Source organism: Mus caroli, unplaced genomic scaffold, assembly GCF_978045245.1.
Source record: "Mus caroli unplaced genomic scaffold, Mus_caroli_1 scaffold_2, whole genome shotgun sequence".
Classification (NCBI taxonomy): Eukaryota; Metazoa; Chordata; class Mammalia; order Rodentia; family Muridae; genus Mus; species Mus caroli.
Window position 1 is genome coordinate 161,747,658 of NW_028227257.1, and position 245,661 is coordinate 161,993,318.

General features: G+C 43.0%; 1 protein-coding gene across 3 annotated transcripts; it reads left to right on the forward strand.

Annotated features, from left to right (window-relative positions):
* The first annotated feature begins 86,307 nt into the window (after window positions 1-86,307).
* On the forward strand, window positions 86,308-243,111 carry Pip4k2a (phosphatidylinositol-5-phosphate 4-kinase type 2 alpha). Of its 3 annotated transcripts, none has more exons than XM_021151106.3 (10): window positions 86,313-86,710; window positions 178,074-178,171; window positions 179,903-179,999; window positions 198,867-199,019; window positions 215,741-215,887; window positions 220,173-220,211; window positions 231,666-231,779; window positions 237,674-237,917; window positions 239,359-239,462; window positions 240,881-243,109. In XM_021151106.3, the coding sequence occupies exons 1-10, from the start codon at window positions 86,567-86,569 to the stop codon at window positions 240,956-240,958; spliced, it is 1,218 nt and encodes a 405-aa protein (XP_021006765.1). In that variant the 5' UTR covers window positions 86,313-86,566; the 3' UTR covers window positions 240,959-243,109. The 3 variants fall into 3 exon arrangements, with proteins under 3 accessions (XP_021006774.1, XP_021006765.1, XP_085691276.1); XM_085835150.1 differs by lacking the exon at window positions 86,313-86,710 and adding an exon at window positions 87,577-87,597 and having other exon boundaries at window positions 240,881-243,110; XM_021151115.3 differs by lacking the exon at window positions 198,867-199,019 and having other exon boundaries at window positions 86,308-86,710; window positions 240,881-243,111.
* The last annotated feature ends 2,550 nt before the right edge of the window (window positions 243,112-245,661 follow it).

A 245,661-nucleotide genomic window follows, 5' to 3' on the forward strand; every position in this document is an offset into this window, starting at 1 on the left:
ATTTTCAAGAGAAGAAGTTATCAAATCCACGGGGAACCCAGGCTCAGAGGACCCACAGGTATTTAAGAGTCTCACCACCTAGTGCTTTACCAGTTCTCACACTGAGTATCGGGGACACAAATCTCTTTGTGTATTCAGTAGGATGAGGGAAAAAACATGAAACCTGCCAGAAAATTCTAATTTTAATGTAGTTTGTCCTCTGAAAAGTACATTGTATCAGAGCCTGCCTGACTAGAGGGATAACCAGATGTAACGTCTCTAAACATCTCAAACACCTTGTCTTTTATATGGGTATACTTAAGGAGTTGGGAGTCCCACAATCCAGGGACTCTGGCAGGGACTCAGGCTGGCCAGTACCACCTTCCCACAACAGGGATGGCACCTCCCACAACAGGCTGAGCCTTTCTAGATCGATCATGAATGCAAGAAAATATCCTTCAGAATTGCCTGCAGGCAATCTGACGAAGTCATTGTCTTCATTGAGGTTCCTCTGCCCAGATAACTCTAACTTAAAAACAAACAAACAATTAAGAGACAAGTGTATGCATAAAAAATGTGTATATATTTGTCTGCATAACAATCTTTAACATCTTTGCACCTTACAATAGTGCCAATATTTGTGATATAAAATCTGGTAAGACTAGAAGGGAAAAATAGATACATCCTCTTCTCTAGTTTGAGGCTCAGCATGTCCTTACCTGAGGTGGACAAGCCCAGTGAGCAAGATCAGAAAAGACATGCGCAGAATGACTCAATGCCATCGATCAACCGAAGGCGACTGTCTTCTAGAAACCTCTCCATTCAAGAGCAGAAACATGCACCTTTTTCTCTTCTCGTGTGAAACATTTACCAAGTTCAGCCAACATGGCACCATAACATACACTCTAGCATAGCCAAAGCCAGGACACCATGCAATGTCTGCTCTCAGATCACAGTAAACCTCTAGCAAAAATGCAGCCAGAAGGCTCAAATACTTGGAAAGGAAATAAGAAAATCTTATATAGCACCTGGGCCAAAGAAGAAATCTCAAAAGATCTCCAACTAGGTCCAAGCAAGCAGAAGCTGTGTGTGCACACCTGTCATCCTGGCTCACGGGAGGGAGAAACAGGAGGACTGGGCTTAGGAACCCAGCCTGGGCTGCCTAGTAAGTTGAAGGCCAGCCTGATCTATACAGGGGAATCTGTCTCAAAATATCGAGGGTTGCAGATGTAGCTCGGTGATAGTCTTGCCTGGGGCGCAAAGCCCTGGGTCTGGCTGGCAATACATACAGAGGGAGGAGCAGAGCAAGGAGGACAACAGGAGAGAGCTCAAGGGAGCAAAGGAAAAGAAACACTGAAAACCAGGGCCAGAGGCAAGAAAGCTGAAAAGAAGCAGCTAGCAGAGAAAACCAACACAACTGAAAGCTGGACTTCTTAATGAACTATATTTGTTCTACTTAAATCTATTCTTTTAAAGTTGACATAAAATTGTATATACTTATGTATAAGGCATGTTACTTTGAAATGTGTATCTACTTTATAATGATTAAATTAAATCCATTAGCATGTGCTTTGCCTCCCATACTTTTTGTGGTGAAAGCACATAAAACCCATCCTCTTAGCCATCTTCAAGTACAAAATTCCCTGTTATTAACTACAGTTACCATGCTGTATAATAGAGAAATTGAACCTAGGATTTCTGTCTAAATGGAATTTTATAGGTTCTCACTGAAAGCTCCCTGGTTCTTCCTCACCATATAAAATCTAGTTCTTTGAAAAATTTTAGTAAAATCACTAAGCCCTTACCGAAGCTAACTTAGACATATCAAAGGGAATGTGGCCAGATGTGGTGCCTCACACCTTTAATCCAAGCACTTGGGAGGCAGAAGCAAGTGCATCTCTGTGAGTTCAAGGTCAGTCTGGTCTACACCGTGAGTTCTAGGCCAGGCTATATAGTGAAACCCCTTTTAAAAGGAGGAGGGTAAAGATTACTTATGAATAAAAGAGAGAATGTCACATCAACACTAATGGACTTTAAAGGAGAAAGAAACATTATAAATACATCTCTGCCAAAAGCTTTTCTAACCCAAGTAAAACTGACCATCTCTTTGGAAGACACAATCCATCAAATCTCACATACAAGGAAACTGACAACTGACAATGTGAGCAGACTCGTATCTATTCAAGAAAATGAATTGATGCTAAATAACTTTCTCACCCTGAGGAAGAAATGTTGCCATTTCTCTTGTCCTTTTCAGAAGGTGTACAGAGTGATATGAACCCAGTGTACGGGACCAGCATGGCGTTGGTACCACAGAAAAATAAAACAACCACAGACATGCATCTTCTGAGTGAATGGAGAAGCTGGGTAGATGGCTCAGTGTATAGGCTGGCTTGTGTGGTCAGCATAAATGTAAGTAAATCCCTAGCACGTAGGTCTGTATGTGTCCACAACATCGGCATCACTGGGAGGATGGAGAGTGGCCTTGAGAACTCTCTGATGGCCTAGCCCTGTGAGCGTGACAAGTTTCTTATTCAGCAAGAGACCTTGTCTTGAGCCATGAAGACAAAGAACAGTAGAGGGAAACTCCCAACACCCTCTTCTCACCCCTGCAAGCACACAGACAGGCACATACATCAGCACCTCCTTGTACATGCATCAAACACACATACACTATATACATGCACCATACACACACACAAAGAATACTGATGCCAAAACGCTAAAAAAAAATGTATCCACAAACCAAATTCAATCATGTGAAAGAACTATAAACTACAATTGGGTGAGATTTAGCTGATGAGCAGTCTGACTGATCAAAGTGTCTGAAACGTGATGGAGGGACCACACCAAAAAGTAAGGAAGAGAAAAATCACATGACCTGTTCTAAAACTGAGGTGTGTTTTTAAAGAACACTAGATTAACTACCACGCTTTCTTTTTTTATTTTAAATATTTTTATTACTTATTTTCCTCAATTACATTTCCAATGCTATCCCAAAAGTCCCCCATACCCTCACCCCCCCACTTCCCTACCCACCCATTCCCATTTTTTTGGCCCTGGCGTTCCCCTGTACTGGGGCATATAAAATTTGCATGTCCAATGGGCCTCTCTTTCCAATGATGGCCGACTAGGCCATCTTTTGATACATATGCAGCTAGAGTCAAGAGCTCTGGGGTACTGGTTAGTTCATAATGTTGTTCCACCTATAGGGTTGCAGATCCCTTTAGCTCCTTGGGTACTTTCTCTCTAGCTCCTCCATTGGGAGCCCTGTAATCCATCCAATAGCTGACTGTGAGCATCCACTTCTGTGTTTGCTAGGCCCCAGCATAGTCTCACAAGAGACAGCTATATCTGGGTCCTTTCAGCAAAATCTTGCTAGTGTATGCAATGGTGTCAGCGTTTGGAAGCTGATTATGGGATGGATCCCTGGATATGGCAGTCTCTAGATGGTCCATCTTTTGTCACAGCTCCAAACTTTGTCTCTGTAACTCTTTCCCTGGGTGTTTTGTTCCCAATTCTAAGAAGGAGCACAGTGTCCCCACTTTGGTCTTCATTCTGTTCCTACCATGCTTTCTATCAAGATGTCAGTTATCAGTCTCTTCCTCTGTCCTGTGGATCCCCTGAAATCTTCAGTGGCTGTGGTTCTCAGACTACAGTATGCTGTAAAGTGTTTGTGCTCTGTATTTTCTTCCTGCACCTTACATCGAAATTCTGGGAACCACAGCTTTCTGTCTTTTCAAACATTTAGAACATGTATGTACATTTCCCCCTTGTGGTATCAATTCTTTAAGATCTGCATTCATTGCAGTTTAATTAATGATTTCACATTCATTTTCAATTCACAGCAAAGGCTGAATGATGCAGGGTTCCTATGTCCATGGCTGAGTCCTGGTATCATTGAGTTCTGTGTCTACTACTGAGTCCCCAGATCACCGAGTTACACGTCCACTGCTGAGTCGGCATTGCTCAATTATGTCTGAACTTCTCTGTCACTTCTGTTCTGATACTCTCTTGATCTCTCTTTCAGGGTGTTCATTCTGCTTCCCAGGATTTTCACTATTTTTCTCTATTTCTGAATTTCTCCTATTCTTTTCAGTTCTAAATCTAAAACAAGAGTATCTTTTATAATAAAAAGATGGAAGAAAAGAATTATACTATATAAGTTAAAATAATTTTTAGTACAACCAAACTTAACAAAAGAAAAATGTGTTGCATCATGATGACATGTATGAAGAGCTATTAAAAATACATACATACATACATACATACATACAAGAGAAAAGATTGACTGAATGGAGAGGTGCACACATTGAATCACAGAACTGGGGAGCAGGGGTGAACAGTCATATAATAAGGAATGTAAGTTCCAGGCCAGCCTATACTTCATAGCAAGTTCAAATCCAGTCTCAGGAAGAAAAAGGGATTAAGAAGTTCACATACTAAATTGTTTGCATTATAGGTGTCCAATGAAAATATCAGAATACAACCTACAAATTAAAATAAAACCTATTTTTAAAATATTTATTTATTTTTAAAAACTTAAATGGGCTTTATATAAAACAGCATCTAATGTCAGCAACTATATGAAAAGATATTTCATAACCTTACATTAAGAAAAGGCTGGTTAGTTCTAAGAAGCCTTCAGACAGTTCATATCCACATGGTAGAGTTTGAATTGGCATAACCACATTGGAAAACTGTTTGGCAGAATCTACTAAAGCCTTAGTACAGGTAGTGTACAGCTACCCTGCCTCCTCCACATAAGCATCTACAGCAAATATGTTGCCAAATATGCTTAGACCAGAAACCATAATAGTCCTGGGCAGGAACCCCCTAATGCCCATAAAGAGCAAAATGGATACATACTGTGGTGTCAACACACGGTGAGCACTGAGGGGAATAAGGAGGGCACACAACCACAAAAGCTCACAACAAAACCGCCCCCAGGGTGTCCAGGATGTATGGCTCCATTTATGGAGAATAGAAAAGTGTCCAATCGAATCTTGGCTGGTACTGAGCAGCTGGGGGAGGGCATGTTCATAGTGTGTGAAAGTCACGTTTAAAAGAGAAAGGGAAAACTTGATGGATTGAAGTTGTGTAGTTCTACCAAAAAAAATTAGAGGACAGAAAACACCCAAACTGGTTTTCTATACTGGCATTACACCAAAGTCAGACAAGAAAATTAAATTATAATTGCGCGGGACCTGAGACTGCATTAGTTAGGGAAGCAGAAACCGGCCCGAGTAGGGCCACAGGCCTCATCCGGCCGGATCAGCGCCAGGGTAGCGGGAGCACAGGGTTGCCTGACACCCGCCAGCTACCCACGACCCCCGCCGCAGGATTTTGGAACTGCTGGTGAGTGGAACACAGCTTCTGCTCCAATCCAATTGCGCGGGACCTGAGACTGCATTAGTTAGGGAAGCAGAAACCGGCCCGAGTAGGGCCACAGGCCTCATCCAGCCGGATCAGCGCTGGGGTAGCGGGAGCTCAGGGTTGCCTGACACACGCCAGCTACCCACGACCCCCCACCGCAGGATTTTGGGACTGCTGGTGAGTGGAACACAGCTTCTGCTCCAGTCCAATCACGCAGGACCTGAGACTGCTCTGGTTGGGGAGAGAGAAATCCGGCCTACATAGGGCCACAACCCTCTTCCGGTCAGAAAAGCACCGGGGCAGTTGGGGCGCAGGGTCGGCGGCTGACACTCACCAGCTACCCACAACACCCGCCACAGGATCTTAAGACTTCTGGAGAGTGGAACACAGCTTCTGCTCCAATCCAATTGCACGCGGGACCAGAGACTGCATTAGTTAGGGAAGCAGAAAACCGGCCTGAGTAGGACCACAGGCCTCTTCCGGCTGGACCAGCACCGGGGTACCGTCAGCTACCCACGACCCCCGCCGCAGGATTTAGACTGCTGGTGAGTGGAACACAGCTTCTGCTCCAAACTTTAAACAGTGACAACGATAACAACTAACCCCAGAGATTACCAGATGGCGAAAGGTAAACGTAATAATCTTACTAACAGAAACCAAGACCACTCACCATCATCAGAACCCAGCACCCCCACTTCGCCCAGTCCAGGGCACCCCAACACACCGGAAAAGCTAGACACGGATTTAAAAGCATATCTCCTGATGATGATAGAGGACTTCAAGAAGGACTTTAATAACACACTTAAAGAAATACAGGAGAACACTGCTAAACAGGCAGAAGACAATAAAGAGGAAGCACAAAAATCCCTTAAAGAATGGCAGGAGAACAATGCTAAAGAGTTACAAATCCTTAAAGAAAAACAGGATAACATAATCAAACAGGTAGAAGTCCTTACAGAAAAACAGGAAAACACATCCAAACAGATGATGGAAATGAACAAAACCATACTAGACCTAAAAAGGGAAGTAGACACAATAAAGAAAACCCAAAATGAGGCAACACTGGAGATAGAAACCCTAGGAAAGAAATCTGGAACCATAGATACGAGCATCAGCAACAGAATACAAGAGATGGAAGAGAGAATCTCAGGTGCAGAAGATTCCATAGAGAACATCGGCACAACAATCAAGGAAAATGTAAAATGCAAAAAGATCCTAACTCAAAACATCCAAGAAATACAGGACACAATGAGAAGACCAAACCTACGGATAATAGGAGTGGATGAGAATGAAGATTTTCAACTCAAAGGACCAGCAAACATCTTCAACAAAATTATAGAAGAAAACTTCCCAAATCTAAAGAAAGAAATGCCCATGAACATACAAGAAGCCTACAGAACTCCAAATAGACTGGACCAGAAAAGAAATACCTCCCGACACATTATAATCAGAACAACAAATGCTCTAAATAAAGATAGAATACTAAAAGCAGTAAGAGAAAAAGGCCAAGTAACATATAAAGGCAAGCCTATCAGAATTACACCAGATTTTTCACCAGAGACTATGAAAGCCAGAAGATCCTGGACAGATGTTATACAGACACTAAAAGAACACAAATTCCAGCCCAGGCTACTATACCCAGCCAAACTCTCAATTAACATAGATGGAGAAATCAAAGTATTCCACGACAAAACCAAATTCACACATTATCTCTCCACGAATCCAGCCCTTCAAAGGATAATAACAGAAAAAAACCAATACAAGGACAGGAACCACGCCCTAGAAACAACAAGAAGGTAATCCCTCAACAAACCTAAAAGAAGACAGCCACAAGAACAAAATGCCAACTTTAACAACAAAAATAACAGGAAACAACAATTACTTTTCCTTAATATCTCTTAATATCAATGGACTCAACTCCCCGATAAAAAGACATAGACTAACAAACTGGCTACACAAACAAGACCCAACATTTTGCTGCTTACAGGAAACTCATCTCAGAGAAAAAGATAGACACTACCTCAGAATGAAAGGCTGGAAAACAATTTTCCAAGCAAATGGCATGAAGAAACAAGCTGGAGTAGCCATTCTAATATCTGATAAGATTGACTTCCAACCCAAAGTCATTAAAAAAGACAGGGAGGGACACTTCATACTCATCAAAGGTAAAATCCTCCAAGAGGAACTATCAATCCTGAATATCTATGCTCCAAATACAAAGGCAGCCACATTCATTAAAGAAACTTTAGTAAATCTCAAAGCACACATTGCACCTCATACAATAATAGTGGGAGACTTCAACACACCACTTTCACCAATGGACAGATCATGGAAACAGAAACTAAACAGGAACACAGTGAAACTAAGAGAAATTATGAATCAAATGGATCTGGCAGATATCTACAGAACATTCTATCCTAAAACAAAAGGATATACCTTCTTCTCAGCACCTCATGGTACCTTCTCCAAAATTGACCACATAATTGGTCACAAAGCAGGCCTCAACAGATATAAAAATATTGAAATTGTCCCATGCATCCTATCAGATCACCATGGACTAAGGCTGATCTTCAATAACAAAATAAATAATAGAAAGCCAACCTTCACGTGGAAACTGAACAACACTCTTCTCAATGATACCTTGGTCAAGGAAGGAATAAAGAAAGAAATTAAGGACTTTTTAGAGTTCAATGAAAATGAAGCCACAACATACCCAAACTTATGGGACGCAATGAAAGCATTTCTAAGAGGAAAACTCATAGCTCTGAGTGCCTCCAAAAGGAAACTAGAGAGAGCACACATTAGCAGCTTGACAACACACCTAAAAGCACTAGAAAAAAAGGAAGCAAATTCACCCAAGAGGAGTAGACGGCAGGAAATAATCAAACTCAGGGGTGAAATCAACCAAGTGGAAACAAGAAAAACTATTCAAAGAATCAACCAATCAAGGAGCTGGTTCTTTGAGAAAATCAACAAGATAGATAAACCCTTAGCCAGACTCACTAGAGGGCACAGGGAAAGCATCCTAATTAACAAAATCAGAAATGAAAAAGGAGACATAACAACAGATCCTGAAGAAATCCAAAACACCATCAGATCCTTCTACCAAAGGCTATACTCAACAAAACTGGAGAACCTGGATGAAATGGAGAAGTTCCTAGACAGATACCAGGTACCAAAGTTGAATCAAGATCAGGTTAATGATCTAAACAGCCCTATATCCCCCAAAGAAATAGAAGCAGTCATTAATAGTCTCCCAACTAAAAAAAGCCCAGGACCAGATGGGTTTAGTGCAGAGTTCTATCAGACCTTCAAAGAAGATCTAATCCCAGTTCTTCACAAACTATTCCACAAAATAGAAACAGAAGGTACTCTACCCAACTCATTCTATGAAGCCACAATTACTCTGATACCTAAACCACAAAAAGACCCAACAAAGATAGAAAACTTCAGACCAATATCCCTTATGAATATTGATGCAAAAATCCTCAATAAAGTTCTTGCTAACCGAATCCAAGAACACATCAAAACAATCATCCATCCTGACCAAGTAGGTTTCATCCCAGGGATGCAGGGATGGTTCAATATACAGAAATCCATCAACGTAATCCAGTATATAAACAAACTCAAAGACAAAAACCACATGGTCATCTCGTTAGATGCGGAAAAAGCATTTGACAAGATCCAACACCCATTCATGATAAAGGTCTTGGAAAGATCAGGAATTCAAGGCCCATACCTAAACATGATAAAAGCAATCTACAGCAAACCAGTAGCCAACATCAAAGTAAATGGTGAGAAGCTTGAAGCAATCCCTCTAAAATCAGGGACTAGACAAGGCTGTCCACTTTCTCCATACCTATTCAACATTGTACTTGAAGTCCTAGCCAGAGCAATTCGACAACAAAAGGAGATCAAAGGGATACAAATTGGAAAAGATGAAGTCAAAATATCACTTTTTGCAGATGATATGATAGTATATATAAGTGACCCTAAAAATTCCACCAGAGAACTCCTAAGCCTGATAAACAGCTTCGGTGAAGTAGCTGGATATAAAATTAACTCAAACAAATCAATGGCCTTTCTCTACACAAAGAATAAACAGGCTGAGAAAGAAATTAGGGAAACAACACCCTTCTCAATAGTCACAAATAATATAAAATATCTTGGCGTGACTCTAACTAAGGAAGTGAAAGATCTGTATAATAAAAACTTCAAGTCTCTGAAGAAAGAAATTCTAGAAGATCTCAGAAGATGGAAAGATCTCCCATGCTCATGGATTGGCAGGATCAACATTGTAAAAATGGCTATCTTGCCAAAAGCAATCTACAGATTCAATGCAATCCCCATCAAAATTCCAAATCAATTCTTCAACGAATTAGAAAGTGCAATCTGCAAATTCATCTGGAATAACAAAAAACCTAGGATAGCAAAAACTCTTCTCAAGGATAAAAGAACCTCTGGTGGAATCACCATGCCGGACCTAAAGCTCTACTACAGAGCAATTGTGATAAAAACTGAAAAGTACTGGTATAGTGACAGACAAATAGACCAATGGAATAGAATTGAAGACCCAGAAATGAACCCACACACCTATGGTCACTTGATCTTCGACAAGGGAGCTAAAACCATCCAGTGGAAGAAAGACAGCATTTTCAACAAATGGTGCTGGCACAACTGGTTGTTAACATGTAGAAGAATGCGAATCGATCCATTCCTATCTCCTTGTACTAAGGTCAAGTCTAAGTGGATCAAGGAACTTCACATAAAACCAGAGACACTGAAACTTATAGAGGAGAAAGTGGGGAAAAGCCTTGAAGATATGGGCACAGGGGAAAAATTCCTGAATAGAACAGTAATGGCTTGTGCTGTAAGATCGAGAATTGACAAGTGGAACCTCATGAAACTACAAAGCTTCTGCAAGGCTAAAGACACCATCAATAAGACAAAAAAACCACCAACAGATTGGGAAATGATCTTCACCTATCCTAAATCAGATAAGGGACTAATATCCAATATATATAAAGAACTCAAGAAGGTGGACTCCAGAAAGTCAAATAACCCCATTAAAAAATGGGGCTCAGAACTGAACAAAGAATTCTCACCTGAGGAATACCGAATGGCAGAGAAACACCTGAAAAAATGTTCAACATCCTTAATCATCAGGGAAATGCAAATCAAAACAACCCTGAGATTCCACCTCACACCAGTCAGAATGGCTAAGATCAAAAATTCAGGTGACAGCAGATGCTGGTGAGGATGTGGAGAAAGAGGAACACTCCTCCATTGTTGGTGGGATTGCAAGCTTGTACAACCACTCTGGAAATCAGTCTGGCGGTTCCTCAGAAAATTGGACATAGTACTACCGGAGGATCCAGCAATACCTCTCCTGGGCATATATCCAGAAGATGTCCCAACCGGTAAAAAGGACACATGCTCCACTATGTTCATAGCAGCCCTATTTATAATAGCCAGAAGCTGGAAAGAACCCAGATGTCCCTCAACAGAGGAATGGATACAGAAATTATGGTACATTTACACAATGGAGTACTACTCAGCTATTAAAAAGAATGAATTTATGAAATTCCTAGCCAAATGGATGGACCTGGAGGGCATCATCTTGAGTGAAGTAACACAATCACAAAAGAACTCATACAATATGTATTCATTGATAAGTGGATATTAGCCCAAAACTTAGGATACCCAAGATATAAGATACAATTTGCTAAACGCATGAAACTCAAGAAGAATGAAGACCAAAGTGTGGACACTGTGCACCTTCATAGAATTGGGAACAAAACACCCAGGGAAGGAGTTACAGAGACAAAGTTCGGAGCTGTGATGAAAGGATGGACCATTTAGAGACTGCTGTATCCAGGGATCCGTCCCATAATCAGCTTCTAAACGCTGACACCATTGCATACACTAGCAAGATTTTGCTGAAAGGACCCAAATATAGCTGTCTCTTGTGAGACGATGCCGGGGCCTAGCAAACACAGGAGTGGATGTTCACAGTCAGCTATTGGATGTATCACAGGGCTCCCAATGGAGAAGCTAGAGAAAGTACCCAAGGAGCTAAAGGGATCTGCAACCCTATTGTTGGAACAACATGATGTACTAACCAGAACCCCGGAGCTCTTGTCTCTAGCTGCATATGTATCGAAAGATGGCCTAGTCGGCCATCATTGGAAAGAGAAGCCCATTGGACTTGCAAACTTTATATGCCCCAATATAGGGGAATGCCAGGGCCAAAAGAATGGGAATGGGTGGGTAGGGAAGTGGGGGGCGCTATGGGGGACTTGTGGGATAGCATTGGAAATGTAATTGAGGAAAATATGTAATAAAAATATTAAAAATCAAAAAAAAAGAAAATTAAATTATAAGCTAATATCTCTGACCAACATAAATTTTAAACCCCTCAAGCTAGGCAGTGGTAGTGCACACCATTAATCCCAGCATGCAGGAGGCAGAGGCAGGCAGATCTTCAGGAATTGGGGCCTACCTGGTCTACAACGCTAGTTTAAAGATAGCCAAGGCTACACAAAGAGACCCTGTCTCAGAGCGGAAGGGGGAGTGCGGGGTGGGGGAAGAAAAATCCTTAACAAAATACTGTCAAACCAAATTTAATGTGCATTAAGATGATCCTTCACTATGATCAAAAGGGATTTATCCTTGGGCTCGGGAATGTTTAAACATATACAAACCAATAAATGTGATATACTATACCAACAAAAACCATATGATCACCTAAATAAGTGTAGAATCAGGCACTGGACAAAAATTAAACCCTTTCATGATAAAAAAAAAAAAACTTTAAAAATTACATATAGAAAGAATGCACCTGAGCTATTAAAGAAAAGCCACCTATGATAAGCTCACTCCTAATATAATACTTGAGGTGAAGAGCTGTGACACCCGTAACATTAAAAGGCAAGACAAAAATGTTAGTCTTACCATATCCACTCAGCACTGTGCTGGGTGTCTTGTCCAGAATGACCAGACAAGGGAAAGAAATTTTAAAAAATCCAATTTGCAAAGAAGAGGTCTAATTGTCTGTTTGTAGATGACATGATCTTATATATTAAAAATCAAAAAACCAAAAACTTCACGATTCCATAAAAAACCAAAACAATGCAATATTTACATGCTATAAAAATCAATTTAAGAAATCAATAGTTTGTATACACTGAGTAAACTATTCAAAAGAGAAATCAAGAAAGTAACCCAATGTACAATAGGAACAAAATTAGCCAAGGAGCTAAAAGATCTATAGATTAAAACCTATAACACATTGATAAAAAAGAAATCAAAGAAGACATACATAAAAGAAAAATATTTTGTGTTCATAAACTGTCTGAAGAAACAGAGTCAACCTGTCCACACTATCTGTGCTGGATAGTTTTATATCAACTTGACACGAGTCATCTGAGAGGAAGAAACCTCACTTAAGAAAGGGCCTCCAGCCCAGCAGAGGTAGCACATGCCTTTAATCCCAGTATTCAGGAGGTGGAGGCATGCTTACTGACAAGTCTATAAATAAAGAAGTGACATAGGAGATAGAAGAGCAGAGCTGTGAACATGGATGAAACCGGAGAACATTACAATAGTGAAATAAGCCAGTGACCAGTCAAAAACTCCAGACAAAATAAGCAAACAGACACAAGATCCCCAAACAAAATTTTAGTGAGCTTAATGAAAGTACATCTTTTTAAAAAATCATCATTACTAAGTTGCATTTATCCTACAAGTATAAAGTTGATTCAGTATGCAAATAAATAAATAAATAAACAAAATCCACCATGTTAACAGACTGAAAAGTGGTGTGGAATCAATGACTGTTTACACAGGTGCAGGAAAACTTGGCATATTTCATATTTATCCATGATTTTGAAGAACTCCCCTCAAACTAGGGAGAACAGTAACTCTTTTCAATCTGATAAAAATTCATCAAAAAAAAAAAAAAAAAAAAAACAACTGGCTAACATTGTAACCTGTTTTCCCCTAAGACTGTGGAAAATAAAAATAATTTCTTTTTTTTTTTTTTAAGGGATGTCTTCTCTTGCCATTTTCCATAGGAGCTCCTGGTTAATGTGATAAGAAAGCAAAATAGAAGTCATGACATTTGGAAAAGGCCATCTAAACTCTGCACACTGGTGGTACAGCCATCCATGTGGGAAACCTGGTGGAGTCTTTAAAAATGCCACAACTGCACATAAACTGAACAAGGCCATAGAGTGAAGTGTCAACCACACAAAAAATATTGTGTCTCTGTATACTAACAGCAAACAGCTAAGTATGAAAAAGTTTTAAATATGTCACACACTTTTGTTATAAAATAACTATCTGGGAATTCATTTAACAAAATAATGATAATGTGTTCATGGAAAGTTTACAAACGCTCTAGGCACTGTGGGTGTAACTTGGTAGCTGAGCACCTGCCTAACATGAGTTCCAGATACAGTGCTGTGAAAGGAGAGGAAGCTGCACGCCGCAGTCCAGCCCACATTGTTCAAACCTGGGTTCACTCAGCAGAATTCGGATGGCGATTGCCAGCCTGATGTAGTTCCAATTTATGCCAGCCATATTCATCTCCCTATGTTCTGTCTCATGGACTTTGTATCTCGATGGGGAGAGCACTCTTCGCTCTGGCTTCTGGAGACCAGGTAGAGTTACGAGAGAGTTAAGAAAGCTCCTGGAAGTGGCTGTATGCCTTTATTCATTCCTCTTGACCTCTGAGAGGTTTGAGATTGAGGCTCCCCCAGCCTTCCTGTAGGTTCAGGCACCGTGCCAGCACAAGCCCCAGGATCCAGTTCATTTGCTAGCTGGGCCAAGCTGTAGGTGCCAATATGCAATTTGGCTTTTGCAGTAGACCTGGCTCTTCATGCAGTTTGGGCTCATTAATATTCAAAGGCCTGTGAGAAGAGGATGCTGTCACTCTTGGGCAGCAGGACGTTCCCCCTGGTCCCATGACCATGTCAGCACTAATAGACACCATCATCAATAACACCGGCCCTGATGCTTGCTATGTAGTCTGGGTTGGTCTCAAACTCACAAACCTCTTGCATCAGCCTCCTGAGAGCTGGGATTAAGGTGTCCTCCACTCTGCTCCACTCTGATGTTTTTGAGGTGTTCCTAGCTTCCTTCTGCATGAACATACTTTTCATCCTTGGGTATGGGCATTCGGCTTCCAGAGATGGATACCTAGAATCCCATGCTACCCTGGAAGGCACGACATTTTTAGTAGGTACTGATTTCATTTGGTTAAAAGTTTGTTCCCAGATCTAACAGCCCACAACGGTTACAAAGGAGAGCAAGTCAGAAGTAATGCCCTTGTTAGCAGATGGTGTTGTGGTTCAGTGACCCAGGAGCCAAGCACATTGCTGCTTCTTGGGGAAGATTACTATTTCTGCTTGTGTGCTTTTTATTTTGTTTTTCTTTGTTTGTTTTTTTTTCCATTTAGGTCTAGGTAGACTCATAATATAAACAAGCTGTTGATTTTCCTAACTCAGTCAATCCAGGCTTCTAGATAAGTGCTCTAGTTTCTTGCTGATCTTTGAGATGACATTAACTGGTACGTGTCTGTGTGTGCATGTCTATGATATGTCAGTCTGCATGTGTATCTTGGTGTGCATCTGTGTGTGTCTGTGTGTTTCTATGCATCTACATGTGTGTTTGTGCTTGTGTGTCTAGGTGTGACTAACTGTGTTTGTGCCTTTGTGTGTGTATGTCTCTGTGTCTCTGTGTGTATTTGCACCTGTGTGCCTATGCATGTGTATGTGTGTATCTGTGTTTATGTCTGAGTGTGTGTATTTGTATCTATGTATGTGTATGTGTGTCTCTTATGTGTCTGGATGTCTGTATTCATGTCTGTGTGCCTATGTATGTGTGTATGTGTCTCTCTGTGTGTCTGAATATGTGTATTTGTGTCTGTGCACCTGTGTATATGTCTGTGTGTGTTTGAGTGTGTGTGTTTGTGTCTATGTGTATGTATGCCTGTGTATATCTGTGTGTCTTTGTATCTGTGTGTGTGTGTGTGTGTGTGTGTGTATGCACGTGTGTGCACAAAAGCAAAGGATTGTGGGTAATCTCTATGAGACACACATTAGGGGGTTCTAATATATGAAATTCTTGGGCTAGCTATGTAAAATCTTAATACCAGAATGTTCTAGAATAATCCAAACTAGCTCACATTTTCAGTACACATTACATTACAGACAATGTATTAATTACTTTCCAAGGCTTATCTCCCTTACTGTTACATACCCACGTGAGGTCAGCTAACATGATCCCCAGGACACACAAGGATGAGCTGAGAATTTACCAAGGTGGAGCAACCATCCCCAAGCCACACCTCTGGAGTAACAAGACTCTCCTCTGACCTCAGTCATCTGACAGCAGAAGCAGGCTTTTTAATCCTCGCATGTGAGAGTAGGCATTAGTCCTAGGGCTGACACTATTAGATGAAGAGTGATAAATAATGACAACTCACTTCAGATTGCTGACTATGAACGAGCCTCTGCTCTCTGAAACGGCCAGAATCTACACTCTGACTTGAGACACCGGCTCATTGTTTCTCGAAGCAACCGTTTTGTCGTTTTCAAACATTCTCTAATCTTGACCCATATGAATTAAAGGAGGTTCCAATAAGGGTGAGAAAGACATTGGTGATTTTCTAGGAGCCTGTGAAGAATGCAGCTCTGATAGGAACAGAACCTGAACCATATCTGAGAATATCTAAGAACCCATTGCTTCAGTACACTGAAGCAGCTTGCTTGCTTGCTTTTTTGGTTGTTTTGTTTTGTTTTGTTTTGTTTTGTTTTGTTTTGTTTTGTTTTGTTTTGTTTGTTTGTTTGTTTGCTTGCTTGCTTTTGAGTTAGAAAGGTAGGGCCATACTCTATATTCATGTAGCTCATTGTGGAAGGAGAGGGAAGGGACTAAGTCAGCAACTACAACATGGTGATGTGAGAAGGAAACAAGGGAAGGTGGGGAGGAGGGGGCACTGGGTGCCACAGGAACACTGAACCTTAAGAGGACACTATGGGCCAGATAATGTGACCTCAGGGTAGGAAGTCATAGAGAGAAGCACAGAATCAAACCCCAGGCTCAGTCCCAACCTCAAAACGTGAGTAAAACTCAGGATGCAAAAAGCATACCTACCCCCCCAGCACACACACACACACACACACACATACATACATACATACACACACACACACATACACACACACACATATACACACATACACACACACACACACACACACACACACGTAGAGGATATGCAGCTTAGTGGGGGCTGTCCCTAAAGCTCTTTCCGTCTGTGGATCTTGTCTAGCCTCAGTGGGAGAGGATGTGCCTGGCCCTGCAGTGATTGGTGTGCCAGGGTAGGGCATACCCAGAGGTGGCCTATACCCTCTTAGAGGAGAAGGGAAGGGAGAGAGGGATGGTGGAAGGGGAGGATGGGAATGGGTGACTGGGTTGTAAAGTAAATAACAGATTAATGAAACAACCAGAAAGAGAGAAAGAAAGAAGGGAGGGAAGGAGAGAGAGAGAGAGAGAGAGAAAGGGAGAGAGAAAGGGGAAGAGGAAGAGGAAAAACAAAAAAGAAAAAGAAAAAGAAAAAGAAAAAGAAAAAGAAAAAGAAAAAGAAAAAGAAAAAGAAGAAACCTTCAGGGTGCTGAAGAGGACAGCACTGTACCAAGGCCATGGAAGCTCTCTGGACACTGCCAGAGGAAAACACAGTGTGGCAGCCAGGATTCTGTGGTTTCTCTGACAGACAGCAGAGCCAAAACATTTGCTATTCTCATTGCAAATGTCAACCATCCGGCTAGCTGGCTTATAGAAATGTGAGTGCATGCAGCCATCCAGCTATTTATAAAAAGGAGCCTCTTCACTTTTTTTCTTACATGGACTCTGCAATATTGCTGGGGAGGGAAGTTCATTTCCAAAGTCGATTTTGCTACAAAGTAAACACTTGCTTTGAAAAGCTGCCACGGAGTGACTTGACAAATCCAGGAAATGCTGTAATAATTAAAACACTCGGCTCAGCTCAGCACTATCCATGTTGCTCCAGCACCAGAACAGAAGGGGCAAAGCCAAGTCCTAAGAGAGTCTGGAAGGTCAGTATGTGTACTCAAAAATCGCTTGGTAATGTCTCCTTGCAAAGCACTACATGAATTAGACATTAAGTGTATAATCTATCTGGAACTATTTTGATGCAAAAAGAGAACCCTGCATCTGACTCCAGTAGCGATTACTGTGCCAGGAAAATGAGCAAGCTGTGCACACCAGAGCGAAAGAACTTCCCTCTGCACGATTACACATTGCCTTAAAAAAAAAACTCGATTTACCCAAAATTCACAGTGAAACTTGACAACATTCCACACAACACTTAACAATTCCTCCCTCCCTTTTGGCATAATGATCTCAAATCTAAACCAAAAAACTTGGTACTTGTCCTAGATCCCTTTGGATCATTCTCTTTGTTTTTTTTTTTTCTCTCATAATTTATAAATTAGAAGCAGCAATGTTTGCCACACAAGCATGCTGAGAGCTACACTGAGTGACTGTGCTTTCCATGGGTGCATTGCAGGGCAATTTAGAGGTCAGTTTAGAAGACCAAGATCTCTGCAAGTAACAACACTTAAAGTATAAGGGCTGAGAGTGTAGCTGAGGAGGACATAGCTCAGTGGTAGAACACTGGCCTCACATGCAGAAAGTCGTGGGTTCAAACCCAGAACTTCAAAAGCAAGATCAAACCACTCAGTTTAGAGTGACTGTTTAAAGGTCTAGGGCTTCATCTTATGTTTGCAACCCCATGCTGATGTTACAAAAGTCATGAACGGAGTGTAGGGGGCTGTGTGAGTGTGAAGATGCGCATGTCATGGTGTGAGAGTGCAGGTGCATGTCATGGTGTGAGAGTACAGGTGTGCATGTCATGGTGTGAGAGTGCAGGTGCGCATGTCATGGAGTGTTCGTGAAAGTCAGAGGATATCCCACTTTCACCCTCCCCTTCCATCTTGTTTGAGACCCTGTCTTTGTTGCACACCACTGCATACTTCAATCTTGCTGTCCTGCAAACTTTCAGACATTCTCCTGTCTGCCTCCCACCTCACCTGAGAGGCGTTACACACATGGATTGCTGCACCCAGCTTTGTGAGTTTCTGGTGATTTGAACTCAAGTTCACATTTTTGCACAGCAGACGCCTTTACACACTGAGCCATCTCCTCACCTCCTTGAAGATAATGAATTATTGGTAGGCTGTGGTCTTTCAGCCCAAAGGTCATAATAATAGTGCTGACTGTATGGAAAGTAAGACTGCTTAAAAAAATAAAAAACAGAACAAGAAACAACAACAATATATGGTGCTGTGTAATCCTTGGCCACGATTTTCTAAGTCCATTTGAGAAATTTGATTAGTGTTATTCGGATAGAATAGAGTTCCTCATCTCTTGGAATGTATAAGAAACAAGAGACAAGGTGACATAGTAGCCACTGAGCTGCACACAGGAGAAGAGCAATGCCCATAAAACCACTCAGCACATGTCTATACCACTAGCTAGGCCAAGTGTTACCAAGCTAGGCCAGGGTTAGATATCTGATAAAAGACTCTTGAGTTCCCTTTTTAAATTTACAGAGCAGAAAGACTATAAAGGAAAGAAATAAGAATATGGTATTGGACTTCAAACCCATAGCTTTTTTTTTTTCCAAATATAATGTGGACCCATATATCCACAAATGAAATACAAATGGATACTCACTTCCTAGGTATATCAAAGGACATAAATATATATTCCATTTTTAAAGCACAATAATAGCTTTAAAAGCTATTTGATACAAAAATTAAATACATTATGAGTATAAATAAATTAAATTAAAATTAAAATTTTGTATTACAAAATCTAGCAATGCTATCAAAGAATTGAAACAACCCTTCAGGTTTTATAGTAAATTATAATCTTTATCAAGGCTAAAATAGGGAACCATTTTATGTCAGTAACAGAGTTTTATTTTCTTTAATACTGTCTAATAAGCCCTTTGAAATGTTCCTTTATTTAAAAATGATTCAAGATAGCATATAATGGGTACACTACTCTTAATAGCTATTTAATTCTCCTTTAATAAATAGTAGGCTGGATACACATGTTGACTGTTCCTGGTGTTCACTGGATTCTCGTCAGCTATGTGCTAGCTGGCTTTGTACCACAGATTACCTGTATGTTTCCTCATCCTGTTTGTTCATTTGCTGCTTTTATAATAGCCCAGTGCCCTACCAGTGGATTCTCACAAACTGAATCTTTTAATATTAGATTAGAATCTTTTAATAGTACTTTCATATTTACTGGACTACATGGGGGAAAAAAACAGAGGAAAATTGTGGTATCAGATTGTCACATGAAATTAAATCCATGTCCTTAAAAATGAAATGCTGTGCTTGACCTCCTCTTTTGTTCATTGTAGAATTCCATCTAACACGGCCTCTGTTGGTTTTGTTGTTGTTGTCGCTGTTGTTTTGTTTTGTTTTTCATGTTGCTAAGAACTACTTTTTGTTGCCTGGAAAATTCCTTTCTGAAATTTTCTATGCACTGTTTCATTTAAATTTCAGACTCCCGCATCTCACTAATGTGTCTAGAACTGCTATGTACATAGGCAGACTTAGGACAGAACCCGAGTTTCTATGTGCAGTGGCAGAGAATGCCACGACAATGCTCAGCCATCTCTTCCTGATGTGCATTTCAAGATCAGCACTCGGCTGATGAGAGCCGCTAACATCTGAAAATATATTTCCTGAAATTGGCTCCTGGTCATGAATATTAAGACATTGGGATCTCAAATAAGCCTGCAAGGACTAGCTGTTGGGTTTTATTGCCCTGGTTTTTTATTTGCTTTGTCTTAATTTGATTTACTTTGTTTTCCCTTTTTTGTTGTGGTTTGTTTTTTTGAGACAAAGTCTACCACACACCCTTGATGACCTTGAATTATCTGTGTAGCTCAGTCTGGCCTGAAGCTTCCTGCCTATGCCTTTTGTGCATTGAAAAGATAGGTGTGTATCACCACATCTTGCTACTATTTTAATTTTATAAGAATTAAAATTAGGTTGTCTCCATATGTGTTTGATATTGCAGTTGGGTTCAACAGTCCTGTGCTCTCTATGTGCCAGGCCCCAACTCAGACTCGTGACTTTAATCCTTATAACACTCTATGGGCTAACATTTATTATACCCATTTTGTATATGAGAAAACTGAGGCTCGGCACTATAAAGATGTCAGTTAGCTTTCAAATGCTGTAACAAATACTTAGACAACTTAAGTTATAAGAAAGAAAGACAAGTTTCAACTCATGGTTTCAGAGGCTCCACCATTGGTTTCCTGGCTCTGTTGCCTTTAGCTCCGTGGCAAGGCAACATATCATAGCATGGCAGAGGAAATCATCCTTAATATCCAGGAAATAAAGGAAAAGGAAAAAATTGGAATTCCAAATCCCCTTCAAGGCCATTCCCTTGATGACTCAATTTCCTCCCTCTAGATCCTACCTTCTAAGGATCCTGCCATCTACAAACATTGCAAGGGCCTGGAAATCATGACTTAAACATGCGGGACTTAAGGAGACTCTCCAATTCCAAACCGTTACCCTACTCAGGGTTGTGTGGTCAGTGGAAACCGATCTGAAAGGGAAGCCCTTCAGTTCTAGGCCTCATGTATGCTACCATTCTACACCGAAATGTATTAAGGGGCCAGGGAGATGTCTCCACAGGGAAAGCCCCTGCCATACAGATGTGACAAGCTGAGTTTGAATCCACATAAAAACTGGCATAGTAGCACACAGCAGTAACCCCAGTGTTTTAAGGTGAGTGGGAAGTAGACAGGAGACTCCAGTAGTTCCAAGGCTAGTGAGTCTGAAGTATTCAATAGCTAACAACAAAAGAGAACCGTCCCCAAACAAGATTGTAGGGGGGACAGGCAGGTACACCATGGCGCGCACACACACACACACACACACACACGACTCTCTCTCTCTCTCTCTCTCTCTCTCTCTCTCTCTCTCTCTCTCTCTCACACACACACACACACACACACACACACACACACACACACGCACATGCATATGCACATACACATATACACACATGCACACAATGTACACATACACACACATGCATACACACATATACATATATGCACACACAATGCACACATACACACACATGAACACATACAATGCACACATACACACATGCACATACATAATGCACATATACTCACACACATGCACATACACATTCACATTTAAAAAAAAAAATTGAGTGTGGCTTGGAAAGACCATGAGTAACAGATGCATAAGGAAAGTAATGGGGGATGGGAGTTTAAGTAGGGCCTAGAATTACCCTACTACCTGAAATGCACTGTGCCTGCTTAGACTGAGCTCTGAATCTATTCTAAGCTTTCCAGCAATCACTTCAAGGGCCCAGCAAGAATGCAGTGCCTACATTATAAAATAGAGCCATTTGCCAGGTGAAGTGCAATATTCTTCGTATAAATTAAGACTATGAAGACAGCCTCATAAGGATCTTCATAAAAAGAACACACTGCCACATAATGAAGGCCATTTCCAACAGTGTCCTTACAGTAAATGGATGATGAATTACACTGGGCTGCTTCTTACTGATTCGCTGACACGGGCAAATGGCCCAATTTAGTTAAGTCACAATGCAGTTAAAGCAATTGTCCAGGAGGCCGCGATGACATGCCAGATATACAAGGGCCATACGGAAGAATGAAGGTATTAGCAAAGCCCAGCAAATTGCTCGGGGAATAGGAAGCTAAGCCAAAAACACATCATAAATCCATCATAGCGTCTCCTCCCACTGAAGTTAATAACTGACTTTTGTCTGTAGTCATGACCTAGATCACAATATTTTTCAAGAAGTAAAAGTAATGAAAGGCAGACTTGCACCTCAGAAGTCTGTGTCTTTGTGCCAGGGCTTTTCAAGTGTCCGGCAGCTGTAGACCAAACTCGTTCTTCAATTTCATTCACATTTACTTCCCTTGTTATGATTTGTGCTCACTTTTCAACAAGATTTTCTTTCCTTTTTTTTCCTCTGCCTGTTTTGATCTGGTTACATGATTCCTGTACAATGTGCTAAACCCTGCTCACTACGTGGAATAGATGGCATCTTGTTCTGTGCTTCCATAGCACTGGGAAACATGACACAGCTTAGTGCACACTGAACGTATAGTGCTATACATGTGCAGTTTTGTCTTAGTCTTTGTGATTCCTGGGTAAAAAAAGATGCTTGTAGTGTTTCCACTTTTTGAAGATTAAGATTTACTCAAGGTAAACTTACATGTCCAACACCACACAGAGCAAGTGGCAGGGTCAGCGTTCATAGACAGAGAGCTTGCCTCCAGAGCTCCAAATGTCAGCTGGAACTCTCAACAATACACACCAGTGGTTATCAGATGGCATTTAGTTGTTTATATTCTTATATCTCGCCTGTCAACAGCAGGCAGAGCTGCCCTCTGGCATTACTGTCAGCATCCACTTATTTATTGTGGTGATTTAAACACGAAAGCCTCCCCAGACGCTCCTGTATTTGAACACTCGGCCCCCAGCAGGTGCTGCCGTTTGAGGGAGTTATGGAATCTTGAGGACATGGAGCCTTGCTAGAGGGAGTCCATCACTTGGGGTGAGCTGTGAGGGTTTGTTGCCTTGCCCTACTTCCTGTTCTGCCCTCTGCTTCCTGCATCCTGTGTGTGATGCACACCATGCTTTGTCTGCCATGGAGTACTCAAACTCTCTGGAACCATGGAACCATAGGCCAAAAGAAACTCTTCCTTAAACATGACCCATGTTTTGGGTCATGATCTTTTATCACACTAACAGAAAAGTAACAAAGACAGTTGTCTTCCCACCAGAGAAGATGCTTGCTCCTTGTGACATTGGACACATTATCTGGCCTTGCACTACAGCAATCACAGAAGCACAACCATAATAACAGCCATAACCTCAAAGTAGCCTGATTCCTCTCTCCCTGTGCAGATAAACGTCTCTGCCCTGCCCTGGGTCTTGCCCACCTCTACTTTGTTTCTCTTTCTCTGCCATGGTCTGTTATTTCTCAGTCTCCTTGGTTCTGCTTTTCCTGCCTATCTTAGATTGTCACCTGCCCCTCTTCCTTCCCCAATCCACACTTCCCCTTCATTCTCCTGCATTCCAGGTTGCTCCTTTCCAGCCCTGACCTTCTGTTGCTGCCTGCTTCTTCTTATAGATTCTGGGTGGGAAGGAAAGACGTGGTACAGAGAGTGAAGAGTGACTGGAGACAGTGTTAGTCTAAATGTAGTGAACCAAGGGACATCCTGGGCTATTTTTCTGTTAAATGAGTTCCTTTCTGAGACAGAAACAGAGAAAGAGAGAGAGAGAAAGAGACACAGAGACAGGCAGAGACAGACAGACAGACAGACAGACACAAACATAGAGACAGAGTCACAGAGAAACAGACAGAGACATAGAGAGGGAAAATGTTTAATATTTCTGTTAGTTTCTTGAAACAAGCAATTTGTTCCTTTTTCTAAGCACAAAGCCAAAAATAGGAATGGTTTGGCTTTCTCTTCCACAGCAGTTCAGGCTAAGTCTTACCTGAGAAAATCCTCCTTGCTTATTCACTAACGGAGCTGTCAAAGAGGAATTCTGGGATCATGATATACGTGTATACAGAGTGTCAAAATGGGAAACAAAGCTTGACCATTTATTATTATTATTACTCAGTCACACATATTCCCACCCCTTAATAAATCATCTCCCATCTCCCGAGCCTGTAATACCAGACTCTGAGGAGACTGAGACAGGAGGATCAGGAGTTTGAGGCCAGACTGGGCTGCATAGGGAGGTGTCACAAAGCAAATCGATAAGTGAACGAAGCCAGCTTGTAAGGTTCACATTGCTCCCAGCTCCTAAATGCTCTGGCAACTTGAGTCTCTGAAAAGAACAAGGCCTGGTTTATGGCTGAAAGTGATGGCAGGTGTTCTGTCTTTGGTGAAAGTAAAAACCAGCTTCCTTATCAAAATGGCAAGCTGAGAAACCCGCTGGTTTTGGCTGTAGCTCAGTGGCAGAGCTAAGCATGTACAAGGCCTTGAAAATGCAAATAATTAGAATGATGGAGGAGGAGGGGAAGGAGGAGGAAGAGGAGGAGAGGGAGGATGAAGGGAAAAGAAGAGGGAGATGAGGAAGGGGAGGAGGAGGGAGGAGAAAGAGAGGGTAGGAAGAGGAGAAAGGGGGAAGAAGGAAGGGCAGGGAGGGAAAGGGAAGGAGAGGAAAGGGGAGGAAGACGGGGAGGAAGGAGAGGAGGAGGGAGAGGAGATCATGATGATGTGATGCTAAACTTTACTGTGTGCTTTCCCGGGCTTGTCACATTTCTAACTACTCTGCATGCCCTCGTTCAATCTTCACAGCAATGCTGTAAGGAAGTATTATGATCACACACACACACACACACACACACACAGAGAGAGAGAGAGAGAGAGAGAGAGAGAGAGAGAGAGGGAGAGGGAGAGGGAGAGGGAGAGGGAGAGGGAGAGGGAGAGGGAGAGGGAGAGGGAGAGGGAGAGGGAGAGGGAGAGGGAGAGAGAGAGCGCTAGGCAGAATCGTGGCGACATTAAGTACTGTGGCTTTGTAGTTAGCAGAAGAAAAACCTGCAGTGTTAACCTAGGCAATGGGCCTATAATCAGGGCTCTTGACCATGCAACTCAGTCTACAGAGGTAAGACACACATGAAATGAGTGAAATGAACCAGTAATGGTAACACAGGGAGAAAGATGCCGTCAACGGAGCAGAGACAAGACAGGAGGAGCCAGCCTCCAGAGAGGACTAGTGAGCAGTGAAGAAATTATGCCTCATGAGCACTTTGAGCTGTTGCCTACTTTGAAGCCAGCTGTCTGAGCATAGAAGAGATCCCTGAAGACTTCTACAGAGGAGCCCAAGTCTGTTAGGTATAGTCACCAACCCTGCTTGGAATCAGATGGAGCCAGCTTTCACCAAGGCCACCACTGTCTGGAATGTCCATTTCTAACGAGGACACCCCAGAATAAACATTACTGTTCACATATCCTAACCTTGCACATGAAGAAAGAAAAGGAAGTCTCCCCACCCCCACCCCCACCCCCACCCCCCACCCCAGCACACCTTCACTCAAAACGGTCATGTCTCCATCCCAGATTTTGGCAGATCTTTCAGGAAATACTAAGTTAGACTAAAAATGTAGACGTCTGAGTAACGTTCTGGACTAATTTCAAACAGCCAGCCTACTACAAATATAACCAACACATAATTTAAACACTGATGTTTCTTAATTTTTAGAAAGACAACAGCTGCTTCAAATATGAATTGAGAACAATAAATAAGAAAACAGATGGATTTTCACAGGAGCTAAAAGGAAAATGTCTGTGACAGACACATATATATCCACAAATCACCTTTCGACCCTCTAACACTGACTGCATAGGAGAGTGAGAACACTGTGCTGTATTATCGCCTCCTCCCTGACTTTCCACTTTGAATGCAAGACTCAAACCCGGCACCACTGGACAGGGTAAAGGAAATGCCTAGCATTGAGGGCCTGGGCTGCAAAAGCAAGCTTCCTCTTCTCGTGGTGCTCTATCTTTAGAGACTAGATTAGGAACAAAAGAAAAGGAAGTAGATGGGGACAACTTTACCTCTAGATGTTGCCACAAATTGCACATCACCAAAATGGGAACCCCAGAAGCCTTAGTACTACACAGAGAGTAGCACCCTTTGATTGGTGTTGGGTTTTGGTTTGTTTGTTATTTTGTTTTTTGTTTTTTTGAGGAGTTGTTTTAATCCTTCCTTCCATTTATGCAAATATATTGTGATATCAGAATGGCCAGAATGTCAGACATTTTAAAGTCAAGGATTCTCTCTCTACACGAATTCAGGCCCATTTTAACTATACGCTTCTCTTTGATCTCTCTGTTGTGTGAATGTGGTGGTTTAAATGAAAATGGCCCCTACTGGCTCATAGAGAGTGGCATCATTTGAAAGGATTAGAAGGTGTGACTTTGCTGGAGTAAGTGTGACATTGCTGAAGGAAGTGTATCACTGGAGGTAGGCTTTGAAGAATTCACAAGTTCAAGCCAGGCTCAGTGGTTCATTCTGGGATTGATGCCTGCCAACCTGGATATGTAACTCTTGGCTCCCACTCTAGCACCACGTCTGCCTGAGTGCTGCCAGGCTTTCTGCCATGAAGATGATAGACTAAATTTCTGAAGCTGCAAGCCAGCCCCAATTAAATGTTTGCCTTTATAAGAGTTGCCCTGCATTTTGCAAGTCACTAAGGTGACAAAAAATGTTCACTAAAGCTACATAGAAACAGTTCCTAAAGGAATCCCAAATATTCATACACTATTTTCAGACACAATATTTATAGAACTATTGAAAACACACTACTCTCGTCATCTCTCTTATAAGATGGAAATCAAGCACTGTTATTTACACCATTGCGTAGAGGCAAGCACTTTGGGTCTGGAAGTTATTTGTATTTAAGACATACCATACAGCATCAGTTATGACCTTTTTAAGCACCATACATGTTTGGTCATCTTTTGGTAGCAATTCTAATCCTGTTTCACTATATAACCCAGGCTGGCCTTCAACTCCTAATCCTCCTGCCCCAACATCCCAAGTGCTGGGACTATAGATGTGTGCCATCAAGCCTGCCTTTTTAGCTATTTCTTCCACAGAGTGGTGTAGAGGAAATAGACTGTGTCTTTATTGATTGGTATTATCAAAGTATTTGGTACTTTGAAGAGAGAGAGAAGAAGAGAAAGCTGGATACACACATCTTCACAAATGTATACACATATACACACATGCACAGTGAAAGAGTGTCTCCATTTGAAATTAACTACCAGAGACCAAAATGTATACATTAGTTGGTGCTGTCATCCGTGCCCTAAAAGGAATTGGCTGCAGCCCTCCCTTCTCTGTCCTCACCCTTCTCTCTCCATTTACACTGAAACAATGAGGAGCTGTTCAATCTTTTTTTTTCTTCGTAGAAAAATGAAGAGAAAGCAAAGAGGCACAGTCAAAATCAACTGAGTGTACAGCCAACTCAGGGTGGGTAGAAGAATAGAGAAAACTTCAGGCTTACATGTCCAGGTCAGGGATGAAGGAGCACAGAGAGACTTGTGACTGCTCCCAGATATTGAAGGAGGGCTTACCTCTTCCTGGCATTCCCCCATTCCACCCCAGAGCCATTCTTTAAATAGGAGGGTTCCCCTTTTAGTACTGTTTACCAATATGTCATTGTCAGTGACACTTACACAAGAAGAGAATGGTGGGTGTATGAGAAATGTGAAAGAGATCTCAGACCTTGCTTTCCTTTTTAAAATCTCGGGATGAATCCAACATAGTGGCCCATGCCTGTTACTCCAGGCCACCAGGGAACTTAAGGCAGGAAGGACTCTTGAGGCGTTTAGGACAACCCTGAGGCACACTCTCAACTCAAATTAAAACAGCAAAAGAACAAAGTACAACCTCCTCATCTAAGGCTCAGAGAACATCTCAGAAGTAGGGGTGGAAAGGTTTTAAGAGCCAAAGGACCAAAAAAAAAAAAAAAATCCGCTGTGATACAGTATTTAGATATGACACAAAAGCCACACCCATGAAATCTCAACAACAAGGCTACTGAGACAAGACCTGAATAATGCTAACACCAGTTGACATGCCAACGTGGATTGGAAAAGTCTCACATGGCCCAATCTCTCACATGACTCCACCCCTTCACATGGACCCTCCCCTTCACTTGGCCCCTCCCCCTCCACATGACCCCTCCCTTAGATGAAAAGTGCAGACAAGGGAATGCTGAGAGAGGAAAAACAGTCTTCTCCAGAGATGAGCCCTCTAATGGTTATTCAATAACAAGTGATCAGCCCTAAAACTACAGACATACCAGCAATGCTAAACGCAGTGCAGCTCATTAGGTTACATTTATGTATTTGTTCATAAATATTTATAACAATTCTTAAAGAAAAAGAGGCCATGATTTTGAAAAGGAAGAGAGAATGGTAGCTACTGTAGGGAGAAGGGAAAGTGATGTAATAATATTTTAATTAAGTTTAATACACACACACATATATATATATACTAAACAAATGAGGTGTTAGAAATAAGTGCACATGGATAAACAGTCTTGAAATCACAGAAAGGTACTACATACAGCACACATATGCACATACACACATTCATGCCCCACTGCCAAAGAATACTGGAGCCAGGCTGCCCATTATTTGTCTAAGTACCTCCTTCCCTCTGCCACTTTTGGGGGTTCTAGGAGTTTCTGTGCCTCAGTTTCTTCATCTTTAAAAGGGAAGTTAAAAGCAGCCAATCTTCCAGAACTACTTCAAGGGTCATGTGATTTATGACCAAGCACTCAGGAGATTAAGTTTCAATAAATGTTAGCTATTACTATATTATACAAATTGCTTATTTTACATCTTTGTTTATTAATCGATAAAAATAAAAACAACTGATTGGCTCTATAGCTTTAAGAAAAAGATATGATGGGAAAGTTTAGAAAATAAATTTGACATGGCCAGCAAGTCAATTTGGGAGAACTATTAGAAAACGATATCATTAAGTCACCAAGCAAACAGGAAATCATCTTGTCCTCTAGCCTTTCGGACGTACCTCTCTTAAAGCATCATTAGCTAGCGCTAACTGCTCTTTGCATGGGCAGGTTGAGAAAGGAGAGAAATATTGTTTCCCTTGTCTTTCCAAATTCCAGTGAAAGCCAAGTCTAAGAAAGAAACTGAGGTTGTTAATGTTATTTTAGTTAACTGTCTGAAAAATTTAAAGTTAGCAATTAATTTGAAATGTTTAAGTGCATACTCTATACCGTTGCATTAGATGTTTTCTTGCCTCTTGACAGGACCCTTGAGAAAAAGAGCTATTAGCACCCCATTACGCAAGGAAAGCAAAGACTGTAAAGAGTTGGGGAAGGAGCCTGGTCTGTCTGACCCTAGAAGTTGTTAGTTCAATAACTGCATTGTGTTCCCATTTCCATCCTATGAAAACTGATATTATCTATCATTAGCCATAACATTTTTAATTATTACATCTATATTGTAAAGATAAGTAGTTAATAAGTATAGATAATAATATATAGATAATTAATAATAATAAGTATAGTCATACTAACTATACTTTCCTGAGAGAACCTGTCATTGTAAAATGCCATTTTTCCAACTTTGGGTAGAAAAGTGACCTTATGAAAAAAATAAAATCATAGTATTTGGTAGATAGTTCAACAAAAATAAACAAACAAACAACAACAAAAACCAAATCTCTAATGGGTCTTGCCAGTTTTTCTTTGAACTGATGAATTCTAGAATTCAAGCATGTACAACGTGTTTTGTACAATGTCTGCTATATGTGATGACTAAAGTTTTGCCAATGCCGGTGCTTCATCTCCTGGAGCAGCAGGGATATGCTCTACCATCTTCCTCAGTCATAAGTTGGTTTTAACAAACAAAATGAGAAGAAAAAAAGTTTTTTGTTTTTTTTTATTACATATTTTCCTCAATTACATTTCCAATGCTATCCCAAAAGTCACCCATACCTCCCCCACCCCCCGCTTCCCTACCCTCCCATTCCCATTTTTTGGCCCTGGCATTTCCCTGTATTGGGGCATATAAAGTTTGCAAGTCCAATGGGCCTCTCTTTCCAGTGATGGCCAACTAGGCCATCTATTAATACATATGCAGCTAGAGTCAAGAGCTCTGGGGTACTGGTTAGTTCATAATATGTTGCACCTACAGAATTGCAGATCTCTTTAGCTCCTGGGATACTTTCTCTAGCTCCTCCATTGGGGGCCCTGTGATCCACCCAATAGCTGACTGTGAACATCCACTTCTGTGTTTGCTAGGCCCCAACCTAGTCTCACAAGAGACAGCTATATCAGGGTCCTTTCAGCAAACGCATGCTAGTGTATGCAATGGTGTCATCGTTTTGAGGCTAATTATGGGATGGATCCCTGGATATGGCAGTCTCTAGATGGTCCATTCTTTTGTCTCAGCTCCAAACTTTGTCTCAGTAACTCCTTCCATGGGTGATTGTTTCCAATTCTAAGAAGGGGCAAAGTGTCCACACTTTGATCTTCATTCTTGTTCAGTTTCATGTGTTTTGCAAATTGTATCTTATATCTCAGGTATACTAAGTTTCTGGGATAATATCCAGTTTTCAGTGAGTACATATCATTTGAGTTCTTTTGTGATTGTGTTACCTCACTCAGGATGATGCCCTCCAGGTCCAACCATTTGCCTAGGAATTTCATAAATTCATTCTTTTTAATAGCTGAGTAGTACTCCATTGTGTAAAAGTACCACATTTTCTGTATCCATTCCTCTGTTGAAGGACATCTGGGCTCTTTCCAGCTTCTGGCTATTAAAAATAAGGCTGCTATGAACATAGTGGAGCATGTGTCCTTCTTACCGGTTGGAACATCTTCTGGATATATGCCCAGAAGAGGTATTGAGGGATCCTCCGGTAGTACTATGTCCAATTTTCTGAGGAACTGCCAGACTGATTTCCAGAGTGGTTGTACCAGCTTGCAATCCCACCAACAATGGAGGAGTGTTCCTCTTTCTCCACATCCTCGCCAGCATCTGAATTTTTGATCTTAGCCATTCTGACTGGTGTGAGATGGAATCTCAGGGTTGTTTTGATTTGCATTTCTCTGATGATTAAGGATGTTGAACATTTTTTCAGGTGCTTCTCTGCCATTCCAGATTCCTCAGGTGAGAATTCTTTGTTTAGCTCTCAGCCACATTTTTTAATGGGGTTACTTGATTTTCTGCAGTCCACCCTCGAGTTCTTTATATATATTGGATATTAGTCCCCTATCTGATTTAGGATAGGTAAAGATACTTTCCCAATCTGTTGGTGGTCTTTTTGTCGTATTGACGGTGTCTTTTGCCTTGCAGAGGCTTTGCAGTTTCATGAGGTCCCATTTGTCAATTCTCAATCTTACTGCACAAGCCATTGCTGTTCTATTCAGGAATTTTTCCCCTGTGCCCATATCTTCGAGGCTTTTCCCCACTTTCTCCTCTATAAGTTTCAGTGTCTCTGGTTTTATGTGAAGTTCCTTGATCCACTTAGATTTGACCTAAGTACAAGGAGATAGGAATGGATCGATTCGCATTCTTCTACATGTTAACAACCAGTTGTGCCAGCACCATTTGTTGAAAATGCTGTCTTTCTTCCACTGGATGGTTTTCGTCCCTTGTCGAAGATCAAGTGACTATAGGTGTGTGGGTTTATCTCTGGGTCTTCAATTCTGTTCCATTGGTCTACTTGTCTGTCATTATACCAGTACCATGAAGTTTTTATCACAATTGCTCTGTAGTAAAGCTTTAGGTCAGGCATGGTGATTCCACCAGAGGTTCTTTTATCCTTGAGAAGAGTTTTTGCTATCCTAGGTTTTTGGTTATTCCAGATGAATATGCAGATTGCTCTTTCTAATTCATTGAAGAATTGAGTTGGAATTTTGATGGGGATTGCATTGAATCTGTAGATTACTTTTGGCAAGATAGCCATTTTTACAATGTTGATCCTGCCAACCCATGAGCATGGGAGATCTTTCCATCTTCTGAGATCTTCTTTAATTTCTTTCTTCAGAGACTTTAAGTTCTTATAATACAGATCTTTCACTTCCTTAGTTAGAGTCCCGCCAAGATATTTTCTGTTATTTGTGACTATTGAGAAGGGTGTTGTTTCCTAATTTCTTTCTCAGCCTGTTTATTCTTTGTGTAGAGAAAGGCCATTGACTTGTTTGAGTTAATTTTATATCCAGCTACTTCACCAAAACTGTTTATCAGGTTTAGGAGTTTTCTGGTGGAATTTTTAGGGTCACTTATATATACTATCATATCATCTGCAAAAAGTGATATTTTGACTTCATGTTTTCCAATTTGTATCCCCCTTGATCTTCTTTTGTTATCGAATTGCTCTGGCTAGGACTTCAAGTACTATGTTGAATAGGTATGGAGAAAGTGGACAGCCTTGTCTAGTCCCTGATTTTAGTGGGATTGCTTCCATCTTCTCACCATTTACTTTGATGTTGGCTACAGGTTTGCTATAGATTGCTTTTATCATGGTTAGTTATGGGCCTTGAATTCCTGATCTTTCCAAGACTTTTATCATGAATGGGCATTGGATCTTCTTGGATGCTTTTTCCCCATCTAACGAGATGATCATGGGGTTTTTGTCTTTGAGTTTGTTTATATAATGGATTACGTTGATGGATTTCCATATATTAAACCATCCCTGCATCCCTGGGATGAAACCTACTTGGTCAGGATGGATGATTGTTTTGATGTGTTCTTCGATTCGATTAGCAAGAACTTTATTGAGGATTTTTGCATCTATATTCATGAGGGAAATTGGTCTGAAGTTCTCTATCTTTGTTGGATCTTTCTGTGGTTTAGGTATCAGAGTAATTGTGGCTTCATAGAATGAGTTGGGTAGAGTTCCTTCTACTTCTATTCTGTGGAATAGTTTGTGCAGAACTGGAATTAGATCTTCTTTCAAGGTCTGATAGAACTCTGCACTAAACCCATCTGGTCCTGGGCTTTTTTTGGCTGGGAGACTATTAATGACTGCTTCTATTTCTTTAGGGGATATGGGACTGTTTAGCTCGTTAACTTGATCCTGATTTAACTTTGGTACCTGGTATCTGTCTAGAAATTTGTCCATTTCATCCAGGTTTTCCAGTTTTGTTGAGTATAGCCTTTTGTAGAAGGATCTGATGGTGTTTTGGATTTCTTCAGGATCTGTTGTTATGTCTCCCTTTTCATTTCAGATTTTGTTAATTAGGATGTTGTCCCTGTGCCCTCTAGTGAGTCTAGCTAAGGGTTTATCTATCTTGTTGATTTTCTCAAAGAACCAACTCGTCGTTTGGTTAATTCTTTGAATAGTTCTTCTTGTTTCCACTTGGTTGATTTGACCCCTGAGTTTGATTATTTCCTGCCGTCTACTCCTCTTGGGTAAATTTTCTTCCTTTTTTTCTAGAGCTTTTAGAGGTGTTGTCAAGCTGCTAGTGTATGCTCTCTCCAGTTTCTTTTTGGAGGCACTCAGAGCTATGAGTTTCCCTCTTAGAAATGCTTTCATTGTGTCCCATAGGTTTAGGTATGTCGTGGCTTCATTTTCATTAAACTCTAAAAAGTCTTTCATTTCTTTCTTTATTCCTTCCTTGACCAAGGTATCATTGAGAAGAGTGTTGTTCAGTTTCCACATGAATGTTGGCTTTCCATTATTTATGTTGTTATTGAAGATCAGCCTTAGTCCATGGTGGTCTGATAGGATGCATGGGACAATTTCAATATTTTTGTATCTGTTGAGGCCTGTTTTGTGACCAATTATATAGTCAATTTTGGAGAAGGTCCCGTGAGGTGCTGAGAAGAAGGTATATCCTTTTGTTTTAGGATAAAATGTTCTGTAGATATCTGTTAAGTCCATTTGTTTCATAACTTCTGTTAGTTTCACTGTGTCCCTGTTTACTTTCTGTTTCCATAATCTGTCCGTTGATGAAAGTGGTGTGTTGAAGTCTCCCACTATTCTTGTGTGAGGTGCAATGTGTGCTTTGAGCTTTACTAAAGTGTCTTTAATGAATGTGGCTGCCCTTGCATTTGGAGCATAGATATTCAGAATTGAGAGTTCCTCTTGGAGGATTTTACCTTTGATGAGTATGAAGTGTCCCTCCTTTTCTTTTTTGATAACTTTGGGTTGGAAGTCGATTTTATTCGATATCAGAATGACTACTCCAGCTTGTGTCTTCAGACCATTTGCTTGGAGAATTGTTTTCCAGCCTTTCACTCTGAGATAGTGTCTGCCTTTTTCCCTGAGATGGGTTTCCTATAAGCAGCAGAATGTTGGGTCCTGTTTGTGTAGCCAGTCTGTTAGTCTATGTCTTTTTATTGGGGAATTGAGTCCATTGATATTAAGAGATATTAAGGAAAAGTAATTGTTGCTTCCTTTATTTTTGTTGTTAAGAGTTGGCATTCTGTTCTTGTGGCTGTCTTCTTTTTGGTTTGTTGAGGGATTACTTTCTTGATTTTTCTAGGGGGTGATTTCCATCCTTGTATTGGTTTTTTTCTGTTATTATCCTTTGAAGGGCTGGATTCGTGGAAAGATAACGTGTGAATTTGGTTTTGTCGTGGAATACTTTGGTTTCTCCATCTATGGTAATTGAGAGTTTGGCTGGGGATAGTAGCCTGGGCTGGCATTTGTGTTCTCTTAGTGTCTGTAGAACATCTGTCCAGGCTCTTCTGGCTTTCATAGTCTCTGGTGAAAAGTCTGGTGTAATTCTGATAGGCCTGCCTTTATATGTTACTTGACCTTTCTCCCTTACTACTTTTAATATTCTCTCTTCATTTACTGCATTTTTTTGTTCTGATTATTATGTGTCAGGAGGAATTTCTTTTCTGGTCCAGTCTATTTGGAGTTCTGTAGGCTTCTTGTATGTTCATGGGCATGTCAGTCTTTAGGTTTGGGAAGTTTTCTTCTATAATTTTGTTGAAGACATTTGCTGGCCCTTTAAGTTGAAATCTTCATTCTCATCAACTCCTATTATCCGTAGGTTTGGTCTTCTCCTTGTGTCCTGTATTTCTTGGATGTTTTGAGTTAGGATCTTTTTGCGTTTTGTATTTTCTTTGATTGTTGTGCTGATGTTCTCTATGGAATCTTCTGCACCTGAGATTCTCTCCTCCATCTCTTGTATTCTGTTGCTGATGCTCGCATCTATGGTTCCAGATTTCTTTCCTAGGGTTTCTATCTCCAGCGTTGCCTCACTTTGGGTTTTCTTTATTGTGTCTACTTCCCTTTTTAGGTCTTGGATGGTTTTATTCAATTCCATCACTTGTTTGGTCATGTTTTCCTGCAATTCTTTAAGGGATTTTTGTGTTTCCTCTTTAAGGTCTTCTACCTGTTTAGCTGTGTTCTCCTGTATTTCTTTAAGTGAGTTATTAAAGTCCTTCTTGATGTCCTCTACCATCATCATGAGATATGCTTTTAAATCTGGGTCTAGCTTTTTGGTTTTGTTGGGGTGCCCAGGAATAGGTGGGGTCGGAGTGCTGCGTTCGGATGATGGTGAGTGGTCTTGATTTCTGTTAGTAGGATTCTTACGTTTACCTTTTGCCATCTGGTAATATCTGGAGCTAGTTGTTATAGTTGTCTCTGGTTAGAGCTTGTTCTTCAGGTGATTATGTTAGCCTCTATCAGCAGTTCTGGGAGACTAGATCTCTCCTTAGTTTCAGTGGTCAGAGTACTCTCTGCAGGCAAGCTCTCCTCTTGCAGGGAAGGTGCCCAGATATCTGGTGTTCGAACCTGCCTCCTGGCAGAAGTTGTGTTCCACTCACCAGAGGTCTTAAAATCTCCTGGAGGGTCTTGTGAGGACCTTCAGGGTGTCCAGAAACTCTACAAGCAAGGAACCCCAGTGCTGGAGTGGACTGGAAGGGACTTGTGCCCCTGATCAGGCCGGGTTATCTGCTTCCCTAGTTAATGCAGTCTCAGGTCCTGCACGATTGGATTGGAGCAGATGCTGTGTTCCACTCACCAAAGGTCTTAGGATCCCATGGGGGATCCTGTGTGGGTCCTTGCGGGTGTCCAGAGACTCGAAAAAAAAGTTTTAAAGCAATTGGAATTAGAATTGAATCATATAATGTCAAGTAATTATCATTAACTTATTAGGTGCAAGAATGGCATTATTATTTTAATGTAAAGTCCATAGGTTTTATGGAGAGTACCAGGAGAAGGAGCTAAAAGGCACATCTTGCATTTCCTCTAAAGTCCAGGAAATTTCAAAAGCTGGAAAATAAAAAAGAAGAGACCATTTGGATTTTAAAATCTAGGTGATGAAATGAATGTGTTTGGACTTTCTCAAATGAAGACATGCAAACGTTCAGTGTTCTGCCACCATAAGCTGGTACACTCTCTCTGTGTGAACTTGAATGACTTGTTCTTCTGTAAAACGAGATACCATCATCTAATCTGTGTAATTTTTGTGTGGATAAGATGAGCTGCTTGGCCCCAGAGAGGCGCCTGGTCCATGTCAGTGTGCTTGTTTCCAACTCTTCTCCCGTTAAGTGTCGTATGCAAATGTAAGCGGTAAGGTGGCCCATGGTAACGAGTCAGTCTACCAAATGTGCTTTGAGGGGTCTTAAACAAAACTCTGGAGTGCAATTGTATGACTCCATTTATAGAAATAACACATACAGAAACATGCTCACAGACCTCACTTTCATAGAGCTAAGCTAGGAAGTGATAATCATTTGAAAATGGTTCTTAAAATGCTGCTTTGTAATTTTTTAAAATTTTGCATCGTTTCAAAGTTCTATTAGTTGGTTTGACTATAAACATATTTTATAAATTAATATGCATGTGCAAATACAACTTGCCTGACACTATCAAAATACCTCAGCCTGTGTCATAGAAACATTGCTTAAATTTCCAATTAACACAATTTTACAGAAATCCCTTAAAGTCAAAACTGCTGCTGACAAAACTTCAGCCACTTTGTAGCCAAAACACTGTATTTCTATATTAACATAAATAACTCATAGGCAGATGCACTCTTTTTATTTGTATAACTCTGAGGGTTATTAACGAAATAACAAAGAATTATGTCTAAACTAGGCGGTCTTTGAAGCTTGATGAATCCCAGCTGTGAGGGATACTTGAAGAAGAATGAGTCAGAGACACCCCTTCACCAGCTTGCTCTCAGGTCACCCCGTTTTTGCTTACAGAAACTAAAGGTGATGCCTTAAAAGGCATTTATTCTGAGACTTTTACACAAGAGCAAATTCTGTGCCACGTGGATAGTTTAAATTTTCAATTAAGAGCAGACATTCATCATTTTCACTAGCACACAACTGTATTCAGACTAGTCTAAAGGGCAGTGGAACAATTTAATACGTTAAATCCTGTCAAAAATAACGTATCAAGGGGATGACAAAGGAACTCCAGCTTTGAAGCTTGAAAAAGAAACTTACTTCTCTGTGAGACGTCATCTGTCTTTAGGGTCTGTTTCATGTTTCTTCAAACGTTCCATGTCAGCCCTTCCCCATAGCAAGATTTGAGAAAGAATTATGCAATTTATTGCCATGCATTAAGCGTGTTATCATACTGTTGTGCCTGTTCAGGATCAAGAACCCCAAAAGACCACCAAGGCGCTGATTCCAATGTGATCGCACTAGGCTCGTTTTTATTCAAGCTCAAACTTGGGCTCTCGGCCGACCCCTATGCAGCAGGGCAGGAGAGTGAAGCCCCAAGCCCAGTTACAAGCAAGCTGTAGAGGCAACCACACAAGCAAGGGAGTTTTCAGCTTGGCACACATTTGATTGGAAGGCTATTATTGCCCTTTAAAATGAGTGGTTGGTGCTAGGGGCCAAACCATAAACCTAACTTCTGCTTTTCTCTTGATCGGTGGTTGTTAGGGAGTGACCTGGAGACTAGTGCTAGGTACAGGCTTGTTAGTTTGACCTTAGATCAGGTTCTCTAAGATGGAGCCTGAACCCAAGATGGAGTTCATCTGGCCTCTCAATACTCTTCTCTTTGATAGTTTTGGACTGGTTTTGTTTTGTTTTGTTTTTCTGGAAACAGTAAGAAGATGACTCTGAGGTGGCAGGATTTACAGAAATAAAGACTAATAGGAGTACTGATGGAGGGGGGGCGGGGGGTGGACCAGAAGGGGATGTAAAAAGAACATTTTGCTACTTCGAAAGTTACAACCTAAAAGATTTGTGTTCTGAACACAGAAACAGGATGTTCATTCATGACAAATATCAGTAGGGTTGTGAACTCTGCATCTAATACAGTTTGACTAAGTCAGATAGCTACATACAAGAAGAGAAGTCATATGTATTGTGTGTCTCTTTGGTGGCATGAAGTACAGCAGGGAGATGCTTTGCACACTTCTGCTTACATTATCTGCCCCATGAGGTAGTGCCTCTTTCTCAGGGCATAGATCAGGACATGGAGACTCAAAGGAATTGTGGAGTCAGTGTTCCTACAGCAGAACTTGGTTTGCTGTAGCAGCAAGGATCTGAGCTCTCTGTGGCTTCCCAGTTGATCAAAGGCAGAGAAAGGACTGTGGAATGATCCTGTCGATTGAAGACTTTTAAGTCATCAATTAATGAGGGCCAGTGAAGAAATGTCTCCAAATGACATAGACACAGCAGTGAGGAACTTGGGTGAGATAGCTCCAACCACACATCAATCCACTGCTCTTCATCTCTGTGTGGCTCTTAGTGTTGAGATGCTGACAACAGCTAAGAAGTTGAATATTCACATAAACCTACAGAGAGCTAAACACACACACACACACTGATGGTTGGGGGGTCTTTAAACCCTCCCCCATCTTAGGCAAGAACATATTCTTGCATGCCAGTAAAGGACTCTTCAGATGCCCCTTGGGTCCTTGGTGAACACAAATTGTCTCAGGGTTAGCCACTGTGATGGCACAATCTTGGACTGCATCCATCAATGGTGAGTATTCCCTAGGATCCTGCACGGTGAGTTCACTCCTGTCAAGCAAATCCATCAGAAAGAACAACAACAAAAACAACAACAAATTGTGTTGGCATGGAAAATCTATGGCATTAGCCCATCCCTTGGAGATCTGTGCAATGCACAAGGAATTAGTATTTATTTTATCTTTATCCATCAGATGAAATATATCTTAGTTATTGTGTGTAATTTGGGGTCAGATGAGGCTGGACAGTTATGAGACTCAAAGCCTGAGAGAACCACACCCTTCAATCATCAAGTCAACCTCTATTAAAGGGGAAGGAGGTTGTAAGCAGAACAGGAACCTCACTACCCGCCAGCAACTGCCTTCCCCTACAAAATGAGAAGCTCTGAGAAAAGCCCAGTAGAAAAGTGAAGCCGTAGCTACTCAAGATAGCTACTGTGAGAAGGTAAAGGGTTTCTTCTGTATGGAAGGGGCTGCCTGTGGATAAGGTGAGGTTCTTCAGCCAGCTAAGCAGGGATCAAGCACAGTCTGAGGTTAGACAGGGGGTGGGGCATAGACAGGGCATTTTAGGACACTGGCACTCATGATAAATTAGCTTTCTCTGGCCCTTGTTACTTCCTTTCTATATTTTCATATGCAGTGTTTATTAGTTAATATTACAGACTCAGCAAGGTAATTTCTATTTGGGAACTGCTACCAATTTGCTCTGAAAATTGAAGAACGCCTCTCTGAGACTTAATGAAACTTCCTCAGTCTCTTTTTTTTTTTAATTTGGATATGTTCTTTATTTAAATTTCAAATGCTATCCTCTTTCCCAGTTCTCCCCCCCCCCCCAGCCCCCTATCACATCCTCCCTCCCCATGCTTCTATGAGGGTAATTCCTCCACCCACCCACCCTCTCCCACCTCCCCGCTCTTGATTCCCCTACACTGGGGCATCTATCGACCCTTCATAGGACCAAGGGCCTCTCCTCCCATTGATACCTGACAAGGCCATCCTCTGCAACGTATGCAACTGGAGCCATGTGTACTCCTCTCTTGTTGGCTTAGTCCCTCAAAGCTCTTTGGGGTCTGGTTGGTTGATATTGTTGTTCTTTCTGTGGGATTGCAAACCCCTTCAACTCCTTCAGTCCTTTCTCTAACTCCTCTATTGGGTACCCTATTCTCAGTCCAATGGTTGGCTGTGAGCATCTGTCTCTGTATTTGTAAGGCTCTGGCAGGGCCTCTCAGGAGACAGCCATATCAGGATCCTTTCACCATGCACTTCTTGGCATCCACAATAGTGTCTGGGTTTGGTAACTGTAAATGGGATGAATCCCCAGGTGGGACAGTCTCTGGGTGCCCTTTCCTTCAGTCTCTGCTCTACACTTTATCTACACTTTTGCTCATCTGAGTATTTTGTTCTCCTTCTAAGAAGGACCAAAGCATCCACACTTTGGTCTTCCTTCTTATTGAGCTTCATGTGGTCTGTGAATTGTATCCTGGTTATTTGGAGCTTTGGGGCTAATATCCACTGATTGGTGAGTGTGTACTATGTGTGTTCTTTTTGTGAATGGGTTACCTCGCTCAGGATAATTTCTAGTTCTACTGGCTGGTTTTGTGTGTCAACTTGACACAGGCTGGAGTTATCACAGAGAAAGGAGCTTCAATTGAGGAAATGCCTCCATGAGATCCAACTGTAAGGCATTTTCTCAATTAGTGATGGGCGGGGCGGGGGGCGGTTTGTGGGTGGTACCATCTATGGGCTGGTAGTCTTGGGTTCTGTAAGAAAGCAAGCTGAGCAAGCCAGGGGAAGCAAGCCAGTAAGTAACATCCCTCCATGGCCTCTGCATCAGCACCTGCTTCCTGACCTGCTTGAGATCCAGTCCTGACATCCTTTGGTGATAGACAGCAATTTGGAAGAGTAAGCTGAATAAACCCTTTCCTCCCCAATTTGCTTCTTGGTCATGATGTTTGCACGGGAATTGAAACTAAGATGCTAATTCTATCTATTTGCCTAAGAATTTCATGAATTCATCATTTTTAATAGCTGAGTAGTACTACATTGTGTGAATGTACCACATTTTCTGTATCCATTCCTTCCTGTTGAAGGACATCTGGGCTCTTTCCAGCTCCTGGCTATTATAAATAAGGGTGCTATGAACATAGTGGAGCATATGTCCTTATTACATGTTGGAGCATCTTCTGGGTATATACCCAGGAGTGGTATAGCTGGGTCCACAGGGAGTACTATGTCCAATTTTCTGAGGAACTGCCAAACTGATTTCCAGAGTGGTTGTACCAGCTGGCAATCCCACTAGCAATGGAGGAGTGTTCCTCTGTCTTCACATCCTCACCATCATCTGCTATCACCTGAGTTTTTGATGTTAGCCATTCTGACTGGTGTGAGGTAAAATCTCAGGGTTGTTTAGATCTACATTTCCCTGATGACTAAGGATGTTGAACATTTTTAGGTGCTTCTCAGACATTAGGTATTCCTCAAGTTGAAAATTCTTTGTTTAGCTCTGTACTCCAATTTTTAATAGGGTTATTTAATTTTTTGGAGTCTAACTTCTTGAGTTCTTTGTCATCCCATATACAGTTACCAAACCCAGAACGTTATATTGGATATTACCCCTCTATCAGATGAGGGTTAGTAAAGATCTTTTCCCAATCTGTTGGTTGCCTTTCTGTTCTATTGACAGTGTCCTTTGCCTTTCAGAAGCTTTGCAATTTTTTCAGGTCCCATTTGTCAATTCTTGATCTTAGTGCGTAAACCATTGGTGTCCTGTTCAGTAATTTTTCCCCTGTGCCCATGTGTTCTATCCTCTTCCCCACTTTCTCCTCTATAAGTTTCAGTATATCTTGTTTTATGTGGAGGTCCTTGATCCACTTGGACTTGGTACAAGAACATAAAAATGGATCTATTTGCATTTTTCTACATGCTGCCTGCCAGTTGAACCAGCATCATTTGTTAAAAATGCTGTCTTTCAAGAGTGAAGTTGTGGATTTGTATTTTTTGAAGCTCCCAAGTGAGTTGTAATGTGAAAATAAAGTTCACCCTAATGTGCAAAAAAAAAAAAAAAAAAAAAAAAATGCTGTCTTTTTTCCACTGGATGGTTTTAGCTCCTTTGTCAAAGATCAAGTGGCCATAGGTGTGTGGGTTCATTTCTGGGTCTTCAATTCTATTCCTTTGATCTTCCTGCCTGTGTCTGTACCAATACCATCCAGTTTTTTATCACTATTGCTCTGTAATACAGCTTGAGGATGGTGATTCCTCTAGAAGTTCTTTTATTGTTGAGAATAGTTTTCCATATCCTGGGTTTCTTGTTATTCCGAATGAATTTGCTAATTGCTCTTTCTAACTCTATGAAGGATTGATTTGGAATATTGATGGGGATTGCATTGAATCTGTAGATTGCTTTTGGCAAGATAGCCATTTTTACTGTATTAATCCTGCTGATCCATGAGCATGGGAGATCTTTCCATCTTCTGAGATCTACGATTTCTTTCTTCAGAGACTTGAAGTTCTTGTCATATAGATCTTTTACTTGCTTGGTTAAAGTCACATATTTTGACTTCTTCCTTTCAAATTTGCATCCCTTTCACCTCCTTTTGTTGTCTAATTGCTTTAACTACAACTTTAAGTACTGTATTGAATAGATAGGGAAAGAGTGGGCAGTCTTGTTTAGTCCCTGATATTAGTGGGATTGCTTCAGATTTCTCTCCATTTAGTTTAGTGTTAGCTACTGGTTTGTTGTATATTGCTGTTACTATGTTTAGGTATGTGCCTTGAATTCCTGACCTTTCCAAGACTTTTAACATGAAAGGATGCTGAATTTTGTCAAATGTTTCATGAACATCTAATGAAAGGATCATGTGGATTTCTTTCTTTGAGTTTATGTAGTTGATTACCTTGATGGATTTCCATATATTGAACCACCCCTGCATCCCTGGAATGAAGCCTATTTGATTGTGGTGAATAATCATTTTGATGTGTTCTTGGATTCAGATGGCAAGAATTTTACTGAGTATTTTTGCATCAATATTCATAAGGGAGATTGGTCTGAATTTATCTTTCTTTGTTGGGTCTTTCTGTGGTTTAGGTAAAAGCATAATTGTGGCTTCATAGAACAAAATTGCAGTGTTCCTTCTGTTTCTATTTTGTGGAATAGTTTGAAGACTATTGGTATTAGGTCTTCTTTAAAGGTATGCTATACTTCTCCACTAACCCCATGTGGTCCTGGGGTTTTTTGGTTGGGAGACTATTAACAACTGCTTCTATTTCTTTAGGGGTTATGGGGCTGTATAGATGGTTTATCTGATCCTGTTTTAACTTTGGCACCTGGTATGTGTCTAGAAATTTGTCTGTTTCATCTAGATTTTCCAATTTAGTTGAGTATAACTTTTGCAGTAGGGTCTGATTATGTTTTTGGATTCCCACGGTTTCTGTTGTTGTATCTCCCTTTTCATTTCTGATTTCATTAATTTGGATACTGTCTCTGTACCCTCTGGTTAGTCTGGCTAAGGGTTTATCTATCTTGTTGACTTTCTCAAAGAACCAGCTCCTGGTTTTGTTGATTCTTGGTATAGTTCTTTGTGTTTCTATTTGGTTGATTTCAGCCCTGAGTTTGATTATTTCCTGCTGTCTATTCCTCTTGGGTGTATTTGCTTCTTTTTGTTCTAGAGCTTTTGGGTATTCTGTCAAGCTGGAGTGTAAGCTCTCTCCAGTTTCTTTTTGGAGGCACTTAAAGCTATGAGTTTTCCTCTTAACACTGCTTTCATTGTGTCCCATAAGTTTTGGTATGATGTGTCTTCATTTTCATTAAACTCGAAAAAGTCTTTAATTTCTTTCTTTATTTCTTCCTTGAACAAGTTATCATTGAGTAGAGTGTTGTTCAGATTCTGTGTGTGTGTGTGTGTGTGTGTGTGTGTGTGTGTGTGTATTCTGTTGTTTTTGTTGAAATTTAAGACCAGCCCTCGACCATGAAGATCTGATAGGGTGCATGGAATTATTTCAATCTTCTTATATCTGTTGAGGCCAGTTTTATGACCAACTATATGGTAAGTTTTAGAGAAAGTACCATGAAATGCTGAGAAGAAGGTATATTCTTTTCCTTTAGGATGAAATGTTCTATAAATTTCTGCTAGATACATTTGGTTCATAACTTCTGTTAGTTTCAATGTGTCTCTGTTTAGTTTGTGTCCATGATCTGTCCATTGCTGAGAGTAGGGTGTTGAAGTCTCCCATTATTATTGGGTGGGGTGCAATGTGTGCTTTGAGTTTTAGTAAAGTTTCTTTTATGAATGTGGGTGAACTCGAATTTGGAGCATAGATGTTCAGAATTGAGAGTTCATCTTGGTAGATTTTTCTTTGATGAGTATGAAGTGTCCTTCCTTATCTTTTTTTGATAACTTCTGTTTGAAAGTTGATTTTATTCAATATTAAAATGGCTACTCCAGCTTGTTTCTTGGGACCATTTACTTGGGAAATTGTTTTCCAGCCTTTAACTCTGAGGTACTGTCTGCCTTTGTCACTAAGGTGTGTTTCCTGTGTGCAGCAAAATATTGGGTCCTGTTTGATCCAGTTTGTTAGTCTATGTCTTTTTATTGAGGAATTAAGTTAATTGATGTTAAGACATATAAAGGAAAAATGATTGTTATTTCCTGTTATTTTTGTTGTTAGAGGTGGAATTATGTTTATGTGGCTATCTTCTTTTAGGTTTGTCGAAAGATGACTTTCTTGGTTTTTCTAGAGCATAGTTTCCTTCCTTGTGTTGGTGTTTTCCCTTTTTTATCCTTTGTAGTGCTGGATTTGTGGAAAGATATTGTGTAAATTCAATTTTTTCATGGAATATCTTAGTTTTTTCCATCTATGGTAATTGAGAGTTTTTCTAGTTATAGTAGTCTGGGCTGGCATTTATGTTCTCTTAGGGTCTGTATGACATCTGCCCAGGATCTTCTAGCTTTCATAGTCTCTGGTGAGTAGTCTCATGTAATTCTGATAGGTCTGCCTTTATATGTTACTTGACCTTTTCCCCTTACTGCTTTTAATATTCTTTCTTTGTTGTTTAATATTGTTTCTTTGTTCATTTGGTGTTTTCATTATTATGTGACAGGAGGAATTTCTTTTCTGGTCCACTTTATTTGGAGTTCTATATTCTTCTTGTATGTTCATGGGCATCTCTTTCTTAAGGTTAGGGACGTTTTCTTCTATAACTTTGTTGAAGATATTTACTGACCCTTTAAGTTGGGAATCTTCACTCTCTTCTATACTTATTATCCTTAGGTTTAGTCTTCTCATTGTGTCATGGATTTCCTGGATGTTTTGGGTTAGGAGCTTTTTGGGTTTTGCATTTTCTCTGACTGTTGTGTCAATGTTTTCTTTGTTATTTTCTGCCCCCGAGATTCTCTCTTCTATCTCTTGTATTCTGTTAGGGATGCTTGCATCTATGGCATCCTGATCTCCTTCCTAGATTTTCTAACTCCAGGGTTGTCTTCCTTTGTTATTTCTTTATTGTTTCTTTTTTCCATATTTAGATCTTGGATGGTTTTGTTCATTTCCTTCGCCTATTTGATTGTGTTTTCCTGTAATTCTTTAAGAGATTTTTTTGTTTCTTCTTTAAGGGCTTCTAGCTGTTTACCTGTGTTCTCCTCTATTTCTTTAAGGGAGTTATTTATGTCCTTCTTAAAGTCCTCTATCATTATCATGAGAAGTGATTTTAGATCCAAGTCTTGCTTTTCTGGTGTGATGGTATATCCAGGACTTGTTATGGTGGGAGAATTGGGTTCTGATGATGCCAAGTAACCTTGGTTTCTGTTGCTTATGTTCTTATGCTTGCCTCCCATCATCTGAATATCTCTAGTGCTACCTGCTGTCAATATCTGACTGGAGCCTGTCCTTCCTGTAATCCTGATTGTGTCTGAACTCCTCATAGTCCAGCTGTCTCTATGATCCTGTGATTCCAGGATCCTGTGATCCTGAGATTCTGGGTGTGTCAGAGTTCCTGGAAGTCAAGCTGCCTCTGGGACCTCGACATCCTGATGTGACTAAGCTACTGGGATCCTGGGATCCTGGCTGTGTTAGAACACCTGGGATTTGTGCCTCCTCTGAGTGCTTTGGGATTACTGGCTGCAGAGTTTGCTCCCACTGCGCAGAGTAGAAGAAACCCGATCCACTGGTCAGCTGGGGTTCCTGTGTCCCTGGATCCCTCTGGTCCAAGTTACTCCTGGTGGTGTTGAAGCAGATGTTGTGTCCTACTCACCCCTGATCATAAGATCCTGAGTGTGCTAGAGCACCTGGGAGTGGAGCCTCCTCTTCCTCTGTCTTTCTAATAGTTTGGAAGACCGTAAGGGATGGCAGATAAATATGAAAAATTATCCAGGGGTACAACAGAATCAGGAAAGAGGAAACTTCAGGGCCGAATCCAGTGAGGTTGCTCTCTGCATCTTCCAGCATGAGGGGAGGAAGTTGAAACCTTGAATGTAGCGGATTCTTTCTCTCCTTCTAAACTAACACTGAAAGCTTGAAGACATGACCATCAGGAACCAGTCACCAAGGAAGCAGCTTGTCCCCAGCATCCCCCAGTCTCTGTTTCAGCTTTGGCACTATCCTTGGCACTGTGGGAGCTGTCTCCTTTTTCTCCCACAGTCTCTGCCACCTGCAAATTCTGGCTTCTGTTCTGCAGGCCAGTCTCTGGCCTCAGAGTGAATGCACTGGGGGTTAGAGACAGCTCTGTGGCAGAACTCTCAGCAGGCAAGAGGGATGGATGCACCAATACATAGTGTTCTATAACCACATGAACTTGGGCCTCTTCCTTTAGGGACCCTTAAGGACACTGACATTTATGGAGCCAGTGTACACTAAGATATGAGTGCCTAGCAATTCTTGCATATCCTGAAGTCATTTGCATCTTAAATGACATCCCTCAAAGGGATGAGGGGGAGGGAGAGAGAGACTGACTTTTGATGAAGTGGAAAAATGGAAAAACCAAGTTTTTTGTTGTAATTATTGTGTTTATTCATTATTCTTCATTCATATCAAAGTCACGAGTTTAAGCAAGCTTTAAATTTGAAGGATGTCTGAGTGCACAGCGAGGTCCCTATGAAACGAGATTCTGCATCTATTTTACAGAGTTCCTTTCATTCCTTCTTTTTTGAAGCCAGAGAGAAACTTGGAATGTTCTTCTTGGCTCTTCCCTGCGGCCAGACAGATTCCCAGGGACCCACTGAGACTCTGGCAGCTGAGATAAGGGATAAATATTTGTAACTGTCTGTTATTTTTAAGTCAGAAGCTGTTTATGTTGGTAAGCTTTCTCAAATTCCACCACTACATTTGTGACAAATGACACAAATACCGAGTTAATGCTTAAAATCAAATCAAGAAATGGAACACATTCTTTTCTGAGCCACTTTACGCTTTGCTTGTTTTCACTGTTCAGAGAACATCAGAGAAGGAATGGCATGGGAAACTAAGTATTTTTGGTGGTCCTGATGGTGGGTAGCCAGGGTTTGGGGCAGGTTGGGCAAGTATTCTGCCACTGAGCTACATCACCACTCCTGAAGGGGGTTATTTCCTTTATTTTTATTTTATTTATTTATTTATTTATTTATTTATTTATTTATTTATTTATTTATTTTTAGACAAGACTCGCTAAAATTTACTGTTGTAGACAAACTGTCTGCTTCTGCCTCTTTAGTGCTGGGATTAAAGGCTGTGCCACCATGCTCAGCCTGAAAGAGATGGCTTGAAAGTTCACAAGCACATGATTTGAGAGGTCACAAACACTGTGATATTTCTATGTCCTTTGAGCTTTACAAGAATGATTTTAAAATGATGAAAATAAGGTCTGAACCAATTTGGTATCTATGGAAGTTTGTGCATTCACATATATGCACAAGTAGATATATGAACATGAGACTATGAACACAAACACATATGTATCTATATATAGACAGATATACATACACATTTATGTAGTTGGATGTTTTTCTAAATCTATATATTTCACCATTCATGACATGCTTATCTTCAGATTTTAAAATTTGTATTACATTTTATTTAGTACATATGTCCATGCAAATGCCAGAGTGTTTATGTAGAGATTTAAAGGACAACCTGTGGGAGTCATTTCTGTCTTTCTACCACGTAAGTCCCAGGGATCAAACACTGGTGGTCAGTGGTGGAATTTTAGAAATCTTACCAACTTAAACAGTATTGACAGTGTCTTTACTCACTGAGCCATTTTACTGGTCCAAGAAGACAATTTTTGACTTTGTCACATTAGAATATTAACATTCTGCTATTGGTACAGGTGATCAAAAATAGCAACTATGTTTAGCACCACAGAAATGCAAAGCTAGAGTACTCATTCAGGGCATGCAGCTCTATGAACCTATCCCCCTCACTTATTTTAACTTTCCAAAGAAGGAATAAATTAAGTTACTACTTCTCATGGCCTAATTTCAGAGCTAAGTCAACCAGGGACTCGACACTTGTTTTCAATACAGGCTTAGCAACAATAACCACATACATAGCCTGCATTATTCCTACAATCATCCTAATCTAACTGTGAAAGATCCTAGTAGATGGGAAGGTGAATGTCTAGCCCAGAGGTGGTTAGGATGAGAGAGATGCCATAACAGAAAACCACGAAGCAGTTCTCCTGCTAGTATTTCTTGGAGACAGGTAATTTCGTCCTTAGTGATGGATGCTACATTAAGGAGTTGGGGAAATGACTGGCAGGAAAAAATGTATTCAAGAGAGAAGAAAGAATGGACCAATGGAAGGAGTTGATCCTACTGAATCCCAGGCCTCCATCTGCTGCTCGGGAGCTGTAGGACCAAGAACATGGTTCTGACCTTGCAGAGAGAATCTCTTGTACAGAATGGAAGCGTCACCTGTCAATAAAAATTCCCTGCCACAGGGCACTAGGCTTCCTCTAGGTTCCATCACTTTGATATTGGACTCCCATCCTCTAAAACTGTAAGAAATAAATTTCTTCTCTCTCTAAATTATCTAGCCTATGACATTCTGTTACAGAAATATAAAATGGATTAGGTTTAAAAACAAATCCACTTACATTTGAAACCTCCATTTTCCTTATAAACTAATGCCATGCTCACACGAGAGCTCTCATGAACATTAACATTAGATAACGTGTATAAAAGAGCTTTGTAAACTGAACATGCTAGATAAACGTGACTGTATCTATTACAAAAATTAAAGCTGTTCAACAATGATGCTCAACCCTTATTGTAAAACTGCTTCCCTGTCATCAAATGTAATACAAAGCAGATCTTTCTCGAAGCTCACCAAAGACCATTTATACAACTAAGTATCTCTGTAATGTCATTTTAAGGGAATGTGGAATGTGGATAAAGGCCCGTTATCCAGGGAGGCTCCAATTCTCAGGCTTGTCATGCCATACAGAAGACTTTTTCATATTTATACTTAATGAATCCTACAATCTCAGCAAGGATCTCACAGGACAGGACAGCTGAAATGTCCTTTAACAAAGCTTTTCTTATTTCAAAACACAAAAGGTCTATATGAATTTTGCCTCTCAGAGGTAACTGCTATAGATGTTTTAGGTCATGAATTTCCTGTTTTGTAAGCATCTGTCGACATGAGGTTGAGGAGAGAGCTCAGCAGAGAAAGCATCTGTCCTGCAAACAGGATGGTCAGAACTGGATTTAACCAGCATAGTGCTGTGTATCTATAGACCTAACACTAGGCAGCCAGACACAAGCAGATCCCTGAATACACAGGCCAGGCAGCGTAGTCAAATGCTGCTCTCTAGGTTCAGTGAGAGACCCTGTCTCAAAAACAATCAGGTGGGAAATTAGGAAGGAAGTTACCAAACACTGGTCTCCAGCATCTGCATGCACATATACACACAAACACACACAGTAATAATAATAGAAAGAAGTAAAACTATGTTAATATATACCTAGAAACATAGTAACTACAGAGGTTACCAAGCAGCTCTCTGGACTGCATGTTTCATAGTCCATTATTTTGCTCAATAATGTAGCTCAGATGGTTTTGTGTCAGCACAGTAGCAGTAATTAATGACTGTGTAATATGACATTGAACAAACCTCCTGCTACTTATTCATCTAGCCTGGGCTGTGAGCTATGCTGTCTGTCCCCTTTCCTTTCTATTTTGAACAATGTTAAAAGCATTCTCATTGCTACATCATTGGCTCAGAACAAATTGCATATCACTCAAGGGCCACATGAAGTAACAGAGCTGGTGGTAATGACTGCTGAGCCTCCTTTCAGACATACCAGCTGGTGCCTATTAGAGTAGTTATTTTCTTCTGTTGTTTATACAGATACTGCTGGTTTATAATGTTATATATTTATTAAAGAAGGCTTTAATGGCTGGAAAGATGGCTCCACAGTCAAGAGCACTGCCCACTCTTCCAGAAGACCCAGCACCCATTTAGTGGCGAACAACCACCTGCAATTCTAGTTCCACCGAATCTGACGCCCTTATCAGTCTTCTGAGGGTGTCAGCCAAGCCTGTGGTACATAGATACACATGCTGGCAAAACACTCATATGTGTAAAATAATCCTAAGAGAGTGCTTTAACAACATACACAGCCCAAACTCCCACTACTTCTCTACCTGATTCATCAGATTAACCATCAACACCTTGCCGTACATCTGTAAGGTGTTTTGAGAATCTCTATGGTGTTTTGTTGTGCGTTTTCCTTGTAGCACTCTGGTGTATTTACCTTATCGATTTCTAAAAAGTTATTTTCTGGACTACACATTGCAAATACTTTCTTGTGTTTGAACATTCGTTCTTGTACTTTTCAAGTACCCACATTTTCATCCACTGACTCGAGTTCATTTTGGAGTGGGGCTCAACATCATATCCATTGTTCAGATACAGATTTTCTTAACAAATTTTATTTTATTCTTTATGGAAACGTCTCCACTTCTGTCTTTAACATAGTTGTGTTCTTTCTCATGTAGCTCTCTACTGGTACTCTGGTACCATTTGGAACAAATTATTTTGGCTTTGTTAGAAAATGTTTTCCTACTCCTGATTGGGACATTTTATTTGCTTGTAGCTGGTCATTGCTACTTTGTGGGTTCTTCTTTAGGAGAGGAGAGGAGAGGAGAGGAGAGGAGAGGAGAGGAGAGGAGAGGAGAGGAGAGGAGAGGAGAGGAGAGGAGAGGAGAGGAGAGGAGAGGAGAGGAGAGTTCTGAATCTAATTTCTTTCCTTTCATTTCTTCTTTGAGCATGACTAGTAACAAACCCCAACCAACAGCCCCCCCCCCCCCCGAACAACCATCAACTGCCAAAGTTGCCCTAGCATTTACATACCCTCTGAAAAATTTCTCAGAATTTCAGTCATAAAAATCACAAAAACTGCCGGGCATGGTGACACACGCCTTTAATCCCAGCACTTGGGAGGCAGAGGCAGGTGGATTTCTGAGTTCGAGGCCAGCCTGGTCTACAAAGTGAGTTCCAGGACAGCCAGGGCTATACAGAGAAACCCTGTCTCCAAACAAACAAACAAACAAAAAAAAATCACAAAAACTATCTGCAGCTTATGCTCGGCTAGAGCATAAGACAAATCAGAGTCATCTGTAACAGACAGCAAAGCAGCCTCATAGCCCCACACCTGGAATTAAAATGAAAGCACATTTTATAACACTTCTGTATTTTCTAAAGAAACCAAAATTCTCAAAACTGTCATCATTACATTTGCTTTTTAAAAATACTAAAATTACCAAAAACTAGCTGCTTGGGCTGGTTTTTTTGTTTTTTTGTTTTTTTGGTTTTTTTTGGATATAAAATTACAACATATTTAAACTCTGATTGTCCTCCATGTATACAAGTGTGTGCATATATACACACATTCGAGTTTCAAGGCTGATGAATACATAAATTAACGTCTAATCACTGAACATCATTTATAAAATTTAATAAGATCTAGCTTTTCCTAGTATCATTTCTATTTGTTTGATATTTAAACAGATATTGTTCCTATCTCCTTTCTCTTAATAGACGGAAATGCACATACACATTTTACCTCAACATAGAATCAAGAGTGTATGTGAACAGGGCATGATGTACCCCCAACCCCCATTTCCCTAAAGTAAAAAACTGTACCAGTCAGATGCAAAGAGAGTTTCTGCTTGCAGACAAATCATCTGTATGTGGAAATGAGGCAAGTTTCTAAAGTTTCTAGGCGTTCCGACACCATTCATTATTGCAACAGAGCTGTGGATGACCCAAAGACTCGTCATGCTGACTTGGCTGGCACACAGCGCTTGGTGTTACTTGGCTTGCAGCCTCCTTACTGTTCTCTGGTTTCTTTCGATTTCTAGTCACAGCTACGTCAGTCATCCTAGCCATTTCTAATCATTTCTATTCTTTTTTTTTTTTTTCTTGTCTCCTCAGCCTACTGCTTGTCAAGTGGTACCCTACCTTTAGTTCTTAAACTCCATCGCTGTGACAAAACATCCTGGCAAAAGCATCACAGGGGATAAAGATCATTCCGCCGCAAGTTCAAGGGCACAGTCTGCAACGGCTGGAAAGTCAAGTGGAAGCAGGAGTTTGAAAGAGTTATCGCTTTGGATCTGAAAGCAGGAAGTGGAGACAGATGAAATCAGGCTGCAGCTCCGGTCCCTCTCCATTTATATAGCCCAAAATGGTGGCCAGGAAATGGTACCACGCCCAGTAGGTGGAGCTTCACAGCTCAGCTCAATCAAGACAATTCCCCCAACAGGCAGGCCTAGCTAGAGGGGCCCATCTCCCAGGTGACTATAGATCCAGTCTGATCGACAATTAAGACTGTCCATCACAAGTCTCCAAAAAGAAACAAAATACCAAGCATTGTTCTTCAATGATTATACATCTACTATCAACAGAGATTAGAAAATTGCATGATTTTAACTATGTAATATACGTATATGTCCTAGCCATAGTTTGAAATTCACTAAAACATTAGGTGAAATAATATTGAACACAAATTACCTTTAAGTGCAAAGGGGTTCCAACAATTTAAAAACTTTTACAAAACTTTGGCATTTTGATTTTAATATTTGAAATATAATACAGCACATGAAGCCAAAGTTAGATAATCCTTATCATGTGCTGGAAAACATGTCAGGACTTCTCAAACTCGATCTTTAAGATAAATGCTAAGAATTTAAACCATCTGTCTACAGGCACACAGCCAGGAAGCACAGATCCAGGCAGCTAGAGTTTACCGTCAAGGCAGGCATCATTACACTGACCATAAATGTTGCCTTCATTTCAGAGAACATGAAGGTGGTAAATCTTATTTCAGAGTATTGACTGTCGTATTCAAGATCAGTCAGCAATGCAGCATGGCTGATACATATGAAAGTTAGAATGCCTGCAGCTCAGAACTGAACATATTTTACAACTGTTTTCAACTGCTATGAAAACTGTCTTGATCTGTTCAGTGCTTCTATAGCAAAATGCCAGAGACTGGGTATTTTACAAAGAAGAGAGCATTTTTAGTAATAGGTTTGGTTGTCTGGTAATAAATGCTTTCTGCTTCCAAGATAGTTGCAATGTTAGTAAACTTCCCACCCCAAAAACTGTCTGAAATTAATTTATGAAGAGGAAAGGTTTACTTTGGCTCCCCTGTTTTGGAGATTTCAGTGGGTCATCAACTGACCCTATCATGAGGCAGCTCAGCATGGCAGAAGTATGGAGCTGGACAGAGCACATCTGTTCAACACCTGGCCATAAAACAAAAGGGAAGAAGGAAGTGGCACAATCCCACAGTCCCATTCGAGGGCACACTCCCAGTGATACAAATACATTTCATTAGACCCAGACTCTTAAAGTGCTAAACTGGGAACCCTTTATCATAAGGGTTTGGGGCATTGTTCAATATCCTAATCAAGGCAGGCATCTTGCTCTCACACCTGCAGGAAGAAACAGTATGGTGGAAGATGATAGAGTAAGTATACCCAATAGGACAAGAAACTCCTTTACTAAACAAAGAACTCATTGACAAGGAGGGGGCCTTCAAGACCTAATCACATCTTCAAGGTCCCAGCTCTTAATGCTGTTACACTGCCCATAAAGTTTCAACATTTGAGGTTTGGAGGAGACACAGTCAAACTGCTACTAATCCTTCTAATCCTTTCAAATAATTCTACTCTCTGGTGACTAAGCATTCAAATATATGAGGGTGGGTAGTTCTTACTCAAACTATCATATCGATCATTAACTGAAAATCTCATAAGGCAAAAACGCATTTAAATCACCTAGTCATTATGATCTTAAGCCTGCTCAGGACACATTAGCCTGCAGTTGGGAAGAATCGTGAAGCAAAAACTTACATTAAAAAACGTTCTGGCAGCATGTTATCGAAACCTGTTCATGGGAGCACTAGCAACAAACTCTACCCCAAAGAGAGTTGTTTCTGTGTAGGACTGCACAGCTCCTGGGAGACTGTAGCTCATATCATAGCCAACATCTCAGGAGACGGTTTATGTCTATCCCCATCCTCAAAATTTAAAATCCACGGTGCGCTATCTTCCGACTGTGTGTCATAGAATAAAACTTCAGAAGTCAGGACAGTCTGTGTCCACATATTTACATATGAAGCAGAGCAGGGGACGACTCAGTAGGAGCTGCTGCCAAGCCTGAGGACCTGAGTTTGATCCCTGGGACTCTCTTGGTGGAAGGAAAGAACTGACTCCTGTGAGTGGTCCTCTGACTTCCGCACTGATGCTGTGGCGTGTACATACACAGTATACAAACACACAAAAGTAAACGTAAGTTTCAATGGACAAAGTTTTGAAATAATATGCTATGCGCAAAAAAGACAGGACCATTGTGCAGCATGATTAATGAAGTTGATTCGCCAAGTTTCTTCAAAGATATGAAATGAGTTAATGTCAGAGGAATGGAGACGCAGATGCTGGTCAATACCATGCATACCCAGAACATCCCAAGCTGCAGAGAGTGAAGTACACCCATTAGACTCAGCACAGTGTGGCTGGCTTACAAGGCTGTAAAACTCCTACAGTAAATGGACAAGATTTGAATTACAACAGATGGCTGCCTCTTAGGTGGGTGCATCAGCATGGTAAGGGCAGTTCAGGAGTAAGTGTAAGGAAGAGCCAAGGCTTTAAATAAACGTCTGCAAGCACATACTTTGAATCTCATCATGCCAGGGGCTTGTAAAGGTGTTTTAAAGTTTTAAAATTTAAAAATGTTCCTTGTGATACCAACCCCACACAAACAATACTACCCCATCTGCAAAGATATGACCAAGTTTTTCAAATGAATATGAAATTTGTTTATAAAAAATAAAACATGCCAATAAAATCCCATTGGGTGCTGTGCTGTTATGTTTTATTAGCTGTGACTGAAGTGTCTGGAGATTATTAAAATCTTGAGAATGGAAGCCAGGGAGAGGGTTCAGTGTACAAGGTGATTGCTCTGCAAGCATGAAGACCTGGATCCACATTCATAGCACCTGCCCACAAAGAAATCTGGGTGTGGCTCATTATTGGCACCTGTCATCTCGGAACTGGGAGACTGAAGATATCCTGGAGAGCTAGTCTAACCCCTCAAAGGGTTTGGAAAGAAAAGGGGGAGGAGGTCAGGAGAGGGCTAGTGGGTTAGGGTGGATGAGAGAGCTCTTGGTATGCAAACATGAGTTCAAACCCCCAAACCAAATTTTAAAGAGCTACCTATGTTCATACCAGCATCTATAACACAACAGCACTCCTACAGGGAGAAGGAAACCAGAGAGACCAGGACGCTTGGGGGACAGCTATCCTGGCATTCACAATCTGAGAGACAAAAAAGAAACCTGGGCTCCAGCAGGGTCGTCTTATGATCTCAAATACTTGCTGTAGCATGAGCAAGCCCCAAATTTACACACACACACGCTCCAGATGCACGCACAAAATGAATGAATAAATAAATATCACAGGTAAAATTGAGAATTGTATCAGGACATTTTCTGAGAACTGCCTTTAAAATGTGGACTTAATTTTTGTTTCTAGATTTTTTTTTTGTTTTTTTGGTTTTTGTTTGTTTGTTTATTTGTTTTTCGAGACAGGGTTTCTCTGTGTAGCCCTGGCTGTCCTGGAACTCACTTTGTAGGCCAGGCTGGCCTTGAACTCAGAAATCCGCCTGCCTCTGCCTCCCGAGTGCTGGGATTAAATGCGTGGGCCACCATGCCTGGCTTGTTTCTAGATTTTTATGATGTGTTAACTGTTATAGAAATTCTTTCTAAAGAACTTCAAAATGAAACCAAAGAGGCATTCTTTATGTTTTTAAACAAAAAGAGTATTCTGTGGTTTGGCATGCAAAAACTAATTGCTTTTAACCCTTAATAATGACAAAGTAACCTGGAACGTAAAAATAAATACTTCCTCTCCGAGAGAAAGAAAAAAATATTTTAAATAGATAATACCCATTCCTGTAAATACTTTCATTACTTCCTAACATGGACGGGATAATATTCCTGGTACCACCCGAGAACTGAGTGGCATAGCGTGGAAGGTAACTATTCTTAGAGGACAATTATAGCACCATGAAGTAGATTCCGGGTTATGATTCCTTGTAGTCTACATCTTAAAAATCTCCCTAGGACTCTTACATTACAGGCTTGGGTCCCAAAGCCTTGGTCTCCAGTGTTCAGAAGTGATACCTCAGCACATGACAAGGGCTCAAACGTCATTGCTGGATTAACCCATTGAGTGACATAGTTTAGGGGATATTGGGAGGTAGTGGAAACTTTAGGAGGTGGAACCAATTAAACAGATCACGGAGGATTAAAAGGCACAACCTCTCTCTCTCTCTCTCTCTCTCTCTCTCTCTCTCTCTCTCTCTCTCTCTCTCTCTCTCTCTCTCTTTCTCTCTGTGTGTGTGTGTTCCTCTCCCTTAAGTTCTCCTTCTCTCCACACTCACATAAGCTCCACCACAACATTCTGCTTCACCACAGATCCCTAAACCATGATACTAAGAGACCACAGAGTGAATCCCTGAGCCAAAGTATTTCCTCCCTTAGGCTAATCTCTTCAGGTCTTTGCCACAGTGACTGAAAGGGGACTTCCACACTAAATGAAATGAGCCATTCATTGCAGCATCAGCCAAATTTTATAAGCTAATTTTATAAGCACAAGGTAAACATGACCCTGGAACTAACTCTAGTTGTATGCAGCTACAAAAGCCAACCTACTGCCAAGTTCATCTACTGTCACGTGAGCCAAAGAGACGCAGGCCATTACTGAACGTGACCTTCCTAGCAGTGCTTTTATGCTTGCTCAAAACCATTAGGTCTTGCTCTGAGTTATCCAGTCATAAAAACAAGTGCAGGGTGTTTGAGGTTTTCTGACTAAAAACTTGTTAAAAGCATGCTGATATGTCAAGGAACTAAGGGCATCTAAGATGGGAATGGGTATAAAGGACCTTCTATATTTGGGAAGCACAACTTAGTGGCCAACAGGATGGGAGAGCCAGTAGTGAGGGCCAGAAAGAGTGTGAAAGCTGTTCCAGAGACCATTTCAGGTTGGGTTGGCATTTTAGAGAAAGCACTGTCTAGTGAATGGATTGCAAGAAAAAAATAGAGGCAAATGAAAAAACTTTAGAAACAGACTGAAAAAAAATTGTAAGAAAATGGGCTGTTTCAAAGAGCTGGATCATTTGGGTCTGTTAGATACTGGACTGGTGATTTAAACTGAAAATCAAAAATTTATGAGTCCTACTTATAAGCACTGTAAAGTAAAGTGCAAAAGGTATAGTTTGAATTACTTAAAAATCTTATATGAATAGCACTGTCACGCGTTTATTTATGTGTTTTATTGGGCTTGAAAATTTTTGAGATAGGGTCTCACTACGTAGCCCAGGTTTACCTGAACTCCAGCAAGTTTTCCTGACTCCGTCTCCCCAGTGTGAGTTATAGTCATAAGCCATTGGCACCATCTAACACCTATATTCATTTTTCCCGCAAGACTGAATGTTTTGTAAAGAGGAAAGAAGTCTAGCTCCCTTCTTTCCTGGAAAAGAAGGGGTGCTCTCTGAACTTCACATTTGGAGATAGTTGGTGGGAACAAAAATCCCAGGAGCTCTCCAACCATTTCTGGATGCTCCTAGAACTCAAAACCACTAACCTAAAACCTGGCAAGTCCTCTTGAGGATACTGTTTCCAAGTCATGTCCACAGATGACTCAGGGACCAGGTCTCTAGTCATTCTACTCAGACCCCAACCTCGTGTACCCAACTGATTTAAGAACATCCTGGGAATATCATAGATGTCATAAAGTCAACATACTTAAGTCCAAACTTGTGGTTTCTTTCCCCCACATTGACTTTTTCCATTATTATGTGTTTCAGAGATTGGTATCATCTACCAAGAAAGCAAACTGGCTAAGAGTAACTCTGGTTATGATCCTTGACCACAGTCATACACAGGATCCTATTACACACTGGTGCCTGCAATCCTTTTAAAATGTCACCCAAATTTTTCCATTCCCAATGTCTAACATCAATACTGGACAACCTCGGGGTTTCCACTATCACAAGCCATCAAACAAATCGATAGAGAAGCCTCCTGGAGTGTGACAGGCTGTGGTCTTCACTATCACACCCTTGTTAGTGACTTCTGTCTTCATTCTTCCTGACTACTGCAAACTCGCAGTCACACACACACACCACATGCCTTCTTCTCTTCTGGCCCATTGAATTTGTGCTGTGTATCTCTAAAAATATTAAAGTCTATTTCTGCATCTTCCCTGACTGAGATTCTTGTGTGGACTCCCACTGCTTTTATAATTAAGGATCAAGTCTGGACTGGTAGGTATGGGTCAGTAATAGATGCTTGTCTAGAACAGATTTGACTCCCAGAACCACAGCAGTTAAAAAAAAAAAAAAAAAGACTTAGGTATTTAATGTGTTCTAGGTCTAGGAATAGTGAATGTGAAACCCTAAGTTCAATTCTCAGCCCCACTCATAAAAGAAAAAAAAAAAGTGTCCTACCTGATCCAACACATCCAGACTCTGCTAATAGAGTTTCCCCAAGCTGTTTCAAGATGCATCCTCTTCCTGATCTATGGGTTTGCACGTGCCTAGGTAATCCCTTCTCATTTGTTATTAGCCAACCAACAGCAAATCTCTGTCTCTTAAAATCAATAGACATTGATTACAACTTAGAGACCTATGGTCAGTGGAGTGGCTCAGCTGCTCTGAGCCAGGCTGGCCTGCTCTGGGCCTGGGTTTGTTCATTTAGCAGAGCAGCTGTGGCCGGGCCAGTGTCTGGGTTACATGGATGTTAGTTAAGGTGTCAATGTTGGGGCACCCTGCATGTGTGTCTATCTTCCCTCAGCCTAGCCCAGCTTATTTATATAACAGAATCAATTCTTAGGGAGTGACTCATCAAAGCTAATTAAAGCTGTCATTCCGCATGGAGTCCATGTTACTTCTTCCAGTCTATTGAGTAAAGTAAGCCCTCTAGAGTCAGTTAGTCCGCTAGCCCACTAGTCAGCTAGTGTGATATCCAAAATAAGTTCAAGACCACCCAGCCTCTTCCTACTCTGAAGGGACTTTCAGAAACATAGCAGTCAAAATGACTAAGTCTACAGCTGCCAAATAAAATGAGCTGTTCTCAAAGAAATAACCATAACAAGATAGCAGTTCCCAGAGAAGTCCCCCTACCCTACCCTACCCCACACTGAATTCTGAGAAAAAACAAAAAACAAAAAACAAAAACAAAAAACAAAACAAAACAAAACCACAAACTGCCTTGACCTTGTCGATAGCTGCGACATTAATAGCTGACCCATAAGTTCAAAATGTACTATTGCTTTGCTGACCAAATCATAATAACCATGCCCACCATGAGGGCAAGCAAAGTGAGTCACTAGGCCAGAGGTAGTCACTATACAAACCAACCAATGCCTGAAAAGGTTACTTGCTATGCCAATGACAATAAGCCAGCTAGCCCTGTTGCCCAAGTCTGCCCTTTACAAGGTATAAAAAGTGTGCTCTTTGCTTGTTCTGGGTCTCTCCTCTGGCCTGTGTGCTGAGAGGGGGGTCCCCAACATGTTGGATCAATAAAAAGCCTCTTGCAGTTTGTAGCGATGGTGGTCTTTGTGGTCTTTGTGAGTGAGGGTCTTTTGACGAACTCCAAAAAAGGGAAGGGGAGTAGAGTAGATGTGTCCAAGGGGAGGAGATGCCACATGGCCTAATAAAAAGGCAGAAATAACTGGAAGAATTTTTGTGGTCAGTCTACTACATGGTCCTTTAAATTTTGCCTGGAGATAAGATTCTTCAGGGGAACCTTTGCAAGCTTCCTGCCTGGAAGAAAGTCACACCATGATACAAGGCTTGCCCTGGGGACTCCTTCCTAGCATGTGTCACAGTTGGAACTGCCCGTGTATTTGTGTGATTTGTGATTTGCCTGTGGTTTGTTTTCCCTGTCTTCATACCCTGATTACTCAAGAACAGAAGTGGAGAGAAAGCTGACCTCTCTTTGTGCTTACTAGTGGTATTTCTAGCTCCTGGCACAAAGTAGCTCCTCTATAAATGTTAATTTGATGAATGGTCACACTTCCCAATTGTTATTTTCAGAAGATGTCCTGTCTCCTAATAAATTAAATTTTTTTTTATTTAAAAAAAAATCACATTGAGGATAGGACTATAGCTCATCAGTATAACATTTTCTTGGTGTGTGCAAAGCCCAGGTTACATCATATTATAGCAGCATCCCTCCTCCCACCAAGTAACTAGTGTGTGAGAAAAACATTATGAAGACATTGCACCCTATGCAGAGCAGCGATTGCAGGTGGTAAAGTGACTGTTAATGCTTTTTGTGATCTGGAACAGAGGAAGGACAGTAATCTGGTATTTAAATAGACTCCAGTGATTTTTAGCCAGGCATAGTGACATATGCCTTTAATCCCAGCATTTGGAAGGCAATGGCAGGCAGATCTCTGAGTTCGAGATTAGCCTGGCCTACCTAGCAAGTTCTAAGGCAGCCAGGACTACACAGAGAAATCCTGTCTCAAAAATAAATAAATAAATAAATAAATAAATAAATAAATAAAATAAAAAATAGTCTCATGTTGGACTTATCAGTGGAGGCCAAGTATGATGGCTAATGTTGGAACTCAGGAAGAGGAAACTCAGGAGAGGAATCGCCTCCATCAGATTGGCCTGTGGGTTCGTCTGTGGAGCATTTTTCATCATTGCCACTTGATGCAAGAAGACTCAGTCTGCTGTGATGAGTGACTCTGTCCTTAGGCAGGTGGGTCCAGGTTATATAAAAAGGTAGCTGAATTTAAGCCTAGGCAACACTCCTCTGTTGTTTCTGCTTTAAGCTCCTACCTTGTGTTCCCGCCTTGGTTTCCCTCAGTAATGTACCTGGAAGCCAAATCAACCCTTTCCTCCTCAGGTTGCTTTGGTCATGGTGCTGTATCAAAGCAACGAAAGAAAAATGATATTTCAGAGGACGTGAAGGTGAGGCTACAGAAAACGATCTGAGAAATGAAAACACAACTCAGAAAAAGCCAGCATTGGAAGGAAGAATGGAAATACTGTCGTGAAGGAAGATGTACTGTGATGAGCAGCTGGATGATCGGAGGACAAGGGACAAACACAAAATGACCCATGCTGTGGAGAGCAGAGGAAGCCCCCAGAGGGAAATCCCGAGAGAACGGGTATTCTCAACACTTGCAGGGCCATGTAAGGACCTCAGAGCCTCAGACCCACAGAGGAGTGGCAAGTCCTTCTCCCCCTGGTGAGGCTCAGAGACAATGGCAAAGCCTTCCCTTCTGGTCTGTAGGTAGATGTTACTAGTGTGTATAGAAAATATCCAGCAAAACACTCTCCCTCCAGATTGTCATAGCCTGAACACTGCTACCCCAGAGAGATGACTCCTATATTGAGATTAACTAAACCTGCTCCTTGCTTCAGCTATACACCATAAACCCTGCCTTCTTGTTTATCTGTATGTAATAACCACAACTTCCTATTCTATATAATAAATATCCTAGGGTTATTGGAGAGGGTTGGGGAGGCTGTGGTCTCACCAGCAGAGAGCCCTGTCCTCTTGTCCCTAGCATTCTGTCAGTCTGTCTGCCTGCCTAACTTCCTGTCTACATTTGTATTTTCTTCATTACCTGGCCACTACAGTCAGGTCTATCCCTGGAGCCATGCTGGATGAAGCACATGCTGTTGATGTTATGATTTTTTTTCTCTCTCACATTGTCGGTATGCAAATTCAAAATTTCTTAGATGCAAGCTGTTAATGTACAGGCACTGCGGTCTACACTTTGCTACTCTGTAGATGAACATACAGCACAAACAGTTAAGGAAGACCTATTCAAGTTTCTGTCCCCTACCCCTTGTGCTGCATGGCCTCTTACATCATGCAAATGTGAGATTATTTCAATAACTGTCACTGCCACTAGTGATGATAAGAGTGACTAGTGTAGCTGGGCATGGTGACATACACCTGAATTCCTGTCACTCAAGGAAAGAGAGTGATGAATGCAATCTCAGGCATGGCTACATAACAAGACCCTGTCTCAAGAATAATCAAGAGCTGGGATTGTTGCTCGGTGACAAAGCACATACCAAGCTATTTCCAGCACTAACCACCCAAAACAAAAGTTTATCTTAAGTATGATTTATTCTCATATTCCACTGAATCTTAGTAAAATATCATTTTTTAAGAGCAAGACTATCTAGTGAAGCAAACTGGACATGTTAGCACCTAGCCCCAAGAGAGAACACAGCTGCTGAGCCTGGAACAAATTCTCTCATTTGCTAAATAAATGTTCATTATTGAGTGGCTCACCTGAACCAAATAGGATGCCTCCTCTGAATTCCATCTTTTCAGAGAATGACAACACAGATAAAGAAAAGTGCAGTGGTAGGGGGCCATGGTACTAAGAAGAAAACAGTAAACGTACAAAGATGGCTTGTGGCCAGTGCCTCTACCTGAGCCACCTCACGGGCCTGCAATGTTAGTTTTTTAGAGAGTGGATAGATTGCAAAAATGGCCACGAATTCTTCTCCTCCCTGCATCTACAACCTTGTAATGCCTTACAACTTATCCATAGGAAAATTGGCTTATTTCTTCACTCATACTGTGGACTAGCCATCTGAATTGACTTTTTCAATAGGGCATTAAATAAATGTCATGCAATCCTTAAAAGCCATTTGTACATAAATGCCTGCTCTCCTAAGATCCTGAAAATTCTTCCACCACACAGTGGGAGAGCCTAGAATGGTCTTCTAGAAACTGAGAGACCAGGGAGTGTCTCACTCTCAGCATCCCTTAGTCCCTACCTGGAATACCCTGCCCACAACCCTGAACTTTCCAGCCTGGAGCTGTGCAGCCCTTCCTCCAGAAGCAACAGAAGTTTGGGGGGTGAACAGAACCCCTGCTAATGGAAGAAGTAACTTTTTACAATGATTTTATCTAAAGGAACTCACTTTACAATGATCAACCTCCTATATTTCATAGTTGAGTAGGAAAAGATGTAAAGTTTAAGGTTTCTGTAAAGTCTGAGGATATGCAAGCTTCTGAAGGTTGGAGGACATGAAAATCTTGGATGCTGATAGTAAAGTGACTTAAGGTACATGGGAAGGATGAAAATGCTTCAGATTTCTTCCCCTTACTATGTTACTGTAGTAAACTTCAAAGATTCTTATAAGCTTTGGGGAATCCACTCAAATCCACCTCTCCACCTCTCACATCAAAAAATGGACTCCAAACAAGTGCTGTCAATTAATAGTCTGTTTCCCTCCCCACCTCCCCACCTGCCTATTCCTGAGGGTGGATCCATCCCCTTTTCCTTGGTCCTAGGACCCCATCAACCCTCCTCCAAATCCCAAGACCATGGGCCTAAGAGTTTCAAGTGTACACCCAAGAAAAGGGACTCCTTAACTTTATCTTCTGCCCCTAACACACATACATAGATACATGCATACATACATGCATACATACATACATATGTTCTAGCATCCTGCCAAGTACAGATGTTTCCTCAGAACTGCATCCAGGAGAGCTCCAAAGCTGGCCCAGGTTCACAGACTCTTTAACTGGGCCTGCACAGTCCTACCCCCTTGATGGTTCCACAGCCTGGACAACCAGCTCTTCCTGGACTTGACCAACATTCCAGCCCCCCTACCCTTGTCAGCAGAAAGTAGTCATTGATGATTATGTTGCCCCTTATTAATGTATTATCAACAAAAGGCTGGGATGTTTGATTTCACCCCAAGACAATGGACAAAGGTGCATATTTTACACACCAACGCAGACCTGGCCTCTAGGTTCTCCCAGCCTCCCTCAGTCCCTACCTGGTACACCCTGCCCCCAACCCTGAACTTTTCTGCCTAGGAGCTGTGCTCTCCTTCCCCCAGAGGCTCTTCTCTAGACATTTGGTCTCTCTTCTCCTTCTCCTTCTCCTTCTCCTTCTCCTTCTCCTTCTCCTTCTCCTTCTCCTTCTCCTTCTCCTTCTCCTTCTCCTTCTCCTTCTCCTTCTCCTTCTCCTTCTCCTTCTCCTTCTCCTCCTCCTCCTCCTCCTTCTCCTTCTCCTTCTTCTTCTCCTTCTTCCTCTTCCTCCTCTTCTTCCTTCTCCTCTTCCTCTTTACCCTTCTCTTCCTCCTCTTCCTCTTCTCTCTCTCTCTTGTCTCTTCTAGAGTGTTCTTTCTCTCTTTCTTTTCCCCCTCTCATCTCTCTCTCTCTCTCTCTCTCTCTCTCTCTCTCTCTCTCTCTCTCTTCCCATGACTACTTCCATGACCAGTGAACTTGTCCTTCTTTGGGGCCAGTGAACTTGTCCAAGAGCAGCTTCCCAATAAACCTGCACTTAATATAACCTAATCTGCCTTGAATTGGCTCATTTCACTGGTGGAGAAATAAGTTATCAGGTAGTATGGTTGCAGCTGAAGGATGAGCTATCCTAATTGAGCCCCTAATGCGCACAAGCTCCCAGTATGTCTAGATGCTGGCCACAAGCCCCTGAGAACTCCCCAGCTGAGAGCACTCCAAAGTACTGAGTCACAAGCTAATATTCTATAGAAATGGTTGGTTTTTGAGGACACTAAACTGGAAGATGGTTTGTTACACAGCAAAAGCTAACCAACACAGGAAGAAAGAACAAAAGCCTTTCAGAGATGCATTACAGTGTTTGATATAAAGGGTTAAATTGGAAACACAAGAACATTACTTGATCTAACATATGAAGCCAAACCATGGCAAAATTCTCATCACTTTCTTAAGTTACATTGTTTAGTGAAGATTTTGTATAAAAGCTATCTAAATAATTAAATGTTCTAGTTACTATTTTGTAACTGCCTTAAAGAAGCTAAGATACTGGTTTTCTATAAGATGATTACAATATGATTTTAAGTATGGTGTACTAATTCCCATTGTAACTACAGGTTTCAAATAATCTAGGCTACAGCTGGTAGGCTGTGAACCAGTTAAAAGGAGTGCATCCTTAGCACAGAGGATGTTGCCACATTTAGAGTGTTAGTGTTTTGGTTTTTTTATTGTTCTAAAATTGTGGGAAATATGGAAGCCTTTCCTTGCTGATATTTTTGAGTGTTCTAGAAAGTCCAAAAAGATGCTCTCAGACTTTTTGTTTTCTTTGTTTTGCTGTTATTCTTTTATGTTACAATGGTGCAAAAAAAATCTTTCACTAGAAATCGTTATTCCATGTTTGCATTTTGATCTTTTTCTGGGTCAGCTGTATATGGCACAAGACTTTCTCAAATCCCTGGGTGACACCACAGTCACAACCCATGCAGACCATGAGAAAGGAAGCCATCCTTTCTAGTGTACTCTCCTAAGTTATGGGTCAGTAAACAGGTTTTTTTTTTGTTTTTGTTCCCCCCCCCCCCCGCCCCGCTTGGTGTTTTTGTTTTCAACTCTGATACTTTCCCTTTCCCCAATACAGAATTCTATTGTTATAACTCGGACCATGGGCTATTCGGTTGTTTTTGGGTTTGGTTGGTTGGTTGGTTGGTTTACAGCAAAGGAAGCCCTTGGTCTAGATGACACTGGTTCTTGCTTGCTTTAAATAGAGTAAACATCAGCAAGACAATAGACAATGGGAATTGGCAAGATCTGAATCTGTAGCAATCAACCTTCTGTTTGGAATGATTTACATATTAAACCCTTATTCTCTGTTTGTTACAGAGGGTCACATGTCTGTTGAGAAATAAAGCCAGATCCCTGGCTCTCTCTGTCATTTAGCTGAACCCTTATCTAACTCTTTTCCTCTCTTTTCTTTTCTTTCTTATTTTCCTGGTTTTGTTCTGTTTGTTTTCTTAAAAGACTTTTATATTGTAGGGTGGTGGAATTGCCACAATGTGTTTATGTTGATGTATTTTGTTTATGTGCTTACAAGAGTCAGCTCTTTCCTTACACCAAGAGAAGCCCAAAAATCAAACTCAGACCTTCAGCTCCTGCAGCAAATGTCTCAACCGACCGTGTTAGCCCCAGTTGTTTAAACCTTACCAAGAATCATCACTGAACTGAGCAGGCAGCTTTCATAGTAATAGCTCTCCAAACTGGCAAAAAAAATCTACATTTGTAATAAACTATTTAATAAGTATTAAATATTTAAGGTGTGGCAGTCTTCTGCAGTTTCTAAAATGTCCAACTTACCAATAAAATGCACTGGCATAGATAAGCAATACTAGGTTACTGTAAGCTTTGAGATTGGTTGATTCTCTTCATATGATCCTAGATTATAGGGGAAGGAACAACTGTATTGTGTATTGGATGAGAAGTCAGACCTGTGGAGGCAAATAGACACAGTGTATCTGCAGGGTGGAGCTCCAGAGTGCTGCAAGCTGAATGGAAGTCAAACGCAGAGAAATGTAGCTCAGTGGTAAAGTCCTTGTTTAGCATATGTGAGGACCTGGGTTCAAACCCTAGTACCACCAGAAATAGAAATAAATACAAGAAAACAGCAAGCAGTCCTTCTTCTAGAACCTCTTAATCCAAAACAGACCCTCCTGTAATGAATAAACTCAATTTGAAGAGATTATATCTGAATGACATCTCTATTAAACACATGGAAACTGCATTAAATATCTTTCCCAAGCTTCATCTTATGTTTGATTTCCAATATAAGCTGGGAATATAATATATCCACCTAGACCTGCCACTGAGATCAGCTAAAGGTTAACTGCTTTGTTTCAATCATTTCCTTTTTAAACAATAAATATTATCACTACAATAACCATTTCTTATCTCATTTACTTGTGTCTTCTGGAAAACACAGACATCCTTATTAAAGCAGCAGATTAGGGCTAGGGGTGTGGCCTACTGGTAAAGCACTTACCTACCATGGAAGGCCCTGGGTTCAATCCTCAGCACTAGACAGACAGACAGACACACACACACAGAGAGAGAGAGAGAGAGAGAGAGAGAGAGAGAGAGAGAGAGAGAGTAAATTTCAAACCCTATTTTGATATCTTTATTGCACATGTATGTTTGTGTAAGTAATTGCATTTGATGTACATTACAGGGAAGAAAACGCTTTCTCTCTGTTTACATAAGCAATGCATACACAGGAGAAACTCAAGGATAGGTAACCTAAGGGACCGTTCAGGACTTGGTACTTAGCCTCTTCACAAAGAATCAATTTATGCAGAAGCAGAAGATGAAGGGAATAGGGTTAGGCCCTTTATGGCTGCAAGGTAGGAAGGAAAGGAGACAGAAACTAGGTCAGCAGCTGGGCACACGAACATGGACTTTATCAGAGTCTGAGCTGCAGATCACCTGGGGCTTGACACAACGGTGCAGCTGGTTCTCAAACATGCTCACAGTCAAGAACCCCAAGGCACCACTAGAAGATTTGAAAAGCAGAAACTAAGACTTCAGCTCCTGCGTAGAAATGGAATGGGGCCTGTTAGAACTGTCTGTCAGTCCATCCTTCAGAGTAGAGAAAAGCCAGAGAAATGTAAAGTCGATGACTGAAAGACAAATGATGAGCCAGATATTGGAAGATGCAAGCAGGGACGGCTGAAGCCAACTGCAACTGCTTGCTGTCTGAAGAATAAACAAGCTCAACAAATCTTTATCTAGAATAGAGGTTCTCAACCTGTGGGTTACGACCCCTTTGGAAGCAAACCAACCCTTTCCCAGGGGTTGCCTGAGACCACTGGAAAACATATTTACCTGTATGTAATATGCCTTGATAAAAAACCACCTCTACTGCTTCTTTCTCCTTGGACTTACAACACCCCTTTCTGCTTAAATTTTCTCTTTTCATTTTTTGTGTTAAAATAAAATAAAATAAAATAGACATTTACATTGCAATTCATAACAGTAGCAAAATCAGGGTTATGAAGTAGCAACAGAAATAATGTTGTGGTTGAGAGTTACTGCAACATGAAGAACTGAAGTAAAGGGTGACAGCATTAAATAGGTTGAGAACCAGTAGTTTAGTAAGGGGAGAGGGAAAGGGAGAGGGAGAGGAGGAGGGAGAGGGAGAGGAGGAGGGAGAGGGAGAGGGAGAGGGAGAGGGAGAGGGAGAGGAGAGGGAGAGGGAGAGGGAGAGGGAGAGGGAGAGGGAGAGGGAGAGGGAGAGGGAGAGGGAGAGGGAGAGGGAGAGGGAGAGGGAGAGGGAGAGGGAGAGGGAGAGGGAGAGGGAGAGGGAGAGGGAGAGGGAGAGGGAGAGGGAGAGGGAGAGGGAGGGAGGGGGAGGAGGAAGGAGAGGGGGGAGGGGGAGGGAGAGGAAAAGTGGGGAGGGGGAGGGAGGGGGAGAGGGGGAGGGGGAGGGAGAGGGAAAGGCAGGAGGGGGAGGGAGAGGGAGAATATTAATCAGACAGGCATGCTAGCAATGCCTATCCTCAGGAAGCTGAGGCAGGAGGATTGTAAGTTCACAAGCAGCCTGGAATATACAGCAAGTTCCAGGCTAGATTGGAAATTTAAGGAATTTTTTGGAAAGTCAGTTGTATTGGGGCAAACATGTGAAGGAGTGTTTTCCTGAGGTGGACACAGGGGAAAGGCTAAGGCAGGCTTGTGAAGGACACAGGTGAAAGCAGATGTTTTGTTAAAGCAAGTGAAAGATAAGTGATGAAGAATGTTTTGTTAACCACATATATGCATTGGTCTGTCTTATGTTGTGTAGTTGAGCTCTATTTGTTGAGTTTTCATAGAGAGAAGCACAGTAAAAAAAATAAAAATAAAATAAAATAAAATGGTGGTGTGTTATATAGTGTTTTGTCATTTCCTTGGACTTGAACTGGGTAATGTTAATTGGCAGTGATGTCAGCTGAGATGGACACGTGATGAGGCAAGACAAACTCATGGAGGACACGTGATGTTTGGAGGGAGTATAAAAAGGACTTGACAGACAGTAGTGGAAGCTGAACTTGGCTTGCTGGTACAGCTAGCTGCTTAACAATTGTTGGGCTTGCAACTTGCTGATCTTTGCTTTGCTGAGAGGCACGGCCAGAAACTTGTCCTGGTGTTCCTCCTGGTCCCTCCTGTTGACTTGTGCTGAGGCTGAGGCCTGGCTGTCTCTGCTAGGTAGTGCAGCCACTATTAATTTGTGTTTGTTATCCCAACTCTACCTAACTGGATTGCTGGTGTATCCATGAAATGTTTGCAAGTGTACCAAGCTATGCTGTTAACTGAACTGCTGATTTCCAGACAACACAGGCGGGAGTTGCTCCAAAGAACTTTCCTAAACAGGTCCACTTCCCCCATATCCTTTCTTTTCCACTACCTCTGGTGGGTGGTAGATTAAAAGAGAGGTTAAAGTGTTTAAGAACCATCATTAAAAATAGGCATTGAAAAAAATCACACCAGGCCAGAATAGGATGTAATGGGGGGTTGGGGGGGGGTGCGGGAGGGGAGTGAATCTCATCCAGTCTTAAAATAGAAAAGAAAATCCAATCATTGGGAATGGTGTGGATGAAGCTGGAGGACATTTATGTGAGAAGCCAGGCACAGAACTTGGAAAGTAAGGAAGTTAGCTCCAAGAGAATGGAGGACTGATGCTTCCCAAGGGCTGAAGGAGAGAATTGGGGAAGGAATGACGCAGGTCAAACAGTGCAGAGTTTCAGGTAAGCAGGATAGAGACACTGGAGCTCCTGCACAGCAGGGTGACTACAGTCAGTGCTGTGCTGGGCAGCTCAGCACCAACACAATAGCAGCAACATCATATGGCAGACTTGGAACCTGCTAGAGAGTATATCCTTAATGTTTCTAAGACGTACATACACACACACACACACACACACACACACACACACACATACACACTCACATTCATACACACTCATATTCATACACACTCACACACACTCACATACACTCACACACATACACATACACTCACACACACACTCACATACATACATAAACGGTACTTACGCGGGATGACAGGCATGCTAATTAGCTTACAGCATGTGCATGCAGGCAACAAAGATCAGATATATTCTAAACAAGTATATGTAAAATTTTTGTCAATTTTATTTCAATGAGAATTGAAAAATGAATAATAAAAGTAAAAGCTAAACAAAAATTAAAAGGCAAAGATGGTCAAAGTGGATTCGTTTTAAAGGGCCCAACTTTACGCTGTCTGTGGTTTAAATAGAAAGATATACACAAGTTAAAAGCAAAGTAATGAAATGCACCTTGCTAATATTAAGCAAAAGAACACTGAAATAATTACATTAACTTCAGATGAAGCCAACTTTGGAACATGAAGAAATTGTCAGAAAAATGAAATAAAATCATATATTCTTGCTAGGTAATTATTATTAACGTAACCAATAATAATAGTGTATCATAAAAGAAAGCACCAGGCTGGCAGATTAAACTCAACCCACATTTAAGAAAGGGGTGGTATTAATTTTCAACTAATTTTTCCAGATAGAAACAGAGGAAACATCTGCTAACTCACTCTGTGAGGCCAGTATGACCTGAACAGCAAGATTACATATGGATACATACAGACACTAGCTAGACTAGGAAGGTGAAGTTATCCCCCAGATGAAGGTTGGGTCAACACTGAAACATCAGGCAACGCCATCTTCATGTTAACAGGCTTATGAGAAAATCATACAACTATGTCAATTGATGAAGAAAACGCATTTGGCACAAATTAAACCATCTTCCCTGGTTAAAAACTCTTGGTGCATCAGGAAAAAGAGAAGAGTATTTCCTGGAGACCATTTACCAAAATCCTGCAGATGCCATATGTAAGGCAAGGAAGGCCCCTCTTACTGCTCCCAGCGTTATGCCGGAAGTCCCTGCTGCTGCAATTTAGTTAAAAGACAAGTTAGTAAGAGGTAAGGATGGAGGAGACAGAAATGACTTTGTTGACAGGTGAGATTTGTCTATGTAGAAAATTACAGTACAAAAAAATTAAAATGGCCAGGTTTGGTGGCACATTCCTTTAATCGCAGCACTTGGGAGACAGAGTCCAGTGTACCTGTGTGAGTTCAAGGCCAGCATGGTCTACAGACTTAGTTCTAGGGCAGCCAGGGCAGCATAAAGAGATCTGTCTCAAAACAAACAAAAAGAGAATGACATCTGGAATGTAGGATCCTGGGATAAGGTCCAAGTTCATGGAATGCAGGATTAACATATATAGAATGTGCAGCAGTAACGATTAACTGGAATATCAAGCCAGAATACAATATGGTCCACAAACAGCCTATCCCCCAAATGAAATACTTAAGTATAAATGTACTAAACTGTATTCTAAACCATGTTTAGAAAACTGCCAAGTTTTTGACAAAAAAATACCTATTTGAATCTCTAAACAAACATTTCATATAAAATATAGCTTTGAAAACTCCACATTAACATGTTAGTTCTTCCCTACTAGGTCTATGGATTCTATACAGTTCCAACCCAAATCCCCAAAGCTCTTTCACAGATATTGACATAACTCCTTCTAAAGTTGACTCAGGGAGGCAAAAGACCCAGAGTGGCCACCAAAAATGCTGAAGGATGAAGTTTGAGACTTGATGCTGCCACCTAAAACCTTTCTATAAAATCTACAGTGACCATGACACTGTACTGTTGGCAATATCATATGTAGACAGATCAAGAACACAAAATACAGAGTCCTAAAGGAGACCCAGCAAATTTAGTGATCTGAGTGTTGTCAAAGGAGCGGAGGAAGTACAATGGCAGAAGGATGGTCACCAAGGAACGATGCTATAACAACAGACACAGAACCTCACACAGGAAAGGATAAAGAATGTAGACACCCAGAAACAGAGCACACACACACACACTCACACATACACATACACCACACATATACATACACATACATTCACACACATACACATACATAAACACATATATATACATACATACACACATATGCATATATTCACACACACACATACATGCATACACACACACACACACATACACACGTTATACCTTTCACAAGAAATGAACTCAGAGAGATCAGCCTAAAGCCTACCACAGAAAACTCTAAAACAGCTAGAAAATACACACCAGCCCTTGGTTTGGGTAGTAAGGATTTAATCTACAACATAAACCAAAAAAAAAAAAAAAAAAAGAAGAAAAGAAAAGAAAAAGAAAAAAGAAAAGAAAGAAAAAAAGAAAAGGATAAAAAAGCTTCATCAAAATGTAAAATATCTGCCATTAGAGACATTGCTAAGAAGAGGAAAAGACAAACCATAGGGGGGGGGGGGTAGGACATGTTCTTAGTAAACGATTGTATCTAGAAGAAACAAGGGACCTTAAAAACTCAACAAAGAACTTGGCAGCAATAATTTAGGGAAAGAATTCCCCTTTACCCCCACCCCACTCCCTCACCTCCCCCCCCCACCTTCTCATCCCCCACCCACCCTCTCACCCACCTCCTTACCCCTCACCTCTCACACAACCCCACCCCCTGTGGTTAGGATCCTTCAATGGAGCCTCATTTGTCCATTTGCCCCATGTTATCACTGATGACTTTATAGAACGGGAAGGTCATCATCACAGAAGGTCTTGTGACAGGTGGGACAGAAAGATAAGGGCCTGTGAAGACGCAAGTACAGATTAGAGCTAGGGAGACTCCAAAATGCTAAGCTGTTGGCTGTGAACATGGAGGCAGAGTCCAGGGTCAAGAAATGCAGCAGCCTCTAACGGCTGAAAGAGAAGAGGAAATGGGTTTCCCCCAGAGCCAGCAGCAGGAGAACCCTGATAGACTTTAAATTTAAGCCCTGAAACCTATCTCAGACCGCTGAATTCCCAAGCCAGGAAAGAATCAACTTGGAATGCTTTAAGCTAACTTTTTTTCTTTTTTTTTTTTAATATTTATTTATTTATTTATTTATTTATTTATTTATTATATGTAAGTAAGTACACTGTAGCTGTCTTCAGACACTCCAGAAGAGGGCGTCAGATCTCATTACAGATGGTTGTGAGCCACCATGTGGTTGCTGGGATTTAAACTCAGGACCTTAGGAAGAGCAGTCTTAACTGCTGAGTCATCTCACCAGCCCTCTTTAAGCTAACTTAAATTGTTGCTCCCCTCAAATCCTAAACCAAGGTCTTTAGAAGGGACCTGGGGTGTGCCCCGACATGCTACAGTGTTTCCTAAATTTACTGCAATGGGTTATGCCTGAAATAGGAAAGTCTTAGCAAGTCTGAATAGTAGTCTATCTGTTTGGGTGGCAAGCTCCTTTTAACAAGTGGGTGGGTAGTGTTATTTTCTATTGTCTTCCTGTGGGTGAGGCAGGGTTTAAACGCAGGGCTCGCTTCTGGCTCTCAAGGCTATTTAGTGTTTAGTGACATTTAGTGTTTACATCCTAAGCCAACCATCCCTCCAGCTCACCCTTGGCCAAGTGTCTTTTTCTTTATTTCTTTTGTTACTTTTTGGCTTTTAGAAATATATTTGCCATTTTAGTTGAGCCCTTTGTTGAAAATATTTTATGTTTCTCATTTGTGATAGTTTGTATATCCTTGGACTAGGGAGTGGCACCATTTGGAGGTGTGGCTCTGTTGGAATAGGTGTGACCTGGTTGGAGTAGGTGTGTCACTGTGGGTGTGGGCATAAGATCCTTACCCTAGTTGCCTGGAAGTCAGTCTTCCACTAGCAGCCTTTGGATGAAGACATAGAACTCTCAACTCTGCCTGTGCCATGCCTGCCTGTATACTGCCATGGTCCCACCTTGATGATAATGAACTGAACCTCTGAACCTGTAAGCCAGCCCCAATTAAATGCTGTTTTTTATAAGACTTGCCTTGGTCGTGGTGTCTGTTCACAGCAGTAAAACCCTAACTAATACATCATTCATTCTCAAACAACTATTTGGTTAAAAAGATTCAAAATGACACGGCAAACTGATAAGTAAAGGGCAAAAGTGAAACTCAAAATGAGACTCAGGCAAAGCTATACTTGAGTGAACATGCACAGATTGAAATGCATCTATTATAGAAGGAAGATTAAAAAGAAAAAATAAATAAAACACCGTGCAATTCAAGAAAGTGGAAAAAGATAAATAACTGAAGAAGAGGAAGAGGAGGAAGAAGAGGAAGAGGATGAGGAAGAGAAGAAATTTTATAACTAAAATTAGAGTCAGATGTGGTGGTGCACTCCTTTAATCTTAGCACTCAAGAAACAGAGGCAGGTGGATCTCTGTGAGTTTGAGTCTAGCCTGGTCTACATAGTGAATTCAAGAACAGTTAGACCCCATTGCAGATAAAAATAGAGGAAAGGAGGGAGAGGAAGAGGTACAAGAAAGCAGGAGCAGCTAGCAAGCACACTTACCAACTTGTTAAATGTATGTACAGCATGTGACGCCACCAGAAGAAAAGGAAAAGATTTCGTTGACAAAATGCTCAAGAGAACAAAATGCTGAGTGCCAAACCCAACAAGAAACATGTAAGGTCTATGTGAAGGAAGTGATAAGATTTACTGAAGACAATAAAAAATAACTTTGTAGCAAATAAAGCAGGTGTCCATGGTAGACCCTTAGGTAAGGAGTCCCAATGTTACATAACTGCTTCGTTTAATCTTTGTCTGTAAACTTAAAGCAACCCCAGTAAGAGAAGTTCACTCTCAAGTTCATAAGAGGGAAAAGAGCTTACACGTAACCATTTTTTTTTTTTTTTTGGAAATAAAACCATGATGATTGAAGATTTGACCAACAAGTTAGCAAAATGTGAAAATACAGTGGCTTTTAAAATAAGTGATTTTGTGAAAATAGACAATAGGTGACTGGAAATGGAAAGACAGCACATTCTCGTCTAAACAAAAATTTATTTAGAAAGTGGTATTTTATATCAGTCTGCAGGGAAGAACCTATTAAAATACGCTGGCCTGGGATATCACCACATACCATGAACAAAAAACTCCAGAGAAATCAAAAAGACATTTTTTTTTTAAATCATTAAAAGATTCAAAGAACACACACAATATTTGTATAATCTTAGAGAAGGGATGGAGGTAAATGAAGTGTAGTATATCTTTAAAATAACTAGTACTTTAAGGAAAAGACCAGCAGTAGACTGAGGTAAGATATTTCTAACATATATAGCACATGGAGGATTAGCATCCAGGATAAACCCTTCTACAAAGCAATAAGGGAGCCGAGAGACTGAAGAAGCCAGCCACAAACTAATGAGCACAGCTCAGGTGCTGTGGCGTGAGGTTGGAGGATTTATTTCCCCAGCTGACAGCGCTCTGCTGTTGACCCTCTCTGGAAATGTCCTTCTGTGGAAAAGACTCTTGTCACCAAGAACATGCAATCCTCGGCATATCATAGAACTGACGGAGAAACTCAATGTTGAGTGTTTGGTAGGTCAAGGACACCCAGTGACTTTCTTCCTTGGCACACAAAGAGAACATGTCTGTAGACTAGACCCGTCACATGCTAACATGGAGTGCAGATGGGGCCGATCAAGAGATGGGAACACTGGTCTTAAAAACATTCATCCAGTCTCTCTAAGCAGCTCTGCCTGGCTCTTTCCCTTCACTAAGCAGACTTTTGTCACTTGCAATAAAACCAGCTGTTTCTGAATAGAACCCCTGTAGCATAAGAAATAGCCCCCAAGAAATGAGAAATGGGATTACCTGAAATTAAAAGGCTCCTGAATAGCAAAATAAACTTTCAACAGAGTGAGCCGGAGAGCCCACAGTGGGGGAGAAATGCGTTGCCAGCTACACATCAGACAAGGGATTGATCTCTAGAATATATAAAGAATTGCAAAGAGGAAACACTCACATGGCAAACAACAGCAACACCCCCAACCCTGCCAATCAATAAGTGAGTAATTGACTAAAGAGATAAATCTCAAAAGAAGAAATAAAAAGGGTCAATAAATATATTTTAAAGGGTTCGATATTCCTAGCCATTAGAGAACTGTAAATTAAGGCTTCTGTGAGATTTCATCTCAGCTCAGTCAGAGTGGCTATCGTGAAAAAAGCACCTGAGGATGTGTGTGGGAAGAGCAATGAACTCTTGTCTGTTGGTGGTAGGATTGTGGCCACTCTAGCGATCAGTGTGGAAACTCCTTAGAGAAAGTGAAAATAGAGCTTTCATATGACCCAGCTATGGCACTCGGGCAGATGCCTGGAGAACTCTACCTAGAGACACATGCACACCAATGCTCATTGCTGCTCCTTTTTACAATATCCAAAACAGAACCAGCCATCAAGAAGTGAATAAGGAAATGGTCATGTATATACACAAGACTGTATACAACTGTATTCAGCTGTAATGAAAATGCAATTATGAAACTCACAGGAAAATGGGTAGAAGTGAAGTGTTATATTAAGCAGGGTAACCCAGATTGAGAATGACAAATACCTTGTTTTCTATAATATGCAGATCCTAGCTTCCAGTTATTGAATGTGTATGTATTCAGATGGGAGTAACTGTAAGTGAAAGCCACAGATCTATGAAGGAGCTTGTGGAGCAGAATGGAGGCTTTTATAAAGGTAGGGAGCATGAAGGCAACAGAACACCTGCGCTATGAAAGTGGAACAGGATATGGGGTGGGGGTGGGGCAAGGAGAATGTGAGGGAAAATGGACAGAGAGGGAGGGTGGGCTTGGAAATTAATCTAAAGGTAATATGGATTAAAATACCATAAGCAAACCTGTTACTTTGTAAGCTAACTTAACAGAAAGAATAAACAATTTTTTAAAGAGAATAAAATGTTTTGTATGTGCAAGCATGCTGATCTTCTTCCAGGCAAAGGTGAAGTTTGAAAAGAAATATTCAAAACTTTCTCTAGAAAGGAAGAAGAGAAAAACTGATTGCTTAGGTCTTCTAAAGTGTTGCTTTTTACCATATTTTAAATATTACACATTGTAATTTTTTATCCATTTTATTGCGGTACTAAGATTGACACAAGTAATCAAGACATTTAATCAAGATAATATCACTCAAAAGAAACAAGCAAAAGCATGCTGAGTGCCAGGGATGTAGCCCAAGGGTAGAGTGGTTGCTTCATGCCCTTCTTGTCTTCACGCCTTGGATTATATCCCTAGCACTATTAAAAAAAAAAAAAAAACCCTAAAAAGTGCCTTAACTTTTCCACCACAAGAATATTAATGATTTGTTGAGCACTAGACGGTGACCTAAATCAACAGTAGCCCAGAGTATTTAACTGGGGAAAGGCTTTTGCAGGGGAAAGGCAGAATTCTGTTTGCCAAGGAAGGCAGTGAAAGACTGCAGAAGTCATCTGCGCAGGCCCCGGCTGTGTAGCTGGACTACAGTGGTGGTCTGAAAACAGCCATATATAATTCCTAAACAGATAAACGTGACCAGTTCCCACTTTACCTACAAAGCCAGACATAGGCTGGTCCAGGGACCCAGGAAGCAGTAAAAAAAATGAAGTTCATCGTTGCGGGAGTAGTATGGAGCAGGAGCCCTACCTAGCCTGAAGGCTTCAGGTCAGGAAGGTGCAGGCAGGACGGGGATTTGGAATAGCACTCGCTGATAGACTGAGGGGGATGGGAACGGCCTGGGCACAGCCTCAGTTCCAGCATGCACTCCAGAGATGGCAGAAGGGAAAAGTCTCTTTGAGGGGAACTAGATGGAGAGAAGACATTTCTAGAGCCCTGCGACTGAGTAGTGGAGATGGAGATTGCTTTGGTGTATGGCAGAAGCTGAGCTAACAGCTGCCTGTGGTTTCCATCCCAAAGCCAGAAAACATAAGCCACTGTCCCCATCTTTGTCACTCTTAGAGGGAAGGGAATTGAGTTTCACCAAGCAGTCCCTAGTGGAGACAGAGAATGCCAGTTTAATCTTGAAAGGCCTGCATCAAGTTCTCCCCTATTGAGGAAACAGCCTAATGAACTTCTGGATGGGTGAAGGAAATCACAAGAGCCTTGTGTACATGACATTTGTGATGATAGTGAGACCCTCTTGGTTTCTCCCATATGCCAACCGCTCCAAGCCTAGGGTGAAGGAGAAAGGAAGCAGCTCTCAGAACAGTGTGTGCAATCTGTTCCTCTTTACATAAAAGCAATGCCTGTGAGTGCCTAGACATGTATGTGCGTAGAAAGGATTTTAGAAGAGTGTGCTGGGGTGCTAAGCCAAAGCCATGGGAGCTAAGGGTAAATAGAAGGGAAGGAGGACGGTCGCCGCGTGGGGCACAAGGGAGGGGGGTGTCTCTTTGTAGTTCATTCACTTTTGTATGGCTTTTTCTCTTTGCAGGAATGTAGTTGACCAATTTAGCACAAAGGCCACACAATGGAAAAGCCCTAGTCAGGCGCTGTGAACGACATCATCTCAGGGCACCCTTCTTCGGTTTTGTGGACCCCTCTGTCCTTCCTTCCTCTGTCCACACTGGTTCCTCCTTCCTTTGTTTGCATTCAGAGCGTTACCCCTAGAATCCCACTACGGCATCTACCAAACAACACTGAAAGCTCGCGGCCTTCCAGTTCATCTTCTCTGCCAAGCTTAAAGAAGAGGCTAGAATGTGTCTCAGTCATCTCCACACTGAGAATCTCCCTCAATTCTCGATGCATAGGCAACAAAGAAACGATGAAAAGAGATAACGAACATATTTCTGTCTTCAGATGAGCCTCTCTGAGTTCTATTTTACTAAGGTTCTAAAATACCAGTTCAATGACCTACTTAAATTTTGATTTTGAAAGCTAAAACAGAAAAAGCCTCAATGAAGAGAGGAAGAACCAAGCCTTCACTGAGAGTTAGTTTTGACAAGTACCAACACACCCATGAAGACTCCTGCCATGATTAAAACGGTGCAGGCAGGACTTGAATAATACCAATAGCTAACAGTCCCAAGCCCTTAAAAATCCAGATCTAAAGTTTATGTAACGGCGACGTCTTCTGTATAATACAGACTGTTAGCTGGCCCTAAAAGTGTTGTTTGTTTGTTTGTTTTGTTTTGTTTTAATTAAAAGGTTTTTTTCTGAGTCTAAAAGCACTGAAGCTCAACTTTGCCAAATTTCAAAAGACTTGAAAAACAACTAAGGGCATGCCGGGTTATTAACAGAAAGTAACTAGGCCTTGACACCTAAATCCCAAGTGGAAAACATTCAGAGGCAGAATTTCAAGGTAAAGTTCAGGATGGTGAGTCTCTAGTGTACGATAGGCCTCCCTCGGGAGTGAAGCCGGTGGGAGCTGCGGGTTTGTGAGTGTGGGAGCGAGTGCACAGGAGGGTCTGGGGTGCTGGGATAGCTGTGCCCCTGACCGAAGGCTCCGGAACTACTTCTGCTTCTGCAGGAGACCACAGCAGCTTTCAGGAACTGAGAACCGAGAGGAGGAAGTGGAAGCTGCCCGACGAGCAGTGGGGACCGCTTTGGACCCCTGGTTCCTCTTGGTGGATGGGAACTGCCTGCCATTAACCATCTCAGACCCTTGGCCTGAACAGGACGGAAGGGAAGTTCTTTGCTGGCTTGCCAGCTATTGCTTTGACTCTTCCACTTAGTTCTCAGAGGCATGGAGACCATGGAGGACGGCGCCTATCACCACCACCACCCCTCCCCCTGCCCCACCACGCCTATCACCTCCCTGTCCCCTATTGCTTTAGGTGTATCCCAAATGTATGCATCAGTAAATTTTCTAGATTTCCTCCCGGCCTTTTCTTCTCACCTTTCCCCTCCATCCTTTCTTCACTCTTTGCTGACCTCATACCCAGTCTCCCAGGGCTGCGTTATAGGTGTGTGCCACGTTACCAGATTTTCTTTAGTGAAGAATCTATGTGATATATACTCTTTCTTAGAAAAAAAAGGAAGAAACCCTAACGCTATTAATGAGACTTTTAAGAGGTGGTGGATTTCACCGTAGCCACCTTCTAGTGAAGGTGCTTGCATCAGGCCCTCTTGGTTGCTACTCTCTTAAACCTGCCTTAGACAGGGAGGTGGGGTTTGTAATCCAGTTTCACCCCACCCCCAATTTACAGCACTCTGCCCCTTGTAAACAACCACTTCTCATCATTGCCAAGATTCCGGATTTCTTTAACAGTTTCCTTGTTTGACATTTAGGTGGCTTTAAACTATCTTCCACCCTACAGCCACTGGGATCTTTGAATAAACAAACCCTCAAATTCCCAAGCTCCTGCTGCATTTATCTGATGCCAGGGTCTTGGTCACAGGCATAGCTAGCTCCTTCCATCCTATGCTTTGACTGCCTCCTCTCTTTTGTGTCCTTGGCAGAAGCTCTCAGATGGCAGGCCCTTCTGTCCAGGCCACTCTTCCACCCAATCTACCTAGCTGTCCTGCCCCCTTTTCTTTTAGACTTGCACACTTCTCCCTTGAAGAGGTTTTTCTATGAGCCTCCCCTTCCCAACTCACTCAGTGTCTTATGTATCCCAGGCTGAATTGGATTTGTGGTCCTCCTGCCTGCTCCTCCTGAGTGCTGGATTACAAACCCACACCACAAAAAGCTGGGCTATTCTTGTTTTTTCCCACTTCCCTGGGTTTATCACCTCCAGAGCCATCCTTGCAACTGTGATTATGTCATTGTTTACCTAGTTAGTCCGCATCTTCTCAGACTGTAAACTGTGAGGGAAGGAACTGTAGGCAGTACTTAGCATGATATCTGGCACATAGTAGGCACAATCAATAACTATTAACTGGATAAGTTTGTCTTTTCCTAAATGTAAATTAAAAACATCGAGGAAAACACCAAGCTCCTTAATAGTAATCAGACTCAATTGCTGTCGCTCACAGTGAATCAGAACAACTTCACAGGCATCTTGTGCCTTTTTTCCCAGTAGGGTCTTCTCTGGTTCCATAAAACGGGGCCACCTTGCTTCTTTGCTTTGTGGATACCACAGACTTTCCCCTTGGCCAGAATCTAATATCATCTGATATTCTTATCCACTGATGAAGATCAGACCAGTTTGTATGGACACTGTTGACGACAAAGAGTAGAACCTCCCTCTTAATGTGCTCACAGGCCATAAACAGAATACATGAAATAGGACGTTTATAAAGAATAGAAGTGTATTTGGTGCACGGCTCTGGAGGCTGAGAAGTCAACATTTGACGGCACACCTGCCCAGCATCTGGTGAGGGACTCATGCTATTCAGTAGGATGAAGGGCGTCAGGAGGGAGATGAGCAAACCTGCTGGAGGAGGGCCATTCACCTCCAAGCCTACTCAGTCTTAACAGACTGAGCTGTTCTTGGTCCATTTACCTTTCCAAGATCCTACCTTTCAAATAACTTTGACGTGTAATTTCAGGGGCTAAGTTCCAACATAGGAAATTTCGGGGACTATTCAAATCATGCCACCTCCCTCCATCCTCCCAGAGGCATAAAACAAATAGACAAACCAAAGACCTGAAGTAGTGGCTAGAGAGATGGCTTAGTGGTTAAGACTGCTTGCTGGACACCACTGCCTTTGCCCTTGCTAGGAGCTGAGTTCAAGTCCCCTGCACTCATATAAAAAGCTAGGTGTGCCTTGGAATGCATATCTGTAACTCCAAACTGTAGCAGCGAGATGGCACAACGTCTGGAGCTTTCTCCCCGTCCTCTGGGCTCAGTGAGTACACGGATGCACATACTATACACAATGTTCACAAACACAAAATCAAATCTTAAAAAAAGGAATTTCCCCTTATTTAGCTCAGTGACACAGAATTTGCCTAGTATGTTACTAAGAGGCCTTGGTTTTGATCTCTAGCGCTACAACAGCAAATAAAATCTTAATTACTAAACATTCTTTTGTTGTTGTTGTTGTTGTGGGATAGTCTCACTAGGTAGCCCTGGCTGGCCTAAACCTTACTAAGTAGGACCAGGCTGGCCTTGAACTCACAGGTGTGTTTTTGCCTCCCAAATCTGCCTAGATTAAAAAGCTATATCACTAAACTGGGTTTAGGCATTCCTAGTAAGATATGAAAATGTATTCACAGTCTATATTTAATACAGTGTTTTTGTTGTGTCAGAAGAGTTTTGTCAATCTTTATACATATTTGTACATTAAAAGAGCTAATTCACAAGTTGCTTGTGAATATTTCAAGTTTACATTAAACATTCCCCACTCAGCGTAACTGTGTTCTGCAGACCCTGAATGAAGCATGTCTACTATATGTTTACTATAGCTATTGCTTTTGCACTCTTTTGAGTCAATTATTTTGACCCACTTTCAACTTTTTTGACTGAGTGTGGTTGTACACACCTTTAATTTCAGCACTTGGGAGTCAGTTGCATGTGAATCTCTGTGAGTTCTAGGCCAGTCTGGTCTGCAAAATAAGTTCCAGGACAGCCAGGGCTTCTTATAGAGACCCTGTTCCAAAACAACAAAACCAGCCTTTTCTACTTCCATGAAAAACTCAAAGGATCTATAAAGGATCTATATTGGGCAGATACTGCTCATTTATTTTAAATCTGTAGCTATCTTTTTTCTCAAAAACATTTTGCAAAGTGGGGGGGAGGGGCAGTTCATCTCCTTTCTACATCTAGGGATATCTGTTCCACAGTGAAGTTGACTCATCGTAAATATTATAATAACAATAATAAGTGGCAAAGAGGACCTGAAAAGTCTCCTCCCCACACTTTTCTGTGTCTCTGTGGGTGTGCACGCCTGTATGTGCACACACTTGCATGTGTATTTGATGAGTAGACTTGTGTGCTGTGGTGTGTGTTTGGAGGAGTCAGACAGTCTAAGTTGCTTCACTGCCTGCAAATGCCAGGTCAACTGACCTCTGAGCTCCAGCATTTTTCTTGTCTCCATCTCTTAGGAGAAAGGGGTTATAGATACCTGCTGTGTAGACCAGGCTGGCCTTGAACTCAAATATCAGCCTGCCTCTGCCTCCTGAGAGCTGGAATAAAGGAGTGCGCCACCACTACCTGGCTAGTTTAAATTTTTATGTGACTAGAAACTGGGCGATAGAAGACAATCCAGGAAATGCCTGGCTCCTGTGTCATAGTTTTTGAGCCCCAACTTCTCCCTACAGCAGACTAATCATATTGATAGCAACTCAATGGTAGATTCTTGAAAGTGCAGCCACTATCCAGGAATTCCTAGTCAGTTAGGTAAGCCAGAAGGCTGGCCATAGTTAATTAAATTAAAAAATCTCCAACTAGCTAGTAAAACTAGCATAAAACCCCAGACAGAAGGAGTTCATGTATCCTAATTGGAGCCTGCTTAATTGTATTTGGATCCCACTCATTATCTTTTAGCTAGGTGTGACAGTATATTTTCTTTAATAATGGTCTTCCAAGTGTTTTGAATGACAATGTTATAGAACATACACAGTAAGAGGGAATGGACTCATCTTACAGCTTGCTGTGATTTCTACCTAAAGCAGTCAAAAGGGCCTGGGGCTGTAGCTCAGTTGGTAGATTCCTTGCCTGCCACATACAAAATAGGGGGTTCTGGTACAGACCTATAACCCCATTAACTAGGATGTAGAGGCAGGAGGAGCAGGAATTCAAGGCCATCCTTAGCTACATAACAAGTTTGAAGTTGACTTGGGTTACATGAGATCCTATTTCAAATAAAGGAAAGCCACACAAATACAGCCAAGATAAAATTAAACCAAGAAAATTGCTGATTTCTCCTCGCCTTCGAGAATCCTACTCAGAATTTTCAATTGAAATATTTTTATCAGAAGTGTGGTCTATTTAAAGAAAATCAAATCATATGTAGTCATGCACACCTTTAACCCCACCACTCAGAAGGCAGAAGCACATGGATCTGTGACTTCAAGGCTAGCCTCCTCTCTATATAGGGACTGTGTGTGTGTGTGTGTGTGTAATCAGAGCATCTACTCCCCCACACAGTCATTTCTGGTTGGATGCCCGAGTGATTGTAAAACCTTTAACATTGTCGTTTTGATGAAGAGCTTCAAACTGCTTTATGAGAGTGTGTCAAGTTGGTTATAGTAAGAGAAGGAATAACAAAGTAACAGCTGCAGGAAGCAAAAACAACTCAGCGCCAGGAGCCTTTCAACATTATACATTTTCCTGTTAGTAGTTGTCCTTTGAACAATTCCTTGCTTAGAGAAGGACCTCAGCCTCAGAACCAACAGCAAAGGAGTTCGAAGGCAAATAGATGTGACTCCCTTGACTATGGAAGCAGCTTGCGAAGTCAACGAGTCAGGATTCAGCAGGATGTATCAATGTTTCTGATTATACCATTGTTTTCCCATCCTAGTTTCTGCCCCTCCCAGGAGAGATGGTGACCTCTGGCCCATCTGTGCCCAGGTTTCTCTTTGAAGGGTTGCCTAACAATGCCCAGAGGTGTCCATTTCCTGTTCTTGTAGGCTCACCCAGCTCTTTGCTGTCATTGAATTCAGTTTTTCAGCAAGCCCATTGTCTTGCATTATTAATATACAATTAAGTACATTACAGCTATTGTGAACAAATAAAGAGATACAGAGGCATTGAAGTGGAAGGATTCATTTCAACCAGGAGGAAAGGGTAATTGTTTTCAAGGACAAGGGCTGGTACAGGTTTCTGTGGAGTGGTGATGAAGAGCAATAATCAATGATGATGTGAATCTCTTGAGTCTGGGTCAATGAGAATTTATTAAATAAATGAACTCCCAACTGGTTAACAACAATATGAATGCTTATTTCCAACACAGGAAGAGAAATGAAACAACTTGTAGGCTGTGTAGGATGCTGAATTTGGTTGTAGATTCTTGTGAAAGGGTGCCTGTGGGTAAGCTATGAAAATTGGTTTAGATAGGCTCTTTTCTGAGGTCAGGCGACAGTTTATGAGTTATCAGTAAGATAAAGACTGTACACCCCCACCGCCCCTCCACTGCCCCCAGACAGGGTTTCATGGATACCTGGCTTGGCTTGAACAGACTTATCTGAGGATTATATTGAATTTCTGATCCTCTAGCTTTGCCTCCTGAGTGCCAGGATTACAGGTCTGCAACATTGTGTACTTTTATCTACTGCTGGTTTTGAGTCTAACTAACAATCTATAGAATAGTCCCTAAAGTGACCTTTGTGTCAGGTTATACCTATTCACACAAGTAACACCAGTCTCTGGTTAAATGATTTGGTCAACTAGTGGAACTGTGGGGTCAAGCCTATGACTTCTCAGCATTAATTTAGGCTGGTTCTGTTACTATTCTCACCCCCTTTAGCCATTAACAGTGGTGATGGTTGGTACCAGAAGAAGAAAGGTATCATTTGGGGGGATAGTATTAACAAGTTAGAACGAGGGGATTTTGGGGGCAACCATGTTGAAAGGTCAAATGAAGAAAAGGAAGTTCCCCACAGGATCTGCTCCCTTTTTGTTCCAGGCGTTACTCTTTGTCTTCTTGAAAGATCTAAGGACTGTAGACTTGGAACAACAAATGCCAGCATGAGGAGGACTAATTTTCAGTGTGGGGTGGTAGTGGTGAAAGGCTAAACATTTTCAAATCAGAAGGTGCGTGTCCAGAATAAGAGAAGGAAGGGGTGGCCTGCAAAATGATGGGTTCTAAGCAAACGGTCCAGATTGGGGCATGGCTGTCTTGACTAAAGCAGGGGTTTCAGTGAAGAATCCCAGAGTAGGCTGGGAATGACATTCTAGTATCCGACAGCGTGGGAAGGCCCAACCAGGATACAAAGGGTTAGGAAGTTAAGGCAGGGACTCCCTGGCAGACAGCTGACAAAGAGGAGCCAAGGTCCTTTCCCTAGATGCTGGGAAAGCCCGGGCCCCGAAGAAGCGCTCTGGGTCCCACGAACTCTCCAGGCCCTTGGCACGGGAAGCGGAGGTTCCCGGACATTCCTGGCTGCCCCACGCATCTGGGGGCTCCCTCCTTGGAGCTCCCTTGGCTCCGTATCCTTTCCTTGCTCCTCCCCAGGAGCGAGAAAGGCATGCTCGCACGAGTCTCCGCACTCCGCAGCAGCCTCCCCAGACGGATCGCGGCCGCCAGGGGAGTGCTCGCCTTGCACCGGTGGCGGAGCGCACTGAACAGCTTAACGGTCCGGCATCCGCATCCGCACCCGCCCCGCCCGTCGGCGCCGCTGCCCCGCCCGCCTCTGCGTCATGACGCTAGCGCCCAACGCGGAAGCCGCCCGCCGCCTGGACCAGCGGAGGGCTGTGCGCTGAGCCGCGACGGGCGGGAGCCGGCGGGGGCGCGAGGCGAGCGCAGCTGCAGCCTAAGCGGCGGAGCGCGCGGAGCGGGCGGAGCGAGCGCCCAGGGCTGAGCGCGGGCGGAGCGGGGCTGGAGCAGGCGCGCAGCGGCGGCCGCCCCGGGGGATGCGGCTGCCTCCCCGGGCTGGCGTGTAGGGAGGGCGGGTCCCCGGCCTCGGCGGCGCGGCGGTGGAGGGGACCGATACTGCGACCATGGCGACCCCCGGCAACCTGGGGTCCTCCGTCCTGGCGAGCAAGACCAAGACGAAGAAGAAGCACTTCGTGGCTCAGAAAGTGAAGCTGTTCCGGGCCAGCGACCCGCTGCTCAGCGTGCTCATGTGGGGGGTCAACCATTCGGTAAGGCTCCTCTGCGGCGCGCTCCTCTTGCTCCTCGGGCTCAGCCTCGGGCTCTGCTCCTCCTGCTGCAGCGGTGGCAGGGCGGGGACCTCTAGCCGGCTAGCTCGGCCGGTCCCGGGCCCTCTGGCCACTCGCCTCTTGGGGTACCCCTAACCCCACGACATGCGTCCATCTCCCGGGTTTCTCCGGCGGCGCTTGCGCTTCCTTTGGAACCCAGGGAGGGTGCGGGATGAGAAGCATTCGCTGTGCTGTGCTTCTGAGCCTCTCCGCGGCTGTCCTGCCCGGCATTCGTCCTCCCGCCGGTCGGTGCTCGCTGTCCGCGAAGTGGGAAGTTTGTGCGGGGACCGACTCTGTCTCAGCTATCAGTCCTGGCGGGGGACCGCTCAGGGCCCAGTCCGAGCGATCGCTCCACTTGTCTGGGACCGATGGGCCCTCCTGCCCTGAGTGGGTGGGCAGGTGTACCTGTCCCTGTCAGGAAGCGTCCGGAGCTTCTTGGAGATAGGACTGGAGTGAATCAGAAGATTTTGGGCGGCAGCTTGAGAGCTTAGCTTTCTTTTTTCCTTTAAAGGCAGTATTGTCAGACTCTAGGAGATTTTTTTTTTTTTTTTTTTTTTTGGCGGTGGGGAGGACAGGCAAAGGCAAAAAAAAAAAAAAAAACAAAAAACAAAAAGCAACGTAAATATGGCCCCGGTGCTGAGCGTCTTCTTTTCATCCCTTCCCGCATCGCCCAGCTGCTGTGCCCTTTCCAGACCTCCTGGCGGGGAGTCTTCCTCCCTCCCCCTTGCTTCCCCTCCTCCTTGGGGAGCCAGGCAGAAGTCACAGACTTCTGCAGAAGGATGGCCTTGGTGGTGACAGCCGGAGGGGGTCCCGGCGGTCGTGAGTTCGAGGTGGTCTAGAGTTAATTACATCCATTTTGGAGGTTGTTTTAAAGACTGGCGGGGAGCGCGTTGGGGAGGGTTAGTCTAGCGCACAGCTAGGGATGCAAGGAGGTGCGCGGCTGCAGACTCTGCGGACTGCGGTGTGGGGGGCTGAAATAGCGTCCTGCTGATCTAACAGCGAGAAAACTCCTGCAGCTTTAATCTACTTAGATGGGCTCAGGAAACGTGATAGGCACTGTTGGCTGAGCCTTGAAAGTTTCAATGAGCTTGTGAATTTTGACCATGACCTTACCTACTGCAGTCAGCCAGCTTCAGAGAGAGAGCATGAGCCTGCTGCTCTGCTTTTGTTTTCAGTGGATGCCCAGGTGTCCCTTTCAGCATAATATAAGTGACAGAAAGCCAGCGTGCTTTTTGCACTCTTAAATTAACAGAGTTGTTTAAAATGGCTCAGTATCTTTTATTTATAGTTTTCCCCCCAAGCAGAGCTGGAGAAAGGTGAAGCAATATGAAGATGATTGTGTTTATCTGAAACGTTTTAAAGAGTTGAGAAATCTATTACTTTACTGCTGGGTCTACTGAGGTTCATTTTACTGACATCTTTAGCTGTTAGGAATGTCAACTGTTAAAACAGCAGACAACAATGCACCCCCCCCCCAGTTTTATTTCAGAAAGCAAAGTTACAGGTTTCCATTGTCATAAGTCTCTAATTTAGTTATGTTTGGTTTTGTAAAGTTCTTTTTGTTATTTACCTTACTATTAGCAACTTCCTAATATTACAACTGGGCACGCAGGGTAAATACAGGTTGGGCGTGGACCCATGTTTACGGCCCCTTTAAATCTCCTTTTGGAGTTCTGGTGTTTTGGTTAGGAGTCTATGTTTAAGTAGTGGCAACAAAATGCTGCTGGGGGTGGGAGTGGTGGGAAGAGTGACTGAGAATGTCTGGAAAAAGTTGCCATTGGGCACTTCACTGTAACATTTGGGTTGCTACCTTGTGTTTATTTTTGAGTTGCTACATTTGTTTTCCAGTTACTCTACTTGGAAAATACTGACTGAACGATGGTGGGAACACCGAGTGTTACTTACTGTTGCTTTTAAGAAGTTACAAATTCCAAGTATATACACTGCTAGCATAGTGTATCATTTAAGCATGTAATTAATTCAACACATACAAGCAGAGCCTGCCACAGTGGGAAGGGTTGCTAAAATGTCTCTCCCTATTGTCCATGTGCCTTTATTTTGAGGAATGTGAGTTGACATAAGGCAGTTGTGTTTCTTCATTTTTCTATCAATGTACTTTTAAAAAATACTACCTCCCCCACCATGCTTGGAAGTCATGTATTTCTGGTTGGTTTTATTTTAGGAAATGATTATTGGTACCCAGAAGATGTTTTACTATGGTTTTTTTGTGCAGCAAAGTTTATAGAATAATATTAAAGTAAATCCACATTATCAATAATGAGCGTGTATGTAAATGGGGACATTTGAGAAAGCATGGTAGAGAGGCAGATGATTCAAATCAGAGCCTTTCCCCTGTAATTCCCCTGTAACTAGGATTAGCAAGGAGAATCTTACCATGGGTATAGCAATTTTTTGCTTTTAAAATTCCATCAGTCTCTTTATTGGACAAAGCAACCATAAATTTGGAGCACCGAAAGGAAACCATACATTTTTTATCATGTGAGTGTCTTGTGGTGAAGTCTGTGTTTGAATTCTTTAACTGTGACTTGGCATAGGAGCCAGTTTTGGGGATCAGTGTTTGTAGCTGGGAAAGGGGACTGTTGAACTAGATGAGCTGCAATTTTCCTTTAATTTGATGACAGCTATTTCTACAGCTTAACAGTTGATAGCATCATCTCAGGAGTCCTGGAGGACACAGTGACCCTTGGGGTCTTCTCAAAGCCTAGACTGGAAGAGGAAGAAGTCTGTGCTGATTTTTAGGACACTGAGCTGAGTTTGCCAGGTTGATTATAGCTGAACTTCATTGCCATCTATTAAGTCAAACTCTATTTGATTGAAATGTAGAAACTTAGAATTAAGATGAAAACTTCCCAGTCCATTGTAGTGGTAATTAAAAAAAAACTCTTGATTTGGACAATGCTCAGTGTAGAGAATAAGCTTGCCATTGTGCACTTAATTTGCTATGTTACTGCTTTCTAACTTAAAAACTCCATCAGTGAGTGGATCCGTGCCAATTTTTATTTTAAGCATTTTAAGCAGAGAATATAATTGAATACATAAAGGAAAAGATGACTTAAGGAGGCAGTTTTATCTTGTTACATTCAAAATTAAACTAAAAATGATCAGGCAGTTAGCTTCTTAAAGTGGTATTTTAGTAGTGCAGGGAGCATGTTGAATGTATGAGCCAAGACTTGTTTTAAATAGATATTTTAAAAGATTTTTATACACTGTGAAATGTGAGCTCTTTGGAGATTAGTATTTCAAACTCTATTTAGGTATATGAAGGAAGACAAGGTGCAAAGTAACTTATGTAAAACAAATATTGTTTTTAGAAATAGCCACTTTATTGCTATTAAGTCATTGTGGCTTCAAGCCATAGAAGCACAAATAATTTACAGGAAAATTCTTAAGTATTATAGGAACTTTGAAAATAGTCACAGTGTAAGGAAGGATGGGAACGAGCCATGGTAGGAACCAGGTACTTGGGTACAGTCGCACTTTCTTAACCAACCTGGCTTTATATACCTTTCTTTGCTCATAGCTGCCTGAGAAACGCTGTGGGACTGGGAACTGTTGACCTCCTAAGTTTAACCTGTCATTTCTACTCCCCAAAAGGATGGCCTATTTCCTGGTTTTTTTTTTTTTTTTTTTTGGTTTTTTGAGACAGGGTTTCTCTGTATAGCTCTGGCTGTCCTGGCGCTCACTTTGTAGACCAAGCTGGCCTCGAACTCAGAAATCCGCCTCAGGCCTGGAAATACCACCAAAGATCTTGACTTGTCTGGATTCAATCAGTTGTAGTTTCCTCTTGGACTAAGTAGTTAAAAACTATTCAGGAAAAGAGCCCCTAGAGAGAGTTCCCAAGAGCTGGGTGGGCGGTGAGGCAGACATCTGTCCTAGGAATAGAGTTGGTGTTGATCTTCATGTCTGTGGGGCATCTGCTCAGGTCAGTCTTCTGACAACATGCCTTGTCATGTGTGCATCAGAGAATGCTTAGTTTTCCATGTGGGACATCTGAAACATGCATTTTATTCTCAACAAGGTGGGGATTGAAGATAGGTAATGTTTTATTCCAGAACTGTAATTTGTTCTGGGTTCCATGGGTTGATATTTGGATATAGACAAAAGGAGGAGCAGGAGGAGGAGCAGGAGGAGCATGAGGAGGAGGAGGGAGAGGAGGAGGAGGAAGAGGAGGAGGGTAGGTTTATAAGTGGTGTGGATTACTATGGAATAAGAGTGACTGAAAGTGACATGATGAGGCAATTAAAATATAAAGAAGTTAGATACTAGACAGAGCTCACCAAGTGGAACCCAACCAGCCATGCATTCCAGAGCTAGCCCCACACCGTTTTTCCTTTACTTTTCAAAAGAAAGAAACAGTCACACATGGCAGTTTACTATTAAGGCTTACTTAGTATTCCCTTCAAAGATTGTTATTATTATCTTTTTTTCCACTAATCAAACACCTTAGCATGTTTTTAGTGTTCAGAATGCCGCCCCAAGGCAGGATGATCTGCTATGCCTTTAGAAAGACTGCCAATAAGAACCGCAGTACACCGACAGAATCGGTGTTAAGTTGATAGAGCAGTTAATTTTGCCAGCATGCACTTGAAATACATAAATCAACACTGACAGGAGTTGGTGCAATTTGGCAGGATTGTTTGTGGTCAGGCTGATTAGGATCAATTCCTGCTTCATTGTTTATGGGTTTTTGAGCAGCTGGTTTACCCACTTGAATCTCAGTGTATTCATCCTTAACGTGGACGATTGCCTCAAGGAACTATTTTGAGTGTTAAATGAGACAATGTATCCAAAGCCTACTGGTAAGTACTAAGGATTCAGTAATGATTCCTTAAACTGACCAAATTTAAATCAGTTATGTAGGCTGCAATTTGTGGGTGATAGCTTTATTTGTTCCTGGTCTAGCTCCCAAATAATCGACACAAAGATCTATTAAGTTTATTAGCAAGCTTTAAGCACTCTGACTGGACAGATATGCATTTATTCTAACCCTCTAAGATATCTGCATCCTAGCCATAGGCCTGGTGTTATTTGTACTGTGAGTCTTGCTCTAGCTTGCTTTGCTCTGTGTGTGTGTCCTCATGGTGAATCCCTTGGTGACCTCTCATTATGACTCCTGGACTTTCTGCCTCATGGTCACCTGTCCCTTCTTTCCTCGTGGTCATTCTCTTACTTTTTTTTTTCCCCTTCTGGGCTCCCAAGCTGAGATCAGAAGTTCAGTCTTCTTATCTCCTCTGCCCAGGCATAGCCTGAGTCAGCTCTTTATTGAGCAATCAGAAACATTTTTTACATGACATTGAGACCAGAGGTGCTTGACTGTGCCATGGTCGGGACTATAGACAGATGTCTGGTCTATGCTGCGGCATCTGAATACATAGTGCACAAGACCAACCCCCCAACACAGTTATTTTGGTAACGTATTAGTAAGCACTAGATCAACAGTTTTCCAAATTTATTATGCCTATAAATCACTAGGCTCACTTGGGAACTTTTCAGACACTGATTCTGCAGGTCTTGTGAGTATGATTTTAGGTGCGATGGTCTGAGTCTCTGGGCTAGTCTTAAGGGAGCAAGGCGGAGGAAGGAATGACTTTAAACATATAAATGTTAAGAGTGTGTCTCCCAGCTGTGTGTGATGAATTGCGTTAGCTCTCAACCTTCCTAATGCTGCTGAGCATTATTGATGCAATTTCTTATGTTGTGGTGACCCCAGCCGTAACATTATTTCATTGCAACTTCATAACTAATTTTGTTACTGTTTTAAATTGTAATATAAATGTCTGATATGAGACTCCTGTAAAGGGGTCATGACCCCCAGGTTGAGAGCCACTGCCTTAATATGGTAACCCTGTAATAGAAATAGAAAAGCTAAGAGAGGGGATTGTGCATTGGAAAGGGATTTTATAGTTTATGAAATACTGACTTGCTGGCGAAGATTGTGGATAGTCTGGTTATCGCCTTACAGGATTAGAACTCCAGAACAATAGGAGGGTGGGAATAGAGTTGAGACCCCTCCACACACAGTTGGTAATTGTTGTTGTGGTAGTTTGAATGAGACTAGCCCCCATTAGCTCATATGTTTAAATGCTTGGTTCATAGTTCATGGAACTGTTTGAGAAGGATTAGGAGACATGCCCTTTTGGAAGAGTGTCACTGGGAATGGGCTTTTAGGTCTCAAAAGTCCACATCAATCTCATTTTTCTCTGCTTCCTGCCTGAGGATGTAGATTGAAACGTTCCATCCTGCAGGGAAGCCCCTAGAGCAGAAAGGTAAACAACTCAAAATGCTTCAGGAAGTCCCTGAAACTGACTATATTCTCTAGGTCTACCTACTAGAGTAAACAATAAAAGCCAAGAGTTCTTTGCAAAGTCAATGTGAGCTGCAATGCAGATTCTGAGATTAGACCAACTGCCTAGAAGGAGCAGAAATAATATGAGCTACCTAGAAGACATTTAGATCAATTGAGGTGCCAGGAAAGGACACTCTCTAACCTGTTGAGCTGCGGGTGTGCAGTGTTTCAGGTTCCTGGCTTTGTGAGCTGCCACCCAATGCTGGGGTGGGCCTTGGCGATACAGCTGTCTCTGAGTCATTTCTGTTCCTTTGAGTAATTCCTTACCTATATTCCTGTAAATAATCCCAATAAAACTTATTGGTTCATCAAATTGGACTTTGAGGGTATCCACACATTGGTCTGTCATGGGTTCTCCATCTGAGATGAATAGATGTATGTTTTATGTCAGATATAAGATCTCAGTTACTGTTCCTGTGCCATGCCTTCCTGCTGCCATGCTCCCTGTCATGATGTTCATGAATATACCATCTGAAACTAAAAGAAAGCCCCTAATTAAGTGCCCATTTTTATAAGATGTGTTGGTCATGATATTTTCACAGCAATAGAAAAGTAACTAACACAGGCATCGAAGAATGGATTATTTTCTATTCTTGTTGCTGTGAGAAAATACCTGCAAAAAGCAATTTAAGGTTTTGCTTACAGTGTAAGGTGACAGTCCAGCATGGCAGGGACCACATTGTGGTGGGGGCATGAAGGAGACAGTCACATCAAGTCTGCAATCAAGACATAGGGAGAAATCAATGTTGGCTGATTGAGTCTGAGACCCCAGGCCATGGGATAGTACTATCTGCCTTCAGGGTAGACCTTCTCTTCTCAGTTAAGCCTTCCTGGAAACAGAAACACCCTTGTAGACACAACCCAAAGTCTGTTTCCATGGTGATTCAAAATCTTGTCTTGTTCACCAAATGGTGAAGTAGATCTCAGAAGGGGAAAGTAGAACTGTGGGCCTTTGAGAGAGGGACAGAGGAAGAAGAAAGAGGAAATAAGAAACAAGCTGAGAGAGGATGCTGAGAGAGAGTACAGGCTTGTGTACCTTGAGGGTCATTGCTTCAGGGAAGGAGGGAGGAAGAGAGAGAGATAGTAAGATTAACTATCAAAAGCATCAGTGAATGAATTTTTATTTTTCTGGAAGATTGGGAATGGAGGTGAGAAATACCACCCAATTTAGAAATATGTTTTATCTCTTTCTTACTGTTTATCCCTTGATTCAGCCAAATTTCCCTCATTTCTAGACTGTTGCTGGAGCTTTTTAGCTAAGGTCTCTCTCGGTCTCTTGGTCTCTCTCTCTCTCTCTGTACTTTTATTACCATTTCTTTAATTTATTGCTCCAGGGAGCCCTATGGTAGTGAGAGAAAGGCACTATTCCCTTCTCAAAATAATACATTTAAATGAATTCTGTTGAGTTCAGTTTCCCTGAATTCTGTTTGTGGACTGTACAGGGATTCAAGGGGCCTAGTGAAGAACACTTCCAAGGATAAAGTGATCGTGGAGTAGGGAGATGATGCAGGCAGCAGTGGCTGAAGGATGAACAGAGAACTTGAGCAGGGTGACCTCATGAACTGCCATGCCAAGTGACCTGTATCCTGACCCTAGGTCCAGAAGTCTTACCATTTCTGTTAGAGCTTTCTTCCACAGTTCCTCGTGTTCAAAGCTGTTCTTGGGTAGACAAATTGTGAACTGTTGATATTGGGTAAAACTGTTTGAAAACACCCTTTTCCCACGATAGAAAAGAAAATCATTGCTATGTGAAAAGCATGTAGCCAGAGATAAATATATAATCTATTCATAGGAAAATGTTGTTGAGAGTTTTAAAACAGGAACTTACTGTGTTGGTAGGAACTTTTGTCACTGCGATAACTAACAAGCTAACCTGAGAGTAACAGCCACAAGGAAGAAAGTCCTACTTTGGCTCCTGTTGTTTCAGGCCTATGGGGTGACAGTAGTGAGAGCATGGGGCTGATGCTGCTCACCCCATGGCCTTTGGGAAGCAGAGTGGGAGTACAGGAAGTGGCAAGGGCCAAAATATTCCCTTCAAAGGCATGGTCTTAGCGACCCACCCACTTTTTAAAACTAGGTCCTGGTCTTTTTGTTACTTTGTGGGTTCTTTTTTCTTCCACCCTTCTCAACCCTTTTTCTTTGATCCTTTCAACCCCGTAACACTAAATAAGAGAAGAAAAGATAGAGGGTAAAGGAAAGAGATCCTTAAATAAGGTCAGGAGTCAGAAAATCTATTGTTAGATTACTTCCTGTTGATTGGGACATCAAGTTACTTGGGGGCAAGTTTGATTGCCACTGTCAGGATAACTAATTTCTTACTGTTTTTTCTTTAAACACTGCCACCTGGATCAACAGCAACCAAACAATAACCCACCCTTCCTTTCAGGGCCTTAGCATTTATATATCTTCTGAAAAGTCCCCAGAATTCCAAACATCACCAATTGCAGAGACTGTCTGCAGTTGGCAAAATCACTCCCCCACCAGAGCACGAGGCAAATCATACTCAGCAATCCCAAATCCTATACCTGGGATTAAAACACAAATATATTCGTATAATATTTCTGTGGTCTTTTTTTTTTTTTTTTAAGAAACCAGAATGCCAAAATTCTCACTCTACCTTCAGATTACCATCTTCCAAAAGTCTTTTAAATTTTGAACCTCTCAGGAGTTAAACTATTGAATATGCTGGAGCTTGTATGATTTAACCTTCTCTGGAAACAAAGACTCAGTCATCTTCTAGGCTACTCAGAATTAACTACCACACTTACCTAGAAGTTACAGTTGTTTGTCAATCTTTAATTTTTAAAGGTTTGGTTTGGCTCACAGGTTTTTTTTTTTAAGTAAATTATGTATTTATTGCACTATGTATGCAGCACTCATGGTTTATATATTCATTACTAAGTATGTTGCATGTGTGGAGGTCAAAGCATAATTTTGTGCATTGGTTTTCTCCCTCCACCTTTACACGGCTCCAGGCATGAATATCAAGTGGCCAGGCTTGCTCAGCAGGCACCTTTTAGTCTCTGAGCTATCTTGCCATCCCTAGTTACATGTTTCAGTTCTAAGTATTCATAGTTTTTCAAATGGAAGTAGTTAGAAGCTGGGTTGTGGCCTGGAGCACGAATAGTACTTCATAGGGAGTTAGTGATGCGGATGCAGTTAGGATAGCTGTTCTTTATCTTGTACTGGGTTATGTCTATTTAAACCTAGCATAATTGAATATATCCCTAGTGTATTTAATACTTCTAGGCATCGTAGTTCAGGCTAGCCTATTTTAAGTGTGCTTAGAACACTTATACTTGCCTACATTTAGGCAAGATTGTGTGTCTTAGTTGATTTTCCTATTGTTGTGATAAAATACCCTGAGAAAAAGCAACTTGAGGAATATTTGTGTTTATCATTCCGTGTCACAGACCAGGGAGGGAGACACAGAGGCAGAAACTTGAGATAGTTGCTTGCATTGTATCCTTAGTTAAGCAGGGAGGGATGAATGTGTGTACCCAGTTGGCTTCCTTTTATACAGTCTGGTATCTCAGCCTAAGGAATGATGCCACTCACAGTGGGTGTGTCTTCTTGACTCAAATTAATCACGATGATTCCACACAAGAAGCCCCGAGACCATTTTCAGAAGTATTTCTAGATCTCAGCGAGTTGACGGTGGGGTCAGTCTTCACAGAAAACATATGACATTTGCCTTTGTGGTTGAAATAAAGTCTTGACTATCATGTACTTTGTTGAATGCAGTCCGAAAGGAGAAACGGAAATGGGCATATGAGTATACTTTGTGCAATTGGAGGTTGAAAAATTGTAAGTCATGCTTGGACTGTACTTATAGAATGCCTAAGTAGCTGCTGGTACACATTCTTATTAAATGGTAGCTTCCATTATTAAAAAACACTGTGAATGCTAAGACATACTAAGTTATTAGGCCATTAATAAATTAATTGTTACTTTATCCTGGCTCATAGTATCAGATTACCATTGTATTTAGTATTATGTATTTGTGAGTTATTGTAGGTTGGCTTGATGTTGCTTGCATTCTAATGGAAATACTGATTCTTTAAGACCTGGTTGCCCCAGAGACAGGAGCATCTGCAGGTAGACCCAACTGACAAGTGCTGCTATGTGACCTTGCCTCCAAGTTACTTCTAATTGTGAATAAAGATGACAACAGCCAATATCTGGGCAGAAAAGGCATAAGTGGGTTTTACGGTTCCCTGGCTGAAGGTTAAAGGAAAACCACGAAAGAGGGGAGAAGGCCAGTAGAAGAGAAGCCACCATGGGTTAGGTGAGTCATGAAAATGTGGCCCTGAGAGCTGGCCAGTTGGAGTTAAGAGCAGCTCAGATGAAACATAGTAAATAATAACTTGGGGTTATCAATAGAAAAGTATATTCTAATAGCATAGAAAGTATCTGCTCTTGTGCTGTTTGTAAATAATAAAAGTTGTGTGTCTTTTATCCAGGAACTAGTTAATCAAGCCACAAACTGGGATTAAAAATTCCTACAAGTTATGAATCGCTATTCTAGAATTTTCCATTTGTCCTGGCTTTGCTTTATCTATTTTGTTACTGCATTCTTCTTCTTCTTTTCAATCTTTAATGCCTTCACTAGTGACTTGGTGATTAGAGGTGTCAAAATCTAATTTACAGTCATTAAATATAAATTATATGAACTATTGAATTGATATCTCACCTTTCTGTTTTTTCTTTAACATAAGAGACACTTCAAGGTGCTTCAGCTGCAAATTGAAGCAACCATAGAACTTCAGTGTGGGTTTCTTCCTGGTCCAATTACAATGTTCTTCCCTGGATTCTCGAATGGTTCCTGTGCAGATGGCCCCTCTAACCTAATGTACTTTATATACCACTCTCATATGCTCTTTCCTTTTCTCTGTGACAAACACTTTCTAAAACAGTTGTTTACATGAGTATTATTATTCTCTCTCACATAGAGAATGAAAATCCTGTCTCATTCATATATATATATATATATATATATATATATATATATATATACCCTAAAAATGATTTTATATAGAGTTGGCACACAAAAAAATACCATTGAATGAGCGGCCCATTCGTCCCCTCACTGGTGTCTCAGGAGCCCTTCCACATCCAGTCCTCATGGCCATGCAAAGGATGTTTGGCTGATGAGTGAGCACTGAACATTTTGCTGAGCTGGTTGTGCAATGTCTTAAGATGGGGGGAACTTGCTGCAAGGCATAAGAGGTGTGGGGAACCACAGGGCCGGACCCAAGGGAGAGCTGGGTTCACCGAGCAGGCTGGAGCCTTGCCTACACGCCCCATCTACTCCCCTATCAGAGAGACTTCAGAGAAGCAACTTCCTCAGACGCTGGTGGAAGCAAAAGGCCCACCAAGTGAAGTGTGTGAAGACTGAAGTTGTTTCTAAATAAGAGATGCTACAGCAGAGATGCACACAGCAGAGTCACAGCCCAGTGGCCTCATGCCTCGTTCCATGGAGTTTGAATCTCTGGAGGCCTTCAGACATATCTCTAAAATGTCCCATCCTCAAAAGATGTGCCTTAAGTTATATTCCATAAGCATATCAGATGGTGACAGTCCCACTGTCTCCATCTTCCTGGGTGTTTTCCACCGGGTGTTATTTCTTCTGGTTCTTTCCGGGCTCCTTACTGCCACACCTACATGATTCTTCTTGGCTGAGATCTGTCCATTTCTCTTGGACAGTTACTGAGGGAAGCCTTCTTAAATCTTAGGGTGGAAGTGTGACTCACGGAAAGGTGGTGTTTGTGTCACATGTCTCTGGGTACTCTACTTTGAACACACCCACATTACTTTGGACTGCGTCAATCTGTCTTTTTCTTTTTCCTTTCTTAAATTAGTGTTTTGCCTGCATGTGTATGTGTGTGAGGGTGTCGGATCCTGGAGTTACAGACAGTTATGAGTTACCATGTGGGTGCTGGGATTTGAACCTGGGTCCTCTCGACTGGTCAATGCTCTTAAACCACTGAGCCATCTCTCAGCCCCAAGAGTGTCGGTCTTTAACACAGCCACACGGAAAAGGGGTTTCTTGATGGACTCCACTTCTTGGTTGGGTGCTAGGCTCTGTCCTGAGTTTCTATGAACACTAAGTGTCAGGGACAGTTGACTGGCTTTGGCAGGCCATCTCTCCAGCTACCCTGGTTCTCCAAACCTTTAAGAGGGTATTTTGAAAACCAGCTTGTTTCTGATAGCAGAACTAGAACCTCAGCTCTGCCCCCTCCCCTCCTATTCTTCCCCTCTGGCCCTAGGCTAGGGTTGCAAGCTTGGGCAACCATCCATGTGTCTTAGTTCACTTTCTGTTTCTGTGATTTAACAATATAACCAAATGCAACTTTGAGAGGAAAGGGTTTATTTTAGCTTATGGTTCACAGTCCATCACTGAGGGAAGTCAGAGCAGGAACCTGGAGGCAGGAACTGAAGCAGAGACCATGGGGAAGTGCTGTTTCCTGGCTTGTTCCTCATGGCTCACCCAGTTTGTTTTCTTATCCCAGGACCACTTGTCCAGGGATAGGACCAGCCCACAGTGGGCTGGTCCCTTTTACCTCCATGATTAAGCAAGAGAATACCTGCTGATCGGCAGCTGATGGAGGCATTGTCTCATTTGAGGTCCATCTTCTCAGATGGCGCTAGCTTCTGCTGAAGTGACATAAGCTTTTGTCGTCCTATATAGCTTAGGTTGTCTTCTGGGAACTCAGTCTTACAGCATGCATGGCAGGCATTTTACTGACTGGGCTTCAGCCCTTCCACCATTGATTAGTGACCCTTCATCTATCTGTTAAGTCTGTCAAGGCCCCTTCTAACTCTATTGTTGTGGGAGGAAAATAATCTTGGCTTTTTCAAACGTGTATATATTTTAGTGCATCATAATTCTTTATTTTCCCTCATTTTCAACCCAAACCAACTGCCTTGTGAGTGGATTGTTAAAAGGGGAATGTCAAGAGAGTGCGATTGGTTAAGTCCATTTCTAGTATTGGGCAGGGAGCCTAGGCTCTTAAAACTAACCCAGGGATTCCTGTTGTTCATATTGGAGAAGGGGGGAGAAGTTTTTTATTACCTTTTCCAGACTATAACAGTGTTGGCTTTAGTGTGCCTGAGCTCACTGCCTGTTGAAACATCAGTGTAAGGAGTTTGCCATTGTGGCTCACCACTTCGGAGGGCTCTCTCCGTATTTGCCAGACATCATGGCAGTGCAAGGCATAGCAGAGAGCAGTTGTTCACCTCAAGTGAACAGGAAGGAGAGAGCAACAGGAAGTGGCCTGGAGCAGTGCACCTCAGTGACCCTCCTTCTTTTGATAGCCCTGCCTCCTAAAGCCTGGGAAACCTCCTAAAGTAGTTACCAGCTGGAGACCAAGTATCCAGGATATTATCCCACGAGAGGCAGACCTTTCTGATTGACAATAGACTTTTTTTCTCACATAATATGTCCTAATTAAGGTTTCCTGTCTCTCTGTTTCTCCAGTTCCTTCTCACCTCCCCTCATACCCCCATCCAGACCCTTCTTGTCTCTCACTGGATGGAAAACAAATAGATTTCTAAGGGATTATAATAAGATATAATAAAATAAAATAAAAACTAACACAAGGTCTAAGACAAAACAGAAGGAACAGAGCCCAAGAGAAGGCACAAGAAGAGATGGATGCGGAGAGCCATTCATCTGCATGCTCAGAAGTCCCATAAAACACTAAACTGGAAGCCACAGATCATACACAGAGGACCTGTAGGGGAGAGAGGGAGGGGAGAATATATATATAAACATAAAATAAAAATAAAAAATAAGATTAAAAAAATAAAGGCCTGGCATGACATGAGAAAGGAACCCTCAGAGAGGCCTTTGAGTTCCTTTTCTGTTGTCTGTCTACTGCTGGGCATGCAGCCTGTCCTTAGAGTTGTTTGTTTTCGCAGTGAGACGCCCTTTGAGAAAACAAATTTTCATTTGCTACTTGCTACCAATTGGAGACAGCTTCTGGGTTAAGCATAGGGACTTACGATTACTCCTTTCAACTGAAGGACCCGTGCAGGCTCTGTGGGAGCTGCCTCAGTCTCTGTGAGTTCATGTGTGCATTGGTCCCATTGTATTTAGAAGGCCTTAGCGTCTTCTGTCACCTCTGGCTCTTTTATTCTTTCCACCTCCTCTTCTGCAGGGTCCCTTAGGGGGGCAGTGATTTGATGGAGACATCCCATTTATGGCTGAGTGTTCCAGGGTATCTCATTCTCTGCATGATGCTTGGCTCTAGGTCTCTGTATTTGTTCTGCTCTGCTGCAGGAGGAAGCTTCTCTGATGATGGCTGAGCAAGGCCCCGATACAGGAGTGTAACAGAATGTCTTTAGGAGTCAGTTTATTGCTACATTCTTTTAGTAGAAGTGTTTGGTTTCCCCCTTGATCCTTGGGCTACATTTTCTAGTCTCAGGGCCTTGAACCCAAGCATTGTCAGGTGTGGGTTCTATCTCATGGCGTGAGCTTTAAAGTCAAACCAGATATCCTACAAGCTTTGTGCAGCTATTGCACTAGCGTTTCTTGCAGCCAAGGACACCATTGTAGATATTCACTTTTTTTTGTTTGTTTGTTTTTTCCAGACAGGGTTTCTCTGTGTAGCCTTGCCTGTCCTGGAACTCACTCTGTAGACTAGACTGACCTCAAACTCAGAAATCTGCCTGCCTCTGCCTCCCATGTACTGGGATTAAATGTGTGCACCACCACTGCCCGGCGAAACAAATATTCTTAATCAAAACTTTAAGATAAATTCTTTTATTTATTCTACACAAAATAATTATCCATTTATTAAATATTAGATGCTGATCAAGGCCTTAAGAAGAGTGGCAAAGTCTTAGCTTTGTAAGGAGGGAGTCTATTACATTCTAACTGAGAAGATAGGTATGGGATTGTAGGTTGGGAAATAGGTGGGGTCACAGAAATGCCTCACTTTGTGAATTTGGTGGCTTGTAACTGTGACATTACTAATCAGAGTAGCAAAAGGCAGGTGGGAGGAGGTGCAGGTGGTGAGGCTGACCAGCTCCTGCCAGCCCCCAGATCAGGACCCAAAACAGCTTTATTTTCTCTTGGAGTACTACAGTCTCTAATTGTGGTGTGTATGAGTGTGCACATGTGCATGTGTGTCCATGTGTGTTTGTGTGTTCAAGTGTGTGTTTGTATGCATGAGTGTGTGTGCAGTTATATATGTGTGTGTAGACACACATATATGTGTGTGTACATGTGGGCATGTGCATATGTGTATGTATGTGTGTACACATGTGGGCATGAATGCCTCTGTGTGCCTGTGTGTATGTGTATACACATGTGGGCATGTATGCCTGTATGTGTGTGTGTACATGTGGGTATGTGTGCCTGTGTGTTATGTGTGTGTATGTGTGTGTGTGCAGAGACCAGAGGTTGGGAGTCTTCCTCTGTTGCTGTCTACTTTACTGAGATAGGGCCTCTCTTTGAACATGAAACAGCATTCCAGCAAGACTGCCTGGGAAGTGTATCACTTTTCCTGGTATTTTTATAGATTAGAACCCACATACTACCTAGTTTACCTGTTCCCAGATCTGGGTACATCGATATTATAATCAGCCATTCTGAATCCCAGTTTCAGACTTATTAAGAATGAGACAAAGCCTAGGTATGTATCCGAAGACGACCCACTGTGGCTTTCGTAGCTGGGTAGCTGTGCACCACCTGAGTGGGTGTGGTCATTCTTCGAGACATCCTGCACAGGGCACTCCTAGCCACTCAGACCCTGGGGTGCACAGATGCTCCAGGGCAGCAGAGGAGAGTTTGTGGTGTTCCAGTGGGATCTTGAAATTCCTTGGGGATTGGGCTGGAGCTTATGTGGTAGGGGAAACTAAGGAAGGTGGGTGTAAGCACAGTAATTAGCAAATAGAACAGCAAGAAGCATGAAGGCCTCGGGACCGCTGAACCTTTCTTCTGGTACAAATTGCTTCTTCTACTTAAGTGTGTGTGTGTGTGTGTGTGTGTGTGTGTAATGTATGTGCACTGCCTATGAAATTTAAGTGCACTGCATGAATGCCCAGTGCCCTCAAAAGCCAGAAGAGAGTGTCAGGTTCCCTGGCATTGGGGTTACAGATAGTTGTGAGGCTCTATGTGGGTGCTGGGAAGTGGAGCAGCTGGTGCGCTCGGCCGCTGAGCTGTCTCCCCTTCTTCTCCTTTTATAGTTCTACTCATTTCCATTTTTAAGACCATACTGCTGTTTAAATGGTGTCTGTTTGCACTTGTTTCTGTAGGCTTGGTCCTTTATGACTTGAGTCCTGTCTGGAAGCTGCTGAATACTTTTTCTTTCAGCGTTTGGTGTCGTCCGCAATTATACAGAGTATCGTTTGTAATAAGCATTGCTTGGCTTGATTGTTTGCTCTGAAGGTTCAGTAGTGGGAAACCCTAAGAACGAGCTCTCTGTGGTGCCACATAGAGCCCCGGCTGTGGGGATAGGTGGGAGCTGACTTGAGCATTACCTCATGCACAACATGTCTAGTGCTACCTTAGCAGGATAAGCACGGTAACTCGCAGCTCACAGGGAGCTGACTTTCTCATGCTTAGAGGGGCCAGTGTGCTGCAGTGCTCCGCGTGCCTGGCTTTCTCATCATGTATCAAACATTCCTCATCTCAGCTTCCCGGATGGAGTAATTCTTATTACTCTGACAAAATACCTATCCGAAGCAACTTAATGTTGTGGTAATTATTTAATATCAAAGGGGGGTTTCTACCCCACCTTTAATCACTCGGTTCCCAGATAAAAGACATACAGCTTTTATATTTAGAGCTGGGCAGATATCTACCCTCTAAGTTATTTGACTTCACTTCCCCATCAACAACCCTGAGTTACAACTTGCCATGTTCTATTTGGGCAGCTCTTACCTCATGGTCATGTTTTCATGACTCCCCTACCCCAAGGAATCTTCTCTATTTTCCACCTCCTCTTTCACCTCCTCTTGGTTCTCCTCCAATTCACAAGCCCAGGAACCCAAACCCTGCCTACCTCTCTTCTGCCCCGCTATGGTTGGTTGTAGGCATCTTTATTCACCAATCAGGGATGACTTGGGAGACAAGATTGCATAGCATCACTTGGGTCTACATGCAGATTTACTCTTCCCCGGGGGCAACCAGACATTGGGAGCAGTATTTAGCATTATAATACATAGAAAAAGAGCAAGCCTCAACAACTTAAGGAAGGCTTTGCTTTTGGCTCATTGTTTTGGGACACTTCCCATCATGGCAGGGAAACTGAGGCTGCAGTATGTGAGGCAGCTCGTCTTTCATCTGTGGTTGGGAGGCCGAGAGTGAATGCTGGTGCTCACCTCACTTTCCTTTCTGTACACTCCAGTACCTCAGCCACGCTTCTTCTGATAGGTTGTCTCACTTCAGTTAACTCAGTCTAGCAATGTTCTCATAGACATGCCCAGTCTCTTTAGTGAGGCTAGACCCTGTCCAGCTGACAGTATGAACCCATCACATCAAGTCTCCGTGTCCTTGAAGAAGCTTTCAAGAGGCATACTTGCTGGAAAGAATCTTGGCAGAATTGATTCTGTTTTAGAAATAAATGCAGGGTTATGCAGTCTCCTTTGGCCTATGCTTGTTATGCGTCCAAACTGATGTATAGAAGATAGGTAGGCAGGGGATGTAGCCAGCGATGCAGGAATCCATCCTTCCAGTTTCCTTTGAGTCCATCACTGTTCGGTGCCTCTGAGTGGTAGGAGCTGGATGCAGAGTGTATCAGCAGTGAGGACAGGAGGGAGTTGGCAGACTAGATCGTGCACCTTGCTCAGCTGGCCATGGCTTTCCTCCTGTTCCTGTGCCAGGAATTCCATCCCAGAATATGTTTTTAGAATTTTGGTTTTTTTTCATTTGTATTTTTTGTTTTTTGTTTTTATGTTTTTTGTTTGTTTTGTTTTATAGTTTTTCATTTTCATTGTGGTGATGGAGTTTTATAGATTTTTATGAAATCCTAAAATTTGGTGTGTGTGTATGTGTGTGTGTATGTGTGTAGAATTTAAATCTTTTGGGGAATACACAAATTACATCACAGCAGAAGGGGTCACATTTACAGGTTATTGTGATTAGCTGTGTGCCCAGCCCGGCATTCTTGTAAACACACACAGACATGGTTGGTTGGTTGGTTGTTGGTTGGTTCCATGGAGTGGAGGCCTTGCTGTCTTAAGTAATCCCTTGTCTAAAAAGTGTAGAGATATACTCTAAACATGAATGTTGAGAAGTGTGGAGACACTCTCTAAGCATGCGTGTGTCTTTAGAGGCTTTTAGCCTGGGAAGCGGAGACCATAGCCATGTGTGTGCTGGATGAGCGCTCTACCATCAAGTTCCACCTCTAACCTGCAAACAGAGCTCCTTATGGGCCCCTTGAATCTCCTTGGGATTGAATTTGCTTCCTGCCCTCCTGTTCTCCTGACTTCCTGCATTCCCAAAAATATTCAGATCTCTCAAGGGTGTGCTCTGACCCCTTTGTGCTAGTTAGTAATCCACTGCCTCCTTCAGCATCCACCCTTGCAGGCCAGCTTGCAAGTGTACATTTAGAGCAGAACTCAGTTATAAGTTAGGTCCAAGTGCTTTGGTGTAGAAAGGTCTCTGCAGCAATGGTTTTGATAAACCAGCGTGGTGCTTTCCCCCCCACACTGAGCCAACACAGGAAGAGAGCAGTAATCTTAAGTGACATTCTAAAATGGAAAGAAAAGAAAAAGATGAAGGGAAGCTAGTGCATCCCTTTGTCATGTTCTCCTCCTTTATGGTTAGAAATTCCAAGTGAATATTTGATCAACTTTATAGCTAATGGGGGTTATTTTTTTTAATGTGTTATGTGTTAGTGAGTATTACAAAGCATATTCTGATGTGTCTTTGAGTGGTGTGTTCACATAGTTTCAATAGAATTTAAATTTCACTATCACTATGTGAAATATTTTCTAAGAAGCGATAAGGTACACTTAAGCATAGCTGTAAAGAATAGTTACCGTAACTGTCCCACAGCAACCAGTTCACTGGTTCACTCTTTCTCCCCGGCAGCTTTTAGGACACTGACATTATATTGTCTTTGTATTTTATTATCTTCCTGTGCATTTTTCACAGTGAAACTTTAACTGTTTTGTTTTTGTTGTTGTTGTTATTGTTGTTTTGAGAAAAATACAAATCTTTAGCCTAATACTCACTATGCAGACCAAGCTGGTGCACAGAGATCTGCTCCACTCTGCCTTCCAAGCTTGTGTGTTAATGTCCCCTGCAGATTTTAATTTTTAATGCATAGTTTTATGTTAAGGAAGGTTTCTTATTCTGTCCATTGGCTCCATTTACTGTTGTAAGTGCTGCTGCTGTCTGGGTAACATTTACTCTTATGTTGACTGATCTCCTAGGACACAGTGTCCTTCATGGGAATTACATGGCGAAAGTGTAGGCATACTATAGGGTCATGACATGTGCTACCCTACCACATTCTAAAAGATGTCTTCAGTTTTAGAGTTAACTTCTTCACCCTGTGTCTTGCTTTGAATACTTCAAAGCTGAATACCAGTAAAGGATGCCTTTTGTTTATATACGGCATAACTTTTGCTATAGTTCTCTATTTCTAATGACCTCTGAAAGCCTAGTGTTCCTAGCTGCAGCACTGTGTGGGTGGTGGTAAAGAATTGAGCAAGTGCCTGATAAAAGGAAGTTTGGTCTGTGGTACATGCCCTAGAAGGAGATTTTGTGGCCCTGGGTCCTCCTCTCTTAGCCTTTCCTCTTTAGTTTCTTCTCTTCTCTCATGGAGGGAGCAGGTCTTGCCTACCAGATGCTAGGTAGAAATAATGCATCATGATGGATCGGCTCCACAGGCCCAGAGTAGCCAGGTAACCAGGAGCCAATAATCCTTACTTTGAAGTTGATTAATTCATATATTTTATATGAATGCAAGGGATTCATATATTTTGTCACAGGGATGCAAGGCTGACTCATAGACTCTGAGATCTCTGTTCATAGGAATTTTCTCCAGCTCAACAAAACTGGAACATAGACGTGTGCTGTGGAGTGTCCGGGCTGGAGGTGTGAGCTCTGCTTCCAGGAAAGCAGCCTGGCCTGAGGCTGACAGGGAAGGGAAGCTGCTCACAGTCTCCTGGAGACTCTGGGGTTCTTACAGCCTGCTGCCCTGCCCTGCCCTGCCCCGCCCCGCCCCTTACTGTTCCCCTCCCCTCCCCTTCCCTTCAGTCTTTCTTTCTTTTTCTTTCCTGGCAGTTAGCTGGAGAGAACAGCGGTGGGCCGGTATCAGCCTGAGGTGGATAATGTTCCAGGCAGATGGTTCCCGAACCCCAGAGGAATGTTAGCAGCATTTACAGTTGGTGTGTGTTGCACTCGGGCCAGAGCATTTGATGGCAGGAGTTTGTAGCCAGCCTGACCACTCAGCCCTGTACTTGACCTTTGCATGATTCAGATGAAAATGTTCAGGAAATTTAACACGACATCCCTTTGGGTCCATAATTAGAGTGTGTGCGTTTGCTTTCAGAGGTCGGATGCTGTCATCTCTCTGTGGTCCTGTCGGCCTTGGCTGTTTGATTCAGTGTGTGCCTGCAGTGTTAGATACGTTCATCCGATGTTAATGAGGCAGTCATCTGATACCGCAGCTCCCTCCCCAAGCCTGGCTTGGCCAGACAGGGAAGGGGAAACAGTGAGAAAGACAAGTGCATGCTTATAGACCAGAGCTCCATGGAGACCCATGCTTCCAGTGTGAGGATGTGTTGCTACAACCTGGTAACTGTCATTGCTACTTTCAAGAATCTAAGAAGGGCTTTAAATAGAGCCCTTGGAAAACTTCTTCTCATAAAAGTTGAACCTCAATTGATTCTCCTTTTATTTTTAGTTTCATTTAATTAAAACCTTTTCATTTTATATGTATGGACATTTTGCCTGCATGTGTCTCTGTGTATCATGATTGTGCCTGGTGCCTGCAGAAGCCAGAACAGGGCATATGATCCTCTGGAACTGGAGTTAGAGATAACTGTAACTTGTGGGTTCTGGCAGTCAAACCTGGGTCCTCTGAGAGAGCAGCCAGAGTTCTAACCAGCTGAACTGTTTCTCCAGCCCCCTGATTCTTACTTTTTTATAGTTTAAAATTAAATAAAAACAAAATTAAAAGTCCTCTGTAAAAGATGATACTATATATTTAGCTTGGACAATTCTAATAAAAAATTATACTTTATTCTGTTATCACTTTAAAATACAAATGTTGGCATAAAACAGAACTTCCTAATAGGCTTTGGGAAGCAGGGACTTTTCAGTGTGAGTGACTTAGGTACTTTTTCATTTATTTAAAAGCAGAATCTTTAAAATTATGGGTCTAAATCTCTTGTGCCCTTTCTGTTTTTAAGAGGTAGAAACAAGAGTATACCTTGTTTCCTCCCACAAGACTTCCAAAAATTCTCATATTAGAGAAATATTTTGGATGGATCAATTTCCCTGTAGCTGGAATGATCAAATGCTACTTTAAAATAATATATTTCCATTTTTGGATCTTCCAAACAAGACACCATTGAAAACTCAATTGATCGGGCTACTTATACAAAGCAAAGACCACTGTGATGGTGTGTTGTGTATATTAGAAAGTTTTCTGTAGAACTTTTAGATGCACCAATTGAGAGGAGATAAATAAGTGGCTACCTGAGCATGGACCCAGACAAGGATGACATTAGTAGACTCACTAATGTATAAAGGGAGAAGCCCAGGAGTCTCAACTCTAAACAGGCAATGAAAGAAAGTTTCAAATGGGAGAAATTGTCTTCCCCAGGAAAGAAAGAGCACAGTAATTAATTATCCTATACCGAATTGTCAGCCCTGTGGAGAACATTACAGTCAAACTGTTACAGGTTCTTATCAAAGAGATAGCCCAGTTTTGTGACAGGTAGCCTAAATCAAGGCTGCTGGTGCATTATAAATGCTGAGTTTCTTATTAAATTTATATATTTTTATTTATATATTTTAGTGGTTCTTTACAGTTCCTCATGTTGTGGTGGCCCCCAACCATAAAATAATTCTATTGCTACTTCAACTGTAATTTTGTTACTGTTGTGAATTGTAAAATACATATCTGATATGCAGGATATCTGATACAGAACCAAAAAGGTCATGGCCCTCAGGTTGAGAACCAGTTATTTATTTAGTATGTGCATGTATGGGGTCAGAGCACAACACTGACTCATTTCTTACCTTTTAGGGTAAAACTATCTAGAAGTAGGAGTTCTGGGTGTTCTCGTCGATTCTTCTTGCACCTGATAGATTGTCTTATTCCTGATCTGATATGTTGCTTATTCCCTTCCTGAAACACTCCTTTGGGGACTTTCAGACTCAGTGTGTGAATGAAGAAGTGACTGCACATGTGCATCTTACCAGCTTCTAGATTTGTTTCAAACGTCTTAAAATATTAGAACAAGACAGTTCTTGTGGACTTCTTCCCCCATCCCTTTTCGGTAGATGAGATCGTGGACAGACATTTTGGGACAGCACTCGACAGTGGAAGCAGGGCTGGATTGTATGCCTACTCTGGACCATGCTTATGTGGATGCTGCATTCTTCTATGGGTAGTGTGGCTGATAACTGTCCAGCTAACTAGTGGGACTCTGCTGGAGTCTGACTTCCTGCAGACTAGTTTCCTTCACACATTTGCTGAGTCAGTGTCTTTGCATCCAAACAAATGTCCTTGATATTACCTATCTGGTTCTTTGTTTTTTTTTTTTTTTCTTCCTTCTTGTCAGAGACATAATGTGTCATCTGGCTACGACAGAAATGGATAGTGTTCTTATCGATAGACCCTCATTTCCGGAGAAGTTGCTATCTAAGAGCAGTATGCACTTGTAGAATCTGGAATCAGCCTTAGGAAGATACAAAATGTTGCTTTTTTCCCCCCTCAGATGAAGTGATGAGATGAGAGCCACACACAAGCTGTGTGAATAAATGGCATGGGCTGAGCCCAGAGTGCTTCCTTCTCTGTTGTAACTATCCTAGGCCTAGGCCTGGATGCTTCTAGCCTCCCGTACAATCTAATCTTCCAAGCTGACTGACTCATTCTGGCTTCTCTTGACTTCTGACTGAATTGCTCTGCCTGGCTTCATACTAACTTTGGCTATATGTCCTAATATCCTGGCTCCTCCTTCTGTGGCTAGTTCTGTTTTCACCAATGTCTAACTTATTCTCTCTGTAGCCTGCCCTGTAAAACTGTCCCAGTAAAACTGCCACACATACACAATACCACCACCTGCTACACTACTTTTTTCTCTCTCCTGCTCTTAAGTAGCCTCTCTTCCTCTGCTGTTCTCATGTGAATTGAGCATATCCTATCTCTGACTCATTTTGTCAAATCTTTCTCTGATTCGTCACTTTGTCTGCTTCCTTTTGCAAATGAATCTTACCATCATTGTTAGGAATTAAAGGTATGTTCTAAGGGTGTGTCTGTGTTCCAGCCGGATCCTACTGTAATCCAGGGTGTGTCTACATTCCAAGTGGATCATATCTTTGGATGTGATTCCTTGCCAGGGTAGCAATGTTACTAGATTAAAATTCTTCTACAGGAAGAGGCTGAGAAAGCACTCAATGTAACCCTCAGAGGGAGTCCCTGAATTCAGAGCTGTGTATTAGACAAGATATGTTAAGAGGAAGAGACTCTTCATACAGCTTGCATATGTTTATGAAGAACATTCTAACCATATAGTCTGCTGTGGCTTTTAGACAACTTTCCATTGTCTCAGGTACTGACAGTTTCTGATGTGTTGCTCAGACTGCCAACGCCAAGGAACAGAGTCTCAACTGCAGTTCAGAGATGCTCTGAGCAGCTTTTTAGTCATTAGAAATACATTCTCCACAAACCTTACTGCTGAGAAATTAGACTTAACGGTTTGTTGAAGTTTGTTTGCTTGCTAGCTTTGAGACAGGGTCTTCCCACAGCCCAAGCAGACCTCAAATCTTTATCTGTCTGTCTCAACTTTCCCAGGTCAGCACTGCACTGACAACAGGCTGGCCCTTTATGAGGAGCTTACAGTTGGAATCACTGAGGGTCAGAGCAATGGCAGCAGACAGTAGCAATAGTGGAAGGCCCCAAGGAGGCCAGGTGTGAAGAACGAAACTTGGGAAGTGGGAACTATTTATGCTCTCCAAAACAAAAGCAAAAAATGGTATACAGATGTAGATTTTTTTTTTTTATAAAAAGTAGTGAAATTCTTGAAAAAAAAATTAAAGATCCAGAAATCTGAACAAGGACTTGTAGAGCGAGCAGTGCTTCCTCACCTTCTGAGTGCTGTGACTCACTAACACAGTTCCTCGTGCTGTAGTCACCCCAACTGTAAGATTACTTTCATTGCTACTTTGTAACTGAAATTTTGCTACTGTTATTAATCATAATGTAAACACCTGTGTTTCCCAATAGTCTTAGGTGAACTCGGCGGAAGGGTCATGTGGCCCCCAAGGGGGTCACAACCCACAGGTTAAAAAAAATATGCTAGAAGAAAAAACTCTTTTTTATAAGAACTTAAACAGAGTTTTAGGGCAAAAAGCCTGGGATTGGCCTCTCACCCAGCATAGGGAGAAAAGAGGCGTGATTATGGATGGTCACATGGAAGCTCAGATAAAGGGGTCTTGTGATCACAGCTCCATCTTCAGATTAAATAAAGAATTGTTTCACGGGGCTAGTAGGGTTCATGACAGTGTAGCTCTGGTCAGGGTCTGGCCAGGTTGGCCATTGTCTCAGCCCTGGCTCTGCAGGATTTTCTGTGTCGTTATCATCCTAACGGAATGCAGTCTGGTTCAGAGATGGCTCCTACTGCAGCACCTGTCTTCAACCTGATTTGCCCTCCATGACCCATTTCCATAGGCATGGTTCCTTTTAGATTCAAGGTGACAACAAGCTCAGGCTGGTGATTTATCTTTGTGCCTTGTGGGTCCAAGGGAGCAGTTAGTGCTTTTTAGCAAAGGCAGTTTTTCGGGCCTGTTCCTTGAAGATGCTTATGCGAGGGAATGAGAACAGGAGAAAGAGGGCTTCATCCTGTAGGAATAGGTGAGAAAAGCCTATGGATGAGCACCCAAGAGTTTTAAACATAAGATTCTAGGAGCTTGGGCTGGAGAGGTGGCTCAGTGGTTAAGAGCACTGTCTGCTCTTCTAGAAGTCCTGAGTTCAATTCCCAGCAACCAAATGGTGGCTCACAACCATCTGTAATGGGATGGATGCACTCTTCTGGTGTGTCTGAAGACAGCTACAATGTACTGATATAAACTTAAAAAAAAAAGAAAAAAGAAAAAGATTCTAGGGGCTCAGGAGGCAGGATGACCATGACCAACTGGGGACTGCCAGCTCTGTCCAGGCAGAAGGGAAATAGCACATCTGAGCTGTCCACCATCCTAGCTCCTGTCATGCACACAGCTCTGTGGAGAGAGCCAACCACAAGCCAGCCACCTTCATGCTTTCTTACAGGACATTTTGGAGATCCATGCCTCTTCTGCCTTCCTCGGGGGTTCTAGAGGTACTCTGTGGGGGAGCACAGAGAGCCAAGTGCCGCAGTCCTTACTCTGAGCAAGCAGGGCAGGGAGAGATCTTTGCTCAGTGCCCCACAGCCCCCTTGTTCTCTTGTTGCATTTCACCAACCCTATGCTGTTTTTCCCTTGTTTAGAGGAAATGCAGATTATTGGTTTCAAAACTCAAAGCAGCCAAAATGACCATGCCATCTAAAACAACACTGACAAAACAACAACAACAAAAACCCAAACAAACAAACAAACAAACAAAAAACCCAAACAAACCTCACATTAGAGCCAGACTGCTTAAAATTCTAGCTCTGCTGTTGCTGTGGACAAATTGCTGATTGCCAGTCTTTCCAAACTCAGTTTTCTCCTCCACAAAGTGGGTGTTTTGTAGAGCACAAAATGAGGCTAGGTTACTCGAGTGTCTCCAGGGCTAACGGTAGTGGCCCTTAGGCTTCTCTTAGAAGGAGACACTCCAGTTTTGTGATAGTCCCTGGGGGTTGGAGGGAGGGAGGGGGAGGGGCGAATGAGTCAGTTATTCCTATTGGGAGTGAGCTCAGTGGTGCTGCTGCCTCATTGACTGGTGGGAAACAGTCCAGCCAAGTATCCAAGGCTTTAGGAACTGACAGGTCCTGCTCAGGTCCTGCCAGGTCTTCCTGTGTGACCTTGGGCAAGCCAGTTAACCTGTCTGTCTTCAGTTTTCTATTGTGAGGATAGAATTAACACATAACTCACGGGTTGTTTTTTTTTCTACTTAACCAAAATAAGGTAGTTTTGAGTTTAGATGCATAAGACCCACAGAGCCCTTGGAGCCATGGCTGGCACACACCCATTCTCTTTGTTACTCTGCTACTGCTGCTAATATGAATAAGGTCAAGATGAATTCAGTTAAAAAAAAAAAAAAAAAGAAATGCCTCCTTAGAATAAAGCCTCTTCTTGGATAAACAGTTGTCAAGACATTTATTCTTTCTGCGGGATTCCAGCTTTGAAAACGGTGAGCACATTCTAGCACTACTGAGGGTTGTTCCAATGGTAGCCCTGCTCTCACACATGGGTCTTCTCTGACACCCAGCGACACCAAGCAGGCTCCTGCAGTCAACCTGTTAGGTTCCCTCATATACAACATCTGATCTTCCAACGTAATGCCTTCATGTGTTGTTTACATTTCCAAGTAGAAGCCACATATTCCTTGTCTATTCTGCACACTACAGTGTGTGCAAGCACGTGCTGTTTATCTTTGGTGCTACAGCAGCATGGCAGAGCAGTGCATTTTTTTAGAAAAATTTCTTTAGATATGAAGGGCCTCTCCTATCAGTTGGGAGTAAACTCTGAATGTGTCAGAAGTGTGTACATACTGGCTTGTGGGGGAGTGAAGAGGACTGAGTCGGGTGTGGCTCTCGAGGAAGAACAAAATGCCAGGTCTGTGCTTTTGAACTTATAGACAGACTGGGGCTGGAGAGATGCTCAGCAGTTATGAGCAAGAGACTCTTTCAGAGGCTCTGGGTTGGATTCCCAGCTCCGGGACAGTAGCTCAACACCATCTGTAGCTCGAGTTTCAGGCAGTTCAGTGCCACCTTCTAGACTTGGTAGGTACCAGGTACACGTATAGTGCACAGATATACATGCAGGCAAAGCACAATGCATGTAAAATCAGTAACTAAAATAGAATAAAGTTGTAGATAGGCAAGTGAGTCTATATGTGGTTCCTCTAGCAAATCTAAATTTGTTTTATATACTTGGTTATTTTGAGGTATGTGACAGATTACAACAATTCCAGATACTTTGTTCATGCTTCAGGGTATGTATCCCTGTGAGGAGCAAGAACACCTTTTCACACACTAGTGCCAAAGTAGTGTTGATACATTGTATCAGCAACTGTTTAGGATCACCTGCATCAAAGACTTGATTGTTGCAGATACATGCCACAACCTTAGTGAGTACAGAATTCTGTGCATGTAGAGACTAGTCCTCCAGCCCATGGGCTGTCTTTACTACTGGAGCACAGATGAGAATCTTGCAGCTGGTTTTTCACCTTGGACTTGATTACCCGTGAGTGTGTGCACATGTGCTGATGAAGCCCCTCATGCTGAGTGTGTAGCGCCCTGGCCTCCATTGACACTATATATTATTAACAGCTCAATGTTCTGCCACCAATTTCAAGCTTTTCTGTTTGTTTTATTACTATTTTTTTTACAAGAATCTTTGTTTTAAAAACTGTTGTAAATACTTTTCATGTTGTTGGAGTATTTATCACTGATTGTAAAATGAATAAAATGATAATTGTCTGTATGTTTGAGGTTTTTGGTTTTGGTTTTTGTTGTCGTTGTTTTGTTTTTTTGGTTTTTTCCCTCATGCTGGGGCTTCTCCTGTCTTTGTAAATCACCTATAGATTATTACTCATCCTCCTCTTGTTTTCTTCTCTGCTTTTCTTTATCAGAACTTTAGTGTTTTATATATTTGAGATTTACATCGTGGTATTTTGGGCTGTGTATACATAGTGAGTTGGTTACTATAGTAAAGCAAATTAACATGTATTTGCTTCCACAGTTACTTTTTGTGACAAGGGCAGCAAAAAAAGAATCATCTTGGTAAAAAATACTCTAGACTTGGCCTGTGCACCTGTGTCAATGCACCTCTCCCCCAACGTTGCCTTATTTCCTGTCATCTCTGTAGTTTTGGTCTTTTGCAGAATTCTACATATATAAGTGAGATTTTATAATACTACTTTGTCTGCTCTAATTCACTTGGGAAGATGTCCTCCAGGGGCCCTGTTGTGGCGAAGGTTAGGATCTAGGTACCAGTTTCTTTCCTGGTTTCATGAACTGCGAGTTAAAGAGCCCTGGGTATAATATCAGTGCAGCACATCAGACTATGACATTTAGTTGATGAGACCTTGATGTAGTGGAATAACACTTTTTCTGAGCCAGCCTGGGTGAGCTGGGTGGTGCACCTGCAGGTTGGGAGGCTGGCTGTGTGCCTGCCTCGGCTTCTAGAGTGCTTCACAGCCAGGGTCTTTAATATAGTTTGATGTTTTGAGATGTAGAATTCAGATGGACTAACTTAACTGCATTGATGTACAAAACTTAAAACTCTGAAATGCTACTAACCCACATTGTTTCCATATTCTGCCTGCCTGCCTTCCTTCCTTCCTTCCTTCCTTCCTTCCTTCCTTCCTTCCTTTTTTAAAGGATTAAGGCAGGAAATGGAGCTTTCATCCTGCACTTACCAAGAAGCTATTCAGTCTGAAGGGAAGAAAACGTTTTTAAACAGACTGCTTTTTCTTTTTTTTAAACAGACCACTTTTCAGAACTCTGAAAGGCATCTGTGGATTTCAAGTCCCCTGTCACATTTCTAGTAAGGAGCAGAGGGTGACAGTCTTGAGAGTTGAGGTTTCCCTCAACAGATAGGAACGCTTTCTCTTGAGTTCATGTTGTCCAAGGCTGTAGCCAGCTGCTTTTGGAAATAATGAGTTGCCTGTTGCTGTAATGATGCAGGCATGTGCTTCTTCAACCTATTTCAAAGACATTTTCCACAACGATAGGCCAGTTGGATAAATACCTAGTGGGGCAGACTCCATGGGCAGGGTGTGGTTGGGGCCGTGTCCTTGGCATGCTGGTGATGTTCCACAGTGTCCTCTTTATTTATAAGTGGGTATTGGAGTTACAGGGTAAGGGCTATGACCATAGTGAATCTACCTAAGTTCATGTAAAGAGAGCAAATGATTAGGAACCTGTTGTTATCTGGGTGTGGTGATGCATGCCTTTAATCCTAACTCTCAAGAGGCTGAGGCAGGTGGTTCTCTATGACCCAGTCTTGTCTTCATAATGAGTTAGTTCTAGGCCAGCCAGACCTGCCCAGCAAAGACTCTGACTCAAAGAAGAAGAAAAGAAAACTGATTTTTTATTTTATTTTGTATGAAGGTCCAGGATGAGTATTATCCTCTGTAAACTACTTGGGACCAGAGTGTTTTGGATTTGTTTTCTGGATTTAGAATGCTCATACACATATGAGAGATCTTGGGGAATGTTCCAAGCCTGTGTGTGTTTTGTGTGCATCCTGTGCACACAACCTGATGATTATTTTAGGCAGTACTTGGCCTTTGACTGAGACCCGTCACTCAACAGCAGGTTTGGCATTTTCTGTTTCTGGTATCTTGTCCGCACCCTGGAAGTTCAGATTTTGGAGTGTTTTGAATTTTGGATTTGCATATTAGGGGTACCGAATTTCCTTAGTTAGAGTTTCATTGCTGTGAGAAGAAACCATAACTAATTCAACTCTTAAAAAGGAAAACATTTAATCGGGGCTGACTTACAGTTTCAGAGGTTCAGAACAGAAGGCAGCCGGGAGGAGGCTCTCTTCCACTCTGGGCAGAGTTTGCGCATTAGGAGACCTCAAAGCCTGCTTGCACAATGATGCACTTCTTCTAACAAGGCCACCTCTCCTAATAGTGCAACTTCCCATGGGCCAAGCATTCAAGCCAGCACACCAACTTTATACCAATGACACAGTGGATAAATGACTTACAGAGTCACCGAAGTTTATATAAGGAGGATTGATGCCAAGGACCAGTCCTGATTTGGAGAGAGAAGGGGTGTCTGGAAGCCTCAACACAAATGACTTGAAGTCAGATTGTGGGCTACAACCTGATGGCCTATGTTCTGCTCAGGACAGCTTTCCAAATTGCTCTCTTGCTCTTGCTCATGCTTGCACACCTCCCACCCCCCACCCCACCCCCCTAACCCCACCATCCGTCCAGTGTTCTGGGTTCTCGCTATTCTAAAAACTCTCTGGATACTTCATCTCTTGCAGATGAAAAACACAGTCTTTTATTTTACATATCAATTCAGTCTTTACCCCAGGTTCCCTTTTGATCATCCCATGAATCAGCATCCCATGACGTCAGCCCCTTGATTCTTAGAAAGAGACAGCATGCACAAGCACAGCCAATGAGATAGCTGGGTGGGACCACATCCTGAAATTATTACCATTCTGACCACGCCTGGACCTAAATTAGGTCTGCCCCAGGCTGACCTTGAACTCAGGACCCACCTGCCTTTGTAAGCATAAACAAAAAAATTACCTGGGTGGGCTCATGCCTTATGATCGATCACCAATCCCTCAGTCTCTTATCTCCTTCCTTAATATCTTCCTGACCATCTGGCTTACAGTTCAGCTATCTCTGTTCCTAAAGATCTGTGAAGCTCCTTATATAATTCATATTGCCTCCTTATATTTGCATAATTGAGCAGTAATACGGTTTTGAACTCATGTTTTCAGAGTTCTCTCCCACAGCCTTAGAGGCTGTCCTGAAGGTCATAGTATTCCACCATTTTGCTGAGATATTAGACTCACCCTCACCTCCTGGACACATGCTGTCTCTGATAATCGTGGAGTCTTTAACCTTGATAGAGAGGACATTCCTTGAAGGAAGAACATTAAAATATGTACACTATTATACAAACAAGCCTTATGCCTACAGCAACCATCAACACTCATGGAGGCCCATGCCCTGCTGGCTCTGCTCCAGGGGCAAGGACCATGTCATGCTGTCCCTTACACATGGCCAAACAGGACTTGGCGGATTGACATCATATAATGTCTTAAAGACGGTTACTGCTGAGGTTCTCCACACTGGGTGGTTGGAGAAAATAAGTGCTTTATTTATTTATAGATAAGGTTTTATCATGTAGTCTGGCCTGGTCTCCTAACTAAGTGCTGGGGATTACTGGTGTTGGCTAGCATATCTGGTCCCCATCCCCCCCAAGACTTTGATTCTGTTGTAACCAGATTTCACCAAGGAACACTTCATTTTAGTGATTCACCTTTCTTTTGAAACTCGGTACTGTCGATATGAGAGTACAAAAAATAGAGGCTTTAATTCTTAGACTTGAGCATACTTTACCTGTTTCCACAGTGCACACTGCATCTTGTATTAGTTATGAAAAACATGAAGATCATATGAAACACGGTGTTCGTGAAATCTCATGCTGGGTAATTACAAGTTTTAATTGCTGCCTCAGAACTTTACATTCTCCTAAAGTCTTTTTGAAAGTGTAAACATTGAAATTCTTTAAAAAAAATATGTATATGGCAGCTGTGCAGTGGTCAAAATTAAGTGATTGCCATGATTCTAAAGCCCTTGCATTGTGTCTGTTCCATATGTGTGGCAGTGATCCTACAGACCCACAGTTGCACTCTGTCAGACCCTTGCAGAGGCTGCCAGGGTAGGCAGCTGTGTGTGGTATGCTCGAGTGGACAGCTGCAGGCAAGATGGCCTGAGAGGAGCTGCACAAGGCAGAGCACTACTGAAGAAGGCTTGACTGGTCAGTGGAATGCCAGGCAACATCAAGACAGGCATCTCCCCCAGTGTTTCCAAGGGAACTTCCCAAGTGGTCACTGTGCATACGCCTGGGACAGTTGCTAGGGGACTCTGCTTACAGAGAAGACTTCCAGGAGACTCTGCTATCCAATAGATTACTGATCCTTTTGATATGAGGAGTCTTGAGTCAGTAGAACTGAGGGTCCCTCTGATACACAGAAAAGATTTTTGTTAACTTGGAGCTAGAAATATTTTTAAAGGCACAGGGCAAACCAGTTGAACATATTTTTAAATTGACTTTATTACACAGCTGTTTACTTAGAATTTATCATATGTATGTGTGTGTGGAGGATGGAGCCCTCTCTTTCCACCATGGGAGTTATAGGGATTAAAATCAAGTGGTTAGGCTTGGTGGTGGTGCCGCTACACATTGAGCCACTTTGCCATCCCAAAACAATTTTTGAATTATGCAAAATGTATACAACAGAGTAAAGTGAAAAAAATTACAAGTCAAAGAGTAATGGTAAAGTGCATCATGTATGAGTACTATTTTTTTAAAAAATATTTATTTATTTATTGGTATATGTAAATACACTGTAGCTGTCTTCAGACACTCCAGAAGAGGGTATCAGATCTCATTACAGGTGGTTATGAGCCACCATGTGGTTGCTGGGAATTGAACTCAGGACCTTTGGAAGAGCAGTCAGTGATCTTAACCACTGAGCCATCTCTCCAGCCCAATGTATGAGTACTGTTGATTAGCTGCACTGTCAATACTGTAGACATCAATGCTCATACTGGTAAAGAAGATTTAGCCAAGTTTGGTAGTACATGTCTGGGCTTCTAGTACTAGATAGCTAAGGCAGGAGGATTGTGAGTTTCAGGTCAATTTCCAGAGTGTGAGTTCCTGGGCTATATACTAAGACCCTGCCTCAAAACAAATGAGAGAAAAGAAAGAAAATCTATCCTGTAATTCCTCTGAGATTGTTTACATTTACATGGTGATGATAAATATTTATAGCTGGTAAAATTAAAAGTTGATTTGTCCCCCTCCTCAAACAACTTGGAGAATTTAGTGTATCAAATGTATATGAGTGATGCCATGCCTTAGGAAGTGGGGAAGGCTGCATTCTTCCCATAAACACAGAGCTGCGTGTTTCCAACTGCATAGATACCATCCACCTTCTGCTAGGTTTGCCTGCTGTGTCCCTCGGACCCAATGTCAGGACGATCCCTCAAAATTGTGTGCCCTGCGCACAATCACGTGTGTGAACTAAACCACAAAGACTGCTGGGGAAGGTTAAGAGAGAAGGAATCAGAAGAGCCACCATGGTTGTGAGAAGAAATTACAGACCAAAAAGATCCTGCAGAGGGACAGGACTATGGCTTAGGCTGTGGTCTGCAGCACAGGGAAATAAAAATCCTTCTGAGGAACCTGGGTATTAAGTAACACATAGCCTGGTGGTTTCTGCACCAAATCCTGCAGAACTGAACTGGAAAGAGCTGTTGCTGCCCAAGAGGGCTTGTGGGGAAGAATTGGCTGTGCTTCGCTTTTTCAGCTCCTGTGTACCCTAGAATGAGGGAAGAGAGGAGGTGGGTTAGGGTTCACATTCGACAGCAGCATCCCGCTCATGGACAGCTAGTCACAGGGCAGGACCACAGCCACCTGACATGCACCCTGCGCCTGTCCTCTGAGCTTCACTCAGGATCCAGGTGTCAGTACTGTCACTTTTGCCAGACTCTCAGGATGAAGTAAGACTGTGAAATGATGTCACTGCTGCTATGGTTTTCCAGGCTTTGCTGCTTTGTGGCGCTATTGAGTGCCACCACAGGTGATGCAGAAGTGACTGGGCACAGCGCTCCTAACTGCTCAGCCTGTGGAAGACAGTGACACAGACTTCCCCTAAATTACGTGTCCTCAGTCATGGCTGACGCCAGAATCTTCATGCAGTTTTGCCTGTGTGGTGATTACCGGTCCATCTGCATCTCTTCAGCCCTGGTGGGAATTCATGGTGTCCTGATGCTGCTGTGTTGAATTAGCCCTTCTCACAGTGGGGTACAATTGGCCTCCCCACCCCTACCCCCAGAGACTCAAGGATCCAGAGAAAGGTGGAGGAATTCACTGTTTAGTAGGGTTTAAAGGAAAGGGCATATTGTCTGCTTTTGAGACACTATCATATTTTATATGGTCACCAACTCCCACTCCTGTTTTTTCCCTTTACACATGCCATTAGCAAAACCAGGAAATGCAGACTTATCAGCAAGGACTTTTTATTTGGCTTTATATAAAATATTAGGAATAAAATGGTCAGGACAGGGAGGCTTCTTACTAAGTGCAGCCAAGTGTGTGGGGCTATGAGAGCTGGCCTCAGGCAGCGGCAGAACCACTGAACAGCAGGACAGTTTGACTGCAAGGTAAACTCCACCCTTCAGTAGGACCACGGAGGACAGGAAGCCCATAGCTGAGGTCAGGTTGTTGTAACGTACAGGTTGTTACGGTTGGGTGTGAGATAGCCCCACCGGGTTGTATGTTGGAATATGCTGTCCCAGCTGGTGGTTTGGTTTTGGGAGATGGAACCCCAGGAGATGGGCCTAGTTGGAGGAAGTGGGTCACCAGGGGTGGGTTTATAAAACCATAGGGCTTTTGGCCCAATCTCTTGACTATCACATCCCCTTCATGGAACAAGGAGTCCTAGCCTCAAACTACACCCATCCTCCCCTGCCATGGGCACAATGCACCAGGAGTCCTTCTTGCCCTAAATTCCTAAATTGATGCTGATTTTTGGTTTTGTTTATGTATGTGCATGTGGTGTGTGTGTATGTGTGCTCGAGCACGCACTGAGCCGACACTGAGCTGATATCTGATACCTTCCACAACTGCTCTCTTTGTTATTTCCTGAGGTAGGATCTCCTGCTGAACCTAGATGTCACTAATTCCATAATTCTTCCTAGTCTAGCTAGTCATCCAACATGAGGGTCCATGTCCCTAGGGCTGGGATTATAAACTTCTGCCATGCCTGCCCCTTACTATGTGAGTCCTGAGAATCTGAACTCTGCTGGGCATGTTTATAAGGCATCACTTTACCCCCTGAGCCGATTCCCCAGCCCCTAACCTGTTTCTGTCAGGTATTTCATTCCAACAATGACAAAAGTACAGGTAAGTAGTGGACGGAGTGCTAGTCCCTAGTACCAAACATAATATGAGTCTTGGGTATATTATACATGTATTCTGCATTTCCATGAATTACATGAGTGGATACATTTACACACCTGGTGCCTGTCTGCATACGTGTGTAAAGATTCTGCAATTATCGCGTGCACTCACAGTATTAATCTTCTGGATTGGCTCTAGAGTAGAATATGAATCTGCTGTAGAAGGTTTTGCTATGCCACACATACACTGCAAAGAGCCAGGTTGCCTTTTGAAAGTAGCTAGTGAGAAAGTGCCCTGGTGTCCCTGCCTTTGGTCTGGACTAGTGTGATATATTGTACATGTGATCATGTTCCACTATAACACATTAGAGTCCCCGAAAGGTGTGGTGCCACACTAATTGATGTTGAGGTCATGGAGCCACTAGGGAATTCAAGGCAGCACCATTTCTTTGCTGTGCTCCTGGACATTTAATTTACTGTGCATTATTGAATGGGAGACTGGAAAGGCTAAAACTTGGCTGATGTTTTTCACTTAGGCATTAAACAAAATTAAACATGAAAACTGGAGACACCCCCCTCCCTGTGCAGTCTGCCTTTCATGGTAGTGTCCAGGCTTATCTGGAGCTCCTGGGCTCAAATGAGTCTGCCGATTCCCCCAAGTAGCTGGGAGTGTATATGCATGCCACTGCGCCTGGCTGGATGTCGTTTTTATCACTTATTTTTAGTGGTTTAAAAGGAGTTAAGGGGTCAGAGAGATGGGCGCTTGCTGCTTCTACATGATGACCTGTGTTCAGATCCCAAAACCCACACTGAAAAACTGTGCATCACTGTGTCTACAATTTCAGCATAGATGAAGGGCAAAGCAAGAGGGTCACTCAGGCTTTCTGGCCACCAGATTAGCCCCAGGCTTAGTGAGAGAGTCTGTTCCAAGAGAAGACAGCAGACAGTGTTAGAACAGGATATCTGAGGGTCCCCCCCCCCCCCGGCCTCTGATACACCTGCATATACACATGTAATGCTCTCCAAACCTCCACTGAATCTTAAAAATACATAAGCCAAAAGACATAAACCGTGCAGGTACTTTAACTGATGTCCTGGCCCTATAAAATCTATGACAATATAATAACCACGATCAGCTGTTCCTTTAGACGGGGCAGAATAGCCATGAGTGTTTCATATTTTTAGATCCCTTTAAGAGCCCTCGGTGGCCTCTCATGCTGACTTCATTATGCTCACTTAGCATCCTTTTAATAAACCTGGAAACTGCTGCCATTATTCAGACATTAGTGAGAGGACCACTTTAGTGCTGTAGCACTGGATTGAGATGCTGATTTATATTTTTGCGTTATTTTAGGAACATTTCCTAGTGCTCTGGGAGGCTCGTATTGCTTCCCATTAGCTAAACTCGGGCAAGGAATGTGCAGGAATCCGATAATGAAGTGGGGTTGAGGGTATTTTCAAAGATCTTTTTGTTAATGAAAACTCTTAAAAACGTTTCAACAATAGAGAAAACGGTGGACTCTCTCCCCTCCCCCGAACTCCTTACTGAGTTTCTCGGAGCCCTCTCTGCCAGTCGTTCTGCAGAGTCCTGTATGGTAGGTGCTTGCTGTTGTGCTGGTCTGGACTGAGATGGGCTGTCAGTACCACCCCTGAGGCTGCCCCTACTTGGAGCTATCAGGGAACTGTTCTTCGTCCTGTCCTTCTAAATACCTAGATATTTTCCAAGGCTATGTCTGTGGGGTCCCTTGTTTCTTCTTCTTCTACTTTTTTTTTTGTTTTTTGTTTTTTGTTTTTTGAGACAGGGTTTCTCTGTGTAGCCCTGGCTGTCCTGGAACTCACTTTGTAGACCAGGCTGGCCTCGAACTCAGAAATCTGCCTGCCTCTGCCTCCCAAGTGCTGGGATTAAAGGCGTGTGCCACCACGCCCGGCTTGTTTCTTCTTTTAATAATTTGTTATTTTTTTAAGTTTCAGTCTGACCCCTTGCAGCCACTGTGAGTAGGGAACCTACCCCCCCCCCCCCGCCCCCACACACACACTAGGAGGACCCAGCAGGGATGAGTTCCCACCAATTAATACTATATATGTTTGCTAATACGATAATACTAATTCATTTGCTGTCTTTCTGTCTGTGATGTTGAGGGTTGTGCTTTACTCTTCAGTTGGACCTCAGCCCTCACTCACTATCTTAATGTGATGCTCATTCTTTAAAAATGAATATAACATCCTACCAATAACATAAAAGAAATAGGAGGAAAATACCTTGTGATAAAATATTGCCTCCCCCTCTGTTTCTAGTCCTAGCGGTTAGATTTTTATCAGACTATCCTGCAAGCAGATGCAAAAGAATCTGCTCTAAACACATGCAGGCATGCACATGTGAGAGTGTGAGGAGTGTTGCCCCTGGCTACGTCACAGATCCTAGAAGTTACGAGGAGGCCCGTCCTGACTGAGCCCGTTGACCACTAATGTCCATCTCCTCCCACCACTCCTGACCATGTCTTTGCCCTGGAGCATCCAGTGCTCCCTGCCCTGTGTCCCTTCTGTGTGTTCCACTAAGTTTGTGAGCCCCCCAAAAACGTTTCCGTCTTCGGCTCCTGACTCTACCCTCAACACCTAGAACAGAGCCCGGAGCTCTGGGAGGTTCTGTTGGATAAATAAGTCCTTTTCTCTGTTGCTCTCTGTTGCTCTCTGACTCTGGAGCAGCATGGGTTTGTGAATGGCTGCCTCGCTGACAGTTGTCTCCCAGACGTTCTGTGTGCTGAGCCTCTGAGCCTCACTCACTCCTTGTGTTGTGGAGTGAGGTAATGCGCATGAATCACTGTGTGGCTTCAGAACCCCTCGCTAGGCAGCACGTACACTCAGAACTGTTTCAGTTAAGTCATGAGACAGATGCAGAGGCAGTCAGCATGAAGACTGGAGCAGAGGTTCTTGTGGGGAATGAGTCACGTGGCTATCTGGAAATATCTATTGGTACTGTAAATTCTCATCAGTACTAATTCTTTAAAGACAGAAATACATTTTTGGTTGATGCCATCATAAGCCTATCTGCTGAAATGGCTTCTTAGTGTAAAGTCTCAAAAAGCAATAGAAATCCTTGAGGAGACCGCATAGGTTCAGTTTGAGTTTCCCTAAGTCACCTAGGCAGCTTGCTCGTGCTATCCTCCTGCCTCAGCCTCTCGAATGGCTGGAACTGCTGGTACCCACCACAGTGCCAGGCTGGACCACAGGCTGCAGTGCAGCAACACACTCTCAGATGCCGGACACAGAAAGAGAGGAGTATAGAAATGCTTTGAGGAAGAAGAGGGGCCACTTAAAAACACGGCAATGGACTGGAGGCCACCTTTGTGGTAACAGTTTGCCCACTTCCCTGGGAGTGGTGGTCGGAAAATGCTAGTCAGCAGCTGCATGTCACAGTATTTTAGCAACAGAGAACACATAGCATGTCATCTTATCAGAAGATAATCCAGTCTGCTCTTCCCAAGTTAGGAAATTAACAAGGAAATGGTGTCCTGGATTGACAACCCAAAGCCACTGAGGCTCCGCCATCACTATTTCTGTCTCCTGGTCTCTGAGTGGAAGGACGTGACAGTCCATGTGTGTGATATACTTCTCTGGTCCTAAGAAACACACCATATTGATCACTAAAGGCCCTCTTGTTCACAGGACTATTTTCAGTAGATGGCTTGTCGATTTACTTTATGCCTTTCTGTGCTGGAGACCAAACCCAAGGCCTTGTGTGTGCCAGGCAGGTGCTCTGCCACTGACCTGCACTTCCAGCCCTTGGTTTCAGAGGCAAGGTTTCATTGTGTAGCGTAGGTTAGGTTACGGCAAACTCATGCTCCTTCTGTGCTGGGGTTTTGTGCACCACTGCACCCAGCAGACTCTTGTTCTTCGCTGGATTCTACTCAGCATTGTTCTAAGGGAAGCTTGCAGGAGCTGATTCCATTGTGCTGGCACCCATCTTTGCGTGCATCGGTTGCTCGCTGCCGCCATCTCAGCTCTGCAGTTTCCAGCCCTCAGTGTTGCAGTAGTCAACACTGTGTGAAGAGCAGCCAGTGCCCATCACAGGAGTTGTAGGATCAGGAAGGTGTCTCATGCCAGTGCTGTCAGTTCTGAGTCTTGTTCTCTTAAGGCAGTTAAAAAAAGGCTCCCCCCACCCCACCTCACCCCCCGTTTGTTTTTTGTTTTTGGTCTACTTGGGCTGCCTTCTATTTTGAAATTTTTTATTTTTACTCTTTTAGTAAAAACTGGTCGGTAGTCCAAATAAGCTCACTCTTTAATGATATAATTATAAAATTACATTTTTAGAAAGCACTTCCACATGTTGTCAGCTTAGGATAAGAATGAACGTACCCGCCGTGGGGACTTGTGTGGAGTAGGTGTGCCCGTAGATACTTGTAGGGTGTGCAGGTGGTGCGCTGATGTAATGAACTGAAAGGAGTGAAAACAGCTACTCTCTCTTGGTCCCTCAAAACATATTCTCTCTTGGTTTCCTGTATTGTTTATGGGTCTTAGGAGGAGAAGTACATGCTAAGCTAGAAAAGAGGTATTGTATGTGAGAGAGGGGGTATAGGGGTAGGGAGGAGGGTAGGTTAATATTGGGAGTGTGACACACTGGCTCTATCATTTTTTGACACTGATTGGTAAGTCTGGCTGGTTAGCCAGGTCTGATATCTTCCTGTCTTCACGTTCCCAGTGGTAGGTTACAGATGCTTGTGACCATACTCGGCTCTTGTGTGGATGCCTGGGATTCAAACTCAGACCCTCATGCTAGTGTGACAGTCTGTTTACTAAGCCTGGAAAAATGGGCTTTCAACAAGAAAGAGATGGAAGCTGAAAAGGATTATTAGAGCAGTATAGTGTCAGCTCCTATGTCCGTGCTGGTCAGGGCATCACAAGTGCCCAGCAGGCACACAACAGTGTTTCCTGGCTATTAGGGAGACTGGAAGTCTGTGTCTCCGTGGTTGAATGCTCGGTTGTTATCATGCTGCAGTAGATATGCCACCACCAAATTAGAAACAGGAAAAGCAGCAGCAAAAAGACAAAGGCTCTGCATAGCCCCGAAGACGGGGTAAAGGCATGTTCCTGCACAGTACATTTCTGAGGAAAGTAAGTCAGTTTTTCAGTGGGGAAACAACTTTTCGTTTGGCTGTAATATTCCCCTGGGATGGCTCCATGAATTCAATAAAACAAAACTAAAGAAAAACCTCTTCTGTTTGTGGGAATATATAATTAACCCATAGAAATTAGTGCCATCCAGTAATTACTGAAGAAAGAGGATTAAATGTTGGGATGAATAAAAATAACCTCTGATATTGTTCTCCCTGGAAGAAGATTGTAAGGGCTGTCAGTCATTCTGCATGAGGGTCTGGGTTGTCACTGGTTAGGTTGGGAACAGCACTTTCTGGTTCCCTATTACAAATACATAAGCTCAGCAGAGCATGAAGGGGTGGGTGTTGCTCTCCCCAGTTCTCAGAGCATATGGGGTGAGGCGGAGTAGGACAGAGGGAAGTTACAGTCACCTGGACGATGGATTTAGTATGTATCTAAATTGTGCTGCAATGATCTTTACACCTTTTAAGTTTTCTTTCTTGCTGAAGAGAAAGCTCAGCAGCTAAGAGCACATACTGTTGCAGAGGACCCAGGTTTGGTTCCCAGCACTCAGATCAGGAGACTCACAACCACCTGTCTGTCACACCAGCTCTGTGGACTCCAAAGCCTCTGGCCTCCCCACACACACACACATGCACGGTGGGAGAGGACATTATGACATTAGTGATAGACCATCGCTGGTGTAAGGAACAACAGAGGAGAGACATAAACTTAGGGGAGTGGCCACTTTAGGGATCGCAGCAGCAAGTCACGAGGTGCTCACACAGAGAGATAGAGCTTGAGGCCACTCCCAGGAAATGTCCGGCAAGCTTCTGTGCCTGAACATGAAGCTGTGTTGGCTCTGCCAAGCTTTGGAAGACCTCAGAGTTCCTTAGCCTTCTCCACTGCTCTGGTGAATGTGAACAGCCGCTTCAGCTCGTGCCCATCCATTTAGAGTGCTGAGGGGTTGACATTCTCTCTCTCCAGTTTGACAGCATTTTAGAGAAAGACATCCTAAAGTCTGCACGACTCAGGTTTGAGTTCATTAAACTTGAAAAAGCACCCCACACTTCCAGTCTGTTGGCTCTGATCTCCCTGTCTGCCTGTCTAGGTCTCTGTGTTGTTCTGCTCCTTAGTAACATTTTCATTTTCTTAATGCTCTTCCCCATTTCCATCCATGTCCTACAGATGTGGCCTGCTTAGTCCCCATCCTGATACCTCTCCTCAGGTATACCTTTGGTAGACACACTGTGTGTGTTTTCAAAAGCTGGTATTTACAAAAAGATATGCATGTCTGAGAAACTAGATTATCTTTGTAGAGTCAGCACTAGAGCTGAGGGAGGAGTCATTAATGTTTTGTTACAGTCTGGAGAAAGGAGTGAAGGGGCTGGGGCAGCTGCTGTGGTCCCGCCCTCCCCTGCAAGCTGCTGGGCAGCCCGGAAGCTGTTCCCAGAGGGCTGCTCTGCTGTATTGCTCAGGGTTGTGTGGTGTTCATGCTTTAAGGGATTAGGCCCAACAAACAAACTAGAAACTACATAGTGACAATCAGTCTTTACTACCAGAAAAACTGCTGGGAGTCTTTTTGAAGAGAGGTATCTTAGTTTAGGCTAAGATGTGCCTTACATAGAATTTCATTAGCAGGGACGGAGTACAGGTAAAATATAGCTGCACAATTTTATAATGCCTTTGTATTTGCCAAAATATTGGTTGTCAGAAGAAATTCTTACACATTAACAAATTGCTAAAGCATGGCTGTGTACTGCACTCTGCACAGATGAGCCCTCTCTGCTCTTCTTCCCATAGCTTACTGTTCACTGGAGATTAGTCTCCCTTCCATTCGTATGTGCACCCAAGCTCTGTCTCCAACCTCTCCTGTTCATTTTCTTCTGGTTATAATGGAAAACCATGACAGTTCCCTGTGAGGGAATTCACAACCATGAATTGCTTGAATGTTCTGTTCTTAAGTCTCCCGTGACACCTTCAGATGGTTTCCTTAATACATTTAGGCTAAAAATGTGCCACATAATGATAATACTTTATTATCAGGTAACAACCAGATGTAGCGCGCTAAAACCATGTGTGTAGTATTAAAATGAAATATACTAAAACGGGTAACAGAGCAAGTCATGTAGATTATGGCCCCAATGCTTATTGTTAAATTTTCCTGTCTGTTTTTAGGCAAAACCCACCCATGTGTTTCTGCAAGCTTCAGCACTAAGGGAAAATAAAAGTTGCTTTTATAGTTTTAAGTATTTTGTTTAATGATCAGACATTGCCGATATAAGACTAGTATATAAAAGAAAATTATGTCTTAGCGTTTTCTGCACCAACAGACATGCATTGTATTTCATTCACTTTACACGTCATAATTTGTGGACTTGTTTAGTTAAATGGCTTTGGTTCGTAACATTGAATATTCTGGAACATGCAGTCTGCATTTTGAATAATGAGCTTAGAAATTTCACTTTGAGAGGCAGCCTAGCCATGTACCAGTGACTGCTTTATAACTGGGTAGTCTGCTCAGAGGTGGCCCAGAAGCATCCAGTTCACGCGGCACAGCTTTTCCTAAGCAGCCTAGGAAGACTGGAGCTTTGCTCTGAAATCAACTTACTGTTTTGTGCAATAGCCTGGGGTGCAAAGGAGTGCCGAGAGACATCTCTATGTGCTTCAGTGTTTCAAAATGGCTTCTTAGAGAAAACTTAAACACATTACACAGAAAGTCAGAGAACTTCACAAGTTCCCACACACAGGAGCAACTATAAATTCTGAAAAATATGTCCTACTTCTGGAAAGTTCTTTGGAAGGGTGTTGATGCTGTTCAAAGCTTTTCCCTGCGTTCTTTGTATAATTATTAGTCTCTGAGAAAGGTCTGTGAAAGACGTAGTTTCTAGTTAAGAAACAAAGGCCAGTATTAACTTGTCGAAGGGGAGGCCAGTTTCATAACTGATTAGTTTGGGTGTGAAGAAAGTCCGTCCTGTGGGTTCTTGCCATCGGGGGTGTTCCATTTGTTAGATGTTGATGACATGCTTTTATGACCACTGATTTTGTAAGTAAACCTCAGACTGTTGGAAAAAGCAGTCAGACGCTACAAACACGCTATTCCGTTCCTGTTTTTAGTTTTGGATGAACAGAACACATTGGGGCCAGAGGGTCAATAGTGAAATCTTAAGGTGTGTGCTGCCCTGGTTATGATCTGACAGCCACAGAGTCATTGTGTACTATTTCAGCAATGCTGTATTGTGTTTATACACACATCACAACCTTCTGTTGACTTTGCCCCGTGCGCTGTTAATTTGCAGCTGGTTAACAGAATGCCACAGAAACGACTTAATTTCATTTCCTTGCTTGTGGTCATGAGCAGTCTCTTTTCAGCATCTCAGGAAACAGGACCCACCTTTACCCAGTGAATTAACGTGTTTGACCTGATGGTTGAAGGTTTCATTCTGACTCCAGTGAGGGATTTTTCTGCCAGGATTACATCTTTATTTTCTTTTCTTAAGTTATAGTGTGTTAGAAACATGGACTTTACCTAAAATTAGTTTAGTGGAGACATTATTATCTTTGTGCAGTTATGGGCTGTGGGTTTAAAATATGCTCTACTATAAATGAACAGCGAGTGGGTTCACCTGAACTCATAGAAAGGAAGAGGGAGAGGCAGTGAGGAGAAAGAGAGAGAACAGGACTGACTGAGTGAATGAATGCATGCATGCATGAATGAACACCAACTGGGGATAGAACCCAGGTTCTAGTCCGTGCTAGGTCAGCACTGTACTCCTGGGCCACACTCCTAACCCCTTACCCCTGTCTGTCCTCCTCATGTATACACCATAAAAAGACATCAGCGAAGGACTGAGTTTCTCGGAGAGAAGCAGCCACTTCCTGTTCTGTCATTCCCACCAGAGGAGCACAATTATCTTCCAAAAGCCCCGGGAAGATGTGTGGAGGGGGCTCATCAGCTGTGTCTGTGTGAAGCTTTGTTTCCAGTGGGGCCTGTTTTAAAAGAGTGGATGTCCCAGAAAATGTGCTAAGAACTTGAGAACATCACAGGCTGTGTGGCTGCATATAGCATTTGAAGACAAGCCAGCTGCCAACTGTTGCAAAATGGCTGTCTTCCTCCGTGTCTAGAATTTCCTTCTGAGATGCTTTTAGAAGCTTCTTTCTTCTCGTCTGTCTTTCCATATTTGATGGTGACTTTGGAGTTAGTGGATAAGTTTCCAAGGCAGGCTTCATAAATCAATACCATCCTGCTGCAGAGAAGCTCCCCGCCCCCCTTTTCCTGTGAGTTGGAGAAGGAAGCTTTGAGAGACTGCGGTTTTACTTAGGACTTTTATCTCAGGTCCCTGTCCCCATGGTTAGATGAAAAACATGAAAACTGCGGTTGGTAGTCAGGAAGTTTAATGTTAACGTCATTATAGCTACACAGTCTTGGACACTTATTTTGAAATTCATGCTAACAGTGGATAAAGCCCCACTTCTGCACTTCCACATGTAAATTAGCAGTTGTATAACTTGAGGTTGGGAACCAAGGCAATGAGAACAGAAACAGAACTGGGTTTGGAATTTGGAGAGAATAATTAAGATGTGTTCACTGGCAAATTGTTTTCCTTAATATACTTTATTAAGATTCTTTCTGGGAAGAAAAAACTGTCAAAAATTTTAAATATGAAAAAATGTAGCTTTTAATTTCATAGTAATAATTGATAACCTGTTCCATAGATATAAAAGAACTGGTGACTGGTTAGTAGGAAAATTTGTGTATATAAGTGTGTGTGTGTCTATGTGTGTTTGTGTGTTTCTGTGTATGTATATGTGTGTGTCTGTGTGTTTCTCTGTGTGTGTGTATGTCTGTATGTATGTGTATCTCTGTGTGTATGTGTGTCTCTGTGTGTGTGTCTGTGTATATTTGTGTGTGTATGTCTGTGTGTATGTATGAGTATATGTATGTTTCTCTGTGTGTATGTGTATGTGTGTGTATGTCTCTGTGATTGTTTGTAGCGTTAGAACATTGAAAGCAAAATAAATGATCTGTTAGTACTGAAGTAGCCAGTTAGGCTGCAGTGCATTCATATGATGGGAAAATTTGTGTTAGGTAAGACCAACAATATAGGAGGGAGTCTATAAAATTCCATTAAGGAAAGGGAAGGTCCAGAGAAAAATATGCCATAAGATGTTTTAATATATCTCCAAGTCATATTTTAAAAACACAGACCATTTCCCTATGTTATTTAAGGATTAATTCTAATTGTTTTGTTGTTGTTTATCTGTATCTTTGTGTATGGATATACGCACATAAGTGCAGTGGCCACAGAGGCCAGACGAGGGCATCAGAGACCCTGGAGCTGGAGTTACAGACAGTTGTGAGCTGCTGGAAATGGTTTATGGGAGCAGAGCTCAGGAGCTTTGGAAGAACAATATGTGTTCTTAGTTGCTGAGCCATCTCTCCTCCCCCACCCGTGTTGTCTCCTCTTTGCTACATTGGTTGTGAAGTAAAGTGATAAAGTCAGATAAAGAGACAGTTATGTGGTCATACAGTTTTATGTGTATTTGTGTTTGGGTGTAATAGATATATAAATGAATATATGCATATAAGAATTATCAGAATGTTAATGGAGACTGTCTTCAATATTGGTAATATTTTTCCTCATTTCCTTCTCTTTGAATTTTTGAAGAACCCCATAGTTATATAATACTAAAGAAAATAAAGCTTTGTGGATCAAGGGATGAAAGATCCATTATGGATGATTGTCGGTTCTTTGCTGTGTATAAAACAAACAAAAACCAGTTCTGTGTCTACAGTGTTAGGAGACTCAGAAAATATCCATGGGCCTCCAATAGTAAGGTGTATTCAATTCATAAAGTTAAATCTTCCTTTTGTGATGAATCTCTCAAACATCACCAGTTCGTGTCAAAAATCAAGGTAGCTTAGTGATACCAAACCTTTGTTTATAAAGCACACAGATAATAACCTAACAGTAGAGGGGAGACTGGAGATTGACCTACACAGAAATGGCAGTCAGAAAGAAAGGAAGCAAACACATGGCACAAGAGCATGTTACTGTGTGTTATTAACACAAAGAAGTACCTGTGTAGAAAATGGGCGAGAAAAACCAGCGATGAAGACTGTAAATGGCCAATAAGCACAGCGATGCCAACATGAATGGAACAGTAGTTACCCATAATTGATCATAACTGAGCAGAAGCTGGGATGTATCCTACACACATGCACACATGCTCAGTCCCAGGAATTCCTTTCCTGGGGGCATATCATGACATGGTGAATAAGAAACTTGTTTACAGTGCAACCTGTTTGTAATGTAATGAAGGGAAAGTAAAATGTGTAAATATAAGATGACATCATGTTTCTTTGTTTTTTTTTTTTTTTTTTTTGCTTTTTTTTCCAGACTAGCCTCAATTGAACTCATAGAGATCTGCCTGTCTCTGTCTCCCAAGGGCTAGGACTAGGGTGTGCCACCACACCAAGCGATGATGACATTATGTTAAGAGCTACCCAATTGAGCCCTATGCCATAACAAATCACAAAATAATTATGTTTGCATATGGAAAATTTAGTGACTTAATGTAATGTTTAAAAATAATTAAAATCAGTAATTGGTTAATAATATGCATATATGATTTTTATTAAAATTATTTGTAGGACATTTTATAAGAAATGTCTAGATGACTACATATCAAAATTTAGTAATTTGGTGACTCAGACAGAGTCATACACCCATAGCCAAACAGTGAATGGAGCTTGGGGACTCTTTATGGAAGAATAGGAGGGAGACTGTAGCCCCTAAGGTGATAGGAACTCCACAGGAAGACCAACAGAATCACCTAACCTGGACCCTTGGGGCTCTCAAGAGTCTGAACTACCAACCGAAGACCTTACACAGGCTGGACCTAGGTCTCCCCACACATAAGTAGCTGATACGCAGCTCAGTCTTCATGTGGGTCCCATAACTGGAGTGGGGATACCCCAAAAGCTGTTGCCTGTCTGTGGGATATGTTCTTCTAGCTGGACTGCGTTCTTTGGCCTCAGTGGGAGATGAAGCACCTAGCCCCACAGAGACTTGATGTGCTAGGGTGGGGGAACACCCAGGGGAGTCCCTACCAGCTCAGAGGAGAATGGGAGGTGGGGGTAAGGGGAAGGATTGTGGGAGTGACCAGGAGGGGGGCAGTGTGTGGGATGTAACGTGAATAAGTATAATAATAATAGTAATAATAATAATAATTAATAATAATAATAATAATAATAATAATAGTATAATTAGTGAGTTGGGTTGGGAAGTTGGGAAGATGGCTTAGTTAAAAGCACTCATTGCTCCTGCAGAGGACCAAGTTTGATTCCCAATACCCATATCAGGCATCTTACAGCTACCCGTAACTGCATTCCTAGGAGATGCAAGCCCTCCTAGGGCTCAGGAACTCATTCAGGAACACACATATAGGCATAAATAAATTAAATCCACTTTTAACAAAAATCCTGTGATGCAGGCTACTGAAGTGACTCAGGATCAAAGTGTTTGCTGCACAGACCTAGGAAGTGAGTTCAGTTCCTGAAACCATGTGGAAGGAAAGAAGCGCTCCGGAAAGTTGTCTTCTGAGCTCCACACGCCTGCCATGGTGTGTGGGCCAAGTGTACAGTAGTAATAATCGTGATTAAGAATTGTGAATAACAATATACACAGTGAGTATTTCTGGCTGATTTTTTTCCCCTTTCTAGACATAGTTTGATCATTCTGAGAAAACTCCAAACCCTTAATAACTATGCTGCCAACATTCAAATAAATACATTTCAGAATTTATAAATGTCCCTCTCATAATTAGATTAAAAAAAACACCCATCATTTGATACATTAAGAAAAAGCTAACCTTCAGACACATAGAAATTTGAGATTGAAGAGGAAGGTTAACTTTAAAACATTTATTAGGCACTTACTGTGTGTCTTTTCTTCACTTACATTATTCTAGCTAAGTGTTTGTTTATTTGCTAATTTAGTGACTTTATATTGGACATCTGTTGCTATGTTATAGTCCCAATAAACAGTCCTTTTATAGGCAAGAAAATAGTCTCATAAATATAGCCGTTGGAAATCACACAGCTCGTTAAGTGGAAAGCCGAGGTTAAATACAGCCAGAATCATCAGGATTCTCTCCCTGAGTTGCTGACTCGGGGCTACCATGGTTGGTCTGGCAGCAGTCACCCGGCTGTCAGTAGGAAGAGCAGAAGCCAAAAGAATGTGTATCCTAATTCCAAGCTGATTCCAGAATTTGGGAGATTCCCAGCTACCAGCATAACCTAGCTACAGAGCTCTGCACTAGGCCACTGGGCCCAGACTTGGGGTTTGCTGACGACATTTTCTGCATTTCCTGACACTGCCTGAGAGTTTTTAAGTCATGCGAGTGGACATCAGGCTACAGGCTCCTTTTTCATTTACTCGACTTAACTGTCAAATGAGATTTTACTCGAACTGAAAAGTATATATTTTTTCCAATTGAACAATAGTGTGCCCTGCATATTAAAGGGTAGAGCTGAACACAGGAGGCAGGAACCTGTAATTATGTGCAAAATGTTTTCAGTTAAGTCTGTTGGCATGCACACAAATGGCAAATTGAGGCTGCCCTTTGGAATGCTTACAACCCGGCACTTCAGAAACTATTTCCAGCATTCGGCAGACTCTCTTAGAAATTCTGGATCCAGCCAGAGAGAAAAACTCTTCTGTATTATGGAAGGCACTTGGTTCTTTGAGTTTTTTTGGAAAAGGTTTGCACAGAAGGCTTAAAATGTGGGACTGTAGGTGCAGCTGATAGCAGAATTTAGTCTAGTAGAGAAATGTTGGCACCTCCATTAAGCTAATGGTGGTTGCAGCCTGAATTGGGGCATGTGAGGCTGGTGGTGCCAGCCCAGGGTTGAGGTGCCAACCTCTTCTCTCTGGGACATGAACTGTGGGTTTTCTTTGGGTCTTCCTCTAGCCATTTCTTGGCCCCACCTTTTCAATAAGTTTGTAATAAACCCCCAAGGCTACTGTGCTTTTTTAGGTAGGGAATTTTAATTCTTACAAATTTGGTGTCTGGCCGAGTTCCTCAGACTTCCGTCTGTCACTTTCTCTGTCCTCATTTCTCAGCGTCACACTGTTTTCTCTGCCCCCTTTCTCTGCTCCTCACTGGAATTCACTCGAGCCAGCACCTGCAGCTTCCTGCCTCCAAACAGTGAAAGGCACAGGTTCACTCACCATAACCCATTTGAGCATCATTAGCTGCATCAGAGGAATGCAAAGCAATAACAAGGGAGTCCTTTGTCCTCGGGGAGCTTATGGTTTTAAAATGCACACCTCAGGGGTGCACCAGCTTGGACCACACTGTTAGCATGGGGTATGAAGACAGTGCAGCAGAGCTTGAGAGGTGGTGTGATCTTTGTTATAAGGAGCATTTGTGAGCATCCTGTGGTCCTGCCATTATCCTGGAGGGAGGGGAGAGGGTCATCTCCTAGTATGCTTCCCTTTGCTGGCCTTCACATGCCACACGTTTCTTTTCTGTCTTTAGCAACACCATGGCGCATGGCTTTGATTCTTCCTACCTCTTTAGAAAATGTGACTGGACAGGTAGATGGCACTTAATACCCATGGCCGGAGAACAAGATGAATTTTCAGGAAGAATGTACCAGTGACAGCAAAACTCCATGATTAGTTTGTAGTGTTTGTAGATAACCATGTCTTTGTTGAATGTGGTTTACAAGGATGACTGAGGACTAAGGTTCAACACTCAACTCTCAGTAAGATAGTAACCAAGATGGTTCCTGTCCCTTGGCCCTCTAAACTTTATTTCTGAGAGTCACCTTAGGATCACAATGAACTTGATAAGGAGAATGAAGAATTTCTTTGTCTCCTATCTAACCTCCTCCACAGGTTTTCTCACTTCTATTTCCCACAGCACAGTGGGAAAAAAATATCAATGATTCTACATTGACACCTACCACCCCAAGTTCAGAGTTTACATTGGCATCCACTCTTAAATACACACAAATGCGAATGATGTTATCTCTCTACCCATTGGATGTGTAAGTCAAGATAATCACTAGCATACTATCATAGATTTTTTGGCTTGTATGTTCTTTGACAATGTGTGTGTGTGTGTGTGTGTGTGTGTGTGTGTGTGTGTGTGTGTATACATATATGTATACACACACACACACATATATATACATATATATATATACATATATACATATATACATATATATATGTGTGTGTATACATATATGTGTGTGTATATATATACATATATACATATATATGTGTGTGTATATACATATATGTATACACACATACATAGTGTATTGGTATGACAAAGGAGCAGCCACACAGATGATGAAAGAAAAACCTGATGAAGTGCTACAGCTGAAATAAAGGTGAAATTCATGGGAGTTACCACAAGGTTGGCTTAGCTCACAAAATTCATTCATTACCTTTTAGGATGAGATGGGCCTGGTATTTGTTCAGTAGGATCTTGTGAGTCACAGAAGACAAAGATCTTTTCTCTAATCTAATTTCCTGCCTGCCTTTCAAAACGGAAAGTTTTGACCCACTAAACATTATTTTGGAACCCTGATTACGTACCTGGCATTGTGGCAAGGAGTAGGTGCCAGAGTCATAGGAGTGCAGGAGACACATTCATGCCTCCCTAGGAGCTAATGTCTGGGAGGTTGACCTTAAAGGAGATTCAGGATAGTGTCTGAGACCTTGCAGCCACAGGGTTGAGGACTCTGCTGTGGGTGGCAGGGATGTAAGTCAGGGGGAAAGCTTTCTAAGGCAGCTCATGGCCAGCCCTGCAAACAGCCTCTAGAACCAGATCTATCCTTTATGGAAACTGAATAAATAGTTTCATAGCCAGAATGGGCAGGACTTGCCCATCACCCCTCTGTGCATGGGAGGGAGGGATCTGAGGCATGACTCCACCTTTCTTGGACTCTCATGTCAGGCATGAGCTGTCCCTGGGAGCTTAGAAGGCCTGGAAACTTACTTAAAGACATTATGGAGCCCTTATGGAGAGGATATTAAAAGCTCAGTGCTAGATTGTCCAATATTCAGAGGATTAACTATGACCTCAGTGAGTTATTGAACTTCTCTGAGCTCAATTTTGTCTTCTGTAAAATGAAGATAAAATCCACCTATAATGAGATTCTCCTGCAGAGTTCCAGGGAAAATGTATGTAAAACACCTGTGGCATTTCTAGGCTTATGATAAAGAGACCGCTGAGTCTACAGCTGGGTAGCAACTATGTAGTACCACAGGCTTGATGTGGCTAGAGAGGATAATCATCGTTCATTTGTTTAAAATAAAAAATGTGAACATTTACTCTAACTGCTGGTCTTGAACTCACTATCCATATATTTTAGCCTTTCGGTAGGTTAAATCTTATATTCTAACTATTGTTTTGAATTTAATGACATTGCTTTAATTTGCATTTTTAAAGTTTTCAGATTTCTGTTTATGCACATAAAACATTACTAACCATGGTTGGCTTCTTCATCAGACTTGTAGTTCAGATGTCAAAAGTATTATTTTGCAAAATGTTTAGATCCAGGGGTGAAAATGCTGGCCTAGTGTCTTTTTAAAAATTTTATTAATTAATTAATTATTTATTTATTTTTGCTACCTTATGTCACCTCCAGCATCTTTGACTTTCTGTAACTTATGTTTTCTACTTGGCAGTGTTTTTCCAGAGCAACTTGTCATGGGCATGGCCTGTGCCTCCACATCTCAAAGAGCAAAGCTTCTAATGTTTAATTCTTCAATCAACACAGCAAGTTTTAGGAAACAGTTCTCTTGTGGTGTGAGCAAAGCACTTGTGTGGTTTATTCAGAGGTTGCTCAGGGACACATTGCCTGTTTCTTGTTCTGTCGGTACCTCTGCTGCCACATTATTTGTATACTAGTAACCCCAGGAGAGGTTGTAGTCCTTCCAAATAGGTAAGCCCTATTTCTAAAGCCAGCTGAAAAAATTATTTTTTAAATAACACTCATTTATATATCCATATCCACCCCAAAATACTGAAGGTAAAATTTAGCCTGGGTGCATCCACTTTACTGGTATGTTAATAGTAGTTACCATGCACCAGGAAAAGGAAGGGGGGAAATAAAAAAAAAACATGTTTCTTTTAAGAAAAAAGACACCAGTGTTAATGAGCATTTCATCAAAATTGGTTTTAGTTTTTATTTCTCTTGGTTTATCTTTGTCTTTGTTCTGGACTAGGAAGAGTAAAAGGCGCCCTTCGGAGCTCTTGTGGACAAAGAGAAAAATCTAAAGCTGCTTTTGGAGGAATTGTCAGAAGTTTACAAAAGCAAAACTACAGACTTTATGAAGTTCCTGTAAAGTCTGGTATGAGCCCCTTCAAATACAAAGGACAGAGGAAACCTGGGTGGCTCCATTCCTAAAATTCATCATTGTTCTAGCTGTTTTGGGATGGTGCCCAGACCTTCTTTGGGGACATCTCGAGGTGATGCTTCCTGTCACAGAGGCAGGAAGTGCTGTACTGCCTAGAGGATTGTCTCCCAGAGGGCACAGTCAGTTGCTGCTTAAGAGAGTGCTGTGTTCCAATGGGAGGCTTGAGCTCTGCAAAGGGACAATCACTGCGTGCCATGCCACGCACCATCTTGTGCGTTAGGGCAGATTCAGAACAAAATAAAATCTGACCCTGGGCCTGTGGTACACATTAAACACTGAATGTTCTTCTTGGTGCCCTTGGGAGCCAGTGTACACTTAATCAGGCAAGTCATTTGGGACTCTGTTTTCAAAATCAGGTTTGCAAGTGACAGAAAATTAACTGTTTTAATCAGAAAGGGAAGTCCAGGTGTTGCTTCAGCCAGAGGCTCGCATGGGCAGCTGTTGCCGGCTTCAAGCTGCCCCTTTTGCCCTGTGCTCTATGCTCCATTTGTTTTTGCCCTTGAAGTATCAAGATAACCCAGAAGCCCGGCCTTTCCTTTCCCATCACCGAGTCTAGCAGGGCAGAGCTGCTTCCCTTAACTGCGGGAATCCAGACCTTAGGCATGACAGTAGCTGGCCCAGTTGGATTTTATGTCAGTCCCAGAAGCAACCACCATGTTCTTAGTGGACAGAGGTGCTTGTTTTCTGGGCACAGGTCAAGTTCCAGCTCTGGGGCTCGGCTGGGTCAGGAATCAGAAAGGGCCTGGTGCACCAGGTGAGACTGTGGGAAGCTGTTTTCTTATCTGAGGAGGTGCCAAGCAGAATAGCTGGGGTCTAGCAGTTTGGGATCCAAGAGAAGAACATAGTGTCAAAACAGAACACTGGAGCCATGACATAGCACACACGAGGTGCAGAGAGGGCCGCACTCATTGAGGATTAGCAGTTCATAGAGAAGATAGATGTATTTTTGGTTTGGCTCTCCCAGGATGGTAACACCCATCACTTGGTGTCAGAATTGATGATGTCTCTTGCAGCCCCTTGTGACCCCTCCCATGGAACTTTCCAGTGGAACACTGCAACACTAGATAAAAAAAGACTGTGCCCTTAAGACCAGCAGAGGAACCAATAAAACAGAATTCTTGACTTAAAATAATGTCCCATTGGAATGACTGGGGAGTGGTCTAACAGTAGTCCACCTGTAATTGAGTACGAGGTACAGATGCATGCTGGGATATTTCCTACCCACCCAGTCTTGTTTACATTTCATAAATGATTGCTGAGCATCCACTCATTTCCACATTTTGGAGAAAGTTTTCAAGGAGATAAACCAAGCTACAGAATTGCTTACAACATGAGTTCAGCCATCTGTAGACTTCTTAAGATTGCCAAAGCCTAGAAGCAAATACACCCAGAAGATAAGCAGTCACTGCTGGCTCTTTATATTTTACCTGTATTTTCGAATAAAACAAAGACCACACAGCTGTGAACCTGTGAAAAGATCAGCCTGCATTAGAAGCCTGGAACATTAGGCTTCTACAGGGCCGGGTCTAGAAGGCATGGCAACTGTGACAAATGAGGTTTTAGCCTAGAAAATCTCCATGTGGACACACAGAAGCAGTGACTAGTGTATTGAAATAAGAACTTAGGCGTCCCTGAGAATCTCTGGAACCCTTATCAGTATTGATCCAGTCTTTACTTTCCACGTGGTACCTCCCTCCTCCAGCTCCTCTCAGAAGCATCCCTTTCTGCCCCTACCCCCCAAACCTGTCATCCTTTCTTCTTCTCTCCGTTGAGGCACCAGCTCTCTTCTGTTTCTGTATTTTCCTCTAGTAGACCCCATGATCCACTTTTGCCATAAATTTATGTAGATTTGACAGATGTCACCCCTCAAGCTTTCTTTCAGATCTCCTATAATACCTTGTGATACCACATTGTAATTCCCAATTAAAATCAGGAAGACTGACCAGAGCATGTGGGATTGCAAGTTCAAGGACAGCCTGGGCTACCTCGTGAGGCCTATCTACAGCCTAACTACATAGTGGGATCTTGTTAGAAAAGATGAAAAGATACTGCATAGTGGTCTGAAAAATCTCAAATTTAACCCTTGCTGCCTCACTTCTGAGGAAAGGCTTGGGCAGAGCAAGCAGGAAGGTCGAATCCTGCTGGAAATTACATGCCTAACCACTCATGGACGCTTTAAAACTTGCAAGATTTTGCTTCTTAGAGACAACCAATTCTGTTAAGTCTCATAAGCGACCTCCATTCCCACTACCTTTTATAATGGTGGCATATGAGGGATGCAAAGGCCAGTTATAGGCCAGCCTGGGCTACATAGACCTTGTCTCCAACACAAATAAATAATGAAATAAAACCTTTTTGTTTAGGCTCAGGTTAAGAAACCATTCTTAGATAATGTTAAGGAGTCTCATTTTGGGATTATTGTCTGCCCCCAGACTCTGTGTTGGCACACCTTTCTCCTTCCCCATGATGTTTTTGAAAGTGAGAGCTGAGTTTTCCATTTTCTTAAGAATTAATCCCCTCCCAGGACAAAGCTCAGTAAGGGTGGAGTAACCAGCCTCGAGGAAATAAAGTCATTCATTCCCCAGGAACATTGTCCTAGCCTCTCTGGAAATAATTATGCGATTCAGTTTTCCTGAAAATTTTACTATAACATCTGTTTTCACAATTAAGTTGGAATTATTAATGGCCTTGGGCATCTGTGCCCAGCAAAATCATTTACCATTCCAGAAACCCTCACTGTGGGGTTTCCCTTCCTGCTTATTATTATATCATGGCTGGGCAGCAGGCGGGAACACCGTACTCACTCACCCAGAAGCCAGTTGCTTCTTACAGAGATGCTTGGGCACCTCTGAAACCACAGCCGTTTCCCCTTCATGTGAATTCTGACCCACAGATCTTGGGGATTCAGGTTGAGTCTGGTGCTGTGGAGCTTACCTGCAGTCACAGCACTTGGGAGGCTGGTACAATAGCGTTCTAGAGACACAGATTCGAAACCAGTCATGACACAATAGTGAGACCTCATCTCAAAGCCAGACAATGGAAATACCAAACCTACAAGAGCCCGTCTGGGTGAAAATCTCCGTAACACATGATCTTGGGGCAGGATCACCACGTGGTGCTGTAACCCACTGGACGGTGGGCGACAGGGCCCAGTTGCGTTCCTGTCCCTTCCTCTCACTGTGGACAGTTGTATCTGTGGCATGTAATGCAAGAGAAGAAGGTGACCTGACAGCCAGTGCTGCCGAAGGGAGATCAGAAAGAGCTGTGTAGGAGCTCAAGAGCAGATGTTCTCATCACTGTGGCCTGGGGGCTGAGGGGTCCTCAGCGGAGGGCTAGGACCAAGGGAAGGAAATGGCTTCCCTCGATGGAGAATTTGATCTTTTGACTTCCTTCATTCCTTATCACCGGCTCCGATGTCTGAGACTTTCCCCTTTCAGTGCGTTCCTTCTTATCTCTTCCGGCAAACAGAAATGTCCGTGGAATGGCCCTGAGCTTAATTTACAACCCCAGGGATGGTCCTTGCTGGGACATGTTTTTTTTAGTTGGGATTTTTATTTGAAATAATGTTCACTGGATAAATACTATTTCCCAGTTCTCTGGGCTGCACACAGTAGCTGTAACCTGAGTGGTAGTAAGTTTACCGGTCAGGAAGAGGGACTTTTTCCATGCTTAGTGTTAATACACATTGACTGTTATAAAAATAATTATTATCATTAACTTAGGAAACGATATGCTTAGTGATTTCTTTTTAATCATAGATAGTTAAACCTTACAGTGTCGCTAATTTCTTAGAGTTACGGCAGCCATGTCATCACGAAGATATTGCTTCCCAGAAGTAGTTATCCCCTGGGATATCACACTTACTGCATGGGATAGATAAGAATTGTCACGTGTAGCTTATAAACTCATGGATGCTAATTACTGCTTGTTACGCACACATTTAAGCCCTGTGTCTCTGTGAGCTCAATTATACAAATCAGAGTCTATGGAGGAAAACTGACTTGACTGTCAGGCCTCCACATCTATATGCATGCACGCACACACACACATGCTCACACACATGAACAGCACATACATACATGAGCTACAGAGCATGCAAGACGGTTTTTTTAAAGATCAGGACTGTGTAGATATACAAATGAAATGGTACTTAAATGAGAGAGAGGATGACTGAGGCCAGAAACTCTCCTCACTCACCTCACTAACACTGAGGTGAGCTCTGTCTTGTTTATAGACTGCTGCTGTGGTAAGTTCCGATGTTCCGTGGGGAGGTGTGTAGGGCTGATCCTGTCTCCATTTTGTAATTAAGGAAACTGGGGCAGAAAAAGAACAGTATTCCAGTAAGGCATTTACAGCTGCCTGTAAATTCCCATGAGAGGTTGGAAATCGGGAAGTGCCATTTGTGCTGGAGGAATAGCCGCCTAGAGAGGTTTGGGGCATCTTTAAAGCCAGGTGTGGTAGTCCACATCTGCGGGCCCCATAAGAGAATCAAAAGTTAGAGACTGTCTGAGCTACATGGTGAGACCTGGTCACAACAAAACAAAAAGTGAGAAAGTAAACTTTAAACAAGAAAGAAACTTTTTTTTTTTTGAGTGGGGAAAAATACAGCCCAATGAGAAAGAGTCTTGCAGGCATTTATAGACCCATCTGATAAAGGAATACTGGAAAATGTTAAATTATTCATAAGTTGCCTGATAACTAGTAAATAAATGCATGACGGAACATTTAGAATTTGGCACAGCCTTTGAGAAAAGCTATTAAACAAATGTATTGTGCAAGAACAAAAGGCTTTAGTGAAATTTTTACTCGGATAAATTGGATGACAGACAGCTAAACTCCAACTAAAGCTACAAATGAACGTATCACAGTGATCTAATTAGTGAGTTATCTTCTTAGGGCCAGTTGACTTTAAAAAATATATTTTGAGGGAGCAAAGAGGCCTGGTTCTCAGAGGTGAGATGCTGCTGAGTGGGGCTTGCTTGCTGCCCCTGGGCAGATGGCAGGCATGTCCTCGGCCACATTCTGATCCCCACAGATAACCCTTCGGATTGCTTGCCTGCTGTTTGAAGACCGTGTTGCAGTCTTTAGCCTTTATTGGGCAAATTGATCTCTTAAAGACATTGTGGTCTGGCAGGGCCACTTCTTGTTCATTAGGTCTGAAGTGTGTTTTAAATAGCTACATTCAATTAGACTCGCCGCCTGAGAGCATGAGAAGAAAATGTGCCTCTTGCAGACCACAGGAGCAGGGGAAGGCTTTATGTTGGACTGTGGTTAATCTGCCTTCTGCACTTCCTGGACAGAAACTGCTTAATTAAAGATCACGTGTTGGGGTTTCTTCCATAAAAATCAAAGTTATGTGTGAAGTAACAGGGCAGTCACATATTCATGACTAAATTTTTCATTCTGAGTGGAAATCCTGGGAGAAGATAATGCTTATTATCTAGAGCATGTGGTGAAATATTTTCAAAGACGCTTATAAAAATTGGGATAGGAGGAATAAGAAAAAGAAGCTGTCCCATGGGGTGGGGACACCTTTCTTTGGTGGGATCTTTGAGAAGGCAATAACCTAAGGCTCAGGTAATACCCGGGCTAAAAATATACGCAGAGCGAGCGCCCACACCATGCAGGGTTAAGGAATTCACCGTCTCTCCTACATTTTTAACTGTTAAGGGTTTTTGTTGTCTTAAGTATTTTCTATGCTTCATGTCAGTTGTTACACATTTACATTTTTTTTTCTTACTTGTGTATCATAAAATGGAATCTTTTTGAGGAGAAGGGAAACAAACACTAGATAAGCCCCTGGATCATGTGATGTGACTGTGGAGAGAGGCCAACAGGAAGATCAGGCCTGGCCACAGTTTTCCAGGAAGGCTTTGAGGATGAAGGGAATCCAATCTCAGCAGTCTTGAGGGTGGGCAGCCTCCCAGGGGGATTCGGGAGGACTGTGGGTTAGGGGCCTTCAGCAGGAAAGCTGTGCCTTCAATGGCTTCCTTGGAATTTTTATTTTCTGTGTATTTTTCCTGGAACATCGCTCTTCTTTTCACATGTGGTAATTGTTGTCCCTTCCTTAGCCCTCTGCTCCAGGCCTGATGCTGGATCTTCCTGCAGCATCCTGGCAATGCTGTTGAGAGAACTCCAAAGGGTCCTCATGGTCCCACATGAGTTCATGTTTTCCTGGGGTCACTTATGGATTGCTTCATGCTCTTTCTATGGGCCAGATGAGCAGGGAATCTCCACCATCCCCTGTGTGTGTTAGCGGTGTGTCTCTTAGTACCTGAGACAAAAGTGAGTTCTGGGCCAGCTGTCACCCAGCCATCTCATCTTCCTGTTGAATGTGGGCTACAGTAGCAGTTAGAGTGGCAGCATTGGTTTTCCCCTGCACTGCTACCCTGCACAGGGTCTAGAGCAGATGCGTCTCCTACAGGGTGTACAGCAGGAGGCCGCCTGTCACTACCTCCTACTGCCTCACTTGCCTTTCATTTTCTTATCTGTGTGTGTGCTTCCACTCCATCCCTGCTGCTTCTCATGAAATAATGACGTGTTTACTTTAAGACAGAGCAGGAAACACGCATTACCATTTAGATATGGAATTATCTGGAAAGACTTAGAATCTTATTGTCCTGCCCCCTGCTGTGCTGCTGAAGTCCCCTGTGGCCTCTTCCTTACTGCGTTCTCCTGCCCTCCCTTCTCTGCTCCCACGAGATAATTAATAATAATAATAATAATAATAATAAAATATTTATATAACAAAACAATATATTATATGTACTGCTGTCACAGGAGGCATTATATTTCCTATTCTGCTAACAGCTTCTCTTAGCTTCTTATTTGACAATCTTTAATCTATAATAAATACCTGGTTTATTTTTCTGTGGAAAAATGTCCCTTGGTCATCCAGGGCTGGCCAACATGCTGCTTTTCTCTGCTGATTCCTTCCTGTGAGAAGAGTCGGGCTTTCCCCAGATGAAAGGTGGTGATCTCAGCCCATTCACCTCAGGAGTGACCTAGCTAGGCCCTACTACGTCTCTTCAGTAAGTGGTTAAAACTGGGTCAGGCCTGGCTGTACTACACTACACAGAGTTCCCTCCCACCCCTGTTCCTGAGACACACTGCCTGAACCACATGGGGAAAGGACAGAGCCTCTGCCACTTCTGGTGTGGCACAGGTATTGCAGCTCATATTGAGGAGCAGAGAACATTCCAGAACTGAGGGTGGTCTTGGTTTTGTGCCATTTAAGCCAGTTGGGTTCCTGACTCTCAGGAAGGTTGTCTGTGAGACAAAGTGTGTGGACTGGAATCTACCACCTTTGAGAAGAGAATGACCTGAGGAGACACAGAATGCTGAAGGAGGCACTGGGGTTGTCCGTACACTGTTTTCATGAGATGGAAGAGGAAGGAGACCTCGGTGAAGAAGTGTCCAAACTCTTGATGAGAATGTAGACAGAAGTCACAGCCTCCCCTCTGTCCTTTTGGTTTGTTTCTGGCCACATTTGGGGACTAGGACCGAGAGACAACTCACCAGGCCAGAGGTGGGTCCTAGCCTTCCTTCGCTGGGCAGAGCAGACGGTTCCTTCTCAAGCCAACCACGCCGGCTCCAGGGCGCGCCTCCTGGCTTCTGTGTACCTCCAGGCTCCCCAGTTTGCCTGGGTTGGTAAAGTTTTAATACGACAGCAGATGGGCTTATTGTTCCAAGACGTTTTCTACTTGTGACTTGAAGCAAAGTTTATGTTGTTATCTTCTACGTGTATATCCCAGAAAAATGAATCCCAAGCCCTGGTAAAAGCAAGCAAGGCTCGGTGGGGTTTGCTGTGGGATTTGAAGTTCCAAAGCATATCTGGAAATTAACAGAAGCTGGTGTTTTCCTTCTGCAGTTAGGGGAAGTTACTAAACACACACACACACACACACACACACACAAAATTGACTACTAGGTTGATTGGTTTAGTGCCCTTTTTTCATTTATAAAACATGGATGGTTTGATAGCAATAGTCCGGTCCACCCCTTCCCTCCTCTCCCATTTCTTTTGATTCAGGGTCTCACTATGTAGCCCTGTCTCACAGAACTCTAGAGCTCACTAAGAAAGGCCAGCTTCATTCTTGCTGGTCTCGCCTCCCAGTGCTGGTTTATGGTCCTAGCTTAGGACCTCTTCCAGGCTACCTAAGGGGTGAGGCACTAGGCTTCTGTGAACTACACAAGGGTCTTTGCTTAACTCTTTTCCTGAGATAGAGTCATGACAAATCCTCTCTGTCAAAAGACAGTTAATGTTTTAGTCAGAACTCCTACATGGTCTTATCAGTCAAGTACCTCTGTGTGGATCGCTTGAATATAGCCAGAGATAACATGGAAACAGCTGTCTAAAGGTTGCCAGCCACAGGACTAGGCTGTGTATAGTTGGGAGAGGGACAAAGCGATGGCCTGAGACTTGAGGTAGGGAACAAGCTCTGGGCTCCCAGCCCTTGTTCTGGATCTGTCCTAATGAGGTGTCTGCTCTGGCAGGAGAAAGTATTTCCATTCCTTCACCCCCAAGGTGGGGCAAGTCAGTATGACACTTAGTAAAAGAGGCAGATAACCACAGGACCAGCAGTGACTGCAAGAAGAGACAGACCTGAGATGGGATAAGAGACACTGAAGTTTGTTTGTTTCACACTATTTTAGTAACAGTGCGTGCTTATGTTTCGAGTGATGAGGTTTGGTTTGGTTTTGTTTTTGCCAGCTTCTATACCTTTTACTAGTATAGTTTTATTTACTTAGATTTTATGCACCAGATGTTAAATGTCCAAAAAGCAAAGATGCAGTGGCCCTAGACTGAGGGATAGAAACCTAAGAGCACTACAGCAGGTGAGTGTCTCTGCAGGCCCCAGGGGCTGGGGTGGTGGCCCTGCAGCTCAGGCTCAGGCTGCAGTGCAGCTAGGTTGGGAGGTGACACTAGTCAGGACCTCTCTGTGTGTCTCTGTCCCTGCAAACAGGGCTAGGCACTGTATATTTCTGCCTTTGTGTCTCCCCATTGTATGAGGGCGACGGGCTGGAAGGATGGTCTCCACTAGAAGCTGAGATAGAGGACTCACTACACCTGACTTCTCTTGCTCAGCCATGCGTTGGGCAATTTGTAGCTAGGGAATAAGGAGCTGTGCTGACTGGGGACAGGGTGGTGGCCAAGAGTTATTATTGCTCCAGTGAGAACCACGTGGATTTGGGGGTTGAGAAGGGTGGGATACAAGGGGCAGGCTGAGCATTCCAAAGAGAAGGAAGGCCAAGTGAATATGTTAAGTAACCATGACGTCTTTTTTTTTTTTTTTTTTTTTTTGGTTTTTCAAGACAGGGTTTCTCTGTGTGGCCCTGGCTGTTCTGGAACTCACTCTGTAGACCAGGCTGACCTCGAAATCAGAAATCCGCCTGCCTCTGCCTCCCGAGTGCTGGGATTAAAGGCGTGCGCCACCACCGCCCAGCTTACCATGACTTCTAAAAAGTACCCTTTCTGTCGTCATCGCTAGCATGGTCACTTTGGATCTGTTTTCAGCCTTTGTCACAGGAGTGGCTTTGGTCAGCTCAGGGTCCCTTCACAGTTCACACCCTTGTGTGCGTAAAAGCAGAGTCCTCTAGCTGGCAGAGTCTCTGGAGGGTTCATCTATCTTTGTCAAGCCTAGGTCTCTTCATTTGTAAAGCAAGGAGTTAGGGTAGATAATCGCCAGTGGCCCCTCCATGTCCAGTGGCTCTCTGTCCCTGTGCAGCACCATATGCTTGTATGATGAAATATATATGGTGTTACGTGCAAGGTCACTGCAGCCACACCGCACACATTGCTTTGTCTTATTGCTAAGGCTGGAATATGACAAAATTTTGCATTTTCTCTGAATCTTTTATCATGCCTCTTAATGATGCTAATTACCTTTTGTTTTGTTTGTTTTGTTTTGTTTTGTTTTCCCCCAAGAAAACTAGCCTCCAAGTTTCTGCTGTGTGAGTAGAAAGAATATTAACACTTTCCTTCCATCCAGCTGCAACAGCACCTCTCTATTGCGGCTGCCCTTCATTTCTCTTTGCATTAGGGAATACAATACCAAGGCATGTTTAAGCAACTTAGTGTCAATCATGGAGTCTCGAATCCATAGGCCCAGGCCAAGGAGGAGGTAAGTAAATTTGATCTAGGGAGAAGGTTGAATATTAGGATGTGCCTATCATTGTCTCTCTCAGCTGATCTCCACTAGGAGGGCAGCAGTTTCTGAGGCTCTGCATGGGTCAGTGGGTGAGCTGCGTCATTATACATCATCACCATAATCCACTCTTAGGTCCTTTGTGCAGCAGTGGGTCTCAGCCACTCCAAGTTCCTGCCCCAGCTGCTGCCCTGCAGCTAATTCTGATCTTTTTACTCTTTAATTTAATAGTCTTGGTCTCAAGAACAAGACCTGATATCATTGAACAAGCCCAGCCCTCTACCTAAGGATTCCTACTTAGCCCCAATCCATCCCTTCGCTGGGGATTATTACCCTTCTGTCCATAAAAAGAGCACTTGGTGGTCACCAAGGTTTATAGGTAATAAATTACCTGGTGCTACCAGGGGAGAAACAGGGAGAGAATTTCCCAGGGTGCAATGCTGTCGTCATCCTTCCATGATCTGTGAGTTCCCGTTATGTCAGAGGAACGTTTTCTTTCATTTTTCTCAAATTAATTTGAGAAATCTAGCAAACTTCTTCTACAGGCCTGTGTGCTAATAACTGTGATGATTTACAACACCTGCTAACTTGTGTCTTTACATTTTCATCAAAGCTCACTTTGTCCTTTGCTTGGGATAGTTTCACAATTCTTTTTGTTTTCTTTCAACAAAGAAAAAGGAAAGGAAAGGAAAGGAAAGGAAAGGAAAGGAAAGGAAAAAGCACAACCAGTTGGCTGAAATTTGATTCTTCTTAATAGAACTGCTAGTTTTAATTAAGTTTGGAAACTGAAGTATGCTCAGTATTGGATGAAATTTGGCATAATGATTTTCTTGACATGTTCTGAAGCAAGGATTGTGAATTTGTGTTGACGAAGGCGTTGTACACCTAATTGTTCCTGCTTTTATGAATTAAATAAGTCTTTCTTTTGTTAGTGCTTATAAAAATGCATGTATGCTTATTAAAGGAAAGACAGAAAAAAAAAAGGCACTCAGGCCCAGCCTCTTATTTCAAGGCCAGCCTGGTCTACATAACAAGTTCCAGGCCAGTAAAGGTTATATAGTAAGCACACACACACACACACACACACACACACACACACACACTCAATTGTAATCTGTGTTCTTTTTTTGCTGTAATAAATAGCCATAGGGTTTTTCTGATTTTTTTAATTGGAAAGTTATATATATTTATGTGACATGATATTTTGATATATGAATACTTTGTGGAAGGATCACCTCAGGGTAATTAATGTGTCCAGCTCCTTAAATACTTGTTATTTCTATGTAGTAGGGATACTTAAAATCCTCTTTCAGCTTGCTTGGGAGATAATTTACCCAGTGTATAATCTCATCGTGAATGCCAGTATTTATCCCTTCCTTGTACCTGTTTTTGTTTCTACTGATGGCTGTCCTTCTTGGGCTTGTCGTTAGGAAAATTAGACACTCTCCTGTAATGTTCTGATGCTGTGCTCTGATTTTGAGTTGACTCTCCTGTGACTTGTGCCTGCTGTGTTCTTAGTGGTTGGTATTTGTGCATTATCCATCTTTTCTCTTTTTCATCCCTCTGCTCTCTTTTGGCTTGGAGAGGGGGGAAAAGTGGGAATATGCAAACCTTTAAAGAGAGAGAAAGAGAAGGGGGACCCCACAAAACTCTAGAGTAGAGAAGTTAGGAAAATACATTTTTTGTGTTACTGAATTAATTCAAATGCTTTTAAACTCCCTTGGACGCTTTTAGGTGTAAAATGAGTGCCTGTTTTGGGGAAGCTCAGCACAGTTGTGTGTGGGCATCACATTTGTAACACTTGTGCTGGAGGACAGAGCTACCTTCTCAGTGAGCTTTCTTGGTTTGCTTAGCTGGCTCAGAACTACTCCCCTGCTTTCTCACACCTTTGTTTGCTGGATACTTTGTGTTGAGGATGGTTTTTTCCCTCCCACAGGACCACAGCTCTGACTCTTAATTGTTTTTCCTTTAAGTATACCCAAACTAATTGGGAGGTGTAGAAGGTACCTCTGGCTGTGGCCTTCAGAATATGCCTTCAGGCTAAAGAAGTGAATGTGCCCCCCTGGGGTGGTGGCACCATAGCTAACATTTTAAAAAAAGTTTTAAATGGGTACTAGAGGTCTTTGGAAACTGAAAAATGTAGCCAATGAATAGAAATAGTCTCACATAGGAATGATACATTTAGCACTGATATTCCAGGACCCCTTGAGTTTAAGATCTTCAGTAAACTTCATAGTTGAACATACTTCTTAGAAAACAAGTTTGCCAGAAAATTTCTTTCATCTATACGTAGACTACAATGGAAAAGCGTTTTCTCTCCCTCTTAAAACTTCATGTCTGTTTACTGAATATTCTATTCAGATAGTTCCTTTGAAAAGTGTTATATGGAGTCAAGAGAAAATGGGCATATGAATTAGTTCTACTAGAGTCTCTGTGTACTTTAGGATAAGTTAAGAATGCTTTAATACTTTTAAAAATAGTTGAAGACAGGAGAATAAGAAAGGGGAGCCTGACAATTCTGAGAGAGGCTATAAGATTAGGTCCAAGTAACTGAGGCATATGCCCATATGTACAGTGAGATTTAGTAAAAAGGCTTATATAAACAAGAGATTTTTCAAGGCAAAGGGGCAGTGTGGTAGAGATAGGTGGAGGTCATTTAGTGGGATGCTCTTTGAAAGTCCTTAACTCAAATTTTATGTGCCATAGGATGTTTTTTGTTTTAATTATATCCATTCAAAGCAAGTAGAGCTAACCAGGAAGATGAGGCCTGGCTCAGAGAACAGACTCTTCTCCAAGACACAGCCTCCCAAAGCCCCGCTGGAGATCATTACTGCAGGTTGCGCCATAGTTCAGCTTCCAGGGAACTACTCAGGAAGTGGCATGCTGGGAGTGAGCCAATAGAATTGTAAAACACAGAATATCCAAAGGAGCTGACTGTGCAGAGAGGATTTTCATTTACAGATCTACCACAGAACAATTTTAAAGTTACCTATTAAGGTTGATTGTGTGGATCAGGAAACACTGTTTTGAAAGTACAGCCTTTGGGAGCCTGACTGAGTTCCGTGAGAGCTCTGTCTGTACCTTGTCCATCCTACAGCCATGGGCCTCTAGTAGCGCATCCTCTGAGCCAGGCCATTTTGGCAGCAGTGGGGCCAAGCATGAATGGTTCTTTGTCATTTCAGTCAGCTCACTGTGTTCTGTGCGGCTTCACTGCCTGGGTGCGTGCACCTGACCATTGAGCCTTGCTTGTCAAGGCCACATAGTCTACTGTGTGCTAGGCCATGAGAAAAGCTGGCTTCCATAGAGACAGTGACACCGTTGTTAAGAGTCTGTGAAGCCCATAATGCAGAGTGTGTGGCTGTGGATAGACATTGTCATAGACTCAGAGCACACTGGACTGTGTGCAGTCTGGTCTGGATTCTTGTTTGGACACCAAAAGTACATTGTCTGTTATTTTAAGAATGGGCCACATTGTCAGTTTTAATTTTATCTTTTGGGCATCCTTGGGTTCTTCCTGCCTTTAAATTACATTACATATTTATTTACTTGCTCATTTATTCACTCACTCTTTGACAGTTTCATACACGTTTATAAGATATTGTGGTTGTTAAAAAACAGAAAAGAAAAAGAAAAAGAAAACACCCAAAAACCCCATGTGTCTTCCTCCCCTTCCTACTTTCAAGTGTGTGTGTATGTGTGTGTAATTATGACTACATGAACTGGTATAGTGACAGACAAGTAGAACAATGGAATAGAATTGAAGACCCAGAAATGAACCCACACACCTATGGTCACTTGATCTTTGACAAGGAAGCTAAAACCATCCAGTGGAAAAAAGACAGCATTTTCAACAAATGGTGCTGGCACAACTGGCAGTTATCATGTAGAAGAATGCGAATTGATCCATTCCTATCTCCTTGTACTAAGGTCAAATCTAAGTAGATTAAGGAACTCCACATAAAACCAGAGACACTGAAACTTATAGAGGAGAAAGTGGGGAAAAGCCTTGAAGATATGGGCACAGGGGGAAAATTCCTGAATAGAACAGCAATGGCTTGTGCAGTAAGATCGAGAATCGACAAATGGGACCTCATAAAATTGCAATGCTTCTGTAAGGCAAAAGACACAGTCAATAAGACAAAAAGTCCACCAACAGATTGGGAAAGGATCTTTACCTATCCTAAATCAGATAGGGGACTAATATCCAATATATATAAAGAACTCAAGAAGGTGGACTCCAGAAAATCAAATAACCCCATTAAAAATGGGGTACAGAGCTAAACAAAGAATTCTCACCTGAGGAATAATGAATGGCTGAGAAGCACCTGAAAAAATATTAAGCATCCTTAATCATCAGGGAAATGCAAATCAAAACAACCCTGAGATTCCACCTCACACCAGTCAGAATGGCTAAAATCAAAAATTCAGGTGACAGCAGGTGCTGGCGAGGATGTGGAGAAAGAGGAACACTCCTCCATTGTTGGTGGGATTGCAAGCTTGTACAACCACTCTGGAAATCAGTCTGGCGGTTCCTCAAAAAATTGGACCTAGTACTACCAGAGGATCCCACAATACCTCTCTTGGGCATATATCCAGAAGATGTTCCAACTGGTAAGAAGGACACATGCTCTACTATGTTCATAGCAGCCTTATTTATAATAGCCAGAAGCTGGAAAGAACCCAGATGCCCCTCAACAGAGGAATGGATACAGAAAATGTGATACATTTACACAATGGAGTACTACTCAGCTATTAAAAAGAATGAATTTATGAAATTCCTAGGCAAATGGATGGACCTGGAGGGAATCATCCTGAGTGAGGTAACTCAATCACAAAAGAACTCACATGATATGTACTCACTGATAAGTGGATATTAGCCAACTTAGAATACTCAAGATATAAGATACAATTTGCGAAACACATGAAGCTCGGGAAGAACAAAGACCAAGGTGTGGACACTTTGCCCCTTCTTGGAATTGGGAGCAAGGCACCCATGGAAGGAGCTACAGAGACAGAGTTTGGAGCTGAGACGAAAGGATGGACCATCTAGAGACTACCATACCTGGGGATCCATCCCATAATCAGCCTCCAAAGGCTGACACCATTGCATACACCAGCAAGATTTTGCTGAAAGGATTCTGATATAGCTGTCTCTATGAGACTATGCCGGGGCCTAGCAAACACAGAAGTGGATGCTCACAGTCAGCTATTGGATGGATCACTGGGCCCCCAATGGAAGAGCTGGAGGAAGTACCCAGGGAGCTGGGGGGATCTGCAACCCTATAGGTGGAACAACAATATGAACTACCCAGTACCCCCCCCCCCCCCCGAGCTCATGTCTCTAGCTGCATATGTATCAGAAGATGGCCTAGTTGGCCATCAGTGGAAAGAGAGGCCCATTGGTCGTGCAGACTTTATATGTCTCAGTACAGAGGAATGCCAGGGCCAAGAGGTGGGAGTGGGTGGGGGGGGGGTGGGGGGTTGGGGGGACTTTTGGAATAGCATTGGAAATGTAAATGAAATAAATACCCAATAATAAAAAAATAAATTAAAAAAATTATGACTACATGAACATGGGTAAGGACTTACTGATATATAGACAACTTACCAATGTCTACACCACTGCAGAAAAAGACTCCCTTGCCCAGCAATCATTGACTGAATTATCTCCATTTATTGTGGACTATTGATGAGCCCCATCTTGCCGGGGCTTATGCAGATAGCTGCTGTGAGTTCCTATGTGCAGCAGGGGAGTCACGTCCAGAAGATAGCATTTGCCGGTGTTCCTCCTGATCCATGATTGTATGTTCTTTCTTGCTGTTCCCTGGCTGTAAATCATGTGGATGGAGTCAACAATAAGGATATAGCAATGTTTAAAGCCCTACTAGGAAAAGTGCTGAAGGCTGAGAGGATCCATCTACGGGAGTATTTTTAGCCTTCTATGGTGTTTTATAATTTTTTAAATTTAGTTTGATTTTACCTATATGAGTGTTAGGCCTGCATGCACGTGTGCCTGGTGCCTAGTAAGACAGAAGAGGGCATTGGATTCCCCGAGAACTGAAATGACTGTCGTAGACTACCTTTGGGTGCTAGGAATCAAAGCTAGATGCTCTGGAAGAGCAGCCAGTGCTCTTAACCAATGAACCACCTCTCCAGCCACCACTGTGGTGTTCTATATAATTGTCTAACCCCAGCCTAAAGATTCTTTAGTATTCTATGCCTTCTTACAAATACACACTTTGCTGCCATCTTTAAAATCCTCTGTACATGGTGAATTATCCTAACCCTCTTGTACCTTCAAAATGCAAAACTATTGACTAACAGTTCTTCTGGCTTCATCCAGGTTGTAGCCACCTGTGGCCTCTAGGGTTCATGAATTAGAATGTCCTCCCCCGAACACGTCACATGTCCAGTGGCCTGTTAGCTGGGGCTGCCATAAAAGCAGCACTGTAGACACCACGTCTGGGCAGAGTTTCTCACACTCGTGCTTGGGGCCTGGTCTCCCATGTCTCACTGGCTGGAGCAAACTTCACAGCAGAGAGCAGAGTCCAGGTTGGAGGTCTGTCATTCCTCAGCAACTGCAAATATGCAGTGGGCCCATTTTAGACCGAGTTCTTGGGTTCTGGACGTCTGTCCTTCAGACCTGAAGTCAAGCGTGTGTGTGTGTGCCCTGTTCTAGATTAAAAATTTACAGGAAGTAACAGTATGTCCCTGTGTAGCAGTATCTGTGTCCCCACAGTGAAGTAAGGGACACAAAGTGAATGGTTGGTGAAGGCAGGGAGATTGCTCTAGTCCCACAGCATGGCTGGGAGGGAACTGTCTCCACTCCCTCCTGGTTCTGTCTGGGAGAAGCCCTTTCCTTGTTCACTACAGGCAAGCATGGTGCTTCCTTATCTCTGAATCCCTTTGTGACTTTATCAGTTCCACTAGCATGGTTCTCCTGAACCTTAACTGACAACAGGTTGCAGATTGCTTCCAAGTATTTCTAGTTGCAGAATAACATTTGTAACTGATTAGACATCTCAGGACCTGTCTATGCACACTCCAAAGTAATGGGTCACATACACACTTCATGTCAGCCCCTCTCCTGTTTAGCAAAGCTTCCCGTTTCGTGTCTGAGGTTTAAACATTCTCAGTCACTACTCCCAGCTGGTACTCGGGCCAGCTCGGTAATGCCTGGCAGCCAGCATCCTTCATCCTTCCATCTCACTCTGCTGCATACACTGAGCTGACTGGACGGAGGTCCTCATCATGTGACCCGTGAATTCATTCTCTGGTACTTCCTGTGCTCATTCATGTGTTCTCTCGTCCCAACCGAAGACCTGGCTCTTCTTCAGTATCTCTTCAACAGCCTCTGCTCAGACAGGCACAGCAGTAAGCAACTCCATTTTCTGGAACCCTCTGTCCTAGCACTCCATGTTAACAATGCTAGACCCTTCCTGTGTTCATCTCTTCCTGTACTTGGCTAAGACCCCCTCCTCTGTCTTAGTTTGTTTGTTTGTTTGTTTTTGCTTTTGGTTTTTTTTTTTTTTTTTAACTACATATCTCTGTAAACACAGGAACACACAGACGATATCTTTAAATCACAATCACAGAGCACAGAGCTGAGGGTGAGGAGGCACATGTGTAATCCCAGGGCACAGGAGGCACAAGTGGGAGTATGGAGAGTTCTAGGCCAGCCTGGGCTACACGATAAAATGAAATAAACTAAGCCAGAATTCTCTCTTAAAGAAAGGCTGGAGTTATTCAAATTTAGAATTCTGGAGGGGGATTTTAACATGTCAAGTTTGGAAGTTGCTAAAACTTGACAGTTATGGAATTTTTTTTTCCCAGCATTTCCCACCAGACTAATAAGTATTTAGTGAAATTAAAGATGATTTTTTTCTTTCTATAATTATTATGTGCTCTGAATGGTTTCTCTATAGATTTAAAAGTTAAAAATTTATAAGACATTTAATTTCTGCTTGATAGAGGAAACACCTTAGGGAAGGGCCCTTCAGTTAACCCTTTTAAAACAATCTTTTATAATTGGAATGATTGGCCATTAGTTAACTTTACAAATCTGGACTTTTTAAGGGTGCTGTTTCAGAAGCTGGAGAGATGGTACAGCAGTTACAACATGCTCTGTTCTTGCAGGAAACTTCACTTTGGTTCCCAGGAACCACATCCGGGGCTCACTGGTCCCTATAATTCCAACTGCAGATGATCTGGCAACCTGTTTGGACCCCATTGGCATTTGCACTTACATGTACATGTTTGTGCATGCACACATACACATAAATAAGTGAAACCTTTAAAGGATGCTGTTTCATTATAATAACCAAGAAAACATGGTAGCATTGACATATGCAGGATACAGCGGAGTATTACAGCCAAGAACTAAACCAGAAACAGAGGCCCTAAGCCACTTGAGCAGTACAATCAGCAGGTAGCCCAGTGTTCCCAAATCTGCAGCCATGGAGGAAACAGAAGATGTAAATAAGAAGCACTGTCGGAAAGGCAAGCAGCATCCCAGGGACACACTTCACACGAGTGCATGACTGCAAGCCAAAAGCTTACCGTTTGGATTTGATTTAATGACTTTTTTCATTCAATAAAAGTCAGTAAAGATATCCTGGTGCTTGGAGTCTGGACAACAGTCCTGTGGTAAGGCATGCTTCTATGTGCACACAGCAGCCTAGAGCCCCGAGGACACTGAGGTAGACACCCCATGGTCCTGAGAGTCCTCCTGTGGTTCCTTGCAAAGCCTGAGGCTGGCTGTGCTGTGTGCAGACCCTTTGGTCTCTCACTTGCATTGCCTCCTTGCTGTCATACAGGATGGAGACTGGAGGAAACAGTGCGACACCAAAGTAGTCCTGATTTGCCTCATCTGTTGAGTGCTTTCAGGGAAATGTTTTAGGGCAGACTGTGAACAGCCTCTGGGTTGAGCATTAAAGAATGGCAATTCAAAGTAAGCATGGTGGCTCCTGCCTGAAACCCTTACACTTGGGAGGCCAGACCAGGAGGATTTTGACAGATTCAAAACCAGCCTGGGTTATAGTCTGAGATAGTCTCTCACAAAAGGGAAAAGAGAGTGGTAGTCCAGAGTGGAGCATAGTAGTGCACATCTATCCTCTTAGTGCTCAGCAGACAAAGTGAGGGGGTCCTGAGTTCAAGGCTCACCTGGTTACATAGAGCCCAACTCACCATCACCGCACTTGGGGGTTGGAGTTCTATGATAATGTATTTGCCTAGCATGTGCAGGGCCCTGGGCTCCAGCCCTAGCACTGGGGAAAAGTGACTTCATGTATTTGACCTGCTCCCTGCTGGGATTTGCTCCCTTTCCTCCCTGGCTGAGCTTTCTGCCCGGTACCTTCTCCCTGCTAGAGGACAGACACTGTCCGCTTTGCCCCTCTCTCAGGACCCTCCAACAAGTCCCACCCTATCCTCAACCATGACCACCGTGTCCCCTCTCGTTCTTTGCAGCTGGGGAAAAGCATTGTTTTTATTTGTTGTTATTTTTTTTATTTTTTAAACAGGAACAGTTAAGTTTATAGAGCACAGACCTACAAAACGATTTAAAAAGAATAAACTACAAAGAGCGAGTCTTTTCCTGAGGCTGTGTGTGAGTGTGTGTGTGTGTGTGTGTGTGTGTGTGTGTGTCTGTGTGTGTGTGATCTAGTTGACATCTACCCCTAAGCATCTTTCTTCTAGTGCTGTAAGTAGCCCAGCAGGTTCTCTTCCTTTTCATTTATTTACGTGCATATGAATGAGAAACCTCTCAGCACCATGGCTAGAAGCCCAGGGTCTGGAGGTACAATGGTAGGCTGTAGCACAGAGGCTGTGATGGCCCTGAACCCTGGCTTTTCCACTTCCTTCCCAGTTTTCTCCTTGGGAAGGAATCTGTGTGCAGAGGTTGAGCCTAAGCTCGTTAAAATGACCCATAGGAGAGACTATAGAGCAATGAGCAGATGCCTGATGTTTGTGGTGTGCCCTAGATAGATGCTGGCCCCAGCAGTGCTGCACTCTGTGTTCAGAAAGGATAGATGCTGAGGATCAGAAGTGCTACAGAGATAGAAAACCAAAGGGTGCAAGACAGTGTAGAAAGTGGAACTGGTTCCCAGAGCGAAGGTCATCGCTTTGTTTTTGTTTGCTTTGTTTTGAGACAGTGCCTTACTTATCCTTCTGCTGCCTTCCTAAGTAGCCCAGCGTGGCTTCAGGTTCACAGTCCTCTTGCCTGTAGTGCCCGAGATGGGATTATAGGCATGGACCACTGTGCTTGGCTATTTTCCCCTCATAATTTCTATCTAAAAAGAAGCTGTAAGGGTTGATTTATTCATTCAGCATTGAGCCTGATGTTCGGGAATGTGTGTTTCCTACATGAGTCCCAAGACCTTCCTTTGGACTAGAATAAGGACTGCTTACCCAGGGAGACCTGAAACGTCCCACTAAAATGCATTCTGTGGCCCAGAAGTTGCTCAGACCAGCTAACCCGTGAACTCGTAAGCATGATGTAGATCAGTAGAGAGAGAGAGAACAATGATGTGTACATTAAAGATGCCAGTGGGATCATTGTTTTCACTTTACATTTTCAAAGAATCTTAGTCAAGTAAACCTGTGACAAAACGAAGCCAAAGATTGTGCTAGCCTCTTATGCAGGTATCCGGGTCTTACATCACTAGCTGTTAGGCTGGAGTCTTACATCACTGTTAGGCTGGAGTCTTACATCACTAACTGTTAGGATGGCGTCAGCAGTCTCCATTGGGAAATTATTTTCCCCTTTACTCTTGAGTGTCTTGAGAGATTCCTAGAGATGCCTGTCACGATCCTGCTTCTCATTGGACATTTGCTTACTAATTTTAACATCCATTGCTAACTCTTAGCCTGAAATAGTTGATAACTGCATAGTGCACATCTTCATATTTTGTTATCTTCCCCTCTATCTACTTACCTACATCCATGAAAATAAACAGACATTCATGAATTCTCATTTTGCAGGTTGCCATGCTAGCCATCCTGGGCTGCCATAACAAAAGGCCGTGTAGCCTGGATGCCTTAGACAATGGATATTTACTCTTCGCAGCACAGGGCCGGAGAAACCCAGCATTCCTGGGAGGTTGGGTTCTGGTGAAATGGCCTGCACAGGCCACCTTCTGGCTCTGTTCATTCAGCCTTTCACTAGACTGTGTGCTTAACACGAGGTATAGGAAGGAGGGGGAACGAGTAAGCCTTGTGATACTTTTTCTTGTGATACAGCAGCCCCATCAGATTCCACTCCCCCCACCCCACCCCCCTGCCCACCTCTGTGACCTCATTTAACCTTAATTGCTTCCTAAATAGTGGTATTTCATCTCTAAATGTTAAGGGTTAGGAATTCAATATACAACTTGGGGCTGGAGACAGACACATATTAAGCCTGAAATAGCTATACCCCATTACCGTTATTATTCATAAAGAGGTCTTTTTAAAAGTTAGGAGCAAGGATTACTGCTAAAGGAAAGGAACTCGTTTGCCTGTCAGTACGAAGCACACGGAGCAGCTAGCATCATTTTCCTGTGGCGGTGTTGTGGTGGGAACTGTTTCAGTTCCTGCCCACCTCCCACAGCCCCCATTTCCACATCTTTATCTGCTAACGTTTGTTTGTGTGTGTGTATGGTGCTGTGGCTGGAACCCAGCACTTGCTCATGCTACTGGAGCACTCTCCCACAGAGCTCCAGCCTAGAGTTCACTCAGATAAAAAGAGGAGAACCGATGTGTCCTTCTGTGCCCGTCTACTAGCTGCAGTAGGATGGACACGGGGTCACCCCTCCAAACTGCATCTCCTTGCTGAGTCTCATGGGTGTTGTAGGCCTGGAAACCAGGACATAGAGCATTGGGTTTTGTTGTTGTTTGGGGGCTTTTTCTTTCTTTTCTGTGACACATTCTAGTGTTTTATTAATAATCTTTTTCTCGCTAATGTCTGAAAACTGAGCAGTAATGTCACTGGTCTGCAGGGAACAAACAACGGTTCTAGAAGCTGCTGATACAGTGGACTGTCACCCACAGGGGAAAGCAGTTTCGTTGCCAGATCTCCATCACACAGAAGAATAATTCTGCCCGGTCGTATTTAAGCAGTTGTTTGGAGATTCTTACTAAGTGGCTATTCCAGTATGTTCTGGATAACTACCGAATAGTGTATTTGACATGATGTTTATAACCTTGAAGTGTATAATAAGCATGGACGGGGTTCACAGTATTCTGTGCCCTTGGGGTTAGAGGAAGCAGGCTCAACCACATAATAAATACTGTGATCACTGGGGCAGAATAAGTCATCGGTGGAATTAGAAGTTGGGAAGAAGAAATGGTACAGTGTCATTGACAGTTTCGCATCATTCAGGGGGGCTGCTGGAGGCTCGCTCCTGTAGGCATGCATCGGTGGTCACATGAAGCATGCTCACCACACTGAGAGAGCATCCTAGAGGTGTGCCAGTCAGGTGCCATTCATATGTCCTTCTGCTCTCCATCATCTATGTAATTAATTGCTAAGTAGCTTCAGGCTCTTACTTTGGGTTCTTTAATGTATATTCCTCCTACTGATTCAAATGGAAGAAAATTGGAGTGACTGAGTTAACCAGGCCACATGTTAGGATGCTCACTCTCCCCAAAGCTTTGCTGGAGGTTTTGTCTCCTGCTAGAAGTGTACATTTAAGTTGTAGAGTATGTTATTTGAATCTTAAATTTATCTTTAGGTATTATTTATGTATTGCTTAAAAGTCACTCGTGGCTGGGGAGGTGGCTCAGTGAGTAAAGGGTTTGCTGTGCAAGCTTTAAACCCCCAAACCTGTGTAAATCCAGGTACAGCCATGCTCATTGGAATCCCAGTGCTCTTGTGGCAAGATGGGAAACACGGAGAGTCACCAGCTAGCCTGGTATACACGAGCTGCAAACAGCAGTCTCAAACCTGGGAGAAAGTGAGGATTGACACCCGAGGTTGTCCTCTGACCTTCATGTGTGCACTGTGACATGTGTGCACTGTGACATATGTGTAGGTATACCCACACAAATACAGATTAAAATAAAATAAAAACTTAAGTTTTTATTCATGTTTTAAAACATATAGAGTTACAGAGTATTTGAAAAAGAATAGCTGTTTATCATGGGCTCCTCTGGTAGATTGTTTCCCTTTAAGTCATTGCCCTACTTGAGCTATCTGCAGATGGCAGCGAACACTCAAAGGTCTAGACAGCTCTTAGTTAATAATAGTAATAAAGCACATAAAGACTAGTTATAGGTAAGTAACTGAGTTTATGTATGCCAGTGGGTAAGTGAGATACTGACCTCATGTATGTATGCCAGTGGGCTGTTGGCAGTTGCTGCTGCTTTCGTTTTCAAGTTTCAAACGTCTCTGTTTAGACATGGTGAATGTGTTTCTTCTCATTATCAAAGGGGATGCTTGCAGTGTTTGGAATTGAAGCTAGACTTTTACTCTTGCCCAGACAAGTCCACCACTGAGCTTCAGCCCCAGACCCTGAGACTGGCAGTTACAGGTGGGTGCATCCTTGGGCACGGTGTGATTAGCTGTCAATAAATAGACCATATGAGAGTCAAAAGGAAAAGTTTGGGTTAATGTGAAAAGCTATTATTTCCTTCTATGCTTTAACGTATTTAAGGCAACACTTTCCTGTGATTTCCTGGGACTATGGAAGGCTTATACACGTAAATAAAGTTATAAAGGTGACTTTAATCCTGGATATGGACATTCTTTAGTTTAAAATGTGATGCAGACACACTGAAACAGCATCTTTCTTAAGAATTCCTCTGTCAATGGAATGTGTGTTTGGTGAATATTTTTATTTCATTCATAAATTTAGTTTAGTTGGGGTAAATATTCTTGTACTTAGTCAGATCAAACTTTTTGCTTGGTAAACGGGAATTGACCCTGCAACTTTCTGAAAGATTAATAAGAATATTAAAATCACTTTTCTAAATGCAGTGGTCAAGTCACATTTATGGTTTATAAGTACAGGACTTAGTTAAAACAGTGTCCCCAGGGGTGGGAAGGAATGTAGACAAAACAAATATATGTAGTTTTTACCCTTCTAGCACTTGTGATCTTAGAGAGAAGAAAGCCATGCCCAGGCCAGCTTTGCTCTCATCATGGAAGTTTTGTTCCTTCTGCAGCTATAGTCAGTGTTGAGTCTGTTCTTCCATTCATCTTGTACTGTCTTTGCACAAGGAGTCATTATCCTCTGATAATTGCTGTCACTGAACACAGTTGGACTTCTTCAGCTCACATAGTCAGGGCTCTTGCTTGGTTTGATGGCAGCAGTGACAAATCTTAACTCCTCAGGCATCATGACAAGGCTGCACAAAGCCACAGCAAGTGGCTTCCTTTTTTACTAGATTTTTGGCTTAACACATGCTAGAAACTTCAAGTAACTATTTCTTAGATTTCCATCCTCGGTAACAGGGACAGTCCTGTCCCTTGAGGTTGCCTGGAGTTGATGCAAAAGAGACAGGTGTTTCTAACAAAACACTGGGGAAACCAGATTCAAACGCTGCATCATCTTCTGCATAAACCCGGAAAGACCTCTCAGGACATGTGTAGCTGGGTCTAGGAGTGTATTTGTGATGCCGGAGGCAGGGAAGGTTAGGTTAAATGACTGCTGTTTGTTTTTATCTTGACAAAACAGATTAGTTCTAAATGCCTCAAAAATGTCCCCGAAGGTGGTTGATCTATTGTGACATGAGAACGTTTTGGATATTTTTAATAGCTAAAGTACAAATTCTTGTTCAAACATTTAGAGATTTCCAAGTTTAAAATCCAGGGACTTGCCCGAGTTAAGTCTGGGTAGATCACACCCTTAATTCGAGTTAGGAATTGGGACTCTCTGTCATCTAATTCTCAGCCCATCTATTTTTATTGTGATAGACTCTTTAGAATGATGTGTTGGAAAGAGGGGAGGAAAAATATTTATGGCACACTCATGTGCGGGCAAGTACTCTTTTTTCCTAAAATAATTAATACAAACAGTAGCATTTTTGTTCTTTTGACAGTTTGCAAAAAGGCATATTTGTGGCTCGGAGATATGCAGACTGCTCTGGCATGCTTTTAAAAATGAATGAACCTTTAAACTACAACAGTTGTTGTAGTGACTTTTGGTTTATTTTAAAAAAAAAACACAGAAATATATTTTTTAAAGATTTATTTATTTATTGCATATGAGTACACCACCACTGCTCTCTTCAGACACACCAGAAGACCCCATTACAAGTGGTTATGAGCCACCATGTGGTTGCTGGGAATTGAACTCAGGACCTCTGGAAGAGCAGTCAGTGCTCCTAACCACTGAGCCATCTGTCCAGCCCCCAGAGATATTTTTGTTGTTGTTGTTTTAGTCCCAGCTGCAGTACGTGGGGCTGCTTCAGACTGTCCCTGGCAGCTGAGTGTGTCAGCTGTGACTCTGCCTGATGGTCTAGCAGGTGTGTTTCTGCATTGTGTGACATTTGGAATTCTGGGGACTCTCTTAGGGTATATAAATGCTAGGGCCCGAGGCTGTTGGTTGGTTGTAGTTAGTTAAGTAGTCATGTGCAAAGAAGCAAGAAGAAGAAATAAGATATCCTGACTGTGAAGATCAAACTTGCCCCAAGGAAACTTGACACCCCTAATCAGCAGGAAGTAGTCTAATGATAAGGCAGCCTCCTCCCTCTATTCTTTTTTCTCTCCTATCTAGTGTTAGGGTTGAAAGGATGGAAAAAAGAACCCACAATGTAGCTAAAGCTGGCTGCAAGTTGATTTTTCCCCCCATGCTACTTGTTTGATGTATGTTATTTGCAAAGCACTTTAGTGCATTATTAGTGTCTATGCAAGCATCTCAGAAAAAGTTTTAAAGCATCCAATTTGAGGCTAGGGCATATATAGCTCTGTGGTGGAGCACTGGCTGAGCATGGGTAGAGTCTTGGGTCTGATCTCTGCACACAATCTTGTTCTCAACCACATACCTTTACTTCACACCAAAATATAAAATAGGGGCTTGGGATGTAGTTCAGCTGTTGGAGTGCCTGCCTAGCATGCATGGCGCTCAGGCCCAGCCGCCAGCACCACATAAAACCATGCTTAGTCATGTGTCCTGGTTTGCTTTTTATTGCCATGCTAGAACACCATGACCAAGAGCAGCTTGGGGGGAGGAAAGGATTAATTAGCTTACACTTCCACATCACAGCCTGTCCTAAGGCGGAAGGAACTCAAGCATGGACCTGGAGGCAGGAGCTACAGCAGAGGCCATGGTGGAGTGCTATTTACTGGCTTGCTCAGCTGCCTTTTTTATACAACTACTTGCTCAGAGGCAACGCCCCCCACCGTGAGCTGGCCCCTTTTACATCAATCATTAATCAAAAAATGCTCCACAGACTCATGTGTACGTCAAGCTGATGGGAGCACTTCCTGAAGCAAGGAGGACTTTTCCCGGATGCTTCTAGCTTATGTCAAGTTGACAAAAACAAACAAACAAATCCAACTAGCACCGTGCCGTGGTGCAAGCCTCTCACCCCAGCTCTTAGGAGATGGGAGCAGAAGGGGCTCACGTTCAAGGTCATTGTTGGCTGCCTAGAGTTCATGAGTCGCCTGTCTCACATAGGTTAATTAATTTTTTTTAATCTATAAGGGGTTTTCTGTAGTCTGCTGTAACTGACTGTGTGTAGGCGTGGTAAAACCTAAGCTGAAAGATTTTTAGAATACCTCATAAGAGAAGAATACCCTCAATGTGTAGAAATTCTTTCCTTCACAAAGGAAAGTTATGTGAAACATGCCCTCTGCATGCCTGCCTGAGACGCAGCGTGGTCTTGCTTGAATTCACAAGCTTGTGGAGATGGTTTGCTAAACAGTTATTTCTTTTTTTAGATAAAATTTGAGTTGCTTCTCAGTTTGCTTGTTTGCTTTTCCCTTACAGTGCATTTATTTACACATGGCTAAAACAATTTTAGGCCAAAGAATGTGTCAAGCCCCCACCCCCACCCCCACCCAAAAACCCCCACAAAATTCCATGAATACCTGTTCAGCACACCATATAGGAAAGTTCAAACCTTAATTAAAGTTTTTCAGTAGAAAATGAGGGATAAGGAACTATTATAGGCATACAACATGACTTATGTACTAAAAGTTCACCCATTTAATCTTTAGGTAGTGCATGCATGTTGCTAGGGATAGACCCTAGCACACCACACATGCTGAGTGCACATGGCCACTGAGCTTCACCCCCTTGGAATAATACAGTTGTAGCCCACACACTTGAGGTTTTGAAACTTTAAATGACTGCTCACACAAGCCAATGGGAGGAGAGTGCACTGGACTCTTGCTTCATTTTAAAATGTCATGAGAAAGGCTGGGCCACCGTGGTTAACACCTCTGTCTCTGGAGTCAACTTCAGGACTCCAGGGTCTTGGTGGAAAGGATGCCGGTGGCCTTACCAGACTTCAGAGCTGGGTATAGGGATTGTTGGAAGGAGTCCTCCCTTTATTTCTCATGGCCTGGGAAGTGCAGTTTTCCCTTGGTGCCGTTTCCACCCATTACTGCTTGGTGAGAACCAGCATACTTCATGTTAACAGGGGAAAAGCAGCCTATGGGGAGGTTTTGACAGGGGTTAAAAGGGTGATGTTGCCCTGACCACATGGCCATGTGAAAGGATGGGCTCTCTGTCTGGGAAGGGGGGAAGAGAAGGGGTGAGTGAGGCGGGGAGGGGGTAGGTACCAATTCTACGTCCAGGAAAAAACCTGTGTTAGAAAGATCCTGGAGCTCTTTATTCCCTGAAGCCCAGCATCAGCTTTTCTGTTTTCCACCTAGAGTTTGATGGGTAAAGACACTGAAAATTCTCAAAACAAAGTACTGAAAGGTTGGGTGGCCATACTAACGTGTACGTATTTATGTATACATGCTAATATAGACTTTATAGCATATTTGCAAACTCTAAAAGTTCAATTAAGTATATAAATAATTAGAACACCAAAAAACATGTAGCTTTTATTACAGACTTTTTCTTTCTTTTCTTTTTAAGTGCAAGTACTAACTAGAATTGTTTAATTATTTTTCAAAGTTGTATCCTAATTGTGACTTTTTGGAAGCTTACTTCTGAGTTCTGTGCCATTTGCTTCTTGGCTTTAATAGCTTTGTTGTTGAAAATTACACCTCACAAAAATACATAAATCCAGATAATGACAGAACATCACCGCTGCCTGTATTTGGCAAATTGTCACATCCTCCCTTATCAACCCCTGCCGGCTGTACTGAAGTTTTATTTTGTTGACTTTCAAATGATAAAATTGTATTTTACTGAAAACTTCAAAATTGGCCAGGAGGTTTGTCCTTCATTGGAAGTCCAACAGATATGTGCTAAAGCAGGGAGTAAATGGACCAGAGCTCTGGGACACACTTCTCACGCGCTCCATAGAGCATTCTGTAAGGAGTGTTGGATGGAAGAGTTTTCATGGCTGGCCCAAGTGCAGTTGTTTTGGCAAGCTGGCAAACATGGACACTTAGAAATACCTGTTTTTTATACAACTCTGGCTTCAAAGCTTCAGCTTCTCGGGAGGTGTTACTTTCTGACTTACTGTAGAGTCTCACCTTTCCCTCCAAAAAGGAAGTGGAAGGACCATGTATGGGGGTTTTGCCTCTAGGTAGAATTCTGCTGAGTTGCCCCTCTGGGGACTGGCAGTGTTCACCAGTGTCTAAAGTGTCATGTGTGACTCATCCTGCTTGGCTTTCCTCTGAACCACCACACACAGCCTTTCTTCAATGCAGCAGTCACTTAGCAATGCCAAACCAGGGATTGCTAGAATGAACTTCAGTGCAACTATGAAGCAAGCTCCCCAGGGTGTGTAATTTATTCTATTTTTAAGTCTTGAAGTATTAACCCTGCCCCAAGAGCATCTGCCAACAGTAGGTACTACCTGGCAGAGGGATTTGTGCCAATTTGATCTCACATTGGATTTTGTGCATCTTTACCATCTACGCTGAGCTTTTCTCTCTAGTGTTGTACAGGAATCATAGTGTTTGTGTGTTTGGGCTTTGCTGTTAATGGCACCTTGTATGAGGCATATGCACATTAACCATGAAATTTTAGTGAAGTCATTTGGTAGCTCAGTGTCACATGTAGCACATTACTGTCTCCAGGCCCTCACTGGCCATTCCTTCCACAGATCCTCAAGATGCAGTGTGGATTAGGGGTGGGTTGTCATTACCAAATATAGTTGAAAAGCAACCCATGTTTTACCTGAAGTCTTTCTAGTCATTTCCGTTGTTCTGAACAACAGTTCTTTATTCCACAAAGCATTTGTATTGACTGATCTGGAGGGAACAGAGCAAGGTCAGCTCTGCCCCCCTGGTCCCTGCTCGCTCACTCCGGATTAGCAGTAGCTTGATCAGAGGTTTCTTTGCGGACTTCCCTTTAAGCACCTGCTTGCTTTGTGGGGGTTTGTTTCACTCAGCTAAAGACAAGCACAGTGTGAATCTGAGGATCGGGGCCACTGATGCATCTGATGAAATCAGTGTACAGATCATGGCAAAGGCTTAGTGTGTACACTTGACACATATACATGAAAAAAAAAAAAAAGCCAGCCATCTGGCAGCTTGTTGATATTAGTTCATATTCCAGACTGAGTGAGGTTCTGGTTGCCAGTTGGTGAATTCTGGGTGCATGGAGGGTAATGCCTATTGGCTGGTGGGTAGGTGGGTGGGTTAAAAGCAAGGTAGCTCGCTCGTAATACTGCCCATGGTGGAATTTTTTCTCTAGGGCTTTTCCCCCAAGGGGTGGGGGAGTGTTCCGGTGTCCCTAACAGAGTGGCCTGGACTGCAGGGAAGAGGGTGGAGGTTCAGGCCCAGGAGTCGGAGTACAGTTTCTGTTAACTCCTGGGCCCAGCTGGTATCCTGCTCTCAAACCCAGAGCTTCTTGGGACCTGGTCTTAAGTAATCAGCCCTTGTCTCTGCATGTGGAAGTCCAGCTGTGGAGACAACCCAGGTGCTCAAGTCCCTGGCCCTTGTCTCTCTTCTGTCAGTAACAGTCTGCTTCCTTTCTGCCTGTTAAAGATTCTCTGTGGTGTCTCCTCTTCTGTCTGTGGTATGTTTGTCTTTGCCATGGGGTTGGAGTTTTTGTTGTTTTTGTTTTGCGTTGTTGTTGTTTTCTGTTGGTTTGTTTTGGTTTTCATCCCCTACTTCCTTTTTTGTCATTCCAGTAGGATTTCTGGAAGGGAAAAGAAATAAAAATGTAGTCAATTCATCAACTCCAAGCAGGAGTCTGGGAAAACACCATTACCGGCATAATGGTCGCTTTCCTCATATTGTTCTGTGGGGCATATCTTGGGTAGTGATGCTGGCTGCGCTTCTGCTGTGTGCTTGGAAAGGAAAACAGGAGTCTAGCCTAAGAGACCAGGAATCCAGCTTTTCCTCTCTGGAATCTTAATGCTAGGCCAGCAGTGAAATCTCTTTTAAAAAATCTCTCTGGGGGATAAATAAATAAATAAATAAAACCGGACTCCAAACCAAATCCTTTCCCGTCATCTGTGGGTTTTACTAATGATGCCTGTGTGATTGGCAGGCTAAGATGCATGGCTGTCTTACATTGCTTACTTTCTAAGCATATGTGTTTGACTCTCGAGGATGCCAGTGGGAACATGGTGTGGACAAGCCAACTTATCTTCTGCATGGCCACTTGCATCTCATTCTCAAAGGACTGTGAGAGTTAGGATCCCTGCCAGAATGACTGTCAGCACCCCATTGTCCTGATAGAATCCTAACCTCACAGGGTATATGGAATGAGAGCATCCTCCTTACAAGATGAATTTACAGGAAGTCGTAAATTATTTGAGTATATTAGGTAGAGACTGAGAAGAAAGATGTGCTCCTTTGAAACTTTCCAGATTATTTTTTTTATTTTTGGTTTTTCGAGACAGGGTTTCTCTGTATAGCACTGGCTGTCCTGGAACTCACTTTGTTGACCAGGCTGGCCTCAAACTCAGAAATCCATCTGCCTCTGCCTCCCGAGTGCTGGGATTAAAGGCGTGCACCACCACGCCTGGCTTAACCTGCCTATTCTAAAAGAGGCCAGAAATCCAGCTTTGTGTGTAAATTTTCTGAAGTCTGATAGACAAGTAATTAATTCAAGCAATTTCTAAATTACCCAGCTGAAAAAGTACATCATTTGACATCTCTTCTCAAGCTCATTTTGAAGGCAAAGGATGAGATCAGGGGCCTCTGGGCCCTGAATGAAGAACTAAGACCAGTCTCAGTCATGGGTCTCTAGACTCCAAGGCTGGGGTCCTTCTCAGCGGACCACTTTGTAACACTTGTTTTCATTGGCAACGTCTTTCTTAGATTTTTTTTTTTTAAACTCCATATGCTTCTGGAATAACTTACAGATTTCTGGTCTTACTTCGCAATTTAATGTTGGATTCTGTGTTTTATGGGTGGTAAATTTTAACATGAATCTATTCTTTGAGTTGGTAGTGGGCCAGCCACTGAGGCGTGTCCATCAGAAATCTCTGTGGTACTGGACTGGGGAGATGATGACTCAGTTGGAAAAGTGTTTGCCTCACAGACAGGAAGACCTGACTCCAATTCCCAGGACCTACATTAAAAAAAAAAAAATGTATGTATTTATAATTGCTGTGTTAAAGGAGGCAGGCACAGAAAGAACCCTGGGGTTTACCCCAGCTAACCTAGGTAACTTGACAAGGTCTAGGTCAGTGAGAGACTCTTCAAAACAACAAACTGGATAGCTCCTAAGGACTTGACACGTGAGGTTGACCTCTGTATGTACAAGTGTGTAGATACACATGAGCACACACTACCCACCCACAGACACACATGCATGTGGGGAGGGAACAGGTAGGGAAATGACTCTTGATGATAGAGCTTTGGGGCAATGTGTTGCTGGATGGTAGAGTTTATATTTGTATTATAAACCCAAGTAAGATTTTAAGCCAGAGTTTAAATACTGCTCCTGATTTTATTATTATTTTAATCAAGTAGCCACTGTTCAAAAGATTGACTTGATTGCTTTTAGTCAACAGGAAATAAACCCTTAAGTGACTAATTTAGGGTTTTGAGTTTGCAGGTGAAGGAGACAGACCCTTTTGTCTGTGCTTGTATCTGAGCTTTGCTATCAGAACAATTTCATTTGCCCTGTCAAAATGAAACATTGTTTTCTAGATAGTGGAAGGTAGCTCACTCTTGGATCCTGTGATCTGCAAATATGGAAGTGTTAGCTTTTCCAAAATACCTTCAGAAATGAGTATTGATGGAGCGGCTGTAGAAAATTGGCCTCACCCAGTAACAAGTAAAGATACACTTTGCAAACACCTTCAGCAGCCTGTTATTCCTGCCCCTGTAATTGGCTCTAATTTGCTCTGCCTGCCCCACCGAAACCTCAGAACTTTCTAATTGGTATTCAGTTTGCAGGGTTAACTGTCACCAGAGCCACTCCGGCCCAAGTGTGGGCCATATGCCTGTGTCTGCACTGGTTTTGAAAGTTCTTAATTGTTTCAACCTCTATCTGTGACAAGGTTGTAAAAAGTATTTACAAATGATGTGCAAATTATTGAAGATTTGTTTTTCCCTTGCATGGAACTTATTAGTTACAAGTGACTATCCAATTAATACTAAAATCTGATTTTAAACAATTTAGGTTAAAAAAAAATTAGGTAATTCTCCCCAAAGTTAAGTTAGTAGGAAAGATGTAATTTGAAAATGTGTTGCTGTTGTTGTTGTTGTGATTTTGTTCACTCTCTGCTACTCTTCTGCTTTGTTTTGTTTTTATTGTTGAAACAAGATATCTGTGTTTTTCCTCATTTGCAATTTATTTCAATTGCAAATTGTAACCTTCAATAAGTTTCTTTGGTCTGCATCCCCTGTGATATCAAATAAGGCTGCTCAAAAAGAGCTGGGGCAGGGAATCTCAGTGGCTTTTTAAGTCACACAGGGGAAAATCTTTTCTTAGAAAATGCACCTGGAGGTCATTTTTTTTTTCAGTATCAGTAATAATCAGTGAACGTTCCCATTTGTGTGAGTGTGGACCCCTCAGGTGTGGGAGTTGGTAGAACTGGCCACGGCCTCTGATTCCTGCCATACACTATAAATACCGTTTTCATTCATTTCCTAAGTGGAATGAACCTTAGGGCAGAAAAAAAAGTGCTTAAAGTAAATGATTTGGTAGAAAAATCTGTGTGCTTTATCAGAGGGCTGCAGGGAACTTCTTAGGATGAGTCCAGTAAGTATGACGTATTTAGTTTTGAATGGTGCTGATGGAATGGGGTGTTCTTCCTTCCTTCCTTCCTTCCTTCCTTCCTTCCTTCCTTCCTTCCTTCCTTCCTTCCTTCCTTCCTTCCTTCCTTTCTTTCTTTCTTTCTTTCTTTCTTTCTTTCTTTCTTTTTGGTTTTTCGAGACAGGGTTTCTCTGTGTAGACCTGGCTGTCCTGGAACTCACTCTATAGACCAGGCTGGCCTCGAACTCAGAAATCTACCTGCCTCTGCTTCCCAAGTGCTGGGATTAAAGGCATGTGCCACCACTGCCTGGCGGAAGGGGTGTTCTTTAAAACAGTAACAAGGAATCAGTCATGCTGTTTACCTTCTGAGAAAGCCAAAAGCAATCAAAACCCAGTATGGGAAATCTGGCATGGCACCCTTAGTAATGGTAACCCGCATTCTAATTAACCATGCCCAGTTAGGCATGCTAACCCTTTTTCCTGCTGGGTCTTTGTTAATGGTGACTCTTTGGTGCTTATTCTGGTCCAGTTACCACCTTATAGGTTTCTCTCTGTTGTTGAACTACGTTTTAACGTAGGCATTTAGGTTACTTCTCTTGAGATTGGAGAAGGAATGAGTGGACATCTCTGGGTCCTTCCCACTCTTCCTGTTGCCACCCCACATCCCGCCCCAATCTCAGGTAGACTTGGCTGCTCCCAGACATCTCTGCTCCCCAGGAAGCTCCTGATAGTGTAGCCCACAGCTGCACACCCCAGAGTCCTGTTTTAACTCAGTGAATCATCATTTGCAGAAAAGTAACTTTACTAAAATCAGATTAAATGTCCGAGTCTCCTCTACATGTGAGAGATTTGGGGGTTTTGATCCCTCCCCCATTTTTCTCAGTTGAATTAAAACCATTTGCTAGACAAGTGAGCTGGTACACTCCCAGAGACAGGTGGGTCTCTGTGAGTTAGAGAGCCTAGTTTGTGTAGTGAGTTCCAACCCGTCAGGGGCTATAGAGTGAGACCATGTCTCAAAACAAACAAACAGAAAAATAATTAAAAGCCCAAACATAATTATCTATTAGCCTAAAAACATGATGTTTAGGGTGAATGCATCTTACTTAATTGTCATAAATAATGCCTTAAAATTTATGAACTTATCCTTTAGTTGGCTTAAAAAGTATATGTTAACTATATATTTTTCTTAATGCCTCGGCATGAAACAGCTTTGTGGGGTCGCCTTTATGTGCCATAAGTTTTGTTTATTTCTTGTCTAGAATCTGTTCCTTGGTCCTGATTTTTGAAGCTTAGATGCATGCTTGCGGTGTGAATTTACATACAGGGATGGTACTCACTTCAGCCATGTAGCTCACAGGAAACAATGAACCTGGGATTTACAATGTTGTAGCTAACTTGCACACGATAGGAATCCGAACATTCTTCTGTGGAGAAAAGTCAAGATCCCTTTTCCACAGAGAGCTGTTAGGAAAGTCCACAGAAGACTGCTGTGTAGTGTGTAATGCATGGGTTTTCCATGAGTTAGAGGGAAATTTAGACAATTGTCTATAATTAATTGTTATGGAGATTGATTTGTGCCTTCAGTGATAACTGTTTATGATTCTTTCAGCTTTGGATGCAGACTGGTGACTGAGTCACAAGTAGCTGCACAGAAGTGGTAACAGTTGAGGGACAAATCGCACCTTGGGTTGTGTGGGTGAGACTGGTCTAACCGTGGACAGCAGCACACATTCAGTCTAACTGTGGACAGCAGCACACATTCAGTCTAACTGTGGACAGCAGCACACATTCAGTTAAGCACACATTTACTATTTTCTAAAAAAGAATTTCTTCAGTTTTTAACACAACAGAGGGGTAATTTTTAAATGAGCTTTCTATGGCTCTTTGCTGTGAATCCTCACCCTTTAGGCTGGTAGAAATGTAAAAAGATCCTGAGTTTGGGAAATGTAGCCACTTGCTAGGACCACCGCTGGAGTCTTCACTGTGGGCTGGATTCCAGCTGCAGCTTGACCAGCTAATAGCGGGCAGTGAATCTCACTAAGCCTGCATTGCCTCATCTGGGAAATGGGAATGATGCTACCTACACTATTGGGTTATAAATATCAGATTAGATGCCATGTCTAGAGGGGTCAGCATGGTGTCTGGCAGATGTCCAGTAAGTATTAGCTATGGCATTAATCCCAAGTATTAAAGTGTGTTCAGACAAAGCTGAACAGAGAAGACATCTGCCTGCCCCTCTTCCTCCATTTCCTATTTTGCCGATTCCCCTCTGCCCAGCCCCCTTCCTTAGCTCTTGAATTATAATGTGGTCAGGTCATTTGGGCACTTGGTACTAACAGACATTTGTACCAGCCCTCCCCACTGCACCATAGCCTTGCTTTCATTGATGCTGACAACAGAGCTCCTTTATTTCATGTCTGTGAGGCCTGGGTACTGTGAGTCTCTGTACCCAGTGGCTCAGCAGAGAGTAATACCTGTGTTTTAGGGGGTGACTGGTACGGCATAAACAGAACCACAAGGTCCTTCTCAGGGTACAGGGAGACCCAGCCAGTGGCCTCTCTGCATGGACATGTATCTGATACACTTAGGAAAGTGCTGAGCTTTGTCCAATGGTGACTATGTCTATCTAAGCAGAGCAAAACTGACTTTCCCAGAGAGGTGTGCTGACCATTAAGGGCTCCCCGTATGAAGGCTATGCTGTCCTTCTGTTGTAAGAGTTCATTACATATTTGCAACCCTATAGACTGTGCCCGGAATGGCAGGCTCATAGGCTAAAGGGAGTGAAGTCACCCAGGGAGTTGAATGAGCTTTCAGTGTGCAAGCACTGCTGAAGTTAATGCATTTCAGTAAGGCTGGTGATGAGTCTAAGCTTCTTATGCACCAGAGTGAAGCCTTCCTACAGGAAACAGTCGAGGCTCGAGAGATACTGTTGGAAACCTATTGATTACTAATTAAAAGTTGCCTTTGAGTGGCAGGGGCTTTGGTTCACTGTGTGTTCATGGGTGGTTAATTCACTTGACCCAGAAGTTTGAACGAATGACTTGGTAGGGGAGGGGAAAGACAATGTAAAGCTACTATAAGTGAAAGACAATGTAAAGGAAAGATGAAATGGCCCAAGAATGTCTGATTAAACTCCACGTCAACCTATTCCTCAGTCATAAAGGGAGAAAGTAAGCTAGGGAGATGGCTTGATCTGGAAAGTACCTCCTGTAACAAGCACCAGGACCTGAGTAGGTAGTGCGTGCTCCTGTAACCCCAGCAGTGGATTCAGACCGCCGCTGAAGTTCTTGGCATCCAGCCTACCCTAATGGATGATCTTCCTGCTCAATGAGAGGCCCTATCTCAAAAACAAAAACAAAAACAATGAACAACAACAGAAGGGGTGGAACTACTCCAGGAAGACACTGAATGTCAACCTTGGACCTCCACACCCACACCCACGTACTGACACTAGCAAGTATACATCTCACCCAAACCCAGCATATACCTACAATACATACACATGCACTGTCTGTGCAGCGTGAAGGTGAATTTAATGTAACTCCCTTCAGCAAGCCGTTTATCCCACCTCTGCTCCAAGTTCCCAGTACACTCACTGTCTAGACTCAACTGTTTCTATTAGCTGCCTGGGGCTTGGGTTCAAGTGTCCTGCCTATCAATTCCTATACAAGGGACTGTGTGACACTGACTTCTCATTTCTGGTGATGGCCTTCGCCCTGCAGCTGCCTTGCTCCTCTATCTACCACACCGTGAGCAAGGATCTCAGACATAAAAGGCTGATCCATCCATCCATCAATCCGTGCATCCATCCGGCTCCATGCCTGTTCCCTGATCCACACTCCTCCAGCATCTACTCAATGCCTTTACTCTGACCTCTCCAACTCAGAATGCAAATGGACTGTAAACTCTGCCCCAAAGCCAAGCCCCACTTCTTACATCTCATTTTCTACCTTTTGCATTAACACTTTTCAGGCTCTTCTTTTCTCTTTAAGCCTCTAAGACCATCAACTGCTATCAGCTTTGCCTGACAAAATGTTGCAACCAGCAGCAGCCTGCAGTGTCCTGAAATCAAGCTCACTGTCTAAGAAGCCATTAATGCATTCAAATCCCCATCCTAGCAAGAAACTCATTGCTTGTTTGCTTGATTTTGTTTTTGCTTTCTGCAACCAAGAACCCTTCAGAGTACCTTCCATAGCTCAGAAAGTACACATGTTTAAAGTGGTTTAATGTTTTTATTGAAATCATCAAGGGAGAAAATAGCATGGGGATCAAGTGCAAAACAACAAGAAAAAAAAAAAAAGCCAGGTTTTCACAGTCATGCACAGATCAGATTCATCCCCAGCACCCCCTGTGGTGTAAAAGAAATGGGATGCTGTGTTTTGTCCTCTGAAGCCTGTATCTTTGCTTTTTGTTTTTTCTTGAGATAGCCTCACTGGGTAGCCCAGGCTGGCCTCAGACTTGCCATCCTCCTCCTCCAGACACCCAAGTGACTCGATTTCTGCTCCTAAGCCGTATTTGAGCTTCTCATTCCCATGAAGCCATCTCCCTGAGTGAAGGTCTCAACTTCATGTTCAAGCTCCATGCCAATACTTACATTTAAACTCAATCCCTGTAATTAAGAAAAGAATGAATATGGACATCTGCACCATTCTTGAGGTGCTCCAAAATATAAATCGTGTCTGAATTTAACAGATACTTACCTCACAGGTAATATTCCTCTGTCTCTGATAATACTTTGTTCACAGAGGAAGTTGTCCTTGAAGTGGGATCAGTGGAGTTGTGTGTCTGGAAGGAGACAAGGAGACAGAATGAGGGTGGAGCATCCCTAAGGGACAAGTGGCCTTATGGACTGGCCCCCTGTATTCCTTCTGCATCACCCAGGCTCAGTGTGGGAGGGAGAGAAGAACCTGGGCGGTAGCTGGGAGGGAGTGAGGACAACCAGGGAAAGAGTTCCTGGTGGGAAGCAGAGGAAAGGCACAGTTCCTGTTCTCCCAGGTTTTTTGCCACTATGTGGCATCCTCCCCAGGATGGTTAAATAACCAATGCTATCTACATTGTGTTTTTCTAGATCAATGAACTGAGCCACGTTCAAATCCCTGTCATGTTGATGCCTGATGACTTCAAAGCCTACTCAAAGATAAAGGTTGACAACCACCTTTTTAACAAGTAAGTATGGTGCAGCTTCTCTGGAGACTCCCTGGCTGGGCAGACGAGGACTTTTGTGACTTTCTGTAATCACACGTGTTTTTCAATGGGTGGGAGTAAAGTTTTGCTGATGAAGTTTAGTCCTGTGATAAACACAGCCATCTGTCACATTCAGAGAGCAGTAGTGGGCCCCCTGGGATAATATCCCTTTGCCATATGGCATATGTGCCCTATGAGTGTCTTATACATTAAGTGACATCCTCATTACTACTTAAATGATCGGAGCTGTAAATTACTTGGGTTGTTTGAGCAGTTATGGACTTTTGCCTCTTATACACAAAACTCTAAAAACAGTGGCTTTATGAATAGAAATGACAACATTAAAACAATTAATAATTAAGGTGTGTTATTATAAAACATAACTGCATATCATGTTTGGGTGTCAATAATGTTCTTCATGTGAATGGGATACCTTTGATGTCAATTAGTCAGTTTATTCAAAACCTAGAGCTACAGCATGGCGCTTCCTCCACAGGGACTGCAGCCAGGACGGTAATTGGAAACTGACACATACACAAATTACTGTCATTCCTGTATAGAGAACAGTAATAGAGGGGTGTCCACAAATTGTATTTATCGTTTTGTGAGAGCACAGAGGAGGGGCGGTTCTCTATGAGTCAGGCGAGCCTTAGAGTAACCTCTCGTGAGTGTGAAATTTCTTTCCTCCTCTCCTCTTTCTCTTAGTACTGGGGATTGTACCTAGGGACTCACACATGCTAGGCTCGACCACTGAGCTACCCCTGCCCTCCATGCAGTGTGTTAACCATGGTTTTGTTCTGATGTGAACTCATAAATTCCCATAATCATGTTTACAGGTTGACTTTGTATGTATAAACACACAAAAGTGTGGTGAAGGGGAAGGGCTTTATTGTAAGGATGAGGGAGAGTGCAGCCAGGGGCATCTGGGGAAGTCCAGAGCGGAGAGACAAACAGAACCCTGAATATGGTCAGCAGACTGAACTGGGCCATAAGGGGTGGGAGACAGGGAAGGGTGAGAAAGGAAGACAAAAGAGAAAGTCAAGAGAGCACAAGAGAGACAGTTGGACAAAAGAACCAAGAGAGAGGCAAGTGAGAGAGTGGGCCAAGAGAGCACAGGGCTGACAGGGCAGGGCTATTTAGGATTGGAAGCTGGGGGAAGGGAGCTGGAAAGGTTTAGGTAGGGGTGGGGTGAGAAGAACTGAGAGGAGCCCTGCACTGAGCTAGCCAAGCCGGGAGGCCAGCCTGGGCTTTAGTATGCTAATTGGCCCCACAGTTAGCCATTTGGCCTGAGTTTCTCTTGGACCTGCCAGTGAGGAAAAGTTCTTAGTGTGAATTTAGAATGTGGTTCTTGGGTGTGAGGCGGCCTTGTTTGACAGCTGCCTCCACAGTGACCTTGCTGTTGTCACCTGTCCTTTCTCACTGCCATCCTCTCTGCTCTTCACTGTGTGCTTCCAGCTTGTCCCTCCCCTCCCCTCTTCTTGGGGAATGGCTGCAATGTGCAGCCAGTGTTAGGGGGTACCACAGTCTCAGTGTGAGAGCAGAGGGCATTTCCAACCTGTCCCTCTGTCAGATCTGATTGGGTTGAATCTGGTGCTTGCTGTGGGCAGTGAGCTCTCACAACCTCACTGCTACACACAGGTCCAGGTCGGGCAGAGTGAAGCCTGTTAGCCTCCTGTGTGTCTTGAGCCTCACTCCACAATGTGACCCTTGCAGGGAAAACATGCCGAGCCATTTCAAGTTTAAGGAATACTGCCCAATGGTCTTCCGGAATCTGCGGGAGAGGTTTGGAATCGACGACCAAGATTTCCAGGTGAGCTGCTTTTGTGAGATGGCTTTGCTCTGTCAGGTGGGACTTGTGTTTCTGTCCTCGTGAGAAGCAACCCTTGCAGGCTTTTCAGTGTTCATTCTGCACGGAGGCATTCTCTAAGTCAAGGGATCCTGTATGGTGTGATTTCAGGGATGTGTCTGTAGGAAAAGAAGACAGCACTGAAGAGTCAACACTCTCACTTCTAGCCAGTTTCTGCCAGCCAGGCTGCTTTCTGCCTTCTGGGGTCAGGTGTGTCTTCACCCATGCAAGCATATATACGTGTGTTAAATTCATGTTTTGCTATTTTGGCAGAGGCCACTTAGGAATCTCAGGCAAGGATTGTGTTCTTGCTAATTTTCTGGGTTGTAAGTGGGCAAATTCTGTCTCCTGCCCCAGCATTTTCCTCAGGCATTGCATGTGTCTTGCGGTGCTGGGTTGTAGAGTGGCCACAGCTCTCCCATCACCAGCATGAACCTACCAACCTGCACAGTCTGATGCCCGCCTTCTCACACCCTGCACCCTATGTGCTCTGCCTTCTCTCCCTGTACTTGGTGCAGTCTCCACTTTGACTTTCTAACGAGATAGAACTTTTTAAGTAGCTGCTGCTCCCTGACCAGTCTCCTAAAGGAAAATCTACTTTCTTAGTACTTTGTTTGTTTGTTTGTTTGGGGGGGGGGTTGTTTTGTTTTGTTTAGTTTTTTCGAGGCAGGGTTTCTCTGTGTAGCTCTGGCTGTCCTGGAACTCACTCTGTAGACCAGGCTGGCCTCGAACTCAGAAATCCACCTGCCTTTGCCTCCTAAGTGCTGGGATTAAAGGTGTGTGCCACCACTGCCCAGCTTCTTGGTACTTTTAAGATGCTGTGATAAGATGCCATGAGTGAGGTAACTTAGGAAAGAAAACGTTTATCTGGTGCTCACAGTTTCAGATAAGCCCATGACCAGCATGGCGGGAGCATGGTGGCAGTCAGGCATGATGCTGGAACAGTAGCTGAGAAATCACATGAAGCAGAAAGAGCTATCTGGAAATGGTGTGGGCTTGGAAACCTCAAAGCCTGCCTCTCAAGATAAACCCTTTCCTAATCTTTTCCAAATCGTTCCACCAACTGACAACCAAATATTCAAATCTCTGAGCCTGTGGGAGCCACTCTCATTTCAAACCACCACGTCTGCCAGTGATTCCCTATAGACAGCAGATCAATGAGTGCTAAAGGTTTGGTTTTGTTTGCTTGCTTGTTTTAAAGCAGAAATCTGAGTACTAACCTGTCTTGCATCTCCTCAGATGGATAAGCACTCTCTCTAACTTGCCCTAAATTTAAAACCTGCACCAATGCCACATTGCCACCCCAGGCAGCCTTACAAGTGCCACATGGGCACAGCTTGCTCTAAGGTTTCTCTTGAAGAATAGGCTCAGTCAGGCAAGCTGTGCTTGCTTAGCCTACTTCCCTAAAGATTAGGCTCCCATTCCCACCCACCTTTGTTAACCTTTCCAAGAATTTTTGCTGTGCTTCATCAGGCATGAGACCACTTCCTGAGTGACCTGTAGGCTCATAGGGCTCCCCAGATGTCCAGGTTCTGAGCTGAAGGTCTGGGTATCAAAGGAAGGCTCCGTGGTAAAGGATGCAACATGCAGAATCTGTGTATTCCTTCCCTCAGATGGCTCTGATGTCAGCACCAGGTTTCAACTTCATTGATGAAACAAGCCCTAGATCACAATTATGGGTGCAGTGTTCATGGTTGAAAGAGTGAGTGTCTGCTACAGAAGGAGTGAAAAATAAAAAGGTTTATGTGAAGGAGGAATAATTTTATGTGGCCTGAGAACTGTTACTGCATTTAAACAAGCCATGGATTTTTTTGAAATCTCTGCCTGACCCTGGAGTGTGTCCCTCCTGCATCCCACCTTTCCCCATTTTAATTAGAAAATAGCCAGGGCCCGGTGGGATGACTCAGTCATCAACAAGCCTGCTACACAGGCGTGAGGACTTGAATTTGGATCACCATGGTAAGCCCAATGGAGACAACAGAGATAGGTAGGGTCCCTGGAGCTCACTGGCCAGCCAGTCAGTTAGTTACTGAGCTATGGCTTTAATGAGGAACCCTGTCTCAAAACGTGTGGCAGGAAGCAGTGGAGGTGTGGCTCCTTATGTCACATCTAACACATGCATCTACATGTACACACACCCATATGCACATACAACACACATGCATCTATATGAGTTTCAATGGCCCCCACTACAGACCCTTCATATGCTTCTTGATTGATTACTGAATTGAAATCTTTATGTCTCTCCTCATCAGTTCTATTGGAGAGATTGAAAGTGATCCCATTTTGTGGGGGCAGAAAAAAGTGGCTTTTAAAGTTTCCTAAAATGACAGTTGTGTTGCTGAAATACTAATGCAGCACTCTGTCCCCCTAAAAGTAACACCATAGAAGTTGATATTTACGGATGTGCAAATCGAGGCGTGCAGACTTTGAGAGGAAAAGAGGTGAGCAGAGGAAGATCACAAGGAACTAGTTGGCAAGTCTCTTGCACACTGAGCAGAAGCGCAGAGTGGAGGAAGTTAGTCTGAGTGTGATTAATCATCTGAATAGCTCTTTCCCTCAGCTCTGCCTGCTGCTCCGGGCATGTAAATTGTTGCTTTTTCTATGACATCTGTATTTCTTTTAAAATTTTTTTTTACTGAAAGGTCAGAAGGCCTTCAGTAAACCAGAGGTGGACTTTTCTCTCCACATCTATGCTCCTTTCCCAGAATCCTCATGCCCTAAAGCTGCCTCAGCAGACTGGGGTGTAGTTCAGGGGTAGAGCACTTGCCCATCGTGCATAGATTTGTGGGTTCCATCCCCAAACCAGAAGTCTGAGCTAAAGACAAGATGCTAAATTGAGGCTTAGTCCAGTTGGCTGAATGGTTTGGCTGAAGGCAAGTCAGTGTGACACCCTGGCTCTTTACTTGAACCTGGTAGATTTCCTTGTAAATCCTAAAGTGGCCCAGGATCCAGGCCAGCCCATCAACTCAGCCACCAGCCAGCCCTGCAGAGGCACTGGCTTGCTGATGGGCTGTGGCTGTTGTCTGTGTGTTTTCTGAAGTGCTTGTATTTTAGATGGGTGACTTAGATCACTGTGGCAATAGAGACCAGGATCATCTGATTCATTGTATATTTGTGTCTTTCCTTTTACTCAAAAAGATGCCTGTCTCACCTTGTTCCTTCAGGGTTGTTTAGTGAAGGCTTCTTTGATAATGTAGAAGGGGGTAAGTAGCCAGCCAAACTGAGCTCTGTCTGTGAACTTTAACTTCCTGACAGAGATTGAAAACATTCGTCCCAGCCAGCAAACATGTGTCTTTACTCTTGTATTAATTTCATGGGTGCATGGATGTCTTTGACTTTTTTTTTCCTGTTAAAGACAAATTTACACAACAGTTCCATTATGGGATATCTATCACTAATTACCAGTACCATCCATGATAAACACTTTTTGTTGCTATGACAGAATGCCTGAGAAAAAATAATGTAAAAAGAAGGATTTTGTTGGGCTCATGGTTTCAGAATGTATAAACCCATGATGCTTGGGGCCTGGCCTAAGGCAGGATATCATGGTTATAGAAGCACGTGATAAGACAACCAGGGAACAGAGAAAGAGGGGGAGAGACCAGAGGAGGGAGAGGAAAGCAGAGGAGAAAGGAAGAAGGGAGAGACGGAAAGAGCCCCTTCAAAGGCACACCCCTTCATGACCTTTCATCAACCTGGTCCAGTCTCCTAGCTTCTGTCACCCCCAGTAAAGCCATCGGATTATGAGTCCACCAGTGGATTAAGCCACCCCTTAGCTTGAACTCACATAGTCCCATCAGCTCCCAGAAGCTCTTCCAGCTAGGGACCAAGTCTTCCAAACCCTACACCTACCTAACATACATATGTTGATATGTGTGTCTATGCATGTGTGTGTGTATGGGGTTGGGGGAGGATGTGCCTGGATGCATGCCTGGTAATTTTAGATTCAGTCTGAGTTTAGTGGCTTAGTATTTTTTTAATTATATAATAGGTTTGTGATATTCTCAGACTGAGTTCTGTTTTTCTGGTTGTTGTTGGTCCATGTGGTCCCCTGTCCCTGCTTCTTTTAAGATGCTTTTAAGGATGACTCCTGTCATTGAAGGTTCCACTACTACTTTTTCTATATTTCCAATACCACAAGCCCTGGCCCCCTTCACTCTGATTTCGCTCAAGCTGATTGACTGTAAGTGTATCTATTTGTCCTGCTGTGTTTCAGATTCTAATGCTAAACATTCCAGGTATCTTCCCTACCTCCTAAGTGCTGGAATACAGTCATGTGCCACCATGCCCAGTTCTATGGGGTCACGATGGAACCCAGAGCTTCATGCCTGTTAGGCAAGCATTCCACAAACTGAGCTACATCCCTATATTTGATGCCCAAAGGCCTAGACATTCTTGGGAATACAGACAAAAGAGTGAAACAGTGACAGTTTTGAAACATTCTAGATTCTATAGTAAATGTTAAGCTGTTTCCTTAGCTTTGAGAAAGTCTGCTATCTCCTTGCTGGCTTTGCAGGACATCAGCCCTCTTAAGACAGCCCTGGGAAGTTGGATAGAGGTTTCAGTTTGCTTGTGGGTGTCCAGAGAAGACTACCCATCAAACCAAGAAGTTGCCCAGGATGAAGCCTGCAAGTTCAACCTAAATCCAAACACAGGGCACAGTTGCCACTAAGCCCTCTTGTTCGTTGTGTTGGATAACACCAGGTTTTGCTCACACCGACTACTTCCTGGATTATTTGAGTTTGGTGCCCTTCTTTGTATCCGCGACAGAGTTCTAATTTTAAAAATCATTCAGTTTAGATACTAACATTTTAAACTTCTGATGTTCTTGTTTTAAGTTTCAAGCTCTAACTTGAAGACCTTCCCAGCTTACCACATTTTAGGGAGTAGGGGATTCTGCCAGGACATCTGTCAAATAAAGTTGTTTGCAGGGCAGACTTTCAAGGTGACTTAAAGCTGTGTGAAAGAAGAAACTATAGTCTTTCCTATACTACCTACTTTCCCGTTGAGAGCTCTAGAAGAAGGGAGGGTCAGGGATGTTCATGCAGTACATAACAACTGGGTAGAGAGGGAGCTGCAGATGGGGAAGTTGCCAGGCACACAAGGAGAGCATGATATCAAGTCTGAAGACCTCATCTTGTTCTGCAGCTAGCAAGCAATTTTGTGGATTTTGTGCAGGGGAGAAGAGATGTATGAAGTCTGCTTTAGTTTTTTGTGAGTATATGTGTATATGATTTAAATACATATGTGCATGTATGTATATGTGTTTGCATGTGTGAATGCATGCAGAAGCCAGAAACTGGTGTCTGGTATCTTTCTGAGTTGCTATCCACTTTACACATGGCCTCTCCCTGAATCTGGAGCTCACTGGTTTTGCTGAGAACCCCTGTCTCTTGACTTTATGTGGATGTCTGTAGATCCTAACTCGGATGGCAAGTACTTTATCTACTGAGCCATGTCCCAGACCCTGAAATCTGAGAAGGGGGTGGTAAATAATTTTTAAAAGTCTTATTTTTATTCATGTTTTATTCATGTGTATGCCACATGAGTGCAGGTACCCACAGTGGCCAGAAGAGGGCATCAGGTGCCCTCTTGTGATCAACCCTACATGAGTAGGAAGAGCAGCAGGATTTTGAGTCATGGAAGGGAATTGGGAGTTTAATGCAAGAAGAGAGGGGAAGATAAAGTTGAGTTTCTGACCTGTGGCTTGGAGATCATGAAGTACACACAAGACTGTTGGCCACTCAGTAGGAGTCTGGGGGAGAGAGAGGCCCAGCTCCAGGAAGCTTGGCCATAGGAACCCTTGTGGGAGCCTTCCTGGATTCTGTCCCTCGACGGTCATACCGAGTGTCCCCACCTGTATGTTCTTGCTTTGTGCACTGTTTCAACTCTTGTCTCTTCCCCTCTGGGCGGCTGGTGTCTTAGTTGGGCTTTTATTGCTGTGAAGAGACACCAAGGCCAAGGCAACTCTCTTATAAAGGCAAATATTTAATTGAGGCTGGCTTGCAGGTTCAGAGGTTCAGTCCATTATCATGGCAGGAAGCATGGCAGCATCCAGGCTGACATCTTGCTATTGAAGTTGAGAGTTCTATATCTTGATCATCAGCCATGAGGAGACTGTCTCCCACAGGTAGTCAGCAGGAAGGTCTCTTTTGCCCTGGGTAGAGCTTAAGCTTAGGACCTCAAGGTTCACCTGTACAGTAACACACTTCCCCCAACAAGGACACACCTACTCCAACAAGAACATACCTCCTAATAATGCCACTTCCCATGTGCCAAGTTTGTTCAAACCACCACAGTTTTTGGGTTTGTCCAGCTCACTCTTGGAGTTTGTTCTCCCTGTATATCCACGTTCCGCATTCCCATGGGGCCCTGGGTAGTTACTGCATCCTGTGCACAGACACTTGGGCTAAAACACACAGGCATTCCATCTCAGGTGCTCAGCCTTAAGAAGCATAAGATGCACTCCACATCATCCCAATCTGCATCCTGTTTCTTGGATGTTTTCCTCTCTTCTCTGAAAGTTGAGAAGATGATTCTCCTCCCTCCCCACCACAGTGTCCCTACCCCTCCTTCAAGCACTGTTTTTCTGCTGGGCCTGTGTTTCCTGCCTGGAACCTGCTGTACATCCCCGGGTGTAAGCGAGGTAAACACAATGTTTCCATTTCATGAGCCTCGGAGCATCTAGTGTTAGAGCTCCAAAATCAAGTCCCACCAGAGAGTTTAAAACGCTGTTCTCATAATGTTCTGTGAGGCCCCTGCATGGTGTTCTGTTTGTTACCATTCATTGTCGTCTTCTTCTCTGATAGTTGTTTCATTATTGATAAGCATTAAATGTTTTGCTCTTCTGTAAAACGAAAGCCATTCTGTGTTTAGGGTCACTGCTCCCACTTCCTTTGATAAGAACTTAACACCAGGCTTTGAGCATAGTCCGCCTTTAATGACTCCATGGTGATGGTCAAGTTAGCATGTTGGTCTTTAACATCCTCATGATATCAGAAGCCCACCTGTGCTTGCTCCCATATGTCCAAGGGAAACCCAAAATACAACTCTCGGAGGGATAATCGCTCTTTCCTTCTGGGCTCTGTGATCTGAGGCATGGAGTCATAATCCTGAGTCGTCAGCAGGTGTCTAGGCTACTGGTTCATAAAACAGGTAGCCCACACTGGGAAAAGAACACTTCATGAGAGTCTGGATGAACCCTGGGTCTTCAGCCACTATGTCCATGCTCACCCACCGTGGCGGGTCTCAGTTCCATCTGTGATATGGGGTAGGGGTGGCGTGACAAACTTTCCCAGGTCTCTCAGCTAAGCTCCATCTTCACTCTGTGTTTCCCGCCTGTCATATCCTCCACCACTCTCCTGTTGCCATGATGTCCTGCTCAAGCCCTGGGTCCAAGCTGTATAGACCAAGCACTCCCGAACCACTAACCCAAATGACACCTTCCTACTTAAGTTGTTTTGGTCACAGTGACTTAAAGAGTTACAAATACAGCTTCTTGTGCATAATATTGACAGCTCCTCCTAGGAAGCTAAGTGCTTTCCCACATTGGAGCTTGGCAGAATGGATTGTTTTTCAAGTAGTCTTCCTTTTCACTAACATTTTTTTAAAGGTTCCACATATGATTTTTTTTAAAAAATAAAACCTACAGTTATTTATTTATTTATTTATTTATTTATTTATTTATACTGTGTGTGAATTATGATAAGGAGTGGGCTGAGGTGCCACAGTACACAAATGGCAAGTGTGCAAATGTGAGATGTCAGTGTCAACAAGTGTGTAAGTGTCAGAAGACAACCTCAGTTCTTTCTTCCATCATGTGGCTCTCGGGAATCCAACTCGGTCATCAGGTTTGGCAGCAAGCACCTTTCCACCCTGAGACATCCTGCTGGCCCTTCACAAGTGACTTTTGCCAGAATGTGCAAGCTACAAGTAGCAAAATAGCAAAACTATATGGAGATAGGAGATCAGGTCAAGAGAGTTAAGTGTGAAAAATGCTTGGTATTTTCAACAAAGGTGCTGGGGGAAGTAACAGTTACTAAAGCAGGATGTTTTATGAGAACTATAAAGGACTGGTGATTGGAATGAGCTAATTAAATTGACCTTTATGATTTCTCCCCTTTTGGAGGCTCCACTAAGCCTGGGCCTCCCACTGTGGAAGTAAACACCCTCGGTGCCCACCGTTAGAGGAGGAGGGTGGGAAGGAGGGCACTGTTAATCCTTTTCTGAAAGCAGAAGGACAGTAAATTTCCAATTATAAATGCGGGAAGACCATTGCAGGGGAACTTCTCTCATTAGCTTGCTTTATTTCCTGTCGAGGGCTGCCAGAACACCAGAGCTTCAAACACAGCTGCTGAGGCTTGAGACAGGATATCAGATGTTACAAGACATATCTATGGAAAAAAGGAACTTAAATACCAACTTGTATGATTGGGTTTAAAGGGGACGAGATCCTTAAGTAGTTTTATCTGCCCATCACCATAGCTTTGTCTTAGAACTGCAGCTTTCATCCAGATAGACATTTTACCCTCGGCTACCCAGAAAGCCAGAATCAGCCTTAGAAGCAACATCTGCTGCCTGTGACTTGTCCCCCACAGTTACAGCTCAGCACTGGAATGAGCAGAGGTCACTTGTGTCCCCTTCCTCAGCCAGGGTCAGCCTGGAGTCTGTAGCTTTCACAGCTGTGCAGCCAATGGCCTCGTGCAGTGATATCTGTGTTTCTGGGCCATTGGATAAAATGTGTGGGCCAACTGCAGCACCTTTTCACTGTGAAATGTCCAGATCAGGCAAATGTACCACAACAAGAAACCCTCAGAAAGGGACAGAGAAAGGGAATCGGAACAGAAATGTAGACAGGTTGCTAAAAATGCTGTAAAAAAGGACAGGACAGTAGCTGCATGGCTTTGCAAACCCACGAAACCTTCTGAGTTGGACGCTTTAGGTGAGTGGTATGGTCTGAGTGGTTTCTAAGTAAAGCCACTGAAAAGGAATGTTTAGAAACTGGCAGGGCAGCTCTGTGGATAAGGGCACGTGGTGCCAAGCCTGATGATCTAAGTTCAGTTTCCAAAACCCACATGATAGACAAGAACAATTACCACACAGGGCCATACATATATGCGCACAAATAAATGTATGTTTACTTAAAAAGTAAGAGAATGTTTAGGGGCACAGGAGATGTGCCTCAGTAGGTGTAGTATTTACCGTGAAAGAATGAAGACCTGAGTTTTGATTTCAGGCAGCCACATAAAACAACATACTTCAGTAATCCAGATGCAGGAGAGGAAGAGGCAGGAGGGTGCTGGGGGCTTGGATAGCTAGCCACCCTAGCCAAATTGGTGAGCCTCAGGTTCAGTGAAAGACCAAGACACCTGGCATCAACTTCTGTCTTACATACATGTACACACACACATTCACATGTATCCATGCATATATATTACACACAGATAAAATTCATTTATTTTTAGAAAAGAAATTCAGAGTTTAAAATTAGTTTATACTTAATGTGAGACTTTTTATCAATATTGATTTTGTCTGCCTTTTTCTTGGAACAAGTTAGAACATTATATCTACTTAGGATAACTTTTAAAGACTGATAGTTTATGATATGAAATTACCAAATGTATAGAAGGAAAGCTATAACCAATGAATATAGCATATTTTGTAGTTTGTGTACATTTATCATTAGTTTTCTGTTTCATAAGCTAAGAGGAAATCCTTGGCCATTTCCCAAATCTCTGGAAATTAACAACACCAATTTATCCTATTCATTATTATAAGAGGAAGCAGGACTCTTGGAGACCGGTCAGTCCAGCTGTGTTTCTTTGCAAGTAAATGGGTCTGGTGGGAGTAGGGGCATTGCTGTTGGGCTGTGATTTGTATTGAGTTGTTTTTATTGCAGACCCTTTTGTCCTGCCCCATGTTGCCCCTGACTCCCATCTGTAGCCTTTAGTTTGAGAAGATGCTGTGCTGTAAGCACAGAAGGAGAATCTTGGGTAGGCCTGTTGTGTCAGCTTTCTTGGGAGAGGTGGGAATACTTTTTTTTCCAACAACAAACCGAAGAACCAGTCTGACCCAAGTCTAGCCCAGTAAAGCACTGTGTTTATTAGAGCTACCTCAGGAGCATGGATTATCCTGAGACAGCTGCTTCACTGAAAGTCCCACCCCGTGGGTGACAGCTGCCCAAAGCTGCATGGGTGGAGTCCCTTCTTTCTACCCTTGTCCCTAGCCTTCCCAAGGCTTTGTCCAGCTGGAGCAGGATTAATGACAGCTGGGGGAGGGGGCACGTGGCAGAATCTCTGACCACAGTTTAATGACTCTCCCATCCCCATCCCTCGCAGGAGCATCAACAAGCCCTTCTTGTCAAAGTCTTATTGGGAAGTCCCAGCTGCTCCGATTTAGATGGTAAAGGTCATACTGCGCCCCGAAACATCTCCCAACAGCTGGGGGTTGTCAACTTGAAGCTGCTCCTTTAAGTGGGTTGAATGCTTTGATAAGAACTTCTTGTAGGAAGGAATATAGAAGATGTCACTTTTGAACTGATCCGTACAGAACGCTAGATTAGAATGTTAATCTTATTTCAGGGTGGATAACTTGTCCGAGCTTTATCTAAAGCTAGGAATTTGAATTTTCAAGGGAGCAGATCTCTCCAAACCTGGGGTGGGTTTCTGTGGGTTGCTTTGTCTGGCACCTTCTCCTGAGGAAACAGGAGTGCATAAGAATCCTGAAAAGTAAGTGTTGTAGTTTGGAACTGGGGATTCTGAGTAAACCAAACGTGGTGCTTTTCATCCTTGGTTGGATCAGATCTGAAAGTTTTGCTTTTGTATCCATTAATTAAAACGATTTTTAAAAATAACACTTCTGTTGGCCTTCCTTCTCCCCAACGTGCCTACTCCATTTCTGAGATCACTATTGTGGAGGATAAGCTACAATGTGCCTTCCCAAAGCAGAGAGATTCAGTCCTTTCTTGATCTTTTCTCCTAGCAAAGCCTATGCACTTCTAAGCAAAGAAAGTAGAACAGGTGGAGCTCAGTGGTAGGAGAATTAAAATTCTCCAACAGTCCTCGGCTTATTTGAGTTAAGATAAGCATGATAAAGTGACTAGAAACAGGTGAAGAGGTCCTAGGTACGCATGACCTGCAGCCCACAGGACTCCTGGGAAACACTAGAGCCTGTGCATCCTCCAGCTGCATCTTCACACTATAAACTAACTCCTAGAGCCTGTGCATCCTCCAGCTGCATCTTCACACTATAAACTAACTCTGAAAGCCTATGCATCTTCCAGCAGCATCTTCATACTATAAACTAACTCCTATAACATAACTCCCCGGAGCAGCACGAGGCACTCTGCTCCTCATACTGTACCCCAGACACACAAGTGCCTCAGCTCTTGCCTGGAGAGAAGATGGCTCCTGTCCCTGCCCCTGAGGGTGCTGCCTTTGAATGGACCAAGGCTTCCTCCTCAGGTTAATAAAAACCTACATAAAGTAGACTGGCTGCTTTAATACCATGGCTATTATCCATATTTTCCACACACTTAACTCAGCAAAATTGAAAACATAGGAACAAGTTTCATTTTTTTTTTTTTTTTTTTGCCAGCTGGCTCACACTCTAAATTGATATCAGAAGGTGTTTGTCACCATGGAAAAATCAATATGAGCTGTCCTATTGAATATGCCTGCCACACTTTAGAGCCTGAGGCCTTGTGGGTGCTGGAGTAACTGGGTGTGCACCTAAGAACTTAGATGGGCTTTCACTGGCATCCTCTAGGTCTGTTTTCTTATCTCCAAGTTGAGGGTGTTGGGATAATCTTGAAGCTGCTTCCAACTCTGATGCCTTTTTGTTGTGAGACGGACCCTTTGCGGCACCTATAGCCCCTGGTCTCCCTCCAGTCCAAGAAATCCTATACAGTGTTGGGATTCCTGTTTCCTTAGCAGTAGAACAAGGACCCTCAGATCTTCCATATTCTATTTCATGAGATCACAGGCTTTGAACAGTTCTTCCCTTAATGCCAGTGCTTGCTCTTGCTGGGGTTGTCCTGAACACATCTGCAATCTGTGAAGTATAAGTTTTATGTAGACCTTTGAATTATTGTCATCTTTTTAATCTTGGCCTAGATGTCCTAAACTTTCACTATACACTTCCAAGACTACGATGGCCTTCCAGTCACCTGACTAGAATCTCCTTGGGAGACATGCTCTGTGTTCCAAGACCCATACCTCCAGCCTTTGCTTAAGCAAAGAGCCATGTCTTAGAGGAAATTGTATTTTGGCTCTGGATGGATTTTTGTTTTGTCTTTTTTGTATGTGTGTGTGTGTGGTGTGTGCACGCCTGTGTATAGGCATGTTTAGAGATGTCTGGGTACATGTGTATGGGGGTTCATGTGGGGGGGGAAGCTAGAGCTTAATGTCTGTTGTCTTCCTCAATTGCTTTTTGCTTTAATTACTGAAGCACGCATGAGGCCTTGGGCTCTAGAGTATGGCAGGCATTTCAGTAGGATCATTCATATTGATTTTTCCATGGTGACAAACACCTTCTAAGGTCTCTGGCTGAAGCCAGCCAGTCAGCTTTCTGCACAAGTATTTCCCCACCCCTCTACCCCTGCCTCTGCCTCTGCCTCTGCCTCTGCCTCTGCCTCTGCCTCTGAGCACTGGGGTTATAGGCAGGCCAGTTCCCATACTCAGTTTGTGCAGCGAGTGTTTGATCTGTTGTCTGTCTTACTGCCCTCCACTTTACAGACCAGAAGCTGAATCTCAAAGAAGCCAAATGACATATGCAAAGGCCAAGGAATGGCAGGTGGTGTAGGAATGGCAGGTGGTGGTGTAGGGATGGCAGGTGGTGTAGGAATGGCAGGTGGTGGTGTAGGGATGGCAGGTGGTACAGTAATGGCAGGTGGTGTAGGGATGGCAGGTGGTGTAGGAATGGAAGGTGGTATAGGAATGGCAGGTGGTGTAGGAATGGAAGGTGGTGGTGTAGGGATGGAAGGTGGTGGTGTAGGGATGGAAGGTGGTGGTGTAGGAATGGAAGGTGGTATAGGAATGGCAGGTGGTGTAGGAATGGAAGGTGGTGGTATAGGAATGGCAGGTGGTGTAGGAATGGAAGGTGGTAGTGTAGGGATGGAAGGTGGTGGTGTAGGAATGGATGGTGGTGGTGTAGGAATGGCAGGTGGTGGTGTAGGGATGGCAGGTGGTGTAGGAATGGCAGGTGGTGGTGTAGGGATGGCAGGTGGTACAGTAATGGCAGGTGGTGTAGGGATGGCAGGTGGTGTAGGAATGGAAGGTGGTGGTGTAGGGATGGCAGGTGGTGGTGTAGGAATGGCAGGTGGTGGTGTAGGAATGGAAGGTGGTGGTGTAGGAATGGCAGGTGGTGGTGTAGGAATGGCAGGTGGTGGTGTAGGAATGGCAGGTGGTGGTGTAGGAATGGCAGGTGGTGGTGTAGGAATGGCAGGTGGTGGTGTAGGAATGGCAGGTGGTGGTGTAGGAATGGAAGGTGGTGGTGTAGGAATGGCAGGTGGTGGTGTAGGAATGGCAGGTGGTGGTGTAGGAATGGCAGGTGGTGGTGTAGGAATGGAAGGTGGTGGTGTAGGGATGGCAGGTGGTGGTGTAGGGATGGCAGGTGGTGGTGTAGGGATGGCAGGTGGTGGTGTAGGGATGGCAGGTGGTGGTGTAGGGATGGCAGGTGGTGGTGTAGGAATGGCAGGTGGTGGTGTAGGGATGGCAGGTGGTGGTGTAGGAATGGCAGGTGGTGGTGTAGGGATGGAAGGTGGTGGTGTAGGCATGGCAGGTGGTGATGTAGGGATGGCAGGTGGTGTAGGGATGGCAGGTGGTGGTGTAGGAATGGCAGATGGTGGTGTAGGAATGGCAGATGGTGGTGTAGGAATGGCAGGTGGTGGTGTAGGGATGGCAGGTGGTGGTGTAGGGATGGCAGGTGGTGGTGTAGGGATGGCAGGTGGTGGTGTAGGAATGGCAGATGGTGGTGTAGGAATGGCAGGTGGTGGTGTAGGAATGGCAGGTGGTGGTGTAGGGATGGCAGGTGGTGGTGTAGGGATGGCAGGTGGTGGTGTAGGAATGGCAGATGGTGGTGTAGGAATGGCAGATGGTGGTGTAGGAATGGCAGGTGGTGGTGTAGGGATGGCAGGTGGTGGTGTAGGGATGGCAGGTGGTGGTGTAGGGATGGCAGGTGGTGGTGTAGGGATGGCAGGTGGTGGTGTAGGGATGGCAGGTGGTGGTGTAGGAATGGCAGGTGGTGATGTAGGGATGGCAGGTGGTGATGTAGGGATGGCAGGTGGTGGTGTAGGGATGGCAGGTGGTGGTGTAGGAATGGCAGGTGGTGGTGTAGGGATGGCAGGTGGTGTAGGGATGGCAGGTGGTGGTGTAGGGATGGCAGGTGGTGGTGTAGGGATGGAAGGTGGTGGTGTAGGGATGGCAGGTGGTGGTGTAGGAATGGCAGGTGGTGGTGTAGGGATGGCAGGTGGTGGTGTAGGGATGGCAGGTGGTGTAGGAATGGCAGGTGGTGGTGTAGGGATGGCAGGTGGTGGTGTAGGAATGGCAGGTGGTGGTGTAGGGATGGCAGGTGATGTAGGGATGGCAGGTGGTATGAATGAGAGAACATTCTGGATACCTGACCCTCACCTTCAGTGTTACACTGCATTGGACAGAAATTCAAATAAATTTATGTTTTTTTAAACCTTTATTTTTATTTGTATAGGTGTTTGTCTGAATGTATCTCTGTGCACCAAATTTGTCCAATGTCTCCGGAACCAGAGAGTGGGTTGGATCCCCTGGGACTGGAGTTAGACATAGTTATAAGCTACCATGTAGGTTCTGGGAGTTGAAGCAGGTTCTCTGGAAGACCAGCTGGTGACCTTAATTGCTGAGCCATCTCTCCAGCCCATGTTTATCTCATTACAAAGGCTGTACACGATCTGCAGTTATGTTTTGTAATGACCAGTGAGTATTCTTGACTGTCAGTAACCCTGTTCGGCTTCCCCAGAGGAAGTTGAAGGCAGGAACCTGAGACACGCATTACCTGCCTCCACTGTCCTTCAGTTTTGTTTTTGTTTGTTTGTTTGTTTGGCTGTTTTTTTGGGTTGTTTTTGTTTTTGTTTTTTGTTTTTGTTTTTTGTTTTTTGGGTTTTTTTTTTTTTTTTTGCTTTCAAGTGGGAAAAATGCACCTCATGGCAATACCATGGGTAAATACAAAATAATGAGTCAGGCTTCTGTGAGGCTTGCAGTTCAGGCACTCTGTGTACAGTTGCATTAGCTTTCTTCATTTTCCAGTTGTCTATTGGATAGGACTTTTACTAAATATGATTAGTACTTTTATGTTAATTCTATAAGCACAGTCTTAAGTTTTGGCTGGGTATCCCCAAATTCACCAAATGCTTGGAAACTGGACCTTAAGGAGCTGTTCTCATACATAGTCTGCAAGTTGGGAACACTCATAGTTAGAGCAGTGAGCTGAGGCAGAACCAGGACTGGAACGTACACCATCTGTGTATGCCAAGGTCAAGACAAGGCCAGGAGCTAACACAAAGAATGCAGTAAGGAACTTCCATGTCTTTGAAGCTGAAGGGAAAGGAAGAGACTCCTGCATGAGGCAGACCCCAAGCTAAATTCTTAGACTATTTATTAGTGCAGGTTCCACACTTGTAAACACAGGCAGCCTCATCCCTGCTCGGGGTTGTTCATTAACTACTGTGGTGAAGGTTTGAGTTCAGCTTCCCATTTTAACTGAGCTGAGAGTTGGAGGGCATGGAATGAACAGGGTGTCGGTGCAAGTGTGCATTGCTGGGCACTAAGTAGGTCTTCACGTACTGCAGCTATTCATGTTACAACCACCACTGGGGACCCTCGGTTATCACGGTGGTCCGTATACCAGCTCCACCAGTATCATCTACTTCCTAGAAGGCCTCGGCAGCAGCCTGTTGGGTCAGAACCTGCCGCTCCATGTTGGCTGTCCAATGAGCGTGAGCGGCATTGACTACTCAGCTTCTCCCACACTGGCTCCTGGAGGATGCGTTACTTTTCTTGAGCTATGAAGCTTGAGATGGCTGCTTTTGTCAGGTTATTGGGTTGAAAGCTGCCTAGGGGCGAGTGTCACTTCTGGGTGAATATGAGGGAGTATGTGGGGCTGAGGAGAGTGGACAGCACCATGGAATGGCCTTGTAGCCCAGGTGGAACACAATTTGGACTAAGCCGGAGGTGTGCCCACATATCCACACACACTCCCTGATCTGATGTTGTATGAACAGCCATGCTTCCCACATGTTCCTGCCACAAGTGTTTTGTAAAGTCCTCAGGCCAAGTAGCCATGAGCTGAACCTACTGAGATCATGAGACAAAAAGTTGTGTGTGTATGTCCTCTGGGCGAGTCCTAGTGCCCTTCCTATCCCTGCCCCCAGTTATCCTGTATTGTCACTTCCTTTTGTCTCTCAGAATTGATGGTTCTTGCTTTGATTTTATGTCTGAATATAATTTGTAGTATTAGTGGCATGTATAGTTCTTATTTATTTGCAGTAAATACCCTTTTGCATATTAATGTTTGGGAGGGGAAAAATAAGACCATTAGCAATATATAATGATAATTTTTTTTGCTGGCATTTGTCCACAAAAGGGACATTCACATTGATTTTTCTTCCTTTTTGTTCTAAGTGGGAAATGGTAAAAGAGGCTTTTTTTTTTTAAGCTTTATTTATTTCATATATGTGAGAACACTGTTGCTGTCCTCAGACACATACCAGAAGAGGGCATCAGATCCCATTACAGATGGTTGTGAGCCACCATGTGGTTGCTGGGAATTGAACTCAGGACCTCTGGAAGAACAGTCAGTGCTCTTAACCACTGAGCCATCTCTCCAGCCCACCCACCCCCCCTTTTTTTAAAGCAAAGAAATAATTATCTGAGAATTAAACTCTTGCTAATGTCACCATTTTCATCTTGAAAACCCTTTCATTCTGCTTTATCTACCTGATGAATTTCAGTTGTCTTAAGAATGATTTAACACTGCCAAATCTTGATACTTAAAGTCCTGCTGGACTTACATTGGTTTTTTGTTTTTTTTTTTTTTTGTTTTTTTTTTTCATCTCGAGTTTTCTAATTACTAAATCTGCTTTTCTTAGCTTAATTGGCAGTCTTGCCTCTGTGCTTGGCAGGTGTGCTTGCTTACATTGGAGCTGAGATGCACTCTCTCAGGATGTAATTTTCCAGTGCCATGATGCCAGATGCATCCTGGGAAATCAAGATAAGCTGGTTGGCCATTTCCCTCCTCAAGCTTCTGCCCTGCTGTGGGCTCAGTCTACCTTGGTTGTCTCAGCCCTGCTGTATTTCACCTGGAAATGAGGAAATTACAAAGTAACGAGAATCTGCTAAGCAGAGTCCCTTCAACTGAAAATCCGTAGGACCCTGATGTCACCTGACTCTCCAGAGCCATCTGTGTTTCCTGAAACTGGTTTAGTCCACGGGTTCCTGTGGATGGGGGAAGGGGGAAGGTGACTTTGCCTTTGAATCCCCATACACATGGGCCAGCAAACAAGGCCTGGAAGGGGTTGATGTCATTACTCATGGGTACAATTAGCTATGATGAAGCCCAGACTTCCTCAGACGTGGGAGTTCCCTAATGCCGTTAGTCTCTGACCAGTATAAAGAGAGGCAGGCAGGCAGGAGGATTTTCTTGACAACTCTAAGAAAGAAGAGAGACACTGATGGGAGTGAGAAGACTTGTAGGGCCCTACAGTAGCTGTAGTGTAGACATCCTGACTTAAACTCTGGGGTACATCATACTGCAGAGTCACTGCAGGAGACCCACTCATCCACCATCAGTAGTGCCTGACAATTACTGCAGAAGAGTAGAAGATGGACTAAGTCAGAGGCTTCTAATGTGTTGTTGTAGAACACACTTTTCCACACTCCTCTTCCTCCACCGGCCATGGTTGAGTCTTTAAATACTTTCCTAGCTTAGTAGTTGAGAACTAGCTTCTGGCCCAGCCATACAAGCTGAAATTCTGGTTCCTTCTTGACTGGCTATATGAACTTTATTCTGTTACAACCTCTCAACTCATCTTGTCATCTATGAAATGGCATGACAGCGAGGGCAGCATCACATAGAATCTTACCAGAATGCACAGAATCCTGGTGGCCTGTACTGTAAATAGATGCTCAGTGACTGTGAAGTGTCCTTTTGTGACTAAAACCTTATCCTGGTCAGAAGAAAAATGTGAGCTCTTGTCCAACTCTGTAAAGAACAAGGCAAATAAATAACTCTTTACAATTCTAGATGTGAGCCTGCTTGTTTATTTGTTTGCTTGGAGACAAGATCTTAGCATGTAACCATGGATAGCCTAAAACATGCTATATAGCCCAGGCTGGCCTATGTAGGTTTGGTCTACATAGAATTCTAGGATAACCTCGAGTAGGGTGAGGTTGTACATTCCTTTTTCCTAGCTGAGGCTGAGGCAAGTGGGTCTCTGTGGACTCAGGGCCAGCCTGGTATACTTAGAGAGTTCCAGGACAGCTAGGACTACATAGGACCTTTATCAAAACCAAACAAAAAACCAAAGAGGATAGGGTAGAACTCACCGCCACCCTCCTGATTGCTCTGCACCAGGGCGCCTGGCACATCCTCCTCTAAGAACATTAAAATCAGTTTTTACCCAGCTGTTTTCATTTCGTTTAGGAGTCTTGCAAGCGGGTTATTGAGAATTGTGAAATATTGCCAGCCATTACCAGTTTATTCCAAATGCAAATGCTCTTGCTATGATGAAAAATGATCCAACCCCCAAAGCCGCACTTTAACCAGTTCTCTTCCCTTCTCCCTCCTCATCCCACCGGGAAGAATTCCTTGACCAGAAGTGCACCCCTTCCCAATGACTCCCAGGCTCGCAGCGGGGCTCGGTTTCACACGTCTTACGATAAAAGATACGTCATCAAGACCATTACCAGTGAGGACGTGGCAGAGATGCACAACATCCTGAAGAAGTACCACCAGGTAACTCCCTACCTTATAGACTCTTGGAGCAGGTTTATCTTCATGCCAACTCTGTCTTCAAGGCCAACACTCTGACCTGTGCTCGGCCAATGTAACACATGAAGCAGATGTGTTACATGTCAGATGTGTTACATTGTTACATCTGGTTCCTTCTTGACTGGCTATATGAACTTTATTCTGTTACAACCTCTCAACTCATCTTGTCATCTATGAAATGGCATGACAGCGAGGGCAGCATCACATAGAATCTTACCAGAATGCACAGAATCCTGGTGGCCTGTACTGAGAGGTTGTAACAGAATAAAGTTCATATAGCCAGTCAAGAAGGAACCAATGTAACAATGTAACACATCTGACATGAAGATCCTCCAGCCTCGGGTTCCAGAGTGATTGTGGCCCAATCACTGGCCCTTAACATGAGAATGCTTATGTCCCATTTACATAATAGTCATCTAAATTATTTAAAATAAATTTAATCTAATTATGCTTCCAGTAATCCCCATTCTGGTTGTAAAAATCGCTTCGGTAAGGATCTGGCATCTTTCCAGAAGGTTCCTTGTGTGCCGGAAGTCAGATGTTAATCCCAAGTCTGTATCTGTTTACACTGCCGAATCCTGTGCTGTTCTCACTCTCTGACCCTTCCAGGACTCACCCGTGCCCAGTCAGACCTTGTAGAAAATTCTTTGTTTTAGGGAATTTTGTGTTGGTCACTTTCTACCCCAGTTCATCCCCAACTATTACCACTTTGTAATCTCCTGAGGAGATGCCCTTGGGAGCTGCTTTCTCTTTCCTGAAATAGTTTTGCATGCTGGAGCACAGATCCACAGGTCCAACTGGATCAGTAAAAGACGTCTCCCTATGAAATAGCAAGAATACCAGATGCAGAAGCAAGATAGTCCTCGACTTAGATCCCAGCCCAGTCACCTGCTGACTGTGTGGCTTCTGGATTTTGAGACCTGTCTCCTCAGTTTTTTTTTTTTTTTCTTCTGTCTCCTCACTTATACAATGAACGTATCAATACTTCCCAAGTCCTGAGAATTCAGTGAGACAACACGAAGCATCTGACATACACTCTGTGCTCAGCATATGAGAAGTGTTAGCACCGGTGCTTGTCATGCGACTGTAAAGTTGAACGCCTGTCATGTTACCATAGCTAATAAGTCATAATATAATATATAAGTCAATAATATAATATATGTCATGTGACTGTAAAGTTGACCGCCTGTCATGCCACCATAGCTAATAATATAACTCATCCTGAGAAATTGAGGTCTTGTTGCACAAATGTCACTGCTTATGCAGACATTTTAGTAATTGTCCTCAAATGAGGTATTTAAAACACATGTATGCACATGCACAAGTATGTATGCATACACTCATGTGTACACACACACACTTTGTTGCTTTCAGAGTCTGTCTCAGTCTGCTTGGTTGTATTAACAAAACACAAATGAGTGATTTAGACGGCATACATGTTTTGTTTATAGTTCTAGAGGCTGGGAATTTTAGATCAGGGAACCAGTGTGATAGAAGTCCAGAGAGGACTCTGCTCCGGCCTTTGTACTTAGTGTCTCCTTGCTTAGGGGAGATGGAAAAAAATTATGTGCTACTTCCTGCTAAGTGCAGGAATCATATCAGATCCACAGAATCATTTACCACACACTGGTGATAAGGCTTTAAATGTTTTATTCGTTTGTGTGTGTGTGTGTGTGTGTGTGTGTGTGCATGCACACATGAATGCTAAGTAAGTCTGGCTGCCTATGGAGCCCAGAAAGAACGTCAGACAGCCTGAAGCTGGAGTTACAGGTTGTTGAGCTGCCTGACTATAGGTGCTTGCTAGGTACCAATCTGCTCTTCTGGAAGAGCACCAAGTACTCTTAACAGTTAAGCCATTATTCTAGCCTGTGATTAAGATTTAAAACTATGCATGTTGAGGGAACACAAATAGTCTAGATTTTTGCTTTGCTTTTTACTTAAATAGCTTTAAATTACCCCTCAGCCGTACATACTATCACAGAGAATGTTCAAAGTAAAGTTTTGTGAGCCCTGACTGCATCAGATTAGGATTCACAAAGGTTATGTCACATCTGCCACATAACAGCCTCTCCTACCGTGTTCTCTGAAGGCAGCTCTCTGTATCTGTGAGCTCTGACATGGCTTGTTTAACGCTTAACGCGTTACTTTTGGTCATGCTCTGCACCCTAATGTGGCGGGTTGTTTCTTGGCAGTAGCTGTTCTTCCAGTCTTTGCAAATGTGATGGACCAATTTCACTTGGAGTGAGGTCTATAAAAGCCTTCACATTGCATTCTGTCTCTGGAAGCCTGTGACTGCCTCTAATGTGCTTTCTGAAGGCATCAGTCTGCCTTTAAATTCATTTAACATCTAATACATCTTTGATAATGGCTATGGCTTTCGAAATTTGTTCTACCATGCTTATGCTATTGCCTGTTATAAAACAACGTTTGAAGTGCCCAGCTAATCCCTGTGAGAGCAAATGCATTGGCTCTGAAGCACCTGAGTTCCAGCCCAGGCTTCAAGCCCCTCACAGTTTCATATGCTCCCCTATCTGGAATTGGATATCACACACATGCATCTCTTTATGCTTTGGCTTGTCCTGGAACTGCTCAAAGCACATTGGCTTTTCCTGACAAGTGAGGTATATTCTTCAGATAAACAGCAAGGATGCCTTTCCACTGAAATGGGACATATGGCTCAGGTGTACAGTTCTTGCCAAGCCTAGGCTCAGAGTGAATCTTTCAACTTTACAGAAATCACAGTTGGAGGTGTTTTCTGGTTATTTGGTATGATAAAAGATCCCAGCCAGCAGCAACTTAAGGGAAAGGCTTGTCTTTTAGTTCCAGGTTATAGTCTACCCCTGAGAAGAGGTCAAGACAGGGACTCAAGGTAGTTAGTCACATAATATCCAGTCAAAACTGGAGGGAAATAAATGCACCCCTGGGACTTGCTCATCCAGTCGGCTCTTTTCATATTTCTGTAGTTTAGGGCCTCTTGCCTAGGGAATGGTCCTGCCCTCAGTGTGCTAGGTCAGTTAACGATCAAGGCAGTTCCCCCACAGAGATGTCCATAGACCAGTCTCATTCCTTACTAAAATTCTCTCTTTCCAGGTGACTTTAGGTTATGTTGAGTTGACCATAAGACTAACTAATACAAGGTATTTTTCTGGGAGTATTTGCTGCGATGACACACAAATCAGACATATCCCCAGTATTATTAGGCATCAGGACAGTTGCTGACACACTTCAAGATCACTCACAGTACTGAGATTTCTTTTGACTCCACTGCTAAAATACAAAACTTTTTTTTTTTTTTTTTTGGTATGGTCTTCATTCAGAAAAGTCACATTTAGCCAACATCTGGGCTTTTCTGCCATCTTAGAAAGTGATACTTTAGAGATACTATAAGGCATCTCATGACTGAGAACCACCAGTATTAATCCAGTTTACTTAAAGGACACTAAATTGGAGTCAGATGATGTAGAGCCTAGCTGGTTATGAACTGGCTGTTTAATCTGATCTGTGAGCTCAAATTTCCCATCTCTGTTCCATTTCATTAACTCATCCAGCTAGGCATTGACCCATGACCATGTTCCAGAAAAGATTTGAATTCACCTTCAGAGAAGTAAAGGTAAGACACATTTAAAAAGCAAAAAAGACAGAGAGTGTGTATAAAAAGGAAAGCACCTAATTACAACTTAAAATAAGCCTGAAACTTGTTGATCAGTCTTCGAAGCATTTTAGAGCACTTGCCATCTGGAGTTCCGTCAGTTTGAGCTTAGCTACCTGGTAGTTAAGGGGCACCCTGAGTAAGTCATCTGTGTAGCTGTCTGAACATAGTTAAGCCTGTTGCTTTCTTAGAGTAGAGTAGAGTAGAGTAGAGCTGCCCTTGATATGGGATACGAGTGAGTTGTTTTGTAAGACACATGACCCTATAAACATCATCTTTACAGAGGCACGGTATACACAGGAATGTCACAGATCAAAAATTTAGGTGACAGCAGATGCTGGCTATCTGGAGAAAGAGGAACACTCCTCCATTGCTGGTGGGATTGCATGCTGGTACAACCACTCTGGAAATCAGTCTGGCGGTTTCTCAGAAAACTGGACATAGTACTACTGGAGGATCCAGCAATACCTCTCCTGGGCATATATCCAGATGATGTTCCAACTTGTAATAAGGAGACATGCTCCAACTATGTTCATAGCAGCCTTATTTATAATAGCCAGAAGCTGGAAAGAACCCAGATGTCCCTCAGCACAGGAATGGATACAGAAAATGTGGTACATTTACACAATAGAGTACTACTCAGCAATTAAAAACAATGAATTTATGAAATTCTTAGGCAAATGTATGGATCTGGAGGATATCATCCTGAGTGAGGTAACCCAATCACAAAAGAACACACAAGATATGCAATCACTGATAAGCAGATATTAGCCCAGAAACTTAGAATATCCAAGATGCAATTTGCAAAACATGTGAATCTCAAGAAGAAGGAAGACCAAAGTGTGGGTACTTCGCTCCCTTCTTAGAATGGGGAACAAATACCGATGGAAGGAGTTACAGAGACAGAGGTTGGAGCTGAGAGGGAAGGAAGGAGCATTAAGTACTGTTCTTATCCTTAATTTCTTAGATCCCATTTTTGAAATTCTGTGCTGTTTGGTCATTGACTCCTTTAGTCCACTAGGGGGTGTGGTTCCAGGAGTGGGTGATGCTGATGCAAACTGAGAGAGGTTTTAACCTTCAGACCTCTGGAGTTCTTCTCAGTTCCATTGTTGTCCTTATCCTGCTGAGAGTCCACTCTGCTCAACTAACTGAATCTTCTCTTTGATTTTTCTCTTTTGTATATTTGGGGAAATGATACTTTGTAAATATGCTTTTCTTCAACTCTCTGTTGACTCTAACACTCTCAGGTCTTACAAATGATGGTGAATTATCAGCTGTTTTTGCTAAGCAGTGTCAGAAGAGTATGTAAACATGAGGCTGGGGATGTAGCCCACTCACGGATGGAACACTTAACAGCTTTTTTTTAATTAGGTATTTTCTTCATTTACATTTCCAATGGTATCCCAAAAGTCCCCTGTACCCCCGCCCCACTCCCCTACCCACCCAATCTCAATTGGCCCTGGCATTCCCTCATACTGAGGCATATAAAGTTTTCAAGACCAAGGGTCCTCTCTTCCCAGTGATGGCCAACTAGGCCATCTTCTGATACATATGCAGCTAGAGACACAAGCTCCGGGGGTACTGGTTAGTTCATATTGTGGTTCCACCTATAGGGTTGCAAATCCCCTTAGCTCCTTGGGTACTTTCTCTAGCTCCTCCATTGGGGGCCCTGTGATCCATCCAATAGCTGACTGTGAGCATCCACTTCTGTGTTTGCTAGGCCCTGGCATAGTCTCACAAGAGACAGCTATATCAGGGTCCTTTCAGCAAAATCTTGCTGATGTATGCAATGGTGTCAGCGTTTGGAGGCTGATTATGGGATGGATCCCCAGGTATGGCAGTCTCTAGATGGTCCATCCTGTTGTCTCAGCTCCAAACTTTATCTCTGTAACTCCTTCCATGGGTGTTTTGTTCCCAATTCTAAGAAGGGGCAAACTGTCCACACTTTGGTCTTTGTTCTTCTTGAGTTTCATGTGTTTTGCAAATTGTATCTTGTATCTTGGGTATTCTAAGTTTCTGGGCGAATAGCCACTTATCAGAGAATACATATCATGTGAGTTCTTTTGTGATTGGGTTACCTCACTCAGGATGATGCCCTCCATGTCCATCCATTTACCTAGAAATTTCGTAAATTCATTCTTTTTAATAGCTGAGTAGTACTCCATTGTGTAAATATAGCACATCTTCTGTATCCATTCCTCTGTTGAGGGGCATCTGGGTTCTTTCCAGCTTCTGGCTATTATAAATAAGGCTGCTATGTACATAGTGGAGCATGTGTCCTTCTTACCAGTTGGAACATCTTCTGGGTATATGCCCAGGAGAGGTATTGCGGGATCCTCTGGTAGTACTATGTCCAATTTTCTGAGGAACCACCAGACTGATTTCCAGAGTGGTTGTGCAAGCTTCCAATCCCACCAACAATGGAGGAGTGTTCTTCTTTCTCCACATCCTCACCCGAATTTGCTATCACCTGAATTTTTGATCTTAGCCATTCTGACTGGTGTGAGGTGGAATCTCAGGGTTGTTTTGATTTGCATTTCCCTGATGATTAAGGATGCTGAACATTTTTCAGGTGCTTCTCAGCCATTCGGTATTCCTCAGGTGAGAATTCTTTGTTTAGCTCTGAGCCCCATTTTTTAATGGGGTTATGTGATTTTCGAGAGTCCACCTTCTTGAGTTATATATATATTGGATATTAGTCCCCTATCTGATTTAGGATAGGTAAAGATCCTTTCTCAATGTGTTGGTGTCCTTTTTGTCTTATTGCAGGTGTCTTTTGCCTTACAGAAGCTTTGTAATTTTATGAGGTCCCATTTGTCGATTCTTGATCTTACAGCACAAGCCATTGCTGTTCTATTCAGGAATTTTCCCCCTGTGCCCACATCTTCGAGGATTTTCCCCACTTTCTCCTCTATAAGTTTCACTGTCTCTGGTTTTATGTGGAGTTCCTTAATCCACTTAGATTTGACCTTAGTACAAGGAGATAGGAATGAATCAATTCAAATTCTTCTACATGATAACTGCCAGTTGTACCAGCACCATTTGTTGAAAATGCTGTCTTTTTTCCACTGGATGGTTTTAGCTCCCTTGTCAAAGATCAAGTGACCATAGGTGTGTGGGTTCATTTCTGGGTCTTCAATTCTATTCCATTAGTCTACTTGTCTGTCACTATACCAGTACCATGCGGTTTTTATCACAATTGCTCTGTAGTACAGCTTTGGGTCAGGCATGGTGATTCCACCAGAGGTTCTTTTATCCTTGAGAAGAGTTTTTGCTATCCTAGGTTTTTTGTTATTCCAGATGAATTTGCAGATTGCACTTTCTAATTCGTTGAAGAATTGAGTTGGAATTTTGATGGGGATTGCATTGAATCTGTAGATTGCTTCTGGCAAGATAGCCATTTTTACTATATTGATCCAGCCAATCCATAAGCATGGGAGATCTTTCCATCTTCTGAGATCTTCTTTTTTCAGAGACTTGAATTTCTTATCATACAGATCTTTCACTTTCTTAGTTAGAGTCACGCCAAGGTATTTTATATTATTTGTGACTATTGTGAAGGATGTTGTTTGCCTAATTTCCTTCTCAGCCTGTTTATCCTTTGTGTAGAGAAAGGCCATTGACTTGTTTGAGTTAATTTTATATCCAGCTACTTCACTGAAGCCGTTTATCAGGTTTAGGGGTTCTCTGGTGGAATTTTTAGGGTCACTTATATATACTATCATATCATCTGCAAATAGTGATATTTTGACTTCTTCCTTTCCAATTTGTAGCCCCTTGATCTCCTTTTAATCCATTGTCAAATTGCTCTGGCTAGAACTTCAAGTACTATATAGAATAGGTAGGGAGAAAGTGGGCAGCCTTTTCTAGTCCCTGATTTTAGTGGGATTGCTTCCATCTGCTCACCATTTACTTTGATGTTGGCTACTGATTTGCTGTAGATTGCTTTTATCACGTTTAGGTATGGGCCTCAAATTCCTGATCTTTCCAAGACATTTATCATGAATGTGTGTTGGATTTTGTCAAATGCTTTCTCCTCATCTAAGAAGATGATCATGTGGTTTTTGTCTTTGAGTTTGTTTATATAGTGGATTATGTTGATGGATTTCCATATATTAAACCATCCTTGCATCCCAGGAATGAAACCTACTCCGTCAGGATGGATGATTGTTTTGATGTGTTCTTGGATTCAGTTAGTGAGAATTTTATTGAGTATTTTTGCATCGATATTCATAAGGGAAATTGGTCTGAAGTTCTCTACTTGGTTGATTTCACCCCTGAGTTTGATTATTTCCTGCCATCTACTTCTCTTGGGTGAATTTGTTTCCCTTTGTTCTAGAACTTTTATGTGTGTTGTCATGCTGCTAGTGTGTGCTCTCTCTGGTTTCTTTCTGGAGGCACTCAGAGATATGAGTTTTCCTCTTAGAAAAGCTTTCATTGTGTCCCATAACTTTGGGTATGTTGTGGCTTCATTTTCATTAAACTCTAAAAAGCCTTTAATTTCTTTCTTTATTCCTTCCTTGACCATGTTATCATTCAGTGGAGTGTTGTTCAGTTTCCACGTGAATGTTGACTTTCTATTATTTATTTTGTTATTGAAGATTAGCCTTAGTCCATGGTGATCTGATAGAATGCATGGGACAATTTCAATATTTTTGTATCTGTTGAGGCCTGTTTTGTGACCAATTATATGGTCAATTTTGGAGAAGGTACCACTAGGTGCTGAGAAGAAGGTATATCCTTTTGGTTTAGAATAAAATGTTCTGTAGATATCTGTTAAATCTATTTGTTTCATAACTTCTGTTAGTTTCACTGTGTCCCTGTTTAGTTTCTGTTTCCACAATCTGTCCATTTATGAAAGTGGTGTGTTGAAGTCTCCCACTATTATTATGTGAGATGCAATGTGTGCTTTTAGCTTTACTAAAGTGTCTTTAATGAATGTGGCTGCCCTTGCATTTGGAGCATAGATATTCAGAATTGAGAGATCCTCTTGGAAGATTTTACCTTTGATAAGTATGAAGTGTCCCTCCTTGTCTCTTTTGATAACTTTGGGTGGAAAGTCGATTTTATTCGATATTAGAATGGCTACTCCAGCTTGTTTCTTCAGACCATTTGCTTGAAAAATTGTTTTCCAGCCTTTCACTCTGAGGTAGTGTCTGTCTTTTTCCCTGAGATGGGTTTCCTGTAAGCAGCAAAATGTTGGGTCCTGTTTGTTTAGCCAGTCTGTTAGTCTATGTCTTTTTATTGGGGAATTGAGTCCATTGATATTAAGAGATATTAAGGAAAAGTAATTGTTGCTTCCTATTATTTTTGTTGTTAAAGTTGGCATTCTGTTCTTGTGGCTGTCTTCTTTTAGGTTTGTTGAAGGATTACTTTCTTGCTTTTTCTAGGGGTAGTTTCCGTCCTTGTATTTTTTTTTCTGTTATTATCCTTTGAAGGGCTGGATTTGTGGAAAGATATTGTGTGAATTTGGTTTTGTCATGGAATACTTTGGTTTCTCCATCTATGGTAATTGAAAGTTTGGCTGGGTATAGTAGCCTGGGCTGGCATTTGTGTTCTCTTAGTGTCTGTATAACATTTGTCCAGTATCTTCTGGCTTTCATAGTCTCTGGTGAAAAGTCTGGTGTAATTCTAGTAGGCCTGCCTTTATATATTTCTTGACCCTTTTCCCTTACTGCTTTTAATATTCTATCTTTATTTAGTGTGTTTGTTGTTCTGATTATTATGTGTCGGGAGGTATTTCTTTTCTGGTCCAGTCTATTTGGAGTTCTGTAGGCTTCTTGTATGTTCATGGGCATCTCTTTCTTTAGGCATGGGAAGTTTTCTTCTATAATTTTGTTGAAGATATTTGTTGGCACTTTAAATTGAAAATCTTCTTTCTTGTCTACTCCTATTATCTGTAGGTTTTGTCTTCTCATGGTGTCTTGGATTTCCTAGATGTTTTGACTTAGGTTATTTTTGCATTGCATTTTCTTTGATTGTTGTGCCCATGTTCTCTATGGAATCTTCTGTACCTGAGATTCTCTCTTCCATCTCTTGTATTCTGTTGCTAATGCTCGAATCTATGGTTCCAGATTTTTTTTTCCTAGGGTTTCTATCTCCAGTGTTGCCTCACCTTGTGTTTTCTTTATTGTGTCTACTTCCCTTTTTAGGTTTTATATTGTTTTGTTCAATTCCATCACTTGTTTGGTTGTGTTTTTCTGTTTTTCTTAAAGGACTTCTAGCTGTTTGGTTGTGTTTTCCTGTTTTTCTACAAGGATTTGTACCTCTTTAGCAGTGTTATTAAAGTCCTTCTTGATGTCCTCTACCATCATCATGAAATATGCTTTTAAATCCGGGTCTAGCTTTTCGGAAGTGTTGGGGTATCCAGGATGGGCTGAGGTGGGAGTGCTGGTTTCTGATGATGGTGAGTGGTCTTGGTTTCTGTTAGTAAGATTCTTACATTTGCCTTCAGCCATCTGGTAATCTCTGTAATTAATTGTTATAGTTGTCTCTGGTTAGTAGAGCTTGTTCCTCCCGAGATTCTGTTAGCCTTTATCAGCAGACATGGGAGACTAGCTCTCGCCTGACTTTCAGTGGTCAGAGTACTCTCTGCAGGCAAGCTCTTCTCTTGCTGGGAAGTGCACAGATATCTGATGTTCGGATCTGCTCCTGGCAGAAGATGAAGGCCCAAAACATGGCCTGTCCCAGAAGCTGTGTCACTTCTGCCTGTCCCAGAAGCTGTGTAGTTTTTGTAGTTGGCACTCTCACCTACACAGTCTAGTCTCTTGAGAGATCCCAGACCAGATATGGCTCCCCCAGGTGCTCCGGTAAAGCCCACCTGGGCGGAGTGAACACTTCTCCTCTGGCGGGGAAGGTGCCCAGATGTCTGGAGCCCAAAACGGGGTCTGCCCCAGAAGCTGTGTGCCTTCCACCTGTCCCAGAAGCTGTTAGCTTCTGTAGTCCACACTCTCACCTGTGCAGAGTAGTCTCTGAGGGATCTGGGAACCAAGATGGCTCCCCCAGGTCAACAGCTTTTTATTATGTGCTTTTTGTTACATTCTTTGTCTTGGATTTTGGAGGCAAAGTTTCACTATTTAACTCAGGCTGGCTGTAACATCACATCACGTATCCATAGACTTTGGAGCAGAAGGCGGGACACAGCAAGTAGCAGTCACTTATGTTAGAAATGCCAGTTATAGCCAGACCTACTGGCTACATATTTAAAAAAAATTTGAAAACACTCTGGGAATAAAACAGAAGCTATGACATAGTACATAATGCAGGCAGGTAGCATGTTGTAAGCAGTGTTTAATAAAAATAATGTTAATGCAAGCATAGGTAATGTGATGAATTCCTATGGAGAATATAGAATCGGACCCCAGGAATACAGCGATTAAGTTAGCCCCAAGAATAGATGATAGAAAATTTACTTGTTAAAATTAGGGAACCAGTATTCAGCATCTACAGATGCAAGCTCAGGTCATGAGTGTGATGCAAGCACTGAAAACCACATGGGCCACAGGGGCTTCTTTGATGTTGCAGAAGAGTCTGATGACATTAGAGGCCAAGAAGGATAGATTTAATGGTTAGCACTTGGGCCCATCAAGAAATACCTCCCAGAGAATGCCAGCTTTGAGTAGCCACTGGGAGCAGCCCTCTCAACCTTTGTATAGATGGCACCTCAGATGTAATGTAGCCCATTCTAACCTCAAACTCAAGGTTTAACTTCCCAAGTGTGGGGATTACAGGTGTGTACCACCATACCTGACTACTTTTCTATATTTATAATTTGGAAATTAAGCATAAAAAAGAGAAAAAAATCAAAGCCTCCTCACATTTGTCCCTGTGCCTGTAAGCAGTGGTAGGAATGACTGGATGCTAAAGATGTTTTGACTCAATTTTAAAAGGCACTAAATAATAGATACTAAAGAAAAAAATCATAGCATGTGGTACCCAGTACACCTGCTTGTTGTTCTTGAAGCGTTTGAACAAATTATTTTCCTAATTCACCCGAAGTCTTTAAAGGGAAGTTCTCAGTTGTTACCTAAAAGTAGAAGAATGCAGCAATAAATTTTGAATATAAATTTTATGTTTATAAGACATTGTCTTACCTGGTACATATACGGAGCATTATTCATTTATGAAAATACTTTACAGATATTCCTTGAAACAGGGAACTCCTGCCATTTCTTTAAAATGTCATGTGACCATTGGCTGGACTAGCAAAATGGCTCAGTGGACAAAGAGCCTGCTGTGTAAGCTTGTATCCCTGAGCTGCATCCTCAGAACCCATGAAAATCCAGATGGGAAGGCACTTCTCTATTATCCTGGCAAGGTGGAAGGTGCAGAGGGGAGAATCCTCAGAAGTGTGCCGGCCATCTAGCCTGGTACCCAGCTGTGCTTGGGAGACCCTGCCTCAAGGATCCGAAGGAGAGATGCTGCACCTCTGCATCCACACCAAGGCATGCACATGCCTGTAACAGGCATGCATGCAGGCATGCACACCATAAAAAACTATGTCTGTGTAACCATTTCCCTGAGAATGTTTTAGGGGAGGTCCCCTGGTTCTTTTGGGGGTTCTCCCCCCTCTTGTTTCCTCTCCTTTTTGTAAAAAGAATATATATATATATATATATATATATATATATATATATATTTACTTTATGTATGTGAGTACACTGTTGCTGTCTTCAGACACACCAGAAGAAGGCATCAGATCCCATTACATATGGTTGTGAGTCATCATGTGCTTACTGGGAATTGAACTTAGGGTCTCTGGGAGAGCAGTCAGTGCAGCACTTTTAACCGCCGAGCCATCACTCTAGCCCATGTTTCCTCTTATTCCCTCCCTGCTAAGTCTTCTCCCTCTGCACATTTTGGTCTTTGTTCTCTGAGGCTCTTTGTCCTTATATTCAGTCTTCAGCCTAGAACATTGGTTTTTGTTTTGTTTGTTTTGTTTTTGTAAGGACAGGTCTCACTACTTAGCCCACGCTGACCTTGAACTCAGTCTTCAGGATTCAACCTTCCTAGAGATGTGTGTACCACCACACCCACCTAGCACAGGGCAGCTCAAAAGCACCAGGTTTCTCCCTAGTTCCTGTGGAGGACAGAAGTTTCCTTCCTAGTCACTGTGAAAAAAAGCAAGGATGGAGGGGGAAAGGAGGTACCTGTGGATTTTTCCACATCATCCTGTGGCTTGCAAGGTCATCATTTGCCATCTTAGTAAGTTTTTACATACTTGGAGAAATTGGGAAATTTTCCAGCATTAATTCTATTTAAGTCATCCAATGGTCTGTGAGTCAGCTGCCTTTCCCTGCACTTGCAACCGTCACATGATACCTACAATGCCCAGAATGAGAGCATACTGAGCCGTTTTCCTCAGCAACATAGCTGCACAACATGTAAGCTGTGACTCTTACCAGAGTTGTCCTCGAGTTAACCATGGGATAGCAGACTCCGTACTCTCTGACCATTTTCTGTGATACTTCTAGAATGGTTAGTTTCAGTTGTCAGCTTGTCACAGTGTAGGATCACCTCAGAATGCAGTCTCGGTAAGACACTATCTAGATTAGGTTGGCCTGTGGGCGTGCCTGTGAGAGCGCCTAGTAGTGCTTAGAGGAAAGACTCACCCACTATGGGTGACACCATTACCTAGGCAGGGAGTCCTGAACTGTGAAGTGGATAAAGTGACATGAGGGCTAGCATGCATGCATGCGTGTGTGTGTGTGTGTGTGTGTGTGTGCGTGCATTCATTCATTCATTCATTCATTGCTCTCTGCTTTAGAGTGAGTCGGGTATGGCTAATCACTTCCTCTTCCTGCTGCCTTGACTTCCCCGCAGTGATGGACTGTAACCTGGAATTGTGAGCCATGTAAACCTTTTCTCCCTTGAGTTACTCATGTAACTGGAGGTGAAGCTGAGACGCTCTGTCCTCCTGTGGCTGACACAAACCTTCGTTTTCCTTGTATGATTACGTCATCAAGAGATTCCTGAGCATCCCCCTCGTTTATAATTCAAATTGGACTTTACCACCCCTGCTTTCAAAATCTAGAACATCCAGATTCCTAATGCCAAGAGTTGAGAATCCTAATACAATTGTGAACAAAGAGTTTGTTTGTAGTGTGTACAGCAGAGTATTTGTAAGATGTACCTGGGGTCATTTCTCTTTTTTTTTTTTTTTTTTTTTTTTAGTGTATGGGTGTTTTGCCTGCTTGTGTGTCTTTGCACCCTGTGCATGCCTGGTACCCACAGAAGCCAAAAGAGAATGCCTGAACCCCTGGAACTGAAGTCACAGATAACTGTTAGATGCCATGTGGGTGCAGGGAATCTAGCTTGGGTCCTCTGGAAGAGCACCAAGCACACTTAACCAGTGAGCCATCTCTCCAGCCCCCTGTTTTCTGAATTTGCTCAGTGTATTTATTCATTAAATGCTCTTGACATGCTAGACACAAGTGCTGGGATTTGACAATGAACAAAATAGAAACGGGGTCTCTTCACGGAGCTTATAGTGTGCAAAGATGCTACATGACTGAGTAGAGAATCCTATGTGACTAAACCTGGAAAGATGAGTGTTGGCTGCAATGATGAGCTTCTGGGCTGCAGAGAATGAAGGGGAGGTGAGGTGCCTACAAATCGTGTGGAGTGGGAAGGTGAGAAGAATGACTTTTGTCAAGGCTCTGAGTAAACCCCATATGTATAGGCACACAATGGAGGAAGAAGCCAGACAGGAACCTGGGAAGTTGAGAACAGGCAGCAGCAGTGCCCTTGTTTCAGCACCAGCACTGCGCAGCTATGGCACTTTCTCAGATCCCCATCCAGAACTCCAGCCAGTGGGTAGAATGTTCTTTCCTTCAGAATCCCTGGTCCTAAGGTCTTTCTAGACTAATAGTATCAAATGCAGTTTGGCAACGCTGATAGGGAAAAGGACAGGCTTTGATATAATTTGTGGTCTTGTTTGTTTATACACTCGGGAGTTGGAAGTTCATTTCATCTGTGTTCATCAAAGAGCCCCATGGGGGAACTAAGTACAGCTGACACTTGTGAACAAAATGCATCCAAGTTGATTGTTTGTGCCCCATTATCTACTCTGGAGGCAAGGAAATTGTAGTGTATAACCTGTGTGGGCATATTTCCAAAACCAAAGCTTGTCAGTTTCCCGCATACTGCTCCTTAGCATTGGTCACTATGGGTGGTACAACTGTGAGCCAGGCTGTCTGTGGCTGTGTACAGATCTCCATCTTGGCATTCCTTGTTGTTTGTGGTACTAGGGATGGACCCTTTGGCTGAGTACATGTGAGTTATGTGCTTTATCACTGAACTACAGCTTTAAGGATAAGAATGTGAGTGGAGGAGTTGATCAGCCAGTACAGGCCTTAAGGGAAAAAAAAAAAATCCAGGTCTGCAAAATGATGCTTGCCATAGAGTGAGCCGCAGAGCAGACTTGGCTGTTAGAGGTTCCAAGCAAGGGAGAGATCGGTGTGATGTTACAGTTTCCTACCTCGGTCTTGAGTGACAGCTAACATCACGTCATTGATAAGTGTTCAGTACAGACTGGTGTGGGGTCTTTTGACATCCTCTAACTTGCCACACTCACAGCGGTTTGCGTACTCATTTTCTGGAAGATGAAACTAAGACTGCTCATCCACCTTCTACTGCTGGCAAACAACACACTTTTTAATCCCTTCCGTTGCTGTGGGAAATTTCCTTTTCAACCGAGAGCTATTAAGCACCTGTTGTGCATTAGCAAACCTCAAGTCCATTTATTGGTTTGAAATTAAGCTCCACTCATCTGATTTCAAGTAACAAGCTGAGGAGAAACTCAGTGGAGAAAAAAAAAAAAATAGACTGAGCGCAAATATACATCTCAGCTGTTACCTGTAAGGCAGGGGGGTCTGAAGCGTCTTGGAAATCTGTCAGGACTGCAGAACTAAAGCCAGCTGCAGTGACAGATGCTGTGTAGCTCCAGTGAGCAAGATCGAGAACTTTTTTCTTCTTTAGCTAATTAAATATTCCTAGAGTTGATCACTAATAATGTTTATCACTAAAAAATCCAATTAGAATGTTTTTGTTAAAGTTTTTTTGTTTTTAAATCAAACAGTGTAACCTTTTTTAAAGACTCGAAATAGGGGTTAAAGAGATGACTGTGTGACTTGTTTTGTAAAGATGAAGTTTGAATCCCCGATGCCCATGTAAAAAGCCAAGCGTGGGAACATGCACCTGTAACCTCAGTACATGTATGTATGCAACACACATGCACACAGGCACACTCCCCGGAACAATCCAAAATACAAGCCTTAACCCTTGGTAGTCATCCTTCCAGGCATCTGGTGTAGGCAAATGGGTAGGGTGTTTACAACACTGGATTTGGGGTGTTGCTACTATGCTGGAGGTTTAATCTGTGTCGTGGGCATCAAAAGGCTCATTTAGACTCTCCCCTCCCCACCCCCATTTTGGTCCCTGTGGTAGTTTATCAATGGCTACTTCCAAGAGGAAGTAGCTCCCTCTTGTGGCTCATTGGCACATGACCCAAGTCATGCTGTGTTTTTGCAAGCCTGGGACTTGATGGCACCTAGCCCCTAGCCAAAGAAAGCTGGCTTGTCTGTCGGTAACTCGGGGCCCCTTCACACCCACTGAAATCAAGATGGAAAGCAGAACACCCAAGCTTCCAGCACCAGACTCCCAGTATCCTCTTCTTCACCCTCTGCCTCACTACCCTCAAGGTTTAGATCTAGAGGTGAAGTCATTCTCAGGGGAGGGGGAGGAGGACAGAGGTGGACAGTCCTTCACTTCAAAGGGATTTCCTTTCTTGGCTTGAGCCACTGTGTTCAATTTTGACATTACAGATTAGTTGGGCTACTAGGGAAAGAATATCTTTAGTGGTAAGATTAAATGTTCAGATTTAGAGAGAGAGAGAACACAGATCTGATAGGTGAGCAGCATAAAGCAGCTTAAATGTTTTCTGAAAAGAAAACCTCAAGAATTGGACATTTCTCCTTTATATAAATGATACACGGCATTTTGTCAGCTACTTTTCCTTTCTTTCTCTCCTATACAGTATATAGTGGAATGTCACGGGGTCACACTTCTTCCTCAGTTCTTGGGAATGTACCGGCTTAATGTCGATGGAGTGGAAATATATGTGATTGTTACAAGGAACGTGTTCAGCCACCGGCTATCTGTATATAGGAAATACGACTTAAAGGTGAGGTTGACTTTGATAATTTTCAATAAGTTTCATGTTCATTTGCTCAAGCCTACCCATCCATATTGTATATGTTATCGTGTAAACCCAATGGTCAGGATGCTTCAAGAGCTTGAATCTAGCAGGCAATTGCCAGCACATAGGAATAAGCAGCCCATGTTATTACAAGCATGTCAGCCACATGCCATTTGTAGCTAAGTGCTGGGGATAGTTTATGAGTTAAACAGACCAGGGACAGCAAGGTGGCCCAGCAGGTAAACTGGGGGCACTTGCCCCCTAAGCCTCATAGCCCAAGGTCACTCTTCAGAATCCAGGATAGAAGGAAAGAATTGGTTCCCAGAAGTTGGCCTCCTGTCCTCTACTTCACGTGCATAAAACACACACATACAATGATAAAAGAAAACCGAACAGATCTTTAAGTAGGGATGATTGCTACCATTATTATTTACTATTATTGATAAATCATGAGTGCTGTGGATAGAAATGAACAGGGGAACGTCACACTAGTTTTTATTAACAGTAAACAAGTACTCTACTACTAAGCCACGATCTCAGCCAGTTTTCTTCTTATTTTGAGACAAGGTCTGCCCAAGCTAGCATTGAACTCATCCTGAAGCCAACACAGACCTTGAGTGATAGCACCCTGCCTCAGCTTGCCTAGTGCCTGGGACCACAGGCCTGTACCACCAGGCCTACCAAGGCATACGTTTCCAGCTAGGATGTTAGCTAAGGTGCATCTGAAAGGGTGGCATTGGTCCCATCTCGAGAGAAATGACAGGGGGGACAGGAAAGCCCGAGATCAGACATACCAACAATTTAAAACGAGACCACTGGAGAATTCTGAATTCAGTGACATGACCTGACTTTTAGACAGCCAACTCTGACAATGTATGTATGCCAAGACCAAGAGGGGGTTGCATCTTTATAAAGTTCTGTTGCTGTGTCCTCATGTGCATGGTTTCTGTGTTATCTATGCTTTCACACTGTATGGGGCGCTGTGAGCAGTGACCAGAGATACTGTATGGACCATGAGGCTAAGATATTTACTCTCTGACCCTGAAAAAGTTCATCTTCCCCTGATCTGTGGTACTCAGTTCTAAGGATTTTGGTTTTTTGTTTGTTTGATTGGTTGTTTTGTTTTGTTTAATCTTAGGATTCATTCACATGCACAAAAGAGGACCCTACAAAGCTTTGCCTTCTGTTGGTTATGTCTAGATATCTACAGTATTAGAGTTAGAAGCAGGGCTGGAGAGATGGCTCTGCAGTTAAGAGTACTTGCTGCTCTTCCAGAGGACACGAATTTAGTTCCTAGGATCAGGCAGCTCATAACCACCTTTAACTCCCACTTCCAGGGGGTCTGACATCCTCTTCTGGTCGCCCCCATAAACCCTTACATATAAATATATAGGCTCCCTTGTATTCCCTTACATATAAATAAGAATAAATCTTTGCTTGAAAGAAATTTATGAGAAACACTAAACTATTGATATTAATATTTATAGTTATTTTAAATAATATTAAACTACTACATATTAATGGATTTTTATGACAACTATATTTTTCAAAAGCAAACTATTAGTGAGTCAAGCCTCATGGTTTTACATTTCTTTCTATTAATTAATTAATTTATTTATTCACCTCACGTCTGGAATTCTGCACCCCTTCCTCCCCTCACACAGCCCACCCCCATGCCTTTACATTTTGTTTTAGTTAAATGTGTCCTTTGGCTTTCGTGTTTGTATATCGTGCACTCCTCCCCACGCCTCCTTCCCTCCTAGTCCTCTCCTGCCCCTGATTTCAGGTCTCTGTAATGTGTGGATTCATTAGGAACAGTTGAAATGTCCTGTCCAATCCTGCTGTCAATACTTAGCGGTATTTGCATGAGTAGCTGGGAAAAACAGCTGAGTCCACACAAATGTGTAGTTGGGAAGGAGAAATGTGGAGTTTGGGGTGTAATTGTAGATATTCTTTAATAACACACCAAGACTTAATGTCAGGACTACCTTAGTTAGCCTGGAGAACTTGTACCCTGTTCATTAATACCCATGGTCAGTGGCGAGCACTGGTCCCAGTGTGTGGTTTTATAGTCATACCTGTCTCACTGGAGACATAGTGGTTCCTTAATTAACACAGCTTCTCTTAATGTTGACATATTGAATTACAGAGTATCAAAAATCATGTGACCATCCCTACTGGTCACATAGAAATAAAAAGGAAATGGCCCAAACAACCTCCAGGGTTATCCTTACCCCCAGATACAGTGCACACATACATACTCATACATACAGTGCACGCACACACACACACACACACACACAGGTTACAAAAGTAGAATTGCTTCCTCCTCTGCCCAATACCCTAGGCAGTGCTCAAGAGCTATAGATACCTTCTCAGAGAGAGAGAGAGAGAGAGAGAGAGAGAGAGAGAGAAATGTTATAAGGCAGTGTACAGAGGAAAGAAAGATGTTACTGACCCATATGAGCAACCCTAACTAGACAGTGTCTTCCTTTGACGTTATTGGTTTGCAGTTCCAGGTTCCTCGCAGGCCATCATTGTGGGAATGCCAAGGTGACAGGCACCTGAAGTTGCTGAACACATTACGCCCACCGTCTAGAACAGATAGTAATGAATCTGTGCATGCGTGCACACTTCTGTTCAGAGTGCTTTATCACACTTTTATACAATCCAAGATCCTCTGCCTTAGGAATAGGGTCACCCACAGTAGGAAGGGCTTCCTATCTCGATTAACATAATCAAGATAATCTCCCACAGAGATGCTCACAGACAGTCCCTCGTTAAGACTTTTTCCTCAGATTTTTCTAGATTACAATAAGTTGACAATAAAGACTAGCCATCACTGGTAGAAAGCGGACCTGGCCTGGTGGTGGCGGAGCACGCCTTGAATCCCAACTGTGCTAGAATAGACCCTCATGTGGCAACTCCGCCTGGTGCTTCTCTGGCTTGCTCCCCAAGCAACTCTGGGCTACTCACCAGGGGCTTGATACCCACCAGTCCTGCATGCCAAGTGCCAGGCAGTCATGAACTGACACTGGGGTGTCTCAAGCTTGCTCCTGTCCCCGCTCCCCAATTGTGGGACACCACCCACCCCCACCCCCTGCTGCTGCCAGTTTCTGCATCTGTGTGCACATATCAGTGGAGAGGTGTCATGGGGAGGGTTTTTTCTCTCCTTATCTAACCAACTGTTCTGTTCAAATCAAGTATGAGCTCCCTTTGTGATTGGTGATTTTTATGATCCAGGATGATAGATGTGTGTTTGAGCAGTGACCAAGTTAGCAAAACACTCCACTGTAGCAGTTCAGGCATCTGGTGCCAGGGCAGAACAAGTCAGAAACTCTCTGATCCTTCTCCAGCCACTTGTCAGTAAACACAGAGTCTGCCATGGGGGAGCCACAGGTTGTTGAATTCACATATTTAGAAATCTAAAGTAAGACTCGACTTGTCTGTGTGCTCCGTAGCTTTTCTTTATGAATTAAAATCCCCCGCAAAAAGGAAAGTTTCTCTGCTTGAGCACTGCCTCCTGGGGATTTCAGAAGTGACTTCCTGCCTCCCATCAGGCATTTGGCCAGCACATCTCTGAGGATGCTTTTGAAAACCTGTGCCATAGACTAGGTGCTGCGGAGATCAAGGACTGTGTTTTTTTCCACTTTGTACCCCAGTGCTCGGCATAAGACCTAGAACAAAAGAGGTGTGAGGAAGCCTGTGGCTTTGAAGGAATCTCCAAAGTGAGTCAGTGCTCACAGGGGATGTGCTCAGAGCTCAGTGGAGCTGTCCTTCAGTAACACACTGGGGAGAGTACAGTGAGCGTGTGGTACAAAGAAAGCTGTCAGAGGCAGGATGGTCCACATCTGGAGGTTGTTTATGGGGAAAGGGCATCCAATGCTTTTGTGGCCCCAGCCATCTGATAGCCCACCTCCCTTTTGACGATAGTGAAACCTTTCATGTTTTGATCAATGCATGGCAAGTTTATTCCTCAAGTGATGGCATGTTGTCTGACTTCCAAGAAGGTGGGTAAGAATCTGAGAATGACAAGTCTGGCAACAGTGACAAGGATTTGGTTGGAGAAGAGTGGGCAGTAGACAGGAACACTTGTAGGGGGAGCCACAGACCAGATGAGGGCTTTGGAACGAGGGGAGCATGCTGAGGCTGGACCTAGGACAGAGCTAGCTTTTTCTTCTCCATTCTGCCCAGAATCACTTACATACTGTGTCCATGGGAAACCAAGCATCCCGTGAAGTCCATTCTTAACCATTTCTTTGTGTTTCAGGGCTCGACAGTGGCTAGAGAAGCTAGTGATAAAGAAAAGGTAAGCATGGTGGTGCCCCTCACTGTCCCAGGAGTGGGGCTGTACAGTGTTTTTGTCCATTCTTCTCATACCCCACCAACGTGTTGCTGCCTCCAGCACAAGTAGCAGTCCCAGCAGCCTAGAAATGCATGCCTTCATCCCCTTTCCTCAGTGGCTAGGAATGCTACAGCTACTAGTTACTAGTTGTGTGTGTGGTTGACAGAAATGGATCACATGCCACCTGCTATGCACAGACTGTAAAGTTAGCTGAAGTGGAACTCCAGCTCAGAGTGTGAGCTCTGGGCTCCCAAGCCCTCTTTACCCCATTAGACCCCGACTCTGACTGTGTTCTTTGCCTCTTCTTTGTCCTTTTTATTGGCCATTACCTACTGACTCGGGTGAGCATCCAGTTTGTCAAGTATACAGTGGTAGGGTTGGTTTTGCTTTTTAAAATGAGAGATGAAAGACTGCATCTTTGTATCTCCTGACTTATTGGGAATCAAGTAAAACTTAAATCTCATTTGGTTTCTTTTAACAGAATTGTAGACTTGAAGGGTCAGGCTGTTAGGAGTATTGTCAAGAGGTCTTTCAGTCTTAAAAGTTTCAGTATACAATGTTCAGAATTGGTCAATAAGACATGAGATCAGGAAAGAAAATGTTCCCTGGTAGAGATGATTTGGACAAAGAGGGAAGGATCCAGAGAAAGAGTGGCAAGTCCTGCAGAGGCCACTGGGCCCCTTAGGAGGCTAGCTAGAGGAACATGACACATAACAGGCTCCAGGGGGAATCCATAGGCCAGAGGCAAGACCAGTGCAGTAGCCCGTAGGCGGGGCCTGGGTTCGTTGGTGTACACAGCTAGCCACACCACAGAGAGATTTGGTGGTGGAAAAAAATATAGAGCAAATTCATTTATTCAGATCAAATGTCGGAGGTGATCGGGACAGGGTGTGTCTCGAGGGAGGCTGTGAAAGACAACTCACCTTCTTCAGACCTGACCAGAGGATCTTTGCACTCCCTGAACCACAGCAGCAGGCAAAGACTGTGGAATGCAAATGTAGCAGAACAGAGGTGTCCACAGGCGTATGAGGCTGACCAGGGGTCCTGGCGAAGAAAGGGCAGTCAGCATAGACGAGCTCGAATCTCCCAAGGAAGGAGTGCTGGGTGTGAGAGAGTCTTGCTACCACCAGCCACAGCCAGACGAGCAAGAGCCTCAGTCATTCAGTCAAGCACCTGTTGGGCATCTGTGGTAAGCAGGTGCTTGCCAGGCTGTAGAGGGCATGCCACACAAGAAGGTGGATAGGAGCAGAAGCCAGACTGCAGTGGTGAAGAAGTGTGGCAGAGAGCAGGACACAGTGGCTGCCCCTTGTATTTTTTACTGAGTGTATATTTTTATGTTTCATCTAGGCTCCCTTGAAGATACTAAGAACTTAGGCAACAATGCCTCTTAAATTCCGGGTTGCTGAATGAGCATTTCTTTCAAGCTCAAACACTCGAGCAAAGTATATAACTTTTAGCATATGAGGAGTTTTTAGAGGTTGTACATTATTGAGACTCTTTATATTTTTAAGAGAAAATATGTAATTATTTAAAGGGCCATACATACACTCCCAAATCTTAGCCACAGAGTGGCCCAGGAAAGAAGACATAGACAAGGTAACATTTGTACTCCGTGATAGTTACTTGGTTTCTTCACCACCACCACCCTGCTTCCATCACCAAGACCCTAGAGACCATGCCAGGCATTGGTTTTGGTATCTTCAGCCTCCATTTACAAGGGCTGTTCCAGCAATAGCCAAACCTAAGAAAAACCCCTGTAACTCAGGGTTGGTGGCAAGCAGGTGTGTATATAAGGGAAAGCACTGACATTTTACTCTGACATTTTACAACTGTGACACTTCCTTACATCAGGCACCGATGTGTCTTAGGGCCACATGCTTTCTAGAAGCCAGCAGCAGCCACAGTACCCCTGCCCTCCTCCCTAAAGCTCTTTAGCCCCTAGAATAGAGAATTTGGCTAAGCAGAGGTTCATTGCCTCAAGCCTCCGATAGGACGTGCTCTTACCTCTGGCATGGGTAAATGGCTAGCATCCCTCGAAACATTCCTTCTGGTAGTATCATGTTGATCCCAGAAGCCATGAAAATGGATGAGAAAATTAACCGCATTAACCAGAAAGAACATGGCGTGAAGGCTAAAGATGGCAAAAAAGCAGTCCACCCAGGATCTTGGCTCTTTTTTTTTTTTTTTTTTTTAATTTATTTTTAAAGTAATCAAGGAAATGACCTAGTTTCAAACCATTTATATTTCCTCCACCTGAGGAGTCTGAGCATTTTCCACGCATGGTTTCAGGTGTGTGATTTGGGCCACTTGGTCCATAATCTTTGGCCCTGTGACTCCTGCAGTACAAGCATTGCCATGGTCAACACTGTTGCCCTGAGGAGGGGTGAAGCACTCTCCACTCCGTTGGGGGTTTAGAGGTCTGGCAACTCATCCCCCAAAGGTCAGCTTCTAGAGGGCTGCCTCACCCATCCACATGTGTTTCAGAGTCTCACTGGGAAATCGAGGAGAACTCCTATGAAGGCAGTTAAAACTGATAGTCACTGAGGAGAGTATGGCTGCTGGAGTGGTGGGGTGGGGTGGCTCCACCATCTGTGAGTTTGCTGATAATCCAGAAATACTCAATTACAACCAGTTAACGGAGTGTGCTGCCAGAGTTGAACTCTGACCTTCCCCCCTCCCTTTTTTTTTTTTTTTTTTTTTAGTTGTTGATTTTTCTTCCCATGATCAATTAATAGTTTGGACTCTTCTTAGAAGCATAGCATGGGAGGTTCATGAATAAAACCATAAGCCCCTTCAGAATAGTCACTGGTACCAGTTATTGAAATACTCTATTTCTTCTATTTAGCCTCTGAGAGGAGAGCTAGTAACTGTGGCTGTCATTGCTGTGCGTCACTGCCCTGCGCAGAATGGTCGCCTTTATGTAGACCCTCCTTCCCCGAGACTTTCCACTGGCGTGGTTAAGTTAGTGAGCTCAGCTCTCACCTTTGCTGGAGTCATTATTTAATTTTCTGTACTTTTAACTTGTTGATGACAAGTTTTGAAAACTGTCGTTTTCAATGTTTAGTGATATCGGTGCAGACAAGTCCCATTCCCTTGGATTTCACCTTGACATGTAATTAGTGTGGTTTCATTAGCATAATAATGGAGATGGAACTGGAGGAGATAGGGCCTAGATTCTAACAATAATGGAATTAACTTTTATGGCAATAAGTATCAGAACCCGTATGTACAGATGTCTAGATTTTTCTTATGGGAGTCCTTCCGAAAAAAAAATTGTCAAATTCTGACAGCTGCTATGACTTATTTGATTCCTTAATTCTTTGCTTTTTAGTGGAAGGGCATCTTCCATTCATGACTCCAGCAGTTTCGCCCCCTCTAAATGAGACAGAAATTCGAATCTCCCTGGTGGTCGATCTTTTCACAGCTTCAGTCCAATTCCAGTGTGACATCAAATTACTAATTATAGCTGAGCAGACTGCCTTTTACAAATGACAGCCTTAGCAAACTGCCAGCCGGCCAGCTCCACAGCAGGGACTCTGGAGGAGCAAAAGAAAATGTAACTGGACTCACTCGATCTCTGGGGGATTTGACCTGACTCTCTAAAAAGCCAGTGTTCTTGAGAGAGAGTTTCAGGCATTTATACAAAGATGCATTTTGTACATCGCTCTGCCCAGTTCTCCAAATGCAGTTCCGATTTCCTCGGGTAAAGTGAAGACGGTGTGAAGGAAGTAAGAGGGTCAGAAGACTGCTTTTAACACGTCACCTCTTCCCTGGACCCGCTGGAAAGAAAGCAGCAGCCCTGCAATTGGCATTTACAGAGCTATATTGGCAATAATCATTGTTGACACTTTGATAACCCGCTACAAAAAGCCTCCTCGTTGATTCTTATGCATCATAAATTGCACTGGTGATTAAAAGGCTGCCACTGGGCCTGACATTTTACCTATTACAGGCTGAAGGTTTGATAGAATTGATCATTTATACCCTCCCTTCTAAAACTCCTTTTCCAAACCCCTTTTCAGCATTTCTTCTGAGATCTTTAAATGGTCCCCCATTATACTTAATCCCTACCCCTGTCTGGTCTTTGGTTTTAAGCAAGATAGGATGGGTGCCCAGCCCCTGAGCAAGCACATAGTGTACCCTTTGGGAAGCCTTTCTCCAGTATGCCTTCCCACTTAAGGTAAGCTGTCACCTCAGGTGACATTGTGGGGGACTTCCAACTCTCTAGGCAGCTAATCCTTTAAACTTATTCTGTATCTTCCCTCTTCTCCCCAGATGGAAGGGAAATGGTTTCCTTCTTCGGTGGCCACCCAATGGGCAGGGCATGGTTTCCCTTCAGAGCAGAAGTAGGCTTCATTATTTCACAGGTTGCTTTCCCTCTGCAATCCTCCTGGCAGTTAAACTTAAGGTTTACATACACAAAGCAAGCACTCATCATTGAGTTTCTTCCTCTGCCCCAGACCTTAGAAAGACAGCACTAGGAACTTCAGAACCGTGGATCAGAGACAGTTCTTAAACGGGAGTTTGGGACCAAAGGCATCAAGTCTGGGATCTGAGTCCAGACCAGACAGGAGGATCCCAGTGGGTTAATGGGGTAGTCTAAGGACAGGTCAGATTTAAATAAGAAAAAAAGGAAGGGTGTGGGGAGAGAGGATTTGATTGGATCATTGGTTTTTATAGAAATCTGTGGTTTTTAAATCTAGCCTTTCTGAACCCTTGCAGAATTTGTGATTAACAGTAAACCACATTTAGAATTCTGCACTTAACAGTCACCAAAATGACACTTGTTCTATGCAAAGCTTGTAATGCTGATGTTGTTGATGGACACATGTTCTGAGACATTGTATCAGCATGTCTCAGTAAGCCCTTGGGAGACGGAGGGAACCCTGAGGTATCCTGGGAAGTAGAGATGTTTTGCTTGTGTTTCGTGTGATGCTGAAGATAGAATCCAGAAGTGAGTCCCTCACATGTGAGGCAAGTGCTCTACAGATGAGCTCAGTCCTGTACTTACAAGAGGGTTTTCCAGTTTTCAATTTACTTGTAATTTTTCCAGACTGGTAAGCCTGGCATATGAAAAACAGAGGATTCTTATGAACATTTTTTAGATTTACATGAGCACTGAAATCGCCCAGCCTTTTTGACATGTGTGCTGTGTTAAGGCAAAGATGCCTTAAGGTCACTTGCCTCCACTGGACAAAACTCAGCTGCATCAGAAGCACACACAAGCACACAGGAACTATTGTAAACCAGCAACTCCTGGGCAGTTGCTTCTAGCTAAAATTAGGGTAGAGAGAAGATGCTCAGCATGTATGTGGCTTAAATTTAAGCCAGCTTGCTGTATATGTGCAATTCTTAGAATGGTAGGCAAAGATCTTTGCTGTGTTCATGTTAAACCAGAATCAAGAGGACTTAAGAAACTTCCCTGGAGTCTTCAGTCTTTAACATTTCTTACATTACCACCAACAATAGATATGAATATCACAGAACCTTTAGACCAAATTGGAACAACCTTAAACAAATACTCTTCATTTTAATTTTTATTATTTTAATTATATGTATATACAGATACATGGCTCTGTGTACATGAATGTGTCTGTAGAGGTTAGAGCTGTTGAGTCCCCCTAGAACTGGAGTTGCAAGCAGTAATGAGCCAGCTGAGTGGGTGCCAGGATTTGAACTCAGGTTCTCTCAAAAAGCAGTGCATGCTCTTTACCACTGAGCCAACTCTCCAGCCTGTGAAACAAACTTATTTCGATGGTCCTATTTTTCAGATCTTGGAGACTGCCATATCATTGCTTATGGGGGAAGACCAAATCATTACCTTTTATATAGCTACTTATTACTCACTAAACTGTGAACATATTTTAAGTAATATTTTTTTACATGTTAGCTTAAGATACCTAGAGAAAGCACCCATAGCCAGAGTTTGACAGTTCTCAATAGCAACATGACAGTTAAGCTTACACAGTTTTGTGCTTTTAATTTCAGCACAATTTCACGGGTATGTTGAGATCTATTTTCTTTCCATGTTTTACATATAAACAGAGATTCTGAAATACAATGTATGAAATGGATGCACTCTCATTGTTTTTGTTGTGGAAATTAGAAGTTAGTAAGATGTACTAGGTCATTTCCCAAGCTAGGTCCTTGGGTTGCCATTCCCTTCTGTGGAGGGGAAGGTCACTGCACACAGCCATGTGGGAAAGCAGTGTAGGAAAGCGCCTGTCATCACTGCCTCTTCTCTGTGAACCTCATCCTCATTGGCTAATGTTATCATTGCTCTTCTCTGTGAACCTCACCCTCATTGGCTAATTTGCCTTTTCTTGTATCAAATTTGTGGCTTAGCTGTTTGGGGAAGTGGAACTGATTTTTTTATAAAGCCCTAGCATCTCTTGTTACCCAGAATTGATACCATGCATGTGATGTTATTCCATCAAACTGCTTTTATCCCACCCCCAGCACAAGGATTGCCTACCTTCTTTCCCTTACAGGGACAGTTGTGGGGCATTTTCTACTCTGTGAACTGATTTTCTGTGACAAGCACTTCTTTTTTCACAAGTTTATTTTCATTTAGGTGAGCTTCTGATAGCGAGTAAATGAGGGACGTAAGCAGTCCCTGGCACGAGACAGCAGTGACTACATGTCTTTTAAGTTGTGTGTTGAGCTTGAAGGCTCATAGGAGCAGCCATCAAAGACACCCCAAGGAGCAATCTTTGACATTGAGGCTTACAGTGGAAGAAAAATTAAGTAGGTTACTAAATGAGCACATCGAATAAAAATTCATCTCGTTCTAAAATACAAGTCCTTTAATCTCAGTGCACGGTGATACATATAATCCTCTGCATTGAAACCTTCTGGTACCAAAGCCTGTTTGCATTATGTACTCAAGTGTGACCAGAGCGTTTCATCTTCCTGGTAATGTTCGGATGCAGAACAAAAGTGCGGGCCCCATGTTGTGGGCTCTACATTTTAACGTTCAGAAACATGTATTTCTCACCTTGCTATTGCTAATAGTCGTTTATAATACAATTAGCTGTTTTGTATACGATACAGAATAAAAATAAAACCCAATGTCATTGACTTAGATAGAGTTATATTTGTTACTACAGACACAAATTTAATTTTTGTAGTAATTTTAACCTGTCATCTGAAAGCTAACTTGATTTTTTTTAATTGAACACAAAATCCTGTATAATTTCTGATCTTATAAGCCTTAAAATAGATTGTTTACTAAAGTGCACAAATGATAGTAGTTATGCCCACACACGTGCATGTGTGTTAGAGTTAACCCTTGCTTGAAAAAATAACTGCTTCTGTTAAATCACTTTGGTAAAAAACACTTTTTGTTATGTGTTTGACTTTGGTTATTCAGAAAGTCTGTAAAAAGTCACAGTGATTTGATATTTTTAAGTATAAAAGAGGTAAGTAATATGAATCAAATTTTGAGGCCTTGCTTTTTCCCTTGGGTTTACCCAGTTCCGTGGGGAAGCATGGGAGTGTCCTCACTCCTTTATTCCAGGTGTGTTCATCTCACGTCCACCTTTATCTGCTGAACCCGCCACACAGGCTGTGGCCACTTCTACAATTGAGAGTGGTGTTCTGAACATTTTAAAGTCTCAAACCTCTGGCTAAATCTCCCCAGAAAGGATACTTTAACTCCGTTGTTGAGCCATAGAGAATAAGGATTAATTAGAAACTTGACCCTGAGCTGCCCAGGGTCCAGGTCCCTGCCCCTCTTCATTTGTCTCTCAGATGTGTCGTCCTGACCTTGATCAATACTGTTGGACAGTCTGTTCTCGTAGTCTGTTCTTCCTCGCTGTAGGAGAATACTGACATGCTGAGAGGGCTTAGTGCTGAGTGTGAACTGAATGAAGCCCAAAGCTCTTTAAGTTTCATAGCTCATAGCAACTTTAGTGTCCCAGTGAGTTCACTACCTCTTAAGAATCAATTTATAGCTCCCTGTACCTTGCTTATATGTTTTGACTATTAAGCATGGACTTTTGCTTTAGGTCAGAAAAAATCATAACCACTAAACCACCCGCTCACCATGAAAACCCAAACCAAAGAAAAGTAACAGGGAAAAGTATTCAGCAAATTCCTGTCCTTGGCTGTGTGTATAAAAGTGTTACATTTTATTCCATAGATTCAACTTATATTCCATAAGTTGAAACAATTCCTTCAGGAAGTTAGAGCCAATTTTTAGTATATGGCCATATTCTAGTCTTATTTGAGTTTTCAGGTTTTACCATGGTGTATTAGTGAGGGATTTCTACTGGGGAAAGCTCTGCTAAAGAGCTCAGGTTTCCTAGACGGGCAGAGTTGAGGTTGACAAAGCAGTTTCTAGATGTGGAATCACTGAGGCAGGCATTGAGAGAGCAGCCAGAGAGAAAGCAAACTCACCGGTTCTAATAGGCGAGCCTGAATGCTGCCTTCCAGTCCACACTAACCCTAACTGCATAGCTATGATTATTTTCCCACTACTTGGCTGAAGAAGTGGTTTGGGCAGAACCAAGCAGCTGGTTCAAGTCACAGCCAGTTAGGTAAATCTTAATGTGACACCTTTTAGAAAAGCTTTGCTCAGGATTTCTCAGCAACAGCTTTGCCTAAAGAAGCCATACTTGAAAACATGACAAGCGTCTGGAGGTGGTTACACGTGGCAAACACTGCTCTCACCCTTTGACACGTACAACTTGTGGAATTCACACAACAGCCCTCTACTTAGTAATCCTACTTAGAGACAAGAAGCCAAGTCACAGAAAGAGTCACATGCTCAGAGACACGCAGCTAATAATTAGACGAGCCTAGATAAACTGTAGCAGCCAGCCTGGGTCCAGTTCCATCTAGAACCACACGTTTTAATCTGTATCTCCTGGTTGGAGGTGGAGGTGCAGAGTCAGCCCAGGGTCGGCAGGCGAGTGAGAGGACTGATCCCACACTGATCTGTCCAGATGCTGGATACAGAGACAGGAGCGCCAGATGGTGGGGGAAAGGTTTCCTCTGCTTATACCTTTAGGTGTGCTTATGTGTTTGTATATCTCACAGTAATAGAGATACCTCCAGCCCTTGCCTTGCCTGTACTGACTAGATCCGGATTTGGGTGTGTTCTAAGCACCATTCTAGGGAAAGCATCTGGGAGAGGGGCTTTTGCCAACTATATTAGACTCCTCACCCACAGCTGCCCTCCTAAGGACTTGCCTCTTTGCCTCTTGATCCTTCCAATAAGCCCTTATAAGTTGCTTAACCAATCTGGCTGCCCTGTTTTGAACTTGGTCCAACCTAAATACATCCCCAGTGCCTGTGAAGTTCACAAGCAAGCTTAGTAATACAGGACAGGGTATCCAGAGTTTTATGAGAGGGAGGATTAGACTTTGCCCTGTCACATGAGGGGATTCTGTGGGGGTGAGCGCGAGATGGCATTCATCTTCATTAATGTGATGTGTGTTACACACACATACACCCAGTGTATACTTGACTGCTTTATGTGTGGTGTATCATCTCGTCCTCACAGTAACTTCTTACATATAGAAATGAGTTATAGAATCAAAGTGGAGACGTAGCCCCACAATCCCAAAGCCAAACGACACAAAAGCATTCAGCTCTCATTTCTGGCTTTGTCGGGAGGTCTGCCTGCTTCTTGGGGCCCCAATCTTTTACATCAGAGCAGGGTATCTCCTCTTGCTGCTCTCAGAATGTAGCTTGCTAAAACTTCAGGGCTTGTTCACTTCAAAACTGGTTTGGGAATTTGTGCATGCACGCACACACTTTGCAGTTCTAAGTCCAATACAGGTGATGTTACTATTATCAACATGCCATCTTCTGAAGGAAGTTGTTCTTGGTTTCTATTTTTAACACTTACTGCATTATTTTTAATATGCATTTTACTTTCTGAAACTCTGTCTTGAGAGGCCCAATCCCATGCTCTTTGGGTGTGTTCTACTTCTGAGAGCCTCTCTGTCCCATAACCCTTATGCTTAAGGATGTATTAAAATATCTTTATTAATACTTTGCTTCTAAAAAGTGGGCCCTGACTCAGCATAAACGGATATGAAGACACATCTCCCTCTAATGTATCACAAGGATGTCTCCCACCTGCACTGGATCCTGCTTCCCAAACAAGAGTACCAACTCCTTTACATAGGGAGTTTACTGCTTGTAGTAGCATCTCTGTGTGTGACAGCAATTTGGGAACTGCCCATTGAATAGAACCTTTGAATTTCTGACACTTGCCAAACTTTCTTTATAAAGAGAACTATGTTGGTGACAATTTCATTCACAAAATGGCCAAAATGTTCTCAAAGTGAAGCAGAATAGCAAAGCTAATAATTTGGAAATGCATAATACACATAAATATATGAATGTATATCATCGATATTTGTTTGCATACACATATACTCCTTATAAAATGAGAGAGAGATGCATACCATTTAGACATTTGAAGGGAAACTCAGTAGATAAATTCAGTGTATTTTCTTTAGCTGGAAACAGTGTGAGGAGCCAGGAAGGGCAGTGTGTTGTTTCCATGGACTTTTTTTCCTTAGCAGAAAAGGGACCACTAGGGGCTCAGCATAAGGCCAAAGAAAGGCAGTGTATTACATTGGATTCCTTGCAGCTGAGAGAAATAAGCTATGGTTAGCAGAAAGGAATTGGAGTGAAGGAGATGGTTTGGCCTTTGAACTTTCCCACAGTGCAGCCTGCATGAAGTACAATCCACACTATCTTAAAACCAGGTGTCTGTGTTCTGAGTGCCATAGCACAGGCTGACACCTTTCCTCTGCTGTAACCCACACTTGGAGTTTCTCCAACCCTCTTGCCTTGGCGAACCAAAGGGCAATTACTCGACTGCTCATTCTCGTGGTTATTTGTGAAGGGTAAAATTTCCCATCTTAATCCGCTATGTGTTAACAGTATTATTTGTTTGGAGTTACCCAACAGCAACAAGGCTTTGAGGAACAACTGCCAAACCTCTGGTCAGATGCTCTCCCCATCAGCACACAGCTGATGGATGGGACTTTGTGAGACAAGATGCTAGATGTAACCAAAGTTCAGCTTAGGCCACCCAAGAAGGTCAGAGGGTAGGTCGTATTGGATTACACAGTAGAGTGTTCCTCATCAAGTACTCCAGGAAGACATGTTCAGTTCTCAGAAAATTTCTTGTAAGAAAATGAACCAAAGAACTCCATCATTTTCATTTCTGAAAACCGTGAAGTGTCACATGGGGAGCATGCCTCACCCTGATTCCTAGTGGGACTGCTTCCAGTGGCCCCAGCTCACTGGCTCACCCTGGCTGCATTAAGCTACCTTATGCTTCATTGTCCCTGCCTAGGTGGGCAAAACCAACATCAGTGTCCTTTCGGGTTGGAGAGAGCATGTAGCTCTTTAGGCTTTATTCAAGCTCCTTCTCCTTCTCGTTTGTTCTAGGCCAAAGAGCTGCCAACTTTAAAGGATAATGACTTCATCAATGAGGGCCAAAAGATCTATATTGATGACAACAACAAAAAGATATTCCTAGAAAAACTGAAAAAGGATGTCGAGGTAAGTATAACCAACTGGGAGGATCCACCATGGTCCACCGTGTGCTCACTCTATCACCGTCAACTCCGCTAGCTTTAAGGGGCTTTTGAGCCCCCTTTTCAAATCTATAATGAAGATTAGAATGTATATCTCCTACATTACCCATGGCCCACATATAAACAGAGAGACCTCATGTGTGGTCTCTCTGATTCGGTGTGCCCAGTCAGGATGACAAGAACCAGTGAGCCCTGCTGGCTTCTATAGCATGTCCCCATTCTCAGATGCCATGCCTTTGGGTGTGAAGAGGGCCCACCCACAGCAGCCAGCATGAAAAGGCAGGAATGCTGGGTTTGCTTCAACACCAGATCATGGGAAACAGAAACATGAGTGACAGAACGGGACGTCCTTCCCCGACTCCCACCCCTGTGTAGGTGTACACAGCCTCACCTTGGTTCACTGTTACCACCGCGCTCACACCGGGAGGCAGAGAGCCAGCTGTGCCGAGTCAAGGGGCCATCCTGGGAGCAGTTTGGGTTCACGGCCCTTGGTGAGGGTGGCAGGCAGGACCCAGTGTTCTAGTGAACATATAGCCTGTTTTGAAAGAGGTTCATTTTAATACACTTTTCTTTAAGAATAAAAAAAAAAGGAAAGAAAGAAAAAAACAAAATAAAAGCCTCTTCATATCATTTTGTTTACTTCTAGAAGTAAACTCAGGGGGCAGTTATTTTCTTGTAATTTGTCAAGTTACAAGACAGTACAATGAGAATTTTTTTTTTAATTTTTAATATTTTTATTACATATTTTCCTCAGTTACATTTCCAATGCTATCCCAAAAGTCCCCCATAGCGCCCCCCACTTCCCTACCCACCCATTCCCATTCTTTTGGCCCTGGCATTCCCCTATATTGGGGCATATAAAGTTTGCAAGTCCAATGGGCCTCTCTTTTTTTTTTTTTAATATTTTTATTACATATTTTCCTCAATTACATTTCCAATACTATCCCAAAAATCCCCCATAGCGCCCCCCACTTCCCTACCCACCCATTCCCATTCTTTTGGCCCTGGCATTCCCCTATATTGGGGCATATAAAGTTTGCAAGTCCAATGGGCCTCTCTTTCCATTGATGGCCGACTAGGCCATCTTTCGATACATATGCAGCTAGAGACAAGAGCTCCAGGGTTCTGGTTAGTACATCATGTTGTTCCAACAATAGGGTTGCAGATCCCTTTAGCTCCTTGGGTACTTTCTCTAGCTGAGAATTTTAATTTAGGCGATTACTCACTAGGTTTCTCTTGGTTGTTACTTTTATGTGCCTTTGTTTTTCCTTTGAAATACTGTTCCCTGTGTACTAAGTTCTGCCTCTTGGAGAAAGGCTTTAAGGAAAGATTTTCTTTCTCATGTCGTTAAACCAAAACAATTAGAATGACTGGAGGCAAAGGATGGGACCCTGGTTTGATTCCCCCTGAAGGCAGGAGCAGTGGCAGCATCTGGGTCTTAACCTCTGACGGCTCCTTTGGTTAGAGGACACAGGCTCACCCCGTTTATTCGTAATTAATTATCTTTTAAGTCTTTTAAAGTTTTTTTTTTTTAATTTCATGTATGTCTCTGTGAGGGTGTCAGAGCCTCTAGAACTAGAGTTAACACTGGTGTGAGCTGCCATGTGGGTGCCGGGAACTGAACCCAGGACCTCTGGAAGAGCAGTCAGTGCTCTTATCTGCTGAGCCATCTCTCCAGCCCTATCTTTAGGTCTTTAATTTTTTTCCATCATTTTAGCCTCCATGGTGTGTGTGTGTGTGTGTGTGTGTGTGTGTGTGTGTGTGTTATTTACAAAGGATACGAGTGAGTAGTTTGGTTTTGTTTTTTGTTTGTTTAACTAAGGTGTTTGTTTTTCTCATGTAACATCTTTCTCTCATCTTTTATTAATAAGCAGTTCATTTTGCTTGGCTGCCGGTGCTTATTATAAAATGCATATTTGTTAATGTTAGTTAAGTATCTTCTCTTTCCTTGAGAATCAACTTGATCCACCTGGTACTTTAGAATTGTAGTGTAGAGGAAGCGCCCTCTTTTGGATTTTCACTTACTAAACAGGAAATTTTTGATCTTGAGAATAATATTGTTTTAGCAATTATAGTAAATAGCCCTTAGAATGATCTGTGACATGCCCCCCCCCCAAAAAAAAAACCTCTGTTTCCCCCTTTCTGTTGGCCACCCATCACTGAGATAGTAAGCATCTAGGAAGAATGTAACCCGAGCAGCTCAGAGTTGGAGTTGAGTACCGTGAGGATGCTCAGCCAGCGCTCATGTTGTCTCTAATGATTGACTGACGACTTAGAAAGTTAATCCTGTATGCGGTTCTCTCACATGCATAGCTGCTGTGTGGACGCCGAGGCAGAGCAGGAAGTGTTTGTTCTTTGGAGTGCCTCTCAGTGGCTGATAACAGTGTCTTTATCTTTGAAACCCGTGCAGAAGCATCATTAAATTGTTAAGCAGGTAATTACGGTGAAGCAACTTGACATCTGATCTCGATAATGAGGCTAGCATTTAATCTAGTTTTTCTCCTTGAGTTCCATCCATGCTTTCTGATTTTGATGACAAGTCTGACCGCTAAAATTTCAGTGTGTGTCCATGCCTGCATGCATGTGTGCCTACATGCATGTGTGCTTGTGTGCTCATGTGTGCTTGTGTGCTCATGTGTGCCTGCATGCATGTGTGCTTGCATGCATGTGTGCTTGTGTGCTCATGTGTGCTTGTGTGCTCATGTGTGCTTGTGTGCTCATGTGTGCCTGCATGCATGTGTGCTTGTGTGCTCATGTGTGCCTGCATGCATGTGTGCTTGTGTGCTCGTGTGTGCTTGTGTGCTCATGTGTGCTTGTGTGCTCATGTGTGCTTGTGTGCTCATGTGTGCTTGTGTGCTCATGTGTGCCTGCATGCATGTGTGCCTGCATGCATGTGTGCCTGCATGCATGTGTGCTTGTGTGCTCATGTGTGCTTGTGTGCTCATGTGTGCTTGTGTGCTCATGTGTGCTTGTGTGCTCATGTGTGCATGCGCACCTGTGTATGTGTGCTATTCTCATTTTCTATTTTCTCTCCATGAACTCTTTCTGAGTGTAAGACAGACGGTGGTGCACTCTTTTAACTGCAGTATCCAGAACATAGAGGCAGGGGGATTACTATAAGTTCAAGGCCAGTCTGGTCTACATGGTGAGTTCTAGGTCAGCTAAGTCTCAAAACGGGGGAAAAAAAATGAAGAAAAGAAGATCTGAGTTTGTTAGAACTCAGTAAATGGTGTGTATTTTTCTTTGAAACGAGAAATAATTGTCATTTGAAAAATCTGTTCTAATTGTTTTTTTCTCCCTGCAATAGGAGTTTTTGTCTATATGCCAGTCTGACTCCTGTAGTTCTGATAGCGTTCATCTATACATTCAGTACATTTATGTAATCCCTTTTCTGCAAAAAAAAAAAAAAAAAAAAAAAAAAAAACCAGAATCTTAGAATGAAACTCCCTTCCGTTTTCTTCTCTCTTCTTGTCAATTCTAACAGTAAGGAAAGCCACAGTGCACTGAGGGTGTGTATACCATACAGTTCTAATCTGTGCAGTCCTCAGAGTGTCCCCACTGAGCCCCTCAGCTCCATGTGCTGTGGACCCACAACTGTGGCTGTGAATAAAGGCTTCGGGATGCAGGAGGCAGGGTGGCTAGCATCTATGGAGCACATCGACCTTCCCATAAAGTTACTGTCTTTTTTCAGTCTTAAAACATCTTCTGTATGGATACTGTTACCATCCCTCTCTGCCCATGGGAAGGTTGAATCCAGGGATGCTGACAGACAGCAACTGAGTCAGACCATGAGTTAACTACTCAGAGTCCACACTCCCAAACACACTGACGTGGAATGTGAACTGACAATCTTGAGCGCACAGCCAGAATTTTGTGTTCCACAAAACCTCTCAAGGAGGGTGATTACAGTTTTCATTTTAATATAAATTTTTTTGAGAATCTTATGAGGTTTACAGTTTTTAACAGTGTGGTCAAATGTTGAGTAGTCAGATTGGAGTGTTGGGAAGTGGGATTTGGGGAGGTAAGGAGGTTTGTTTCAACCTGCTGACAGGAGTTTATAACCTGCTCCTTGACCACATGGTCTGGAAGAAGAGTTGGCTCCAGGACTCATACAAATCATGAGGAAGGTCCTTGCTCAGGATGTAACCCAGGCTAAGGGTGTGGCCTTGTGATGGGCTGTGTGCTTACACAACATGTACGTAGCTGTGGACTTAGTACCCATAAAAAAAATAAAAGAAAAAAAACGTAAACTACAGGAATTTAGAATAATGAGGAACTTCTTCTAAAGGAGTCAGATAGGTTGGATCTTGTGAGAGGAATAAAGAAATAAACCAGAGGCCTAGCAGTGTAAGACTTATACGAAGACAGGCAGGGGTCTAGGAAGTTCTGAATCTACACATTTGGACATATTACATATGTTCAAGATAAATACATGAGATAACCCAGGCATGGTTGTATATGTCTTTAATCCCTACACTCAAGAGGCAGAGGCAGGTGGTTAGCTATGATTTTGAGACCAGCCTGGTCTGCACTACCCAGCTCTAGCCCAACCAGGGCTATGTAGTGCGACCCCACCACAAATAAACAAGGAAAGAAACAAGTTTAAAGAGATTAGTGGTGGGGGTAGTAGGTGGGTAGATATGTCTTGCCTTTTCTACATTCACTGGCACCAACCCCCAAACTGAGCCCTGATCCCTAGCCTGTCTTTTCTTTCTACTTGTGGGCTCTCCTTTCCCCACAGCGTTTAGGTCTTACTTGACTATTTAGAATGAGCTCATTTCACTCTGACACCAAAGTGATTTGCAATAAAGTTAGCGGGAGACCAGCCTCTCCCACATGCTTTTCCTCTAGATTCACACCAGTCCCTACTGTACACAGGCGTGCCTGTAGTGTGTGGAAGTGCCCTTCCTCCAGGCTGCCTGGTGCTCCCCATCACAGTACCAGGATGGTGGCAGTTCTCAGGGAGTTGTGGCCGTTCACCTTTTGCAGGTGGGATTCTGCAAAGCCAGCCAGTCAGTCAGTGGGTTGCTCAGTCTGCTCTCAGCTAAACCATCCATGCTTCAGTGGATCAATAAGAGCATTGCACACCAAGTATCCTTGTAGATCCAATTAATTAAGAAAAAGAACGGGAGAAGAAAGCAACATGCAAAGTCAAAGAACTTGACAGGTGGGAGGGAACACAGCTGGGTCTTGCCTGGCTGGATTCCATAGCCATGACAGGAAAGGGAAAGGGAACAATACCCCTGAGACCTCATGGGAAACGTAGTACCTTAGCTTCATTCTCAGCCAGAAGTGGGTACAGTCAATGGGCTGTTCAGAATGGGTACAGAGGGAATGTGTTCCTTACCAGAGCACTGACACCACTCACTCACTCAGTGGCTATGATAGAGCTATGTGGGCTTTTGCTGTTGGTGGCTGACAGCATGGTATGTATGTGCTAGGAGTATGCTGGAGTCCCAAGCATCCTGGTGACTCCCTGGTTTTGCCCATTAACCAGTTTCATTGTTGGGATAAAACCACACACACGCACACACACACACACACACACACACACACACACACACACACACACACTCCCGGGGCTCTTCTGTGACAGCAGCTTATACTCTTAGGAGTACCTCAACAGCTACATAAGAAATACAAGTCTCAGAGGCTAGCTTTGCATTTGCTGTGGGGTGGAATGATCCTAGCACTGAGCCATCCAGAAACAAGGAAACTGCCGAGAATAGGAACCACATAAAGGATGCTCAGGGTCCCCGTCAGCCCTTGGAGCCTTCCCCAGTGTGTGTCCTTCTGATTATAAGTTCTTTGGTTCTTAGCCTTGTTAAGGTGTAACTGACCTGTCTCCTCCTCCTTCAGTTCCTTGCACAGTTAAAACTCATGGACTACAGCCTCCTGGTGGGGATTCACGATGTGGAGCGAGCAGAGCAGGAGGAGGTGGAGTGTGAGGAGAACGATGGGGAAGAAGAAGGAGAGAGTGACAGCACCCACCCGATCGGGACACCACCAGACAGTCCCGGAAATACACTCAACAGCTCACCACCCTTGGCTCCTGGAGAGTTTGATCCGAACATTGATGTTTATGCAATTAAATGCCATGAGAGTAAGCTTAGTGCTATTGACTCTTTTGCATGTAGAGTGGTTTGATTTTTGCACTGTGATCTATCAGTAATTCTGGCCCTAGTTTCAAGGGTGCTGCTGTATTGAGGGCCTCTGCCCAGTCAAATGCATTGATAGCAGACAGTGATGTGTGTTTAAAGGAAACAGTAATTCCAGATGTTAGAGGGAGGAGGAAAACTAGAAAGCATTGTTAATGTATTATACATACGCATTTATAGATAATGTATTATGACAGATATGTCCAGTGTATTCTGGCAGGAGTGTCCAGCTTGCACCTCAGGATAGCAGTGGATGAAGCATCCCAACATGTTTGCAGATCACAGTGTTATACCTCAGTGTGAAAAGGTTAAATACCCCAATCATTTTTTTTTTTCATGCCAAGCTCAGTGGTACAAAGCCTGCCTGAGCAATTTAACAAGAGTCTGTCTCAAAATGAAAGGTGTTCTGTGGCTGTAGCTCACTGGTGGAACATTTGTCTGGCATGGGTGGGGTCTGGGGTTTGAGGGCCAGAACAGAGGCTGGACAAAGCAGCTTGGCTCTTTTAAATAAATCCATTGTATCATAGATCTGTTTTGGATAAGGCAAGTGTGTGCAGCCCACTGTGCCCTCGGGTGACTTTCTTGTGGTACCAACATATCACTGCATAGGCAGCCTTTTCAGGGGTGCAGAGGCCAGGACCCCATGCACATAGTGAGAGTCACTGCCTCTTCTGCTGTAGGCGTGATGAGATCTGTGACCCTCCTCCACAGGGCCACACTCAAGTCAATCCTCCTGGGGTTTGCTTGGTTTCTAGATACGTGTCCATGACAAAAATATTTTACTGATATGGTAAAAAAGAAAAACAAAATCCCTCCTTCTTACTTAAATAATAAAAGAGGCAATTTCTGCCCCTCCTCCCACATATCAGCCAATGGGTTTTGGGTTGTATTTTTCTATATTTTTAATTTTACCCACCAAAATCATTCCTTAAACATAAGAAAACTAGGTATAATTGAATCTACATTTCTTACTATTCATAATTGAAACAGTGTATCTTTTGAAACTATTTAGAAAGTAGATAATGGAGACCTAAAATCCTTTATTCAGTTCTGATACTCTATCCAAAGAGAAAATGCACAGTGTCTGAGAGTAGAAAGGGATTAATTAAGAGGCATAATTAATTCTACTTGTTTTACAGAAAATTCTAAAAATAGCATTTTTCTTTACATAAAACAATTTACTATCATGAACGAAATGCAAATTAGGATTAAGCCCTGAGGTCACGCCTCCTTGCACTGCTCTGGCTTCCTGAGGCTTCTGTTTCAGTACAGGGAGCCCACGGAAATGCGGGTTCTGCATCCTTGGTTCCTGGCTCCCTCCTAGTAGCTTGTTTTTTTCTGAGTGTTGTCCCATGTCCCACAGTCTCTGCTCTCCGCCCTTTCCAGATGCGCCTAGAAAAGAGGTATACTTCATGGCGATTATTGACATCCTTACTCATTACGATGCAAAAAAGAAAGCTGCCCACGCTGCAAAAACTGTTAAACATGGCGTAAGTACTGCTCCTGCACCCCGCCCACAGCATGGCACACCTCGCCACACCCCACAGCACCCTGGCATTGCCTGTAGTGGGTGGACACTTCTTGGCCTTTCTGGCTCGGCTCACTGTTGTAAATTCTCTGGTGATTGTTCCTGGGAGTGAGGCGTTAACCCAGCCCTGCAGCACCAGAGTCCATCGCTGTATCTGTAGGTTCTTCCATGTTTGAAAAACACCCCAAAGATGAACATACTGGCAATAGTTCTGTTTTCATATGAAATGTTGCACCCTGAAGCCAGGTGCTCCAAAAGGTGCAGGGTTCTATCTCTTTTCTCACAATATTTTCTTCTTCTGATACAGAGCTCTTGAGTATAAGATAAGCTTTGATACCTACCCTCCTCACTTAGCTGGTTTGCTCTAAATCTTCACTGATCCAGGGATATTGTTGAATCCCCATGAAAAGCCTGTGAGGGGAATTCCATTGTGGTTCCCCTCTCCCCTTGCTTAGAACAGTACTCCAGTGTGCTTTTACACAGAACCTTTTTTCTACATAGGGCTGCATAAGGCCATGTGTGTGAGAGCATGTAGCGTAATGTGGAAATATTCCCCTGCACACTCCTCTCCCTTCAGTGTGTTTTTTCCTCCAGTGGGAAAAACTGAGGCTGACAGCCCCCAGTAACTTCCAGAAGTTTGGCATAGTAATACTTACCTGTAATCCTAGCACCTTCATGGCTGAGGTAGGAGGATTGAAGGTTTAAGGATACCTAGGGCTACACAGGGAGATGATGTTTTATTCCAAGAAAATGGGGCACATTGGAGGGCTTTGAGTAGAAAGGTAATATCTCAAATGTGGTAAGTTGGGATTGGGGTGTGTAGGTGTCGTAAGATTTCTTTCTTTTCATGTAATGTGTATAGGTGTTTTGCCTGCATGTGTATATCATGTACATGCATGGTACCCACAGACACCAAGAAGAGAGTCTTAGATCCCAAGGAGCCATAGTTATAGACAGTTATGAGCTGCCATGTGGGTGCTGGAGGAGCAGTCAGTGCTCGTAACTGCTGTGCCGGAAAATTGTGTTAGTAGTCTGTAGTGCGCCAAAAGACTGGGCCTCATTTTCACTCACAGATTCCTAGAAGTTTAGATTTATTTGTCCAAAGGGCAGAGATCCTTTGAGTAGTGGTTTAAGAAGAGAGGCCACTTAGCTGTGTTCTTAGCTTTAGGGTTGGGGGTATGGCTTTCGTTGGTGAGGTGCTTGCCAAACATGTTCAAGGCCTTAGATCCAGTTCCACGCTCCCCGCTCCCCACAATAAATGGCAGTCTTAATGTTCAGCCGCTTTTGGAAATAGCTGTAGATACTGAACAGTAACTTGGGGCGATCATGAGCATTCTTTATCCTTCACGATCAATATCCTTTTCCTTCATGACCCCCTAGGCTGGAGCTGAGATCTCGACTGTGAACCCAGAGCAGTATTCCAAGCGCTTTTTGGACTTTATTGGGCACATCTTGTAACCTTCTGCACAGCCCCGGATGGGCATGAACTCGGGAAGGCTGGTGGTGGCTTCAGGGTAGGAAGAAAAGGAAAACCCAACCCCAGGAAGCACTCACCTTGCAGGAAGCAAACCTTGTTTACATCTTCAAGCTGAGATGACTGAAGTTGGGGGCTACTCGCTTTAACAGCTACCTGATATTTCCCAGCATCGCTATTTCTGACTCTGTACGTGTGCACACACACGTGTGTGCACTCTCGCGCACATTTTTTAAATAATTAATTAATTAATTAATTAAAACTGATCAGCTTGAATCAGAGCTTGTAACAGCCAGACCCCTCTGATTCTAGCTGTGGCCCCACGGATAGATGAAGAGATGAGCCCGTGGGGGAAGGGAACGGAAATGCACCTCAATGCAGCACCACAAGAGAAACTGTAGATCAGTTTGTTTTCTGACTTGAAAGATACGAGATTGTTCATCGGGGTGGTGGTGGTGATGATGATGATGATCATGATGATCATGATGATGATGATTAAAAGAAAGAAAATTTTATATCAAATGTTACACTTCTGGCCCACAGAAAGACTACTTCTGAATAGTGGTTACCTAAGCCCACAGCCCTGGTAAAGGGATACTAGCATCTCCCTGTGTTCTGGTTCAGGGTTCCCTCCTAACACTGTCACCATCCCCAGATGTCCCAGGCTAAGCCCTTCATCTTCCAAGAGTCTGATGCCAAGACCCTGTCAACAATTTCACCTCCAGGAAAACCACTTGCATTTCTCTTCTCACCTGGAGCCTGTCACTGTTACCATCCTTATGTTGAGCTGCAGAAAGTCACTCTGCAAAACAGATGTAAAACTTCCCTGAAAGGTGCATAGTTTGGGGCAAATGCGGCTACATCTCCCACTGCAGGAAGATGAGCAGGGAGTTCAAACCCTCCGGTGGCCGAAGGCAAACCCAGTTATGGTCTATGTTTAGCCATTGTTTAGGAATGGAATTTTGTTATGAATTAATCATCCCTTTAACTGAAACCCTCAGTTTTACTGTTTACATGGTTAGAGAAACAGGGATATTTTTGAATCTAAAAATTTAATATACAGCATGTGATTTTTGAAGTTTACATGTAAAGCCATTTTGCAGTGTAGGGAACATATCGTCTGCTGTGTTTTGAGATATGTCTTGCAGTTGTGTTTCTGAGTGAGTGTTTTGTTCAGAGTACTTAGTAGACAGTCTATCACATAAAAGCAAAAGGATTTTGTTCCTCGAGATGTGTATTTATCAATCTAGTGGGGTTTTTTTTTCTATAAAAAAATTAAACTCAAAATCTGGTTATGTAAGTTCATTGCCCTAAACTGTGCTGATCGTGTGTAACTGAGATTAAAAAACAAAACAAAACAAAACAAAACAAAAACCTTCCAGCATCAATTATGTATTTTCCAACTTCCCTGCATTCCTAAAAGGCCTCAAGTTACAGAGTCCTAGATTTGCTTAGAGTCCATTACCAGCTTACACGCTGTGTGGCAGCTGTGCCTTTAAAAGCCCCTGTCTCAAATGTGAGATGGTTTCTGTAGGCAGTTTTAGAAAGGAAAAAAAAATCCACCCTTCAATAATTACAAGTCAACAAATCCCCTGCCAGGCTGCCTTCCCAGTCACTTTCCTTTTGGCCTCTCCAGGTCCAGCTGTGCCCAACATGTGTGGGCTGCCTTCACAGCATCTGGAAGCCAGCATCAGCACCATCCGACTCCTGTGTACTGACCCGCCACAGATGCATTAGCGGATGATGCTAACTCACTGTAACATAGTGTACACATCTGTACCTGATGCATTTAAAATAACCAGTTGACTCCGTTTCTGGGCACTGTTAACTGTGGTGTCCGATCCATTTGAGTGTTCTGAAGCTCTGCTGTTAACCTTTGATCCCCAAACTTACAAACCCGAGACCCTAAAGTTAAAAAAATGAAGGTACATATACATGGTCTGAGTAACCATTTCCTCTGTGGCCAATCTGTATGCTTTTAGAAGTTTACAAAAATGCTTTGGTTTTTGTCTGTAACCATCTCTGTCTCCAAATAAGCTGTTTGGACAAGAGCGAGAACAGTGCTAACAGTGCGCGCTCGAGTCATGAGCCCGGCTTTACAAATAAAGCACTTTGATGACTCTCTTAGTTTCGCTTCTCTGTGCTGGAGTTGAACTGTGATGGGACTGGGGTGTCCCCAGTCGTTCTGTGGAAAGGTAAAGGAATGTGGTAGCTTTTACCTCTCCAGGGCCTGACCTTCAATCTACAGTGATGGATGAGACCCATAAACAACACATGGACTTCTTACACAGCAATCCCAGGGCTGGGGATAGCTCACCAGGGAAAGCGCTTGTCGAACAAGCATTAGGTTCTAAGTTAAGATCTCTACCGCCCACATAAATGCCAGGTGGGCATAGCAGCTAATCGGTAAGTCCAGCACTCCAAAGGTGGGGGAGAGGGCATCTGATAAGCTAGACTCGCCATATTGGCAAGCTGTGGGTTCAATAAGAGACCCTGACTCAACAAATGAGATAGATGTTGAGGAAGACTCTTGATATCAGACCTCAGGTTTTCTCACACACACAGACACACACACACAGAGAATCAAAAATCAAGGTTCTCAGTAGCCCCTCCATAGGTAGCACTGAGCTTTTGTGGACGTAACTTGTTACAATCTTCATGTATTCATGTTTTTAACCACTTAGCATGTTTGAAACTCATCTGCTGTTTACATGCAACACTTCTTTCTTTGTCCTAGATGTCTGACTAGTGAGGTTTGGGCCTTTGAACTTCTAGTTCCAATTTTCCCAGAAGTTCTGGGGTCGCTATGGTTTCCACTCTTGCCAGTAGTAATTTTAACATGTGTTTGTCTAAGAACGTAAGTGCTGAGTTCCTGCTGGTCAGCTGGGAGCTTAGTTCAGGGTGGTTGGTTGGTTTGTTTGTTGGATCTGAAGGTGTGGCCATGCCTGGCTTTTTACATAAGCACTAGAGGTTTAAACTCAGGCCCTCAGCTGGTACAGCGGACGCATCCGTCTCACCTACACGTCATTTTCTTAAGGCACTGTTTACTCGGCCCTAGTTACATAATGTGGAGATTGTTTTGTTTGAATCATAAAATATTTTTCCCACAGGGCAGATGCTCTGCTGTGCCTTTGGAGTTCCTATACTCAAGTCATCTGCTCCTGTTATTTGCGTCTTGAATTTGCCACTGAGACCTGTGTGTTGTGTACTCGGTCCCCAGTCCGTGGCGCTACGGAAAGGAAGTAGATACTGTGGAGGGTGGGGGTTTATGTGAGAAACCCAAATGAAAGCTTCGCTGAAACCACATCTCACCCCAGTCAGAATGGCTGTCATGAAGAACGGAAGCCTTTCTCCTGTCTGCACGCACAGCAGAGCGGGATTAATCGTTAATAAGGGCTGCTTGCCCGTGGGATTTGACTGGCCATTGCCTCAGCCTCTGCTCCCTCCCCCATGTCTGCATTACTTGTAAACTGGATACATTTTGAGTTGAAAGTTTGGTGGGAGGGTTGGTGTTTCTATTGCTCTACTGGGCCTCCTGTCTGGATACAGGAGGTGGCCTCTTCAGGTGCCATCGAAGACAGAAGCAAGTCATCCTCTGAGAGGCTCCACCCAGCAGCTGACCCAGATACAGACACCACAGCTAAACAGTGAATGGAGCTTGGGGAATCTTACAGAAGAGGAAGAGGAAGACTAACAGAATCCACTAACCTGGATCCTTGGTGCTCTCTGAGTCTGAACCACGACCCGAAGAGCATACACAGGCTGGACCTAGGCTTCCCAGATCATATGCAGCAAATGTGCAGCTTGGTCTTCAGGTGTGTCCTGAACACCTGGAGAAAGGGCTATCCCAAGCTATTGCCTGTCTGTGGGATATGTTCTTCTAGCTGAGCTGCCTTGTCTGGCCTCAGTGGCAGAGGAAGTGCCTAGCCCTGCAGAACCTTGAAGTGCAGAGGAGAAGGGGGAGGGAAGGATTGTGGGAGTTAGTGACCACCGGGATGAGGGCAGTGAACAGGATGTAAAGTAAGTAAAAAAAAAAAAAAAAGACAAAAGACAACAAATACCAGTAAAGGTGGAAATGGACCCTGATGTGATGCTAATGCAGCAGCTACAGAAATCAGTATGAAGGTTCCCAAAAAACTGGTATATACTCAAAGGATGCCAGGTCAGGATACCTGAACTTTCTCTTTTGTTGTTGTTGCTGCTGCTGCTGCTGCTGCTGTTGTGGTCCCTGTTGTACTGTATGTACAGTGTGTGTGTGTACTCACGCATGTATATATATGCATATATGTGTAAGTACACACGTGTATATATATATATATATATATATATATATATATGCATATGTGTGTAAGTACCCGTGCATGTGTGTAGACACTCAGAGTTGACTTTTTTCATCAAGCTTTCCTTTATGGATTGAGGATCTCTCGCTGAGCCTGGAGCTCACCAATTCTGGCTAAGCCCCACCTGCCAGCTAGCCTTAGAGATCCCTGGTTTCTGCCTCCTGAGTGCTGGGCTTACAGCAGCTGCCACCCCTGTCCAACTTTACATGGTTTCTAGGGATGCATACTCCAACCTTCATACTTTCACAGGTACTCTATCCCCGAACCATCTCCCAGCCCCACCCACGCTCACTTCGCAGCTGCTGTTCATGATAGCCAAGATAACCACAACAGCCTGAGGTCCAGCA

Excerpts from the sequence above, each read along its gene's own strand:
- Pip4k2a (XM_021151106.3), top strand. The coding sequence starts at position 86,567 with ATGGCGACCCCCGGCAACCTGGGGTCCTCCGTCCTGGCGAGCAAGACC. Across the intron at positions 199,020-215,740 it reads TCCTGAAGAAGTACCACCAG|TATATAGTGGAATGTCACGG; the intron begins GTAACTCCCTAC and ends TCTCCTATACAG. Across the intron at positions 237,918-239,358 it reads TGCAATTAAATGCCATGAGA|ATGCGCCTAGAAAAGAGGTA; the intron begins GTAAGCTTAGTG and ends CGCCCTTTCCAG.